Source organism: Pangasianodon hypophthalmus, chromosome 9, assembly GCF_027358585.1.
Source record: "Pangasianodon hypophthalmus isolate fPanHyp1 chromosome 9, fPanHyp1.pri, whole genome shotgun sequence".
Taxonomy (NCBI): Eukaryota; Metazoa; Chordata; class Actinopteri; order Siluriformes; family Pangasiidae; genus Pangasianodon; species Pangasianodon hypophthalmus.
The window spans coordinates 16,232,350-16,472,313 of NC_069718.1; the positions used below are offsets into that span (position 1 = coordinate 16,232,350).

The 239,964-nt window shown below is 38.1% G+C and overlaps 14 protein-coding genes across 33 annotated transcripts in view; 6 read left to right on the forward strand and 8 right to left on the reverse strand.

Annotated features, from left to right (window-relative positions):
• Positions 1 to 18,040, reverse strand: part of rpgrip1l (RPGRIP1 like) — a 26,203-nt gene extending 8,163 nt beyond the window's left edge. Inside the window, exons 1-25 of one of the 2 annotated variants that reach the window (XM_026919258.3) lie at positions 17,919 to 18,040; positions 17,396 to 17,503; positions 16,846 to 16,990; positions 16,399 to 16,712; positions 16,209 to 16,314; positions 15,527 to 15,670; positions 15,320 to 15,425; positions 12,957 to 13,103; positions 12,764 to 12,837; positions 12,540 to 12,679; positions 12,324 to 12,430; positions 12,190 to 12,240; positions 10,381 to 10,560; positions 10,121 to 10,238; positions 9,588 to 10,040; positions 7,965 to 8,107; positions 7,271 to 7,634; positions 6,959 to 7,170; positions 6,708 to 6,797; positions 6,498 to 6,563; positions 6,266 to 6,425; positions 3,951 to 4,048; positions 1,925 to 2,111; positions 1,171 to 1,255; positions 854 to 990 (exon numbers count right to left, since the gene is read on the reverse strand). In XM_026919258.3, the coding sequence (XP_026775059.3) occupies positions 854 to 990; positions 1,171 to 1,255; positions 1,925 to 2,111; positions 3,951 to 4,048; positions 6,266 to 6,425; positions 6,498 to 6,563; positions 6,708 to 6,797; positions 6,959 to 7,170; positions 7,271 to 7,634; positions 7,965 to 8,107; positions 9,588 to 10,040; positions 10,121 to 10,238; positions 10,381 to 10,560; positions 12,190 to 12,240; positions 12,324 to 12,430; positions 12,540 to 12,679; positions 12,764 to 12,837; positions 12,957 to 13,103; positions 15,320 to 15,425; positions 15,527 to 15,670; positions 16,209 to 16,314; positions 16,399 to 16,712; positions 16,846 to 16,990; positions 17,396 to 17,495 (3,727 nt within the window). In that variant the 5' untranslated portion in view covers positions 17,496 to 17,503; positions 17,919 to 18,040. Of the gene's footprint in view, positions 1 to 853; positions 991 to 1,170; positions 1,256 to 1,924; positions 2,112 to 3,950; positions 4,049 to 6,265; positions 6,426 to 6,497; positions 6,564 to 6,707; positions 6,798 to 6,958; positions 7,171 to 7,270; positions 7,635 to 7,964; positions 8,108 to 9,587; positions 10,041 to 10,120; positions 10,239 to 10,380; positions 10,561 to 12,189; positions 12,241 to 12,323; positions 12,431 to 12,539; positions 12,680 to 12,763; positions 12,838 to 12,956; positions 13,104 to 15,319; positions 15,426 to 15,526; positions 15,671 to 16,208; positions 16,318 to 16,398; positions 16,713 to 16,845; positions 16,991 to 17,395; positions 17,504 to 17,918 lie in introns of both variants that reach the window. The other variant, XM_026919255.3, reaches the window with a different exon arrangement.
• A 979-nt stretch (positions 18,041 to 19,019) lies between these two features.
• On the forward strand, positions 19,020 to 34,756 carry rbl2 (retinoblastoma-like 2 (p130)). Of its 3 annotated transcripts, none has more exons than XM_026919592.3 (22): positions 19,020 to 19,377; positions 20,330 to 20,460; positions 21,440 to 21,640; positions 22,287 to 22,351; positions 25,209 to 25,337; positions 25,483 to 25,643; positions 26,281 to 26,345; positions 26,662 to 26,833; positions 27,429 to 27,592; positions 27,959 to 28,071; positions 28,191 to 28,294; positions 28,900 to 29,037; positions 29,137 to 29,301; positions 29,854 to 29,947; positions 30,092 to 30,322; positions 30,734 to 30,990; positions 31,908 to 32,084; positions 32,182 to 32,253; positions 32,350 to 32,449; positions 32,968 to 33,191; positions 33,334 to 33,498; positions 33,635 to 34,756. In XM_026919592.3, exons 1-22 carry the CDS (start codon positions 19,240 to 19,242, stop codon positions 33,806 to 33,808), a joined length of 3,240 nt encoding a protein of 1,079 aa, XP_026775393.3. In that variant the 5' UTR covers positions 19,020 to 19,239; the 3' UTR covers positions 33,809 to 34,756. The 3 variants fall into 3 exon arrangements, with proteins under 3 accessions (XP_026775393.3, XP_026775394.3, XP_034163470.2); XM_026919593.3 differs by having other exon boundaries at positions 32,971 to 33,191; XM_034307579.2 differs by lacking the exons at positions 19,020 to 19,377; positions 20,330 to 20,460; positions 21,440 to 21,640; positions 22,287 to 22,351 and adding an exon at positions 23,717 to 24,429.
• A 5,622-nt stretch (positions 34,757 to 40,378) lies between these two features.
• sall1b (spalt-like transcription factor 1b) lies at positions 40,379 to 47,082 on the forward strand. Its single transcript, XM_026918774.3, has 3 exons — positions 40,379 to 40,654; positions 41,712 to 45,022; positions 45,699 to 47,082. Exons 1-3 carry the CDS (start codon positions 40,585 to 40,587, stop codon positions 46,116 to 46,118), a joined length of 3,801 nt encoding a protein of 1,266 aa, XP_026774575.3. The 5' UTR covers positions 40,379 to 40,584; the 3' UTR covers positions 46,119 to 47,082.
• Positions 47,083 to 56,590: 9,508 nt separating this feature from the next.
• Positions 56,591 to 59,000, forward strand: snx20 (sorting nexin 20). 2 transcript variants are annotated; one of them, XM_026919666.3, is made up of 4 exons: positions 56,591 to 57,421; positions 57,745 to 57,873; positions 57,984 to 58,120; positions 58,272 to 59,000. In XM_026919666.3, exons 2-4 carry the CDS (start codon positions 57,777 to 57,779, stop codon positions 58,938 to 58,940), a joined length of 903 nt encoding a protein of 300 aa, XP_026775467.1. In that variant the 5' UTR covers positions 56,591 to 57,421; positions 57,745 to 57,776; the 3' UTR covers positions 58,941 to 59,000. The 2 variants fall into 2 exon arrangements, with proteins under 2 accessions (XP_026775467.1, XP_026775465.1); XM_026919664.3 differs by lacking the exon at positions 56,591 to 57,421 and having other exon boundaries at positions 57,428 to 57,873.
• A 741-nt stretch (positions 59,001 to 59,741) lies between these two features.
• On the forward strand, positions 59,742 to 61,967 carry mphosph6 (M-phase phosphoprotein 6). The gene is made up of 5 exons (XM_026919608.3): positions 59,742 to 59,952; positions 60,387 to 60,499; positions 61,086 to 61,176; positions 61,277 to 61,383; positions 61,490 to 61,967. The coding sequence occupies exons 1-5, from the start codon at positions 59,902 to 59,904 to the stop codon at positions 61,629 to 61,631; spliced, it is 504 nt and encodes a 167-aa protein (XP_026775409.1). The 5' UTR covers positions 59,742 to 59,901; the 3' UTR covers positions 61,632 to 61,967.
• Positions 61,968 to 62,116: 149 nt separating this feature from the next.
• Positions 62,117 to 67,018, reverse strand: hsd17b2 (hydroxysteroid (17-beta) dehydrogenase 2). 2 transcript variants are annotated; one of them, XM_026918870.3, is made up of 5 exons: positions 65,302 to 67,018; positions 64,688 to 64,900; positions 63,964 to 64,149; positions 63,308 to 63,445; positions 62,117 to 63,175 (listed from the first exon to the last, which is right to left on the reverse strand). In XM_026918870.3, exons 1-5 carry the CDS (start codon positions 65,564 to 65,566, stop codon positions 62,832 to 62,834), a joined length of 1,146 nt encoding a protein of 381 aa, XP_026774671.2. In that variant the 5' UTR covers positions 65,567 to 67,018; the 3' UTR covers positions 62,117 to 62,831. The 2 variants fall into 2 exon arrangements, with proteins under 2 accessions (XP_026774671.2, XP_053092684.1); XM_053236709.1 differs by lacking the exon at positions 63,964 to 64,149.
• Positions 67,019 to 67,136: 118 nt separating this feature from the next.
• On the reverse strand, positions 67,137 to 78,832 carry gpia (glucose-6-phosphate isomerase a). The gene is made up of 17 exons (XM_026919371.3): positions 78,590 to 78,832; positions 76,746 to 76,836; positions 75,366 to 75,434; positions 74,486 to 74,605; positions 74,311 to 74,394; positions 74,014 to 74,160; positions 72,401 to 72,472; positions 72,271 to 72,315; positions 72,080 to 72,133; positions 71,512 to 71,572; positions 71,339 to 71,382; positions 69,946 to 70,098; positions 69,639 to 69,768; positions 68,677 to 68,753; positions 68,221 to 68,425; positions 67,731 to 67,797; positions 67,137 to 67,575 (listed from the first exon to the last, which is right to left on the reverse strand). The coding sequence occupies exons 1-17, from the start codon at positions 78,706 to 78,708 to the stop codon at positions 67,452 to 67,454; spliced, it is 1,662 nt and encodes a 553-aa protein (XP_026775172.2). The 5' UTR covers positions 78,709 to 78,832; the 3' UTR covers positions 67,137 to 67,451.
• Positions 78,833 to 81,091: 2,259 nt separating this feature from the next.
• Positions 81,092 to 91,355, reverse strand: lsm14aa (LSM14A mRNA processing body assembly factor a). The gene is made up of 8 exons (XM_026919346.3): positions 91,046 to 91,355; positions 90,184 to 90,341; positions 89,948 to 90,086; positions 88,518 to 88,781; positions 87,288 to 87,476; positions 86,681 to 86,843; positions 84,847 to 85,087; positions 81,092 to 84,431 (listed from the first exon to the last, which is right to left on the reverse strand). The coding sequence occupies exons 1-8, from the start codon at positions 91,164 to 91,166 to the stop codon at positions 84,408 to 84,410; spliced, it is 1,299 nt and encodes a 432-aa protein (XP_026775147.1). The 5' UTR covers positions 91,167 to 91,355; the 3' UTR covers positions 81,092 to 84,407.
• Positions 91,356 to 94,063: 2,708 nt separating this feature from the next.
• On the reverse strand, positions 94,064 to 133,462 carry cpne8 (copine VIII). The gene is made up of 20 exons (XM_026918700.3): positions 132,939 to 133,462; positions 124,222 to 124,262; positions 116,228 to 116,274; positions 115,512 to 115,615; positions 113,134 to 113,173; positions 110,510 to 110,586; positions 108,181 to 108,244; positions 107,851 to 107,954; positions 106,520 to 106,624; positions 105,589 to 105,630; positions 105,411 to 105,486; positions 104,601 to 104,657; positions 103,540 to 103,601; positions 102,938 to 102,984; positions 102,347 to 102,528; positions 99,968 to 100,095; positions 99,594 to 99,696; positions 98,840 to 98,897; positions 98,552 to 98,625; positions 94,064 to 96,926 (listed from the first exon to the last, which is right to left on the reverse strand). Exons 1-20 carry the CDS (start codon positions 133,040 to 133,042, stop codon positions 96,714 to 96,716), a joined length of 1,728 nt encoding a protein of 575 aa, XP_026774501.1. The 5' UTR covers positions 133,043 to 133,462; the 3' UTR covers positions 94,064 to 96,713.
• Positions 133,463 to 135,317: 1,855 nt separating this feature from the next.
• kif21a (kinesin family member 21A) lies at positions 135,318 to 179,138 on the reverse strand. Of its 8 annotated transcripts, none has more exons than XM_026919176.3 (35): positions 178,792 to 179,138; positions 165,905 to 166,127; positions 162,233 to 162,415; positions 161,012 to 161,161; positions 160,785 to 160,919; positions 160,390 to 160,560; positions 160,172 to 160,287; positions 159,381 to 159,576; positions 158,932 to 159,121; positions 158,735 to 158,798; positions 157,031 to 157,231; positions 156,533 to 156,598; positions 154,785 to 154,869; positions 154,569 to 154,686; positions 152,832 to 153,020; positions 152,519 to 152,718; positions 152,094 to 152,201; positions 151,211 to 151,279; positions 150,740 to 150,882; positions 150,498 to 150,645; positions 150,118 to 150,312; positions 149,921 to 150,022; positions 149,130 to 149,295; positions 148,594 to 148,614; positions 147,934 to 147,991; positions 147,737 to 147,791; positions 146,691 to 146,893; positions 145,477 to 145,605; positions 143,354 to 143,490; positions 142,354 to 142,528; positions 141,361 to 141,525; positions 141,071 to 141,188; positions 140,305 to 140,475; positions 139,879 to 140,078; positions 135,318 to 137,854 (listed from the first exon to the last, which is right to left on the reverse strand). In XM_026919176.3, exons 1-35 carry the CDS (start codon positions 178,833 to 178,835, stop codon positions 137,767 to 137,769), a joined length of 4,782 nt encoding a protein of 1,593 aa, XP_026774977.3. In that variant the 5' UTR covers positions 178,836 to 179,138; the 3' UTR covers positions 135,318 to 137,766. The 8 variants fall into 8 exon arrangements, with proteins under 8 accessions (XP_026774977.3, XP_026774978.3, XP_026774975.3 ...); XM_026919177.3 differs by having other exon boundaries at positions 145,477 to 145,590; positions 154,569 to 154,689; XM_026919174.3 differs by having other exon boundaries at positions 154,569 to 154,689.
• Positions 179,139 to 180,524: 1,386 nt separating this feature from the next.
• slc2a13b (solute carrier family 2 member 13b) lies at positions 180,525 to 189,715 on the reverse strand. Of its 4 annotated transcripts, none has more exons than XM_053236685.1 (13): positions 189,625 to 189,691; positions 189,448 to 189,498; positions 188,217 to 188,673; positions 187,959 to 188,118; positions 186,546 to 186,754; positions 186,293 to 186,401; positions 184,339 to 184,502; positions 183,406 to 183,526; positions 183,148 to 183,273; positions 182,932 to 183,050; positions 182,496 to 182,648; positions 182,000 to 182,163; positions 180,525 to 181,499 (listed from the first exon to the last, which is right to left on the reverse strand). In XM_053236685.1, exons 3-13 carry the CDS (start codon positions 188,650 to 188,652, stop codon positions 181,407 to 181,409), a joined length of 1,854 nt encoding a protein of 617 aa, XP_053092660.1. In that variant the 5' UTR covers positions 188,653 to 188,673; positions 189,448 to 189,498; positions 189,625 to 189,691; the 3' UTR covers positions 180,525 to 181,406. The 4 variants fall into 4 exon arrangements, with proteins under 4 accessions (XP_053092660.1, XP_026774865.3, XP_053092659.1 ...); XM_026919064.3 differs by lacking the exons at positions 189,448 to 189,498; positions 189,625 to 189,691 and adding an exon at positions 188,775 to 189,160 and having other exon boundaries at positions 180,525 to 181,233; positions 181,431 to 181,499; XM_053236684.1 differs by lacking the exon at positions 189,448 to 189,498 and having other exon boundaries at positions 189,625 to 189,715.
• Positions 189,716 to 189,759: 44 nt separating this feature from the next.
• Positions 189,760 to 219,047, forward strand: lrrk2 (leucine-rich repeat kinase 2). 5 transcript variants are annotated; one of them, XM_026919060.3, is made up of 51 exons: positions 189,761 to 190,125; positions 190,273 to 190,355; positions 190,443 to 190,552; positions 190,782 to 190,870; positions 191,975 to 192,109; positions 192,275 to 192,409; positions 192,718 to 192,849; positions 192,964 to 193,083; positions 193,950 to 194,113; positions 194,231 to 194,307; positions 194,858 to 194,964; positions 195,187 to 195,316; positions 195,878 to 196,002; positions 197,350 to 197,477; positions 197,976 to 198,120; positions 198,324 to 198,463; positions 198,554 to 198,682; positions 199,597 to 199,761; positions 200,142 to 200,406; positions 201,475 to 201,657; positions 201,779 to 201,885; positions 201,977 to 202,043; positions 202,132 to 202,340; positions 202,796 to 203,046; positions 203,171 to 203,319; positions 203,408 to 203,501; positions 203,606 to 203,792; positions 203,995 to 204,176; positions 204,402 to 204,625; positions 204,704 to 204,831; positions 205,929 to 206,147; positions 206,297 to 206,498; positions 207,485 to 207,573; positions 207,667 to 207,848; positions 208,379 to 208,533; positions 208,807 to 208,953; positions 209,819 to 210,010; positions 210,117 to 210,263; positions 210,412 to 210,524; positions 212,262 to 212,452; positions 212,573 to 212,733; positions 212,936 to 213,106; positions 213,186 to 213,286; positions 213,380 to 213,604; positions 213,886 to 214,079; positions 214,182 to 214,254; positions 214,416 to 214,588; positions 214,750 to 214,902; positions 215,055 to 215,284; positions 215,435 to 215,515; positions 215,628 to 219,046. In XM_026919060.3, exons 1-51 carry the CDS (start codon positions 189,984 to 189,986, stop codon positions 215,747 to 215,749), a joined length of 7,623 nt encoding a protein of 2,540 aa, XP_026774861.3. In that variant the 5' UTR covers positions 189,761 to 189,983; the 3' UTR covers positions 215,750 to 219,046. The 5 variants fall into 5 exon arrangements, with proteins under 5 accessions (XP_034163208.2, XP_026774861.3, XP_026774863.3 ...); XM_026919062.3 differs by having other exon boundaries at positions 215,076 to 215,284; XM_026919061.3 differs by having other exon boundaries at positions 190,276 to 190,355.
• Positions 219,048 to 220,620: 1,573 nt separating this feature from the next.
• clpxb (caseinolytic mitochondrial matrix peptidase chaperone subunit Xb) lies at positions 220,621 to 229,767 on the forward strand. The gene is made up of 15 exons (XM_026919335.3): positions 220,621 to 220,919; positions 221,267 to 221,350; positions 223,190 to 223,350; positions 223,579 to 223,699; positions 223,931 to 224,085; positions 224,260 to 224,419; positions 224,724 to 224,765; positions 225,659 to 225,835; positions 226,459 to 226,623; positions 227,143 to 227,231; positions 228,059 to 228,223; positions 228,319 to 228,621; positions 228,786 to 228,878; positions 228,966 to 229,072; positions 229,430 to 229,767. Exons 2-15 carry the CDS (start codon positions 221,293 to 221,295, stop codon positions 229,518 to 229,520), a joined length of 1,887 nt encoding a protein of 628 aa, XP_026775136.3. The 5' UTR covers positions 220,621 to 220,919; positions 221,267 to 221,292; the 3' UTR covers positions 229,521 to 229,767.
• A 531-nt stretch (positions 229,768 to 230,298) lies between these two features.
• Positions 230,299 to 237,472, reverse strand: spi1a (Spi-1 proto-oncogene a). Its single transcript, XM_026919336.3, has 5 exons — positions 237,231 to 237,472; positions 236,818 to 236,908; positions 234,925 to 235,097; positions 232,330 to 232,486; positions 230,299 to 231,182 (listed from the first exon to the last, which is right to left on the reverse strand). The coding sequence occupies exons 1-5, from the start codon at positions 237,279 to 237,281 to the stop codon at positions 230,872 to 230,874; spliced, it is 783 nt and encodes a 260-aa protein (XP_026775137.1). The 5' UTR covers positions 237,282 to 237,472; the 3' UTR covers positions 230,299 to 230,871.
• Positions 237,473 to 239,964: the final 2,492 nt, after the last annotated feature.

Genomic DNA, 239,964 nt, shown 5'->3' on the forward strand with positions numbered 1-239,964 from the left:
TGGTTTGAGGAACATGACTAAGAGTTGACTTGGTCTCCAAGTTGCCCAGATAAACAAGTCTGATCCCTGGAGGTCCTACCTCACAATTTACAGGACTTAAAGGATCTGCTGCTAACGTCTTGGTGCCGGATACCACAGCACACCTTCAGAGGTCTTGTGGAGTCCATGCCTCGATGGGTCAGAACTGTTTTGCTGGCACAAGGGGGACCTACACAATATTAGGCAGGTGGTTTTAATGTTATGGCTGATCAGTGTGTATGGAATAAAAACACTTCAGGGTGTGCTGTTACAGGATATACAAATTTTCATTGAGAAGTGAATGGCACACTGTACTTTTCAACAATTTATAGTTACATATAATGTTGTGGAACATCTGCAAGACAAGTTAGTTCCTGTTATCACTGCATTATAGCTACTAGCGCTCTGTCAACAGACTCTCTTTTTTCCCTTTCTTGGTAACACAGAAAAATAAGACATACTTCAGCTTGCAATTTTACTGAGAAACCAGAAAGTGCGAAGTTGAAAAACTTACTGATTGTAAAAAGCACTGACACTAGAGACTCCTTGCATAAATATAAAATAAATGTCTTCTTACAGAAACCTTCAACATATTAATGACTATATATTTTTCTTTGTTAAATAGCATGTTTTTTAATCCATTTATTCCTGGACTTAGATTACATAGACCACCATGCAAGTCCCTGTGAATGAGCTGTTATATATATAATATAGAAATGATAACATATAAGAACCATATATGGTATAAAATGGATACAGTGCATTTATACTTTATATATTCGTAGGATGAACAGACAGACACACCACTGTCAAAGTCAAACACAAAAACACTCACTGTCAAGGCTGATGTCTATCATGTCTCTCTGCTTCTTCAGAATGTCAGATATCCGAAAATAGGCCACGCCCACATCCTCACACTCCTTTTCCTGCTCCTCTTCCTCAGGCGGGTCACTCACTACCGTGAACCTGATGCTGAAACAGCCAGTCAGATTATCTGTCACACAACCATCCACTAAACACTGGGGACTAAAATTTGAAGAATACAATTAGTTAGTTAGTAGAAAATGTTACAAATACAGGTAAATAGTGCAACTTGTAGTAAAATAAGGCCGATTAAGCACAAAAAAAAAGAAAAAGGAAAAAGGTCTGTACTTCTCTAGCTTTCTGTTCCTGCCTTCTAGTACTGCTCTAAGCATGTGACGCCTGGCCTGGTTATTCTCCACATCCACATGGATCACTGTCAACACACACACACACACACACACACACACACACACACACACACACAAATAAAATAAAAAAATAAAAACCACAGGCTAAATCTGTTACAGAGTCTTATAATAAAAACACTCAACAAGGTTAAATCTCATAAATCAAGTCACACATCAAACACTAAATGTAAATTAACAGACAGTTGTTTGTCTAATATACAAGCAGTCAGTCACAGGGAAGAATTATAATTATTCATCATAGTCTAGTAGCAATAATTTAAAGGAAAAATCCAACCTGAATGACTTGCATAGCAATATTTATAATTAACATCATATTTAACATCTTCAACTGTGCAAAAGATTTATTTTATGATCAAATGCTGACTTGACTTTTTGATTTAAACTTCTTTCATCAACATGTTGGTCTTTACATTACCCACAATGCCATTTGACTAACTGCTGATAGTAGGCATTAGCTTTCATGCTAATATTGCCACCTTGTAAATCACTAACTAGCCAAGCTGCATCTCTGCTGTTACTCAGTGTAACTGCATTGTAATCCTATTGCAAGGTGTATCATTTAATTAATGAGTGTATTATATTAACACAGGTCCTCACAAACACTCATCCTAAGATTCTTGTCAGAGTAAACGCTGTGTGTCAGTAGGTGTGTGTGTTCAGCCGTCTGTGCACACCGTGGCTGTAGTTGTAGTAGATGCTGTGACCAGGCAGAGGCTTGGGCAGGGACAGTGGCGTCTCCTCTGAAGGCAGGTCCAGGAAATTATACTCCACAAACAGCCTGACCACACTCGAATCCGCAGAGACCCTTGAGTCTGGCTTCAGATTCAGAGACACAATCTCCACACGGATCCGTTCAGATGGCTAGCAGAACAAAGCACGACAACACAGTCCTTTAGATTTGTTACTAAAACACTCTCATTCTGACAAGTCGATTTGATGTGCTGACCAGCAAATATTATTTTACACAAATGCCTTACAAGTATTTATCTTTTTAATTTTAATTATACAAATCAAAACTATGTACCATTCCTTATAAAGCTTCACCAGAACCAGCCATTAACAATAAGAGTTATGTTGGTAGTTGTGCCTGCATCACATAACAAATTTCCATCTTAACACCAAGAGACACTCTTCATATTTTATATACGGTAGATCATCTTCCAACATTGCTGGACTATTAAGAATGATGGCCACAATATAGACATTATCTTTTTCACAGAGATGACACATTGTCCACAGGCAATGTCTGAGTTGTAATGATGGATGCCCCTGAACCTATTTGTCTCTGTCTCTTGTCAGTCCATCAAGCAACCAGTCCAGTTTTCAGCTTTAAGAGTCTTCACCATGAAGACTGTCAGTTAAAAGAGTTTGGTTTAGAAGCTGTCTGTCTTTCTGTATCTCTCATCTGTCCCATCATATAGATTCCTTCCCCACTCTCTTCATCACCTATCATTCTGTCTCTTGTCCAATATTCCAACTGCAAGATGAAGTCAGTGTTGAGTGACTTTATGGCAGTTGGTTGTGTGATCTAATACCTCTTATGGGATCAGAGTAACGCTGCCAGTATCACTCACATAAAGATGTTCCAACGCTTACATCTCAGTCAGGATGGTAAGTCATAACACATGCCTGTACACCTATCTTTGTGCAGGACTATAAGCTAAAACTAACTGGTTACAACCTGCAAACTAGTCAAGCTTTAAAAAAAAAAATACTACTACTACTAATAATGTCTACTAATGCATAATACATAACTGTCATTCTAACACCCCAAAATCTGATTATTAATCCTAAATATCTTGACTTAAAATAAGTCCACATATATAGCAAAAATTAAATTCAGTATTTTCTGAATTCTAGTCTCCATGTATAAATACTAAAATCTGCTTTTCAGTCTCAGTTCTGAATACTTCAGTTACTTACTCAAACACTAATTAAGGTGTTGGTTCCTGTAAGTCATTGATTTACCCCACAAATATTTGTTATGCAAGTGTTGAATTTTTGGCTGATTTGGCTTATTATTTAAAAAACATAGAACAATACAAGTGTTGGCTACTTAGTTAAAGTTACTGTTAGTGTATTAATGCAGACGTTTATGGTTTGTTCGTGTTAACTAAGGTAATTACATTAAAAAAAAAGGTTTATATTTTACATAAGCATTAAGTCATTATTTTCATCCTAAAATGCTATATAATTTAGTACAGATGACTCTACTGCAGTCATAACTGTTTACTATTTATATATGTACACTTATATACTGTTGAATTTTTTATTTTGCAACGTATTACACAAGTTCCTTACTTAATTCTTACATAAAACTGGCATTATTATATAAAACTTTTCTCAAACTGAGTAAATATTAAATCTAGTGTGACCTCCAATTGGAAAAGTACAAATAATTTCATCACCATTTTTTACAACCATGATCCATATACAGCAATGTGCAAAAAAAAAAAAAATCATTGACAACCTGCAACTTTACTTCCTATAACTGAAGTTAACTTCAACATTAGTGAAAGTTGTTTCTCCCCTCAGCTGGAGCCTCATTATCAGTATGAAGGTCAGCATCTTTCAGGCTTATCTGGTTTGTATGCTGTGTTAAAATCTTTAGGCTTCTGAGAAAAACAGCCTGGATGTAAGTGAAATAACCTTGATGAGTCCTTCCTCATTGCTTTACCAGACTCACACAGTAGTACACACCTGTTTCCTGGTCTGGGTAGACCGAGCAGGCACGATGCAGTCATCGCTGTCTGAAAGGATCGATTCACTGAGATCTGAGCACTCCGCTGGCTGTACGTCTGGAGAAAGAAAGAAAAACAGAAAGCAACTACATTAAAAAGCACAACAGCTATGTCAGTCGAAAAGCATGAAGAGACAAACAAGTGATTTGGTGAAGGATTGAGAGCATGAGTGCAGTCTCCCTCTCACTCACCCCAATAACAACACTACCCCATAGACCAACAGAAGATAAGAGTGACATGTTGGACAACATGACTTTTAAAGAGAGCCTCTTGGCCAAGGTCAACAGCATTAACAGGTATGTTGTAGGCTGCCAAGAGACAACACATCATGGTATTGGCAACAGCTTGTGTAATATTTATGTATTTTTTATTTTTTTTTTAATCTCACATTGTTGTAAGAAGGCCTTCCCTCACCAAGGCCTAGCAAACAACAGGGCAGGGGCTTTTCCACATAGAAGTGAACACAAAGCCAGAACACAATTGATTTCCCAAGAATGCATGTGGGATCTAATATACAGCACTTGAAGAGGGGCTTCTATGAGTGCAGAAACCTACTGCAAGCATTATGAAAAATAAAAACACTGAGAAATACAGGAAAAACAACCAAAAAGCAGAAAAAGTATCCCAATGAGTATCCTAATAATTCATATAATTAATCGACCGAAATAAAGAACAGTAGTGATGTAGCACTTGTCCCCTGCATACATTTGCACCATTTCAACTGAGGTTCAGTTGTAGCACATTTCAAATGTAAATTGCCATTATTTTTGAGATTATGAACCATTAAAAATGTAAAGAGTTGCACCAATCAAAATACAGTTTCACCATAACTTTAAGTTATAACAGCTAATTTGCACCAACACATTACTAGGTGCCACATTGTCCATTTATAAAACCAGTAATAATAATAATAATGTGTTTGCAGTCAAATTGGTCGAATGAGAACCCCAAGCAGCAGAATAAGTACATGTGGATTTGTTCATTTGTCTGCTGTTGAAATTCAGACAAACTTTACTTAAATTTGACATGTAAAGCTAAAAGAGAGGTACTCTATAAACATCCCTGTATCTTAAGATTGTAGATGTAGTGCTTTCAGTTGGATAGCGTCAGGTAGTGTGTGGTTGTAGGTGATGAAAAATGCCTCTCTGTCAAAGAAAATATTAATCTTTGATCACTTTAAGCAAAACTATTTGCTATGCACCTTACGTGTCTGTGCAGGACACACTTTACATGTGCTTTCTCTGAGACATGTGCAGCCAGCCAAAAGCAGCTTACACACAGGGCAGCGTAACACACTTGGAGGAAAGCGCTAACTGCCCTCTTCCACATGCATGAGCTCAGAGATCCTCATGACTGACTAGTGGCACTGTGACTGATAGAGGAGAGAGCGTATGCCATCCCTTCCTCCCAGAGAACATTGCCAATTTTGCTCCAGGATGGCTGGGGCATCATCAGGATTCAAACTCACAATCTCCCGATGATGACCGTTTTTCTGTTCCTCCTCATTTTCTAACACTCTAACCCCACCGGGAGCAGTGCATAGTGACCATCCATTCAATCCATACCATGAGCTCCACACACTTCATGAACACTGGCCAAACGTACAACTATATCAATGAAACATGAGGGATAAGGTCAGCCACAATTGGTGTAGGTGTAATTACAACACAATCAGTAGAGGTATGAGACAGTGGAAGAGTGAATAAATGCTAATTAGTCTTTTTTTTCTGATTATCCATGAATATCACTACAATACAAACACTTTTCTATGAAACTACAGGTTGCATATTCATGTGATCATGCAATAATAATCATATGATTATGCTATTTCAAGTGGATTTCTTTGAAGTTAACTCCACATATGCATCTTAGCACATCATACAGAAGTTAAAATGAAAGTATAACTGCTGTGAGAGAATTACATCTTGTGTGTGTGAAAACATTTTTGAGAAACACAGCCTTAAGACTTTATCATACCAAATCATTTTTGTGCACACTTGCCAACAACATAACTGATGCAAGAAGAGCAGATATGTGCTCCCTCTTCATGCCTAGAATTCTACATAATCTTGTGTTTATCGAGTACAATAGCAACAATTTTTGTTTTCACGGATTCATTCCCCAGCACTATCACTCTTTTGGAGGTCAAATTCTCAAACTAACCTAAATCCTAACACAAGGAGGTTCGAGAGCAGTTAAGCGTGTTTTAAAAGTACATCGTTTTTTTTTTTTGTTTTTTTTAATAAACAAATCAGACCACTAAGAAAGACCCACCATCTTCTGGCTCTTCCAGCTCCTCAGAGATCTCGGAGTCATCAGATACAGACTGAGAGCCGACTGCGATCACCTGGCCCTCTGAAAAATGTGACTCTTCATCATCTTCTTCCTCTGTAACTGCAGAGGTCTGGCCCACCTCAACCACTCTGACTGTCTCCTGACAATACAACAGCACATATATTAGAGGAATATAAACATCTTCTAAACCTTTTTTCCTTCATGCACAAACCTTTGATGTCATAACAGTAGAGGGCTTGTTCTCCTTATCACCACTGGGGGAAGTAGTTCCTCCCATCTGATAAATGACCAAACACACAGACACAAACAAGCATATTCAAATTTAAAAATAAATAAATAAATAAAATAAAATAATTACCACAGTTATTAAAGAGTAGGCAAGGAAGCATGTTATGAACATCCTAGTTTTGATTTTTCCTACCTGGATTTCAGGCTCTGTCACATTCGAGAATGAAACTTTTTTAGCAGCTGGTTTTGTAAGGGTACGCAATCTGGGCTTTGGCAAAGGGGTCTAAAATATCAAGTCAGATATATAGTTGATAAATTATTCACAAAGTTTAAACAAATGTTACTGCCTTTCACATGCAGTTGAAAAATTATATAATTACACACTTAACATTTAAGCAAAAATAGAGATGTTTTATACACTCATGGCATGTGTGTAGTCCTCACCGTAGCAGTTACAATTTCATTCACTTCAACTCCATTCATATTTCCAGATTCCAGATCAGTTGCTAACTTGATTGGAGCCTCTTTGGTGATAAACTTGGCCTGCTCTGCTGTTGTTGCCAAGCCAGAAGGAGGCAAGTATGTAAACTTCCATTTAAGAGTCACATCTATGTAGCCACTGGGCAGACCAGCTAGGTCTGTTAGCTCAAATGTACCTGGTACACCATCATCACACATGCACTTATCAGAATTACAAGCAACATAAAGATACCAAGAAATGATAAACTATATACGAACTATATAGAAAATCCTCACCAGTGATGGCCTTATCATGAGCCAGAGATATAAGCGGTACATTGGCTTTGCCCAGGTAGAGTTGATTCCCAAAATCCAGGTCATCAAACACATATAGGATCAAAGCCTCTGCTTTCAAATATGCATCAAGGTCAGAGTTCATGGTCATGGGAAAAGTCATGTGATCCTCAAACTGTGGCTCATTGGTGGAGGGAATGACTGGTGTGTCATGGTCAGGGAAGTCATAGAATTTGTAAATGACGTATGGACTGGGCTGCGTATGAGGTCCTCTGGATTTTAGCTTACTGCAAGAGCGTATTGTGATGTAGAGTTCGTTCAGGTTTCCATCCTTAAACGAAGAGCTGGAGAGGGGGGCAGTTAAAGCCTGGGAAAACACACAGCAGTGAGCAACAACTAGTGAAATTGTGTAGACAAATCAGTTTTTGATTGCTTTGCTAAAACTTATTTATATATAACTACTTGACATGATATATAGACAGGTGACAAAAAGTGTGCAAGGTATTCAGCCACTATGAGCCACCAGAACAACTTCAATGTACACTGGCACAGATTCTCTGGAACTGTACTGGAGGGATGAACACCATTCCTCCAACAGGTCAGGGTTATGCTGGATCCAGGGCTTATACAGGGAACCCTGGGCATGAAGTGGAAACACACAGTATTTATTTAGTAATACAGTGAGTACTGACAGTACCTGGCTCTGGCCTTTTCCACTGGAGTTGAGATAGCCCAGAGCTTTGACTCTCTCCTTATATAGACGAATGGCTTGCTCCATAGGAACCCTCAGTCTGAGCCAGTAGTCCAGAGTGCCAAAAACTTGGATCTCACCACTAACACCTACAAGACAACAACAGTTATATCAGTGCATGCAAAAACTAAATCTCTGGGCAAATGCATGATTAAGAAAAGTGCACGAGTTTAAAAACCATGCTGGTGTACTGTACATGAAAATACAAATTCATGACAAATTCATATTCAAGTAAATGACAAATTACAATAAATAAAATACAGATCTAACAGTTTATAAAACTAAACATTTACGCTTCCTTTAGGTTTGTTTGCAAAGTCACTGATTATGTACCTTTAACCAGCATGTGACAGTAATTTTCTACTAAACTGGCTATACTATATGTAATATATTATACTATATGAGAAAACTATGCATACATGTGTGCAAACTGCTGCATTGTTTACATACATTCACCCAGATATCTTTTGTTTAATTGAAATTGATTTTACGCTGTAACCACTAGAGGGCGAGTCAGAGTCAGAAAGATCCCTGCCTGGCAGGTTTCCATGTTAACTGTAAAAGTTACTTCATGTTACAGACTTGCAGATTTTGCTCCAGCTATTACGGAATATGTATAGACTCAACAGCCACTTTATTAGTAATAAAGTAAACCTGTATCAATCAGCCAATCATGTGGCAGTGGCACAATGTATAAAATCACGCAGATACAGGTAAAGAGCTTCAGCTAATGCTCACATAAAACATCAGAATAGGAAAATATATGATCAGAATGTGACTTCGAGTGTTGGTGCCAGAAAGGCCAGTTTGAGTATTTCAGAAACTGCTGATCTCCTGGGATTTTCACACACAAGTCTCTAGGAGTTTGCAGAGAATTGTGTGGAAAAACAAAAATCACCCAGTGAGTGGCAGTTCTCAGAAACATCTTGTTGATGAGGGAGGTCATGCCCAGACTGGTTTGAGCTGACACGAAGTTTACAGTACCAAAATATCCATATCCAATATCCTTTATAACCATATTGAGCAGAACATCTCAGAACACACAACACAAACCTCGAGGTGGATGGGATACGACAGCAGGAAACCACTCCTGTCAAGGACAAGAATCTGAGGCTACACTGGGCACAGACTCACCGAAATTAGACAGTTGAAGATTGGAAAAAATGTCACTACGTCTTTTAACAAACATGCCACAGTTATTCTGATGTTTGATGTGAAAATTAACTGATGCTCTTGATCTGTATCTGCATGATTTTATACACTGTTCTGCTGCCACATGATTGGCTGATTGGAGTTATGCAGCAAGCTCTGCTAGCTTCTCTTCACAACTTTCTGCCATTGTGGCGGCTGTGGTGCTGTTGAACTTGTAATGTGCTATACTGCCCCCACTGTTTATATTGGTATTGCAGTTTGTGGTTGTGTAACATCTTTGGCGAGGTACACAACCAACACGCCAAATGACCTTAGAGAATGCAGACCAGTCGTCTTACATACATGTACGCATATTTAAACTCAAGTATAATACCAGCCTCACTGTAACCTCTACAAAATGAGTTTCTCTGATCTTACCTACGAGCTGCAGAGTGCCAAACACTTTCCCCTCCCTCTCCAGCACCTGACTCAGCCGTATCTGTCCTGCAGCTATGGTGCGGAAAGTCAGGCCCTCGGCCAGCTGTACTTCCACACCGATAGAACTGCTGTGGATATAGTGCAGGAAGAGATCATCCACCTTCACAAGGTACTGGGAGGTGAAATCATAAACTGGCTGATGTCCTTGCACCACAGCCGTGGACTGCAGCTCGAAGTCATAAAAGGCATAAGTGCAGAAAGTGGAGGGGTCTTTGTCGCTCAGACTGTCCAGAGCCTCAGGACTGAAACGTGCCGTGCCAAGATGGATCTCCAGAAGGTTCTCTCCTCGAGCCAGGTGTACCGTTTCATCAAACACATCAGCCACATCATCGTCTGTGATGTCAGGGCGGAAGACATGGGCCTTGGTACCATAGGCAATGTCTTTCAGTTGGGCTACATAAACAAAGAAGAAGGTTAGGATCAATTGTAAGCTTCGGCTTAAGCAATATAAAGTATTTTGTGTCTAGTCAAACCTTCAAGTTTCTTTATCTTTGCAGCTCTCATGTCCAGGAGCTGGGCCAGTTTCTCCTGTTTAAGTTCATTGTCCAGCTTCAGATCATTCATCCTTCTTGTAACTGCTTCAACTTCAGCCTGTACAGCATGATTTTTGACAAGAGCTATAAGAGCTGAAAGCAATTAGGCCATAGGGGTAGTGGATGGACAACTCAGGAAAACCTGCCTCTTTTATTTTAAAGCTGAAAAACTACAGCTCTAGCCTTTCCTGTTGCTATACCTGGTAGTCTTTATTGATCTTGTGCTGGATGATCAGCATGTTTCTTGTCTTCTCCAGCTCTTGGACAGTTTCAGCGTAAGTGGCCTGGAGTTCTTTCAGTGAGCGTTCTGCATCTATTTGAACCTCCTCTTCTACTTTTTCCAGGAAACCCAACTCTCCATTCTTCTGTGTTTTACGCACCTGCAAGATAATTTTTATTTAAGCTGAAAATGTTGTAATGTTGCAATATTTTATTAATGCTTTAACATATTTGTTAACAAACTCCTTATATGTACTCTTTAACTCTTTATAGCTCTTCATGAAAACCCATAAAACGTTCATATACAGTATAAAGTAAGTAAAGGTGTTCTGACTCGCTTCACTGCTGTGCTGCCAAGCAACAGGAGACATTTACATTCACTTTACAGTTATTCACTTCATTATTTTGCTAGGTGAGGCTAATTACCTCACTTCTTCCTGAATGCAGCTTCATACAAATTATGATTCTTGTAAACATACTCGATGCATCTCCTACTGTTAGATACAGTACAGATACAGTATACCAAATACACAAAAATATGTTCAGTATTTAAACAGAAATAGCTAATCTAGGAAAGTAAAAGTAGTCACTTTCCTAATGCTAGCTGTTAGTCTGACATTTTTTAAGTGAACATTTGTCAATCCATTTCACAAACGTATATATATTATCAATTTTTCAGTCTTTCATCTTCAGCAACCGCTTTATCCTGGTCAGAGTCATGGTGGATCCAGAGGCTATTCAGGGAACACTGGGTGTGAGGTGGGAATACACCGTGGATGAGACACCAGTTCACCCCATGGCACCATTCACACACACATCCACACACTCATTCATATCTAGGGGTAATTCAGAGTGCCCAATCCACCTATCAGCATGCTTTTGGGAGGTGGGAAAAACTGAAGAACCCAAATGAAACCCGCAGAAACACAAGCGGAACATGCACACCTCTTAAATATTATTAAATAAGCTAATTAGTTCATCTGTAATTGGTTAATGTTAATATTTCACTCATTTACCCCTTCCAGCCTCACAGCTCAAATTAAAATATCTAGTTTGTATGCAGTCATACACTGTTGTTTTGTTATTCAGCCATGGCTAGCTAACAGCAAATATTCTGGTAACTTCCACATCAGCTATCACTGTAAGCTATCAAATTCAAATCATTTACATTTTGTCCCTCATTTGCATACTGTCACCTTTATCAGACCTACTACTTGACTCAAATCCCTCTCCTCCTTATACCATTATTATGGACTGGTTTTAAACATACACTGTAAAGCCAAACGTTTGTGGACATGTGACCATCACACCCATATGTAGTTCTTCCCCAAACTGTTCCCACAAAACTGGAAGCACACAACTGTATAGAATGTCTTTGGATGCTGTAGCATTACAATTTCCTTTCACTGAAACTAAGGGGCCTAAACGTGTTCCAGCATGACAATGCCCCTATGCGCATAGCGGTGTGGTGTGGAAAAACTCAAGTGACCTGCACAGAGCCCTGACCTCAACCCCACTGAACACCTTTGGGATGAACTAGAATGCTGACTGCGCACCAGGCCTCCTCGCCCAACATCCGCTCCCGACCTCACTAATGCTATAGTTGCTGAATGGAAACAAATCCTGACAGCCACGTGCCAACATCTAGTGGAAAGCCTTCCCAGAAGAGTGGAGGTTATTATAAATGGGAACTAAAAATGGAATGGGATGGGATGTTCAAGGAAGCACATATGACTATGATGGTAATGTGTCCACAAACTTTTGATCATTTAGTGTATTACACTACTTACCTTTATGAGCATCAGTGCTTCACTGAGTTCAGCAGCATCTATTTCACTCTCCTTCAAAATCAAAATGCAAAATATAATTAGACAGACCACCACTGCATGCTCAGATACACGCTGTTTCTATATTTCAAACATACCTTTGTAAAGAACTTCATGCGGTCTTTTATTTCATCTAACTGTTGTTTCTGTTCCAGATAGCTGCGTTGAAGTTCTTTATTCTCTTTTATCAGCTTCTCGTTTATATCTTTAAAAAAAGGCATGTATTTTTTTTTGGAAATGTGTTTCATTTTTTTATTATGCCTTCAGAGAGAAACTTACAAAAAAAAGGAAAAAAAAAAAACAGTTTGGTATACCTCTCTCTGCTTTAATCTTGTCCAGGATTTGGTTTTTATCAGTGAGGTCAGATTTCAATGCCATCTCCAACTGAGCAATCTGCAGTTTGAGCTGCTGCTCTCTTGTCTTCCACTTCTGTTCCTGACTAACGTCAAAGGCGCTGAAACAATAAAAACAAACTTTTCCACCAGGTCCTTCATATTTTTGTTCAGTTCTGATATTCTGTTGCAAATTATTTACTCACCTGTTCACTAACTTGTCACAGTTCTCTTTGAGCAAGTCTCTCTCCTTCTCCAAATCCCGAATTAGCTCAAGCAACTGAAAAAAAGAAACTAAGTCAACTAATGACAGACTCAAAATATATGTTATGAAGTTGAACTGTTGGCAGCCTTCCATGACCTCAGTCCACCAACACATGATTGTGCTTTAAGCAGTACCTCAGAAGTCCTCCTCTCCTGCAGTGCTTTAGTTTGTAACTGCTTTTCCAGACCCAGACTTTTCAGCCTCTCTTCTTTCAGCTGCCCCATCAGCTCATCCACTTTAGCCATGGCTGTGTCATGGCTAGCCTTTAGAGTCTTCTGGCTCTGCATACATTCATGAGTTAATAGGCATATAAGTAAATTAATTTCTTTCAAGCAGCATCTTGATAAAATAATTTTTTTGTGAGCTAAAAGAAAGTATGTTAAATTTAAAATAGAACATCTGCTCTTGTGTATACCATGCATTAATATCATCTGGTGAGATAAGGTCACAAAGTACATTCATTCATCATCAGTAAACACTTTATCCTGGTCAAGGTCACAGTGAATCTGGAGTGGAGAATACACCATGGATGGGACTCAAGTCCACACCAGGACACCATGCACACACTCATTTACACCTAGGGGCAACTTAGCATAGAAAATTCACCTATTGCCATGCATTTGAGAGGTGGGAGAAAACCCACATGGACACAAGGCGAACGTACAAAACTCAGACAGTAAACTGAGCGCAGGATCAAACCTGGGACCCTGGTGCTGTAAAACGGCAACACTACTGTGCACCACCGTGCCACCAGCCGACATTTAACTGTCCTTAAATTTGAAATGGTTAACTTAGAAAGCCAGACTTCCACCATGCCAGCATAAAACTTTGTTTCCAAAATAATCTTTAGTGAAATAGTGCCACTCCTTAGACCTTTTTGTTTAAGTTCACTCATGTACCGCTTATTACTAGCAAAGATGGTGGATAGAAAGCCTCTGTGAAAATGGTGTCCGTTCAACTTCGTCCAGTGCCACAAATCAGCCTCTGTACCACATTTGGTATTTGGGTCCCTACGGCCTACAATTAGCCTAGTTAGGATATTTCTCCATAGGTGTTAAATATTTATTTTAATTTGGAGTCATGTCTTAGAAGCAGAGCACAGGTTAAAGGGATAGGTAAGTAAAATAAATTACATAATTTTTCAATGATCAGCCAAAACATGTTTGGTGTCAGATATCTGCCTCAAACAGCATGCACTTTTTAAGTACCATCACATAGACTTGCTGATTCTTTAATGATTCTAATGTACAAAAATGAATATAAACTTTAACATGTACTTAAAGTTGTAAATCAACTAAACTTGCAACTCAAAATTTCCAACCTCCAACTAGGAAAACATAAAGAAAACCTCCCCTCAGCTTGGATTTCCTACTCAGAAAGCTGGGAAGGCATCTTCAACTCCGAATTCAACATGTGAAGTCAAATCAGCATGTTTGCTCACAGCATCAACAGTAAACAAAGAAGTACTTCTTCATTTTTAAATGAGTTATACTGTATATTCTGGTATTTCTATAGATTAATCAACATACAAACATATTAGCTTGCTAAATCTAGAACACTGACTATACAGTTCACTGTTTTAAACAGGTAAATAGACATCACTCATCACAGTTAGCTTGCTAGAGTTTTGCTAACAAAAGACAAACATGGAGGCATCCAAGATTTTTCCCACTTTGTAGCTCGAAAATGACGTAATTCTGAGTTACGACTTCACACTTACGGGTTAGGCCGAACACAGCAACCCCCGGACCTGCCTCTCAAAGATCAAAAGTAGCATTGTACCAGAAATCTGGAGGTCATGTGGATGACAATAATATAATCCCACTTATCTCTGGTTTATTTAAGAAACCAAGATTCTGTTGTTTTGGTTGTTTAAAGTAAATACATGAGATACTACCTGGTTACATTACACGTGTAGCTTCAGTGAACAACTAAACTTGAACACCAAACATGTCTCAGCGGATCGACTGCATTTGGAACATGCAGGAAATTGTGTACATTTGATTTTTCCTTAATGCCCTTAAGGGGCAGTCGTGGCCTAATGGGGCAGTCGAGGCCTAATGGTTAGAGGCTTGGACTTGTAACCCGAAGGTGAACCTGAAGGTTGTGGGTTCGAGTCTCAGGTCCGGCAGGGATTGTAGGTGGGGGGAGTGAATGACCAGCGCTCTATCCCAGCCTCAATACCACGACCGAGGTGAGACCCTTGAGCAAGGCACCGAACCCCCAACTGCTCCCTGGGTGCCGCAGCAAAAAAGGCTGCCCACTGCTCCGGGTGTGTGTTCACAGTGTGTGTGTTCACTACTGTGTGTGTGCACTTGGATGGGTTAAATGCAGAGCATAAATTCCGAGTATGGGTCACCACACTTGGCCACAAGTCACTTCACTTCATTAAAAACTCAATTTCTTCGCGTATTGTAAAATCTTAATTGAATAATAATGACAAGACTAACTCCATTTAATTGTACCCATCACTAAAGTCCTAATGTTCCACTCTTACCTCTTGTAGTTGAAGGAATCTTCCCTCCAGCACACTGAAAGAATTTCCTTTATCAGCCAGTTGTTTCTGCAGCTTTATCATCTCCACATTGTCCTTAATGTTCGACCTGAGAATAGATTCAGTATGCCTTTTTAACAGTTCTCTCTTAGTGTGTACACAAAATCATTTTACTTTGCCAACTATGTGTATTAAAATATATGAAGGTACCTCTGGCCAGTAGTCTGCTGCTCTCTTAGCTGTAGGAGAGACTCCTCATACTCTCTCTCCTTAATCTGCAGCTGCTCTCTCAAAATCTCCGCTGATCTCTCCATCTCTTCCATCTGAGCCCTCTGCATTTCTAGCACATTCTCCCTTTACAAACAAGAGGCTAGTAATAAACTTCCATACTAGTGATTAAAAAAAATAGCACCTGATCCAGCATATTATTTATTTTTTTGTACAAGAAATTTAGGATATTTTACCATGCTTTTAATCTGCTATTTTGAGGCGTCAAATTGGGGGGAAAAAAATGCCTTGATGTGATGACTAGAGAAAACGTGAGCCTGGTTTAGAGGAAAATCAGACCAAGCATTCACCTGCTATGTTTACAGCTCACCTTCACAAGTTCCTTTATAAGTTTATCCATAAATTTTTTGAGATAAACAATGTCTCCTGCTATCTTCTCCAAGGATTCCATTCAACTGTCTGAATGTTCTTAAGCAATTCAGACATACAGACACTTGTGTGAATAGCACACAAGTCTGCAGTTATACCTGAGGTCTGGATATCGATGTGCACAACCTTTTCAGTATTAATTCCTCACTACACGTGCATAACTCAACTCTGAATAACGACCTCTATTTAGAAAAGGAAGTGACCTTCTGATGTTGAGATGATGAGAAGAACTTACAGATTACGGATCTCTGAGCGAGCCTCATCCAGAAGACTGTGTCCATATCGAGGTAAAAGCCCCTGTGGGGGTCTGCTGCTCATTTCCCCTTCCACATGTCTAGTTCCTGCTGATAAAACATTATTCATTTCAATCGCTTCTCTATAAATGTCACATAAAGCAGATCACAGTCAGTGGCAGTGTATAATACCTCCTCTTGGTGTGATTGGCTGCTGAGGTGGTACAGGTGTGTCCTCCCGAAGCCTCCGCAGTCCGGAGTTAATGCGGGATTGAACGTGACTGTAGGGGGTTGGTCTACGACTCTGGGTCTGAATCTGCTGTTTTGCTGTGAGCAGACGCTGCTTGAGTCCATCATTTTGCTTCTCCAGGTCATGAATCTTCTCTTGCAGCTCCTCAATCATCTCCTCCATCTCAACATTCCGACCTGCTATTACATGGCCTGCTGAAGATGCCTGCTCCACACGCTTACGGTCTTTCACCAAGCGGATCAGTTTGGTAGCCATCCTGGACCCACAACACACACCCACATACAACACACATACACAAATGTAGCTGAGTCAAGGGGAGATCAAATAAGTTACGCAAATCAGTAAGTTCCTGATTGATTAAGTAACAGACTCAATAAACAAGTTTGTACCTCTTGATCTTGTCCTCTTGTTTGTGTGAGTGCTGTTTAAGTAGGAGGTTTTCCTCCTGCATGCGCAGATATCGGTCCTCCAGATCTTCTCGGCTGATCTTCGCCACAGCTTGCCTGGCTCGGGCATTTTGGGAAAGCAGCGACTCTACGGACAGAATTTCATACATATGTAGTACTTGCAAATAACCCTAAATAGATTGAGTGGAGTGTCCAGAGTTTCAGATAAAGGGTGGAAAGAGAACACTTTACATTTAAAAAAAAAAAGCACCACTGATTATGTACAGGGAAAAGTTAAACTTACAGAACATCTGATTTGTTCCATGATGCAAAATAAATGCCACACAATTGCTTTACAATTCTTAATACTCAGCACAGTTTAAAAATAAATAAATAAATATAATAACCCACTCATGGGTGTGATTTGAGGGTTTTTTGGGGGTTTTTTTTCTGGCAAGGCTTTCACCTTCTCCCACTCACATGATGAGACCCATCTGGAGTTATACTCTGTGACTCTGATACACAGTGTGCAAACCCTTTATTAGATCTGTACCTTTCTCTAAAACTGGTATGCCTGCTCCACTGAGGTTTAGAGTGATGTCTCGGACAGGAATATCTCCAGCAGTTTCGTCAGCTAGAGTCAGGCCAGACATTTTGAAATCTGAAAGCACAAATGTTTACTGTCAGTTAAAATACCAATATCCTGACTGCCTTTCAGTAACATAGCTACCTTATTTAGCTAGCTAATACAGTACACTGTAAGGAAACCTCAGCACAAACTAACTAGCTGGCTTAAACTGAAATGAACTTACTTTTAAAGAATTCTGAAAGCCCTGTTTACCTGCATAACTATTAAAAATAACTTCAATGCAGAAAGCCAGGCTTCTTGTTCATGCACATTAAGCATGTAACCATGTGAACAACTCACTGTTTATCATTTATATGCTAGTAGCACAAAATTCCGCCCTTCTGACAATAATACAGACATTTTTAATTACATACAGCCTTCAGGCAAAGAAACGATATACGGACACTATTCCACACTGGTTAAACTCAATAAAAAGCTAATACCACACCTGTACAATAATTTTAGTAATTCACAGACATGGCAGCGGGAATCCACAGCGACCGTTGCTAGCAAACAACCATCCTTTCCCCTCCTCCACACCCTCTTCCCGAACAGCCTGATGGGAAAAGAAGTCCGTTAGCACTGTTGCACAATGTACTGAGTTTACTCTAAATTTCAACCCAATTATAAAAATAAATATAAATCAATACAATAAATATGATTTATATATAATATAAATTAATTATATATGAGTATTTATGATCACAATGATGTTAAAAGCCAGTAAAAGTCCTATTACTGGGAAAATCCTCTATATCATTTGTTTTCAGCAACGTTAATGCTACATTCAAGTGCTCCTCCGATTGTTTCCAACTCGCGAACTCGTTATTACCAAGTTTTGCATGCACTCCTAATGTCACCTAGTTAGCTCTGATTTATTTTTAAAATATCTTTAACATTGTAAAAGATTGTATCCTATTGTAACAATGTACATAATGCAAATACAATGGATAAAGATGTAAACCAGTGTCAGTGGCTTAATCCGTGTAATTAATAAGAGGAATGAAAAATTACCCATTTGACTTTTCAAACCTTTCTGTTATGTATCATAGTAACAAGTCTGAAACTTGGGCATCGAAATTATTTCTAAAGCTGGAGCATGAGATGTATGTGTGCGATTCTAATGTCAGGAACATGTATTAATTGTAATTCTGAGAGCTCTTGAAGGAAGCATAAGACCTTGCAAAAATATTGACATTGTGTGACGCTTTGGGGAAAAGTACTATTTTGCAAAAGTAACCTAATAACTAATTTAGATTTTATTTATTGTACATTTGGCCGAATGTACAAAGTAGTGTGAAACTGCCAAACACATTATTTATTTATTTAATTTTATTTTTTTTGTTTTTAGTGAAACTGGAAAACGGCGGACTGTCGAGACAAGAATGACATTCGGGAAGTGAAAAGTGGGCGGGGTTAGCATTTCCGTGGCTTAGAAGAAGAGCTTTCTACGTATTCTGTCTCACGATACGATTTACGTCAACACCGCAGCCTGCCAGATCATATAGTACGCTAGTGGCGTACGTCTCTTACGCAAAGCCGTAGCTGTCAGTCAAAGGGCATTTAAATGGCTACAGTGTGCAGAAGTGTAGCTACAGTCTGCGGCACAGCACTGAAACACTTCGATTCGGCTTTAATTCACGTTTCAGCTCTGTAAATGACCTGGTTTACAGCTACGTGTTATATTTTCCAGCCGATCGCTCGTTTTGGATAATCAAAAACCTTAAGAGCAGTGTATATAACTGTATGGTTTGATCTTATGCGTAAAAATGAACGAGGAGGAAGAGGCTGTGCAGAAAACAAGGCTGTCGTTTGAAGATCTGTGTCGAGCTCTGAATATGGACGAGGAGGCGAGTAATGGGGCATGGAGGAGTTATGAAAATATCAGCAAAAATTACACTTTAGAGGTAAGATAGAGAGCTGTGTGCTGCTTCCTCGGGCCCGCTGCGCACCTCTCGCCGGTATGGGCATGCACCCTGGAGCTCATGTGTCTCTGTGTACATTTCAGTGCATCTACAGGGTTCATAACCAAACAAAGCGCCGTGTTTGTATGGGTGTGTGTGTGTGTGTGTGTGTGTGTTTATTAGTTGATTTGGCGCAAGGGACTGGATTTAGATCTCACAGTTCCCACAGGCCTTATCTCTCACAGCACACTGAGCTCAGAGCTCATCTGCCTTTCACATGAATTACTACTGAAACTGAAAACAGTCAAATTCTACAAATCCACTGAACTTTGGAAGCACAATTCAAATGAATGACCTTACAGTAGTTTATTTTAGGCATCTTATTTTGAGCCAACATTACATTTATTACATTTATTTGATCTATTTGTCCTAAATTATTTTATTAGTTAATTATAGTATTATTTTAAATGTATTTCAGCAACATTTTTATCTACATTTGAGCTAAAATTTTATATAAATTATGCACAAGGTATTAAGATACATGATTAATTACTGTTTAAATGATTAATTAACCCCTAAATTTCCAGGACCCATCTGTGGGTCCTACCTACACACTCTTATTTACCTTTTATTGTTAGTTTCACTGTAGCTATCTAATAATTAATAGTAGTTACTGATTAATAATCTGTATTATTATTATTATTATTATTATTATTATTATTATTATTATTGTTGTTGTTGTTGTTGTTGTTGTAGGCTATTTATATTATTGGTAATGTATTTATTCTTCACTTATTCTCTCACTGCATTTTATAACAGGAGACTAAAGCTCCTTTATAGTCTTATGTTTTTATGTCTCTATCTATTATTATTATTATTATTATTTTAATTTTCCATCTTCTTTCTCTCTCTCTCTCTCTCTCTCTCTCTCTCTCTTTCTGTCGGTCTGTCTCAGGGTAGTGACCTGCACTGGTTGGCATGTGCCCTGTACGTGGCCTGCAGGACGTCTGTGCCAACTGTTGGTAAAGGCACAGCTGAAGGCAACTATGTGTCCCTCACACGAATTCTCCGCTCTTCAGAACAGAGGTGTGTAAGCAATTTATATTTGACAGGGCAGCCTGTGTTTTACTGGTCAAGCGGGCCAGGGATCAGAGAAAATCACTATATCTAGTTTTCTATAGCTATACTTCATGCAGCAGTGCTATGCATTTAAGCATGATATCGGATCAGAGATTCTGAGAAGGGATTTATTTGCAGCATCAAGCTCACACAGAAGTTTTAATGTTTTCAATTGTGGGACACACACACACTTCTCACTTTCATTCACTTTCAGTAATTGCTTTATCTTGGTGAGGGATGTGGTTTGGCAAGTATAACATGTCATTCTTTAATTAATAAAAATTGTAAATGTTGACAAATTGCTGTCTTATAAGAGAAATAATACATTTCAGGACATTCTATTATTGGAAAATAATCAACTTTCCTATAACAGCAGATTCTTTCATGTTTTCTAAATTATAACAAAATATACAGTATAACAATTATACTGATAATGTATTGTTTTTGTAGTCTCTCAGGGTCAGAATAATAACACATTTTGAATGTGATCAAATATAATGTTTATTCAACTGAAATCATCAATATTATAATCCCTAATATTATACAGGTAGTGTATAGGTTACATAAATGTCAACAGCATACCAGACATGCACTCTGTAAACACTTTTTTCCATTTTTAAAATTGATTTTAGAAGAAATTAAAACTATAGCCTTTGTGAAGGCTCAACATCTCAAATTATTTTAGCAGCAAAAAACAGGTTTGTGCACTGTAAAAATTTCTGAATTGCCTATCATTTGTTACTTTCATCATTTGTATGATACTAAATAGTCTGTGTTTGACACTTCAAAAATGCAATTGTATGGTAATGCAACTAGCTTTAATCTTTAGAAGAAAAAACATGATGAAGTAATGGGAAAAGTTTGAAATGATGGTATTTTCAGTATTATTTCAATTTGTATATTAGGGAATGCACGTTTGAATGGATATCCTGTGATCTCCTCCCAGTCTGATAGAGTTTTTCAGTAAAATGAAGAAATGGCAGGATATGGCCAACCTGCCAAAGGAATTCCGGCAAAGCACAGAAAAGCTGGAGAGGAACTTCACTGTGACATCTGTCATTTTTAAGAAATACGTCCCCATATTCAGGGACATATTTAAACCCCCATCTGAAGAACCACCTAGAACACACAGAAGCAGGAAACAAAAGTAAGTCATTAGTGAAAACATTGTTTTTACTGTACTCAGCTATTGTATACATTGTGTATGAGGACCTAATGCGTAACTTTTATTGACATTACCCTGGAAATGTCAAAGGTCGCTTGTGTAGTAGCTAATAATTACTTTTACTGTGTTTTTTTTTTTCATGTGAAGGTGAGATGCAAGGTTTACAGAGGTCTACTTCTGTTATATTATCACGAAAATAAACTCTTTCTGATATAAAATATAAAATTACCTAAGGATCTGACACCATGTGTTGTAAATGAAGTTTACAACATTACAACATTTGGTCCTGTCTTGTCTGTGTGCCAAGCTGTAAACCTTCTACAACCTTACACTTGTTGTCTTATAAGAAGCTTAAGCACTGTAAGACATTTCAACTCGGTTAAACTTAGGTATGAAAGAAGTCACCTGCTGCCTTAATCTTAGAAATCACCAAAAAAGACAGGTCAAGACAGTGACTCAAAGTCAAGACAATGGATTACTTTGTTTAATTTTTGAAAACTTTTTAACTTGACTTCAATATCCAAAACTTCTCTTGACAATTGGAGTTAAAGAGAAGAAATAAGTTCACATAGCTTAATGGGGCTATCATGTTTAACAGTGAGCTAATTGTTGTTTCCTGTGTCCTCAGACGACATCCCTGCACCGTGGCTGAGCTCTTCCAATTCTGCTGGGTCCTGTTTGTGCATGCAAAAGGTAAGAAACATGACTCCGCTCATACAGGCATTTTAGGTCGTTTTCACACTTTCTTTTTTGCATTTGGCCCAAGTAATTCTGGCTGCAGAACCTAAAGTCCAGGGAGAGGATCGGACCTGATCCAGCTCCTGCTATCTGGGCAGAGCATAGACACAACTCTGTGTGTTTTAGGCTGGATAAGTGTGTATAGCTTCCCATGTGTTAGGGTTAGTAGTAAGTGGTTAGTGTTAGGATTATAGGAGGAGTTGGATCAGGGCCAGCTCCATTCCCTGGAATTTTGGTTCTTCAGCTAGGATCTTGTTTGCCCTGAGAGGTTCGGTTTTCTCTTTTGTGGTGCGAGTGTTTACACTAAGAGCATTGTAGAAAATGTCAGCCTGAATGGCTAAAAATCTTCCTATACAAGAACAGCTCCTCATTTGCAGTATTCCTGCATGATTACCTGCCATGCATCCAAAAGTGCTCTTTTTGTTGCTTGAGTGTCAGTACCCAAGGAAATTAATTAAAAAAATTTAAATTAAAGGATGAACCTAGTGTTTACCATTTTGGAAACCTGCATGTACAAAATTGATAATTGCACAGAATTGTGCAATCAGTCCAAGGTTCTGAATGAATTCTTCAATGTGAAAGCAAACCAGTGGTTATGAGCCCCTCCCCAAATGAGCCCAGAGCTGTCCCAATTATTATGATCTAGTATGAAAGCACTTTTTAAAAAAAAAAAAAAACCCTCTAAAATACTTTGGTAATATTGCATTAAAAATACTGCATGTTTCTACTGTACTGTTATGGTGAGAGTCATAAAACTGAAATAGGTTTCATTTCAGAGGAGCCTTCACTTTTAGCATTCTGACTTGGTTAGCGTGTGGAGGTTTGTGTATGTAGGATGGCACATGAAGCCCAAATGAAGCCAGAGAAAATAGGCAGAATGCAAAGCTTGATTAAAAGTACAAGAATGCATTTATCTGAGGCGGGAAGAGAGAAAGTCACAGTTGTGATGAAGGAGAAGAAAGAGGAAAATGGTGTGAGCTGAGGGCACAGGGCAAGAGAGTTTATTGAATATGTTCCTAGGTAAAGTCTCTCAAAGAGCGAAGGGTCATTAGCCATGGAGTAGGTAGCGCATATTCCTATTGGCTAACGTGCAAAAGACTTGGTCATGTGATCACCAATCATTATTAGGGCCTGTGCTGGCTTGTCTGCATCAGCTAGAAGCCACAGGGGACTCGCGCACACACACACATACACACACATGCACGAACACACACAGGCTGACCCACTGCATTAATTTTGTGCGACCTCCTTTGAAACAGACCACTTTACCATGTGTTTGCACAACCACTGGGTAAAATGAGCTCAGGAGAATTGTGTAAGTGCTTGAGAGATATTTTTTGTTGTGTATCTGTAATGATTATTTTGAATCATTACAGTGTGGCTATATAAGGCTTCTATGAACTGATCTGCTAGCATACACTCAGTAGTGAATGCATTGATAGTTTAATCCCTTAAACCTTTAAACTCTTGCCTTATTACTCAGGTCATCTTATCAAGTAACTACTAGGAATGATATAGTATCTACAGTGAAATTAATAGAAAATATATGTAGTTATAAGATGAGGAATGTAAGTGTGGACATACAGTCTGGTCCTCTAGGGTTTAAGAAATTAAAATTGTTCTAAGTTATCTAAATGCATTGCTGTGTTGAGTTATAAAACCATACGATATTTTAAGCATAAAAAATAGCATGGAGCATGACATTAGAGAACAATAGATTTTGACAGCTGCAGAGAGAACAGCAGGGGGAAGAAAGTAAGCGTACTGACTGAGACAATCATTTTCGGGCATGTGCAGCATGCACTGCTTATCATAGCAACCAGTGCGGATGACAAGTCAGGACTTGTCTGCATTTTAAGTAGCCAATGGTCTCTACAGGACCAGTGGGATGGTCTCTATTTCCCCCCTATTTTCCTCTATCCGTCTTTAGTTTAAATCTCCCTCATTCTGCTGTTGTCATTTGTAGAAATCATTCTTGTTGAAGCTTTACAGTGCAGCTTTTTGCTTTATTTGAAGACTGCACTGAGGATCTTGTAAGTACATGTTGCAGAACGTGATGTGTGTTTGAACTTGTATGTTAATGACGCGTTAATAAAAACTTTTGCATTTTCTAGAGGTTTCATCTGACATCAGTAATATTACTAGTAATATTAATGTTACTTTGGTACTGTAATGTCGAGTTTATTTATAACACAAGGCCTGTTTGAATTTAGTAGCTGATAAGGGGAACAGGTTTTCTTAAATAGTTTTATGTTGAAGTGTTTAAAGCATGTTTCTGTATTGATATTATAATTTCTCTACTTCATAACTGGTGATAGAGTCTGTGGAGTGTGTCCAGCTGAGGGAGGGTGGGTTGGTGGTGTCATCGTCTAAATATTCATCATTATTTATTGCCAAGACCATGGGGATTGTTGTCTGGGCTCTTGTGTGTGCCGGTTCCTCTGGAAATCAATTAAACAGGAAGAAATAAATCTACACACCACCGCCGAGCAAAGCAGCCTCTCTCCTGCAGACTTTTCCTGTTATGCAAGGCTCCTGTCTGGATGATATACAGTGTGTCTGTGTGTGATATTGCCGTTTTAAAGTGTGTTTCAGCTCAGGTTGTCAGTGTTTGATTTGTGGATAAGTACAGCAGAGCTGGATAGTGTTTGGTTGCATTGTGCTATTCCTAACCTCACCCAGGTCAAATGTTATGCTTGCAGACTACTCGTATTCTTCTAAACCTTCTATATCATAATCATTTTGTCTTAAGTAATTTCACAGACATAGTTAGTTAGTTAGACTCCTGTTTCTGTCCTGTTGCTCCCTGTAGGAAACTTCCCAATGATCAGTGATGACCTTGTGAACTCCTATCACCTGTTGCTGTGTGCACTTGACCTGGTTTACTCCAACTCTCTGTTGTGCTCCAGCCGCAAAGATCTGCTCAACCCCACCTTCAAAGGTACAGGTGCATGCCTGCACACACCACACACTTTATCAGAGAGAGACACAGCATGAAATTACATCTGCCATATCAGCTTTGTACCTCACAACTGCGTCCCTCTCTATCTGTGTGTGTGTGTGTGTGTGTGTGTGTGTGTGTGCAGGACTTTCAGAAGAATTTAACAGTAAGGACTATAAACCAGGCTCCGGTCCACTCTGCTTCATAGAGCAGCTGTGTGAACTGCATCATGGTGTGGTACTCGATGCTAAAGGGGTGAAGGAACACTTCTGGAAGCCCTTCATCAAGAAGCTATTTGAACGCAAGGTGAGAAATCAAGATCACATCCTGATCTGATATGCATTAAGAATATGATGATAACCTATTATAGTATGCACTGAAAAATTATAGTATAAACTGAAAATCTGAAATTGTTACTGTATGTATTTAACACTATGCTATACTTAATAGATAATACCAGCACAAAACATTATCACCTTGACGTATGCTTCAAAAAAATTTTAAAAACGGGGTATCTACTCTTCAAACTAACTGACTAACAGTATTTTATAACATCTGAAGACTTCTTGTATGCAGGACTTTCAGTCAGTCATCATTTATAGTTAAATCAAGGCTGTTGTTTCTGTCATTTTTAATTCTTATCTTGTTTGTGTTTACTAATAATACGTTCTTAAAGCACTGAGAATTCTTGTTTTAAGTCCCCACTTGTCATCTTAACTTTAGAGAAGTGTATTCATCTACTTTATATAGGAACATAAATCCAGTATTGCATTTTACAAGATGCATGCAGTGCTTATGAATGGGTTATAAAGCCCAGTGTACACTGTGACAGATACTGTACTGAAAACTGTGATACTGGTTTGTACAGTCATACCATGAAGTTTCTGTAACCTTTCACAGCTAATGCTTATTTTTCTTATTTATATTTCTCACATACTTACAGATTTTGAAGGGAAAAGAAGAGACACTGACTGGATTCCTGGATCCTGTTAATTTTGGAGATAGTCTGTAAGTGTTTGAAGTTACAGGATTAAAGCTAATAAAGCTAAATAATAATCAGACATAACTGCTGCAGTATATGCTGTATGCAAGGAATGTAACACAATGCCACTATCTGTATCTGTATCTAAATCTGTTTGGAGCTCCAAATATTTGTGTATGTATCTGTATTCACACTTAAACTTAAGTGTGTTTGGCCTAAACTGTAAGGGTTCTTTCTTTCTTTCTTATCTAATAAAGTATTCATATTTGCTTACGTCCCTACTGTATGAACATGACACAGTCATTTGTATTAACTGGGTGTGTCTGTGTTTGTGTGTCTCAGTGCATCTCTGAACCGGGCATATGAGGAGCATGTTCTGTCATCAGGTGCTCTAGATGAGAGGATATTTCTGGGTGACGGAGCGAGAGAGGACATTGGTACACCAGGACCATATCTGTGTGAGGGGACAGAGAACCAGGACCGGCCTTCCAGCATTCTGCACAAATCTCTCACTGTGAGACAACTGCACTTAAATTACACAAATACTCACACATCCCTATGTACACACACTACTCTTTTTAAAAATAGCATGAAAACCTCTTTCAAGATCATTTAGAGTAACTGTCCTTAACTGTCATTTAACCTTTCACTGTTTTATATAAGAGGAAATTTTAACTGCTGCTTTTGACACTGTAATTGCAGTAGCCTTATAAAGTCCATCAACAAGAGCTGATTTTATTTGAAAAATGTGACAAACAAAAATATGATCAGTTTCTTTATATACATTACATCATTGACCACTGAAATATAATAAATAACACTAACTTTGTTATTATGTACTCAACATGTTAGGGATGCATATTTGAGTCAAAATTTGAGTCATGTTAGTCACTGAGAGATAATAAATAAAAAAATAAATAAAACTGTTTGAAATAATATAGGAAATATTATTTATGGAAATAAAAGGAAATATAAGCATGAACAGGCATGAACTGACGAAATAAATGCTGATCTATTGGCAGATTCATATGTTTGAACCATATTGTATGTGTTCTCTTTAAGATAAATGATACATCTACTTGAGTTCTTTTAAAATGACTCCCTCACAGGCATCAGCTCTGAAAGTGTCCACTCCACTGACGGGGAGGACGTACTTACAGGAGACTGCTTTTGGCACTCCAGTGTCCACAGCAATGGAAGGCATCACACGTCTACACAGTCTCCTGGCAGGACTCAAACACAGGCCGAGCCTGAGACTGAGAGACATGCTGAAGTATTAAACACAACACACACACATTTACCCTCTCTATTGTACATCATTAACTCTTATATTCTGTTTGTGTCCTGTGAGATGAACATGCTCTATTGCTAATTAGTGAACAGGAGTGAACATGGGAGTTAGAGTAGCAAACAGGAACTGCAGTATTGGTCTGCCAAATATTTATTTTTACAAACAAGAGTACAGCCTTGATAGCATTAAAAGAGTCCTGTTATTGTCATACCAAAAAAAAAAAAAAAAAAAACTGGATTAGTTGTTTTAACAGTTTCAAACTTGGAATTTAATGAAAATTCTTGTATGAGGCACATGTCTTGTCAAAGTACTGGAATTTAGAGTACATTTTTTATTTGTAAAACCTAGGGCCTGTGCAAGGAACCCCAGTGAAGCTATAGCGTCGAGACTGAGGGAGATGTCTGAGGTGTTCCTCCAGAGCTATGAAGCCAAGGGAGAGGAAAACAGAGGCCTGGCAAGAGGTTTGAAACTCCACCATGTTACAACCATTCCACACCATTTTATGTTAGGTTTGGTGCATTTATCCATAACATTAACACACCTAAATATTAATTCTATATATATATTCATAAATTTGCAGATATTGCTGTGAAATACTTTTGCCTAGCTGAGGCGCTGTATTATAAGACACTGGAGGGCATCATTGACCAGGAGAAGAGGAGACTTGGTGACAGTGACCTCTCTGTGAGATTTCACTCATTCATATACTGTATATTTATTTTGTTGGTAATGCTTTACATGAACATTCCCGTAAGTAACAATATTTGCTGAATTAGTTAACATAAACACATGATGTGCTTCAGCATTAATAAACTATAAGCAATGTTAACAAAGTAACACAGTCAGTTAACACGTTAATTGACATTTGTTTAAATGCTAACAAAAATTCAACTGAATTGATGAATGTTTATTCAATCCACATGAAAATCCACATTAATTATAACACGGTTCTACATGTTGCTGAACATTGTGTGCAGGTGGAAATATTTAAATCTTGCTGTTGAAATTTTGCCAGTTAACAACCACAAACATGTTCCTTAAAGTACTGATTCATATCAGTCATTGTGGGCTTCATTTTACTCACTGATGAACAATGGTTAATCAGGTGTTCAATTCTTGGTTATTTGGTTTATTATTTAAAAAAATATATATATATATTATTTAAAAAAAGAGTGATAAAGGTTATGGTTTGTTTGTGTTACATATTGTTAGTTACAATTTTGTTAATGTTGTATGGTTTTCCTTGAGTCGCCTATGAAGCACACACTGAGTGGCAGTGTCTTCTCCAGTGTATTCTAGAGCAGGACATGTTCCACCGTTCTCTGATAGCCTGTTGTCTAGAGATTGTCATCTTCTCCTACCACCCACCTGGCGAGTTCCAGCAGGTTCTGCAGACCTTTGACATTCCCCCTTACCACTTTTATAAGGTGAGTCAATACAAACATACAGTAATATCTAATACAAGTTCAGAGTTATATATGTGAATATATTTATCTCACTCTTTCTCATTCTCTTCCGCTCGTCAGGTGATCGAGGTGCTGGTTCGGGCGGAAGAAGGTCTCGTCAGGGAGGTGGTGAAGCATCTGAACCATGTGGAGGAGCAGGTGCTGGAGAGCCTGGCCTGGAAAGAGAGTTCCCCACTCTGGGAGAGCATTAAAGGGGCCAATAACCGTGTGCCTTCCTGTCAGGAGGTGAGATTGAACACCTGTTTCTAACCATGCTTTGTTTAAGGAATTAATGGTAGTGATGCATGGAAATTAAAATTCCTGGCCCAAAACTGAAATTTGGGACAAACTGAGCTGAAAAACCAAAAGCTTTACAGCCAACAACTGTGCTGACAATAATTAAAAACAGTTAACATTAAATAAATGTATTGATCTAATTGTATTGCACTATGTTCTAGTAATCTACCATTGTGAATTACAGAAACAGCATTTGTCCCCATTTTTCACACTGTATGCAACAAAATAAAAAAAGAAGGAAACAAACAGCATTTTAAATCACTTTAAAATTTTCATTGCTAATAAAATTGTTTGTTAATTGTTAGATTTTACACTCCATTGCAGGCCCAGTGAAAGTTTTCTTCCAAAAATGGTCAAAAAGTGCCATTTTTGATCATTTTCAGGCAAAAATGTCCATGGCCAAAATTTCAGTGTACTGCTAATTATTAATATTGTCTTACCTTCATTTCACGTCTGATAACGTGAATTAAAATCATTTCTGTTTGTGGACATGCATGTTAGGTAATGCCTCCTCAATACTTGGAGGATGGAGTTGGCAACCTTCACAGCCCCAAAACTAATGAGCTCAGCACTAATACTTCAGGAACAGGAAAAGGTAAAGGCCTGCAGCACAAATGACTCACTAAAGACACTCAGTGCAATAGTGTAGTCTGTACTAGCCGAGTAAATGTTGAAACTGTGTCAGTCATTGAGTTTGTTACTCCTGTTCAATATGCTTTAATCCTGTTGCTCCCACCAGGAATGTCCTCCTCTTCCACAACTCTCCATGAGCGCTACAGTTCCCCGCCCACAGGTACAGCACGAAGGCGCCTCTTTGTGGACTCAGAGATGACCTCTGACCCTCCTGCATCAGCCCGGGTCAGCCAGCCCTCATTGGTCAGCACCATACCAGCAGGCCAAACTGTGGTCACTATGGCAACAGCGACTGTTACTGCTAACAACGGACAGACTGTCACAATACCTGTGCAAGGTTCAGTGAGCTATTCATTTGCTTTGGGTGGATTTTAGATACATAATTGTTCATAGATATAGTATTTAAGTACTGAACTAATAAGGTACTCTCATATATGCCAGTTTTAAGTACTGAGAGTATTTGTTGTTTCTGCAATATGTTTATTTTAATAGAGTAAAAATAATGGAGTACAAATAACCCTCTGTCTAATCGTCTAACTACTACCTGTAGTTAGTAGCTTAATAGGGCAGAGTATATTAAGTACTAAGTAATAAGTACCGTAGTAAGTAAAAAGAGAATTTTATATATAGTTTTCATTATGATGCATTCATGTAAGGTTTGTTTACCTATTGTTATTAACATAAAGTGTCCAATTACAAGCATAATTATTCTTTAGAGTGATAACACAAAATGTCCTCCTGTCTGCAGGGATAGCCAATGAGAATGGAGGCATCACATTTATCCCAGTGCAGGTGAGTGTGACGGGGCAGAGTGGACCGGGACTACAGCCTCTCACCGCCCAGGCTCTGACTGGCTCACTGAACACCCAACAGCTGACGACCACCATGCCTGCTGGCACTGCTCACACCAGCCCTATAGCCGGCAAGCACGCCAAGATGAGCCCTCAGCAGGGAACACCAAACAGAGCGCAGAGAACAGGCTCCCTCTCTCTGTTCTTCCGCAAGGTGAGCAAGGACGTCAATGTTGTATAAAGAATTTGTTGATAGTATATAACCTAATTACTCACTACACAACACAAACTGAGGTTTAAACTACTGCAAGTTATATACACTTACATCAGCCTTGTTTTCCTTTTTTAAAAATCACATTTCTGATGTCAGCTTGATTGTGTAGTAAACATTAAGTCCTGTTTTAGCTTCGTTTTAATGTAGGGACATACTACTAAAATTTAAATGAATACCAATGATAGAAGTTATTTTAATCCAGTATGAATTACGTTTGTAGTTTTTACAAATCTGAAGAAAAAAAAAAGATTCCAGATTTTATTTTCTTCTACATTCCTGTGACACTCAGTTTCCTCAGTAACAGCCTTGTTCCAATAGTGATCCAGCCTAGACCAGGGATAAATGCAAGTACAAGGTTTAATGAACACAGTGTTAATACTAAATGGTAAACATCCAAATAACAAGCATAACCACAAATAGGCAAAAGAGGCAGAGAAAACAAACCCAGGTTAGGCTAGACTATGTTAAACTACACTAAGCTAATAACGAGGCAAAAGGGAGCGAAAAAAATTGTAGGGTCAGAAGGTCAGATTGGAAAATGTGCCCGACATCAAATAATAATCCAGCACTTTGGACCAGTATCAATACTGAGTGTTTGTTCAGTGTATCCCAGATTCGCATGAGCCTCATGGTAATGTCATAACTGAATGTAGTAATACACACACCAGTGTACTATGTTGTCATTGTTTGAGCACTGTCCCTGTTGTGTAAACTAACACATCCTGGCTATCTGTAGTCATTTGTGTGGATTATGTTAGATTAGTTAAACTAGTCTTGCTTGAATAGTGCTTTACTGTCCCTATTACATGCGTAACTCAAAGTACATAATGACCTGTTCCTCCTGTCCTGTGTATCAGGTATATCACTTGGCCAGCGTGCGTCTCCGAGACCTGTGTGTGAAGCTGGACATCAGCACAGATCTGCGCAGGAAGATCTGGACCTGCTTCGAGTACTCACTGGTGCACTGCACTGAGCTCATGATGGATCGCCACATTGATCAACTGCTCATGTGTGCCATCTATGTCATGGCTAAGGTGCGAGAGAGAAAACAAACTGGAATCAAACAAAATAATGCAAATGTGTTTCCTTGCTACTTTGCTCTACACAGTCTGTTACTTGTGTGTTGAACAGGTGACTAAAGAGGATAAATCCTTCCAGAATATCATGAAGTGTTACAGATCTCAGCCTCAAGCCAGCAGCAGTGTAAGCACATCATCGCTGGACAACATACCATATGCTGTAAAGCCAATGTTGGTAATGATGACAAAGAGAATGATGATGATGATAATGTTGTTTCAGGTTTACAGGAGTGTTTTGATATCAGGAAGAAAGAGACGCCACTCGGGCATCAGTGAAAACAACAGACAGAACTCTCCGTCTGAGGGAGGGCCCGAACAAGGTACACACACAAACACATACACACACATTTTATCCATACAACCATCCATATATACACAACTTCATTCAGTTATTATCAATATACAAATAGTTACGTAATTAGAGACACAAAAGCATATTTGTAGGTCCTCCTTATGGCAAGTGTAACTGCAAATAAATAGATACAAATTGTGTGACGCAATTTAAGATAGTAGAAGCCATTTATAGATGTTTTATCATTTACAATTTAGCAAATAGGACAAAGAATGGTGTGAAAGAGTATTAAAAAATATACTATTTACAAGGATCATCACAAGGTAATTTCATATTGTTACTCTCAAGTTAAAGTAACCTCTATATATAATCTCTTTGATTTAAATTGTTATATTATATTATATTATATTAGAGTACTTTGAGTAAAATACTTAAATGTGTTATTCTGATCAATACATTCTGCTCTCCTAAACAAAGTTGCTCATCCTTGCTCATCCAACCTGAAAGAAAATGTGAGATTAAGAGTGCATTGCTTCTCTTCCGCAGCAGCAGCGAGTGGTAACAGCAGTCCCGTGTCAATGCGCTCCAGTAGCACACTGCCTGTTCCTCAACCCAGCAGTGCTTCCTCTACACCCACTCGCACACCCGGCACATTGCCAGAGCAGGAGGAGGAGGATCGGGGGGACCTCATTTGTTTCTACAACCATGTCTATATCAAACAGATCAAACAGTTTGCCCTGCGCTACTCCTCCAGCTTGCCTAAAGCAGGGGTGGGAGATGCTTTTCTTTTGTTTTGTATGATTCTATGAGACATTTTTCATTACTCTTGAAAATCATTAAGAACAAGACAGTTCTTTTTAACATCCCTTCAAAAAGTAGTCTAATTCTCTATGTGTTTTTTGATGTGTGTAGGCAGAGACACCACCTCTGTGTCCATATCCTTTGCTCCGGATTGGGTCACCACGCAGAGTTCTCCTTTCTCACAACCACTCCATCTACATCTCTCCCCATAAGAATGACAGTCCACTCACCCCCAGAGACAAGATCTTCTACTACATCAGCTCAAGTCCCTCAAATGTAAAGCAGCACACTGACACACAAAAACACACAATAATGCAAACCCCTTTCTCATCCTCTATGTCTGTGTGATTTCTGTAACATTCACATGTACTTTTACCTACTCAAAGTTAATCCTGCTCTGATTTTCTCTCAGCGACTGCGGGAGATTAACAGTATGCTCCGTACTGGAGAGACGCCCACTAAGAAGCGCAGCATGGCTCTGGAGGAAGAGCAGCAGTCTCCTGCTAAGAGGCTGTGCCAGGAGAACCACAGCGCTCTCTTCCGCCGCCTGCAGGATGTCGCCAACGACCGCAACAACTCCCATTAATGCAGACAACTTCAAAAAACACATGTCTACAAATAAATTTCAGGAAATGTCCAATGCAAGAAAGTGCACTGGACGTGAACACATAAAGAACAGCCAGGCCCATACGCCAACACCTGAGGAGAAACATGGAACACACACCCACATAGTGCAAAAAACTCACATTTAACCAATAGCTTCTTCTGCACTGAGAGATTTCTGCTTCAAAATACAGCCAGATCATGTTTTGTCCATATTAATGTACCAATTAACAGCTCTTTTTTTATACCATTTACAAAGTACACAAATGCCATGTAGGTATTTATAATTCAATACCTTTTGAATATAAGTAAATACCAATATTATATGCTTTAGATAAGTTTCATACACGTCAGAAAAAGGATTATATACCTAACAATGGATTTGTGAGCAAATCTTGCCTTGCGTTTGACATTGTACTGGCTTTTAAAAAAAAACTATTTTCATAAAAGAAAAGTTTGTAATGTATAGTGACAATAGTTCCTGGTTTCTTAATTCATTAAGAAATTATTGTGAACGCTTTTATATGCTGAATCATGTTTTTCTGTGTGTATTTGTGATTTATATAGCTAATATATTTATGCTATTTTTCTAACTTTAGTTAGAGAGATATCAGTTAGAGACAACTGACCTGTTAATAGTAAACACATTTTAAAGTAATATTTATTATTCTTCTCTCCTGCATGTACATGATAACTGTGTAAAACAAAATATTCTGTCCTCTTAGCATTTGTTTTCTTACATTTATTTGTTGTTTGCTCGTTCTCAAATGTGGCATCATTACAATCCATGTGTTTCATGTTAAAGAGCAGTCCCATTTCGAGTAAGTGCCTTTTCTATTTTTGACTTTCATGGACTTTGTATGTACAGCTAACATAGAGCTGATGTTAGTTTGCTCACCTGTCATTTAATAAATTAAAGAAATTGCACTGACTCATGAAGGTGCTCCAAATTTGCAAACTGCATTATGGGATGTGTAAGATCCTATCACAAATGTGTGAACTGTAATACAGGATAACCAAGTCCTCGGTTGTGTGCTTCACCACTAGATGGGGTCCTGTTCTTCACTGCTGGGTCACTGCTTCAGCGGATGTACATGCAAATGTAGTAGATCATTTCATTTTGGCACAGTGTTGAAAAGCACTGGTGCATGGGGTTTCAGGAGATTAAGCTGCAGGGAGAAATCCCTGACAGGGTTAGAGTACACAACAAACCTACAGCAGTGGTCAGAGACTAGAGCATGATTTACTCTGTGTATGTAGGCAAATCCATACAGATGCATCAATCATTTCACTCAAGTATAACTAATGATATAGAGGAATGTTTATATTATTAGTAATATTGACAAGTACAGTTAGGAGTATCAACCTGTTTATAATAAATCAATACGGCAATAAATAAATTTCTTTAGCAACATTACTTATATACATTGCTACACAATACACTGCTAATAATAGTTGTGTAGTGCTTATTTAAGGAGGTATAGTATTTTGGTGTAAGTTGCCATATTGATAAAACATACAGTAATGGAATACTGAATATTTAATTATTTTCTGTCACTGCTGAAGCAGAGGTACATATTGTATTTGGAGTGTTTAACTCCTTGCAACCAGGGTTTTTGCACTTTTCTTTTGTGAAAGTGACTTTTCATCATTAAAACTAGCTTAGGTTCTTTCAAAATCAATCCCTCCATCTTACTGGCATATAAGAGAGTGATATTTTAATTAGAGGTAAGAATCTATTTGACCTCTGAACTTTATTCCTCATACCTGTGTTCTCCTCCTGAGTTTCTAATAAACTGCCGCTTCCTCATTTCCTGCATTACTGGTCCACACCATCCTCTTCATACCCTGGCCGTAAAATATTTCTGTGTCCATGTTCTGAACAAAAGATGTGTAAATCATTACCATGAGCATGGAATAATACAGAAAAAGAAGAGTAATAATATATTTCATTTTTACAAACATTTTACAACAATGTGCCACAGAGGGTTAAGAAGTTCAGATTTACTGTGTATGCACTGAGAGGCAGCTTGCGCTGTATAATTAAATTCTTACTATCATATCTTCTATAGTGTTAATGCTAAACCTGAATATATAATAAAGTGTGGGAAGAAAAGCAGTAATGGTTATATGTACAGTAAGTATACACTTGGTTAAAACCTACATTCCTGAAAAGTCAGTCTTCCTTTTTTAGGATCTAATAGAAAGCCGTTAAGGTGATGAGTGAGTCGATGAGTAATACTGGTGCTGATCTTTAGTTTAATATGAGAAGTCATCACAAGTCTGACTATCAGTGAGTCAGTACTGCTGGGAAGTGTAGCCTTTGTGTGTGTGTGTGTGTGTGTGTGTGTGTGTGTGTGTGTGTGTGTGTGTGTGTGGGTGGGTGGGTGGGTGGGGTGTGTGTGTGGCGGGGGGGTCCATATTGCTTGTCCAACGTATCCTCTATGAAAGACCCACATATCTGAGTGTGTTAGTCAGTGTGTGAGGTCACTGTCTGAAATATGACTACATGCTGTGATTTCATACCTCACTCAGCTCATTCATTTGAAGTGCACTGAACTGTTGTTAATCAGTTTTGCTCCTACTCCTGACTAAAAAAATACAATACATTTAGTAGCTTTTTCTGACTTCCAAAAGAATGCTGCTTGTAACTGTATTAATCTCTATACTTGCCTTATATTTGTAATATAAATATAGCCTTGAAACAAATGTGCCTTTTTAACCCTGTTACTAATATACTAGGTTATTTAAACTAACCTCACCAGTTCGTTTCTGTGCAGATGGCTGTGGAGTGGGAGTGCAAAATCACACCTCATGATAAATAATTTAGATCTTTAAGCATGGACAGTAGTTCCTATTCTGAGATTAAACTATAATTATGACAGAGCCTCTTACTCAAAATGACCCATGCCTATCTGGTTAGTTTATCAGAGGAGAACTGCAAGCAAGCAGGCAAGCACGCACATGCAAACACAGCCACGTTCCATATATAGAGCACATACGAAATCTGGCTAAAATGTGACACGTAATAAAGGTGGTTTTTCTGTCATGATGTTATGACCTTAGCCATGCAGGAGGCCTGGCTGGTGGAACAGAGGATAAGCTTTTTCTATAACATCATGTCAGGCAAATGTGTTACAGTCATTTGGTCTAATTTTAAGAGAGATAAGATTTCTCTAAGGATTCTTTAAGTTTTTTTTTGTTTTTGTTTTAAAAATATTTAATGCTTCTTAGCTTCCTTAAAGATGATTCCTTTCTGATGAGAAAACACTCAATTATAGAGTATTACAGAGAATCTTCAAGTGTTTTCTCAGAGATTTAAACAGATTTAAATTTTTCTTCCTAATGCCTTGCTGTATTTGAAGAAAATTAAACATATTTCTGACTTATTGGTGTTCTTTGCAAAAACATGATACATCAGAACATGATTTATGTAGTGTAATAAAAGATGAGAGATTGGAAGAGCTTTGCTACAATGTGAAAGATGCCAAAGAATGACATAGATGGAGTTACTAAAGAAATATTTATTCTGCCATTCCTTTACCTGCCAATCTTCTGAGCTACTCGTCTCACTGGCAGCTTTACTAGGCAGATTTACTGCATCGTAAGCTCTGGTCCTGCCAAACATGCCTAACAAACCATAAATATGAACTGCATTTATGCAAACAGATGCTAGACAATATGACGTCACTTATGCCTCCATGGTTGAGAGACATCTGAATTCACTCTCAAAAAATGCAGACAAAAAGAGGAGAATAAACTTCAACTGAATTCTTTATTCTGAATTTCTTTTCTATTTTTTTTAAACAAACCACAACTTTTGTTCAACTCTATAAAGTGTCTTAGGTAGGTTGTGAAGTTTCTGCAGAGCTATTTTAGTAACCCACTGTTCTACATGCCCACCAAGGCATTTAATTTAAATTATTTCCATTTTGAGGCAAAAAAACAAGACGCATGTGAGAGTAAGTATTAGTTGTGCATGTGCCCACTTGGTTTTCCCTAAACTCTAAGAAGCCTAGTTTTAGAAAAAGGGTGAAGAATGAGAGGAATGGATGGTGTCAAATCTTTTAGAATAAAAGTGCATTTCACTCTTTAGCATTGAAGACTCCAGCTCTCTGATGCTTTTGTGTAGAAATAAAAAGATAGGTCTTTCTGACAGCTACATTGTTTTTTTTTTTTTTTTACACAATTAAAACTGAGCTAAGGAATAGGCTTTAGAGAAGCCATGAATCTCATTGAAATCATTTATTTACCACAAAACAACTTTGTCAGATTTAATTTCACTACAAAATGAGAAATATCAATGAAAATGCTCCAGTATAAATGAATAAATCTCAATATTATATCACTGAAACTTTGCTTCGGCCTGCAAAATATTTTTGTATGAGGTAAGTCGACTGCATGAGTACTAGTACAAGGGTATAGTTATCAGACAGGAATAGAAACAGTTGGAATCCAGGCTTTGTTTATAGGAAATAAAGGTGTCATTTTGCCACATCTAGTCTGTTGTTATGGTCCCCAGGCAAGGCATAGCAGTGCTTCAGCAGAGACCTTCATATCTAATGACTGTAAAAGATGACTCATAGGATGTAGTGAAATACACCTGGCTCTGTCTCTCACACACATACACACAAACATACATCCACAACATCCCCCCACCAAACACACACACACCCCTACTTACACACACATACACATGCACGCACAGACATACACAGTATTTATGTATTTGTATGCTGTAGAACCTACCATAAATCAGAAGAGCCAGCTGACAGTAATAGTCATGTTTATACTCCATCAAAGGCTAAAGGAAAATTCCAGACCTATTAGGTAGTTCGTTTGGGTCAACACACCTCTGTCCATAGAAGTAAAAGATGATGACTGATAGTACAAAAAGAAGGCTTATGTTTGCGTGACAGTATTGTTTCATAAAACATGCTTCTTTCATCATATCACACTCTCATATTATTTTGTACCTGATCTACTTTGAAACTGGTAAAATACTGGTATCGGTTAATGATGGATTGTTACCTCCTCCTTGGTGAGTCAGTTTTAACCAATCGTTGCCTGAACTAAAACAAAAACAAATAATCTAACTGGGGGTACATGGTGGCTTAGTGGTTAGCACTGTTGCCTCGCACCTCCAGGGTGGGGGGTTGGAATCCTGCCTCTGCTGTGTGTGCGCAGAGTTTGCATGTTTCCTCTGGGTACTCCGGTTTCCTCCCCCCAGTCCAAAGATAGGTATTGTAGGCTGAATGGCATTTCCAAATTGTCTGTAGTGTGTGAGTGGGTATGTGCGTATGTGTGCGATTGTGCCCTGCAGTGGGTTGGCACCTCATCCTGGGTATCCTCCGCCTTGTGCTCCATGCTCGCCGTGACCCTGTGTAGGATAAGCAGTACAGAGAATGGATGGATGGGTGGATATAACTGGGAAGTATGACTATTAAAAAATATCACAACTCCAGTTAAGGTATTCTGAATTTTGGTTTGAGAAATCAATTGTGAATACTGAGAAGGAAAGAAACACCACAGGTCAGTTATAGGAAAATAATCAATGCTAGGGTGGTGTGTTGATGCCCAACTCATAGTGGAGTTACTGGAAATTGAATATTTCCCAATAACAGCAAGTCACGGCAATGTTTTATACTTTTTATACCACAAAAATATGTCAAGGGTTACAATTTTGAATGTATTAAAGAACAGCACCTTTAACCATTTATAGTTACATTTAATGTTGTGGAACATCCATAAGACAGTTTAGTTCCTGTTTTCATTACATTATGGCAGCAATAAACAATGGTTAAACAAAGCTATAAACAAGCTTCTCTTTTCTCTCTTCCAAAGTTAAAAAAAAAACAGCTTATCATGTTACCAAGACACTGGAAAGTGCAAACTCCTCTGTCCTGAAGCCTTTCTGGTGGTGGAAAGCTTACTGACAAAGTGCTGACACTGGAGACTCCTTCCATAAATATTAAATAAGCTTCTCCTTACAGAAAAATAAGGAAATAAGCATCTCCTTACAGAAAGACCATATCAATGATTGGATGCCTTTGTTAAATAACACGTTTATCTATCTATCTATCTATCTATCTATCTATCTATCTATGTTTTGGTATTTTATTATTAAGCTTAGAATGTATGTATATAGTCAGCCATACATATGAGAACAAGCACATTAATATCAACCTGTGATCTGAATTACAACAAGCACCAGTGTGAGAGCTGCTGTTAAAGAAAATTCAACACCTTCTGGCCAATCAGATAGAAAAATTCAGCAGTTTTTAAATTGTGCATTTTGTATGCAGGCTGCCTGCCTATATGGGATACACGATAATCACAGCGACTACAAATCAGTCATGTATAAGATTTCACCTAAAAGGACGTAACATTGTTTTGATCATGAGTTATTACCAACCTCCGACTCATGCTGGTTTACTCCACCCAAACCCCGCCTTTCTGCACTACTGTCCAATAGGAAATGAGTGGGCGGGGCTTTCCCCCATCACGCTGTCACAGAGCGCACACATTTTGGATGATGTCTGTTTGTGGGTTTAAACACTCAGCTCTGTGTGTGAGGTGTGAGGAGAGTTTTAGTTCGCATGCAGGTAGATGGAAACAGGTTTACAGTGTAGATGTGTTAAATGAGGCTGCTGAGTGTAGTGAACATACACAGGATTACCAGTAAAAGAATAGTGTGATTGTGAGTTTGAGAGCGGGGAAGTTTGAAGGTGTTACATCGGCTCTTCACTCTGCTGATGAATGAACGGCATGTCGCGGAGAAAGCAGGCGAAGCCGCAGTGTGTCCACATGGATCCTCCTCTACACTCAGGTAAGCGGCAGGACAGGGACCACGTGACTCAGGTAGCTGACACTAGCCAAAGAATTTACATCATACAGCATTCAAACTATTAAAAACACAGGGCTTAGTTTCCCAAAAGACTGGTAAATGGTAGAGTGAGCATCACCATGAACTCTCTCTCTCTATCTCTCTCTGTGTGTGTGTGTGTGTGTGCCAGTTAAAATGCTCTTAACTTTTCCATGTTTTCGAGAAACTCAGCTCAAAACAGTTTGTAACTCTTTACCAGTCATTACTGCAGCTATAGTGAGTGACACAGGCCTGTAAGACAGCTAGACAACCTAAAATGTAGTTTTCCTAGACAAAGCTATTCATACTGAATAACATTATTTACAATCAAGCCATAAATATTGTCTTTAATTTGCTCTTGAATGAAATATGGCATCAGTTATTTGCATAAAGGTGTCCTGAAAAAAGAATTTAGACTTTAGTATATTGCATGATGTAATATTTATTACTATCTAATTACACTTGTATTCATTTTAATTAAGTGACAATCATCTGTTCCTGTTTTGTTAATAATAAGAATACAAATTCATAATATTGCATTGTTTTGAATTACTATTTCCCCGATAAGTAGTAACAGCAAAATTATTAAGAATTGGTCACCGTGCTGAAAAGTTTATAATAAAAGTTTGCATCCATACTAATTTTCAAAATGGGAAATGAAACTTTATTTATACAAATAAAAAAAATTCAAATCCTATAGCTGTTCAGAGGATACAAAAGAGGGCCATACAAGTCATTGGAGAACATTTACATCACATTCAGTAAGGGAAATGCAGTCTTCCTTATCTTAACCTACAATATTTTACTATTTTTATGATAATGAAGGAATATCTGTGGAAGCAAATACACAAAATGTTTTGTTCCTATAAAGTAAATTGCTTTGTCTTCTTTATTCTTTCCAGTGGGTATGCAAACATTTACATTTAACTGCAACACCATTTGGTAGTACTTGAATTTCATGTTTAATTTGTGATTAATGTCTCATCTAACAAAATATATTTTTTTCTTTTCTTCTCCAAAGATAATGCAGACTTCCATATAAACGATAGCAGCTCTCAGGCTTGTGATGTCCATGTGTGTGAGAATTGCTGCGCCGAGTTTTTAAGCATCTCAGATCTCCATGAGCATCAGATGAGTTGCTCTAAATATCCACTAGTTCTAATAGTGAGTGAAAATGGAAGTTCGACTTCTCCGTCTTCATCTTTCACGTTTAATTCACCTACTCACAGTACAGAGGACCTAACAACGAACAGCATCAGTACTGAAGATACTGAAGGATTATATGACAAAATACTTGAAGAAAACAGAAAATCATCACCTGTGTCTGACACCAACAGCGACAATGCCAGTCATTTCCAATCAGATAATGAGAACAATATAGAAAATCAGAGTACATGCATTGCCACTCTAACTTCAGAGTACTCAACAGTTCTGCCTCAACCAGACTCTTTACCTGAACTGAGTAAATTGTCCTCCACCAGCAGCAATGTTGTCATTGAGAATTTAGAAAGTACAAAAGTGGCTGTGGCTCAGTTCTCTCAGGATGTATGTTTGGATGCAGTGGTTAACAACAGTAGCCCTACCAACAGCAACATGACCACAATGAGTCTGATTGAGCAACTTGTTGCTGTGCAGCAACAGCAGATGCAGCAGCTGAAGCTCATTGAGCAAATTCGACAGCATGTATTACTGTTATCAGCCCATAATACAAACGCATCTGCACCCTCCAGCACCTGTCAAGGTGCATCAGAGATTTCTCAGACCGGCCCTCTAATAACACTTAGCTCACATCTCTCCCAGCAGCTAGCGGCAGCTGCAGGGCTAGCACAAAGCCTGGTGAGTCAGTCTGCCGGCATTAGCAAAATCAGACAACTTAAGCGTGCAGTATTATCCAACAACCATGATAGCACAGCACTTTTGAGTGTCAGAGATATCACTCAAATGGCAGATACAGAAAGAAGCAAACTTGGCATGCATCCATCTGAAAAACAATCTGACCATGACAATACATTTTCTAGACAGCAGAGTGGCACAAGTCATTCACCTTCCCCTGTTTCAGCTGATAGCACAGCAAATTTAACAAATAATCTCAGTCTACCTCATAGTCCTACTGGAAATTACATCTTTGAAAACTTATTGCCAAGGTTTGGGGCAATTGTTGAGGACTTGAATGCCTTGACTGCTTTAGCTCAGCAAAGGAAGGGCAAACTGCCCAATATGACTTCATTTGGACACAAAAGGCCTTTTGATGAAGGTTTGTTTAAACACAAATGCAGATTTTGTGCCAAGGTATTTGGAAGTGACAGTGCTTTACGGATACACTTACGATCCCACACAGGAGAGAGACCATACAAATGCAACATATGTGGGAATCGCTTTTCAACGAGGGGAAACCTGAAAGTTCACTTCCAGCGTCATAAAGAAAAATATCCAAACGTACAAATGAATCCTTATCCAGTTCCAGAGCACTTAGACAATGTTCCAACAAGTACCGGCATCCCATATGGTATGTCCATACTGCCAGATAAGCCTGCGTCCAAGTGGTTAGACAGCAAACCATCTGTGACCAGCCTACCTGGTTTGTTGTTAACTTCATCTTTGCCAAGTCTTCCAAGCATAATTAAAAGAGAGGCACAAGTGGTATCAGTTGGCAGACCTTCTAGTCCTGCCGCTAGTGGTTTAAATGGGTTTGAGAAGTTTGAAAGTGGAAACAACAATAAAGAGGAATCCAGCAATGATAATTTTCCAACATTAAATGGAAAATATAAAGAACTAAAATACCTGAGCACTCAAACATATTTAAACTCCTCTGGAAATGGTTCGGAAGACCACACCACTAATGACAATGCTTCTAACCATACAAATTCATCGATCCCACTCCTGCACGAGGATATCGAACCATTTGGGGGTCTACCAGATTGTATGGACACTTCAGAAACCACCAAGCTGCAGCAATTGGTCGAGAACATAGACAAGAAAAGCACAGACCCCAATGAATGCATGATCTGTCATCGTGTACTTAGTTGCCAGAGCGCCCTCAAAATGCACTACCGCACCCATACAGGCGAGAGACCGTTCAAGTGCAAGATATGTGGACGGGCATTCACAACCAAAGGTAACCTCAAAACACACTATAGCATCCATTGTGCCATGCCACCTTTGAAAGTGCAGCATTCATGCCCTATTTGCCAAGAAAAGTACACAAATGCCATGGTTTTACAACAGCACATTCGCATGCACATGGTTAGACAAATCACCAGTGCTACCCTCCCAGAAAGTTACCAAGAATCAGTAGAACCTGATACATGCTCAGTAGAAGAGAAGAACCTGGATGAGAACCTTTCAGATGAGAACATGGAAATAACAGAGAGTTTTCCAGACTCTAAAGATGCAGCATCTTCCCAGGACACTCTATCTTCATTTCCTACATCATCACATGCTATAAAGACATCTGGGGCAGAGAAAATAATACAAGAGAAGGATTTACTAATTGGCAAGGTAGAGAATGTGTCAACAGAGGGAGATTATTCATCTCTCAAGTCATATCTTGGTAATAATGACCATGCTAGCCAACGATCTCGGAGCCCTGCTTGTCCTGAAATTGCATATTCTTGGGACTCTTTTCCTGAAAAGATGAACAATTATAGATCTCTTACATTTGAGACTCACCAGAAAACATCAAAGGCAGAGCTGACTAGCACAGGTCTCTTACAGCCAAATTTGTCATTTAATTCAACACCTGCTGATATCCTAAAAGGAGGAATGACCATTAAGTTTCCTTCAGGTGAACAGGGAACCTCGAGGAACAATGCATGTGATGTCTGCAACAAGACATTTGCCTGTCAGAGTGCCTTGGACATTCACTATCGCAGTCATACCAAAGAGCGACCGTTCATATGCACTGCATGTAACAAGGGGTTTTCCACCAAAGGGAACCTAAAACAGCACATGCTCACCCACCAGCTGCAAGATCTACCTTTACAGTTATCTGAACAAGCCAGTGAGAATCTTGTTTCTCCACCAAATCAACCTCATGTCTCTATGGGCCACTTAGTTTGCTCAAAAGTCAAGACTGAAGTCAAGAGCATCTTAAATAAAGATGGCAAAGATGCAGTATTAGGTATGATGACCTCCTCAGCTCCTTCGCTGACAGTTCTTTCAGCACCACTAGCTCCATCCCGGAAAACCTTCAAACAGCATTTCTGCCGCACTTGTGGAAAGACATTCTCTTCCTCCAGTGCTCTGCAAATTCATGAGAGGACCCACACTGGAGAGAAGCCTTTTGCCTGCACTGTATGTGGACGTGCATTCACCACCAAAGGAAATCTGAAGGTACAACACCTCAAAAGTCACTTGTGCTGTAAATATTTAATTAGTTAGTTAGTCAGTTAGTTAGTTAGTTAGTTATCTATCTATTCAATTTATCTATACAAAATATGAGTCAAATGGAAACCTTAAAATTGTGACATAAATTAGAATAACTACAATTAGAAATGAATCAATTTTTTTCTAAAGGAAATGGAGATTATGTAGAAATATGTTAAATTTTGTGACACATATTTGCAATAAACAATGCAAAATTTTATATATATATATATATATATATATATATATATATATATATATATATATATATAAAATTTTGCATTGTTTTTTGCAAAATATGTATATAAAGGTTTGCATTTGCAAAATATATATATAAAGGTTTGCATTTGACTCACCCATGTATGTACACAAAGTAACATTCCAAAAAACCTTTATGGAGTAGAAAAATAATATTGTGAAAAAGTAGAAAAAGAATGATATTGTGTGAAAAGTTGTTTAAAAGAGAAAAGTTGTGTAAAAGTGTAGTTATCACTTTTAAAAGTTTATTGTTATCACAAAATTGGTAATATCAGAATGACAAGACTCTAATACCCATACTAGCATTATTTATAATGCCCATATATAGCATAATTAATGCCTAGCTTTTGTGGGGTTTTTTCTTTTTTTTTTTACATCCTTCTAGGTTCATATGGGAACCCATATGTGGAACGGTTCTCCAGCCCGCCGAGGTCGCAAGCTCTCAGTAGAAGGTCCTTTTACTGTCCTTAAATCCAATCCTGTGAAAATTCCAGACACTCTCCAGAAAGAAACTGTCAGTAACAGCGAGTCTGTTGGCTTCTGGAATCAGTATGTCACAGCACCTCTCACTACCGGCTTGGCGTTGAAAACCAACGAGATCTCGGTGATTCAGAATGGAAGTATTCCACAAGTGTCCCTTTCTGATGGACGTGGAGGAAACTCACCTATTGGTGGACTCACAGCAAGTCTAGAAAAAACGCATAATATAGAAATCAAAAGAGATAGTCCTTGGATTGAGAGGCTTGGTGAGAATGGGTCATGTTTTCACATTACACCATTTATTGAGGAGAGTAAAACGGATTAATATTTCTTGAATCTCTCTTCTGAGAATAAAACGTTAGTTACCTGATTACAATATGTATTCAATTATGAATACATATTCTGCATTTTCAAAATGTTCAAGCATTTACTCTATGTTATGATTTTTGCTTTTTTCTTCTATTTGTTAAATGTTTTTAAACTTGGACACTGATTTGTAGGTATTTTGTCATTACATACTCAGACACTGTTTCACATCAATCGGCTGTATGTTTTTTTTAATAGATTTTATACATTTAAACAATTTTGTGACTATTTTTATTTTATTTTAATAACATTCTTAAATTTTTGTTATGGATATTATTTATTATTATTGATATGTAGAGTTTGGTATTGTTATTATTTTTTAATTTTTAAATAGGTAGGCCCAATAAGTGTTTAACATATTCACAAAGTAAGAGGGCTTATTATTATTATTATTATTATTATTATTATTTAGTATTAAAAGTATTAATTGTGTTTATATTTTACAAATTTGATCCACATTTGATTATGCAACAGTTTACATTTTGTTTTTTTATATATATATTTACTGTGAACAAAATTTGATAAATTTGGTGCTACAGCAGGTTTTTGCAAATTGTGTGTGTGTGTATGTGTGTGAGAGAGAGAGACAGAGAGAGAGAGAGAGAGAGAGAGAGAGAGAGAGATTTAATATTATTATGATATTACATGTCAGAATGTATGAAGTGGGTAATCAAGTTTCTATTTAATATATATGATTGCTAGGAGGGTTTGGTTTTCTATATGTTAAAGCCAACTTTCTATCTGTTTCTGTACAATTCCGTGTGTGTTATATGCTTTTATGAAGAATAACGCTTAACAGCTTTAACATAATACTGCCAGTGTTTCCACCTGCACAACAAAAGTCATGCCCTTTCACTTGTGATATAAATCTGGGTCACTTTGTCCTCTGAATTTACATTTCAATAAACCCACTAATAATAACACATTGTGCTATACTGAATGATCTTTGCCAATGTAAGGCGATACCTCTCGTGCTACCTTAACAGAATAAAAAGGCCTATTCAGTTGAAAGGTGTACCATTCATAGAGATCCGCTACTCTGTCTGATGACTTTTAAAGAAACACCACGTAGTGAACAGTTGCACTATGCAAGCAGTAATTTTTTGGCTAAATTAAGATTATTCAGAAGTGTTCTTGAACAAATCACTTCAATTTGTGCTTATAATTATACTCATCTTCATTTAAGAATGCATAAGAGCACGGAAATGTAACCTATGATGTTGTATTGAACGCTTTTGTATTGAACAAGTCTTTTTAAAGATATTTTTCCAGAGATATGCCCTCTTTTTTTGAAGCTCATTTCTCCAAAGTGATACATCCTAGAAAGGAGTTTAAGCAACATCAAAAACAACTGACTCATACAGGCCACTAACTTAGTGCACTGAATGCACCACAGCACCACAATCTCGCATTCCAAACCCCGTGTTGAATGAGTTCTGCTTTGTGAACCGTCAGCCCCCATTAAGTGTTTCTCCTGGTGGCAGTGGCCAGCTGACAGGGAGAAACCCAACACCAGCCTGTGTCCATTAGCATTATAAAATGAGTAATCAGCTAGAATGAGGCACAAGGGCTTGAGTACAAAACACATCCACTCTGCTCATCAGATACATATCTTACTCAGACAGATGGGATGCCCTGCAGCAGTCTGAGCTGAAGTGTCTGAATAAAAAACAGGAAGGCTGGTCAGGAAGTGAAATGGGCATGCTTTTGTATCCATTCTTAATTCTTGAGGAAATTAGACAGAATGCATGAACTGAGACATGGGAGACAATTTTATATATTTTAATTGTTTGGTACAATTTGGTAGAATACTGCATGTGTTTCCGTTATGATCTTTCATGATCATGAAATGTTTCTAAAAAGCTTCATCAAAAACATGAAAGAACCTATAATAATAATAATAATAATAATAATAATAATAATAATAATAGGATGTTCACTGAATATTTTGCTATGATTTTATTAGACGTTTTATGGCCCTGGCAGCTTGTTGTAAGTGGCATACAAAACATCATAAATGGCAAACAAAACATCACTTTTCCAATTATCACAAATTTCTCTTCAAAACTGCTGATATCAGCATGCTGTTTACAATGCAAAGAAAGCAATTCCTTTGTAAGCATTTTCCGCATGATCATCACACTTTTGTTAGACCGACAATGGAAATATTCAATAACAGAAGAACGGCCAAATCTCCACCAGGGCTTAAACCTATCCACCCCAAACCCTACTACTGATAACACTGTGATTATGGCTTTGTGCTGGCTGCACGTATGGCTCAGATCATATCAGTCATAGAAGCTTAGTCAGTTGTTTCATGACTGTGGGGTCAGGCTGTGCCTGCTGTAGTAAGTTCCAGAGAGAAGAGCTATGCTGGCTTTGCAACTTTCTATTGCAATAAAGTGTGTTAAAACACTTTCAGCAAGTCTATCAACTGTTGGACCAGCATATGGAGTTTCTTATGTATTATTCCAGTTTAATCAGTATTATTGCCACAGACCATTCACACTTATACAGAATAGCAATGAAATAAGGAAAACTACATTTCTGTGTAACTTATTAACTGGTTGTTGCCTAATGAGACTCTAAATAAATGCTTTAAAGGCAGGCACACTAGAGTTAGAATAAAGACTCATAGACAGATATTCATTAGATATTCAAATATTAGAGTAATTAAAATAAGGTCAGAAACAATAAAAAACTAAAACGTGTAGAGAATATATAGGATTATATAGGAAGTGCATTACAGACCACATAAGAGCAAACAGTGTGATATAATATCTAATGTTATTCGTCTTGCCATGAAAGAATTTTTAAAATATCCAAAGACACATAAAATCTATGTCAGAGCATTAATTGTACTTAACAGAACTTGTGCAAGAAATATTTTTGCTATTTTAAGAACTGCTTGGAAAGCTGGCTACTTTAAACTTGCCTTTTGCCTTTTTCGAATTCATGGCAACTTAATGATTGTTTGAACCCTTTTTGACTGACACGTAAGTATGATAAGGAAAAACAAAGGAGTGTGTATGTGGAGGGAGAGAATTATCCATGTGTGTTAAATGGCCTAGCTGATTAGATTTTGACAGCTGGTGCTCGGTGGGAGAGAAGGAGCTAGACACGAGATAGGACCTCCAACTGCAGATGGCAGAGCAGATAGATATCAACCTTTGATTCTGATCAAGAATTCATTGTTGAACGTATTGCCTGTTGTTGATGTTGTTTCTTCATAATCTTGCACTTCAGGATGATCAGCGAGGTTTGTGTCCACCTTTAGCAAACTAATGGACAAAGCCTTGGACACATTTATATCTCTAATATATACAGACCAAATGGTAATTTGGTCTTATTACTCATCCAGTTGCTCTTAGTTAATCCTCATTAATCAAAATAAAGCCTAGATTAGCTGGCTAACCAATCAATTTCCGTCTCTTGTTTATACCAAGCTTATTCAGTTTGTAGGTACTATGAGCAATATGAGCAATATGAGCAAATATAAAAGTGAAGTCAACATTTCTAATGCACATTTAGAAGGATATAGAGTTAATGTTCACCTTTACCTTAATTTGGGGTTATAGTTTGGGACAATATGTCTTTATATGAAGGCAGTGATGGTTAAGACTTGGGGTTATGAGTTCAATTCCCAGCACCTCCAAGCTGTCAATGTTGGGTCCATGAACACGACCCTTAACCCTCAACTGTTCAGTCATATCCTGTCTCAATTCTAAGTCACTTTGGATAAAAGCATCAGAATAAATGAATAAATGTACTCTATATAAGCTGTTGATTATAATGAAAACAGTATACAGAATTTCAAAAAGAAAACCCAACACATAAAAATGCAAAACAAGTATCTGTGTCATTTAGACCAATAACTATAATTTCTTTTCTACTAATTGGCTTTTCATAAAAGCTCCACTTAAGCAAAAGTCACAGCATAATTTACCTGTAGAGTCCAGCAACACGGCATGCATGAAATATTCTCTTTTATCAAAGTGACAGTGTCATATCTGTGCAGATTTGCTTTCATATGCCCAAGAGGGACAGTCAAGTTTCTTACCATCAACCATGGAATTAGTTCTAAGTTCCCACCTGACAATGATGGCAGTACACATGGGGCTGATCTTTCCTTCAGGGGACGGTGGGGTTTTCTGTCCGTTTGAATAACAGTCCAGACTTGCCATCACGGTCTCATATCATACACTCCACACCTGCTCTCCTCTTCCTTACAAATACAATCTTTGCCTCCATACACCTTTATGATTTGCCTATGGCCAGGATTTTGACCCTGCTGGGTTTCTGTGGGATCCTCCACCACCAGGTCTGTTTATTTGTGTGGAAACCTCTACCACCTCTACCTTTTCACACCTACTTAGACTAAACAGTGGTGACTGCTTTTCATTTTGGATTAAGTATTGTAGGCTTTGAAGAAGCTCTGAAGGTATTTGGAAAGTATTTTCAGTAAGACTTTATAAACATACACATTCACAAACCATTAATATATATTGCAATGATTTTATTCCCATGATTAAAAAAAATAAAATCACAAAACCTCTCATGGAGAGAATGTTTATATTTTTCTGTGAGGCCTCAAAGCCAATCCTTGAGGGTTGCCAACCCTAAGAGATGAACACTCTTCCACACATACTCCATAGAGTAGTAGCTGCATAGCAAACACCCTGAGACATTACCCTTTTTAGAGGAAGTTACTTTCCTGTCCTTTTACTTTGCCACAGCAACCCTGCTGCTCCTCTTCCTCAGTACAGGAGAGGTTTCAGAAAAGGACAGTGTGTCCAGTTATCCCACACAGCACTGGATTTTGTCCCAAACCAGCTTGAACAAGATGATGTAAAGAGCAATCCTTTGAGTGACAGGAAATGTGCAGGGAAAGGGTACTGGAGCAACAAGGCCTGCAAAGCCTTCAGAGAGTCTTTATTTAACATTAGTCTTCAAGGTACAGTAAAGCAGAGTCCCTTAGAAGAATAATTCAGCAAAATAATCAAATTAAAACTATTTTCAACTAACCCAAACTTTAGTCGATTAACCAAGATGTGTTTGATATTCTGCATTTTCTTTAGTTTTGTACTGGAGCTAAGAAGCTAATGTAACTAACAGGTAATAGAAATCTATCTCACTCTGTTTTTTTTTTGTTTTTTTTGTCATTAATAACTGCCCTAAACTTCCAAAACTAGCTTCAGATGACACTGTTACAATACATAATTTATTCTTTTAAATAAACATTTGTAAAATAATAGAAATAGTGTGTATATACTGAGAGAAGGCTGGTCCAAAATGGCTGCCCCATAATGTTACAACACTTAGCTACATGGTCAGGTTGTATTAATATTTATATGTTGCAGTAAGTCATATTGTGTCCTAAACCTTACCAGTAAGTCTGTGTGACATTACTGAAGAGCTGGAAGCTGTTTGAGGTATATAGTTACAGACAGATTTTGGGTAAGATAGACATCCACTTCTAATTAGCTAGATTAGCCTTATAGCTAATTCTCAGTGCAGAATTAAAGCAGAAAACATATCTTGACTGACTGATTACATTTAGAGTAAAAGTATATTTGTGGACATATGACTTATGACAAATGTATTACTGTAATGAGTGTTTACAAAGTCTTATTCTGTTATCTCAGTTGATTTGTGTTACTGCATGATATCTACACACACTCATTCATATCTAGGGGTAATTTACCTTCTGATTCACCTACTGACATGTTTTTGGAAGGTAGGAAGAAAACCAACCAACCCGGAAGAAACTTACACAGGCACTGGGAGAACATGTGAAACTCCCCACAGACAGTAGCCCGAGCTTAGGATCGAACCACGGACAGTGGAGCTGTGAGTCACTGTGCCACTGCATTGTATGGCATTTTAGAAAATTAATATGAATTATAAATGATTTATACAGTTTTCTGTACCTCAATTTGTTCTCTGCTTGACTGTTTAACACTCTTGTTGACCTCATATTCTCAGTGAAGTCATACTGAGAGGCTCACATTCAGCAGACTGCTGTTTTGTGCAGCATGGAATTCTGGGAGATAATACAGATGATCTAGGAATTCTCCTCTGTCATACCCTGGTACACTATTGTTCTCAAATTATAGCTAGGGCAGCTGGATGGTATGATAATCCAGGGACTGATGAGCCTTTGTGTGGGCTCTGCTAGCATGTGTTGTTTGTGTGTATGTATGTGAGAAGGAGAGGGTGGATAGAGCAAAATGTTACACTGATTATTTATATGTGACATTGTGCAGTAGTAAAACTGTGTTTACATACTTTCACTTATATGCAAATCAGTTTGCCTCAGTGTGTATAGTTGTGTAGGGGTTACATATATCTGTAGGATATCTAGTAGCACTAGTAAGTTAAGGCAACTGGATTTGCAGTATCATTCAACTGGTATCAATTCAGCTGAGTGATTGTAAATTTCTTTATGTGATTCACTCTGACTTTATGAAACTCTGAGGCTACTGTTTACTTAATATATCTATATCCTATATCACATCAGATCTATAGAATAAATCTGCACAACAAAGGAGGTGGATGGAAACATAGAAATTTGTTTTGTTTGCATGGAGGATAGGAAACTGAATGATAATATCGGCAAACAATTCAGAGCCAACTGTCATCTGCATGAAAGGCAGGAAGAAGCTGTAGATGGAAATTATGCAAGGGGCTGAGGGTCAATAATGTAACAGTGGTAAGACATCTTATTAGGTATCACCCATCAATACATTCAGGAGAGCACAAAGACATTGCCTTTGTTCTACCCCAGTCAAGCCTCACGTTGGTTAATTACTGTCATATCACTCCATGACACATCATTTGGTTTCTGTTTCATGTAGGGCAGCTACATAGCCATCTTATTTCAGGGTCTTATTTCCCATCAGTATGATGGTTTTGTCAAATGGAAAGATACGCATTCATTTTAAGTCTAGCTAAAGATACAAAGAAAATTTAGTAAGCCAGGAAGTGCCTATATGAAGTCTAAAACCCCAGCTAATAATAAAGTTATTTAGTTAGTTATTCTAAGCATGCTATTTAACCACTATGAATTATTCAGTAAATACAGTAACACTAATAGGGGAGGTCTACTTATGAGAGTAAGAAAAGTGAGTCAGACCTGCTGACGAGTCCTGTGAATTGAAGGGGTTTCATTTCTTAAACTGCTTTATGTGGATCCAAATGAATTGTCTGTATGCTGAATAAAACCTATAAAGTGACTGTACACTGTCCATTTCATTAATTAAGACAATAAGATTAATTCATACAATTGGACATTTCATAATTTGCTTACAATGCAGTATGAAGTTGTCAGTAAAGACTACACACTCTGGAGAAACTAGATTTTATTGATTTTACTCTTTACTTACTTACTTGATGGGCTTTACTTTAGTCTACTAGTAATGTCTGAATCAGTCTTATGTGTAATGTCAGTTAAGACTTAAATGAATACATCAGTTCATTTAAATTGAATTTTATTTGCACTTTTAACAATAAACAGCAGCTTTACAGAATCCATAGGTAGATTTAGATCTACAGGAAAGGAGCTAGAGTTACAGGGACAAGGAAAATACCTTTACATAAGGACATAAGGAAGAAACCTTGAGCGGAATTCAATTGAATTTAATTCAATTTTATTTGCATAGTGCTTTTAACAATGGACATTGTCACAAAGCAGCTTTACAGAAATAAATACATTCAAATTAATTCAATCAAAATAAATTGTAAATGTGTGAATTTATCCCTAATGAGCAAGCCAGAGGTGAAGGTTGGCAAGGAAAACTCCCTGAGATGATATGAGGAAGAAAGAATGAAGAATGAGAGGAACCAGACTCAAAAGGGAACTCATCCTCTGAGTGATAACGGATAGTGTGATTATAAATAAATCCCTTCTATAACTTTGTACTATGTGGACAAATAGTGCAGTTGTACAACCAGTAAATTCATCACAGTCTTCACATGAAGTCTGGTTTGTTGATCCTATCCAATATCCACTGATGGAGACCTGAGTGCAAAACTGCTCGTGGCAACTGCAGCCCCAAAGCCACCACAGCAATCACAGTCCCAAGCCATCACAGTACAACTCCCCATATGAGATCCCCAAGTCATCTCCACAGCCCCCAATCGGCACCTCTATGACTGTAAACTCTAAAGTCAGTTAGGATGTTCAGTATGAACCTCATGGTCTTTATGATTACAGCAGCAGTTCTTAGGTACAAGTCCACAATTATTTGGAATTATCCACCAGAGAAAAGGTGATGCTTGGATATAAACTGTTTTTGGGCAGTGCAAGTCTTTAGAATATCCATGTTGGATCATCTACAATAACAGAAAGTGACATCAATTTCCTAAAAATGGGACAAGAAGATATCCTTGATTTAAGGATAGTGTACCAATATGAAAGCATGTCGGATTTTTATTGCAGTAATTCAGATATAAACACATCTGCTCTGTCCTATTCCTGTGCATATGACAATACTACTGTACATTTGAATGTTAAAATCCTATTAGCTATTCAGCAGATGGGCCAAGTGCCACAATGAAACAGTAACACTTCTCACAGCTGGCACGGACAGAGCAGACTAACCCAGCATCTGTGGAACAAAACAGGAATTATATCCCGAACAATAGAAAATGTATGTATCAAAACTAATAAATAAATGCCAAGCACCAGGCTGCCACGTTAAACAATGGAGTGAATTAAAAATAGTTGCTTGATGCCATTGTTCTCTGCACTGTGTCGGGGTTATGTGCTTATGGCCATATGAATGAGCGGGGCTGAGGAGGATCACACAGATGCTTTTGTCTCATACAGTGGTTCATGCATCCAAAACTCACAAGCATCCCACTATAATTCTCACCCATTCATTTATATGGCTGCAGCAGAAGTTTTATCAAGAAGGTTTATGTAGCTGGATTAAATCAGGCTTAATTTTGACCATAATTAAGCAATATCACACGACCAAGACGTGAGAATTGAGTTATACTGAATATCGGCACAGCTGTGATTCAGCCATAGCTTTTATACATCAGTTCTATAAACAAGAAATTACCATTGAGTAACTGATATTTCAGACACAGAGTAGCCAAATGTTTTGTTTATTTTGGTCTGGTAATGGAAATAGATCCTGAAGAAGCTACATTCACTGATAGCCTGTCAGTTAGCTGGCTAGCTTGCTACTTGTTGGGCCCACAGTGATTTGTACATTCCCATTAAGTTCACTTCTTCCATTTCATATTCATCTAATGAGCTTTCATATTTTATGTCAAAAGTTATATTCATGAAAAATGTATCATTTGCCATGTCCACTGTTGTCACTAACTTCTATAGTAACTGTTTCAGTTAACTGTTGCTAGAATTGTAATTTTACGTGGTGAACACGGACAAGCGGAGTGATACACACAGTGAAATGTCCCAATGCAGTTATACTTAAATACAAGCACTCCTGGAACACCACACGTCCAATCAGATTAGTGAATCAAAACTAAATGTTGTATAATTGAAATTTTACAATTATTTGATTATATAAATGCAAGGGCCAGGCATACATGTTATTAGAGAAGATATACTATATCACATTCAGAAAGTGAAATGGAAAAACTTGAGCTGATATTATTGTGAGTTCTTTACTGTTAATATCTTAACATATACTGTTTGACTTCTTTTGATAATAAAGGAACATCTGCGAAAGACATTAAATGTTCGCTAAAATTAAAACTCTTTGTCTTGTCTATATAAAGTAATATACATAATTCATATTTTTAGTAGAGCAGGTTTATAATAAAATTTTAAATCTTCATCAACACAATACAAAATGAACAGTACAGCTGTACTTTAACCAGATGCAGAAAACAAATGTAAGAGAAAAGCTGAAGAAATTAGAAGGAGAAGCAGCATGAGACAGCACAGTAATGTTACAGCCATGAGTGATATCACTAGCTTTATTTACACAGTCTTTATAGTAGTGTTTAATACTGAGCACACCCTTCTAATGCCCTTCTTGCATAAGAATATTATGAACAACACTAAACATGGAAATGTTTAAGAATGCATCTTTGCAATCATTACAAATTTGGTGTAAAATCTCCCTGCTGAATAATCTAGCAAGCACTGACTAGCAGCTGCCAAAACACTGTAATACTGGCATTACAGTTGTGTTCATTCACCATTCATCTTTAGTAACCACTTTATCCTGGTCAGGGTTACAGTGGATCCGGAGCCTAACCTGGGAACTCTGGACATGAGGTAGGAGAATTCACCTGGCTGGAATGTCAGTCTATTGCAGGGCACCACATACATACATTCACACCTACTGGCAATTTACTGTAACCAATATATCTACCTGCATATTTTTGGGAGAAAACCCAAGAACTCAGAGGAAACCCACACAAGCACAGGGAGAACATGCAAAACTTCACAGAGAATCAGGATCAAGCTCAGGATCGAGCTCAGGATGGAGCTGTCAGGCAGCAACTCTACCTGCTATACCACAGTGCCACCCTGCTGTTGTGTTATTTTCTTAAAAACAACTTGTCTGTGATATAGCCTTAGTAGTTTTATTTGAGAAATCGTTTCCTTTTTAGCAACACTTCCAGCCGGCAAACATGGTGTACCTGTTTAACCAGCTCGGCTTTATCAGCAGGGTTGTTCCAACATCCATTACGTTCTAGAGAGGTTTTAGGTTCAAGCTTTTCTCCATTAAAGCATGGATACATTACAATTTTTGTAAAGTCATATTTGTTTTCATTAAACGTGTTTCCTTCAAGTAAGCTGAATCAGAAGTTGTTCTTCTAATACTAATCTATAATAGTATTTCTGTGGGGAATTTCTTTTGTAAATGAAACATTGACCCCTGGTGGAACATCATGGATTTCAACTGTAGAAACTTCAACAACAACAACAACCACAACAATAGAAGGGCTCCATTGTATCATAGTTGTATTAATGCCTTCCCATGTATTGTTACTGGAAAATTCTTTACCCCAAAAGCTTAATAAGATAGCAGAGTATTTTGGTTGGTTAAAAAAAAAAAAAAACAATGATGACGTGATGGAATTAATGAAAGTTTTGAAGAACAGAGACACTCCCACATTTTGGTTTCAGTTCCTCTTGAGAAAACATTTAGCATGTCAGTTTTACACCATTGACTCTTATAGTTTTATATAGTTTTATATGGTAATATTTCCGTAAATGAAGTTCCAGCTCACAAACTAGCCGTCTAGTTTTAACCCACGTTCTTCACACAGGTAATGAGTTTTCTTCAGATTTGTTTTTGTTGCAGAACTACTACAGACTATGAGGAAGACAGAATGGTAAATTTCCATTCTGTTTTCAGCATGATAAGTACTAATCAGACCACTTCCTCCACCACTGTCAATTATAACCTGAGAACAAAGAAGTGCTACGTGTCACTACATATTCATAGATACATTTTAAATGCGTTTTTCTCAGCTGTGTAGCTAGTTTGAATTGTTCTCAGTGTAGTATATGTATATTTGTACAGTGTATTACCATGTACATTTAATGTTTACGACTCTTATGATGATGGATGAAACTTCTACTTTACAAGAAAAAAAGAGGAAATGTGGACATGTTGTGGCCATGGATTCAGACTCTCAGCTGTTCAATTTGAGGACCGATGATGAAACCACACATCCTCTTAATGCTGAGCAACTAGAGGAGACATCATTTGATACTGGTCAGTATTGTCTGTTACATAGAATGCTGACTGTATATGTGAGTGTGTGCATGATAGACTGCAGATATTTCATTATTAAATAAATGAGTGTTTTTTGCATGCACGTGCAGGCGTCAGTGCCTCCTGTCTCACTACAGCAGAGCTTCAGCAGCATTGGAGGGCAGTGAAACAAGAGATTAGGTCTGTCAAACTGCTGTTTCAGATCCCATCCACCCGTACTATAGACCACATAACATCCAGATACGTGGTGAGTTAAGCCATGGCCCACAAAGATTAATTGTGCATGATTATCAATATCTCTAGCAAAGTTGTGTATATATTGTATGTTTAGTGTCATTTTTTTGCATGAGGGCTTCATACAGGTTTGTCATCAGGTGCTTACTTGGCCTTTGTCACAGGTGTATCAGATAATAGTGATCAGATCAGGCAGTTATGATCTTAAGCATGTGAGCATCGAGCGCCGCTACTCCGATTTCCTCCACCTGCACCATGAGCTCCTTCAGGACTTCAGCGAGGAGCTTGAGGATGTCACCTTGCCCAAGAAGAGGCTGATGGGCAACTTCTCAGAGGAGAACATCACTGAACGGCGTGTGACTCTCTGTGACTACCTGACCCAGCTGTACTCTCGGCGCTACATCCGCCGCTCACCTGCTTTTATAGCATTCTTCACTCACCCTGAGCTGAAGACTGCCTACGATCTGCTGCGTGGAGGCCGATATTCTCACGCCCTGGAGGTCCTGCAGAATGCACTAGTGCTCCAGGAGAAATTGTGTTCTCATGATTCGTCCCTGCTCGTGCCCACACTGTGTGCACTGTTGGTGTGCCAGAGGGACCTGGAGGATTTCCATGCAGCTTTCCAGACTGGAAACAGCGCACTGCCAGCAGTAAGGCGCTATGGACTGTACAAGTATCGTAGTCCGCTGCTGGAGGCCATGGTGGATCTGGGGTATAAATTAGAGCAGCCTGTGGCTCAGTTACAAGAGGAGCTGATCAGAGTTCAAAACTCACCACATGGACCAGAGTCATCAATGTCACTAAAACAGATTGTGGTGCAAGAGTTTACATGAACCCATATTTTATTAAAAGGTTTCCATGATCCCACAAAAATGAATAAAACTTTATTAAAATGTCTTGTGTACGTGTTTGATGATGTATGTAGGCAACATGACGTTTTCAAGAGTGAAAAGGTTTTTTAATAAGGTGATAAACAAACAGATGTGTTTTCCAGTCACTGAAGCACATAAGTTAACAGTCATTCTAACAATATGCTTGGTTTTTTTTGTTGTTGCCTTAATATAGGTCTAATCTTTCTCTAGATATGCAGCTATACTCCAATTAAATACCAAAAAGCTTTGATGTTTACATTTACATTTAATACATTTAGCAGATGGCCTTATCCAAAGTCTTGCTGGTAATTTCATAAGTGCATGCCACAAGTTAGGAAGTAAGACAATTATTATTAAAGAAAAGAGTCCTTATGCATTTGGTCCTTGGATCAAATAAATAAATAAATAAATAAACAATGCTGGAAGAATTCCACAAAAGTTATGTTTCCTTCAGTTACTCAGGTGGAATAAATATTCTACTGTAGCCTAATAGCAGGTGCATGATCATACAGTGCTTTATAATTCAGTTATCATTCACTTAAACTCTAAATTTACAGTTAAGTGAAAACATGCTAACTCACAAACTTGAGCATATTTTAAAGCTACCATGAGAAAAACATCATAATGAGAACAAATTTTTAAAAAATGAATAAAGGTTTTCGCTCACATTCAATGTTCGTTTCCAGCATTACTACATCAGGCGTGAGTAGCCGCTGCACTGTCGACTGTGCGATTAAGTGGGTCTTACACAGGCCTTGTGCGCATGCGCAGTGTGTCTCTCTATTTATGTGCGCGTGGAGCATGTTTACGTGATGCTGTTAGCTAAACACTTCAGTGAGAAAAACAGAAAGCAGACGTAGTTGCGGGTAGTTTTGTTTTGTTTAATTTACAGGTAGGAATTTTTTAACAAGAACACGACAAAATGCCAAACGACGGCTCAACGAAACTGTCGAAAAACCTTTTGCGGATGAAGGTAAGCGTTGGTTTGTCGCTAACTCTCTTCGCAGAGGGCGATAGAGAAAGCTGACGCATGCGCACTCTTCCTGATCACCATAAAGCCTTTACTGAAGGCGAAATGAAGGGAAGACTGCACGCGCTGATAAATAGCCACAATAAACCACAACAAATAGTTGTTGTTTAGGATTTGTAGTTTGCACTGCGCCAAAAAAAAAAAAAACACGTCTGAGAGACTTGTCTGAGCTTTGAAGTCAAGATACAGAGACGATAAATAACTGGTTATAATTCATCTCGTGGGGTTTCATTCTAACTGGTCAATTTGGGCTCAAGTTTTCACAAATGTCAGATCTAGCTAAATAAATATGCAGTGAATGCTTCAGGTTTTGATTTAGGGGGTTGTTTCTTGTTTAACTGCACACTTCAATAACACTTTTTATTATTTCTCTGCAGTTTATGCAAAGAGGCCTTGATGCAGAGGCAAAAAAACAACTTGAGGAAGAAGAGAAGAGGATTATAAGTGATGAGCACTGGTATCTGGACCTGCCTGAACTTAAAGCAAAAGAGTAAGATTTTATAATCTTCCTGTGATTATGATTTCAATAACAATTTCCTATTGACACACTTTCTATTGTATACAGGGGGAAACTGGGATTGGGATGAGGTGGTGAAGCTGTACTTATTTCACAGGTGTCAACACTGAATGAGCAGCATGATCTAATTTGTGTTATTATATGGAAGTGATCTTTATGTAGGCAGTTATGTAGAAATACTACAAAATGACAGAAAGGGTTGAAGACACACTTGATTGAGAAAATCATCAGGAGGAGAGGAACCATAGGCAGTGCCAGAAAAAGTCAGTGTCTTGAATGATCATAGAACTAAAAAGAGAGGATCATGGCCGTCAACATAGAGAACCACTTGACACTTACAAGCTAACGATGTATGCGAGTTATCACCTTGTGTAGTTAAACATGTTTTAGAAAAAGTATAAAGATTTAATTTGTGATGACTTACATTTCTATCACACAATATAAATTCCTGCTAATATGAAAATCTATGAAAATTTATATTTTTCATATTAATAGACAACACTTGCATAGCTGTTTTGTACATTTAGACTCAACTGAATTGTGTATTTCCTTTATATAGAAGCTTCATTGTTGAAGAAAGAAGTTATGTCCCATGTGAAGACTTGGTTTATGGAAGAATGTCATTTAAGGGATTCAATTCTGAGGTTGAGGTAATCTATGTGTATCTGTTTTCCCTGCTTGTAAGTATCTACTCCTATTTTCTGGTAACCTTATAGTGTCTTGTTTACCATCTGATTGAATCCTCTGTAGAAGCTGATGGTTTTAATGAATGCTCCCAGAGAAGAGGAGGATGAAGAGGAGGAGAAGGATATGACTCGAATGGACACAGATATTACAGATGAGGAGATGGCCATGAGGTATGTGTAGAAGAGAGATATGAAACATTGGTTTTGAGCAGTTCCATCAAAAACTATGCAGATTGTCAGATAAAGCTTCTTTTTAAAATTTTTCTTTTTCTTATAGATATGGAAGCTTGGTTGAAAGCATGAAAAGAAGATTTGCCAAAAAAAGGGAACGCACATCTCTGAAGAATGAAGAGGAAGATGTCAACCAGAATATTGTAGAGACACAACCCAAGAAAGTGTTCTTGAAGCCCCAGGATTGAGGCATTTTATAGGCTTTATAAAGTGTGTGTGGGGTTTTTTTTTTTTTTTTTAAAAGATACATGCAAACACTTTGGACTCTTTAATGTTTTAATGCTTTACAATCATTCAGTGAAAAAAGGGTGCTGTAAAATGGATGTTGTACATCCTTATTTTTTTAATGGGCTAAGTTTATGATCATTGTAATGTGTGTTGGGTTTTTATTTATTTTATTACATTTTTGGCCACCCATGAAAAAGTATCATTTAAGGTTCTTGTGCTGAAGAGCTGGAATGCCTGTGGAATTTAAAGGCCTGGTATTTCCAGACCTGAGAAAAGTAAAGTAATTCCAAAAAATGTACTGGAGTATGCATGGATTTTCTGTTGCTAAAGTAAAACTCAATACACAGTGTAATAATCTCTTGTCTTTAGGCACTAACAAAAACTTCTTAATACACTTTTTTTTTTTTTTTTTCCATTTTCATGATGCAGTTATTGACCCATAAATATAACACGATAACTGGACTTAGACACTAAAAAAAAAAAAAAAAAAGAATGTCTTAAAGATATGTATTGAAGCCTTTCACAAGGCAAGAGCTCTGTGGTTCTATCTACATATATAATGTGGAGCCATTACTATAAAAAAAAAAAAAAAAACTGAAAGTATGGAATGAAAGCCTGAGAATATTAAGCAAAAACCTGAGGATGCTGATAGAAATTAGAGTGCTACATTAGCGCTGCATTGCATGCCCTTGCATGTTGGGTTTAAAAGGAGAATTAAAGTAACATTTAACTTCTTTTCAGTGCTCCAGTGGCTCACATTTAAACACATCCAACCACAGCAGGCTTTATAAAGTTATGAACAAGTATTTTTGAGCTGTACCCAAAATACACATCTCTATATAGTGTCTACCAGGCAAGTAAATAATGAGTGTCTTCCTGTGGATTAACCCTTTTTCCCCCAGTGGCTGGTGACTGTGACTGCAGGGGGGGGGGGGGAAGGCAGCTTTCCCTATCATGCATTTTCAGAATGGTTACAGAGTGTGACAGAAGAATGTATTAATTCATTTGTCTTTAAGATTCTAGCCATCGGATTTCCTGCAGAGTCTGCCCTCATTCTGAAAATGCACATTAAGTAGATTATTAACATATTTGGACACTGCAGAAACGCATGCTGGTATAGGCATACTGTTAGACCATAGTGCATATTCCCACAAAGTGTTTCATCTTTTGGAAGCCACACCTGCTGGACAGAACTTGTCATAAGTAAATAGCTGTGCAAAAATGGCATCAAACATCCACGTTGGACAGATCCTTTGTAGCAACGGAATGGCCCAGGCGGTGCGTCCCGGGTGGTAAAAGGGCCTTGGCTTTTCTGAGAGTAATGCATGTTGTATATCATCCAGAACTGGCCTGAAATCAGGACAGGCTTGAGTAGTCATTTTACTTAAACGGTGCTGCATAGAGCAGATGTACTCTTCTCCATATGCATCTATTACTTCTAGGGGCTGGGTGCTGAGGATTTCCTTTTGGAGTTTACTCCATTCCTCTTGATTGCCTAAAATGTCTGATGCACAAATATTGTGTTTCTTTGACTGGATGAAAGTGGTAATGTGAAAATTCATGGACACATTAAATACACTGAGTCATGGTGTAGATCTGAAACAAACTGTGCAACAATATCTGGGTCAGTACTTACTCGTCTTGAAGCCCCCTGGTTGAACAATGGCCACTTTTACACCCCAGCAGGACAGTTCCTGTCTCAGAGCTCCATAGTAAGAAATCACAGCTGCCTTAGATGCTCCGTATGCAGCGAAACCAGGGAACGGCACTTCTCCTACGAAAATCCATTGAAATAAATCTTTACATGACTGCATAAAATGACAGGATGGTTAGATTGAAGTGAATAGTATGCACTTACTGACAATCCATTTACACTCTAAAATCTATGTGCAGTGTTGATTTCTATTTATTAAATGCAATGGCCAAAATGGGGCCCAAGAAAGAACAAGACATTTGTAATAAAATGCTCAGATTTTGAAAATCAAACTAACCCCGAGATAAACCTCCAAACAAGACAATATCCAATATACTGGGCTGTGTTTTAATGTTATTTCACAATGTTCTTTTATAATCTAAAAACCTGTTCTGACATGACAAAGTCCTGAGACTAAAAGTCATGGTGGTAACCAAATCTTATCTAACATGTTATCTTTATATAGGATTTTAAGGTTAAGATGAAGATAAAAGCACACGCAAAGCCTTTATGTACCTTTACTGGACATGATGCCAAAAAAAAAAAATAGGTGACATAACCATAATATAGTGATCTACAGAGTAGAAAACACAACATACCAGACATACTGGATACACACACAATCCTTCCTTGTGCTTGTCTTATCAAAGGGAGGAAAACTTTGGTCACCTCTGCACCAGCAATAAAATTCACATTCAGGATTTTTCTTAATATTCTCATGGGAAGAAGTTCCCCATCACACATATGTCCAAGCACTCCCGCATTGTTCACCAGTCCCCAAAGACCTGACCAGAGATAAGAACTCATAAATCAGTGAATTGTTTCAGATACCCTACAGCACCTTGCATTTCAGATGTAATGTAATGCACAGTCTTTATCAGTTTTCACTTTGGTTATTTCTCATAATTATTTGATTTTAAACATTAAAGCCATAAACTGCCAAATTTGAAAATGCTGGCATTTATTTTATATTCTAATATTTTTATTGGCTAATTTGTTTGTATTTGTTGTGTAGTGTGCGGATCAAGTAACAAAACAGGCTTTACAAGCTATCATATGACTATATATAAAGAGTTCCTGTATCTTCACCTGGAAAACTTTCAACCGTGTGTGATTTTGATTTAGGGTCCAAAAGTTTTAGGCTACTATTACATTTTATGTAATGTGTCTTACATTTTATGACAAAATATATAATTTTGTCAAATAAGAATACATCACTGTTGAAGGACAAGCGAATCTTTGTATCAGGTTTTGATAAGGAATTAACTACAACAAGCTCTCAAGTCTAGTACCTACTGCAGTTTTTTGGTACTTTTTAGTTACCTGTCTCTCCTATTTGACTCTTGATAAGCTTATGAGCTTCAGAGATTTGGCTGATGTTTGTGACATCCATCTGTAGGATGGTAAGCTGTGGAGAGGAAACTTCCCTGAGCTCCTGAGCACCAGGTCCGAACTCCTCCAGCACTCCGGCATACACCTTCATCCCAGCTTTGTCAAGGATTTTAGCAAGATTGTGGCCAAAACCGGAGTCACATCCTGTTTTACACACACACACACACACACACACTATGCTTTAGTGGCTCTCCTGTTCTCTACAACATACTGTCCTAATTTTATTCTCTATACTGATGGAAAATGTTCAATTGCATGTCAACATCTGCATGAAAAGTCATTTCCACACCTTAGTTTACTCAGCTGCAATATGAAAATGCTAAATACACTACATATTAAAGGTTAGATTTAAGAATGATCTTTTTTCTTTTTTTAAATTCAGATTGGAACATGCCCGAAGGATACATATATCAAGTTGTACTCCCTGTACTAGTTTTGAACTCATTTGTGGTTTGCAGTTAACTTCTTTGAATAAATAAGTGCAGGGTATGACACTCTTTCACTATGACTGTTTCGAAAGCACTTTAAAAAGTAAAGCTCATTACCTGTAATGAGCACTGCTTTGCCTTGCACAGGCAGCATGTCCTCTTTTCTTCCTGCAGTAAAGTGGATCATACAGCAGCCACAGCTGACACTCAGCAGTATCACTGCCACACTTCCATTTGATATCCAATAGCACAGCATCAACTCCACCACCACAAGCCCCACTGACCATGACAAGCAACTTCTACTCCATGCCACCATCAGCAGTGCAGCACTGGTGGCTATGATCAGCACACACAGCCCGAGCTCCATTCCACTTGCCTCCATTCTCACCAGCACACCTGGCCAAGGAAGAGAAACTGCTTTGAGACGTAAATAAGGTGCAATGAGTCACAGGCAGCCTTCTCTTTCTTTAACCTTTTACATAGCAGTACTATCTCATACAAGCCACACCCTACACACAGCCAAGGAAGCTCAAATCCGCCTTTTTGATTTGAGTAAATTCAGATAGAGTTTGCTGGCTGAAACCTGTCATCTTATCAACTCCAACAAAAAAAACACAACCACAGCTGAATGAAACAGCAAAATGCTTTCTCATTCTAATGCTTGTTCTCATCTGAACTGCCTGAGGTGGTCATTTGTAATGGAATTTAAATGTGCTTTTAGTACATTTTTCATGTCCTGAAAGTGCAATAATAGTGCAATCCTAGTACTCATGAAATTTTTCCTCTGATATCACTATGTGTGCATCATGGATTTAACATACATCATAATATATTTAAGACATACCAATGTATACTTTTGCTTGTCTTATCAAAGGGAGGAAAACTTTGGTCACCTTCGTACCAACAACAACATTCACATTCAAGATTTTTCTTAATACTCTCATGGGAAGAAATTGTCCATCACGTGTATGTTCAAGCACTTCGTCATTGTTCACCAGTCCCCAAAAACCTAACCAGAAATAAAAACTCATTAGTGTATTGTTTCAGATACCCTACAGCACCTGCATTTCAAATGTTCTGCAATGTCAGTAATGTCAGTAATGCACTTTTCACACTTTTCACTGATTTTAAACATTACAAACACATTAAAAAGACTGCCAAACTTTACCAGCAACTGAAAAGTTGTTGGTAATTATTTTATCTCTGTTGGACCTATTTTTGTAGTCCAGTTCTTTCATAATTGCAGTGTTGCATAGCAGGTAGGTTAAATGTTAAGGGCAAACCCAGCAGTACTGGTGTCATATGACTTTACAAGCAGTCATATAACCTCTTTTGTTGACTGTATTATAAAATTTTCTGAATCTTCATGTGGATAATTTTCAGCTGTGCTGAAAACTACTGTTCTAGGGTTGTCTATGGCTACTGTTGAAGAATTTACTTAAATTTCAGTAAATAATAATTTTGGAAAATAACAGTACATCATTGGTGAATGACAAGCTAATTTTTTATCAGGTTTTGATGAAGGATTAACTACTACAAACTCTCACTTCCAGTACATCCTGTAAATACAGTATGAAAATAACTTGCATGTAAGGTGTTTTTTTTTTTTTTTTTTGGCATTTTTAAAGGTCTCTCCTATTCGACTCTTTATAACCTTATGAGCTTCAGAGATCCGTTTGTAGGACAGCAAGCTGTGAAGATGAAACTCTTCCGAGCTCCTCAAGCACTCCCAGCATCAGTTATAAATGTGGAGAACCATTTGCTATAGAGCTCCAACATTCAAAAAGTATCTCCGGTGTTGAGTGACTCACCTTAAGAAGGGCCTAGTTATGACACTGATATAGCTACTTAGACTCAGGCACAGATAATAAGATGTAATTAAGAACAAATGCTACTACTAAACAGTAGTTATTCAAAATATTTTAGTCACCAAAACCCACAAAGCAACAAAGTGATAAATAAGATATTTATTTTGACCATCTGGTTTTAACCAAGCATATGGCAAAGCGTGTAGGAAGAGAAAGGTGCGGGGGGAGTTACAGCGTTCCAGACCTTGCAGTGCATACAGGAATGGAGATTCCTTTTACAGGTTAGAACAGGCAAATGAGTACAGTCAAATCTCACAACGCACAAACACGATCAAATAGACAATGGTTACATATGTAAAGTGCTATTCCTCTTGAGTTAGGCCTAGACTACATCACGGCTTTATTATGTAATCCACTGATTCCATCGGAGAGGTGAGGCAGAAGGTCTGACTGAGCATTTCATGCACGATTTTTCTTGAAGAAGCCGATAAGCCCGTTGGTGGACGAGTCGTGAGTGTGGACCTCAGAATTGTCCTGCAGCTCAGGCTCAATTTTCTTAGCCAGCTGTTTGCCCAGCTCCACACTGAGGACAGATCACAGCATTCCTTTAGTGCGTTCATCACTACAAGACAGTTCAATAGCGCACCCTAGTGCTCCCTAGTCTCATTTTATTATAGCCTTAGGACTTTGGATTGGGTGCATTAAGCCAGAGTAAATTGAGGAAATGTTAATACTCACCCCCACTGGTCATAACTGTTGATATTCCACATCACACCTTGCACGAAGATTTTGTGCTCATACATGGCTAAAAATACAAAACAAACACACACATTATATTATTTATATTATATTATATTATATTATATTATATATATATATATATATATATATATATATATATATATATATATATATATATATATTATTTATATTATATATATATATCATCCAAGTTACAAGTTATTTATATCAATTTCAAAAGGGGAAAACAAACTTTTAAACTGAATTTTTTTTCCATTTGCCCATTTTGTTATTTTGTGATAATGCAGGAGCAACTGTAAACCATAACAGTAAATTTAAATTTCTTTGTCCTCTTCATTTTATCCTGGGGTACACAAACTTATACACCAAAATCACATATAACTTGTGAAATGCTTCTGCGTAACAAGCTAACAGCATATAATGTAACTACACCTACAGTACAACTACCACCATGTTCAGCACTTACCAATCAAAAGTCCAAGCATGAAAGGAGACAGCTTCTTGAACATGATGGAGTTGCTTGGCTTGTTTCCTTGGAATACTTTATGTGGCAGAAGTTTCTCCAGAGCATCTCCACTCATGCCAGTGGCCTCCAGCTCCTTTCTGGCTTCATCTGGTGTCTTTCCCTTCATCAGAGCCTCAGTCTGAGCCAGGAAGTTGGCCATCAGGATCTGAAACAAACAGAAAATCCAGCTTATAATATACATCACAATGATAAAATGCACAATAACACACAACGTCACAATAGTATTCTCCAGGATGTTATACACCATTTCTGTTGAAGGTTTACACCGTTGTGTATGTTGTCTGTACAGAATATTTTTTGTCACTGGACAAATATTTCAGTCTCATTTGTGCTTCTATATTTTCAACACACATTTAAAAAAAGAGCCACAAGAGTGAGTGCAATCTGAAAGCACACCTTATGATGCAGATTATCTCTGATTGGATGTTGAGACTGAGCAGGTATGAGGAAGTCAGCTGGAATCATACGAGTCCCTACAAAAGAGGGGAAAAAAAATAAATATATGATAACCCATCAGAGTAAAGGCTTCCATGCCCAAAAAAAAAGGCACAAAAAATAAAATTTAAGATCTGAAACAGGTTACATTCTAAAGACAATACATTCTACACTCAGCACTGTTGAATTCCAGATTCTGACTGGTCAAGAGGTGTTGATTAATTTTCTAAAGCAGAAGCACTGACAGTAGTGCCAGTTGTAATTCTAACAACAGGTTTATTTTAAATGTGCTTGTTCTAATATATTATAATTAATAGTAACTCATTCACAGGGGCTTGTATTGTAGACGATCCACATAAACTAAGCCTAATAATAAACAGATTAATAATCGGTTTCTGTTAGGAGATGTTTACTTAACATTTACAGAATTAAATGTAACTATAAACTGCTAAAAAAGTATGGCATTCTTTATTTAATATAATATTTAATATAATATAAAATTGGGGAATGAAGCCTTTAAATCATGTCTCACTTTGTTTACTAGTATTCATACTGAAGAGTTAAAAAAAATTTAAAGTATTGTAATATTAATATCTAGATGACACGGTAGAACTGCCAAAATAAATAAAAGCATAGAACTTGTTAATATATAGCAGAAGGGGCATCAGAGGGTGCTGAGGTTTAAAATGGCTGAGGCACCAACTGAGAATGATGCTTTAATACAGACACAAATTCAGAGCAAAAGTTTATGCGAACATTTCAGATTTTTAAAAAATGCCATTTATTCCTCTGGAGGCTGTTCAAAACATTAATGCTGAATGCCATACATTCTACCCTTAAATATTTGTGGTACTAGTTCAGGTACCTGGTATATAATGTAGGAATGTCCACAGAGAGTGATTTGAGACAGAACTCTTGTGTACCTTGGTGAATGAGCTGGTAGAAAGCATGCTGGCCGTTTGTCCCTGGTTCTCCCCATACGATGGGTCCTGTGTGGTAGTTCACACGAGTTCCATTCTTGCTGATGTACTTTCCATTAGACTCCATGTCACCCTATAAACACCAGGCATTGATCACACATCTTACACACCTGTAAAAATACTTCCACGAAATGGCATCAATAAGAACATCATGCAACAAACCTCACAAAACCAGCATTTCTGCAAAGCATTCTGCATGATGAAATGCAACCGTGTGTGTTTCACATGTTGTGGTTTTTACGTAACTGACCTGCTGGAAGTAAGCTGCAAAGCGGTGCATGTACTGGTCATAGGGCAACATAGCATGAGTCTCAGCCTGGAAGAAGTTGATGTACCAGATACCCAGCAAGGCAAGCAGCACAGGAACATTCTTCTCCAGTGGAGCTGAGCAGAAGTGCTTATCCTGGATGACAGAGAATGCAATAGTAACATGGTTACACATTTAAAGGCTTTCGGTAGACAGGCAGTGCTAATTATTCTTGATAATCTGTTTTCTTTTTCTAAACCTATAAAATGAGAGCCAGGATGAGTATCTGAACGAAACCAGGGCAAAACCAAGACTCTGTTATTTATATATGAATTGCAGAGTTACCGGGATTGGACTGACAATGAGACAAAGCTGTTTTTTTTTTTGTTTTTTTTTATAAACTTTCATTAAGTCAGCAATCTCAGATCTGCTCAGAAGCAGGCTTATTAAACATTCAATGTAAACATTTTGAAGTATTATGTATGTACATTTATTCAAGGCCACAAAATTGCAATGTGTGCAAATGATTTACTTTTTCATGCTCTACAACTTCTGTTGCAAGGTTTCAAATTAATAAAATTGGCTACATTCTGGTTAATTTTTGCTCTCATCTAAAGAAACCGTCAGTATGATTCAATGGAGAAGTAAGTTATAACCCAGTTTAAGAAGTGTAATTTTAAATTTCTTTGCTATGGATAGAGATTTAATTAAAGTGAACTTTGGCATGGGAATATGTTATTGAGACATAGTGGCATAATATACTGTACATTGGACTACACATTGCATGCATTAATATTCTGGATTCTTATCTATGATGTGGGACCAAAACAGAGAGAGATACACCTCCATTAATTTGTGTGCACACTTTCTTTACACATGCACAAATAAACTGAAACACAGGCTCAATTCTATTAGCAAATTGAGAGCATAAATAAACCCAATTTGGTGTCTTTTACTGCATTGGGTGAACAAAAGAATCTTTTAGTGACCTCTCCAGGGCTCCAAAACCTTCTCATCAGGCAAATGTTGACTTGCTGATCATGGTTTCAAAGTGCAATGTTTTTCAATTTTTCCAGTCAATATGAGAGTACTCAGTTATCTCAAATAACTAAATTCAGCTAGTCTAATGAAGTCTGCAGTTGTGTTCGAAGATAACAATAATATTTTGTATGATCATGATTAATATATCTGGAATATGGGATGACTCAATCAGACGATTACCCTCTATCCCAGAGAGGCAATTCCGTCAGCATGTTTACATTTACCACAACTGAACACAAACACATGCACAATAAAATCCAATACGCTGAAAACAGTCCAGACTAAAACGACAGAAGAGACTGTTTCAGATTTGTATATTTCTAAACATGTAAAGAAAGACATGTAAAGTACATACCATCCAGTGGGCACCGGCTAGAAGCTGCTCGAAGTTGTCAAAACCTGCAGAAAGACACACAACATCTAAACACTCAACAATGCAGGCTATTATTAAATCATTCTTTAAATCAGTCACATATAGTTGATCATAACTCTATACAACATGAGAGCATCATTCACGAGCTGACATACCTACGTGCAGAGCGATAGACAAACCAATAGCCGACCACAGTGAATAGCGCCCACCAACCCACTAAAAAGAACAAGCAAACTGTTAAGTAGCTCTATAAAGGTAGGGCTGCACGATATTGAAGAAAAATGCGAGAAAATGTTAAACAATACATAGGTATGATACTGGTGTAATTGTGTAAAATCAATTTTTTTTTAATAATTTAAATTATATAAAAACTGAAAATGACAAACAACATACATGTTTCATGCTCTTTTGAGGAAAAGAAAGCATTCCCTGCTATCTGCGTCAAACTAAAACTTTGACTTTTCGTAACTTTTGAAGTATTAAAACCATTCCGTTATCACAAGTCCTTGCGATATTTTGATAATTTTGATATATTGTGCAGCCCTATTATAAGGCATGGCATTTTGTAAGAAATCATGCAATGAACAAATTCATCACTCAGTAAATCACTAATATTATCATGCTGACAGGTCAGGGACACCACAGGCAATAAAAGTCACTCCTCCAGGTTTGTTTTAATGCTAGGCTCCATTTTGGTTGGATGAATCAGTGTGATATACTCACATCCCAGAACTCAAACATGTTCTCAGTGTCGATGCCAAAGTCTCTCACTTTGGGCTGAAGAAGAAGAAGAAGAAGAAGAGAAACATGACATTTTTAAATATTAGATTTCCACTTAATTTGGCACCCATGGATAATTTACTGGCCATAAAGACACATGAACACTGCAAGTACTTTATGCATGAATGACTCACCGCATTGGTGGAGAGAGCCACAAAATGTTTGGCCACTGCAGAAGCCTGCAAAATAAACCATATTACTGTGTCAGTTCAGAACCTTGCAGCACTTACATGTTGGAGAACGTATTAGAGTCAGGACACTCACATCCTTGGCAGTCTGCAGGAACCATTCCTTAGCAGACTCGGCGTTAGTGATGGTCTCCTGGGTAGTGAAAGTCTAGAAAAGCCAAGCACACTGGGACATTTTAATCTTGACATGACGAAATGAGAAACAGGCAATTTTTAATACTGTATCAAGGCCACTGAATGTAGTGTTTAAACAGTTACACAATGTGTTTGCTTTGTATCATTCTCTACCTTTGCTGCACTGTTTCTGAGCAGGTGCTGATAAGAGCTGAGGTTAAAAAGTGAAGTAATAGTAAACACTTTTTTTACGGCATACTTTTTAATAAACTAAATATTTGGTGTGCTTTGTGGCCAAATGTTTAAAAAAGGGGTTTCTAAACTAGGTGTCACAACATGGGGTCACTTGGCTTACAAACGGGGTCATGAGAGAAACTTGTTTATTTAACAAGAATTTAAATTAATATTGCGATTGTCACTCTATGAAGATGGATTGTGTGTGCTACTATTTTGAAACTTTACAGAGAGTCGCATTCAAACGAGATACATATCAATTAAGGGTGTATGTTCTATTTTAGTCTTTTTCTCCATCCTGACACGCTGCACTAGCACAGGACTACAGCAATAAAATGGACAAATTTCTCCGTCCATCTACCTCCACTAAATCCTCGATAACATCAAGTGACTCAGTGGAACAGAAGTCAAGAAAACCAACACAAAAATATGCCAAAACTCCTGACTTCTTGATAAATCAGTAAAAAGAATATTTCGTTGGTTTTTAGTAACGCGTTACACATATGATACTGACATATGATTTAAAAAAAAGGTTTAAAAAAGGAAGGAAACCAGTCCATATCAGAAAAGGAGGAAGCTTGCTTTGTTACCCACTTTCCTTGCCTAACATCGATACTTGAAATTTTGGCAGACATTTGTTAAAGTTTTGAAACTTGTTTGTTCAGTGTAGAACCTCAAAACCCAACAATTACACAGTCTTCCTTCACTGTTTCCTCCAAAGCCACACCCCCAAAACACATACACCTAGGCTAAAACTCCTGAATGTGAGAGGTGGAGCTTTCTGATTGGCTGTCTGCTGCCTGTCAATATGACAGACAGGTGAATACACACACTGTCAGAATTACAGAAGTTTTCTGACTTTAATCATAAACATCAATAATTTTTTTATTTAATTTTTTAAACATGTCAGTAATAGAATTTATCATGCAGCTCTTTCTATGTCCAAAATGACGTCCCCTGTACAAATAGCTAATTCAATCAAATTACCTGAGGTAATTAATTTGATTACCTTCAATCAAATTAACACAATCTGTGCTATCTAAGTTCTCCACTTAGTCCACATTGTACCATACAACTCAGTATAATAGGCTCTTATTTAAATTATAATGCCAGTTTATTTATGCTAATATTAAGGCCAATTAATAAAATCAGATGGTGTTTGCTTCACGAATGAAGTTTCAACAAATTCCAGGCTTCATGTTTCTGGCAGTCTTTAGTCTGTATGCCTGACAGTTTATGAGGCTGTGCTAGATCATACAACTGAAAGCTATACTACAAATTATCTACAAGCTCCACAAAAGCATGTTGTATGACCCAGAGATTACAGATGTTAAGACTAACCTTGGATGCAATAATAAAAAGTGTGGTTTCTGCATTCAGCTGAGCCAAAGTCTTAGCCATGTGTGTCCCATCGATGTTGGAGACGAACCAGACATTTGGGCCACCTTTAGAATACGGCTTCAGAGCCTCTGTCACCATCAGTGGACCCTGGCACACACAGATGTGATCCACATTATTCATGCACATTCATGCATATTGTTAAAGCAAACTACATTTGATTAACAATAATCATCAGGCTAAAAGTTTCAGGAATAATCTGGTGATAGTTTGATGATTTTCCCAGTCAGCTCCACTCACCAGGTCAGATCCACCAATGCCAATGTTCACAACATCAGTGATGGCTTTACCACTGAAGCCTTTCCACTCTCCACTGCGCACTCTCTGCAAAAATACACAGACACGTTAACACAACTAACATTTGTATATTATGAGTTATGCATTTTGCAAAAGAGTAAAATGAGAAATTCCTCACATGGCAGAAACCCTTCATTTTCTCCAGGACTCTGTTCACCTCAGGCATGACATCTTTTCCATCCACTAGGACAGGGGTGTTAGCGCGGTTCCTCAGGGCTACATGAAGGACAGCTCGGCCCTGCTCACAAACACAACTCAGGATTACCTTCTGAACAATTAGAGTTGGTAGGGACTATATTTGTGATGTCAGTGCTACCAAAGTACCAATCAGAATCAGCCATCTGCTTAAGTTAGCTCCTCCTTTCTTTTATCCCACAGAAACAAAATGACTTCTTACCTGCTCACTCAGCCATTTGGCCAAAGTGTGAGCATAGCCAAAACGTTAATTAGATAAAACTAAGATGATAAACAAATTGTTATAATACTCATTACTTGCAGGTGGGCAAACTGACATGCTAGACCTCAGTGCCTGATGTTTTCCATGTTTGTATAATAAAATCTAACATGTTATAAATGGAAAATAGTACAGAGTTAATCTGATCTTGCTGAGCTTCACCAGGAAAACTCCCAATCTTAAATGGATGATAAGTCACTCACCACTGGGTGATACTAAGCAGTTAAGTGAGAGGACAATAAAGTTTGTTTTATTTTATTAATCAGATGTGATACACAATCGACTTTGACACTTTTAGTTATAATTAAATTGTAGTTATGAATATATATGTATGTATGAATACATAGGTTGCAGCTGAGGTAAACTGAGAACATGAGGTTTTGCTGAACTACATCGTGGATCATTCGATAGAAGGTTAAGCTCATTGTACAGATTTTAAAAACTGAACCTTGGCCATTTGAGTGTTGACAAATTAAGAATTAACCATATGAAGACTTCTAGTCGTATATTTTTGGGGGCAATGCAGCTGCATCTTTGACAATACCTCAGTGAAGTTGATCTTTTCTCCAGCAAACATGCGCTCCCTGGCAGCCTCCACTCCCACTGTCCTTGCCTAACAATGAACAGAGGAAAAAAACAGAACATTTTTGTTTACAAATGAAATATAGTGGAAATGCAAGTGACGTGCATTGACTCTGTGTGATATTGGCACCCTTTATGAAAATGAGAAAAAGCAATAAAAGATACTGCTTACCTTTCTTCAAGTAAAATAATTATTTTAATATTATTTTTATTATTTACTTTATTTCTAGTAAAATAATTAGCATACAAACTGTTTTTAAATATTAGTACATTCTAGTATATTAAAAATACATGTGGCAAAATTATTGACACCCTAAGGAATGTTAGAACATAGGGCATTCCACTTGCTTAAACCCAGAAAAAGGAGAAGTGGTTCATCTGCAACCATGATGCTGTAATTCTCTTCACAAAATGTTGATTGCAGGGTTGTTGAAAGTTTTTAAAACAGTGTTTTGCAGTAAAACAATGCAAAAAAAAAATATGCAGTACAATTTTATTTAATATTAATAAAAATATTAATATTTAAATATAATTAATTTTGCTCATTTTCATGAAGGGTGCGAATAATTTTGGAGCTGGCTCTATTTAATAGCAACTTAAAATCTATGTCCGTGTCTTTGATAGTTCTGGTACATTTGATATTCTTCCTCCAGTTGGGTAGTTGGAAGGAACAGTTCACTCACCGGTTCTCAGTTTTACTCTGCAAGGACTGCAAAATTTTTTGACATTTTGTGTTTTCCCCCAATTTAGCACATGACCCAGCTGACAAACTGCATTAGGCTATCAATGATAGATTAAGGAATTCTATGTAAATGATTCAGATTAAGGATTAGACTCATGTGAGCACAGCAAATACCTATGCAAAGAATCGGTGATGACTTGATGTTACAACAAACAAGACAAATTACATGTTTTATTACAATAAGTGACTGTTATATATGAATCAGGATAACATTTGTCCAGCAATTTAGCAATATATAAACATCGGGGTGAGAATAAAACAGAAACTGTGCTGGGGGAATTAAGTAGGAACTCATTAGCACTGTGACCACTGGATGGGTTTGAGACTGATGAGGTCTGACAGTTGATATTAACAAAACCTCCCCCTTTAGCACACTCCAAAATGCCATCAGACCACTGCAGCAGAATGATGTGTAATAGAGCAAAATCACTTATAATCTCATACATCATTTTGACTCACGTAAACATTTAACATGAACAAAATCACTATATATATATATATATATATATATATATATATATATATATATATATATATATAAATAAAGCTCATCTGCAATGGATAGATACTAGATGACTAACAACAGGAAATGGACTGTACCATGTCCAGCAGCAACTTGAGAATATCTTCATTGATGAGATTCTTTGAATAATCCAAAAGTAAGTCTCCATCATCTGTCTTAAGGGTTAGACTACGGAAAAAGAGCACAGCAGACCAAAAAGCATGACCTTCTTTATACTGTAAATATAAAACAATATATTCTCTCTAAAATATACAACATAATATGAGATAGATAATGCAAGATATTAACATCATAATACACTTTTTTTTTTGAGAATCGTGGTTTTCATTAGGTGCTGATGCTTTATCCTGATCAGGGTTGCAGTGGATCCAGAGTCTATCCTGGGAACACTGCATGCGAGACAGGAATACACCCTGGATTTGATGGTCCATCAGTTCTAAAGTTATTAAAAAGTTATTTTTGTTGTGAGCACCTCACAGCTCCAGGGTCCCTCATTCGATCCCAAGCTCAGGTTACTGTCTGTATGGTTCTCACCACATCTTCACAGGTTCCGTCCGGTTTCCTCCCACCTCCCGAAAACATGCCAATAGGTGAATTGGATATTAAAAATTGCCCCAAATGTGAACACGTGTGTGCATGATGCCCTGAAATAGACTGGCGGTCCATTCGGAGTGGATACCTGCCTCATGCCTACAGTGATCCCGGGATAGGCCCCGGATCTCCCATGAGCCTGACCAGGATAAAATGGTTCCTGAAGGTTACTGATTTTTGTTGCTACTTTGTTAGCAAAGCCTAAGCGACATTATACATTGTGCAAATGTCTTCACGGCTCATGATATATGATACTTGTTACCATATTAACCTCTTATGAGGTAAGAATCATCCTTCATTAAGATGCTTGGTTACATCCTAAACATGTTAGCATGTCAGTGTAGTACAGAAGATGAGGACAGTTTCTAGGGTCCTGAGTAGCCACGAGGCCCACAGAGGCTTGTCTGGAAATAAGAAGTCGCTGGAGCAGAAAGAGGAACCTTACAGCAAGCCAAAATTATTACTAGCCCGTTCTCTGGCCACCGTGTACAAGCTCCCAGTTTTTCTAACTCTAAAGGAACTAAATTCAGACTGTAAATGTTCGGAGTTTGGCTATTAGGTATTTACCATGTGCTTTGATGACTAAAATCCGGCTGCGTGCAGGTTCACACGTAGCTCTGCTACAGACAGACACGCGCGCACGCACACGCGCACACACTCACACGCGCGCACGCACGCACACGCGCCCACACACACGCGCGCACGCACACGCGCCAGTGAGCGGCGCTGTGTTGCTCTTTCTTCCATATAAAACCTCTCAAACACCACAGAAATACAAACCACGCAGACAGAGCAGGGCCGGTGATATTTTAATTACGTTGTGAACAGAACACTGGCATGAAGGTTCAAATGTTATTGGCCTAAATGCTTCATCTGTAGCGATCCACAAGCCTGGGTGTAATGATATCTTACAGTCATGAGTGTGTGCTGAACACTGATCAATGACCTTGTACTCAGCTCAGCTAGACGCTGTCTTTCTAGCTTAGCATCCGCGAGCGCTGGCTAATGCTGGCCTGGACAACTGAATGGAGGCAGGGAGAGAGGCACGGAGAGAGGCAGAGATACACACACACAAAAGTGACACAGTGTTATTTCTACATTAACACAGTTGTTGCAGTGCGAGGGCAGAATGGCTACCTGGATGTGTGCCAGTGTGATTGCACTATCGGCCCTGTGTTGCAATCCTACGCGACATCAATCCAATCAAAGGTGAAGTACAGGAAACACAGAGAGCTCTGAGCTGCCAGCTTACTCCCACACCTACACTCACACCTTTAGCTCCACGCTACAGCAGTGTTTCAGGAGTATTTCCCACTCTGGTTATATTTACCTGAATTTTGAGAACCTGTCCTTGTCCGCATCGAACATCTGCCTCATGTTCAAGGTTGCAGCGTTGGATTTGTACCACTGCTCCAGCTTCTTGTAGTTCGGATCGTCAGTCAGCCCCATGATGATGGTGATGTTGAGATTTCAGCGGTGCTAGACTCCGTGTACAGATTCTCTCTAAAGCCAGGCGAATGTAAACGCTGACAGAGCGCTAAGTAGTGAGTGCAGCTTCAGTAGGAAGTAGCCCGATGAAGTCGCACCAATAGAAAGCCCTCATTAGACCACGCCTACTGGGCCAAACAGCCTCCTATTGGTTATCAAGGACACTACATAGGGCGTGTTATTTCACATCCTATACATGTACGGCACTTCTATGAGTAATAGAGAGCTATTTGAGATTTAGCCCTACTGATGGCGCTGTAATACATTTTATTGGTATTTTTAATAAAAGTTAAAAGATAAACACATCATATATATATACAGACACTAATGTAAACAATTCAACGCCAGGGGAGTCTACAAATACAGAACTACATACAAAATAAAAACATCTAAATAAAATATAAAAATAAATACATAAAATCTGAAGCACATAATCTAATGGAAATGCAAGATTATATTATTTGGAGGATTCCCTGTTTTAACAGCTTTCTTGTTAATGTCTGAATATACTGCAGCATGTCATGTTTTTCATAAAGACTGAAAAACCGGTTGAGCATTTAACATCTTCCATCTATGTATATACTGTAATACTGTGCCAGTAAAATAATTAAATTACAAATAAAATATTCATGTTACCTTTCATAATAATAACACATTTTCTCAAAGTTTTCGCGTGTGCCATAATAAATGCAAGGGGATCTCGGGATGTGATGTACAAAAGGAGAAATTTGTATCAATATCCATTTTAAATCTTGTCACTAGTAAAAATATGATAGATGTGATGGATAAGCTTACATAAAACTTCCATGTTTAAATCAACAGATACCTATTGCCTGAGAGTCCAATCATTCTTCCAGCAAATGTTTTTGACACATTTGCTCCATGATGTGGAGATATAACCACTTTAGAATAAACATGAATCATCCAATTATTTTTACAGACTGAAGACATACACTCACTGAACACTTTATTAGGAACATCTGTACACCTACTCATTCATGCAGTTATCTAATCAGCCAATCATGTGGCAACAGTGCAATGCATAAAATCATGCAGATACGGGCCAGCAGTTTCAGGTAATCTTCACATCAACCATCAGAATGGGGAAAAATGTGATCTCAGTGATTTTGACCATGGCATGATCGTTGGTGCCAGAGGGGCTAGTTAGAGTATTTCTATAACTGCCGATCTCCTGGGATTTTCACACACAACACTCAATAGAGTTTACTCAGAATGGTGCAATAAAGAAAAAAACATCCAGTGAGCGGCAGTCCTGTGGACAGGAACGCCTTGTTGATGAGAGAGGTCAGCGGAAAATGGCCAGACTGGTTCCACCTGACAGAAAGGCTACAGTAACTCAGATAACCACTTGTGACGAGGAGAAAAGCATCTCAGAATGCACAATACATCAAATCTTGAGGCAGATGGGCTACAACAGCAGATCACTACATCGGGTTCCACTTCTGTCAGCCAAGAACAGAAAGCCAAAATACACCAAAACCTGCCAGTTGAAGACAGGAAAAACGTAGCCTGGTCTGATGAATCTCAATTTCTGCTGAGGCACACAGCTGATAGGGTCAGAATTTAGCGCCTACAGCATGAATCCATGGACTCAACCTGCCTGGTGGGGGTGGTTTAATGGTGTGGGGAATGTTTTCTTGGCAGACTTTGGGCCCGTTAATACTAATCAATCATTGCTTGAAAGCCACAACCTATTTGAGTATTGTTGCTGACCATGTGCATCCCTTCATGGCAACAATTTAATGCAGCATGAAAGTGCACCTGAAAAATCTACAGGAATTGGATGATGCAATCAAGTCAACATGCACCAGACTCTCAAAGAAAATGTTTCCAACATCTTATGGAATCCATGCCATGAAAAACCGAGGCTTTTTTGAGAGCAAAGAGGGCCCTACCTAATATTAGTATAACGTTCTGAATAAAGTGCTCTGTGAGTGTATTTTGCCTATTGGCGTTTCAGTTGGGATGAGCAAATCCCTTACACAACGTAACAGCAGATCAAATGGCATCAAAATGACCAAGGAAATTGTAACAGCGAAGGAAATTGTATTGGATTGACAGGAAGATTGTAATGACTAAGGAATTCTTCATAGGTTCTACATAAAAATTATTGTACATAAAAAAAAAAAAAAATTCAGCTGGAGAAAAATTCTGCTTGTAAATAAGTGACCATGAGATGGCGGTGGAACACAACACATTGAAAGTAAATCTGTACATGCCACCTCTGTTTTACAATTTGGAGTTCCTTAAGGTGAGTCAAGATGTTGAGTTATTATTTAATAAAAATAAAAAAAAATAAAAAATAAATTCACCAGGAAGCAGGTAATAATTAACAGTTTATTGGAGTTTCAGAGTAAAAATCCCTTTGCACCAAGTTACACCCCTCATGCTTGAAAGACAAAAATGTAAAGTTAAACCTTACTGAAGGAAGCGGTGATATTCAGTCTCACAATCGTACAACATTTCTATAACAGTAACTGCCTCAAGCATTGCCATACATTTTGCCATGGGTTTTGTGGCAACACGAGCATGCAGTGACTGCCCAACAGTGAACAAAATTCTCATTCTAACAAGAGTGCTGATCATGAATGATTAAATCAGCAGAAAATGGTTTTGACATAAATGAAAGAGCAATGCTTTATGCCTAACTAAAACCTGGTTTTCACATCACCCTGAAAACTAATATAAGTATAGGACAGAACAGAATCTGGAACGAAATGAATAAAAAATATCCAAGATGCACCAAAGTTCTCTTAAATTGTTTCATCATGAATTTCTTCTATGCTCTTAATTGAGTTCTCTATGTAGCATGTAATGTTTCATTAGATGATATCTACAGTTAGTCTGCATCTTCTTAAGACTGTGTGGAAAATCTTAAACAATATTCGGAGTATTCCTTTATAAATGTTCAGAGTGAAACTGCGAATTGGATAGAAGAGATTAAGTGCAAAAGTGCATTTCTAAATTATTTTGCTCAGTGCAAAGCATGTTTTGCTTTATGATGTTTAGCTACTTGTACGTTACCATGCCATGGTGATATACAGCACCCAAAAAAAACCAGTTAGCTCCTAGGTAGTAAAATATGTTTAAATAAACAAAAATTATTGCTAATGCTAATACTTTTGACAAAAATACACCAGACAACCTGATTTTTAGTTAATGAACAGTCTAATGGAAAATAACATGACAAAACATTACCATCTAGCAGTGTCATACTATTAATTCTTGTTAGTGATGTTGACCAAAAAAAGATAAATAAATAAATCTAGCACTATTGCAAATTTTTTGGTATTTTACACAAGTTCACATTCTTCCTGCAAACCATTTAGTGATTAACTGAAAAAGTCCAACAATGAACAGGCAAATGGGCATTTTGTTCCATCATACTCATAACTAATAAGTGATCAAATAATAGCCAGCGGTGGGTAAAAACTAATAATTTCAGTGTGGAGCCACAAATATGATGCTTTACAAAGCCCAACTAAAACCTGAATTAATGAATAAAATATTATACCTTGTTAAACATGTAATTGGGGCTTTGAGGAAAGAACAAGGGGATTAGAGAAATGAAAAGAGCTGTATTTATTGAGTGTTGCTGGTTTGCGGTCTAGAGCCTATTACTAACAACATTACTAACATTACTTTTTCTCATGTATTTTAAATAAACTTTAAGATTCTATAATTAGAGATTCAAGTAGCTTCTCAAGTGTCTACGAGAAAAATTTACAACTTAAATTCTTTAGTCAATTCAACTTTTGCTTGGAGTACAATTTTTTTTTAAACATTGGTGACAATTTATTTATATATAGGTTTGTGTGGTGAATGTAGTGTTGTATAGAGCATTCATAGAGAAGTGTATTGTTCGTCTTATCATAAGCTATGTGAGGTAGAAAAGTTCAGAAGCTTAATTTAAATAGGCTGAATCGTTAAATTTGTTAGATACCTGTGAAATATTAACAAATCAGAAATAGTTATTTTGACTACCTTAAGCATCTGCATTTTACTTACAGTTTGAACAGCCTACCAGTTAGATCAGAGATCTTAAACAAATTTGAAGGACGTTCATATATGTAGTAAGAACACAAAACAGAACTAGAAATAGATCTGTGAATAGGGTTCATTCACACCACAGTGTAGACAGGAGCTTACATTGTGCACATGCACTCTGAGCACAGTCAAGTCAAATATGATATCCAGCCACAATTCATCAAATGAACATGCTTTTGAAACCAGATCAAGGAATATTAATTAGCTCTATATCTAATTGCCAACATTATAAACATCAATCCATACAGTGGTGTAGACAATGCAAGAGGAATGCAATACCTAACTGAAGTAAACAGCCTTCTGCAGTCAAGGATGACACAAATCTTTATGTTCTACGGCCTCGCTGTACATGTTTACCTACTCACTACACTGGTAAATAGTGCAGCAACAACACTAATACTCAGCAGATTAATATAAGAAGTAAGTGCTAAACAACACACCCTTAGTGGCCATTTTATTATATTCACTTGCCTTACACAGTTGAACCCGACAGCCTGCACCATACTGCACTGTTTAAATCCAAGTATGCTGGCATCACTGCTGACTTCAAACTTTAAAAACATGTGGCTATACATGCTAAAGCACAGGAAGCATTTTATCATATACACCTTTCCATTCAATAAAAGATATCAGTGACATACCCCATCAAATTCAAGTGCAGAATATACGGACATATGATCATCCATTTGACAGAGCCAGTGCTATTCTTGCTAATATCGCATCATATGCTTTAGCTTCATGTGTTTGTTCACATGTGTATGAAGCCACAGGCCTTATAACAGCTTATTAAGTACAGATACAAGGCAGGTGCAGCATCTAAAGTTGAAATCAAATGCCTACTGATTGGTGCCATATGAACTGAAACATTTCAGCATAACCTTTTAAAAATTGCAATTCTAAGCAATGTAGCTATGCATGGAAAATAATTCATAAATACTCTTTTGGAGGAAAACAATTCCTAGTCACTCACTCCTCAACATCCACGTTTACTAGTCACACTGATTAGATGTCTCCTTAAACAATGAACCTTACTCTTTTGTGAAGGTAGCAAACACAAACATATAATGTACCAGAGCAGTTTGGACAGTCTAAGGAAATTCAATCACATGCTAGTTAAATCAAACAAGTATAATTACAATTCCTACCAACAGACTTCAAGAATGTGAGTAAGTAGAAAAATACAGTAAAAAGTTGGAGCGGGAAAAAAAAAAAAAAAAGATATTCAAAATAATAATAAAGCTATTTCAGTGATCAAAGGCATATATACACTGCTCGTTTACAGCTAACAGGTTATTAAATACAAGTTTAGTACTGAAGAAAAAACATCAGTTGCTCTAAAATATGTTCATACACAAATTACCCCATCTGGAAATATTCTTGTCAGATTAACATTTTAAAAGGCTGAAACATTTCCACTCTTAGAAGATATGGAAAAGAAATTGCATTTATATCCACTCCTCCAGTGGTCTATACCAGTGCTGGTGACAAGTATACATCTCGTAAATTTTTACTTCATTCTTCTTGTCAAAAGTAGTGATGAATTACATATACCCATGAGTTACACCGTCCTGTGGCTCCAGCTTCCATTTGCACTACGCAGCTACTTTGTTGTCCTTCTGAGTAAAGCATAAAAAACACAAACTCAGACCAAAACCCATTATATTTAACAAAATGATCACCTACCAAATAAACCATTCAAACTTTGTATTATATGATGGATTATTTCACTCCATATTCCTCAATACTCTATATTCAAAAAGCAGGTAACGTTAACTCAATCTGTCCAACAAATAAATATTCACAGGCCTAAAAATTTCACCATTACTTTTGCCCTTTAAGCTTACCACAAATATTTAACAGTGTATCAAAAAAAGCAAATCAATTGCTGGTATTGTACAGGTACAAATATAAATATTTGAGATGCAAATATTAAAAATTCCACAATATCTAAAAAAAAAAACAGAAGCACTATTTTTGTATTTTGTATGACAGAGGGTTAAACTTTGACTCCAAATGAGGAGCATACATTACCCTGTATTCAAAACTGGAGAACTCTCTTCCCCCCTGGCCTCCTCTGTAACTTCCTCTGAATCCGCTGCCCCCTGCATGTGGTGCTCCAAATGCACCCCGGTTGGCTCCACGACCACGTCCTCCACGGAAGCCCATGGCCCCACGACCCCGAAATCCACCTCGGTTTCTGTTGTGGCGGAATGGGATCCCGAACGTCTCAGCATTCATTCGCCTCTCCTCTGCCCACGTTTGTCTCCTTTCTCTATAAAACATTTATCCCCGAAGAACATTTAAAAGAAAATACTTCTAATACTTTAAGCCCCAGTCTTGGCAAGACGTTATATGCAAAAAGAATGCTACTAGATAACTTGGCCAGTATTCATTTATCCCTATTAGAACACCAGAAAGAATTCAGCTCCAGGCAAATAAGACATGAGGAATTGCAATTGTTTCGTTCCTCTCATCACAGCTGGGTTATACTCAGTCAATTCCCAGATAAGTTTTTTGTTTGTTTGTTTAAATAAAAGAAGCATAATTTTCATACCAAATTTTTTTTTTTTGCTAAAGTCTGACTTTGATTTTTTTTTTTTTTTTGGAACATTGAATCTTTTTCTGTTCGGTTCAGTCGGTTTCACATTACAGTTGTGAGTCTTCTTTAATGTGCTTTGGTGGACACTTCTTATTCGTTGTCAAGTTGTTTTTAATAGAGAAAACACAGTACTACAGGCTTAACTACCAGGTAATAGTGTGCCTACATTATTAATAGCTATACTTATTGGTCTTTTTTTTAGTTAGTTTAGCTGTTTATAAAATTCCAAAACCCATAATTTAAGGTACATAATTTCTAACATTTCTAAACTTAAGCTTACCAATTTTAGACAGATCCCTATTGTTCACTGAGATGGTAAAATATTCCTGTTAGCCATTTAAAGTAAACATGTGTTGATCTATGTTTGCTAGAAATAAACACATTAAGCCTCATTTATCAATCTTTTAGTGAAGTTGTATGTAAATGATTGTGTAAGCCAAACCGAACTTAAATTTTCCATCGGATTTACAAAAGTTTCAGAAAGGATGATTTTCTAAGTATCACTAAATCCATTCATACACAGCTTGATAAAGGAGGTGGTCTATGTATTTTCCACATCATTCTTTGTACTTGTACTGTTGCAAATTATACACATCAGCAGGAGGTGTGGATTAGCTAACAGTAACTTTTATATGTTACTGAGCTGAAAAAACATAAATTTAAACTCTTCTGTTGTGATAAAAGGGCTTAAACAGTTTAACATTTTGATACAAAACATCATAAATCTTTGTTCTCCCGAAAAAAAAAAAATGAATCACAGTTCACTTAGATGAGAAACAAAACCACCAATTTTTGGTAGAACAAGAATTCTTGAAAGATTACTTCTTGTTATTTGGTGCTGGATTTGGGTTAATGTTAAATGTGACTTGGCACTCAATACCAAAGCATACTACTTCTGGATCCTGTAAGGTGCATTCATGAAAATAAAGTAAACTTATAAAAAGACACGAACGTGAAAGACCAAACAAAGAGACATTCTTAGGAAGTCTGAAATTATGTATTAAGAAAAATATTTTCTTTTCCTATTTTATTTTTTATTTATTTATTTTAAACTTATGCCCTTTGTAGTTTTCATTACCATGGTATAAGTGGGAATTAAAAATCCCCACTGTTTTCTTTGGTGTCACACATCAAACTTTCTTTTTAAATAAAATAGCAAGATATTACTTTTCTTTAAATACAGAAAAAATAAAATGAGAAAATACAAATATTTTTGTTGCGTGAAATTTGCTGGCCATTTTTGCAAATCAGAAAGTGAGGACCAACCTAGTGTCATCGCAGGAGATGTTGTCAAAGAAAGACTTGGACTTGTCGTAGTAGCAGTTGGGTCCCAGTGGATCTTCCTCATCAGCGTTACCCTCACTGTTTTGAGTATCTACCCCTGAGTCACCTTTATCCTCTCCATTCAAAGCCTTCTCTGGCTTTTCATCTAAACACAGAACACATAAAAAATGTAGAAATCTCATATTACACCACTACATCATGGTATATCACCGCAGATATAGAAGCTATAGAAGTCTGTTTATTTAATTATTCACAATTTTATACACACATATACACACACACACACACACACACGTGCACGTGTGTGTGCGCGCGCCCCTTCTCAGTGAACATGGCCCACTGGATTTATTTGGATTTTGCACATGGACGCCAGTGACGTCATCACTTTAGCTAGCGTATAATCATAGGCATAATCCTATGAACTACATGAAACCAAATACACTCCTATATTTCACAAAATCTATATACTGTAATACAATTTAAACAGAGCAATAACTAAGATATGCACCAAATTTTTGTCTATATACAGACAGACAGTCTTGAAAACAGCTGTTAACAGTATAACTACTACCCTTTGCACTACCTTTACCTTTAAGCTTGAGTTTGCTCTGGAATTCCTTGTCAATCTCCTCCTTGTTAAATTGGGCATTGGCACTCTCAAAATCAAAATCTTTCTCAAATTTCATGGGTCCATCTCTTCTCACAGGGTAACGGCCTCTTCCCCGATGCCCTCCACCACGACCACGACGTGGACCAGGTGGCACAACAGGCCCAGCAGCTACATGACAAAGAAACCTGGATTAACATGCAAAATCCTGCTAGAAGATGGCACTAAAGAATGGGAGATAAATTGAGAAAGGTTTACTGAGACGTCAGATTTAGAATGTAAGCTAATCAACGGAATTGGTAAATTTCATCCATTTTGTGCAGCTTTAGACTGGTTTATAAGAAGCATTCACGAGCAACAAAGTTTTGACATTCATGGCAGATTATTTGAAGATTCCACACAACACACAACCGAAGCAACTTTCACATCAGCCCTGTTTGCATTTCATAGGCTACAGCATCCATAAATAGCTTTGCTGACCTGAGGTTAGCTCACTTGCCTTGTCGCCTACACTACTGTTCTCCACTCACTTGTTTTCCTTCTAAAATTCTTTCAGAATGCAACAATGGCCATTTAATTATGGACCAAAGTCAGTCAACACAATTCAAACTGGCTGAGTGTTTAAAGAGATCCAGTTGATCATTAATTTATATTAGAAACCAACATGTAACTCATGAGGGAGATGTTAAGCAACCTACTCATGACCCACCGTTATTTATTATTATATTAAAATATATATTTTCCACTGATTCATATAGCTTTGTTACTTACTGATACTGTGTCAAATATGAGACAGCAACTTTTAAGGAGATTTAGGTTTGCAAAAGAGCTAAAAATAAAACAGGCATATGTATGCATTAGACCATCAGCTACTGTAGACCATTAACTTCATGTGATATACAATGCAAAACACTAAATAAAAAGGTTTATGCAAATTTAAGATGGATGTAAAACAATGAAAAGATATGGCATGCAGTTTTTGGGTATATACACCAGCTTAGAATTTCCCAAAATTTTTTGTTTCAAAAACCCTCTTCAAACAAGCTCAGTGGATCTCAGAGGTCTTTTCTGTCTGATTTGATTTTTCTGTAAATCAGACACGTCACTATCTAGCTACTGGACAATTATAAAATAGCTAGCTATTTTGCATATCTTGCATTTTAAGATAAGACAACTTATCTAGGAAAATGATCGGATTCACTCTGCCCTCACCTGCTGATTGAAAACCCGAGTGAACAACATTAGCATCTGCTGCGGCATGCCCGAGTCCTGAGCGTAGTCTAGACCGGCCCTCAACCCTCCTCTGTTCAGGGGCATCCAGGACCTTCTGAGTACTGGTTGTGCCGAGTCGCGCTGTGATGGGGCTCCTGCGGCTGACAGGCACAGGAGCAGTACTGCTCACTGACGAGGCCAACGGTGCTGATGGCTCCACGGGCGGACTCTTCTGCAATGGGTCAAGGGCAGGACTGCTGCGACCTACAGATCAGGACATGGGGTTTAGACACACGACTATACATTTGCATCCAGATCAGGTACTCCTAGCATCCTGAAATGAAGAAACTAAAAATATTAAGGAGAAAATTTGTTGTGTGTTAATCAAGCGGACCAAAAACTCCAACAAAGCAAACAGAATCCAGAAACTGGAACTGTCGTGCATGCAGTGAGCTTGTTATGCAACAAAAATTCCCATAACTAAAAACTATGATTGTTGCAAAACAGACCCTTGAACTTAACAAGAAAAGGAGCCTCTTGGCAAGTTCACATAAAAGTGGTTGCTTACAAACTGGCCAATGATTGCCTTCAGAAGCACCTTTTACATGTTTTGTTCGACTACAAATGCATTAATAACGAGTTGCAAAAGTCCAGTAACTTTTTCCAATCTAAAGTTTTTTTTTCATTCTTGATTCTCCATCAGAAATTTATTTGAGTTTGAGTTGAGTTTTATTTTGCTTGTGAGTGCCATGATTTGTTATTGCTTAGTGCAAAATGGGTAAAATCCACATTCGAGAAAAAAAAAAAAAATCAAATCATCGTTTGCCACAGCAATCCGTGACTTGGAGCCAAGACAGCAAAACTGGCCACGTGCTCAGGGTGGGACGGATGGCATAGTCTCTCCGCCTGTGCCAGTCGAAGCAACGCTAGGCAGTCGTGTGTGTCTTTGAGCTCATGTGTGCAGAAGAGGATGAATAGCACTTTCTTCAGAGTGTCTTATGCTGCCCTGTGACAGGAAGCATGTGGTAGCCTTCATCCTCCCTGGGTGGTAGTTGTTATACGAGAGGGGAGAGCTGGCTGGTGGAGGGTAACTGGCCAAGACCAAATTAATGAGAAAATAAGGGAAAAATCTCCCAACCAAAAAAAGTATAATTTTTCATTATTATTATTACAATAATTACATATTTTTCCCAATCTGAATTTTATTGAGAAACTTTCATACACATTTTTTCCAAGCCAAAATATATTTGCAAAAAAAAAAAAACCCCACACATCTATTGACAAAAGCCACCATATTCACCCCCTTCACCTTTGGTTATGCAAATACGTTTATGTAAAACTAAATAAAAGTGTGAAAATCAGGCCTAACATGCCTGAGCTAGACCACCTTGCATGGATGAACATCATTTTATGTAGAAAGAAACACTTGCCTCCAACAGTCCCAAATGGGGGTGAAACCAACGGGCTGGCAGTGAACTGGCTGTATGGAGACACTGGAGCCTGTTTAAACAGCCCATACGAGTTTCCACTCTGGAAAGCTGAGGGTGGAGCAGCAGATCCCATAGAAGACTGAAAAGAAAAATGCAATCAGTGGCAAAATTTCACATTCCATATGAGCTGAATGTTCCAACATAAATAAGCTTAAACCTGAGGATGAATCCAATACCTGAACAATTGCAGGGTCCTGAGGCAAAGATGGCTTGGGAGGTTCACAAACAGTCAGGTCTTTAATGTCACTCCCTCTGAAGATGATGTACTCATAGGTTTCATCCCGGGGCAGGATCGGCCTGTCAGTGGGGCGATCCTCAGTTCCAAACGAGCGCACTACGACAAGTTATACATCACACATTCATGAGTAAAAGAAATGGACAAACCCATATGGTAGCAACACGTATACATGTTACCAACTTTAATATTTACCTTATTTAACTTAATTCCAGGAATAATTACTTTGCTATAATAAGCTTCGAGTTATCAACAGCTATGGGATGCAGATACAATAAAGAAGCTGTTATAAGCCAAATGATGGAGCTTGGACACTGTTAGCTGGATAATTATGTAGCAGATAGATGACGTGTTATTTAGCTGAGCTCGTTTAATCAATCTGTAGCATAAACATTACACTTATATTTAAATTAACCGTGCTTTTCTAACATAAATGCAATTATGCAAACTGACTAACAATTAACAAAGCAACTTTATTGAGTGAAGTGATATGTAGATATCTGTCCAGTAACATAAACAAACCTAATAGTTAGCTAGTTAACTAGCTAATTGTCTACATAGCTACACGTTATGTTATTAAATAGCCACTCCAGGTGTTGTTACTCAACAGCTCAGCTTTATTTTTGAAACGAACATGGCAAAGTAAAACCTAGCTAGCCAGCTAACGTGCTAATTTGTCAATGTCTCAAGGAGTTCATATAAACGTGCGATATATACGTGTAAATTAGGTGTTTAATGAGTTGTGCACGCGACACAGCTGTCTGTACTTGTTAATGGCTTGAGTTAGCATGTTAGCGTGTCACCTTTGGCGAGCGCCACAGTGGAGTTCTCGGTATCGATAGTGTAGAGGATTCCCTCATAGCGAATCTCGGCCTTGGAAATCAGGCTGATTTTACTCCCGATGTACGGCGTCCCTCCGCTCATTCTGTGACTCAGAAGGCTTTAAATTAAAGCAATAAATAGATGCAAATCCTCAGAAGGTGCCTTGTGAACCTTTTTTCAGTTCACTGACCAGACAGAATTTCGCAATAGTCACCGTTAGCCCCGCTCAGCTTTGCTACTGCAACATGGCAGCCTTCGTTTTGAGGCGCTGTAGACGGAAGTGACGTTGAAAGTTGACGGAAACAGACGCATCTTCTTCGTTTACTTTTATGGGTTAATAGCGAATCGCGGGATCAATGTACATGCCGCCACCTACAGGACTATTGTGCACTAGAACCCAGCAGGAAAAGCAAAACAGCGACTTCTACAAAATCCTAAAAGCATACATTCGCTATTAGTACGTGACTGTAGAGTAATATTTCAAATTATATTCTGCTCAGATAAGCCTTCAGGAATTTTACGGACATATTTTGCTGTCTTCAATATCAAACCAGTGTGTGAGTCACCAGAAATACAGAGTCTAAGAGAATGTCTGTGAAAGGCTGGAGCCAGTTTTATTTACTGCCATGGAAAAGTTAATGAAGGAGTATGGTTCCTGTCTGTCTTTCCTTTCACCTGAATCCAAAACCATTACCACTCTATTATTCTATACTAAAGAATATGTGTTGTCTGAGCCTGAGGTAATATGTGAATCACACAAAGACTCCTTAAGAAAGTGCACCAACTGAGGGAATATCTTTTAGTAGAATGTTCATCCCTCCAGTACAGTTCCAGAGAAGTGGAGAAGTGGAGAATAGATACCAAGGCACACTGAAGCTCTGGCTTTTGCTTTGTCTTCCATCTGTACACACACACACACACACAGTATTGTGTAAAGGTTTTAGACGCATGCAAAGAAACACTGTAGAGCAAAGATGCCTTCAAAAATAATGAAATTAAATGTTTCTACATAAAAAAAATACTGTAAAGAGCAGTATACAGTAATAAATGAAACAAAGTCAATATTTGGTGTGACGAAAAATAGTAGTCTCAGGTACAATTAGTGCAGTTTTATAAGGAAATGAGCTGTAAGTGTTACTGAGCATCTTGCAGAACCAGCCACAGCTCTTCTGGAGACTTTGACTGTCACACTTGCTTCTTATTTTTTGCAGCAAAATCCTGTTTGGAAATGTTTGGAAGTCTAAAAATTTTATGTACTCAATCAATAATGTAGAAGTCATAAAATAAAAATCTATAACAAAGTTTGCACTAAAAAAATAGGGTGCCTAAACTTCTGCACAGTACTATATACATGCACATACATATATACATATATACATAAAATAAACATCTATAAACAAAATTTGTACAAAAAAAGTAGGATGTCAAGACATTTGCACAGCACTGTATATGTAATAAAAGATCAGTGTAGTAATTAACACAAATATAGGTGCAGGAAGTTACATTGCCACAGTCCTAAATAACCAGAAGAGGGCAGTAAAGTATTTCTCATAGCCTGAACTGAGTCTTCAACAGCAGCACATGCCTAGTAGGCCATTTCTTTAGCACTTGCTTCATTTCTGGAGAAGAATGAATATGATTGGAACAGTTTTGTACTGATGGTTCAGTATCCCAAAACCAACTAGACAAACCAACATTTGATACAAATACATTTGATACATTTGTCTGTGATAAACTGCTGTAATTTATCTCGCTTTACACCTAGCCAATTCAGTGTAAATAATCATTAAATATAAGGAGGAAATTGATAGAGTTAACCCAGAACCAGGGTCAGTTGTAAGAAGCACTGGGAGAACAGCAGCCAAGGAAGAATAAAGCAGTGTAACAACATTTAAAATTTTATATGAGGAAACCATAAAGGCTAGCAATACAAAGGTCTTGTCAGTGAAGTAGCACTGTTTAAGTTTGTGCTCACAACAGCAATTAATCAGTATTGCTGTTTTAAACAAAGATGGCTTTAATGTATATTTCAGAAGCTGCTTTTCCTTATTTAAATCAATCATTTTGAGTTGAACATTTTAAACAGTGATTGTGTTATAATTTTTTTTTTTTATTACAATCACAGTAGTCACATACGGTACATGTTCTGGATAATTTGCAACATTGAGCCAATAGGTGTGCACACAAGGTATTAGTTCTTTTAATATCTGAGTCATTTTATTGGGCTTGTTTTCTCTTGTAGAAAAAGATTTTGTTTTTTCTTGTAGAAACAGCTGACCCCAAATCTATTATTATGGTTAACTCCATCTTTATCACCTAGAGCACAATCCTCACTTGTGGCCTTCTCCTAATATTCAGCTCTTAACACTTATTACCACAGACAGGCAAAAATGTGGTCTGATTCTTTACCTTTTGTTTAGTATATCACAGGGATATCATATGTTAAAGCTCCTTCCAGATCACAAAAGTATACAACTAATCTTTCTGAATTGAAAACATGGTTTGGTATTTGGGGGATAACACCTAGCCTGTTTCTTATAGACAGCTGCCATAGAGCTATTTCCTACACATGATAAGACTGTTCTTTCTATTTATAGCTTAAGACATTTTTTTCTCTATAAACATCTGATCAGATGCACCCTGTATTTAACACAAAAGCAGATAATTGCATAAAGAGAGTATGTACATCTAGCTCTGCAGTTTACTTAGCAATCTGTCTTTCAGAGGTTACATCAGCAGTGTGGAGAACAGCTTAAAAACGGCTGAAAAAAACAAAAAACAAATTCCAAACCCAACACACCGTTTAGAGCAGGAAAACTGGAATAGTAAAAAAGTAATCAGAATAAATGCTCAAAACATTATCAAATGTTTTAGAAATGTTTATTTTTAAAATAATATTTAATAACTTGGCATTTGTAATATATATATATACATATATATATATATATATATATATATATATATATATATATATATGTGTGTGTGTGTGTGTGTGTGTGTGTGTGTGTGTGTGTGTGTGTGTGTTTCCCGACTGATAGGAAATTAAAACTGTTGAAGACAGTAATTACCTCGATTTTCTAGTCAGTGATATGAAATCTTATAGACCACAGACTAAATATTCTATATACTATTACATATGCTACATTTCCATTTTTAATTACAGATGCAAATAATTATGAAATAAGTAACATCAATTTATTAAATACTATGCGCGTTTTTGTATCGGACAGCCAGTCACTGTTTTAGACACTGGCCAGCTTAATTTTGCTGGGATCATGCAACTATACTATAAGTAAATTGTATCTTAAAGCAAATATTGTTCAAAGAATATATACGCAGTCAACAAACATACAGTGAAGGCATGGCCTAAATCCAACAATTTGGTGATATATTAAGGCAAACGCTAAGATATTGTAAAAATAGTGGGTATAAAAATATGAGATAAATACAAAAGGTTCATCACTTTTCAACGCAATGCACATGCGAATATGATGCATGCAACAGTAATAAGTATGATGGAATGATGAAATACATTATTCAACAAGCAGTAGTGGTATTACATTTTTTTTGAATGATCACAAATTAATGAAGAAAAAAAAAAAATTCCCAGGTAAATGCTACAGTATTATAGTAATTATTTTTGTGCTCTGGAGACAAAATCCTATGACAGAAAACCTGAAATCTCAAATGAGGCATCCATACACAACCAGTGCACATGTCAAACTGAACAAGATTAGCATATTTACTGTTATTGCAATCAGCAAAAGACATTCCAACCTGAGACAATTTAGTACAATGTGTGTTATCACTGTATCAGTCACTTATGCATGTAGTAATCCAAAGCTTTACCAGATGGGCTCTGAACATTTCTACCATCTATTCACATTTTTCTGTTTACTCCCTTCATTCATTCCTTTCCTTCTTTTTTTAATATGTAGACTTACCAGAGTTCTTTATATTTATCTCAAATTCATTTCCTTTCCACTGACATACTGGTATTTCATGCATTATTCAACCAATAGGTATGGTGTGAGGAAATGTTTTTCTGTCTTTCATAGTGGAATTCTGTCTTGGTTTACCAATATTGATTACTCAAAAACAAAGACAGCGCCATAATAGAGCTTGGAATTGCATGAGTTGTATCATACCTCAGAAAGATGTGATCAATGGATGGGGAAAAGCCATTTTTTTAGGACAGGTTTTAAGCTTTGATGCAGTTTGTGCATGTTTTATAAGGATAATACAGTATGTGAGCCAGCATGTGTGGGTGTACATTTTAAAGTGGCATCTTGTCATGTTGAATAGATGAAGTTCTGAGTTCCCTGGCTTTGCGTGGGGAAAAATCATTATATAAAATCATTTACGTATTGGGGAGAAGTTATTTTTTTAATCAAAACTACACCTTTCCCCTTTAATGTGTATTTACTAAATATTCAAATCAATCAATAAACATTGAACCTATTAGTCTTGTTTTGTTTCATGACCCCAGACGGTATCTGAATGGAGAATAAAAATGACGTTTGTTAATGAAGAGTACACTTGAACCTACAAAAATCAAAAGTGAACCTGATTCAGTTAAAATGAAAATTAAATACTAAATTGTGCTCTAATTTTTCACAATCATAAAGTGCTTGCTCAACAGCACCTAAGTTCCATACAGCACATCAACCTCATAACAGTTCAGTATACTCGTATACATTAAAAGTGCATGCAATTACATGCTTCTATAGCTACAGTTAATTCCTGGCTAGCATTATCTAGTTCCTTATTTAATACCTTATTTACTACACACTAACTTAGCAGTAAGTAATCAAGAGCGATCATAGCAGTTTTTCGATAATTACTAATCACTGTAATAAACTACTACGTTGACTGAAGTGTAATGATTTAGTAACTAATATCAACTTACTATGCTGACAAAACCATAATGGTGTCAGCATAGTAATTTAATATTACTTACTAAATCATTACACTTTACATGTTTATACACCATACATACACTTAGTAGTACAGTAGTATTAGTGGTATTAGTAGTATTAGTACTTATTGAAGAATTACTATGGTAAGACTTGATTACTTACTGCTATGTTAGTAAGGACTTTAATTAAGGAACTGTATAGTAAAATGTTACTAATTATTGTGTAACCAAGAATAAGGCCTGTCTTTCCAGCAGCTCTAAGACTTGTTCAGAAACACAGTGTGGCAGTGGCGTGGAAGAAACCAGAATGGTTAGTAATACAGACTGAAGAGACTGAACACTATCTTCGAAACATGTTCACTCTCCTTTAAATAGGAAGTTAGCACAACCAATTTTGTGATACATTACAAAAAGTTTCAGCTACTTCAGTATGCATGAGGTATATAATTATCTGCTTGTATAAATCACAAACACTGTAAACATTTTGCTCATAGCTCAGCTAGTCGTTCGAAATAAAACACAAAAAGGATGAGGCATATAATGATGATCGTTTTAGCTAGAAATAAACCTCTCTCACATTATCAAACTCATATATGAGAGCAATGTTATTAATTGCTGTATTCAGGCTTTGAAGTAGAAGTCTCTGTTGGCTCCCTAACTCAGTTGTTGTATGACCTAATACTCGACCAAGTGCAGCAAACCCAGTACTCAGTGCGCCACCATGGTCCTCTTCAGATCTGCGTCTGTAATGACTCTGCAGAGTGCGACAGTGCTGTCAGTGGTTTGGAAGAGTAAGCAGAAGGCGTCAAGCTCGGTTTGATGCCTCTGGTTCTCATGTAGTATAGGAACTGGTCTGGAATTTCAGCCAGGACATCTTTGGCCAGACGGGCCATGCTGAGGATGTGATTCCCTCTTGGGTCAATGTAGTCTCGGAAAGGAACAAACTGCAAAAAGAAAAATATTCATATGTAGACTGTGATTGAAAAGCTTTTTGAACAATATGTTTGAGTTGCATTTTAGTCCAACAGTTCAACAAGAAATAGACTCAAATGGGCTAAAATCCTCTAAAATAGAAAGTTACTGTAAGGAAATATATATATATATATATATATATATATATATATATATAGGAATATGTGTAACTTTATTTTACTGTAAACAGTGATTTATATTTAATTGGAACATGCATATTTACCGATCACTCTAATTATGCATGGGTGTTCACTCAATTTATGTGTAATTATGTGGAGTGCTACACTTATTTAACAAGTTTATGCTAAATCTGTTTCTGTCAGACTTTAATTAAACTAACTACAATTGAGTGGCCAGACCTTAACGTGACCCTGAAATCAACATTGGTGTTTAATTCATTTTTTTAAACCTCACTTAGTGTTATAGAAACCAATATGACACTATCATCCAAAAAAAAAATCCAAAAATCTGTTTTGGAGATATTAATATCATTTTAATTTTATAGTTAATCACTTTTGGGAAAATGATCAAAATTTTTGGATGATTCAAATCTTGCCTTCATGGTTGTCCAATTAAATGCTCTCTAGGACCATACATGTCCCACTCCCAGAGGCAGGTCTTGCTCTACAGTAGTAGCTTGTTAGCAGCAAACATGGTTTATCAGTGCATCTTTGGCTGTGTGTCTGGCCACACACTATTCATTCAGCCAACCATCGCTTGCTTCAGGTAAGAAAAAAAAATCATTTTGAAGAAGGAGGAATTTGTACGAGGTTACAGTTACGGGACAGGCAATTTCCAGAGGTGTTTTACCACCTTGGGGCTCTTCAGTGTTGGAATATGTCACTTCCTCAGACTGAGCAAGAACGCAATATTTATACACTGTAAGATTAATTAAAAGGCTCGTTATTCACTTTATTGTTCTTTATATATAGCTAGTCAAGCAGTTCAACATGACATCATTCTGAGTTCCTGTTTCAGAAGGAAATACTTCAACATATGGAATCAAATCACAACTAAGAAGCTGTGATTGTTTTGTCAGTTTGACATAATAACGATCAAAGCCAAAATATCAAAATATCATCAGATTTTTCTGGATAAAATACAAGACACAGCAAAGATTATCAGCTAGCACAATAAGCACATGATCAAATACATTACTTACATACAGTACATATACACAGCAGTTAACTAAAGAATTTTAAAATAACAACATTTTTCTAAAATTGCCTGTGAAACTGTATTAAATCATCACTTCTATCATCATTATGCCATGCTATGATTTACATTTCCATCAAATTATAGTACCAGAGCACTACTTGATGTTTACATTGCAGGATATCCGCTCCCCTGGGTCCCCCGTCCATCCCAAATTAACTCCTGATTACATCTGATACTAACTAATTTACCCTCCAAGTGGCCCTGCCTGTAATAAAGCACTCATTACAGTCCCATTAGAATTTGCCAGTTCTTAAGCTCTTAAAATGTAGATCTTTGGTTTTTTTTATTTATGTTTCTTTATTTTACTGATCTATACTATTTTGTTTTGGTTGTGGTACTAATAGAGATCACAGAAAACATTAATGGCACCAGAGCCTACCTGTACAATATCTCTCTCTGCAAACCTTCCTCTTGAGGAGATCCTGACTTCATCTCCATCCAATTCAACCATTTCTGTCAGAAATTGAGGAGAAGCATTTAGTGTTCTACGTGTTTTCGTTGCAGGTTACTGAAGCTTTCGAATGACTGCTTCACAGATTCACCGAGATGTTAATTCTTATAAACACCTTAGTGAAGTGGGAGATTAAAAAAAACCTTTCATACATGCACACCCACACCCACATAATTATCTTTACTGTTGTAGCATTACATCTGATGATTCTCTTACCATCAAATTCAGCTGATCCAACTCCCACTATTATTATTGACATTGGAAGACAGGAAGCCTTCAAGCAGAAAAAGATTAAATCATAAAATTACAGTAGGAGCTTTCCAAGCATAATATGTCATTTGCAGAGAAAAGCATTAGAACAATGTGAAGGCCTCAGATAAAAAAGGCTAATTAGATAACATTGTGTTGCATGCTACGTAGAGATATAGGACATGGCTAGACTGTGTGGTAATGATAAGACCCAAAAGACAAAGTGCGCTCATAAAACTAAAAGGACGAACAGCTCTCAGACGGTACTGGAAGAGATAAAGACATGCTGACACATTATAAATGACTCTTTTTCAGAGCTGGAAGGGTCTAAACTGAAATCATCCTGTGGTTTGAAAATCACATTTCAGTGTCTTAATTGTCATATGTTTAGAGGGAATGATAAATGAATGCAATTTATATCTCATTTGTTTTTGCTTTCTTTGTGATTCCTTTTGTATTTTGTATTTTATCCTTCAGGGCACATATACGCTTCATGAGTAGGAGTGATTTCTAACCCAATTCAGCTATTCACACATCCTCATTTTTCATCTGAACCGTCATCAAATCTACTGTCAAGACAATTTGAAGTTGTTTATTTTTACCGTAAGCACTTTTACTGTACATCTAGCTTGCAAATGAAGTTATGGAGTGAGATTAATATTGCAGTATGTTCCGTTATAGGTTATAATATCTCTGTGGTGCTACATTTTTGAGTACATACATTTACAATGGATTCCTTGGTCTGTGCCATGTCAGAGATGACTCCATCTGAAATGATGAGGAGGATGAAGTACTCTGAGCCATCCTTTATTAATGATGCATATCTGAGAAACAGAGAGAGGGTTTAAACAAATACAGAATTCAGAATCCAACAGAAACACAGTGATACCTAGAATAACATACCAGTTACATCATTATATTGTATATATGCTGAGTTGTATCCAGATCTTTCTATAAATACCAACAGCATGCAAGCTGCTACAGTGTGGTGAGATTCGTCATCTGTTTTTCTGCCAGTATCCAAGTGTGTTGGTGTGTAGTGAGGTGTAGTTTATTTTGTGGCTGGTCTCTGTGATCACTCTTTCTGTTACCCACCTTGCAACATGATTAATAATGGGTGAGAAATATGTGGGACCGTAGAGACGTACACTCTTCAGACTCTGGTAATATGCCTCTATTACTCCTTCAATACCGCTGCAGTATGGGTTTTCTGGGTTCCCATTCTAAACACACACACACAATTATTATTATTATTATTATTATTATTATTAAGTAAGTATGTTTAATATGTTTTATTTATAATGCCTTTCATACATTTAAATCATTTAATATGCAGACCAAAGTGCTTTATGGTGTGAAGTAAAAAACAGAGAAAGAAAGCAACAAACAGCAGTGAAAACTATTTTTTTTAAATAGTAAAAAAAAAAAAATAGCAGTTCAAAAACATAGAAAATAACAATATAAATTATCAAAATATATACTTAAGAATTGTTTAAAAAATAGAGTAAAAGTACAATAATTAAAATAATATAAAGGTATGGCTTATAATAAAAGCTATTTAAATGTAAAGTGGAAAAAACTATATATTTAGCTGTTTTTTTTAAATCAATGATAGATAGAGCCTGACAAATGTTTCTTGGTAATGTGTTCCAGATTTTTTTTTCCAGATCTCAAACCACCACTCTTCCCATTCTTTTTTATGAAGAAGGCTAGCACTAGATGATCTTAAGACACAATTTGGAATACTGTTTATCAAACATTCAGTGACGTATGAAGGTACTATACAATGAACAAATATATAGAATAAAGAACACTTACAGGTAGGTAGATATCTACATAATATTTTATAGACAATTCAAAAGAAAACAAGCAGCCAATGAACTGATGCTAGAACCGGTCTAATATGATCTCATAGTATTCTAATATGACATTACAAGCCATGCACATCAAAAAGAAAAACAGGACAATAAAGCACTCATCAAGGTTGTGTCAGATATGCCAGATAGCTCCAGAAGGGCTTTTTACTGCTCTCCATTTCCTAGGCTGTATGAAACATCCTTACATCAGAGCTGTTTACTCAAGTAAATCTAAATTCTTAATGCTCAGCATATGGAGATAGTGTGCAATGCTATGCCCCGAAGAAAGCTGTGTTAGCAAACAGTAGGCAGCTGTGGGCCATGGGCACAGCATCTGTTAAGGACCCATATAGAATATAGCTGGATACAGATTTCTCTATATGGAATTTAGTACCCATATATAGTACAGACAGTATGCAGGCTGTGTGTGTACAGAGAAGGCAATTCCCTGAAATGAAATCTCAACCTTTAGAAAACAAAAGCACCTTTGTATCCTTCTTTTCCTAGATCACCTGGTCAAGGTTTTTCCTTCTATTACTTGTTTATCTTTAAAGGAGCAGTCTGTAATTTTTAGAGGCCTCTACAGCGCAAGAAAATACCAATATGCTTACATTTTCCCCCAATCAGCAAAGAGAAACATAAAAGATAATGATTAAATAAAGAAAAATTAAATAAAGTTAGTGCGTTTCATCATTAATTTATCTGTGGACCATAGGACCATACATCCTCAAGGTCCAGACTTGGAGTAGGACTACAAGACTTAAGGCACCATTTGGGAAAGTGCTTTATTATGCCATGTGGTGCCTCTTAGGAAAAAGGGCATACCTGAGCAGCTCTATTGGGTAGAGCTAATTTGTAGGCAAAAAATGTAAAAAGCTTGAAAGAAAGAGACTGTCCAGATCTATTGCATGAAAAGTTTTTTTTTTTTTTTTTAAAAAAAAGAAATATTTTGTAAGGTATCTTTAAAATTCTAGGATTCTTATGGACAAATATTTTATAACTTTATAAACTACACCTTTGACTACATCATTCGTTCTATGTTCTTTTTTCGTTTTTTTAAATAGTTGTGGCAGTGAGGGTGCGGTCAAGCGCTGGCTACGAATGGGCAGAGAAATCACAGAGAAGAAGCAAGTAATGAGTAAGTGGTTACACAGGGTTTACAGTGATGCTGTAACTTGGGAGTGAGGAAGATACAAAATTAGAATGAATCTTGTTAGCCTCCACCCATTCATCATCAAGACCAACAACAACAGCACTTCTGAAATCATTTATAAAACTGAAATCAATTAAAAACTCAAAAAAAAAAAAAAAAACCCAAAGACAAAGGTTGTGTTATTGTTGGTCTGGTCAGTCTTGCAGGTCAAACACACACACTCACTCACAAACAGCCTATAAATATATTTTATTCTTAACCATATACACGTGTAACCACTCACTCATTACACGCTTGTTCTCTGCAACTCCTCCTCCAATTCGCAGCTAAGCCTGACCACATGCTTGTTGCCACAATAATATACTGTTTTTCATAGTTATATAATACCAATCTTTAATTTCTTTAAGATGATTAAAGATTCTAATTGCCCTCTGTAGTTGATACCAAACCCAATGATTTGCTCACCAAGGCAAACTCATGCGATACCCTGCCATCAGGCGGCAGCTTTGCTCCAAACCCCAGTGCAGGAAACATCTTATCACTGTCATAGTCCTGAATGATCTCGCCCACAGCTTTCAAAGCCATGGCATAGGCATTGAGCTGGTATGGGTTCATGTAGTGAAGAGAGGTAGGCTGGGATGGGTTTCCTGTGCACAAATAGAAAAGAACACAAAGAAAAAAAAAAAGCTTGATCTTTGGCATTTAAGATAATGAGCATTCACTTATATATATATATATATATCCCTGACTCACTCATGTGAATGATCTAATGCGTGGGTGGTATTATTAGAGTAGATACATGATCTGATGTCATTTCTCTTGTTTTCAATCCAGCCAAGCATTAACATTATGTATTCATTTTTCATTTTATAGTGAGCATTATGCAAATGGTTTAACGTGGATTGAGGAAGAGAAGGTTGAGAAGTTTGTCTCAGTTTGCATGGAGGCACTGAACAAATACAGAGAGAACACAGAATCTATGAAAACTATGAGAACATGGAATCATCACATGAAAGCATTTAATTATAGAATAATCTTCTGGAAAGATAAGCTCACCATTTGATGCGGTAAAATCGATTGCCACCGTGAAATTAATCTGAGTACTGCAAAAGAATACAAAGTGACAGGCTGCATGAGAACCTTTGTTCTTGATAACAGCAAATTAGCATAAATGTGTACTGTGCGCACTTTCTACAGATATTTCAAACTCTAGACCTTTTCGTTAAAAAAAATGCTTTAGTGCTAAATTTAATGAGGTACGTCAGCCACATTAAATACTATATACTATAAGACAGTTATGCAAATCTAATTCTCCTAGTGTTTGTTCTGCTGTTTAAGAAGCAGGTCCTGTGCTAAGAATAGACCAGGCTATTTTTAGCGTGGGCTGTTATGGCATCTCTAATGTAGCAAAGCCTTTTATCAGTGCAAGTCTTCTGACAAGATAGGGAGGAGAATAGCAGAGCGAAATAAAAATAGCTCTCCTTGGCAGTGTGATTGACAGTTATTGGGTCAAAGACATCGATTAGGTAAACACATCATAAGTAGACAAAGAGAAAGGAAAAAATCTATCATGCCACACATGCGTATGCACACACACACCCACACACACCCACACACACACACACAGTGGAACCCCATGTGCATAATCTCATGCTCACCCTCCTTTAATATAGTCCAAAAAGGTGACTTCAACATCTATGAGGCATGACAGCAGAGTCACCTGTTGAGACAAAGGTTTGGTAACATTTCCTATTTACAGCCCATAACACACCATTACACTTTCAGTAAGCAATGCACACTTCATTCATAAACATCATATGAATATTCATAGCTGTTAAGAATGGGCGATATGCTATAATACTTGAAAATGTTTTCATAATACACAATATGTATAAATATCTAGTTTAGCTGAGGTCAAACTTAAGACACACACAACACACAGTATATATATGTTTTTTTTTAATTGAAAATTATTCCAAAAAGAAACAATTTAAAAAGCAAGGAAGCAATGTCATATCAAGCAATATCATATCATCTCATACCACAGCTCTGTGCATCTGCAGGGCAAATCAGGGTTACTGATTACTGCGCTCATTCTAATATTTTATTATTTCTATAGTAGCAACTAATTCACTAGAATTGAACTTTAAGGCAAACACTCCACATAATCAAAAACATATAATAATTCATATTGTGAATCCTTCTGTAAGGTGACATTTATTAAACATTGGATGACGTCTCACATGTCAGCAATTTATAACAGTCAGTGGTAAATTGTAACAACAATAAACATAACTAGAAATGGTTAGAAATGTGTTATTCTTTAATAAACAATAAAATTGTAATCACTGGCACATTGCTGCACTGTAAGAGGAAAAGACACTTCAGGATGTACCATTACAAGAAAATAATCAGCTTTGGGGTGTTAACTCAGCATTACCCTAAACTGCATCATACCACACTGTTGTTGATTATTTTCCTAAAACAGCATGGCCCCAAGTTTTATTCCTCACATATAGCCCAGCACTAACAGCTGATGTGATGATGTCACTCACTGGGCATGCTGTGCATTGCTTATGAAGATATAATGTAGGACCTACAATAAGAAGTCTTACCAATAATGACATTTGTTAGAACATACATGTGGCCTGCCTTTTTTTCTTCAACTTGTACTTTGAAATAATAAAAAAATAACATATCAGTTCAAGAATGCACTCACAGTTCCTGAATTGAGGTATTTCTTCTTCTTCTTTTTCTTTTTCTTCATGTTTAATACCTGAAGAAAAAACACTTCTCATTTTTTTGAGCAGGACATGACTTTGGCATCTGAATCATACTAGTAATAAAGACCACAGTGCATGAACATGAAGACGTGTAAGTAAGAAGCCATCAGCTGACGCTGCAGTAGGTGATGCTGATGTAGATAAGACAAGAGACGATTGCTAAATGTACAGTTACAGATGGATATCTAATGATAGTCCACTGATTTGTCCTTGTAGCATGCTGTGCCCTTGTGTTTGGTTTCGTCAGCGAAACCCACGGGTTAAGTGCTTCAAGGGGAAGCAATCAGCTATGAAAAAGTGAAATTAAAAGAGAAGATATGAAACCAGGAGCTATAATGAATAAAACAGCCAACTAAGACACACCTAGATAAAGAGAAGTGCCTCAGAAAGGAGGCCATGCTTACATTAAAATATGTATTCCTTTCATAGTGAAGTATTTTCCAAACTGAAAACATTAATTTGCATCCTGAACAAAGAAGTCTCACAGTCATATCTGCAACCCCCAAAGATGCAGACTACAATTCCTATGATCCTCAGCCAACCTCATCATCTTCATTCAAGCATATATTCCTGCTCAGTCAGCTGATCACACTACTCCTTTTAAAAACTAATACTAATACTAATATCACAATATGTTCTTCAAGGTACTTAAGAGAGTCTCTGTTTATACTATGTTACTATGTGTACGTGTGTGTGTGTGTGTGTGTGTGAGAGAGAGAGAGAGAGAGAGAAAGAGAGAGACTCACCTCCCAAACACTGAACTGAGCCTGGCCTTTGGACAGTTCCCTATAGCTGGTCTTGAACTCTCCAATGTAGTCATGCCTATGGAAAAACAAATTATCACACAGAATTATACTTTCATCTTTACATATATATGCATTTTAAATTTAGTGTGTGAATTTTGCCAAATCTTAGATGTCTCACCCTCCATCTCTGTCCCAGTCATACACCTCAATCTTTATTGCTCTGTAAAAACAGTCAGTTAAAAAAAAATCATCAGCTTTTGAAATGAAATCAACTTTTAGTCAAGTTTTCAAGGCAAAATCTCATGGAAAAATTGTGATATTGTGGATGATGCATAATCTTTCCCCATTCATCTTGACATATGGGAGATGTCCTCAGGTACAGTGTGAAAGGATAAAAAACAACCTGATAAGTCTTGACATCCCAATGAAGGCAATGCTAGAACACAGTGTACTCTGCTGATATTTAAAATGCTATAATAATTTGGTTGGCATTTTCACACAAGCAAGCAACTATGCAATTTAATAAAAGTAATATACTTACTATACTGTTTCTTCAAAATAATGAAGTGTAATTTACACCAACAAAATATTTTGTATATCAGGTGTCATAGCATATCTTATAGCATATGTCATAGTTTCATATCTTATATGAAATAAAATATCTTATAAAATATCATATCTTATGTTAACATAAGAAAATCAAAATGATATTTTAAAAGTTTGCATTCTCCTTTGTAAATGCGATAGAAAGAAATTGTATGCCCATCCTTGGACTTTATAACTGCCTCTATTATCTTTCATATCCTCAGAAAAACTTTTGGATATTCTCAGTTGTAATATTTGCCTTTTGGCTACCTGCTAATTCTTCCTTGCATCTCTGTTCTGTCTCTGCCAAACTGACAGAATAATGGCAAATTTTGTTCAAACTGTTTTTCTGTTGATTTTGCTGTATATTATTGATTGCTACTTGCCACATAGCCTCATATTTCACATAACAAGACAACAATCCAAAACATCTGTGTGTTATAGCATATGAATTAAACATTTTTCCTTGTTCACAAACAATGTTTAGATGTAGTGAAAGTTTAGACTCAGACCAGTGAACTTACCTGTCATAGTCTCCATTGCAAAGTGCTCTAACTGGGATTTTAAAGGCCTGCCACACAGGGTCCAGTGTGTTCTTTACCACTTCAGTCTTGTGGCATATGGTGTATCTGTTCAACATCATCCATTAGACAGATAGGTATATCCAAATTTATCCAGAAAAAGTATTCATTCATTGTCCACTTTAATAGGAACACCTGTACACCTGCTCATTTATGCAGTTATCCAATCAGTCAATCATGTGGCAGCAGCACAATGCATAAAATCATGCAGGTCAAGAGTTTCAGTTATTGTTCACATCAAACATCAGGAAGGGGAAAAAGTGTGATCTCTGTGACTTTAACTGTGGCATGGTTGTTGGTGCTAGATGGGCTGGTGTGAGTATTTCAGAAACTGCTGATCTCATGGGAATTTCACACACAACAGTCTCTAGAGTTTACGCAAAAAACAAAAAACATTGAGTGAGCGACAGTTCTGTGAGTGAAGATGCCTTGTTGGTAAGACAGGAAAATGGCTAGATTGGTTTGAGCTGCCTGGAAAGACAAAGTAACTCAAGTAATCACTCTTTACAACCGTGATAAGCAGAAAAGCATCTCAGTATGCACAAAACATTGAATCTTGTGGTGGGTGGGCTACAACAGCACAAGATCAAATCATGTTCCATTCCTGTCAGTCAAGAACAAGAATCTGAGGCTGATGCTTTTCTGCTCACCATGGTTATAAAGAGTGATTACTTAAGTTACTATAGACTTCCTGTCAGCTCGAACCAATCTGGCCATTTTCCTCTGATCTCTCTTATCAACAAGGCATTTCCACCCACAGAACTGTTGCTCACTCAATGTTTTTTGTTTTTTGCACCATTCTGTGTAAACTCTAGAGACTGTTGTGTGTGAAAATCCCAGGAGATCAATAGTTTATGAAATACTCATACCAGCCCATCTGGCACCAACAATCATGCTACAGTTAAAGTCAGAGTTCACACTTTTTCTTCATTCCGTTGTTTGATGTGAACATTACCTGAAACGCTTGACCTGTATCTGCATGATTTTATGCATTGTGCTGCTGCCACATAATTGGCTGATTAGACTGCATAAATGTGCAGGTGTACAGGTGTTCCTAATAAAGTGGATGGTGAGTGTATATCCAAACACTGCATATCCGAAAAAAACAAAACAAAAAAATCCAAAATGAAGACATGCTACACAAAAGCTCATTCTTAAGTTCAAGACTCATCTTATGCATCCTGATTTTAACTAAGACAGAGATAGAGAATAGGTTATAATGCTGTTATATATAATACTGATAATCCTGTTTGAGGTGTTGGTAAAACACTCACGTTCCATCTTCATTGCTGCGCGAGAAGACAAGGAATGGGTCTGACTTGCCGAAAAAGTCCTTCTTATCCAGGTTGTTTCCACAAAATTGCAGCAATGCTGATTCCTAACAAACAAAACATAAACAGCTGTGCAGTGGGCCTTGAGCATGTGTGTGTGAGCATTTGAGCATATTGTATATTAATTATTCAACAGAAATGTTTCCATGGAAAGGACAGAAGCACAGAGGCAGTATATTATAGCTGTGAAGATAGCTGTGTCTAACACAAAATGTAGATAAGAAGGAGGATTATGTGTACAAACCCATGCAACAAACGAAAAATTGGACTTACCCGACAATTTCCAAGTTCCTCTGCTTTAACAATGATTGTCCCACAATTTTTACCAGGGATGCCCCTATAAGACACATTTTAGTTTGTGTCATGTAGTATTCTGGTAATGCTATAACATATACTATAAAAACATTCGGTAATACTTTATTTCATAAGGCCACAAAACAGCTACTCAAGCCATTCATGGCAATGGATATAAATGTACATAAACAATTACAGACTTGTTCAAACAGGCATTTGCTGACATAAAACCTGCTTTTGTCAATTTTGAGCAAACTGTTGCAATAGTTTTCAACTGTTGTGCTTGGCAGACTTGTATGATTTCAGCTTGCATTCATACTCTGAAAACACAGCTCCACATTTGCAGTTAATAGGCTAGATAAAAAAAACCTTTCTAAAATATCATCAGAGAGAATACTTTATTTATTTGTCTTCAGATAAGTCATATGTCTAGGAATTCTATGCAACACTGGAGGTTTAATGAGTGTCATCACACATACTTGGACTTGACCAACCCCAACCTTTGGTCCCCCACTACCACTCGAGGACTGGTGGTGAAAAATTAGCAGAAAGAATCAAGAAAGAATCATTAAAAGCAATGCAGCAAGAGACAATCTGATGCTTTTGCTATGCCTTTTTGAGTAGTTGTTTCAATTTTGCTAAGTGGTTTTCTACAATATCGTAGGATGATGGAATAGGGTGTAGCCAGAAATCAATGGATAATTGAAGCAAGTCTTTAATCTGCTTTGAATGTACACTAGCCCCTTTGTTGCACTGAGATGGCCACTCTCCTAAATTACCACAAAACACACACACACACACACTCACACACTCACACTCTGCTTTAACTCTTGAGGAAGAGAGTCTGCAGTCTTCTCAGAGAAGAGAGAAGAGGTAAATGAAAGCAGTGTCGTTTCCTCTTGATTTTAGTGGTTATGGTAGAAAGTTAGTGAAGTGTGATTTAGCCTGTGTGTTTTATTTTTAATAAGAACCCTACAAACTGCAGTGTAGTCTGAAAGAGTTGGTTTATACTGTGCTGTATGATTGAATAAATAAATGAATATGTACAGTATATGTTCAAGCTATGTTAAAGGAATACTGAGCAGTCACCTGAGCAGTCTACTGCATCTCTAGCTTAAATCTGAATAAATGGAACTACTTTTACAAGTGATCAAAATGAGTACTTAAGAGTAACCAACATAGTTGTGTAGGTCTGATTGCACATACATACCACATAGCCTCCTGGAAAGCATAATTACCTGCAATGACTTTTTACTGTTTTGCTCCAGTGTTTGATGGATAAAATTACATATTAACACCTTTGGTAAGACATCCATATCTGTCTCATCTAAGAACTTTATTGTTAGAGTCTAATCACTGTAATTTGTGTTACACAGTTGTGTATTTCAAATATTTAAATGTTACTGAGTTTATTACTTGCCTAAGTTGCCCCAAGGTGTGAATGAGTGTGTGAAAGTGTTTGTGCATGGAGCCCTGCAATGGACTAGCATCCAAAGTTCCTGGTATAGGCTCTGGATCCACCACGACCCTGACCAGGACAAAGCAAATGAATGAATGAATGAATAAACGTCACATATACAAGTACAGTATAGTGTAATTCTTTTCTTTGCATATGCCATTGCGTTAGGAACCTGGTATCAGAGCATGATATCCAAGTGCTCAACAGTGGCAGTTTGGTAATACCAAGCTTCTCTTCAATAGCTCATAGCCTTAACCACTGAGCCAGCACTGCGCCCAATGAGTGGATGAGTGAGTATAGATTGTATGATTAAATTGTTTCTTGAGGAATATGGACACTTAAACACTGGAACACTTGCATCAAATGAAATGGAGATAATGTAGAACAGTGATACAGTTTTGTTACACCTATTTGCAATAAAAAATTACGGTTTTCATTTGACTCACCCACATATGTCTTATTTGACATATGATGGATGAAAAGATGAATTTTGAATAAATGAATCTCTGCTTACATAACTCCTTGAGAGAGGTACATTCATACATCATCATCATGTAGTGATGCCTAGACATGTCCCTGTACACTGGGCCTATCATCCATTTATCTACATACACACACTCAAGCACATGAAATATTCACACATTCACTATGCACCAATGCGTACACGATCTACACACGAACGAAAATAAGTATGCATTATTAAACACACAGTATTTAACGAGATTTGAATGTACTGCTCAGAAAATGCCATGAGAGGCAGGTACACCATCTCAGAGGTGGATATGATCTCAGGTTTGAGAGGACAGAGGAAGGAAAGGGGTGAAGTTAGAGCTCAAAAGCAATACTCACATGAGTGTTCTCTCCATACGACTACCTGGGGAGCCAACCACCTCTCCAAGAGTACAGTACATCTGGCCCAGGAAGTCCTTCAGACACACACAACATACACACACACACACACACACACAAACACACACACACATTTAATAGCATAGAATATAATATCATGTTTTATATGTCAGGATGTGTCCATGAGGTAACACACTTTAAAATGCATAGTAGTGTAAGTATATATAAGGAATATAACGCATCTCTATCTGTTTTGTGCTCCAAATATTTGTATCTGTGTCTGTATTTGGAATTAAACCCAAAGTGGCTGTGGCCTTACCTCAGAATGTTTTTTTTTTTCTATATGTGTCTCTGCCGCATGGCTAATATACTCTCAACCGCTCGGAATGCTAATTTGCTTATTTGTGAACTAACAGTTGAGCTAGGATTAAACCCCAGGAAGAAGGTGCTGATGATGGGTCTGTACTCTTCTAACCCAAAGTAGAGACAAAAGCTCTTCCTGCTGAAATAAATTCCAATGCAACATTTGTCCAAGGCCTTTTTTTAGGCTTTTGGTGCAGTAATAGGTATGACAGCCTGTTTCCCAATGAAAAATTTCCCAATGAAATTCATATTTTGGGCAATGTACATACACAAAAAATCTTCGGAATGCCATTTAAGGACAATACTACTTTCTGAATACTCCCCAAATTGAACCTGGTCCATAATTTTTAGAAACATGCATAGCCAATTATACATGAAGTAAAATAAAAGCCTGTTTTTTGTTGTTTTACACTAAATAAATAATACAGTGCTGAATAACTGTAAGAAATAATTGTAATATCAATTTTGAGCAAAATAACCATGATTATTATTATTATTATTTTACCCTTAACACACAGGTGTGATAATAATAAAAAAGGCTTATAATTTGTTGTGTACATTTATATTTGAATTTTAAATGTCTCTCCCATTTGTCGCACTGCTTGCACGTATAAATAATAAAAAAAAAACACAGCTGAGAAATGAATACATGTAGGTGTAAATTACACAACAGCCTCACCTTACCTTAGTACACACATGAAACATGCCAGCACTTCTTCACAACTTCTCCACTTGCTGTTGCTCATTGCATTTGCAATTAATTGTTACTCACATGGGACACTCAGAGGCTAATGCCTTCCGTTCATCTGGATAATTATTCAAGATCACTGCTTCATTAACTCAATCTTTCGTGCAACTGATGATTCACATTAGCCTTTGATTGCGGATGTGTAACAGCAGAATGTGGAAACCTTGGCAATTATTTCCACTGAGTCAGCTCCTTAATACTGAGCACTAGGCCCGGAGATTCACTTAACTGAGGAGAGGAAAAACACAGCAGGTAAAGCTGCTCTCCCCAAGGACACGCTTTTCATAGCACAAAGCAGCAATAAGGGAGTCAGCTTTAATGATACTGCCAAACTGTTATATAGCTGCGAAAGCACCACTTAAATTATTGAAAACTGTTCTAACACAAGGGTGTTATTTAAAAAAGCCCAAAACAATAAAAAAACAATTTAAGAACTGTATGCCAGACTCCTTTCCACTGATACTCATAATGTCTCCCCGAGCTGAGCAGGAGTAACAGCTCAGAGTACTCACTGCAGATCCTGAAATTTCTGCAGTTCCTGTGTAAAGTGCATAGTGTGTGTGTTTGTGAATATTTGTCTCCAAGTCTTACTGTGTAACATAAGTGTTTAAAAAGGCTTAGAATGATAGGAAACTGTCAGTTAAAGGTGTTTAGACTGGGAAGAGAAGTCGACAATATCAGTAATATGAGCATAATAACAATCTGAGATTATTTTAGCATCTAAAATCTGCAACAGCTAAAAGACGATATAAAGGCGATGCGAAAAAACTGTCAGTTCTGAAACAGGGAAAAGAACAAATTCTTTCTTGAAACACTTTTGCCCAATTCTCCAGATGGATATTAAGTGACCCCTATTCCTGACCTTATAAATTCTAGGGAATGTGTTGCACTTTCATTTACATTCAATGTCTACATACTCATATGCTGTTGTAAAAAACATCAATGAGATATGACCACACACACACACACACACACACACAAGCATGTGTGGCAAGCTGGGAAAACCCTTCACATAGTGAATTTTTTTTTACTATATATAGTCAAATGAAACCTCCAGGCTTTCCTGGACTAAAGCATGTTTCTCTTTTACATGTGCCATAACCACAAGTAGCATTATACTGTACTGTATCAGATTACAAACTAAATAATTTCCATCTTTCTGTTGCACATAGCTATGCAACAATCTCATCAAAGCCTGACATTTATCATGTGAGTTAACAAGGTTTTAGACATTTTTAGGCAGACTGCCTGTTTTGCCACAGCAATTGTTAAACCAGGATTAAAAATCATTTAATTTCATATACATAAAAGATATAAAAACTTTTCCTTGTCCTTTTGGTGAAATATATTTATGGTATATTATGTTTATATGTATGTTATAGGCAAAAAAAACTTGCTTATTTTTTTTTTTACAAATAATTTTGTAACACAATTTTGCCACAGTGACAACCAATGGATTTTCTCAGATTGGCACACAAATAACGCAAATTATATGGCACCCTCACTCACTTACATGTTTGGACAGATTTTCACTCTTTGAGTCGAGGTCGTACCTGCAGGGAGAGACAAGAAACTTTACTGTAGATTATGTTCACTCATTCCACCAGTATAACACACAGTCTCCCCCTTAGCAATCAGAGCACTCTTCCTGACCTCAGCATTATAATACAGGAGGAAAACATGCAGCTTTCACTGGGCTTTGCACACTTCTACTACCAACACATTTCACTGAGTCACCTACAACTACTTTCTGGTCTTTATATCCTCTCTCCTTTGTTTTATGTCCTATTCTGATGCTGTCTTGCCATTTTTACCCAAACAGTGCTTCTGAAGCAAAGAAAAGACACAACCAGATATTTTTAACTGCGGGAAAGAAAAGCCTCTTTTCTAACCAAATCCACAGCTCTAGCACAAATCCACAGATCACCCAAGGCTGGTCAATTGTAAATTACGCTTTTGTACGTGTGTATATGTGTCTGTGCTCATTTTTTTAAACCTTTAATTAGTGTGGTTCATACTGTGTTTGGCTCTGTTCATATCAAACACCCTATATTTTATAAGGTTAAGATAAAAAACATGTGCATATTAATGCATTCCTTCTAATATGTTATTGTTTCTATAGTAACGGCTCATTCACAGGGACTTGTATGGCAGAGGATCTGCATAATCTAAACAATTTGTTTAGATATATATATATATATATATATATATATATATATGATGTATATATATATGATGTAGAGGAAAGATGCCTTCAAAAATAAATTAATAAACACACACACACACATATATTTATATGTACATATACATACATACACACGCATATATATATATATATATATATATATATATATATATATATATATATATATATATATATATATATATATATGATATAGAGCAAAGATGCCTTCAAAAATAATGAAATTAAATGCTTCTACATTCAAAAAATACTATAAAGTAAACAGTAATAAATGAAACAAAGTCGATATTTGGTGTGACAACCCTTGACAATCCTTTGCTTTAAATAAAAATAGTAGTCTCAGGTACTATCAGGTACAGTGTGTGCAGTGTTATAAGGAAATGAGCTGTAAGTGTTACTGAGCATCTTGCAGAAGCAGACACAGTTCTTCTGGAGACTTTGACTGTCACACTTGCTTCTTATTTTTGCAGCAAAACCCAGCAGCCTTCTTTGTGTTTTTTGTCTGAAAAGTGTCTTTTATGTAATATGCTGCTTTCTTTATTGACATACAAACATTTTTCTGTCACATTTAATTTTGTGCTGGAAAACTAATGTTTGGAAATCTAGAATGGTTGTGTACTGACTCTTTAATGAAGAAGTCATAAAATAAAAATCAGCCATAACATTAATTTTTATGATTAATATTTATGATTATGTTAGTTTGTCCAATTACTTTTGAGCCTGTGAAAATGGAGGGACTCTGTGAAAATGAAAATGGAGGGACTCTGCTAAAAGCGGCTGTAATTCCTAAACAGTTAATGCAATATCTTTGTTAAACCCATTGAATTACAGCTGAAAGTCTACACTTCAAGCACATCTTGATTGCTTCATTTCAAATCCATTGTGGTGGCCTACAGAGGCAAAATTACAAAAACTGTGTCACTGTCCAACTTGTGGACCTGACTATATACGCTTTAATAGTCATAGTGTGTGTGTGTGTGTGTGTGTGTGTGTGTGTGTTCGATCTTTGTGTGGGATGATGACTGATGACTGAAGTTAATAATTCAAATGTAATTTCTTGGTCCCTGTAAATTATATGCTTCAGCAACTTCAAGCAAGCTTTTGCCTTACAGGCGAGTGTGGGTTTGTGCGTGAGTATGCGTGTGTCTGTGTGTGTGTGTGTGTGTGTGTGTGTGAATCTTTTAAATGCATAAACCCCAACACCAAAAGAGAGGTTTGAAACATAATAATAAATCACATCACGCTTATTAAAATTCACTCTAGTTTGCGTTGGTTTTATTATTATTATACATTATGATTTAACCATGGTAAATAATCATCAATGCTATCAGTATAGTAGTATATATTAAACTATTTGTTCCCGGCATTAAGAAACAATGGGAAAAAATCTTTTTAATGAATTCCTGGAGTATGGTATTTAATTAAATTTTATATGTCACATAATTAAAAGTACAGCAGCCACCACACATTGGATATACACGTAGCTCTTATCAAGCATTTCTGCAACTCCACTCAATTTTCCTTCAAGTTCAGAAAGTTTAGGCAGTAATAGTAATGCTATTACAGACATATGCTATATATCCACAGCTTCAAAACTATGGGTATCTTTTGCACCACAAGGCCATGGTGAATTACTGTAAGGCTGTTATACACAATTACACTCACATGCACAGGCTATTGATACTCACAGGTCAAAGCGTAGATTCTGCCTCTCTTCAAAAAAGTAATCGAGGATGAATTTTCGAACAAAGTCTGGGTTCAGGGTATTACTGATGGCCTCTGTTCTCCCAAACTGCATGGAACAAACATACACTATCAAATGTGCAAAATGAAACCACTAACAACATGCAAATACTCTCCAATCTTGCTGGCTGCTCCTGTTTAATATTTTATGACCTGATTTGGTACAATATCAGTTATTGGCTTGTGCACAACATCATAGTTGTAGATGTCCTTAAATATTCTGAGCAGTATTCTCAGTAACAGCTCATGACCATAGATTTTGTTCTGGCAGAACGACATTCATAATTAATAATGACACAGCCTCAAAATTAAGTTGAGAGGGTATCACACTTGACTTATGCTATAGGCTACTATCTGGTGAACTTTTAGAGCAAATAAATGGAACATCTGCTTATGTTCATATAGCAACTTTTTTATATATAAATCAATGTAATTTGTATTAAATTCAACAGAATTCAAAACGTATGGGGTTATGAATGAGGACTTTATAACGATGAACATTTGTTGAATGGCTGATGTATTCAATGAGCTGCCACTGTGTATTCTTCTTTTAAGGACACTAATGTATCGTATGTTTAAAGAGTTCAGCACTCAGTAAGCATTTAATCACCAACAGAAGAGTGATGCGGCAATTACTTTTAGATTCCACGCACACACTCACCTCTCTCCACTCCCTGCTCGCCACCGTTTGAGTGTAAAGCACACAAACTGCAGAAACACAGGAGGAAAGAATGAAGTGAGACAGAAAAATGGCAGGTGTGTGATCCTGAGTGCAGAGGGGTGAAGTTTTTAGTGTTTGCTTGTCAGCTCAATGAAGACAAAAAAAACATTATTATGCAAATCGAAAAGCAGTGTCTGTAACAGGGACACATCTGCAGAGCTTAAATCTGAAAGGCAAACAGACAGGGCTTGTGGAAATTCACTGTAGTATGATGAAACATGTAGTTTTTATGTGAATTCAAAGCAATTTATGTTTAACCTGCATCCAATAAGAGGAATAAACATTTCAAATGCCTTCCAAATAAACAGAAATTTCACTAGTATGCATACACGTACACACACCCTAGTGACTGTGTATTTTTTTACTGAAAGTTTATTTAATTTAAATTTATAGAAAATTATTTTTAACTTAATGCCTATGGTAACTCAGTGGTAAGTATGTGGAAATAGGCTAGTAATGAGCTGTGGTAAGAGAGGCTGATCTGTGGCACAGACACGATCTACACCATGCATGCATCACATTTTTATCCTTTCACTCCACTGGCTTTTTTAAAACTGACCTCAAGAATGAGGCTCAGAAAAAGTCTCAGAAAAAAAGAAAAAGAAATGGAACTGTTTCACTAAGAATTAGGTAAGCGCAGCGTCTGCAAATGTGTTTCATGCTGACAATGAGAAAATGTTTCTTTTTTGCTTCAAATATTTTTCAATTATGAGATAGTAGAGCTGACCTAGTTGAAGAAACTGCTGTTACTGAGAGCAGCAAAGAACAAATGTTTGCACAGAATGACTGGATTATAGCCTGTCTCTGTACAGACATGCTACTGGTTACTGAGTGGTGCTGAAAGTGTCTTTCAAATATAAACAGACTTTATTTTTTCAAATCATTTTGAATGTTTGTAGGATTATATGGAATTATCATTGTAACCAGCAGATGAACTGATTACATTTGGGAATTGATTCAAACAGGGACAAGATCACAAGTAGTTCAAATGTCTGAAAGAGGTTTTCTTCAATAGCTTCCTTCCTGTCTGAAGTATATTTAAAGAGTATTTCAGCTATACAGATTAGTAACAAGAAGAACTAGATTTCTTGGAGGCGGAGACATCTCCATCGTCATCATTAACATTGAGTTCTACTTTTTTTTTTTTTTTTTTTTACGACTTCCAGGTAAGAATTAACTGCTTAACCACTAGATGTTCAGTAGTTCTAACTATTTGTTCCCTGCACGTTTTGTAAAGCAGCATTTCGTATATATCTATTGTAGAATTGTACTGTATATTTGGTTACATTCCAGGACATAACTCTATATAACTAATCTAGTATATAACTGAACCGTGAGCCTTAGGCTGCCTAAACAAAAGTGTTTTGCAGTTCATTCACACTGAGGTTGGTGTGATGTTATGTTATCAAGGCACATTCTCAACAGATCAGAAAGTTTTAAACCCATTTCTCAGACATTTATCAACATAAGAGTGTTTAAAAGGGAATTTAAAAGGATTTTTTTTTCAAACATTATAATATTATGGTGAAAACCATTATGGTGTTTTTCTGTCCCTCTTACGTTTCAAATAGATGCCACGCCCCAAAATTTAAAAATGTGTCTAAACATCAACAACAACACATATGTTAATTCATACTCATTCATATTAACATGCGCTACTGCAAGAAAACAAAGCCTTGATATATCCTACATGGCCACTAACAAATTCTCACTGGTAAATTCAGTCTTGCTGTTATAAGCTGATTTTCTCAGTAGGGTGCTTGACAAGGGTCTGAAATAATTTGGAGCTTCTCTCTTGTTCTGTCCATCTGCTGGGCTGTTCTTCCATCAGGGTGCTTCTAAAAATATGCCTAATTAAAAAAAAAGCATTATCATCCCCTGAGTGTGTGAGAATCTCTAACCTGCCAGTGGAACTGGACCCCAGAGAGCTCAGGAGTTTACAATGTGCTGCTTTATTGAGCTCTGCGGTCTTGCCTGGGTAGATGAGATTGTGTGTGTGTGTGTGTGTGTGTGTGTGAAAAATTTAACTTCAGCTGTGTAGTAGCTTGAAACACAATAGCCTGAATCTGCACACATGATGATCCTTCCACTTCATACTCTGTGATACACTCAGTGGACAGACACACACAGACACGCAAACACACACACACGCACACACACACAGACACACACACCAACCACACACAGCGCTGGCTGCCCAGCATGAGAATAGATCTATATTTAGCATGCTGGAACCCCTGAATTTTGTGTCTTTTGGCCGGAGTGTGTAGTCAGGCGCTCTAATTGTGTGCGACTGGCCCAATCACGTCAGCAAGGCTAAGAGATGGAGTCAGCACAAGTGCCTGGGTGCATGAGAGCAAGGCAAGACGCTGAAGCTTCTACAGGCACACTACTGCGGCAGCTGATGGCACTGTAAATCTCACAAAGTGCCCAGAAGAAGGGAAGGAATGTGTGTGTGTGTGTGTGTGTGTGCATGAGAGAAGACAGGCAGACGAGAGAGAGAGAGCGATTGAGAGAAAATGCAATACAGTTTCATCTTTCCCATTCTCTACTTTCCATCCTATTTTTCTCCCTTACTCATGCCAAAAAGGCAAAAGCTATGTCACACACTTTGGCAAACCCTCTTCATCCCACCATTACTAAAAACTTTTACTTTACTCTAAATTCTGAAAAAGGAAGGAAAAGTTTGCAGTTTACAAACAGCTGAAAAGGTCATATTACAACATGCATAATGGGAAGACTCAGCTGTGAGGACAGATAGTTGGTGTATGTGTGTGTGTGTGTGTGTGTGTGTGTAAGAAAGAGGGAGTGAGTGAAATCAGCCATGCTGAGTGAGTGAATAATGAGAAGCCTGTAGTCACACGCATCTGTATGTTCATTAAAGCTGTGAGTGTGAGAGGCTCGTCGTCAGCTGGAGCATAACAGCTGCATCCCACTGTTAAAAGAACACAAATACATATAGGCAAACACACAACAGGAGTGACACACACTTTTCTGAAGTAGATCGCATGGAATGAATATTGCATTTTAATCCTAACACCTTCACCTGCACTCTGAACTAAAAGCACATACTCACGTGTACCTGGTACTTTGAGGACAGTGAGCCTAACTGAAGCTTGCCACCAGACACGCAGTGCATATTGGCGACAAACTATTTAAAAAGAGCCCCCAAAGAAACACACACGCATACACAACACGCGAAATGTAAATGGCTGTAACACAAAATCTAACTATAACTCATACTAATGCAATATCCAGTCATTTAAAGAACTTGAGTTAACCATTTTGAGTTAGTCCATCTTCCTTTTCTTTTCTCCTTTTATTTCTTTTTTTGGCATGAATGAAAGTAGCTAATACCCAGAGACCCCCTACAAATGAGAAAATATCTGTAATTAGCCACAAAAGGCATGGAAAACACAGTGGACCAAACCATTTTACAAACAGAGGAAATATTCTCTTACATATCAGATGAGTTGTAAATGAGGCATAGACCTACACTTTGACCAACATAACCTGATTAAATAGACGTATTACAGACAGTCTATAAGTCATTGGACTACTACAAACTCCTGGGCTGCCACCTGACCTAGGCCTGGGACTTCTTCCCTGGTTGTCCCTCCATGATGTGGTGCTGCTTGCCACTGTTAACACACGTCCATTTAAACATTACATGATGTAACACAGTGATACTAACTACACACCAAAAAATGACTTTCTTACTCAAGGAAGACATTAATATCATCTAAAACACACATCTTACTTCAGATAACACTAGTTAATACCCATTACTACAATATAATTTTTTAGTGATAAGTGTATGGGGTGTACTACATCTTAGCAAAATATGTTGCTGTTTTTCTACAGGTCAGAGATATATTCTTGCCTTTGGCCATAATAGATATATTTTTGTGTTCTCAGTTTGTTCCATCTGAAGCTTAGCCTAGCGTAGACTCAAAATCTTTGCAGTTATCTTTCCCTGTTCCCTGTCTCTGTTCAGTGCTCCTTCCTCGTCTCAGCCCAGTACTCCTCCCCAGGCTGAAGTACCTTTAATATTAGAGTAGGTTGTATAGTGAAAATGGGCTCAGTGTGTACTTTGACATTAGGGAGCAGCAACAACACTAAGAAGATTTTTCATATCAGTACCTACACACTGTATCAGTACCTACAACAAGCACTGTTATTTTTTATTGAGCTAATTTACTGGTGTAGCCTAATATTACCTTGCTGACTCTGTACAAGTCTGTATATGTATAAACTCACTAATCTGAGGCCCTGATTTAATAAGGTTCCAAATAAAGAGTACCAATTTGATAAATTGATGTCTTGCAAATCATTTGTGAAAAGATTGAAGGTTGAGAAGGTGGAATTTTCCCTGGAGAGGTAGAGCCATAGCAAGTTCAGATGTAACAGTAAAATTTTTAGATGGTACACAGAGAGAGAGAGAGAGAGAGAGAGAGAGAGAGAGAGACAGAGACATGCAATATATGACAACATTTGTGAATAATTCAATTCTGTGTGTAAACCAAAAGCCAAATGTACTGTGGATGGCAGGACATAAAGAAAACAACAAAGGAATAATTTGTGTATATTTTTTGTAAAAAAATTAGCAAACTGTAAAAAAAAACAAAAACAAAGTGCCTCTAACAAGTGTTTAATTTAAAATGTTGGGATGGATTAGAAAACTCACTTCACTGTCAATGCCTGTTTCCGCCATTTTCCAAAATTATGATTATACTACTATGATGAAGCTGATTTTATTTAATACTTACCATACATCTGCCTAATTCTTTCACCAGGCAGTAAGATGCATCATAAAATGTTCAGAATATAACATATAAAATCAGCTTTTCCATGGTGTGTTTATTTTTTAAGGTACTGAGTCATAAGTTCAGGCTCTGCAGCCCTCACAGTTGAATATTTCCTCTTCTTCTACTTTATATTCTGCACCAGACTGGCCTATGAAAGTGTATCTGAGAAGTAGCATTCATCAAGTAATCAATATGAATTCATTTGCTGTCAGTTTCTGAATATTCATGAGTATTCGGAGGTCTCAGGGAAAAAAACAAGCTTTGAGTTGGAGAGCTGGTTAAGTTGAAAATGTGTGTGGTTATTTAATTTCTATACAGTATATGGCCAGCAGTGTGGGGACACCTGACCATCACAACCCATATGGGCTTTCTGAACATCCCATTTCATATTTAGTCCCCCTTTGCTCTTATAATAACATACACTCTTCTGAGAAGGCTTTCCACTAGATTTTGGAGCGTGGCTTTGAGGATTTGTGCTCATTCAGCCACAAGAGCATTAGTGAGGTCAGGCAATGAAGCCGGATGAGGAGGCCTGGTGTGCAGTCAGCGTTCCAGTTCATCCCAAAGGTGTTCAGTGGGGTTGAGGTCAGGCTCTGTGCAGGCCACTTGAGTTCTTCATTCCAAACTTGGTAAACTCTGTCTTCACGGACCTGATTTGTGTACAAAAGCATTGTCATGCTGGAACATGTTTGGGCCCCTTAGTTCCAGTGAAGGGAAACTGTAATGCTACAGCAGAGAAAGAAATTCTATACAATTGTGTGCTTCAAACTTTGCAGCAACAATGTCATAGTAAGAACTAGTAAGAACTATTCATAGTAAGAACAGGGGAAGAACTACATATGGGTGTGATGGTCAGGTGTCCACTAACCTTTGGACATACTGTGTACAGTTGTTACATAAGGAAAGGCTATGACATGATTCATTTCCATTTGTACATAAGATGTTGGTATACTGAGTGCTGTATTTTAACAATTTCTCTGTCTGTAGCTTGTCTTCTTTTTCTCTCTGTCTTTCACTTTCTGCAGGTTTCCTGCTGAATTTGTAAAAAACTCCTTACATGATGTTACATATGCCAGATATGTGAGACTACAAAGTATTAGGCTATATTAACCATCATATTCTCTCTTTACATGTCTGAGGACAAGAGAGAGCTATCTGAGCTGGAGGAGACACTGGGCCTCAATTAAATGGGTCACTTCAACTAAAGAACACTTTCTTCAGTACCAAGGCCAGTCGCAAAACATAAAAACACTTGAGCATTCAGGGAGGTGCGAGACTGAATCAAACCAGGAGTTCACAACTGGAGTCTATTTTTACTTGAGCTAACACAATAATATTCACAGTAATACACCTTAATATCTGCCTTACTCAAAGCAAAATATCTTCAGGAGTATTATTTGATTCATTAAGTCATTCACAAGCGTTCTGTCCTCAGGCTTGCTCTAATTGATTGCTGGCAACAACAGAAAAAAAGAGAGAGACAAAGAGACTATATCTGCCCTCAAAGAGAGTGAAACATTAGCAATGCAGCTGCAGTAAAACTAGACAACACTGAATATTAAAGTCAATAAAACATATGAAATGTCACTTTCAGCAAAAATCACCCTGCTCTACTTGATGTAACACGCTCATACACACGCCAATTCCCATTTACATGTCCTATTCTAGAGAGCATCTTAATTCCAGCTAATTTACAGTCAACTTGGAATTATTGGCACCCTTCACAATAATGGGCAAAACATGATCGTATAAAATAAACATTACACACAATAATTAAAATTTTCCACTCAAACAGTTGATGAAACTGATAACTTTTCCTCTAGTAAAACATCACTATCATTATAAGTTTCTTAGGTTTCTCATAAACATGTGTCAGAATTATTGGCACACTAAAGTATTAATGTTTAGAGTAAATGCAAACAAATTGCTTTCAATATACAGAAAATCTTTTGAGTTGGTGCTTTTGATCAACTCTAGTGTTGCCTAAAATCTTTATATTCTCTATCACCATAGAGAAAATAAAAGAATATTCAACACAAAACTGACAGATGATTGTTGAACTACACAAGTTAGTTCATGTATTTTAAAAATTACAAATAAAATATCATTAAGCACAATCAGGGCCATAAAAAGTCAGAAATTATTTGTATGAGCAAAATATATCTTATTATACAGAATGCATACTATGCATACTAAATTTATATATTGCGATGACCCAGTGGTCCCGGTCTCTAGATATGAGCTCAGTCAACACAAACATTAAACAGCTTAAAATGCTCTGCTTAGAGAAGTGTCTTCAATCTTGTTAGAGATTACATGAATATTAACTGTGGGGGTGCCAATAATTTTGAAACCAATATTTTGTAGAAAAATGTGTGCTTAAGTGTAGAGGTGTACCGCAAAGCCACTATCTGATTCTGTATCTGTTTACTGTTCAAAACATTGGCATCTTTATGTGTATCCTGATTTGAACCCAAAATGGGCCGGGCCTACACTGCAAGTGAGATGTGTATGGGTTTGGTTTTTTTTGTCATTGTAATTTCTATTATTTTTGTGACAATAATTACGGAGTTGACAATAGACAAACATGCCTATTCATGCAAAAGACAGCATAACATAAAATGCTTAAATTCACTTTGAATGAAAAATCGTACTCACACACTTGTTGATTTGGCACACAGCAAATCATCAGTAATATTATCTGCAATGCTGCTGATGCATTAACGTTGCTTGCCACATTCATGTTCAGGCTAGTGTGCTCTGTAAATGTAATATAACTTGGGCCAGACTGATTACTGATTCAGATTATTTTGCCTCCCAGTGGGTAAAGTAAACACAGATTTGTTTTTGTCTCTTTTGTCAGTTAGGTTTCAGAATAAAATATCATTCAGTGCTGTGAATAATGATGACTACAGTGTAGCTGGGGTCCACTCAAACGAACAACAATACCAAGCTATTTTTGGCATGTGAGGACTGAAATAAGCATGACGTCACAACTGTAGCATTTGGATTATTTTTTTATATACCGCTCCAGGGAAAATGGTGCAGTCACATTAAAGATCACTCAAGCACAGCATAAAGCGATGTTATGTGAGACATATGGAAGGTATAGAAGAAAAAGCTTACTTGGATCAGATTTGGAGAAAGTGTCTCTGTCTAGTAGATTTCTGTAAAAACATAGAAGAATGTTTCAATACACCACACCAGATATTCTGTAATATAACTGTGTGCAGCCATGCATGTTTCTCCCGTTTGTTTTCGCCACTTGATTTAATCTGTCATTTGGTTCTTGATTAAGCAGTAGTACATGAGCTTCCAAGCAGAAGCCATAATATCAAACTGTTCACACACTGCAGCTCAGCATAACGTATCAGCATGTTATCATGTGAGTACTGAGAAAAAGAAATCAAGGGTGAAATTACTTACAGAGTTACACAAATGTAAGGTCTTAAACACATACACATGAGCATGAATAGTCATTTGATGAAGCATATAATTTTAGAGGAACAATCCAAAACTGCAGGGTACGAGAACAGGCTCTCAAAATTTTGCAGTCTGGACCACTTTGACTGCAAACAAAATTCCACATCGTTCAGTGCATGGAGCTTTTTATTCCTATATTTTGCCCTTAAAGAACACACTGCATTACATTCTGTAGACTCAAGTTGACAATAATGTTTTGTTTTTGATTTATTTAGTTTTTGATTTAGATGTGGATCAAACCCATCGAATTCATGTGGCAGGTCAAACAGTCTAATAACTCTAAGAACCCATAATAAATATCACAACTTTAATAACACTATGTTTCTAGTGATTTCCACTGTAACCAAATGTAAAATTTATGGACCCTGAACAAAGTCTCCATATGGCACAGATGCGAGGTTGAAAGAGAATGTCCCAGAATGTGTCATCTCTCCTCTACTCCAACAGTCTTACATTAACGCATAAACCTTTCATGACCGTTTCTCTGACTGAAATACATTTTCAGAGCCAGGAAAAGACAATATTACTTATTCAAAGCCCCATAAAAAACTGAAAAATTTCTGTAATGATGTGAAAGCCATGAGAAAATTAAGACCATCTAGGACAACTTTCCCGATTTCTAGGGAAACATAGAAACTTAATGCCTCTGAAAAGAACTGAACTTCATGTGGTTATGGGAGCGACTGATGAGGAGTGATGCATCAGGAACAGTAAGCCTAAGGAAGGCTTTTGGCCAGCGGAATTCTGTCAGTGCATATGCACGACTTCTCTCCTCTGTTGCACCATGGAAACTGATAACAAGTGATAGCTGGCTCCTCCATGCTAGATAGAGTGTGTGTGTTTCACCATTATAAGCCAAATGATTTCATCACTGAAAAAGGGAAGAACAGGTGCTGCAGGACACACTACAGCTTAACCGTCATCATCTATTTGTAAGCATATTAAAATCACAATAAGGTAAAATAATAAAGTATTTGAAAAATGCTCTATAGGCTACTTCAACAAACTCAAGATTCAAGCATTTCAAATAGCATATCGTGTACTGTGCAGAACACTATTGAGAACTGAGAGCTTTGAACACTCAACATTTATGGCTCTTTCAACACATTATATATCAGAGTCTATCAGAGCCTACGCAGAAGGAGAAGTGTGTTGAGAATCCTTCTCATGAAAGATTTACACTTAAGCCCTACCACAAAACAGCACATTTCCATTTACAGTGCATTCAGAAAGTACTCAGACCCTTTTTTCACATTTTGTTATGTTGCATCCTTATGCTAAAATGCTTTATATATTTTTTTCACATCAATCTACACTCCATACCCCATAATGACAAAGCAAAAACCAGATTTGTGATAACTTCGCAAGTTTATTAAAAAGAAAAAACACAGACCCTTTACTATGACACTTGAAATTTAGCTCAGGTGCATCCCATTTCTCTGGATCATCTTTGAGATGTTTCTACACTTTGATTGGAGTCCACCTGTGGCAAAATCAATTGATTGGACATGATTTGGAAAGGCACACAACTATCTTTATAAGGTCTAACAGCTGAAAATGAATATCAGAGCAAAAACCAAGCCATGAGGTCAAAGGAAATACCCGCGGAGTTCAGAGACAGGATTGTGTGGAGGGATAGATCTGGGAAAGGCTACAAAAAATTCCTGCTGCATTGAAGGTTCCCACGAGCACAGTGCCATCCATAATTCTTAAATGGAAGAAGTTTGGAACAGCCAGGACTCATCCTAGAGCTGGCCACCTGGCCAAACCCTATAGAACCCAATGGAACATCTCTGGAGAAACCTGAAAATGGCTGTTCACCGACGGTTCCCATCCAACCTGACAGAGCTTGAGAGGATCTGCAGAAAAGAATGGCAGAAAATCCCCAAATCCAGGTGTGCAAAGCTTGTAGCATCATACCCAATAAGACTTGAAGCTGTAATCACTGCCAAAGGTGCTTCAACTAAGTATTGAGTTAGGGGGTGGAATAGTTATGTCAACGTGATATTTCAGGGTTTTTTTTCCCCTTTTAAAAAAAATTTACAAAATTATCACAAATGTATTTTTTCTTTGTCATTATGGGCTATGGAGTGTAGATTGATGTGGGGAAAAAAACATTTTCACATAAGGCTGCAACATAAAATGTGGAAAAAATGAAGAAGTCTGACTACTTTGTGAATGCACTGTAAAATCCCAGAACAGCTTGCCATGTCATTCAAAAAACTATATTCACCAAGTATAGCAGGAACCTCTACAAAAATGAGGCTTTATTAACTTAGTCATTTTTCTTGATCTCATGAGAAATTGCTATGTGATCATGTATGATGTTTGGATGTGTTTAGATTTTCTACAATGTTACACAAATTAAGTTGGAAGAAAAGGTATGACGCTAACCCCACTCTTAATCTATGCAACTCATAATAAAAATATAGCTGTGGAAATTGCTACTAATTTGCAAACATAAGAGCATGCTGTATGCTTCTGACAAATTTCTTAAAACAGTTTTAATGGCAGTAATACAAATTCACCAAATGTAAAGTTCCCAGCTCAGCCCCCTTATTTTGCTGAGATTATAGAATAGATTTACTTCACCTCAAGGACACTTGCTGTTATTACTCTTGATAAGTCCATTATGCTGTACTGATGAGAAAAAATGGTCATCACTTTTGCACATTTAAATCCTGAGAGCAACAGAAAACAGTTCTATGAAGAAACTAATGCAGCAGTAAATGTGCTTCTGAAAGGGACTTCTGCCAGGAGACATCTGCATATCTTTTTTTATTATTATCTTCAAGCCTTTGGGGGAAAAGGAAGAATAGCCTTTGAAGTCTGCTGTCATAAGAATAGGGATTACCATTTCAAAACATATGAGATAAAACCCCAAAGTAATGAAGATATATATATACATACTACGGAATTAATGATATAGCCTGCTGAATTAATTTAATTTACATATAGAGGCCAATCTATGGGTTCTGTCACATTTCACTGTGCAAATGTTTTGCATCCTTTGTGTCAGTACTATATTTGTTTTCAATATTCAAATGCTTCGTCTAGATTATGTAAATAGCTGTGGCATAGATAGTGTATAATGTTAGTATGCTGTACTGTGAGTTAGAGAAGTGGAAAATTCATGATTTTTTTTAAATAAATGACCTATTATGTACACAAGAGACATGATTAGAATTCAAAGGCGAGCGCAGATATAAGGGAGATGGAACCTATTCTTCCTAGCAGTGATTGTTTACAGTCAGATAGATAAGGTCAGCCAGCTGGGTTACAGGCTGGCTGTCACCTGCAATTGCAGTCTGATGAACACAGGAATGCTATTTCTGCACTCTTGTCTTTATGTTGTCTTTTATTGTCACCTGCTCACTTTGCTATACTTTCAAGAGTTGCTATCCCTACTTATTCTAATTTAAAGGAGCTCCTAGTAAAAATTCATGACGTGTACAATTATCTTCCACATAATTTTCAGTGCTGAACTCATCCATAAAGGTTTGAAGTGACAGTGGCTGATTGTAAACAAGCTAATGTCCCTGGCTCATTAAGCCTGTAAGTATATACAGATTCCAATTTGGTCAGGATTTCATTAAATCACAGGCTTTTGCCACAATCCGCATCTATAGGAGGCAAAAGAATGTTAGGAATATATCACTAGACCATTCTGAGGCTAAAGCTTCATTTCATTACTGATCAGTTATCATTAAAACATAATTAATGGTAACATTGAGTTTGCGTTGTATGAAATATTGTCTAACTTTCTGACTTGAGCCATGACTCTTTAAAAGCCACATGCGAATTTGTACATGCTCCATTTTCATTGTCTCCATATTCCTGTTTGCTTGATAGAAGAAGAAGAAGAAGAAGAACTTTTTATTTATCACACATACATTACAGTACAGTGAAATTCTTTTCTTCGCATATCCCAGCATTAGGAAGCTGGGGTCAGAGTGCAGGATTAGCCATGACACACTGCCCCTGGAGCAGAGAGGGTTAAGGGCCTTGCTCAAGGGCCCAACAGTGGCAGCTTGGCGGTGCTGATCAGTAACCCAGACCCTTTAACCATTGAGCCTCAGTCTGCTGATGCTGCTCAGTCTGTAAGGCTATATACTACCTCTATATGGAAAAGCCAATCATAAGGCTATGCCCTGGCTCACAGCCACTGGGCCATCTAAAAATCATCAGACAGTTGTCTGTTTACATCTCTTTTAAACACTGCGCATGAAAACCAAAATAAAATGAGATCTAAGATAATATTCTTCTGTCATTCAAAATAGAAGCAACTTGATGCTTGTACAATTCATAAAATTATATAAAATGTTGATGTGTTTGTTAGATAAAGCTGTTAAATAGGTCTCGGTCCAGCTTCTAAAAATGATAAAAAGCAAATTAAAGAAATACCTCCATTCTGTCAGACTGATCAGGTAACAGGAAGCTTACTCATCTGACTAACAGTCTTAAAGATGACATCAGTGACAGGATGGTGGTGTGCAAATCTTTTTTTAAGTATGCATATTAAAGAGGCACCATCCATTACTGTAATCTGCCTGTTAGGAGGTATCGTAGGATGTATTGTAATTTAACCTTATAACTGGTCTTAGAGGCCAGATTTCTGTAAGAATTGCAGTGTAGATGGATGGTGGTACTTTTCTAATACACTTTGTTTCAAGCACAGACATGTACAGTATTAACAGTTAGTTCATATGTAAATGTTTTATCTAGCAAATGAAGGTATTACTTTTTTTTGCAATATACAGATATTACATTGATTAGGTTTTAAATAACAGAATATATTACCATAGAACCCGCCTTCCTGCTGCCGACTATGCTCTTGGGGGAGGCACGCAGTCTTAAGATTTGCTGTGCTTTTTGGTGCAGCTTTAAAATGTGATTCATGGCACCTTTATCCTTCTCTGTTTGCATGTATTGACCGGACTCCTACAACTCTGCACTCTTCAATACACAAAGACCACACATGTCAATAAAGACACTCTTTGCCTCTTGACTATTAAAAGGTTAACTAAAAGGTTAGGATCAGTGTGAGACAGAAGTATAGCTTCTGTTTTCACCTAATAAAACTGTCCATTATTTCAAGAATTTAACATAACATTCGCTTGTGCATTTCACTAATATGTTCATTTATCATGTTATTTTTGGTGCACTCACAGCCTCTGTCAGGCTGGCAGTGACGCTAGTTCTGCAGTTTCTGCAATTTTGGACTTAAAGGAGGGATCAGTGATTTTAGGTCAGAACACTTTTTCAAATCTGGTCCAGTTCCCCTAACATTCTAGCACCCTCACTAAAATATCTGCTCAGAGTAAAAACCTTAGTGTCAGTGGCACCCCAGGTTCTGTAAAAAGGAGAAAAACAAAAAACAAAATGATGTGGACCCTAATATCCAACCAATCAGGACAAGGATGTGTCAATCATACCTGTCAATCATGTTGCCTGTCAATGAAAAAAGCTCTGCCTCTTATACTAACATTCATGCATTCTAGCCTAGGCAACACAGTCATGTGTTTTGGGGGGTGTGGATTGGATTTTGAGCCAGATATAACTAACTTCTGACTACACCTTTAAAGCATTCACACATTTTTTGACAAACCATTCCAGACAGCAAAACCATGTAAGCAATTCTTTGCAACTTTAGCTACTGAATTAAAATACTTTTTTCTTAGCAGTGTGTTAATGTTAAACAGTCAAGTTACAATTCAATTACGTTACATTTAATTGAGTACCACAATTGAATATTAACAATAATAACCATACAATCCATTGGTGCTAGAGTTTCAGCTTCTAACTGCGCTCACCCAGTGGACTGGATAGAATGAGCCTGTATGGGTTATGTAAGTAACATAACCACTGCTATATATTTTAATCTGCAAAATCAAAACACAATTTTATTTCAAAGATTCAGTATTTTAATTTAACTAGTTTCTCAAAGAAATTCCTTTTATTCAACTCAAGTGGTCTCACCTTGGTTACAGAGGTAACATACTATGTAAGGAAAATGAGCATTGTTTTTAACTTATTTAAAGCTATATTGAAGGACAGAATCAGTATAGGAGTAAATGTATTAATTAACAAATTTAACCATTGTACCATATTTTTAAATACATACCCTAATGTATATCAGCTGAAAAAGCTGTTCTCAAAAACTTCATCAGAAATTGCATGACTGGCAAACCAAAATCAAATTTAAAAAAAAAAAAATTAAAAAAAATACAAGCACGCAATTCAAAAACCGCCAAAGCCAAATTACAGGAGTGATTTAAGGCTGCTGGAGCACGGTGGCCATTCTGCCAAAATGTGCTATGTATCAGTTAATCTGATATCTAACCTTAGCAACTTGATTTTTTTCTTTCAAAGTTCACCCTTATCACAGACCACTGAACTGCGAAATGCAATCATTTTTCTGGTTCACAAAAGACATTATAGATCTTTATTATAGGTATATTTTTACACTAAGAGATGTACACTTTGTGGAACCTTCACATTAAAGACATTTTATTCCTTGGTGAATGAAAGCGTAAACCGCTTACACAAGCAAGTATTCAAAATCCAGATATTTAGGTTATGAATAAACAAATACTGGGAGCAGGTCTATATTGTATAATCAACTTGTTTACAGCTTTGGTTAAGTAATAAAATTTCAATACTTGCAGAAATAAGATGTGAGTGTTTCTCAGGAGTCCCCAGATTTCTTGCCTCGCCCCAGACTATAATCTATAGTCACTCTCTTTGTCATTTCAGTCAGGATGCTCACTCAAACCAGTGATCATAGTATCATGTCAGGGGAAATTACAACACTTCGTGACGACAGTTTCAGATCTTAACCAGTCAGTATTGAACTCAGAGTTGCTGATGGAAATGAATTCAGATGCCGTGATGAAAATAATTACAACTGGAAGCACTGAAGCAAACAGACAAAAATGTTTCTGCTATTAGGATTATATTGCATAATTATTATACCACTAAATGTTAGCTGATTTGTTCTTCATTTGTGATGATGACTAACTTGACCTTAATAAGCCGAAATGAATGCTCAATCTGCTCAATTGACAAACAGTGCACAGACATTGCATAGACAAATGGTGCACAGGCAAACAGTGCATAGACAAACAGTGCATAGACAAACAGTGCATAGACAAACAGTGCACAGACAAACAGTAGCAAACAGTGCATAGACAAACAGTGCACAGACAAACAGTAGCAAACAGTGCACAGACATTGCATACACAAACAGTGCACAGACAAACAGTGCACAGACAAACAGTGCATAGACAAACAGTGCACAGACAAACAGTAGCAAACAGTGCACAGACAAACAGTGCATACACAAACAGTGCATACACAAACAGTGCATACACAAACAGTGTGCAGACAAACAGTGCATAGACAAACAGTGCATAGAAAAACAGTACATAGACAAACAGTGCACAGACAAACAGTAACAAACAGTGCACAGACAAACAGTGCATAGACAAACAGTGCACAGACAAACAGTAACAAACAGTGCACAGACAAACAGTGCATAGACAAACAGTGCACAGAAAAACAGTGCATAGACAAACAGTGCACAGACAAACAGTGCACAGACAAACAGTACATAGACAAACAGTAACAAACAGTGCACAGACAATCAGTGCACAGACAAACAGTGACAAACAGTGCACAGACAAACTGCACAGACAAACAGTACATAGACAAACAGTGCACAGACAAACAGTGCACAGACAAACAGTACATAGACAAACAGTGCACAGACAAACAGTAACAAACAGTGCGCAGACAAACAGTGCACAGACAAACAGTGACAAACAGTGCACAGACAAACTGTGCACAGACAAACTGCACAGACAAACAGTGCACAGACAAACAGTACATAGAAAAACAGTGCACAAACAATGCATAGAGCTGGACGATGACTGCAGCCTTAACATAAGCCTTAACAGCCTAACTTCTTAACATACAGTTACTGGGGGCACAGAGTGCTAAAGAGAAAAGAAATCAACAATTCAGAATTCAGTAAACATGTTGTAATGTTTAAAAAGCGTGATTAGGCTGCATCTGTGTTCTCGGGTGTGTAAAGGGGACTCCGTTCACAGCCAATATCACACGTAGGAAGCTCTGCAAGACGCATCTACGCGTTTCTATAAACGTGGCGGGGAAACAGAAAATACATGCTGATATAGACCAGATATCACACTGCTAATAATCAGAGAACATCTCCCACTGCAGCGTTTTAAACCTTTTCCTCTGCTTTCAGCGAAAATTGCCTGCCAGATGCGTCCGCGTGCGCCCGTGACACAGCCAGCCAGGGCGCGCGGGCGGGCGGGCGCGCGCGCTTCACTCACCTGCACGACACCGTCAGCTCAACTTTGGTGGCGGGAATGGCAGCGATGAGAGGCTCCCAGTCGCCGATACTCGCCAAATTCGGGAAACTGTTAGTCGAAGACATGGCTTCGTGTGGCACTACGAGAGCTTTTGGTGAAGAGAGCTCCTTTCCATCCTCCGCGCCGCTGTGGCTCGGCGGACGCGCGCGCTACGTCACACGCGCGCTGCTAATTCAGGCGGGAGAGAAAGAGCGAGCGCCTAGCAGCAGGATCACTAGTTTCCTCATCTCCCATGAAGGAAAACATTATACTGTGTACATCCAGCACCTCGTTCTCCCTTAGGCGGTTAGTCTATTTAGTGAATTAGTGTAACTAATGACTATTAACTGTGAAGACTCTAGAGTAGTACACTCAGTACATCTACATTCTATCTACACTCACTGGTCCTTTTTTTGTTTTTTTGGAAAAGGACCACCAGATGATATTTGGGTGACATCTTGGCATCTGTGTTGTTTGGGTATGAGTGTATCAGGGGTTTATCTGCATTTTTAACACTACCCTCTCAGAACTCAAGCTACTTTTCCTTGTCACTAGTGTGGTATCATCAAGGGTAAAAGGGTTTTGTACCTTTAGTATGTATCTAAGTATCTGCACTATATGGCCAAAAGTTTGTGGACACCTGACCATGACGTTCATATTTGCTTTTTGAACATCCCATTTCAGATTTAGTCTCCCTTTGCTATTGTAATAACCTCCACTCTTCTGGGAAGGCTTTCCACTAGATTTTGGAGCGTGGCTGTGGGGATTTGTGTTCATTCAGCCACTAGAGCATTAGTGAGGTCAGGCACTGATGTCAGGTGAGAAGGCCTGGGGCACGTTCAGCATTCCAACTCATCCCAAAGGTGTTCAGTGGGGTTGAGGTAAAGGCTCTGTACAGGCCACTGGAGTTCCTCCACACCAACCTTGGCAAGCAATGTCTTCATGGAGCTCGGTTTGTGCACAGGGGCATTCTCATGCTGGAACAGGTTTGGGCCTCTTAGTTCCAGTGAAGGTAAAATTGTAATGCAACAGCGTACAGAGACATTCTATATAATTGTGTGCTTCCAACTTTGTGGCAATAGTTTGGGGAAGACCCACATATGGGTGTGATGGTCAGCTGTCCACAAACTTTTGGCCATATAGTGTATGTACCTGGGAAGGTGCATGTACTGCACCTTTATGTATTTTAAGAGTAAAACTTTTCAGCATCAGTGGTCCTTAAGGTCCAATTAGCCTGTTAACGCACATCTTACAGGGTTACAGTTATAGATCTAGTGTGTTTCACCCTCCCTTTATCAGCTATTGTCAGCTATTGGACCACAGCACTTTTGCTGGTTAGATATGTTTGGTTGCCTTTGACAGTTTCTCAACCCAGCAGTGACATTAAAACAACAAGAACAACAACAGAAAATAACACTAAGACACCACTGTCAGTGTGAGTGCTGTGGTGAGTCCACCAGCCCAACTGGTCAGTGGTGGTCATATGGAGGTTCCTGTTCACTGAAGGTCAGAGTAGAGAGGGGCTGACAAGGTGTACAACAAATAGACTACACTCACAAATTGGATACCCACAAAGCAATCATATGATGTGTTTATATGTACCCAGGTTAGCCTGCAGTAAAGTAGCATTCCTAGACATTTCTGATTTTTAATTTAATTTTTAAACCAAATTGTTCTGCTCATGATGTCTAAGGCCTAGATAAATTAAAATATACAGGGATATATGAGAGAGATGAGAAGATGCATGAGTCATCTGCCAGGAAGACAGAGAGAGAGAGAGAGATTTGGCCTCTGACCCTGCTATGCATAAGTGCTTTTTTCCCCTCATGCAAGTCTGATGACATACTGAGGCCACATTCTATATTTAACTTAACACGTTTTAAAATGTTAACACACATGCCCCTGGTAGTCACCATTGAGGAAAAGCATTTCTTGAACCCTCACATGGACATCAGGTGATGTCATCTGCACTGCACAAAGCCACTGATGGCTTCTTGGTATCCATGGGTTATGAGCAGAGTTAAGCTTTGTGATTTCTGCTCAGTTGCAATCAGATCCTGGATTAGCATGGCAAACGCAATCTAAATGTTAATGAAGGATTCACTGGCAGTTTATTGAAATGTTACGCAAAAACTCCAACTGAGAGTAATCAGACAAAAAAGAATTTGATCATTTGCCTAAAAAATCATTCACTAACGAATTGACGGTTCCTAATAGCTCACATGCATGCTTATGAGTCTTAATGAATGACAACAGGGAGATGCCTGTGGTCACCCAGAGGCAAGAACAGCTTGCCAAGTTTTACAGTAGAAAGATTCTTTGCATACCAATGCTGTGGATTTAATGGAACAGACCGATGCATTATTAGTTTTGTCATCTTTTATTCAGAACTGCAAAGCAAACTTAAGAGTAGCACGAGCCAAAATGACAAGAATGCACAGAAGATAAAAAAAATGCAGAGAAGATGAGACAACTTTGACAGCATGGAGCAACTTCTACCAGAGAAAATGCCATTTATACTTTCGTCATAAATAATTCACTTACACAGATGAGTTAAACCATGTTGATGGGTCAGATGCATTTTGACATTGCCATTCAGACAGGAATGAAAAATATCTTCAAAGAGAATAAAGTTCTCACAAGTGCATTGAGGTGATAAATTTCACCTTCGCCATGATGTTCATGCTTTTGTTATGAGGACTGTGCCATAGAACGAGCAGTCGGCGCAGAACGACAGTCTAGCTTTTTATTCAGCCACTACACTGTCTTGAACCCAGGTGCAGCCACGTTATGATACTACTGAGAGCCAAGCGAGACAGGAGACAAGCACCTGCACACTGATGAATAACACAGATTCTTACAAAAGAATAAAAGTGTCCACAGGGCTGATTCTTCAAGTATAAGCCAGACTCACACACGAATAAAGGCTATATTAGATTAGATTTGAAAAGACCATCTAGAGTGTTAGAGGAACAGCAGTACAAGACCTCCCTCCAGTGGACAAAATGGTTTACCGCCGCAGAGCTCACACGAGGATTAGGCACGACTCCACTGCAAAGCCCTGGTTTGGGCCACACAAATGCCCACAACAGCTTGGTAGAAGCTATTTGCAGTGTCCAGTGGGTCAAATTTCAGTCCCTCAGATTTGCCCTTACAAAAACTAACACATGCACACTGGCGTGGGATTTTGCCAGATGGCATTTAATTTATGTGGCATCTGACATTTAGCTAACATGTCAGTCAGCTACAAACCCAGCGAAAAACCAGGACATCATAAACACATCCAGTGAGCAGAATAACTCAAACCACCACCACACAGTTCTGTCCTTCAGTAAGAGAAGGTTTAAACTGATATACTGCAGAGTCATTCCTAATCAGCATTCTCAAATCCCTGTCTACTGTTTCTGATTATAAGCCAAGGGCTTCCCTGTTTGTTAGTTAGCTACAAACTAAGACATGATTGCACAATGTACTGGAGTTATCTACTGTAACTACATACATCAACATTACTCAGGCTATATATGTATTTATGCCACAGATGAACCTGAACGAATGTGACAGAAACAGAAGCAGGTGGATATGTACACCAGCACACAGAGACCACTGCACTCCTCTTATATCAGCATACATACACACAGTACAGGAACTAGTAAGTGTATCTAGGTGTCAAAGCTAGTACGACCTCAGCCAGGTGTTAACAAGAAGGCAGCAAGGACATTTAACACAAGAGCAGAGAGAAAGATTAAGAAAATAGGCATAGTGGGCTGGACTTGTTTTATTTAAGTAGGTAATGTAATTTTAAGGGATTTGTTTGGTCAGGATAAAGCAACTGTGTAATTTTCCTAATTACCATAGAGAGTCAGGATTGACATGTCATATCCCAGATATCCATGTCAGAATTATGCCACAGGCACAGCACCCAATAACAATAACATAGCCCACTTCTATCTGGTTTAGTTATTATATTACCTAAAGGACTAGTGTTACTGAGGGAGAGCTATGTTTGACGAAACACAGAAGGTAATGTGCTTGATCATCAGGTTCATCTTGGCAGAGCGATCTCTCTACCAGTTAAGATCATTTTAACTTGACAGTACGTTTAGGACAGTCTGAAAATAAATTAGAGTACCTTCACAAGTAAAACTAATCCAGCTTGAGTACGGCTTAAGACAAAGAGAGTAGGAGAGAGAAACATTCTATATCTACAGAATGCATTATTATTGGATTTGTTAATAAGTTAATGATTGTAGTACAGCTGAGCTCCATACTTCGGTCACCAATGATTTTCAGGCTCGAATATATAGACAGAAATTTAAAGGCATGGTGATTCCAGTTAGTCCACTTAATGCAAAGCTACAGCTATTCAGTATGCATCGTGTGTAAAGCGCCCAGTGCTTGTGCAAAGGTCTAGAAGCACGAGTTCAGATATGAGCTCAGAGAACCGGCCTACTGAAGCCAGCTACAGACAGTCCGGTTCCTTCTCTCCTCACATACAACTAAACCCCAGTGCAGCAGGGTTCTCCCAGTGGTTAATCAGGATCAATATGTAGAAGCTGCAGAGTCTAAAGGTGCTTTACTTTGTACTGAGATTTGCTTTAGCTATCTTCCATAGCATTGATGCGCAATTAAGACACATTTAGAGACCACACAAGAGAAAGTGGCTGTGGTGAAGTAGCAGATTCCAGTCTGTTTACATCCACTTTTTTATTCAGGCATTCTTCTTCTGTGTTGGTATCCATCAGGGGTCCTGTTTTAGTGGGTGAGGGCAGAGTACAAGGAGAAGTTAGCCACATGAGACGTGAGAGGACAGTCAGTTGCTGCCAGGTTCATCGGTAACATCAGTCATGTCAGTGGTGTCCAGACCTCCTCTCGCACGCCAGATCTTCACTGTCCGATCACTGCACAGGCAGGGCAAAACAAAAAATAGGCTTGTTAAAATATTGTGTTGTAGAGCTGTCCTATATAAATTCTACTGCAATACTTCAAATGTTCAATACAGGAATATTAATTGGATACTGCCACAGACAGAGCGAGCATTTGTATGCATTCGTTTCGCATAAACTGTGGAAATGCGTCACTTTTAAAAGCAAAGAAAATGAAGGCAATGTAACTATAATTTTATTATGAGCTTTCATGTTTCAAAATTGTTTTTATTTATTCACTTTCAGCATATTTTTTACACTTCTTAGATGACTCAGCATCAAAGTAAAAAAAACATTAAATTCTGCCATCTTCAATTTGCAGAATATATACTGTATATAGCAACTTTCACATACAACTATGACTAAACTCAAATAACTTCCTGTTTACAATTTATTCACAATATACTGTTTGTTCTTCCTGTTGTGGTTTAATATGCCCAATAAAAATCCATTTAGAATTCAACCACAGTAAATTACTGTCTCCAGTGAATGCCTGTTTTAAATTTGTTAGCTACTTACATTTTAATATCCCTTTTTGCTTACATGCACTATACTGCCAAAAGTTTTGGGACGTCTGCCTTTACATGCACATGAACTTTAATGACATCTCATTCCTAATCCGTAGGGTTTGATATGGAGTTGGCCCACCCTTTGCAGCTATAACAGCTTCAACTCTTCTGGGAAGGCTTTCCACAAGGTTTAGGAGTGGGTTTATGGGAATTTTTTATCCTTCTTCTAGAAGCGCATTTGTGAGGTCAGGCACTGATGTTGGACGAGAAGGCCTGGCTCACAGTCTCCGCTCTAATTCATCCCAAAGGTGTTCTATCGGGTTCAGGTCAGGACTCTGTGCAGACCAGTCAAGTTCCTCCACACCAGACTCGCTCATCCATGTCTTTATGGACCTTGCTTTGTGCACTGGTGCGCAGTCATATTGGAACAGGAAGGGAGTTGGGAGCATGAAATTGTCCAAAACGTCTTGGTATGCTGAAGCATTAAGATTTCCTTTCACTGGAACTAAGGGGCCAAGCCCAACCCCTGAAAAACAACCCCACACCATAATCCCCCCTCCACCAAACTTTACACTTGGCACAGTGCAGTCAGGCAAGTACCGTTCTCCTGGCAACCACGAAACCCAGACTCGTCCATCGGATTGCCAGACAGAGAAGCATGATTCGTCACTCCAGAGAACATGTCTCTACTGCTCTAGAGTCCAGTGGTGGCGTGCTTTACACCACCGCATCCGACGCTTTGCATTGCACTTGGTGATGTAAAGCTTGGATGCAGCTGCTCGGCCATGGAAACCCATTCCATGAAGATCTCTACACACTGTTCTTGAGCTAATCTGAAGGCCACATGAAGTTTGCAGGTCTGTAGCTATTGACTCTGCAGAAAGTCGGTGACTTGTGCGCACTGTGCGCCTCAGCATTCACTGACCTCGCTCTGTGATTTTACGTGGCCTACCACTTTGTGACTGAGTTGCTGTTGTTCCCAATTGCTTCCACTTTGTTATAATACCACTAACAGTTGACCGTGGAATATTTAGTAGTGAGGAAATTTCACGAATGGACTTATTGCACAGGTGGCAACCTGTCACGGAACCATGCTTGAATTCACTGAGCTCCTGAGAGCGACCCATTCTTTCACAAATGTTTGTAGAAGCAGTCTGCATGCCTAGGTGCTTGATTTTATACACCTGTGGCCATGGAAGTGATTGGAACACCTGAATTCAATGATTTGGAGGGGTGTCCCAATACTTTTGGCAATATAGTGTACTTTGTTTTTTTTTTATTATTTTATAAAAAAATTAACATGTAATAAAAAAGTATAAGTTAATGAAAACAAGAAAATTGGATATAAATCATTCAGTGGTGATTATTTGCTATTGAATACATAAATATTATTAAAATGTAAATAGTATTTGAACACTGAAATTCATTCTGACAGCTATAGTGTGCGTGTGCGTGTGCGTGTGCGCGTGTGTGTACATGCTGGTTACTCACTCAGACGCAGTAAACAATAAGCTGCTGTTAGTGGAAATGCTGTTGATAGGGCTCTCGTGTCCCCGGAGTTCCCCCAGCGCGCTCAGTGTGTCTGTGTGCCAGAGCTTCAACACTCCTCCTCTACAGCCGCTCAGCAGGGCAGGAGAACCTGGCACGACGCCCAGCGCACACACCCAGTCCCGATGAGCGTTAGGGACTTGCTGCTCAAACACAGCACACACACATACATACACACATACTTCACTTTTCCAATCCAATACATGCACTAATACGAAGGAAGCACTCTCAAAACACACTCCCTTTCACTCTCAGCTGATTTAGCTTTATAATTTACTGGCAGCACTGCAGCCTTGACAGAATTCACTTATTGTATGACTGAACAATAATCTTCTCTCTAGGCTTCAGCAGTCGGCTTTTTGAGCTTACCTGCAGTAGGTCTTTGCGAGCCAGATCCCATTTTTTGATTCCATTGTCTCTGGAGCCACTGAACAGACAGTCTCCCTGCACCACCACCGACTCGATCCCATCATAGTGTGGAGGCTCGAAGTTATGCGTAGGGCTGATGCTGCCTAGAGCTCCTTCTGTTACATCAAACATCTACAAATACACAACAGGGATGGGGAAAAATGTGTCATTTTTTACAATTCACTCTTGAAAAACCTGTCCATTGATTTAGGCAAGTTAAAAAAAATGACTAGATCACTCTGATGAACAATCAAGGTTATCAAATAACTTTAAACTCTGCAACAGGATGTTGAAGGCTTTTATATCAGAAAAAATGTAATATTAAGTAGCCTGTAATTTTTCACAGCCACAGACAGAGCAAGCTTCAGCAGCAGTGCTATACAATACATTCATATCATACAAGGTGAACTGTGCGATTTTATGAGGAAGCATTTTATGATATATCTTGATAAAATCATAAACTAAACAATTTTTAGTTAATTTTTAGTTGCCTCTCTAATACACACTTCAGCCAAATTTTAAATGACTTCCTATTCACTATATACTGTATTCTCTCTGTATTGGGCATAACATAATCGCAGTACAGAACTCTTATACAATGGCCTTTATTCATCAAAGTTGTATATAGTCAATTCGGATGAACAGACAGTTTCCTAATAGATCAGTAGGTGTATTAAAAAGTTTACCAGGTAGTTTAAAACAACACCTAGCCTGGCAAGACACACACCTTGATGTAATGATCCTTGGAGCCGGTGATGACCAGATCTTGGCCGTTGCCAGAGTGATCCACAGTCAAACACATGACTGGGCCTAGATGACCTGTAAGTTTTCCTGTTGAGACAAATCTTAAGATAGCAAGAGAGAAAGAAATTTTATTACATTCCTGTCACCAGCTTGAGACAATATTAAGACATTCAGTATAAGGGCATATTATGTCAAGGTTTTTTTTTTAATGCAAACATATAATAACATAAGCAGCTGTAGTATGTCTAGGCTTCATAATCTGTGAGCATGTACCTTCTGAGGTCCCACATGCGGACGGAGTTGCCAGCTGCCACGTACAGCACTGTGCCTGTAGGGTTGAGGGCAATCTGGTTGATCTGGTTTTCTCCAGCAGCTGTAGTCACTGTGCGGCTGGTGTTAGCTGCACACGCATCGCCTGTGCTCACCTGACCAGAGGATCTGAGAAAGAAAAGAAGACGCATTATCATTTCCATAAAGATGGCCTGCTTTATTCGGAGCAGGTCGTCCCAATAGCACTCAGCACTTAGGCTGAGAACATGAATTCTTGTCTAAGACCTGTAAATCATCAGATTTAAGAGTTACCCTTGTTGAAGACCATAACATACATTGGATTACCAAAGTATTCATACCCCCTGGAATTTATCAGATGTGTATAAATAACAAATCATAAATACACATATTCTTTCTGGCACAGTTTGTCAGTTTGTGTTACATTATTATTATCACCTCTACATAATGACATATGATATAATTTACATTGCCATTAAATTATAGTACTAGTATAGTACCAATATAACTCAGTGAGATTTTCTTTAGCTTTTCATTGTTTCTTTAAAAAAAAAGCAGTAGGGACAATTTTTGGAATGAATTTTTGTAGTGCCTGTGCATTCAAAAATAATTTGCAGAAGAGAATTTAAAAACAGTTTGATAAAGTTTAGAGTGGATTTAATAGAATGTTTGACAGTTTAAGCATTCAGATTTACTTGCCAAATAGTGCCACCCATCCACCAGAGGTTGCAGTCTCCTGAGTACTAAGCAGTGCTGGTAATGTTCCTGTGTGCCTTGTTTACTGCATTTAAACTGTACCACAATTTCACTGCAAATTCTTGATGATTCAGTCAGTAAGCCTTGATCTGTGTTTCTCCTTGAGCCTTGTTGGATTTGGATTTCTGTATTGGACTTTGTTTATTTTGGATTCACACTCTATTTACTCTCTGTCGTGGCTGTTGCATTACAGTATGTGCCGCAGGGCTTAAGAGAACTCACGTGAGGGTGCGGATGCACTTTGCCGAGTCACGGATGTCCCACACTTTGATGTAGGAAGTGGAGACGGTGAAGACTAAGCTGGAGCTGTAGCGTACTGACACCACGTTGTTGGGATGGCCACCCAGAGACATGATTTCCTGCCCAGTCACCAGATTCCACACCTTACACGTACGGTCTGAGGGGGAGAACAGACTGCACTGATTAGAGAAATATGACAAAAACATGACAACAGCCCAAAGGTGGGTTTCAGTGAACATGTGTAACTTGCCTTTTAAAACACTGCTTAAAGGCCATTAAACAATATCATTTAAAGTGTAAAAACAGCTCAACATTTCTCTTTTTTCTAGTTAATTGACTGTTTAGTTATTTTAATTATTTTCTTTATTTTTGCTCATTTACTTAACTTTATTTGTGCCCCATTTATGTTTTTATTTTTGCCCCACACTTGTATATAATACCAAAAAGTACAACAAAACAAAAAGAATCAATAAAACAATTAATTAAACAATCAGCTAAAACATTTTTGAATAAAAAAGTGGTTGTAAACGAATTACATTTATAATGACTTTTTATTCAAAAATGTTTTAGCTGATTGTTTAATTAATTGTTTTACTGATTCTTTAGTTTTGTTGTACTTTTTTGTATTATATTTTGTATTTTTATTTTAGCAAGTCTGCTTACTATTATGCAAATACCTTGGTTTTATCTGATTTTTGTTATACTCGGCCACACTACAAATTAAGGATCTCCTTCAATGTACTCCAAGAATAAAGATGTGAAAAGTAAAATATAAAATTACTACTATTTAAAATAATCATTGCGGAAGAGCGCAAAGTTTGTAATTTGGTCATATTAAACTTAGAAGCTACATAGAGCAATAAACTCTGAGTCTGAGACAGGAGAATATTCTGAAAGTTTTTCAATAATACGGAGTTGACTAGAAGGATAATCAGAGGTGGTCTGAAAGTCAGCCATCAGGACCGAAGCCAGACAGTCAAACCTTTAGATCCAGTAAAGAGGAGGTCATCAGTGGAGTCGACACACAGCACGGCTTTGCTGTGGCCCTCAGCCACATGCACACACTGCAGAGTACCCCCGCGATTGCTCTTCAGCGCAGGTACTGGGTTTATCACTCCTCTGAGAAACACACACATACAAACTGTCAGACCGAGTGCAGATGAAGCAAAGCTGATTTCATACACAGCAAGCGAATAATTTTGCATGCGTTTCTCCACGCAAACAGCAGCCATCAATTAAATATAGTGATCTGTAAGGATAACACTATAACAGAGCATGCATGGATATACATGCACCACTGTTCAGCATTTCAGCCGCATGCTGCAACATAAAGAAAACAAATCAAAAATGCAAAAGAAAATAAATCAAAAATGGACAAATTCACAGTAAGATATGACTAAAACCAGACCTTCATCTCATGAAATAGAGCCAACTTCTGTGTCTCAGGTCCAGAAAGACCCTTTGCTAATTTTAAAAAGGCAGAACAAACACTTGAAGAACCACTTTATTGCTCTGTGGGTCCTATATGGATTCCTCCCAAGAAGGACATAACATGAACAAGTGTGTGAGATAGATACTGGATAATCTTAAGCATATTTTCAATTTTGAAATATAAAAGAATATTTCCATTGTAATGCTGTGTGTCCCTAAAATATGAGATTATTGTTAATATATGCATAAAAGCACATTAATGTATATACAGTGAAATGTGTTGCATGTTTAACCTTGTGACTTGTATATACAGATATTTGTGCTCTTGTGTTATTTCCATATATTGTATATTTGCCCAATGTTATTTTTTGGTAATGTCAATGACAATAAACAAATTAGCGTACCTCACATTTACACTCCATGATTCAGATTTTTTTTCCCCCGTTTTCTCGAAATTCCTTCCCAACAGCTTTCCCCTATCATACAACAGCTACCAACTAAGGGTAATACATGCTTCCCCCCAGCCACCACAACTTTTCAAACTATTGCTCATCACAGGGCAGCTGAACACATTCAGAGCTAACCTCCCTCTTCCTCTTCCATACATGACCTCACAGATGACCACAATTGGTTGGTATGTTGCTATGACTGACAGGGGAGAGAGAGTACACCACCCCTCCCACTCAGAGCAGGGTCAGTTTAGCTCTCTTGGGCTCCTGACCACGGACAGCTGTGGCATCATTGGGATTTGAACTCACGATCTCCCAAAACAAGGCGAAAGCTTTTCTGTTGTGCCACTCAGGAGCACTTTGACTCTTATTTTTATTTATATACTAAGCAGCTAAAGTACTGCTCTGGAACCTCTGCATATTTTCTTTGCTTTTCTGATCATATGAACCAGGGTGTCAGACGAATGAAAATATCCTGCTTGCCCTGAACACTGCTCTCCATGCTAAACGAGCAAGCAGGAACACAGACATACTCACAATCAAATACACTATGTGCTACGTCTAATTCTTGATGCTATGAAGTAGAATACTCATACTCTCAGAGATTCTCTCTGACTTCTGACTCCTATTGCTAAAGAAATAAAACCTGGGCAATAAAAAGGCACACACTTCCAGCCAGGTTTCTTTAGCTCAAGCTGGATCTCTGTTCTGGACGACTCCAGAGAAGCAGGTATAGTGCAGTTTACAGCGTGTTATTGCAGGATTAGGTATCAGAGTTTGGTAAATATTTGTTTTGGACTTGAGGGGCAAATTGAACACTGAATGTTCAGAGCTACTCAATTTAAATTCCATGATCATGTGTATAAAGGGCATAGCTTTGGCCACTAATCATGCACCAATTGGGCCTAAATACATACTGCGCTATTCATGGCACAATGTGCTGCTGTCTGGAAAATAAGCCCTTTACTGATTTCAGACTAGCCTGTCAGACATTCAGTGTAGGACTGCTCACACCAGGCAACGTCGGCTCAGCAAAACAGCATGCTTTCTTCAAAAGCAGGGAAAATGGTTAGGGAGAAAAACTGTTCAGTTCCAAATTGAGATTCTGCTGTGTGGACTGCTCTCCGGCCCACCACATGTGGCAGGTAATTTACACAAAATATAGTTCACACAGCCAGAGGGAGCAGGATAGTCCTCCAGTCACTAGGAGGGTGCTAGATCTTACTGTTTGATCTCTTGGGCTTTAGCCCTGTCGGCTGCTGCTTGTCCCTTGTCATAGGTCTTCCTGCGGGTCAGAGGTGAGGCTTCCGGCACTCGCTTTTCCAGCCCTGACGGAGGTCTGGAGCCAGAGTTTCTAGTTTTAGTTCCATTAATGACGTAAAGACAGAAACATAAAATAAAACACAAGCACCCACTGCACATAAAAAAACATAAAAGGGACATGGAAGCCAGCATGCAAAACAGAACTAGTATACAAACCTGTTACCTGATTAAAAAGATACAGTAATTGTTGTATTATGGCTATAAATGAATCAGGTGGTGCATGGTGTAGTGCTGATCCAGGAATTCATATGTGTACCTTATAAAGCAAATAGGCTCTTAAGCAAAAAATTCTTTTGTGATCTGTATGTAGTATGTAGCCTACTTTTAAGTGAACTATATTTAATTGTTTAAAACTTATATGTAAAATGTTTCAAACTTAACTGCAATAAAATTCATTTTCAAGGCCACTGACATATCTAACACATACAGGGGAACAATTTATTCACTAAATTATGTTATTTTATGCAATCCACAGTGCGATTTATGTAGAGCTGTGCATTGGGACTCTGTGGGACTCAACAAAAAAAGTCACGTTTTGTTCACTTCCTTGAGATCAGAAGCTTGCAAAACAAAGAAAGACCATGTTCATTAACATGGAAGAGTAAATGGTGCTGGTGCTTGTGCAGCACTGTGTGACGCATTTACTGCTTATATTCATTCTTCAGTAACTGCTATATCTTGGTCAGGGTAGTTTAAAATACTAATGTGTTTACTAATGCCAGAAAATATTGCAGGCAGATGCAAACAAAAATAATACACACAACTATAGAATGTCTGATTTTAATTTGTTTTGTGGGTTTTTTACTATAGTATCATTTTAGGATACTATACTTGGCAAATGATGGCGATTCAACTTATGAAGCAGGTTGTCAGTTTCAGTCCTGTAGGACTAATGATTTGATTCATACCTGATTCTACTCTTCAGCTAATTAGCAAGGCCTTGCTAAAGTTTAGCTGTTGAACTCCAGGAATAAATCATGCCATGGAGATAATAAGCATGAGAAAAGTGCTGGAAAAGCATGGATGCTAGGCAAATGCTGCAGGCAAACATAAAGCTAAGCAACAGCAGTCCTGGTGCATGCAGATGCTGAATTGTTAGATTGCTACCCAACTTACATGCCACCCATTCTAGAGGATAAGGCAGCAGCAGGGAGCATGTAGTCCCTGAGCGTACTGCTCAAAGACTCATCTGTGCCACCTTCGGGTGTTTCAGCCATCGGGGGGAGAGGGCTGGTGAATTCTCCACTGGGTGCGTCAAGGCCAGGCTCACAGCTGTTTGCATAGAGCAACTCCATTTGTGTAGTGGTTCTTCTGCGAGCCTGTATAAACAAAGCCGAATTTTTATTTAAAATATGTGTTATCTATTACAAAACTACAGAAAAGATTGTAAGCCTATGTGCGTAGACTCAAATGAGATCATTAACTGAGAGATGAGAAGTATAATTGTATTTAATTTTTAAAAAAGGAATACTCCAGTGATTTTCAACCTAATCTCCATCTACCACAACTGTAGCATAAAGTATATGCAATTACAGCAAATGCATGAATGAACACAACCCATTTACTCGAAACTCACTTATGATTATGATTTCATAAAAAAACTTCAGTCTAAAGTATTTGTAAATTAAGCACTAAATTTGTAGGAGTCATCTTTTTAGAGATGGAAGGGAAAAATTTGTGGTTGTATCAACACACGTAGACACAGAAGTGCCTCTGTTTCTGCTTGATAGTGCACATACTTGACAAAACCTCAGGGAAAGTGTAAGTAACTAGACAGTTTTCACTATTTGGTGCGGTGTGGAAAATTAGGATAAAACTACATAAGAGCAGGTTTTTTCATCTCTGTGTCATCCTAAGACCTTCATGATTAGAGTGTAATAGCTGTAAATCTGAACTGCTGTTATACATTTGTGTATGTATATTGATGGAGTTCAACTCCCCTAACACTTCCAATTTAGGGGATTTTTACATAAATGGTTTTTCTGTTCTTTGAAGGTAGGGAAACGTTGAAATTATTGTCCATGGTAATTGCACATAAACTATAGATGTTTAAAAAAAAGATGGAAAAAAAGGGCAGGGGTCCATTCCCCTTGCTTTACCTTTATGAGACTACTGAATGACCTTGGTGACTGAAAGCATTTACAGACACCCAGAAAGCTTACCTTACTCCTGGACTTGGTCTCACCACAGAGCTTCATGAGGTCAGTGGCCATGGTGCTGCAACAAGACAGAGTGAATGAGATTGTTTCACTCATTAAACTCATAAGACTTACACAAAAACACCACAAAAACAGGCTGAGACATTTTTAATGCAGTTGTATATTAAAACAAAATGACTAAATCCTGATTGTTGACTTACTTTCCATCTGCTGCAGGACTCTGTGTTGATTCATCACTGCTACTGTCATCTTCATTCTCTGAACAGGAAAAAAACAAAATGGTGGTCAAAATGTACACACATCTGTGTACTCCAGAGGCCACTCCAGATGTTTTACTGTATTTCAGTGGATGCAACAGTCACCCTCATCTCGAGTTAAGAAAATTGTTAAATAAATCTTAGTTGAGCTGTCTATTGATATCACAGAGAAAGCAAATGAGGATAATATGAGCTCAGTGTCGCCATGCTTGTTGTTCAGCTTTGAAACATGGATCCATACTGTCCAGCTGGAACGAGTTACAGAGCAAGGAATTTCAGGACTAATTGTCACGAGGAGCATAAAAAGCATTAGGTGTTCACCAGTGTGAATCAGCTAATATGGAAGGTTCCTCTTGAACCTGTCATGGGCCTGGGCTTTTAGCTTATACTAATGGTTAATGTGTGAATAATTGTGTGGTTGAAGCACATGTAAGAGCCACTGGCATGGAGAAGGGAGGAAAGGAGGGGTGGAGGGATGAAGTTAAGCCTCACAGCAGTACGCCTCATGCACCTGCAGATGAAACTGCTAGTCTGTGGTTAGTTTTACATAGGAGACCCATGCTCTCAGAACGTGGTACAGGGAGGATGGTATCCGGTACTTACCCACAGGCATGTTACCTAGCTCTGTTTCAATTCAGGCAATAGGGGGAACAGAAAAAAGGCAAACCACAAATCAAAAACACATTCCCCCAGTTGTAACAAACAAACATAACCAAATCCAATCCAACACACACACACACAAAAAAAAAAAAGCACAGCGACTAATGCTGCTGAAGAGATGCCATCAAACACTAACAAATGTCACATTTTAAAAATCATAGATAATTTTTTGAGCATTTTTAATTCAGCATCTATTCAGGAGTATAATCAGAACATTTGTGGTCAGGTCATGCAGTGTGCGGATCTGGCCAGCCCTGCTGAAAGTAATATTTCATAATGTATTGGCAAACATCTAATTCAAAGCTTTAAAATGTGAGTGCAACACAGCCATCAAGTCATAAAGGAATACACACCAGAATTTCATTTATATATTTAAATGAGTTTAGACATATATATCAAGAAGGTGTTGTATGAGTAGTCACAGGGCTGGGCAGAGCAGCTGAGGGATCTCTCTGAGATTTATCAGCAGAGAGACTCACCTTGCAGAGCGTTCCCAAGCAGTGCATCCAGCTCTGGATTAAACTCAGCCTTCTCCTTCAGCATGTGGAATAGCAGCTGATTCTGAGTGGCGCTGTTGATCTCAGTCTGCTTGAGCCGGCCCTCCATCACCTTGATCTGAGACTCCTTCTGGGCTGCCTGTAGCCCCTGAGACAGTGGATACAGACATAGACTTCATTTGAATGTGTAATCTGTCACTTTGTCTTAAACACTGGAAGGAAAGAAGTAGAAGAATATACAACCATGTGAAGGTGGGAGGTTTACTTATAACAATGCAAATAACCTGAAGGGTCACAGGGTCAACTGTAAGGCTGTGGTCACAGGGACATTTTGCTACCTGTCAGAAACTTGCCAGTGATTTCAGTGAGAGCAATGCACAGATAGATACCAGGCACCAAAACAACCTTATGTGTAAATATTCCACTCAAACTTCACCAAAGTTTACCCTTTGATAGAACACACACTGATGTAATCATGTGTTAGCCTGGGAAGGATTTCCCATTTCTTCCAATCTGATCATCGTCATTTCTCACTGTCTCGCCATTGCACAACCGCTACCAACCTGAGAAGGCTCATACACTGTCATAGTTAGGCACTAACTGACCTCTTCTATATACATGGGCTTACAGATATCCATGATATTCCACCCAAACAGCAAGGTCAGTTTTGCTTTCCAAGCCAAACATGGTTTTATCATCTCCCAAAAACAGGGTGAATGTTGATGCATTTCCTGCTGCTTACCAAAATGTCTTTCAGTAACACTGATTGGTACCTTATTGATAGCCATGGACATGAAATGATCCAAGAGGAAACGGGCCTCTGAAAGGGTGCAGGAGCTGATCACAGCTGAAACATCCATCGTCTCACCCTCCTCCTACACACACAAACACACAAATGCTCTTTCCTAGTGGAATCATTTGTCTAATTGATCTCAAATGTACAAGACTTCTTTGTAATGATGTAACACACCTTCGCCTCCTCCATCTGCATGATGTTGGCCTGGCAGTCAGCAATGCTGTCGTTGATGTAGTCGATGTTGGCCAACAGGGACTCCAATTCCTCGTTCAGAGACTGTACAGCTTTTTCAGCTTCAGGGCCCTCAGCAGCAATCTTCTCCTTCTTCCTGCTAAGCTTATCTCTCCGCCGTGTCAGATCCTCCCGTTGCTATGGGTACAATGAGAGTGGATGCTTCACTGCCACATCTGCTCTGTGCTTTTATTGCTTTAGCACATTTTATTTTCATGGTTAGTTCATAACAAAAACGGCTACACTTGAATTTGTGAACGGAACATGAATTACTGAAAGGCTGCAAAATAAGGAGGTGAGTCTTTTAAAACATTTTTTTTCACCTTAAGAAGGCGATTCATATCTGCCTCCATGTTGGAGATAGTCATGCGCTGCATGATGATGTCAGAGATGCGTCGTTCCAGACTCTGCCATTTAACCCGTGCTACGCGGGTAGAGTAAATCCCCACAGGTCTGCGATGGTACAGTCTGCTGAACACATACAGCTACTATAAGAGGCGTGACCTCAAAACACATAATCACATATGCATATTTGCACACATCTACGCAGATTTGTAACTTGTACCTGGTTCCATTTGGAGCTCCTGATCCTGTGTGTGTGCGTGTGCTGGGCATTCTGTGGGCAGAGTCCTGTACAGTGTCAGGTAGGAGGACCTTCCTGTTCATCTTTCCTGAAATGGGACGAACCTGCCGCCTCAGAGCAGTCACCTACAGGACACATCAACATCCACCTATTACATGTGCGTTTGTGTGCGTGGGGGAGGGAGTGGGGGGCAGTTGGGGGTCAAATTTGGCTGGTCCCTATGAGGAAAATGGATTTTTTTTTTAACAAAGCTTTCTAAAAACTTAAGAGCCAAAAGATTTCCTGCTTACTAAGATTAAAAATAGGGTTAAATTTAGGTGTCAATAACATCAATCAGTTGCATTAATTATATCAGTGGAAGGTCCTCACAAGGATAGTAAGACAAATGTAGCTGTGTGTGTGTGTGTTTACACAGAGAGAGAGAGAGAGAGAGAGAGAGAGAGAGTGCTTTACCTCTTCAGTCTTCCTGCGCAGGATGAGCTCTTGCTGCCTCTTTTGGGCCTCAAGCAGTTTCAGCTGGTGCTGCAGTAAAGGGAGCACAAAGCTGAAAGCTCATTCACACTGAGGATTTTTTAAAGCAGCTCTGAACATGCAATTTTACTATTAAAAACCATTTATACTGTATAATCAAATTATTTTAATCCCCAAGAACCTACTCAAATGCAATCAGACCAATTCTATACCTTTACTTTCATAAAGAATGAAGGATCTATGAATATGCATGAATATGCAGATTAGGACCACCCTCATGTCCTATGCCATCCAATTCCCCCCCCCCACTACCCTGTTAGGTCATGCTGTTACAAAAGAAAAGACACAACATTGGAGAAATGCAGACTTCATGTCTGACCCTTAGACTAACTAAGGTTTAAATGAGAAGCTGTTCACCAACATATTGATGATGTATTAACAGTAATTTCTGGTAAATTCTGATACATGAACAACTACCACTGGTGTTTGCTGGTTCTTCTCTTATGCACTTGCATTTACTGTTACTGTACTACATTTAACTCCATGGACATTCAACATATAGCTAGCAGGCTATTAACTGTCATCAAAATTGCATTTGTCACACACAAAAGTGGGCTTTCGGCATCCGAATATGGATTTGCATAGTCATATTCTGGTTAGCATAGCACACTGTGGTACCAGCATATGAAATCTAAACATCTGAATCTATTTCATGAGAAGATAAATAGAACTCATATACAATGCTGTATGGTATTCTTGTGAAAATGAGGTTCCTGACCTCAATGGTCAGCCTCATAAATATATATCAAATGTTGAACAGAGACGTCCTGAATGTATGAATAATTGAGGGCCATGCATGCAGCACCTCCTGTTTTCGCTGGTCCTTCTTCAGTGTGGCAATCTCACGGTTCCTGCGTGACTCTGCCAGCCTGTTCTTCTCCTGCTGCTCCTTCATTTGCTTCATCAGACGCACCTAGCAACAGTCAACACACAAACAGTCAGAGCAGACTGTGTACACACACTCACGAGCTTGAATGAGGTTAAACTGAAGAAAAGGTAATTGTTCCAAAGATGTATTGATTATCACACAAAGACAGGTTTTGGAGCTTTCTTTACAAATCTATAAAGGTATCTGACCATTAGGTGGTGCTGTTTTTATTCTCCAAGACTTATTAAAGCCTTACTCTCAGCTAGACCACTATGCAGATAATCTAAAGTCTATTAATAAATTGTTTTTTTTAACACTATGTCATATAAGAATATTGTTCTTAGAATGGAACGATGCTATACTTTGGTTTTCTTCATCTCCACGACTTCCTGTTGGAGTTTCTTGAGCTGCTTCTCGTACTGCGACTGGTTCTTGAGCAGGCGAGCGTGTTCTTTCTGGGCGGCTTGTAGTTTCTGCAGTTCTTTATTCATGAGACCCAATTTCTTCTCATACTCTGCCTTTATTTTCTTAGCCTTGTCCTCGGTACAGGACTCCATGGTGCCTGGTAGACACAAGCACACACAGCAGCCATAACTATAAACCTATTCCACAGATCGTTATGTATACTTCATAGCATTAAGGGAGGTGTGATGCTTTTCCCGTGGCATCCCCTACCCATGTTCTGCAGCACACGATCTCTCTCCAGCTGTGTGTCCCGAATCTTGCTCTGCAGCATCATGAGTTTTTGCTCATATTGCTGTTTGAGGGTGTGAAGACGTCTTTGGCTGTTCTCCAGCTCATCAATTAGCTTCTGCTTGATGGCAATCTCACATGTGATGTTGGCCAGGTCTGCTTGGAAGTTCTCTATTCCATACACACAAACACAACAAGGTTAGGGTTCTTTTTTTTTCCCCAAAGGACACCTTGACCAGAATTGAAAAAAATACCCATTAATCCGTTGAAACAATGCCTACTTGCTCCCTATTGATGACACATATTAAAGGTTGAAGTTATTTTTTAAAAGACTACAATAGCTTAAGGGGCATACTGTATATTTGTGTACAGGCTATCAGAATTATGCAGTTTTTGCTGAACTAGCCTTATGCATTTTCTGCCATAACTGCGGTTCTTAGGAATCTGTACTGTTTTCAGCCCTCACGGTCTCCCTGTGATAATATCATTGAACAATGACCAAAGATGCCACAAAACAGAACAAACCAGCTGTGGGGAAGTATTTTATAACCTGAATGATATTAGTTGTGGTCTTTAGGCTCTCCAGTCACAAAAAATATGTAATGTTATACATTGTGTTTGGTATGGAAACAGAACCAAACAGGAGCACAAAGCCCTGAAAAGTGTAGTATGTTCGGCTGAACGAACTGAACCACTGGTGGTGTAGGGATAAAGTGCGAAAAATCATCAGAGATCTCACTCCTGCAAAGCACAAACTGTTCTCCCTTCTTCAGTCAGGAAAGACTGGAGTAAGCACAGAGAAACTCAGGAGAAGCTAACTCTCGCAAGCAATCCGCATTCTCAAACAAGCATAACTGCTGTCTATTTACTGGACATTAAACACTCACTGCACCTTACAGGGAGATGACTCATCTCACCATCATCCCTCCTCTCTCTGCACTCCACACAGACAGGCACAACATGCACATACCCACTGCGCAATATCAGACTCATGTTCATGTGCAGTAATGTTCAATTACGTGTATTGCACCAGTATGTCTTGTCTTTTTGTGCATATAGTGTACCACATGAGCACCTGTGTATATCCTGTGTTGTGTATCCTATTGCATGGCCTTTACTGTTAATTTTGCATACTACCATTGCCTTATGAGTCTCCCTATATGTCTATCACACGATGCTTCACAGATAAGAAACCTGTTACCAAGAATTTCACTATGAAGAGAGTGTACTGTGTATAATTCTTTGTACATGACAAATAACCCTGAACTTGAACCATGCTTAAAGGATAGTGGTATTGTTCAAATCCATTGTTCCAGAACGATCTCAGTTTAACAAGTCAAACTAAATTCATGTCTGAGTGGTGATGCTCATATTACATAAAAAAACATGTAAATTTCAGCATGTGTTTTTCACGTTTTTCAAGATGTCATGTGACATCTTGATATTTTTGCCAAGGTCATCATACAATGAAAATGAAACTGTTATACCGTTAATACTAGTTTTATAACCAAATGCCTCTCTAACGCTCATGCATAATGCACCAACAAGCTCTGGAGCAATTCCAAAAACTATACATATATATCTGAGGTTTACTTTTGCTTTGAGGTGTTCAGACACAAACAGTTGATAAAGACTACTATATTTGCAGAAGCAAAGAAGAGAACAGAGAAGACAGAAGTGGACATGCTGTACATGCTAATAAAAACCACAGTAGTGTACCTTTCTCATCCAACTCTGAGTCTGAATCATCTGAACTCTCATCAGCATCCAATTCCTCATCTTCCTCCTCCTCCTCTTCTTCCTCAGCCTCCTCATGATCACTGCCTTCCTGGGCCTCCTGCTGGAGTACAATAAATTTAAAACAATCAGATATTTGATATATGGAGATATTTCATATTAGCAGAATAAATCTCAGAAAAGCTGTGCCAGGTGTACCTCTGCCTCCTCACTCGCTGGCTCGAGCTGCTCTCTCTCGTTCCCCTTCTCTTGCTCATTATCAGGGAATTCTTCCTTTACAGCACTGGACACAATCACATATGCAGCTTTATTACAAGAAACATCCCTTTCCAGGTTCTCTGAATTTCACATGGAATTTAATGATACTCTGGGATTTTTGATGCCATCTGTTTCAGGTTCATAGATGATGTAAATGTATTTTTATTCAACTTTTTTTTGGAGTCACAGAGTAATATCATGAATAGCTACGTTTACAGGCAGCCGAATAATCTGTTAATAGTTAGACTGATAGCTCAGTCTTGATAGCTCAATAAATATGTTCATGTATACACAATAATTGATACAGAGTAAACAGATTGAGGGCAATCTGAATTAAATTTCTATGCGATTGAAAGAGGTGGGCGATCCTTTTAACAATCCACTGAACAGGAGAATAATAAACGTGAAGCTGTCTGATCATATTTACTGTAAATTATATCACTATAGCTTAATCTATTTTAAATAATTGTGACATTTTAAGGCAGATATGGGACATGACTTGACCTCAAAATGTTGGCTTAACATTGGAAATTTGTCAGACATTCCACCGAGGATACAGAACATACAGATGGTAAAAAAAAATTTAAAAAAAGAAGGGAAGAAGCTGAGTAAAGGCATTATACCAATGAATGATGTGTGCATTTTGTGTTATTTTCAACAACCAGAGCATTCTTTTTCCAGAATATCAGCCAAATATGAAATAATGAGCAACCTATCTGTGGTCACAAACTCTTCTTTTTGCTGTCTGTTAAATAATCACACTTGGATGACCTTTTGTTGTGAGAGAAAATAATTTAAAACTTGAACACGGCTATTAAAAATCTTTACATACTGACAGAACTCACACGCTCGTAGCTGTTATGGTAACACTGACAATAAACCCCATGCATAACTTTGGATCTGATTACATGAAACATGCATATAAACAGAGATTTTATATAGACAGCCCTGTTTAGGATGTATATATAATCAGTTCAGTGCAATCAGAATGAATTAATTCAGATTGGCAAAATGTCTTTGCATATAAACACAGGCATTGTAAAAGAGAGAAATTTTGTATCTTTGTTGTTTAGAAAAAAAAAATAGTTATTGTCCAGTCAACAATAATTTCATTATAAAATCCCTGAGTATCATTTATAATGTTTGATATAAATATAAAGTTAGTATTTGTTGAATAAGTATGTCATAAATCCAGTGCGGAAGCTGGGAACAAATGAAACAAAACTTTGCTGCATTGAGATGAAATGCAGCATTGTTGCTAAACAAAAATAAAAGTACATTAAAGGCCAAAGCATTCTTGAGAACCTAAATGAAAAGGTACAAACTGAGCAGGGAATCATTAAAAAAAAAATGAAACTGTTGTTTTTATTCATTGTGTTCTGAAAACATAACCAAAAGCAATGGTGAACTAATGATCAGGTAGTTCCCAAACCACAGTTAAAAGAATGAGAGTCTTGTCTTGTATAGAAACACATGAACATGTTATGAGTAAGCAGTAAATAGAGTAATAAAGCTGTAATAATTGTTCACATGATAATGCATGCTTAAAATACACTCTTTTGGTGGCTCTCTTCCAAGTGTGGCAACTACCTGCTTAAAAAAAAAAAAGAGATAAAATAGCCAGGGTCAGGGGTAAGAGGACTTCAGAGGGAAGACACTCTATGGGCAGGTGTGAGACAATGACAAACCTGACTGCCTCCACCTCCATCTCCTCTTCCTCCTCCACTCTCCTCTCCTCCAGCAGCTGCTGGAGCCTTCACAGGTCAGAGGGCAAAGGTCAGGGAGAGGAGAAGAGGAAGGAAGAGGACATCAGTGAGTGAGCGGGAAAAGCCACAGATCTAAGATCTATGTGTATTATACTGCTTACCCTCTTTTCAGCTTTTGTAATTCTACCACATAGTTCCCTTGTTGTTTCTTTAAACGTAAAACTCATCAGTGTCCCGAAACGGCAGACAAGCAAAAGTTACTACAGTACGTTGTAATAATAATAGTCATTAAGATGACACTGCCTGGTGTAATTGTACAGCTGACATTAGTCACACACACCCACCGTTCAGAGAACACTGTATCAGCTTCACAGGATGAGACATCAAGAGGACAGTGTTACCAAGACAACTTCCCCTCCCCATACCACCTCACACAGAGAGAACAAGCCTCGCATTATCCTTCACTGCCTTTCATTTTACCTTCTCTTTTTCTTCTTCTCTCTCCTCTTCAGTTTCTCCAGATCCTTCTTAGCCAGTTCAATGATGTCAGCGGTCTCTTGGGACGGGTCAGGACCGAGAGAGAAAGCTGCAGACCCTCCGTAGAAAGATGACCTATTGGATGCTCGGGACAGATTCTTCCTCAGATTCTCATTCACTGCCTCACTTTCCAACAATTTTGCCCTAAAACACAAAAAAGATAAACAAAATGCTACAGACTTGCAATGTCATCACCGTCTTATTTGATTCAAAGGATTCGATTTAAAACACCATAATTATTTTACTGATAGATAGATGTGCCATGTAAGTTTAGAAAAATATGGCAGGTTGAGTTGTTGCTCCAGATGCTATGACTCAGGAATATGTTTACAAATGTATCTAAGGCAGACATTTTCTTTATTACATTGATTTGTCAGTCATATTTATGTATATACTTCACAGAAGTTAATCCCATGATTGAATTTATCTAGCCAATTTAACACGACCTTACAGACAGCATGTACAAACTGCTTAGTTTTTATTTCAACTTAGACGCTATTAACCCAATTTGAGTAAACAAACTGTCTAAGTAAGCAATGTCTGCTAAAGAATAATGAAGAGAAAATGATGGACATATTAAGATCAAAATAAAATCATAATAAAAACAAGACTAGCAAGCCCACACACATTAACTCATACATTCACACCTAGGGGCAATTTGGTTTAGCTAGTTCCCCTACTCTACTGTAATGTTTTCAGCAGATGGGAGGAAACCAGACAACCCAGAATTGGACACAGGAAGAACACGCAAAACTCAGAAAAAACAGACAGTAACCTGAGCTCAGGATCAGGAGCTGTGTGTTACCCTGTCACTTTATTTCTCTTTAAATTTTCCACAGTCTGGCTTCTCAGTTGGCCAAATATTGGAATATTAGTAGGAACTACTAGACAATTCTCCTGCAGGAGGTGGCATTTTTCATGACAGAAGTTAGGATTCCACCCACAGTTGCAAAGCTGATATTCCTTCTTTAAGGGGTGTCAGGATTCTGGACTTGTTATTTTGTGTTTTGGCCACTAAAGGTCCTCACTGTTCTCCCATGTTGTGTTCCCTCTGTCTGTTATTAGTGTTATTGCTGCCACCTGTGTCTCATTCCCTTGTGTGTCTTTAAGTTGCCCTGTTTCTTAATTTCTTGCTCGGTGTTTAGATGTGCTAAGGCCAGCCTTTCGTGGCTCTTGTAAGTAACAGTGTTGTTACTGCCTGCTGGATTATTGATACCTTTTTGTGATTGTTTTTTACCTTTTGCCCTGAGGTTCTATTTCTGTTGGTTTACTTCTTTGAGGAGATATTTTTGCATTGTGGATTTACATATTGGATGAATTCTTTGAATTTACTGACTGAACTTTGTGGATAACCTTTGCATCTTGTTTTTTTTTTTTTTTGCCCTTTTTTGGATTTGGATTTTTATTAAACTCTTTGGAACTTTTATGTCGTTTGAGTTCATCTTTGCAATTAGGTTCGTCATCTCTCCTGTGGCTCACTCTTGACACCAAGTTTATATCTGGTCCATGTTTTAGGTGTATACCTCCAACTACTGTACATACTATATCCCAAGCAATGTCTAAGTCAGTATCAGTCAGTCAGTCAGCGAGCAGAATTGATTCTTCTAGGTCATTAACACAAATGATAATGTAAAAAAAAGAGCTTACCTCAAATCTTCAATCTCTTTGATGTAGTTCTGTATCATATTCCCAATTTCCTCACTGCCTTCCCCTGCACACAATACATGCTGTATTTTGCATATGGCAAAGGAATTGCATAATGACACAATTACAAAGCAATGTAATTATTATAATATGACTAATATGGGTACTGGAACACACACATACACACACAAGTAGCATACCGGCTTTAGCAAGAGCCTGATTAGCCTGATCACTGAGGAGCTGAGTGAGGCGAGCTCGCTGGGCGTCGATGGTCTCCTGCATGGCTTTGACACGCACACGTAGGTTCTGGTTCTCCATCTGCAGCATGGAGTTCTCATGATACATGTCATTGATGCTCTCCAGTCCGTCTTCACCAACCATACGCTTGCCCTGCATGCACAGCCAAACCTAACATCACTCACGAACTAAAGCACATCTGTCGTGAATTTCAGCACAGAAGAGTAGCATTACACTGGAAAGTTTACACTGGAATTACCAATGAGTTTGTAAACCTCTAATCATTAAAGACCAAAAAGGGGTTGTCTAGCAGCATTTCATTTGTTATCATGTTATGTTGTGTAGTAACACTGGTGATCCGGGACTTGAAACTGTTCCAGACATGCCTGGTACAATGACACGGCTCTCTCACCGTACGGTACTCCATGAGCTCCATTTGCAGCCGTGCGATCTCTGTCCTCAGGGCGCTGATCTGCTGACTGGCTTTGTCCTGATTCACCACCAACTTGTTCTTAATGTTACGCGCTCGGTTAGCATACTTCAGGGTGTTCAGTGTCTCCATGAAGTCCCGGTCTGATGGACTTATGCAGGCTATCATCACTGTTTGGCTATGGTACAGACAAAAAAGGAAAAAACTGTAAACCCAAAGACATCCTATCTTTAAAGAAGGATTCAAAATTCTAATCATCATATAATCAAGCTACACTTTAATAAATTGCTCATCACAATTATTTTACACAATATGATAATCATGGATATCATATAATTCAGCCAACTTGTTATCATTTTGTTATTTTGATTAAACAGAAAACAAGCTTTTCTTTCATAAGTTAATATTCTCTTACATGTAGAAATGTCGTGTCAAAATAAGACTGTTACTGAGCCAAAAAAAATACACCAGTGTGATATTTTACGATGTTATCTAGCTTTAATCAACTTTGACCAAACTCATAATACCACAGTTAACTGCATTTAATAATACTTATTATATTTATTTATCATAATTACATTATAACTTATATACTATTACTACTATTACTACTACTGCTACTACTACTAAAAAGAAGAAGAAAATTGTCATGCAACTAACTGCAAGAGTTTTATGCATCCCATTTAAAATGAACTTATGAACTCCAAAGGTCAAATAAAGGTCAAATACTGATCTGTAACATCTCTTTTAAGGCTGACTCATTACAAACAAACCTGTTGCCGCCTAAAGAATCCTGGAGAAGGCGAGTAAGTTTGGAGTCCCGGTAAGGCACATGTGTTGATCGTTTGCTTCTGTCTCCTAAGGCACTGATGACATTCCCCAATGCCAACTGCATCATAGATATGAGGTAATGAGTTAAATAGTGTCAAATACTGCATATAAACTCACACATCAATTGACAAATACACAAATCTAGAGCACCAGCTCTCACCAGTCCACAGTTGATGGAGATGCCCTCTTTGGCTCTTTCCCCAGTGGCGCCGGTTCTCTTCAGCCGCTCCGAACCTGCCAGATCCACAAAGTGGAACTTTGCTGTTAGTGTCTCAAACTCATCCATGTCAGACGAGCCATCGGCCAGCCGGTTATCAGTCTCATTGGCATTCTGAACGAGGAAAAGTGAGAAAGTAATACTTCAATCAGACTGTTTAATTAAGAGAGCAACTTACTGATAAGCAACTCTGATAAGTGACTCTGACAACTGCCTGATGGGTGAATATTTATATATTTACAAAAAATAACGGAGGAAAGTGTCATCATGTACATATTGCATTCTATGTCATATTATTGAAAGCAATGGAACTGAAACTGAAAAGCTGAGACTCTTACATTGTCTGAAGGTGTGCACATGCGCACTTGGCACAGGTGGATGGTGAAGATGGCATGTGAGCGAGAGCTCTGTACGTTCATTTGAGTGCTTGCTGTGGTGCGTGAGAGAGCGCCCAGCTTCAAACACTGCATCATCTATAACACAGCATAAATTATATAATATGCAATAGTTAATTGCTCTAAAATACCAATAACAAGACCAAGTATGCTGAAGGACATATACTCACTTCAGCCTCTGAAGAAACAGTGCGTGTGGTCACTCCTACAGTATAAATGCCGCCGCTGGCGTCTTCATGGATCTTAATGTGAGATTTCTGCTTTCGGGACTCCATATCACGCGTGGAGTCAAAGAGATCCAGAACCTCCTCATTATACAACTACAGTCACATCACACACATACACACAGACACACACACAAACAACCATACATAAGCGAAAAAGAAAAGATGTTAGAACATACACATTATTATTAATTAAGCTTCAATTTACAAAAAAGAAAAACTGAAACTTAGAATTTCATCCTAATTTGCATTAAACCAAACAGACAAAAAATTTCATTGCTCATGATTAGTATAATGATAAGATATACAGCAATATTGTATGTATATTATGTTTTAATTTGGTTCTTCTTTGGTTAAATTTGCACCGATAACACACAAGTAAACAAGCAGTAACCGTTTTAAAACAAACTAACGTCATAATATTGTGAACCATGCTAACAGATTAGGCTACTATTATATGTTGTGTTATAATAAAACCTTAACATTGAAACATGCATAGAGGAAGGTCACATAATAATATTGTATATAATATGTAAAATTATACACATATACACACACACATATACATATATACATATATATATATATATATATATATATATATATATATATATATATATATATATATATATATATATATATATATATAAAATGCATTAGGCGTATATGTGTGTGTTTGTGTGTGTGGACTCTGGCACTTGGCCTCTCTTGCCCCCTATTTCAAACAGCTGAATGTGGCATTTGGGTGAGGATTTAATTTGGGAGCATGTACAGAAGAGGAAGAGGGAGAGTGAGACAGATGCAGTAAATAACCCTCATCTTCATTAAGTAGCTCCTGAAATAGCTAAGCCTCTGGACACCAAGCAGAGTGTCTCCATGGGAACAGCAAAGCCAGTGCAGGGGACACAGTCGAGCACAAACAAAGCTGGCTGTGTGTCATGACATCAGGGTCTGCGTTCCTGACTGCACAGTCAACCTCCGTGCTTGCTATTCCAAATAACGATTGTATAACGTTTGGCCCCGGTAGTTCAGGGGTTAAAGATCTAATCACACGGGCGTGGGTTTGAACCCCTGAACTGGAAAGCAGAGGGCCACCAGATGATGTTAGTTTAGACTGGTGAAGCCCAAAAAGCATGACAAGGAAAACATTCTCAGTGAAGGAAATACCTCCAGGAACTGAGCATTAATCTTGAACTCGGGCACTGGGCGTCCTTGTTCTTTTGCTGCCTGCTGTCTCTCCTCGATGCCTTTGAAAAGGTGACTGACTGCTCGCGGGATGATGCCCAGCTCGTCTTCTGGTATGCTCACGTCAAAGCCAGTGCCCATCGTGTATGTCTTCCCCGAACCAGTCTGCAAAAACAGACCTCTCCTTAATGTGATGATGAGTCATAAATAAATAGCACCTACCAAAATGTGATTTAGTGACACAGTGATGTTTAATTGGATTAACTTTTTTTATTTATAGAAAAGAATACAATGTTCTGAGAAATGAGATATAAGAGTGAGTGAGTCACTGAATGAGTGACCGAGAGAATCAGTGAGTGAGTGAGTAAGTAAATGAGGGAGGGAGGGAGTGGTGAATAAATGAGGGAGTGAGTGAGTGGTGAATAAATGAGGGAGGGAGTGAGTGATTAGTGAATGAGTGAGTGGTGAGTAAATGAAGGAGGGAGTGAGTGAGTGGTGAGAAATTTGGGAGGAATTGAGTGGTTAGTAAGTGAGTGAGCGAGTGAGTGAGTGAGTGAGTGAGTGAGTGGTGAGTTGGTGCATGGTGAGTGAATGAGTGAGTGAATGAGAGTGAGTGAATGAGTGAGTGGTTAGTAAATGAGAGAGGAATTGAGTGGTTAGTAAGTGAGTGAGTGAGTAAGTGAGTGAGTGAGTGAGTGAGTGAGTGAGTGGTGAATCGGTGCATGGTGAGTGAATGAGTGAGTGAATGAGAGTGAGTGAATGAGTGAGTGGTTAGTAAATGAGAGAGGAATTGAGTGGTTAGTGAGGGAGTGACTGGTGAGTGAGTCAATGCATGGTGAGTTTGTGAGTAAGTGAGTGCATGAGTGGTGTGAGTGAGTGGTGAGTGTGTGATTGAGCCATTGCGTGAGTGAGAGTGGTGAGTGAGTGAGTGATTGAGTGATTGAATGAATGTGTGAGAGAGTGATTAGTGAATGAGTGATTGCATGAGTGAAGTGAGTGAGTGAACGAATGAATCATTGAATGAGTGAGTTAGTGAGTGAGTGAATGAATCAGTGGAATCAGTGAATGAGTGGGTGATGAGTGTGTGAGTGAGTGAGTGAGTGAGTGAATGAGTGGAAAATGGGAGCATTTCCTGCGATCAGGTTGATTGATTCATTACAGGCACTGTGGATAAAACCAGGATTAATATCAGGATGTGAAAGACCGGAACAGCTAAAATGCACACACAGTAGCTTTGTGTAATAACATAACATGACATATTCATGTAAATTATATAGGTTGTGTTCAAAAATATAAATGTCTTCCCTTCTTTTTAAAAAGAGAGAACCACAGCTGATCTGATAAAAGCCTCTCTAAAAGAGCCATTTAATGGAGCTCAGCTGTCATGGCAATGAAAAGAGCCAGGGGAAGTGAGAATGCAAGAGACAGAGAGAGAGAGAGAGAGAGAGAGAGAGAGAGAGAGAGAGAGAGAGAGAGAGAGAGAGAGAGAGAGAGAAAGATTAGAAAAGTTAGAAACAAACTGGGTGACAGACAAAGCATTCTGGGATTAAATATATCTGTATGGAAGACTGCAAGGACTTTATGTTTGTTATGGAAATACTAAAGATCAAAAATCAAAGGGCTTGACAAAGTTTTAAAATGTACCATTTTCCCCAAGTCTACAAACTAAATACAGAGACTAAGAAACAAGAACATTTTTCATTTGTCTTGGTTGTGAAGTCATTACCACGAACGCAGTGACATAGGTAAATCAGTAGCACAGTTAAATAAGACAAAAGGAAAAATGCTACACATTGTGCCGTTCCTGGCTGTCAGGAAGCAAAGGAAGTAAATCTTTGCATACTTTTTGTTTGTTTGTTTGTTCGTTTTTTTATAGAAAACCGAAACAGTATGATCTTTTCCCCAATACCTCTGAAGATTTCAGTCTGCAGTATGTTCAGCACATTTTAGAGCAAACTGCTACTTGCTATTTGCCAAAAAACTACAGGTATATTGGACCTGACAGCAAGTTAGTAACCTGTATGTAGTTTATTTCATTGTAATGACTTATCTGTTCATTACTATTTCATACAAACATTGATTAGGAGACAGCTTTATCTGGGATATGAGTGTATTGGTAATTGCTAGCTAGTAACTGCATATGTATTATTTATTCCATACTTATCTCATCAGTAATGTTAGTATTTACTTTTGAGTATTTACTTTAATGACAATTTATTTATTCTTAACAGTTCTGAACGACTAGCTTTGTCAGTATTAGCCTAGTGTCAGGGTTGCTAATTTACAGGATTGTAGGGACTGTAATTGTAAACATTGAGTGTTGGAGGCTTATCTCAGGGACAGCGTGTATCGCAACTGTGCACTGTATGCTACACAGATGCCATTATTTATCTGTTGTTGTCGTGAAATTCTCCCTCTCAGTGCACACTGTGGCTCACTGGCTATTATTTTGACATTGTTTATTTTCTCTTTTGTGCCTTGACTCCATTTTTTCATTGGTTTGTCTTCCCATTGTTTCCATCTGTTTTCAGTCTTTTACATTTCTCACAGCACCAAATACAGCATGTTAGTTGTCCTCTTTCCACATCCCTTTAGGTTACAGTTGCTGACATGTTGTCAATTTGAGCACGTCAATATTTTCAGTGACAAGGCCAAATGATTTCCTATGTAAAATTCTAAGTAATTTTTGAAGCACTGTACGTATATATATTAATACTTTATTTAAAAATGGATAATTTTTTTTAAAAAGGGATAAATTTAAAGGATAGCATATATGAATGCCCCACTGGTTCTTGCTGAATATTTGCTGCGCTAGCTAATAAACTGTGATTAGGCTTTGATGAGGCTATGGTTCACTATTTTGCTATGATAATAACTGTAAAATGTGTAACCGGTTTTCCAACTTTAACACTTAATTAATTTCATTCTTTGTTTAGCTAAATATGATATTACCTTAAATGGGTGAACATTAAACTAAGAAAGCCTATTTTAGCCACACTTACTATGTACTGTACGTATAACAAATGTTGTAAGTGAACATAAAATACAAGATCCAGCATAACCCATACCAGGATTGCTGAAGACGAATGAATAATAAATGAATGAGTAATAAAGTGTCCCAGACAGCAAATAAATGATGCCCCACACTTACAATTTTCATCTGGCCCACATACCTCCATTGAATGATGAGGCTGATCTTACTGCTAGAACATAGCTAAAACTCAGCCTTAATGAGACCAAGGCATCATACAGACCAGAACTTACATTAACACCACCTTTGGCCCAAAACAGAAAACACATCCATTAAAAATGCATGGTTGCATTTAAGACATTTTTGCCCAGATTTGAAGTACCATAAAAAAAAACTTAAATGTGGCTGCTTAGAACTGGGTGACTTTTGGCCCACAATACAGTTGCCAGTGCCAAAACTGACACTTCTGGGCCCAAATGCAGCTAAACTTGGTCCAGAAATGTCTGCTACGTAGGGCACAACATGGGCCACTAAAGATTTTCATACGTAAGTTAGCAGAGGTTTTGAAGTAGGTTTGCCTGTTAGCATCTAAAGGTTCTATCCTTCACAATATGTGATTTTTCTTTAGTGTAAGATGAAGCAAATACACAGTATGGAGTTAAAAAAAAAAAAAAAACACACACCTGTCCATAGGCAAAGATAGTGGCATTATAGCCCTCAAAGCAGCCTTCTATCAACTTCTCTGTGCAGTTAGCGTAGATGTTGTCCTGGTTGGTGTCCATGTCAAACACGTAGTCAAACGTGAAGGCCTTGTCCTTTCCCAGAATTACCTGGGGCTCAGCAGGGGTCACAAATGTACAGATGTGACATCCCTCTATCTTCTCCCGTGCCAGCTGGGGACGAATCCTGAGGGAAAAGCAGAGAAAGACAAAGAAGGAAGGGGGAAATATAAATCAACATTACTGTAATTCTTTTGCATATGCATATAGAAGTATGTGCTTTCCTGTTGAAGATGCTGAAACACCATAAAGATGGTGATAATTGGTTCGATTTTAAGATGGCTAAAATTAACCATCTAATTAGCAGATCTCTTTGTGATAATGAAGTGTCTGGCACATAGCCAAGCTCTCTCACACACCACTGGCTGAACTTTATTTTTAATAAATTCACTTAAAACACTGAAGAAGGCATAAGTAGTCAACTGATTGAACTGCTATTGTCCAAAATATGGCTAGTTTTTTTTTTTTTTTTTTTAAAAAAAAAAAGCTATGAGGGCAAATTTCATTTTTCAGTCCAAACAACAGCTTGTACTATACCCTGGCCAAGTCATTAGTTTGGGCTGCCAGCACTGTGTGTGTGTGTGTGTGTGTGTCCACATGTCACAGTGACACACAATCACACATGAAATTAAAATGACATCATCATGCATGTCATCTTTTTGAAAAATTATATATTATCCTTTCTCTCTCTTCACAGTCCATTTATCACCTACACATAGACATTTTTTATTCTGAGGTCCAGCACAACAGGAGGACAAGAATGTTAGCTCTAATTTAAGGGCATATACACATCTCTAATGGAGATTTCTTTTCATACATAGTCTTCTTCCCATTTGAAGGAACCAAATTAGCCAGACAATTAACATAATATTTTAAAAAGAATGTGATGTTCAGTTTGCAAACTATTTACAGTTAATGGGTGCCTGAAGGCCCACAGACATCCCAGATGATGAGTTTCTTCTTTAGTGTTGCTCTGCAAGGCTTTTTACGCAGTCATTTTGACTCTTTGATTTCAGTTATTATTTTATTTCAGATCTAATTTACAGAATACAGAGTCACTCCAATAGACTGCATGGTGTATATATTGTTGTGCATAAATCTCTCTCTCTCTCTCTCTCTCTATATATATTATATATATATATATATATATATATATATATATATATATATATATATATATATTGTTGTGCACATCTATTTCCAGTGAATAATGGAGCATTTTTCACTTGAAGATTGAAGACAATGAAGATTTCTCACTGGGCCTATACTGAAAGGAATGAGAGAAGGCTCTGCAGGTTGTGTGAATGTGTGTGTGTGTGTGTGTGTGTGTGTGTGTGTGCGTGTGGAGGGGGCACCTGACAGAGCATTTTGGTGCTGTCTGTGTGTATAAGAGCTCTTTTGTGCAGGCTAGGCTGCAGAGGACAAAACACTGAGGGCTGCACAGAGCTGGCATTGTGTCTATATGTGATACTGGATCTGGACACTGGGACAACCATGCACTGGACACTGGAAAGAAAAGATGGAGAGAGTCAAGGGTGGAAGGAGAGATGTAGGTGTGTGGTGGGTGGATAAGTTCTCGGAAGGGAAAAACACAACAAGGCAGTATATAAAATCTGGCAGTCTGTTACAGTTTCAAATCAACTGACAAGTTACTTCTGTTCACCTCCTATAAACTTTTTAGTTATACATTTTGTTTTTAATTATACTGTATCTGTTCAGTGGGCAAATTAGTGTATGTATATTTACACATAATTATATATTTGTTTTATATTTACATTATAACAAGACTGAGTCTCTTTCTATAATGTCTAACAGGGTTTTTCAGCAGGGATCTTTTTTCTTAGAATTGTTTGAGTGGAAAATTTCAATTATTGTGCATACAGTTTATTTTATCCAATAATTATTGCTTAGCAGTATTGTAAAAATTTAGTAGGTGTCAATAATTCTTTGTTTGCATACATACCTGGTATGCAACATTCAGCAACATTCCAAATCCAGCTAAGACAGTTACCCCTAAGTGCTTATGTGGCATACGTGTGTGTGTGTGTGTGATGGGCCTCTGCCAAGATCTGGAGCCTCATGGCCAGCAGTGCTGTGCACAGTTGCTAGTACTTTAGGAACACTGATAAAGAGCCAAAACTTTAAAAATAACTGGAAAAGGGCTAAACTGTGAACTACGTCTGTGAGCAGGTCTGTCCTGTGTGACCTGTATCATTACTGCAAAACCAATAATCAAAGGACAGTCATGTACAGACTAATAAGCTATTGCTGAGCTACAGCAGAATAGCACACACTCTGTTGATCATCAACACAATATGAACATGTGATGAGAAAGGGGAATAAATAATCAAAGATTAAGCCAAATGGCAGGAACAGTGTGCAGGGCTCCCTTTCCTACTATGTGTCTGCAGCAGACAGGCCCCTACCTGTCATTCTTTTCCCTCTGCAGCTCCTAACCAGCTTGGCATAAATCATTATAAACAGCCAGGCAAGTGGAGGATCCTATCCTCTTATTCTTGCTGATCTACAGTCAGGCCCAAAAGTATCTGGACAGTGAAATAATTTTTGTAATTTTGCCTCTGTACACTGCCACAATGGATGTGAAATGGTTGTGCAAACAAGATAGGAGTGTAGACTTTCAGCTTTAATTCAAGGGGTTTAACAAAACTATTGCATTAACCGTTTAGGAATTACAGCCATTTTTTACCTAGTACCTCAGGATGTAACTTCTTTGCAGTCAATGACTGGAAGCCATGGACATCACCAAATGCTGAGTTTCCTCCCTTGAGATGCTTTGCCAGGCCTTTACTGCAGACGCCTTCGGTTGCTGCTTGTTTGTGGGTCTTTCTGCCTTCAGTTTTGTCTTCAGTGAATGAAAAGCATGCCCAATTGGGTTGACTGACTTGAGCATTTAAGAATATTCCATTTCCAAGCTCTTGGGTTGCTTTCGCGGTACATTCTGGGGCATTATCCATTTGTATTGTGAAGCGGTGTTTTGCAACTTTTGACTGAATTTGAGCACAAAGTATATCTCTATACACTTCAGAATTCATCTCACTACTTCTGTCAGCAGTCACATCATCAATAAACCCCAGTGACCCAGTTCCATCGGCAGCTATGCATGCCCATGCCATAACACTGCCTCCACATGTTTGACGGATGATGTGGTATTCTTTGGATCATGAGCTCTTCCTTTCCTTCTCCATACTTTTCTCTTCCCATCATTCTGGTACAAGTTAATCTTGCATCAGAACTGGTCAGACTTTTTTTAAGAGGTATGTTTTTAAGCAAAGTCTAATCTGGCCTTTCTGTTCTTGAGTGTTTCATTCGTGATGTTGTCTCTAGATTGTAGGCTTTGACCACGATACGCCTATCTCCTCCAGAGTGTTCTTGACTTGGCTAGATGCTGTGCAGGGTTTTTTCTTCAAAAAGGAAACAATGCTGCAACCATCCACTTTAGTCTTCTGTGGTCTTCCAGGCCTTTTGGTGTTGCTGAGCTCACCAGTGCATTCCTTCTTTTTAAGAATGTACTAAATTGTTGATTTGGCCATGCCTAAAGCTTCTGCTATCTCTTTGATAGGTCTGTTTTGGTTTTTCAGCCTAATGATGGCCTTCGTCACTCGACACCTCTTTGGACCGCATAGTGAGAGTTTCAATTAACAGCTACCAAATGCAAATTCAACACTTGGTATCAACTCCAGACCTTTTATCTCCTTAATTTGTCATGAAATAAGGAGGAAACAGGCCACATCTAACCATGAAACTGCTTATCAATCAACTGTCCAATTACTTTTGAGCCTGTGAAAATGGAGGTACTATATAAAAAAATGGCAGTAATTCGTAAATGGTTAATGCAAAATTTTGTTAAACCCCTTGAATTAAAACTGAAAGTCTACACTTCAATCACATCTTGATTGCTTCATTTCAAATCCATTGCGGTGGTGTACAGAGGCAAAATTACAAAAATTGTGTCACTGTCCAAATACTTGACCTGACTGTAAAATCAGTCTACACTATAAATGCAGAATTCTACTGAAAAAAATCTGATCTGTCAATATTTTTGACACAAAGAGTATAATTGAAAATAAACTGCATGTCCACTCTTGGGCTGTGTATTATGTACGATATACTTGGAGAATGACTGTACATCCATTTAGCCTCAGTAGCCTCATTATTGAGACTTTAGACCTACCGATAATAAGGAAAAATACTAAAACCTATGCCAGTACTGCATCTGTGTATAAATCTTTACCTCTGATTTCTCACAATTGTCCAATTATGTGCATGTGTGTTTGAGTGGGAGTTGCTATATTTTGTACTAAATGCAACGAGTTACGTTAACATTAACAAAGACTTTGTTGCCTAGACTTGCTAGCTAGTTATGGAAAATATAAAAACATAAATACTTAAAACGATGGTGGCATCAGACCTGCTAACATTGCCACATTTTGTGTAGGGGCACCACATTTTAACGTTGCAGTATGCTGGAAGTGGTGCCAATAAATAAAAAGCCAAATGAAGGATGAATCTGGAATGATTGACAGTTGTGCAGATGTAACTGAACAACTGGAAGCCCTGCCCCTTTCCCCCACCTTGCATAAAAATCTCTTGTCTCAACTTGATTTTCTCGCTTGAAAGATGCAACGCCTTCGCTTCCTTATGGTAAATGAATGTTTAGAGTTGAATCATTTGAAATAAAATCTATCAGCGTGTTTGTCACATATATACTGTAGTTAACATCAGTTTATTTATTAGGAATGCCACAGAAAATTAAATCTCTATAGCAAAAAGTCACCATAAAACCCTTACAGTTGTATAGTGTGGACATGTGACTGATGGTCAAGGTCTTCTTTGATAGCCTCCCAAAATGGTTAATTTTTGCTAAATGATTTTTTCCTTTGTTACATTAGCTAGATTTTATGAGCCAGTCTATATGATATTACTTAAGAACTGAAGACTGTCTGAGGCAAGCCTGTGATATTTTAGCATGCACCAGCCTAAGGTTAAACAGACTTTTTCCCCCAAGCCATTTCCTTTTAATACCAATGATGTTCAACTGGTCAGGGTAAAAGGAGGAGCAAAGTTTATTTCTGTTCCTGGAAACCTTTCATCCTGGAAAACTCTGTGTATGTATGGCTACTGACTACTAACTGGGTGACAGTGGTCCATAGAATACAGCCACATGGCTGGTTCTTCACACCTATTCAATATTTAGCATCTAAATTTTCTAATTTGGTGATATCCAACTGGTCTACTTTCACAATATATTGTATTCCAAATAGGTATGTTAAAAAGGTGAGATAAATATTGTACCACTTTACTCTACAGTATATAGGCCAATACTGAGAGGACGAGAGGAGCTGCAGGGATTACAGCTATACATACGAATTCTAAGAGGAAAGACTGGAGCTTTGTTGATGCAGTATAATGGCACACACACAGACTAAGGAAGCAAAGTCCAGACTTAATTCACTGAAGACCACTGGACTCCCAGTGCAGGTCACTGAAGTCCATGGAACGCAGTCTGCCTAAATGCAGTATGGGATATATCGGGTGTAAACAGATACTGGGTCAACTCAAATGCACTGTGGAATACACGAGAATAAACAGAGAGTAGGTCAGACCGAAAATGGCCTGGGAAGCACTGGAGCAGCCTCAAATAGACTACTTGTTCACTATTCCCTTAGCAGGCAATTAAAGCTTTCTTCTGTCCACGGCAGCTGTACTGGGAATGCATGAGAGGGCAATCTGGCATCTGGAAATCAAGAGTTTTCAGGATTGAATCCGAAGGACAAAGCCAGGTAATGTGAAGATAAGCCCAAGTTTTAGCAAAAAAAAAAAAAAAAAAAAAATGGCCTGTTTGTTAAAAAACCTTGACGGCAGTCTTAGGATTAGTACAAAAGTGAGCACACGTGTCTGAACAGAAGACAATTCAAAAGCAAGCATGAGGCTGAATGGCTCATTAGACTAAAAGGGCAAGCTGTAGCCTCCAGGAAAGAGCTTTGCATTCTTTGAGAAGGTCGTCTGAATATTTAAGCTGATGAAAACAGCCATGTTTTGCCAACACAAGGGACAATGCTCTGGTGTTTCCTGCATGATTGTTTGACAGGTAAAAACAGGTCCTCCCTGTGGAGTGAGCAAGGGCGGCCATGTCTGCAGTCAAAAATCATTTCCCTCCAAAAAAAAAAAATAAAGTGTGAGCAGAAAACCTATTATTGCACAACAGAAGGTACAAATTATGAACCAAAAGTACTGTTATTACACAGCTCATTCAAAGAAAACTGCAGTTTGGAGGTGAGAGGTTAACAAATAGCACCACTTTCCCACTCAAACACGCAGACACACACCTCTCAAACAATAAATCACCATATGTAGATGATAAATGTATGTTAATGACAGACCGTCAAGAAAGCTCTAAAAGGGTTGGGTGGCTGGTCATGGTACTTTATCTTTATGTGTATATTTAAGTGTAAAAATAACCAAATAGTGTGTTTTCACCCTCCAGGCAGCACACCAGGCCTATTCTTCATGCCTCCTTGCTTCCTAGGGGTAAAGTTCAAGAGTTTCATCTAAGTTCACCATGCCTTTTGGTAGTATGAGGAGTAGGAAATCAGTAGCCAGGCACAGATTGACCAGGCGATGTGGACGTAGAGCAAATGTGAGCCTACCTTTACATTACATGGCTATAAAAACTATAAGAAAAGTGGGTTTTCAACATTTCACTTTTTAAACAATTATTAAATCTTACAAAATGAGATCTAAGTCCTTTTTGAATATATGAGTAAATTGTATAAATTAATTAACCTTAATTCATAATGTTAATAAAACTATAATAATAATAATACAATAATCCATTATGAAGTATGATATCTGAAAATGGCAAAAAAAAAAAAAAAAAAAAAAAAAAAAAAAAGATGTAGTTTAGTCCTAAAGTTATCCTTCACTATGAAAACACATATTTTCAAAAACACTCCAGGTTCATTGTACTGTTGTTCAAAAACAACAATAAAACCAAAATTTTCAAGGCTGTATTTATTTCGTCCTTAATTCAAATAAAATGAAACTTCACTTTGAACGAAATAAAGTGCTAAAAACAGTATTAGTAGCTCAGTTTCTTTACTAAGTGATTAACTTCCTAGACAGTCTGGAGTAAAACCCTGACCTGGTGACAGAAGGGCTCTAACGTCTGTGTAAACATGACTTCCACAGGCCTGACAAAACACAATGGCTTCTGCATATGACATCTGCAATGAACTAGCAGTGGCAGTAACTGAGTGCCATGCTGAGTTTGTGTTTGTCTATGAACAGGTGACAATTAATCATTAAAAAAAGTCATTATTTTTGCCTTTTTCTAAATATATTAATTCAGATTTCCCCACTATAAAACATTATAAGTTATAGCGGAATATGAGCTAGGAAACAGTAATACATTGCTGTCAACAAAATGTATTACTGTTTCCTAGCTCATATTCCGCTATAACTTATAATGTTTACATTTCAGTGTAATGCATATCTACATTTAAGCTCAATATATGTACATGGCTTTTAGCATACTGCATTTCATTGGCTCTGTACTTGTACTCTGCACAATGACTATAAAGTTGAATCTAATCTAATCTAAATAAATGAAAGCAATTAAATAAAAGGCAGAAACCTTTTTTGTTGTAAGGAATTATATTATTAAGTCTTGATCAATGGTAGCTAGCTAGCTAATATTACGCTATCATGTAATTTACATTGTTCCTCAAAAGTGTAGGCTTTTTGACATTTTTTTGTGTCTGGTCTTTGCTCTTTAATCCACATTATAAACCAACTAGAAAACAAATGTTATTTTATTAAGAATTAAACAGTCAGTAACAGTCTAATAGTCTAATGCTAGTAATAATATATAGCTTTTAATAGCTGTGCTAGAAACACAAGTTAAAAGAGGCTAACTACTAGCAGCTAACTCCATGGAGAGAACTTACTAGCACTGTTAAAGCTATTTATTCAAAAAGGGCATACTCTAAGCCTTTAAATAAAAGAATTTAAAGACTTTTAGAATTTAACCAAGTCCTTCAAGTTTTCCAAAACAACAAATTTACTAGCTCATTTGAGACACTAAGAAATAACAGCATGTTAATACTGGAACTAAATGTGTATCATCATCTAAAGCTAATGTCTGCATACATTTTAACTTTGATCAAATGCTTTCCCTGATCCAAGCAACATAACAGTTCTTATTCTGTAACAGCCAACTGCATGAATATGTACTGATAGCTCAGCTTTGTTTGTGAAAAATGGGCTCATAATTCAACGGGTTATGTGCAGTATTACTTGTGGGATGATAGCATGAACTGAGCATGTGTGAACAGTGTGCTTTAGGTGTGTGAAGTGATCGGTGCAATGATTAAATATGGGTGGGGAGTGAATGGTGACAAGCAGGTATGCTTGGTGTGTGGCTGTGTAGGTGCAGTGTTAATATTAATAGTTTCCATTAGGTGTGCCTAACCCACTGTACACACAAAAACACTTACTGTGCTGAGAAAAGACACAAGTTGATCAAACAACATACATGAGAAGAGAATTCAGTATGGGAAAGGGCATGAAATAAGCAAAAGCAACCAAACAGAGGCATGTTTGGGTGTGGTAAACACATGGCAGCAACTATATAATTATTCCCAATCTATTCTGCATATAAATGCTGCCTTTTAGGCATGTTACAGTGGAGAGTCACCCTCCAATCTGTGTCAAAACAAGGAAAGAAACTGCACATGTGGTCAGAAGAGTCCACACTGACATAGTTTTTACACTCTTAAGGATGCAAATGAAAAAAGAAAAAGAAAAAAAAAAAAACAAGATCGGACCAGATGGTTTGAAGTCTACTGTAGCCTTTCAGTGGTTGGAGTTTATTTTGGGGTTTCTTCCGTTTAAATGCAGGCTTTGCACTAACTAGAGAGGAATGCTCAAGAATGCAGTCCAATCTGTATATGGACATTTGATATATATTTTTTTTTTGGAAGTTATCATTCAGGCATATGAACAATATTGTACTTAGTGAACAATGACTGATATGATAAGAAAATCTTAAGGAGTTGCACCTTTACCTTTGGATTATATTTAGATATACTGTATAATAACATCACAGAAAATGTTCCTTTATATATGCTACAAGATTTAAACAGACAGGAGAAAATCAGGGCATAGTTAATTTCTATATCAATCACTCAAGGCTTAGTTCAATGCTATTAATATTTGCTTTTTTTTGGGGGGGGGGTTCCTTTATTCAGTCCACTGGATTCGTTTGAGATTTATATCGAATGTGTCTCTACTGAATTTAATAATACAACTTCTTATTGTTTATGTGCAGTTTTTCCTGGTTTCAGGGGGTCCAAGATTCATTTCTACCTCAATTTCTTTATAAAAACCAAAATGCCTCCATATAACATTTGTATGAAGCACTACATACATGCAGGTCAAAATAAGTAAAGAGTGGATTAAAAATGACTGTTACATTCTTTGTAAGATCACTCTAAACACTGCATGCACTCCATCCTAACATGCAGCAATAAACAGATGACTGTATATACATCTTCCATATGGACTTTACATCCTCATGACCTGATCTGTTTTGCTCTGTGGTAGATCAGAGGATGAGAGGAGACATGGCCTTTCTGCGGGCAGAGTCTGATCATGTGATCTATTAGCAACTGATGCTGCAGAGCCAAGGACATTTGTGCTGCCTCTGAGATGCTGACTCACTCACTAACCATCTCAGCCATGTCACTATGGAGATGAGTGCGCCGTCACACACACCTGTCCTCTGACAAGAAACACAAACCAAACTGACCTGCTTCGCAACACTGATTTCTCATGTACCTTACAGGAACTTTCCTCTAGTGTGATTTTTTTACAATGCTGTCACCTAGAGCTGGTTCAGCAAGTACATCACTCCCTCAACATCACCCATGTTCAAAGCACTTAATGAGAAACTCCATAACACTAATTAACACATTAAGCAGAGGACTGGTGCATTACAAGACTTACTACAATGTTTTTTTTTGTTTTTTTTTTCCAGTGTGGGGAGAAACAGAGACTGCAAGAGAGACAAAGGAAACCTATGATGTGCTACATGATATGCTGTCGCTGTTGTGATAAATTATGTTATGACAGCTTTTTCAAGCGTATCATGGGTACTGTCTGTAAAGCATGGACCAGAACACTGGAAAAAAGAAACTGTAAAAGCAAACATGCATACTGACACTGTCAATGTAAAACAGCACAGCAGTAAGTAACTGATTGAATGTGTGAGCCCATTATTCCAGTATTTTTTTTTTCCTATTCCTTGTTTCATAAATGTTGAACACAAAATGTTTAACTCATAGATTTTCTTCGTAGACTTTAAAATATCACATCATTCATTTCACATTCCATTTATCCATTCATCATTCATCATTATGATTCTGCTTTGTGAAAATGTCTTCAAGGATTTACATTATACGTATGAGTTGATGCTGAGCCTGATTTAACAGGACCATGGAGACAGTTTACACAGTCAGCTCCTGATAAACCTTTTCCCACACTATATGACCAACACACACACACACACACACACACACACACACACACACACACACGCACGCACGCACGGGGCTGGCGTATCCAGAACAATGGAGCACTGGCAACAACTTTTACTTATTATTAAGATTCATTCAATCTGAAAAGAAAAAATCATCAGGAAAAGCTTTCTTTAAAAAATGCTGTATTGTCTATAAAATTATTCCATCTGTAGGACATTAATTTGAGACCTTGGAAGTATAATGTATAGGTCACAAAGCCTTGATCATCGATTAGGTCAATAAACATTTCAACTTTATTATTCTCATACTTTTAAGCAATATGTTGGTCTAAAATGTATATTATATATTCAATGACATGTAAATAACAGTTATAAAATTAGCTCATTTTTGCCTAAAGATTCAGACAGAACCTTATTAATAAAAGTTCTCAAATTAGCATCTGTTAATTCTGTTAATGTAGTTACCTGAACGTTAACATAGCATTTAGTCCCAAAACCAGAGAAAGGTCTTAGAGGAGAACATGTGCCTTAATGCACAACAAATAAATCTGTTTACTTGGGGGAATAATCTGTTTTAAGGCCACTCTGGCTGTGTTGGCTAAACTCCATGTTCACTCTATGCCACTTTTTAATAAATCTCAAATTCTGCAAGTCTGGAGCTCAAGAATAGCTCATCCATGTTGTTCTATGTGCTGTGTGAAGCAATGACTGAGCAGTATCAGCAAACAGGAAAGTGGCCACATGAGTGGCCAAGGGTGGCAGCATGCCAACTTTGAAATAAACCTTACCATCCCAATTTCCACCTCATCTCTGAGGGTCTATTAGTCTTATGTTATTCACACAAACTTGAATCGTATCTAGCATGTGTTAGGTACTACAGAAAATCTGTGAAGCCACTATCCTTATACATGATTCAATTGTGCCACCCCTTAGTGTGCTCTTGCCCCAGCTTCTGCAACCTATGTCCTGTGTCCTGGACCTATCAACCAATCAAATTTGTTCTGACGATATCTTTTTAGTGGCAAAACAAAAGGCACACAAAAAGAATCACATTAGATTTAACACATTAGAACATAAAGAAAACAAAGGCTTTCTGTTTTAATTTTCATGAAATGACTTGAGAGCTGTGATTGGATTCTGTATCTTGACATATTTCCTTTTGAAACAAAGAAATCAGTGACGGCTTGTTAAAGTGTCTGACCGATTTACACATCAGCTAGTATCATTCAAAATGTGCCACACTCCCTACCAACTAGCTAGCTCTAAACTAGCTTTGTGAACCAACTAAATATGGAGGACAGTGAAGAGTTTAACAAGCCTTTTTTTTCAACAGGTTCAAGGAATCGTGTTTGCTGCCAATGAGCAGCTACTGTAGAGCAAGACCCGCCCTTGGGGGTGGGATATATATAGCTATTGTCTAGAGGGAGCATTTAATTGGACAAACATAAGACTAAAATTGAGTTGCTTTCACAGAAGTGACAAACTATAAAATTAAAACAAGATCTCCAAAACTATGCTTTATTTACATATTTATTTATTTATTTATCTATCTATCTATCCCTAGATATAGGCTACTATTATACTGGTGTCCATAACACTAAGGGACAGGTACAAAAAGCTCTGGAACACCAATTTTGATTTCAGGACACTTGAAGGATCAACAGCAGCTGGTCCCTCTGACTTGTGTGGGTTGTAAAAGAGCAGTCCTTCTATAAAGCTGCTCTTTCATCGACTAACCATCACTCAACCGACTGCTGTGGTTTCAAGCCTTGCTTTACAAGACAGTGCAAGCACTTAGTCACATCTCCAGTGTGACTCCCTGACCATGCACCTGCCTGCCTGTACCTTCAGATAAACACACACGCTTCCTATGAGCCATATCTGCGTGCTGGTGTGTGTCACAGGTCTCTGGCACGCGCCACAAACATAAAGCCTAACGTCACCTGCAAACACTGCAAGACGTGCCAGGCGTGCAGCCTGCACACATGTCAGTCTCATTACAGAGGCGAGAAGGCAGGGAAACGCTCTGCACAATGCTGATGGCTGATGTGCGTGCTCACTAGGCGTTGCAGCAGCCCTTTAAGCAGTAGCAGGCCCGGTTACCGGGCGGCTCCGCACGCGCTCACGCGCTTACAGCCTGGAGATGCGTGCAGGTTATTATCCATGTACACACAAACACACAGCGCAATGATCATACACCAAACAATAGCCAAGATCATATCCAATGTCATACCTCAGCGCGACGCGAACTGAACTCTCGTCCTGTCCGGTTGTCATGATCCCGCGTTTCCCAAAATCTTATCGATCCCAAACGATCCACAAGAAGAAGCGGATCAATCGGATTCACGCCGCAGGCGATTAGTAGAGCGAGCGCTATCCGGAGCTCACCTCCGTCTCGCCTCTGCCATCTTTACAAGCTATGCTTTAAACGCAGCAGTGGAGGAAATTTTTCTCTTGTCATGAAGCATGTTGAGGTAATGATTTAAGCGACTGGTGAACTCAAGCGGTGTCGTCAATGCCGCGGCGTCCCCACACTCACGCGCCGACCGTGGCTCAACTCCGAGCCGCAATGCGTCACCAAACCCCGCCCACTGAGCCGGGCTCCTCCACAGTGACGTTATAACTAAAATCTGTGCCACATTTCATACATACACACCACAAGGAAAAATTGGCTGTTATGCTGTAGGGGGATATATAATGTCAAGTTAAGGTGATCAGTCAGAATGATTTATTTGTACTGATTTTGCAGTGACATTTCCCTCTAAAAGGACAAATAGACAAACTTTACACCTTTACCTTTGTCACCTGTCTGTAAATACTGTATATACTGTATATACTGAAGAACAGTGGCTCTCCAATACTTCCTCACAGATCCCTTTAATGCACAAGCATCACAGTGTTTGAATGTGCGCCTCTGATCACAATGTCCAACCCAATTTACTGATGCCTTTCCCATAGAGCTAAATGCACAGATCACTCCATCTTTGTATGTATTAAAGACATTGGTTGCTGTGCTTATTTAAAACAAACCCATTTGTGCAATTTGACAAAATGGAAAAAACAACAACAACAACAAAAAAACAAAACAGACAAAAAGATCACTTCTGGCTAAAAAGTGCACTGTTGGGGAAAGATGGTGACAGTGTGAACAGCCTCTGGTGTGGTGGGATTGAGGCTTAGCTACATCCATTCACATAAGTAGTGTAATACAATTCTTCTTCCCACACCCTCAGATTTTATGGTGTAAAAAATTGTTTGCTGGGGTGGTACCATCAAAGGAACCTCCCTTGTCAGAAGAACAAGCTCTTACAGAGGAACACTTAATGACACCTTTGAGGGCACATTATTTAAAAGTTTAACTAATCATCTGTAACAAAAATGTATTAGAGAGCAACATGCACTTAATATAAGAAACACACACACACACTCACACTTAGCTTTATGATAGTGGGATGAAAGGTTCTGACCCTCCCCCACCACCGCCATCCACAATAACCACATTTGCCTGGCTCACATCAGAGCTTTGCCCACTATATTAAAATTAACCAGAGTCTGAAGTGCTTTACATTGACAGACCCCACAGTGAAGGGAATGGAGCTGAGCACGACAGGTTTCTTGACCTCTTTCCAAATGAAGGTGTCTAGTTACCAACTGTCAGGTTCCATTTACAGACAGAGCTACACTGTACTGAGGGGAATATCACTGTGTGACTGTGGACAGTTGACTAGTGAAAGTGAGATGCTGGGTATTAATTACACTATATGTGGAGGGGAGATCTCAGTCTTGCAAAACTGTTAAGCGTTTATTACTGTAACGAAGACGCTGGATCGTCTGTCTGGTGTCAGTGTTGGAAAGGTTACAGAGGTTACACAGTCCCAAAGCTCAAAAGATTTCAGCAAGCCAGAGGCTTAGACACATTCTGTTATCAGCAGCTAAAGAGATAATGAAATTAGTTCCACTGAAGAGTTAATTCTGACAAATTTTATTCAATAGAAAAAGAGGAACACAGTTTTGTCTAAACAAAATAGTTACATTAATGGAATAATGTAAAAGACAGCCTATACAGTAGACTGGAGCTATGTCCAACACCTGGGTTTCCAACATGGGGTTCATGGACCCTAGCGGTCAGCAAAGATACTGCAGGAGATCTGTGGTCAGATCATTGTGTATACTTTCAAAAATATACAGTATGTACTATGTATATAAAATATGCACTTACGTCATATGTACATTTAATTTCCAAAATGTGGAGAATTTCGGGGTTTGTCCATTAAATTTAAAGGGGGCTCACATTGTTCTTTGTCTATTTTGGAAACTGTTAATCTAACATAATGAATCTTAATAATCAACATAATAAAATATATACCATTCCTTAAAGGATCAAGTTGTTTTCTCTCCAACTCAATATAATCATTAATATATGATTGTCAGACTTGTAAACACTTGTAGAGCATGATTTTTTTCCCCAAAACCATAGATTTGTTCATGTTAAATGCAGTGACAGAGCTTCTAGTTTCAACTAGATTACACCAAGACCCATTCTGACTCTTTGTTAGTACGTGTATATAAGTATCTTTAAAAAAAAAAAAAGTGTCAGTTCATTGATCATGATCTCATATGTGCTGTTCATTGCTCCTGAAAGGCAAATCCAGGTATAACTTCACCATTATTGCAGCTGTATTAGAAGACAGACATACAGAAAAAAAACTATGTTTTAAACATATATTTCTGGTACATTTTTTATACATTATTCTAGATTTTTTTTTACAAAAATACATAAAATTGTAAGCTTGGCATCAATGCCAAACATAAAAAAACAAACAAACAAACAAAACAAATAAACAAAAACTAATAATTATTTATAGTACTTACTGATATGTAAGCAATTCCTTCCTCTGGTTCCAGTGTCCCATAATGCAACTTTCCCAAATCCAAATGAGGCTACAACATTTAAAACTGCCACATTTAGTCAGTTGACAAAAATACAATACTGAGTATTTGACACAGATAAAATATAATGTAGTATTGGTACCAGTCTTTAACCCTAACCCCACATCCTCACCAGTCACCTCATACCACAGAAACTCAGATGCTCATAGGTGTCTTATCTTCTATGGGAATGTAGATATAAATCAGGAAGTATTGTTCTGTACCATAACCAGAAAATATTGTTCAAGACTCCCAACAGTTCACTGAAAGGTAAATGAGAATGGACCTACAATCTAGAGGAAAGTTTATCACCAGTTCTTAGGCAGCAACAATGCTGATTCTCTGGAATGCCATGGAGACCCACACTCCACAGAAAACTGAGAAACTGTGAAAACTGAGATCAACACCTGGAATTTAACACCTGCAGAACCAGAAAAAGATGGGAAGAAAGTGCCCAAAATCTACTCCCCATCAGAGATGTCCTCATCTGAGAGAAGGTTGCCCCCTTTTACCCTGATGTAACGTGTGTGTTCGCCACCCAGTGCGCCACAGGTGCAGAGCCTTCTGCTAAACAGAGTCTCTATGTCCTCCAACATGAGACCCTTGGTCTCTGGCAGACAGCCCAGCAAGAAGAGGAATCCAAGCACAGCCAGGCCAGTGTAGAGGAAAAACGCACCTAAAAAAGGGGAGCAAATAATAAAAAAAAGAGAAAAAAGTATGGTATGCTAAATACATTACAACCACATTACAAGCAATCAGAAATTAATAGTCAAAAACTAAAAGGAACACGAGTAGAGTTCTGCAGGAACATTATATCTACAATTACTTGATTTACTAAAAGATGGTTTATGAGATTCAGTGCAATAATAGATATTTGAATGGATAGCACTCAATTATTTCCACAGTCATAGGTTTGTTGATGTTATACGTTTGTTTTATGTTATAAATTTTGCATAGAAATATTAAGTCAAGTCAACAGCAGGTATGGCCATTAGTGAAGATTCCTACCATAGTATGTGAGGTACTCAGCCACATGGAGGAATGTCAGAGACACAAGGACATTGAAGATCCAGTTCACGCCAGCAGAGCAAGCATTGCCTGTGCTCCGAGCCCACAGCGGATAAATCTCAGAATTCACTGTCCATGGCATGGGCCCCATCCCTTCAGGCACATGCGCGCACACACACACACACACACACACACACACACACACACACACACACACGAAAAGTGTGAGGAGAAGAGTATTTGCATCCATTAGCATTCAGTAATAGTAAGTAATTCTTTAGATTTATTTAATAAATACATTGCCATTTTTGGGGCGTTTGGTGTTTCCAAATCATTACATTCTTAATCTAATCTACTGTATGTGTAGTTCCACTAATTGAATCTAGTAAGTAAATATCATAATGGGTCATTACAAGTGGAGTAGGGATGTTCTAACCTGGAGCAAAGAAGGCCAGATAAAGGATGAGACCCAGCAATACTACCCAGGAATAGGAGGTTGGGCAGTAGTTATAGGCCCACAATGCACTTGGGTCTTCTTGGGTACCATTGGAGCACCTGGATGAAGCATAAATATATCAGATGTACCAGACAAATTAAATTAAAAGGGAAAGCAGACTGTTAATATGAGACTTTGGGGAACACAAAAACAAACCTGCCACTCGCTGCTTGCTCTGTGTTGGCTGGATCAACTGGCTCACAGGAAGAGCCTGATATGGTTGAGCCATTCTCATAGTAACAAAAGCCACAGTTTGGATCCAGCATACACTGTTCACAAAATCTGGAAAAGTGTGTGAGAGAGTGCCACTGTTCATATTACTGTGGTCAACTTCATTAGAAAGAAACAACAGACACTGTCAACATGTATGTTCAGACTGTACTAGTACACATTAAATATGGACCACTTACTCACCCATAGTGTGTGCAGGTTGAGTTAGGAGAAGTGGGCTCACTAGGGTGAAAGGTCACTGGAGGAGAGGTCTGAGCAGAAAGTAGGAATCCCACAGCCAAGACAGAGAGACTGACACCAGTACCTGAGAAATGCAATGTCGTACACATTACTAAGTCTGCAATGACTAGTCTGAATAATCAATAAGGTTGATTAAGAAATATTATGGATGTGGATTTTTAAAATTTGACTAGTTATTCACTTAACCAGTAACAGAAATGTAAGAGCGCACATGTCTCTATTCTTGAGCAGAATGTAATACCATAGTGAAGCCACTGTGGGGTACTACTGTACCACACAGCACTGTGCGCAAAACTGTTTTTAGGCCCAACGTTTTTGAGGCAAAATTAAGGAACACAAACAGATTGAAGGTGAGAGCCGTCTCTCTTTTGCCGAAGATAATAATGGCCGATGACCAATAATGGTGGTGGCAATGAGAGAGGAATAAAAAAAAACAAAAACAGCTTAACTCCAGAAAGTAAAAGTACAGTACTACGCAATCTGCAAAAAATGCAGACACCTATCATAGCAGTATGAGGATTAAAAACGAAAGCAGCCAAAAGATTGTGCTTGGCAAGTGAAATAAACTAAACAGTTGACTTGATAGCCTCATATTACATTTCATTCAAGCGGCTTCATACACTATATCGCCAAAGGTTTAGATGATTAGATTAGCTCTAAACAAGAAAGTCATTGAAGTAACAACACATTAAGTGTTTTGTTCCTCGCAGATTTGTCTTGCATTAAATTATTGAAAAAATAATAAACAAAAAGCCAAATGTTATTTGTTGAAGCCATTCAATTGAGAAAGTTGATTAATTGATTATTTGAGGATTAATTCACATGAATAATTGACTATTAAAATGACTGAATTTTTCAATGTGGCTATGTCCTCACCAACAATGCTGCCCAGAGTCAGCTTTCTGCGGCCCACCCGCTCCACCAGCCAAACACCCACCAGCGTAAACAGGAAATTGGTGAATGCTGTAGCAGCAGAAAGCCAGATGGCTGTCTTATCATCCCGCACTCCTGCCATCTGCAAAATTGTGGCACTGTAGTACCTAAGAAAACAGGAAGAGACTCTCTAATTTTTCATGATTAGGCCATGCAAACTCTCTTAATTTTCCACAATAACTATGTCACAACTAGGGCCAGTGCAAGAACTTTTTAATTACAACTGCCACCACTACCCCACCCCAAAACAGTCTCAAAGCTGCTCCTTCAAATAGTATTCTGTGATTTACAATGAGAGATGTGTGTGGGTAATAAAGGAATGGGAAATGCCAGCCACTATGATTCTGGGCAAACAGGAAAGAAGTCCAAAAAGCTTTGTAATTAAGTTACAAAAAGTGGAGCATTTTGCCTAATACAGATAAAATACACTGCCTTCATAATTCACATATCACAGTGTTACAGCATTGATTCAAATAATGGCCATAATATAGAATTTAGGGAGAAGTCAATATACTATGTTTAATATGCCTAGTTATTTATAATTAGAAAACTTGAAACTTGCGATTGCATAAGTATTCACCTCCAGTGCTGTGAAACCCTTAAATTAGTTGTGATACAACCAGCTGCCATCAGAAGTCACATAATTATTTGAATGGAGTCAACCCATGTGCAGTTAAAGTGTTTCAGGAAGGCCCCAGAATATGTTATTTTAATTAACATAAATGTGAAGTCTAAAAATTACTGAGATTATTTAAGCTTTCCAAATGATTTCAAATCATTTAGTGTCTATTAATAATAATAAGTCTTCCTGACAAAATGAAAATTTTCAAATGAGAAGTGGTCTGACCAGCTGTGACCATTTATGCAACTGAGCAATCATGCTAATCAATCTTTGCTTCACTTTCTTTTAGTTTTGGAAGTTTTGATTAACAAAAACGGAGCTGTCCATAGAATTTATCTAGGACACTATGAAATATGTAAATATGGGTTTTCATGTGGAACCACAGACAAGTTCACTAAAAAACAATGTAGCATAATATGCCAAGACCAATGAACTTTGATCTCTGCTACCTTGTGACTGCAGTTATAACACTTATGTATGTGCTTTCCTGATTCAAGGAATGCTTCACTCTACATAATTAAGATTACTTTTTTACTCACTGTCAGACCTGAAAAGTAAATTTACCACTTACAATACATTTTGATGTCAGATGTGATGTTTTCTGAACAGGTGATACCATTTTGTCACCCTTTGGAGTAATTTTCAGACCTTTTGTAACAATTTGCTCAGGCTCAAGCTACTTTCAGGGGTTTTAGGTCTATGTTTATCTGGGCAGTGGTGCCTGAGTAGTTAAGGTTCTAGCTTGCTGACTAGGAGGTCATGAGTTCAAATCCCAAGCTGCCACTGTTGGGTCCTTAAGTAAGGCCCACCTCTCCAAGGGTCAAGGCTGACCCTGCGCTCCTAACAAGACCCCAACTTCCTAACAAGCTGGCATATGTGAATATTTTTCCTCATTATACTGTACTTGTATGTCACATTAAAAGTCTTGTATGCTGTCTTCTTTAGCTACAACAAATGAGGACATCGTAGAAAACCGAACTAGAGAAATGAAGAATGTGGCTGTCAGTTAAAATAAGACTAACTCTATACAAAACAAAGCATTTCTTTAAGGATGCATTGTGTTTGTACTCTACACTGCTGCTGCGCAAAAGGTTACAACACAACTCCATTCTTAAAGGACCAGAAAGGTCAGGCCTAGACAAAGCGTCTAGACTCTGTCGTTTGAAGTAGTCTACATTAGCAGCTAACATTGTTAAAACAACATTCAGCAGCAGTCTGGTTTTCCAGTTAAGACTGGCCACACTATCAGCAGTGTTCAGTCAGTGAATGTCTTACATTACAGTGTTAATTCCAGAGAGCTGCTGGAACATCTGAAGGCCACATCCCACAATCAGGGCTCTCCGGGCAGGAGCACAGGCCAGGATACGGCACAGCACTGGTCCCCCTGACAAAGGTTCAAGAAAATGCAGAGGTGTTCTAACTATTGCTCATTATTATTGCACAACCTTGCCCACATTATCACATATCTGAGAATTTCTCTCTACTCTGCAGGTTCTGGTTGAAACCTGAATTGTGAGGCACTGCTTACCTCCTGCTTCCTTTTCCTCCTCTTCAATAATACTCTTGATACCGTCATACTCTTCGTTCACGTTCTCTGTGGCCCGGATCTGTGTGAGCACCTCACGGGCCTGCTGAGTATCGCCTTTCTGCAGGAGCCAGCGAGGACTCTCAGGCAAGAAGAAGAAGAATCCCAAAAACTGTAGCACAGCAGGGACTACTGACAGACCCAGCATATACCTACAGAACATTTACACACACACACACACACACACACACACACACACACACACACAGAGTTGCTGTATTTAATATGTGGGTCACACTTCTCTACAAATACCTCATTTGTGACCCATTACTGATGGTAAAAATGAGAGCACGACTTGACCCCTTGTTCTCAAAGCCGATGTCTTGTACTAATCTGAAGCACATACTTACAGTGTTATCACAAATTAGATTGAATTCAGTGTAGCAACTTTGCTGCTTTTGGATACAATAACTCCAATTAGATGTGTCTTATTCATGTGTATAGCTGACAAAGCACTATTGTCATTTATTAATAGCCTCTATGAATCAACGCACATCTAACTGGGGCTCTATGGACAAACAATACATCTACTATCCAATAGTGGGATGTAATGCATTGTGCTTTTGACCAAGCTGTCAGATCACACTGCATATTTAAACGTTCCCATTAGTCTGTAAGACATCAGGTCCCATATGAAAGTCAGGTTTCAAAACTTCAAGTAAGCTCAGCCAATTATTTAATCAATTCAGTATTAGCATCTCTATAGGATACTCATTTCTTAACCTATTTTTCTCAAGTTGCTCTTCTTCTCTCAGCCCATCTGGATTTTTTGTTTATCTTAGCCAACCTATTTCTACTTTACCTTCTTCCTCTCAAAATCTCTTACTTGCATTATATGTCCAGGAGTACCATGTCCTATCCAGATGGTTTTTCCTGCTCTGGTACACCTGATCTAACTGATTAAATCATTAACAGTCCCTTTCTGAGTCCACATGAAGGACAGAAAACATTAAAATATTCAAGGCAGGGGGCCCAGAACCTGGAATGGGAACCACTGCTGTAAATTACAGTGGTGCTTGAAAGTTTGTGAACCCTTTAGAATTTTCTATATTTCTGCATAATTATGACCTAAAACATCAGATTTTCACAAAAGTCCTATAAGTAGATAAAGAGAACCCAATTAAACAAATGAAACAAAAATATTAAAAAATTATCCAGTATTACAAATCTGTGAATGGCAAAAGTACGTGAACCTTTGCAAGTACAATATTTTTGTCTCATGTGTTTAGGACTTGTGTGAAAATCTGATGATGTTTTAGATCATATTTATGCATATAGAAAATTTTAAAGGGTTCACAAACTTTCGAGCACCACTGTATTCCTTTATCCACTTCTGTTTTCTCTGGCACTTCATACCTCCAGCCATTGTGCCCCATGTAGCTGAAGGCTCCATCCACCACGCTGGCTATGAACTGCCCGCCTGTGATAAACAGTGTGTTTATGGTGACCAGCTGACCTCGCAGCTGAGGAGGAGACACTTCAGCTATGTAGACCGGCACTGTCATAGAAGCTACACCTATGGGGGTAAACCAACAAACATTCAGGTGTTCTGTCTCATTTTACTTCATAATTTTTTTCCCAGATGTCAAATACAATGTCAACTTTGTAACTTACCAATTCCAAGACCAACAATAAGCCTGCCGAAAAGAAGAACCGTTTTATTAGGTGCCACGCTCAGAACGATCCCCCCCACTGTAAAAATGAAGCTGGCCAGCATGATGCACTTCCGGCGGCCGTACAGCCCGTTCAGGCAGCCTCCCGCTAGAGCTGAGAGCGCCGCCGCGCCTACGGTGCTGGAGACCAACAACTCCTGCCAAAACGCGCTCAGGTTCATCTCTTTCTTGAGCAGAAGCATAGCCCCGGACACCACGCCGGTGTCATAGCCGAAGAGGAAGCCTCCCAGAGCGGAGAAGAAGGAGAGGACGTAGACAAACCTCGAGGAGCCATCCTGGCTGTGGGAGCTTCCCACAGACTGAGCGGCAGTAGCGCGCGCTCGGATCAGCCTGCGCTCATCCTCCACTCTCCTCGCGCTGCCCGTCACCTGGTCCATGATGTGCAGCTCATAACCATCCTAAATCACACACGAGCACGAGACACATGTCATTACAATCACACGCATTTCTCCCCATCGCTGATTTACCTCACATGGCCCAGATTGCTTTCAACACGTACCTTTACAACGGCACTCATATAACAGCAGGAAGAACATCTGAGATGTGATAAATTATAAAAACAACGCACAAATGACATCTGCACTCAAACATGCAAGTATGCGGCAGACTATACGCCATGTTTCACGCCTTTTATCCACTGATGTCCGAATCCTGCACTAGTAGAGGTTTTATCATTGCATAACCATGCCTGTAGGGATAACACAGAATATCCAGCGCTCTTATCTAATCTCACTATGTACCGCAGTAAGTTAGACGCTTTATAAACCAAACATTATAATAACCTACGAGAAACAGCATTATTTGCAGTTTGTAGGGAGTAGGCAGGAGGGCGCCATGTTTAAATTGTCTCAATGAGAAGAGGGCGGAGTCACGTGTCACTGATGCCGTCGAGGAGGCGTGTCTTTGACGTGGAAACAAACACAGACCCTCCCACATGCGGTGTGATAAATCCCCCCCCCCCAAAAAAAGATTTAGCTTTAAAAATTGTTAAAATGTGAAACAAAAGCAACAACAACAACAACAACAAAAAAACTATTATACAGCAATAATATTAATTCCTGGTTCAGACACTGCTTAACCTGAATGGAAAAAACATGCATCATTTCAAAATATTAAACTAATTATAAAATACTGTATTGCTGTAGAGCACTTATGAAACATGAAATACCTACAGATGTTTCAGCTGTTTTGTGGAGTTGTGATTGTGTAGTGACCCCTAACGACTGACAGAAACAATCAATCAACCACGCATAAATACGCGATATTTCCAGTAAAAATTTCTCATTTCAGTATTACAGTGTTATACTGTCAACACGACAATTACTGTCATATTATGAAGACAAGCTTACCTGTAAATGAAACCGTCGCTGTCTTACTTTTAGTCTGCTCAGTGAGCCCCGGCTCGGCGCGTGAAACTTCCTGTTTTAAAGTTACAGCAGCGGTCATGTGACTCCCACTGCCGCAAGTCACGCCTGTCTGTGGTCTCTCTCAGAGCCTCCCAAAATAATCGCCAGGCTCTCGGAAATAGGGATCTGTGAGCGTTTAGATCGGTCTACAAACTCCTGCTGGCTTTAGGATCTTCTGTGCTTCTACATAAGGCTATGCTTCAGTACACCATCACCTCAACGCACTCTTTACAGTGTCAGAGAACAAATGGAATAATGCACGTGTTTAATGTCAGCGGTGCGGCAGCACGTTAGAGAGCACCATGGTGAACAAGGAGGATTTGGAAAAAAGCCTGAAAAAGCTGCTTGTGCGGCTGAAGAACAATTTAGAGGAGGGAAAGCAGTTAGGCACCATGGTCCAGATCATCCAGGATCTCCTGTTTCTGGCACACACAGACGAGTGCGGTAAGCGCACACCAGTGCAAACAAACCTGCTGGGATTTATAGGCTTGTGTGTCATATGGGTGATGTATTAACCTCTGATCTATATTTGCCTGAGCTTCTTTTGTTTGAGAGATATTCTAGGGGCTAAAAACCCCTCTGCTGTTTCAGCAGAAGAGCTGTTTAAAGACAAAGATGTCCATGAGCCACTGATGCTGCTGCTCTCATCTTGCAGCAACAGCAAACTTCAGCAGGTAAATGCCTCTGATTTCTTTAAAAAATGAGTTTTTGTTTAGTTTCCAGCCCTATCTATTGGACGAACCACTGTCACTTTGACTTAGGTGGGATGGTCCTTGCTGTGCCGGTTGATGGAGATCTGTCCCACCACCCTGGACAAGCTGGTCCAACCTCTGCGAGCTGGAAAGGACTGGGAGGTTCTAGGGGTGCACCAGTAAGTGTCCAGAGATTTCTGTCCTGGGAACAATATAGAGTGGAGCATAACATTAAACTGCAAGAGAAATAAAGAAAGTGAAAGCAGTCTTATCTTACCTCTTCTGTCCTTTTGTTGTCGTGTTTGTCCATGAGTGTCCATAAAAGACGAGAGTGAAAGATCGATTTAACTGAATTTACTGTGTATTTGAAGTCTTATTTATCTGTGCTTGCTTGTGTGTGTCTTACAGGCAGATTCTAAACATGCTGACTTTGTATCAAAAAGACCTGAAGGTGGTAATGGTAGGGCTGCGAGCTCTAGCCTTGTTGCTGAGGTCAGGTATGCTGACTCTCTCAAGCCCATATTATTACATGTTCATGTCATTCAACCATAGGATAATCTTCATGCTAAGGATCAGAGTAATCATGAATAATCTTGTCAAACTTGACTGACTAGAGTCTGATCCCCTGCGTCTTTCGTAAGCCTATCTAAATTGTGTTTATACTGCGAGTGTGACAGTTTAATAGATTTCAAATAGCTCCTAAACAAGCACTATTGATCATGGAGAGTGATATGGTAATGATGTCTATTCTGCAGTAGATAGGCACTGCTGAAACTACTTTATACTACCTCTAGCCTATTTTAAAGTCCAGCTGCTTGCCATGTAAAGCAAAGTTACAGGCTACAGCAACATTAATGTCCATCAGTATTTCTTTTTGAAACATGTTTAACGTGTTGCACTCATTTACAGTCTTTTTATTAATACAACAGATTATGTAATTAGATTTACAGTGAGGAGCCAAAATGTCATAACATTTTCTTAATGTCAGTGACGTGTTATGTGGTGTTATGTTGCTAATGAATGATATATGATCTTTTTGTTTACATTGCATACTTCATTGACATTATAGCTTTCTTGTTATTCATCTTAAAGCTTGTTATTCAGTAACTACTGTGAATTTTTCAGTAACTACACTTATAGTAGTGGGGCAGGTGTGTAGTTATGAAAGTGAGGAATGTAAGTCTGGGTAGTGTTTACATTTTTTGCTTTTTGGAAATTCTTGTTGTGTCTGGGTACTCTTTTTGTGATCCACTTTGTTTTTCGTTTCCAGTGAATGTTTCTGTAATGCACTGTATGGCATCTGATCTTCAGATAAATCGGTTTCAGATGTAAAAACATCCAGAGAGAAGAATCCCTTTTTGCTAGTGTAGTACTGTTGCTATATTTAGTTTTTTTTTATTATTATTATTTTTTACAACTTTATCAATCACACTATTTGACTGAAACACTTGTCATTTATCCAGTAATGTTATTTATACATGCACACTCTATTGAGTCCTATAAGATTATGTAGTCACTCTGCAATATAATCTATATGAACAAGCAGCACTGTAGAACCTACAACTGTGTATGTGTTTTGTGTGTGTGTATGTGTGTGGCAGATGAGCTGACGTTGCTGGTACTAGAGGAGGAGATGGATGTGTTTGAGCTGGTGGTGGAGGCCATGAAAGCTTTTCCTCACAGTGAGGAGCTGCAGCTCCAGGGCTGCTCTGCTCTCTGCCAGCTGCTGGAGAGAGGTGACATTCACACTTAGTGCTGGTTAATTATTATCACTACTGAGTCCTGAGTGGAACAGCATGACTTGTAAACTGTTCCATGACAACCGTGGTTATTGCTGATTTTAATTGCTATACTGCATTGCAATTTATTGCTTTGTGTGTGTGTTTGTGTTTACTCCCCAGTTCCAGAGGAACATCAGGTGGAGTTTATTGAGAAGAAGGATCATGCTGTGGTTCTGAATGTGCTCAGGAGGTTCAAGGACAGTGAGAATGTGGTGTTGTCTGCACTGCAGGTTCTCATGCCATTGGCTGAGCCTGGTGAGACAGGGTGTATCCTCTTTTTCTGTTTATCCATTTTCTATATTCCATTTCCTGTGCAGCTATGAGCATAAAGTAATGGAGGGATTTACACAAAATACATTGCTATGATGCAGTAATTGCATTAGTGGATTTAGGCTTGGGATCTCCCCCAAAGTAATAAAATCTATTACTAACATCTATAACATCCATTCAGGATAACTGGAACCAATTTAAACATCTTTATCTAATTACATAAAGCACTTTGCTTCGTACATAACAACATTGCATAATGAGGCAAAATGTTTGTCTGTTTATCTGGATTCTAGCAAGCAATGTAGAGATTCTGATGTCCAAGACTGAAAAATGCTACAGCTTAGTGTGTCAGGCAGTGGAGGCGTTCTCACAGTCGGAGGCTGTTCAGGAGGTGGGGTGCTGCCTGCTGCGGAAATTTACTTCAGGTGGGCAAAAGTCGAGCACAGGAATTCTACTGTGAATCTTTTTTTTTTTTTTTAAATCTCGGGCGAATTCATTTCTCTTGTGAATAATTTACTTTGTACGTTTCTACATTTCAGAAAGTTACTTCAATATCTTGGTGCTGAATGGTGTGCACAGAGTGGCAGTGAAAGCATGTCTCTCCTACCCTGACAATGGCAAGATCCAGGCGGCTGCGCTGTCCTGTCTGGCTGCACTCAGTGAGTCTTCCACTGCCGAGAAGGGTCTAATGACTATTTATGACTACAATAATATTATTAAGGAATAGTTATTTATTAGTAGTAGCATTTGTTAACATTTCACTGATTGTGTAACACATTCTGTATGCATTTTCAGTGTAATGATTAATGGTTTTTAGTTGCTAATATAAGGTTCATAAATTATTATATTTCTATAAACTGTTAAGTAAGGAATAAGAAATGATTTACCATGCTGTTATATGAAAATAATCCATGCTGTGGTGCTGTGATATGGCTCAGTGCAAAGTGTATTATTTTTGTATGACAGCACAACCCAAAGTGTGTAATTCTGCTTATACCACTTTGCCAGCAATTACAATTTTCAGTTTATTAATGAACACCACATCACACTTATTATAGAATGTCTGTTAGAAAGGTTAGTTCCTGTTATAGCAGCTGTATACAGTCATTTCCTTACCGGGCACTTTTTTCTCTCTCTCTTGAAGTTAATGAGACAAAAAAAACACACAGCTTGTCATATTACAGAGAAACCAAAGAACTCACACTTCTCTGTCCTGACAACTCTTCTGTCCTGGGAAACTTACTGACTACAACCATAAACGTTCCATATACGTCTCCTTACAGAAACATTTTTCTTTGCTTAACAACACCATCCTATTACCGTAAGAACAATAATGTGTTAGAATTAGTGCATTAATACAAACCTGTGATTTATGTCACAGCTGTCACTGCTGCTAGAGCTGCAGTTATAAAAAAAAATTAATACACATCTTCAAGAATTAAACCATGCTGTGTTATAAGCAATAAACTGTTGTCCAGTTCTTAATTAAGCTGCACTAAAGAACACCTGACTTCTGATCTGATAGCAAAGACAATCCTGGAGAATGAAGACCTCAAGAAGACATGCAGTGAGGTTGAGGACGAAAGAGGTAAAGGAGATGGTGAGGACAATAACGATGAGGAAAGCCTGGTTTGGAGAGAGGCTTGCTGCACAGCTTTGGAGAGACATAGTGACAATGCTGAAGTGCAGGTCAGCAATGTGGCCTTTCTCTATCACTGTTGACATGTTGTGCAAACTCTTTTTGGTGTTTATTGTATGCGATGCATGTTAATATCTTGGTCTTTCTCTTATTTTCTGTATCATCAGGAGGCTGCTTGCTGGGCATTAAACAGCTTGCTGCTCTATGGCAGTGCACGCAATATATATGAGGAACCCAAAGAAAGGTTAGTGAGGAAATGACAACAAATTACTCAAATGCTGCATTTCTTATCCATTTTATCTTATATAAACATGTAGTATTTTTAAGTAAACACACAGTAAAAACATCAGATTAGTTCTAAACCTCATGTTGTAAGGACTATAGCAAACTAGTGTTTTTGTCAAAGTAGACCAAAAGGCTAAACAGCATCAGGAAGAAGCCAGTAAAATTTCTGAACTTCTGAGCTTTGGTTACTCTAAGTGTGAAGTTTAACATATTCTCCTCATTTCTGTGTGCGCTTCCTCCAAGTTCTCTCAAAAACATGCCAGTAGGTTGACTACATCACTAGGTGATGTGAGTGTGTGAGTATGTGAGTGTCTGTGAGGCCCTGTAGTTATTCTCAGAATAACTGCAGTTATATGCAGTTATACACAGAAAATATAATAGAATACGTAGTATTCTCAGAACAGGCTCACAATCCACTGCAATACTAACCAGGATAATGTGGTCAATGAAAATGAACGACTAAACAAATCTTTGTCTAACTGTCTCTCTTTCTCTTTCTCTGTTGGCAGGCCTCCTGTGTATATACAGGTCATGACTGTGATGCTTGTGCACTCCTCAAGTTTTGGTGTGTTTCAGGCTGCTGCATCTACGTTGGGCACACTTGTACGTCGACACAGTAAGTTAGCACTGTCAGTGCATTTAAACCTTACGTTTGGTCATATTTGCTCATAAAATTCAACTAATGTTACATTTTTATGTTTTCACAATCATTCGTGTTGTGTGTGAGTTGTTAGGTGTTGTGGGTTAACAATAATAGAGGATATGAAAGCATTTTCAATCACTAAAATGCATCACTGCAATGAATTTAGTGTGTGTGTGTGTGTGTGCGTGCTCTCAGGTAAGATGAGGTCTAGGCTCCTGGCCAGTGGCATTCATTACAACATTGTGGATCTGATGAAGAGACATGCCAACTCAAGTGAAGTGTGTGACAGTGCCTGCAGGCTTCTATACACACTTTTCCAGGGAGGGTAGGAGCAGACTCATTACTTTGTTATGTGCAGTTCTCTCCAGAATTTTTGGTGCTCTTTCATGAAAATGAAAACTCAAATAAATATATAAAACGAATAACCCACACATTAAGTGATATTTTGTGCTCTAATTTTCAGGGCCATTGTATGCTTTATTTAAACTTATACTTGTGAAGAGTGTTATGTATGCTGTATGTATGCTAGTTAAACAAATACCAGCACCCACTCAATTAATATAGTGTAATACCTGCCCTGGAGAGAAAACCAGCACTGAGTCACTTCCTGTAATGTCTAATGGAGGAGAGGTCTATTCCTCCATGCAGAACATTCTAATGTCCTTGATATTCTTTGGTTTGTCCATGTGTAGGTCTCTCTTTATGTCAGACCACAGGGTTTAACTAGGGCACAAATCTGGAGTCTGAGATGGTCATTTGTGTTTCTTGAACCATTTCTGTATTGATTATCATTATCTTGTTGAAAGCTCTATCACCTGGCAGAGGCATTTCTCTTAGCGAATGTACTATGTTCTCATTCCTCACCACTGTCTCCGTCTGCCAGCAGGAGTGTGAGTCTGGACGAAGGGACCATGGCTCTAGATCAGATTTTGATTGCCATGAAGGATCATAATTTCCAGCCTGAGGTACAGTTGGAAGGTCTGAGAGCCAGTTTGGTGCTCCTCAACCCTGGTAAGAGCCCTGATAGTTGCCGTAGCCTCAGCACAGAGCTTCTAGCTTACTGCATGGTGTACATAAGCAATTTTTGCCCTTGCATCGTGTTTAGGTCAATTCTGCCATATTCTATCTGGTGTACTAGTTATTTTTCCATCATTAAACTTTATCTAGTGGCTCAGTTTCTTTTATATGTGTATAATACAGAGATTATCTTGGAGTAACAGGGTGAAATTAAAGCTTTAAAGGATTAAGCATTAAAAGGGCATTAGTCAAGATTAATCAAAATTAGCCAAGAGTGGGTATCAGTGGTTAAGTTCTTGGCTTGTAGTGTTCGACTAGAATTAGTATTAGCAAGCATTAGCAGCCATTCAACTGCTTGAAAGTTATAACAGTATAAACATGCAAAATTCAGCTCACACTGATGAGAATTTGCTGCCCTGTTTTCCTGTGTAATAAGGTTTTGTGCTTTTAAGCTCCAGTGTTATCATTGTCAGCATTGCTAGCTAAATGATCAAGTTATAACCCTATAAAACATAAAATTCGATGCATACTGATTAATGCGCTTAGTCAAAAGTGCCTTCACTGTCCTGTTTTTATTTATAGTAAGCTCTTATGAGCTTTTAGTTATAGTATCAGCATTGTGAGCCTTGCTAGTCAAATGCTAGGTTCAAGTTCAAGTTCAAGTTCAAGTGGGTTTTATTGTCATTCCTCTATATAGCTTGTGTACGTTAGAAATGTCGTTTCTAACGTGCAACACACAATAATACAGGGGTTTGAATAGTCCAGGTGAGAATTGGGAGGCAGCAGGGTGTTGAGTATTTGCACTGCCTCAGGGAAGAAACGTTTGAGGAGGCTGGTGGTAGTGGCACGGATGATCCGGTACCTTCTTTCAGACAACAGGAGGCTGATTTGTCTGGTGGCTTTGCGGATGCAGCAGTTGTTGTAAGAGGCGTCAGTAGTGTTTAGAGAGACCCCAATGTTCTTTTCAGCTATTCTCACAATTCGGGGAATAGGCCAATTACAGCTGCTTGATAGCCAACACTATAACTCTATAAATAACTCTATAAACACTATAAAATTCAGCTCACGGTGATTTATGTTAATGGTTCAGAAAATGGTTTTATTATGTTCTACATATATTCCAGGTTATCTTTACAAGTAAGAAATAAAAAATAAACTATTACACCTTTACAGCTGTCATTGTAAATATTCCCCTTCAACTTTTATCAGCACAATATATTGGGTATAAAAAATAAACAGTAATCCATTTTAGTATGTGAACAAGTATTGAACAGAACATAACAGAGTTAGAGAGTGTTTTTCTGTGTGTACATGTATGTCTATGTGTGTGTATGTGAACAGACCGCAGTTTGAGGGAGCATGGTGTATCCGTAGCGGATCCAGACACGTCAGATGTGGCTCTGAGAGTGCTAAAAAATCAGTGTGTGGTAGAGGAAGCTCATACTGTCTACCTTCAAGCCTTAAACAGGGTAAGGGTCAGCCAAATACTTACAATCCCCTTTTCTATTGTGGAAAAGAATATAGATAGCTTCTACACCATAGACTCTACATATGGTGGACACCAGTGGTTGAAAAGTCTCTGATTACCATTAGCGGCTGGTTTCAGTGCAGCTGCTGGCCATGCCTACATCCATATTAGTAAAAGGAGTAGCAATTGTGTTCTAGCAGATCAAGTTTTTTTCACATTAATATATCTCCTTTTTGATAAATGTGTTTTGTAGAATTTATTGGTTGATATTTGTAAGATATTTGCAAAAGGTGGACTTATCTTGTTCCTTCCCCCATGCCTACTGCACACACTCTGGCTCTAGTTTTTAGTTACTAAGCAAACATGACCAACTTTTTACTTTGCAGTGGGAATCAGTGAAACAAATTTGTCCAACATATATACACACATTGAACAACACAATAGCTGATTGTATAAAGTGTGTGTGTGTGTGTGTGTGTGTATGTGCGTGTGTGTGCAGTTCATCAGCAGTGAGGACATTCAGGAGTGTGGACTTGCTGTTCTAACTGTGCTGGCTGATTGTTCTGGAGCTGCTGATGTAATGTGCCAGCAGGGGGCGATAGACACTGTGCTGCACACACTACAGATGTTTCCTCAGAAAAGCAGTGAGTGTGTGTGATTTCCAGTGTAACTTCCTCATCAGTTCAGTTCGATTAGGTTTGGCTATGTTAGCTTGAATATTGAGACCTATAATACCAATAAACAGTTATGACCATGTCTCTGTATTTACATTGCAAAGTTGCATGTACCTTGTCATTTCCATTAATCTGTTAGATGAAGTGCAAACCTTCTCTTTATTTGTGTGTAGAGATTCACTACTGGGGTCTGAGCCTCCTTTTTCTGCTCATCTCAAAAAAGAAGCTGTCACACATGATGGTGCCCGTGTTGGTGTCTGTTCTCGTCGCCTCTGTGAGGCAGCACAAGGGCAGTGCAGAGATGCAGCTAAAAGTGAGACACCGGAACTGAAATGAGAATTTCCACATTTACTGCTGACTTCATCAAAGGCCTGATTTTTATTTTTTTTTGTTTGGTCTGCAGGGTTTTCAGGTGATATGGAAACTTTTGGACACCTGCTCAGGAGCAGCGGCTGAGCTGGAGAAAGAAGGCTTTGAGAAAGAGATCTTCCAACAGCTGAGGGAAAGCTCTCCTGATCATAAATATGATCTAGTGAGTCAGTGTTTGTCAAGCTAATGTACATCTAATGCATCAGTAATGTATGTCCAATTATCAAGACAAGAATTTTAATATTTCCCTTTACTGAGGAAAGAACAGAAAACCTTGACAGTGTTGGGAGAAAAGGTAATGAGAGAAAGTCAGTAAAGCTATTTCTATGTAGTTTCGTCTCTGTAAACTGTCCAACACTGGAGCCAAATAGTAAAAACTGATTCTGGTTACATTCACATTTCCTGAGGTTCTGTGGTATCCATGTACAATCACACACCCAGAACAATGTTACTACATGTTACATAACCACAAATTCTACCTTGTAGAAAAGTAGTCCCATCCTTGAAAGCATGAACTATAATGATTTAGGATTTATTTCACACATACCTTGACTAATGAATTCATAAAAGCATTCCTTAAAAGGCTTCAGAGTGGCACAACAGAAAAGCTTGGGCTTGGGCTTGGGCTTCTCTTTGCTCATGTTTGCGGAAGAGGGCAGATAGTGCTTTCCTCCAAGTATGTTGCGCTGCACTGCGACGCAGGATACGGGTTGGTAGCTGTTGTATGATAAGGGAGATAAGGCTAGCTGGTGGGTGGGAATGGGCAAGTGACCAAAATGGAGGAAAAAAAAAGCATTCTTGGATTTTTACATATGCCCTTACACATGACTGCCCTTAGGCATCCATTATAAGTGAGTTTTTAGTAAACACACTTTCTGCCCTTTTATTACTACATGTCAAAATTAATTCTTGTTTGTGGTAATTACAAAAACACAATTACAAATGCAGTAGATAGAAATCACATTGAAAACACCGGAATTTCACACGTTAAATGTGAAAGTATATATGCTATTTCATATATTATACCTTGCTGTATCAGTTTCTTTCTTTCTCTCCTGGCATGTGTGTCATCTACAGAAGCTAAGCTGCCTGTGTCTGTCGAAAATGGTGGTGGATAGTGAGATCCACTACCGCATGCTGGAGAGGGCATGTGAGGAGGGCGATGTCATCATGGCTGAGTGTCTTATACAGCTGGGAACTGATGTAAATAAGAAAACCAAGACAGAGTCTCTGATATATCAGGTGACCTTACACTGCGTCATGTATTTTCGGGGTGATGACTAATGGATATTCACTGAGAGTTATCCATTATGTTCTGTTTGGGTCAAAACTGATCCTTTTACAAATATTTACTATACATGTATCAGTACTAAAAAAATTATAAAGTAATTTGATGTAAAATATTTATAAATATGCAAATATAAAATTAAACTGTGATTATACTTGCTCAATAATGTTAATTATTATTTCTATTTCTAATACCAAGTAATAATCAGAACAGGAGTAAAAGTGTAAAAGGTACTATGAGTGTATCTGGTGTGTTACTAATTCTCAATGTTGCACCTTTTTACATGAGAATGTAAAGTGTATATGTATATATGTGACTGTTTATGTGTGTACAGGTGTGTGAGCGTGGTGGGCCGCTGGCTCTGGTCGAGGTGCTGGTCAGCAGTGGTGTGCATGAGCAGCAGTTGCGTGGGGCTCTAAGTGTGTGTGTGAGGAGGAGAGACGGCCCTCTGGTTGTCCTCCTGCTGGCTCGTCTCGGTCTGGACCCCACCAACAGCGCCCTCTGCTTGGGAGGCTTCAGGCTCGGCCATCTCGAGGCCACATGGCTCAATGCACTGCTCTCCGAACGCAAAGTTCACTCTAATGCTCAGAAGAGGAATAGTGAGTAAAGCTTACATTATGAGGTCCCAATACATCTTGTATAGTGTGGTGTCATATTTATTTATTTTATTATTTATTTAGTAATTATGTGTGTACTTATGTGTAATTATGTGTATATTTACCGATTAAAATATACACGCAATTAATGTGACTAAGGATTGGTTTTATTTTGATTTTAAGATACATACTATGTATGTAAAGGAATACAGGCTTATAATGTACAACGTAAAAGACATTTTTTGTTTATATAAAATGATAAAACTATTTCCTCCTAAATTGGCTTGATAATAGTTATAAAAAAAAGTGATTATAATTTTGAGCAAAGTCATGGGGAGAGGGGGTACTAGTATATTTTCGTTTTTTTTTAATTACGTATATTTCGATGAGGTATGATCACATGTGATATATTTTTATGTTGTATAAGACCAGTAGATATGACAGATATTAGAAATAACACAAACTAAGACTGTTTCATACAGTTATAGTCTTTGTTACACTCTTAGCTTTCTCTCTCTTTCCTCCCTAGACCTCTCACTACTTACTAGCTCACTCCTGCATCAGATAATACCACTTAAAATGATTTCCTCTTCAGTTTCATTGTTGGCAATGTTGTTGTTGTTATAATTATAATTTAACATAAAATTAATATTGACATTATAATTATTGGAGCTATTATTCCTCCATTTAATTCTTTATTAAAACATTTAAACATACAACGGTCTTTATGATTCCTGGACATATGACTGATCCAGAATCAAAACTCTACCTCAAATACATAAAAATCCCTCTGATAATATTTTTAGAAAGAATTTAAATCCTATTTACATCATAATTTAAATAGCCTGTTAATCGCCGATGCAGACCCTTTGCAAGCTGAATTTATACATGTCTACCAACTACAATACACAGTGGTCTAGGTGAAATGCTCTAAACACCTGTTATCATGTAATGGCTCTCTTGCAAAAGTAGAAAATGCTTGATATGTGTGTGTGTGTGTGTGTGTGTGTGTGTGTGAGTGAGAGAGAGAGATAGAGTTTAGTTGTTTCTCACTTGTTCCTGTGTGTTTAGGTAAAGGGCAGTGGCTGGCAAGACAGATAGAGTTCCTGCAGAAGAAGAGGAGTCTTGGTGTTTTGGAGTCACAGAGTGTTGTGAACACTTCAGAATATTTCTCTGATGATGAGAGTGATGACTCTTTTCACACATCTCTGGATGGCAGTGTGTTTTGTACATTTGAAGACATGGAGAGTGATGGTAAATGTCGCAGTTTTCACTTCAGCTGCATTTTGTTTATTGGTATTTTCAGTTGTGACCTAGTTTATGAATTTATAGCTGACTGTCCATGTCATTAGCCTTTACTGTTTCCCCTTGCTAGGAAGTGATAGCCCTGCTTCAGGGAGGACCTACTGTGATTCACCAGATGAATTGAGGGGGCGCTCTAAAGTGAGGCAGCAGGAGCGATCCAGACGTGCCATTTCAGAAGTGAGTTTGAAGCCTTGTGTCATTCGAAAACTGTGAAATATGTAATACTTTATTTTAATACTTGTGCTTTTCTTTTAACTAATTGTGGTAGGGTGACCCCGAGCTCAATGATTCCTTTAAAAAGAGACTGGCAAGCAGGAAGGGCAAGACCCAAAGAGGTACAATGCTAGCTAATCCCATTAAAGTGCTTGTCATGGATATTGATAATGTAATATCAGTGGGTGTTCCTTTCTTTTACATCTGTAGGACTGGTGTTTTCTGAGAGTTCCTCCCCTGGTGGATCACTGTCAAGTGTGGACAGAGATCATATTAGACTGCTCGATCTATCAGGCAATGAGCTAGACTCTCTCTCATGCTTGATGGATGATGGTACTGTCCAACAACAGCTTGAGCATCTCCTACGTCTGGATTTGAGCAGCAACAGTCTAGCAGAGTTTCCCAGCGCTCTCTGTCAGGTACCCATGGGGTACAACAAGGGGTGGCCGATGTGGCAAAAATATTATATCTTCATAAGTGGAGAATTTTTATTGGCATTGTATGAGTTCATCCAGAGTTCAGTAACAATGTTAACATTCTCATTATGCATATTTAAGAGTGAACAGTCCTTATCACATTAATTTACCCAATATATTAACTTTGTTTTTATTTTTAACTGGGGATTTTATTCCGTTTTTATTTAGATTTTTTTAATTTTATTTAATGAAACATGCAGTTCGTCAATGTTGTACTGATACACTTACAAAGTACCTAGTGACTGAATTTATTCTGACGAGTATTTCATTATATTGTCTCTAAACCCAATCTGGAGAGGTTTCTAGCTTTATGAATTGTAGCAGGTTTCAATGTTCTCTAATTGTGTCTGAGTGACAAGAATTTTCAATACTTTGCAATTGTTTCTTACATATTTTAGAGCTTGCGAAGCCTCACTCGACTGGATCTCCAAGGCAACCAGTTGCAATCATTTCCTGCTGAATTGTTGAGCCTACCCTCTTTAAGCATGCTGAATGTGTCACGAAACTGTATCGGTCCTGAGCTCTGTTTGGACCCACATGTGTGCTGTCCAACGCTCCACCAGCTGAATCTTTCTTACAACCACATCACTGTTTTTCCATACAATCTCAGCCAAGTCATGAAAAATCTAGAAGAACTCTCACTTGAGGGGTATGAAGGAAAATGTTTTTCTTTTGCCTAACCTCAGAATTTTTATTGATCTGACTGTTTGATTGTTCTTATTCCAGCCATCCCCATTGTTCTTCTCTTCTCTTGTTTTTCTTGTTGTCCTCAGGAATCAAATCTCGGAACTCTCCCTTCCTGTCTGTCTTGCTGAAATGAAGGTGTTTGATGTTTCAAAGAATAAATTAACAATGATCTCTGACGGCTTATTGTCTGCATGCACCAAGCTGGAAACATTCAATGCCTCAGTTAACCATCTTAGTAAGCATATTTCATTCCAAAGCACTTTGAACTTTCAGTGAAAATTAAGTCTGCTTTCTGGTGTTGATTAATAAACATCTTTCTGTAGGTTGTTTGTTACAACTTCCTTCTAAATTAACAACACTGAAATTATCCCAGAACAACTTTGAAAGTGTTCCTGAATCAGTTATCAATCTACCAAAGTAAGTGTTTTTAAATATGCCATACATACATATATACTGTACCTATATTAATTCTAAGTATTATCAAAGACTGGACATGCTTGTCTGATGCCTCCTGTGTTCAGTTTGCGGTCGTTGGACATGAGGAGTAACAGTATCAGGGTTCTGCCAGGTCCAGCTGCCTGGACCAGTGCTAACTTAAGAGAGCTGATATTCAGCGAGAACCAGATCTCTGTGCTGGACCTCAGAGAACCTGTGTATAAGTGGATCCGTCTGGAGAAACTGCATCTGAGTGATAACAAGCTCACTGAGGTAGCAACCATTTGTTTTCTTCTTACTTTAATGAGAATACAGAATAGTTTAACAGATGAGCGGTGATCATGTAAAAATTGTATTTTTTTACAGCATTTTGAATGCTTAATTTCAGAGCCTTGTATGGATTTGCAGTTATATCATGTGTTCTAAGTCTCCTAACATCAGTTAGGCTCTCACTGTCCTGCGCCCTTGTTGTTAGCTTCCTCGTCAGATCGGGCTGTTGGAGGAGTTGACCTCTCTGGATGTCAATGGTAACGCTGGTCTGCGCTCTTTCCCTGATGAGATGGGTAAGCTGGTTCGGCTGTGGGATTTGCCCTTGGACAGACTGCAGCTACAACTGGACCTCAAACACATCGGTAACAAGACCAAAGACATTGTCAGGTCAGTCCCGTTGTTCATTTTCTTTTCCTTAGCAGAGGTGTGTGCTGATCTCCTTGTCCTAAAGAAAGAATTGCCATATTAGTACTTGAAGTGTATTAGGGGTACTTGCATGACTTACATTTTATGTACCATGTTTTTGTTCTGAATTTCACAATTAGATATTTAGAGCCTTAAATCTAGGATCTTGTGTTCTGGGCTTGTCTCCTTGCCTCTCCTCTTGATTAGACACTTTCAGCACCGTCTGAAGAAGGCTGTTCCGTATTTCCGGATGAAGCTAATAGTGGTGGGGAATGCAGGCAGTGGGAAGACCACTCTGATCCAGCAACTGATGAAGCTCAAGCATTCTCAGTGGTACTGTGACACAAACTCTTTGAGCATCACTATCAGAGACTGGAGCATCAGAGACCGTGATAGGAAAAACATGGTCCTGAATGTGTGGGACTTCTCAGGTTGGATTCTCAGGTGTAGTAGGTCTTACTAACATTATAAAACCAGAAAAAGTCCTAAATTATCTTGTGGTTGTGCAGGTGGAGAGGAGTACAGTGGCTCCTATTCTCAGTTCATGAGTTCCAGAGCCCTCTACTTGGTGCTATATGACCTGAGTAAAGGAGCCAGTGAGCTGGACACCATCAGACCCTGGCTCTTCAATATCAAAGTGAGTTCAAATTTGTGCAATTTAAGAAATTTACATGTCAAGTCCTATAAGTAATAGTATGACCTAGATCTCTGTCTCAATATGTTAATGCACAAACAGTTTCAGAAATATGAAAGAGTTTCCACTTGCATAAAATCTGAATTAAATCATGTCTTATTAAAACACACTACAAATTTCCTTATTAAGCAGAAACATCATTCTGCTTTGAAATATTAGTTTGATACTCCTATTGTTGAAACGTTCATCTTCTCCCCAGATTCAGTTTGTTGGCCGATGAGATTAAATTCTCCTCTAATATGTCCTGTTACATTGCTCCATTCATGTTTCCTTCAATGAGGTATAATGACCCTGTGCCATTTGCAGAAAACAGCCCCATATCATGATGCCCCTATCTTCATACTTCACTGTGCGTATGGTGTTGTTAGGATCATACATAACGAGCTGAATTATTGCCAAAGAGTTATCAGAGTATATTGTTCCAAATGAGTTCTGATTTGTCTAAGTGGTTTTAGACGCATATCTCTGTGCTTCTTTTTTAGCAGAGGAGTTGTGAGCGGGGAGATGATTGGGTTGCTTATTGTTTTCTCTTGTTCCTTGTTTCTGCTGCTTTCAGGTCATGCTGCCACTCTTTTCAAGTTACTGCTGGCTTTTCCCATATCTTCCTTATCATTAGTCTGAGAGCACATTGTGAAATCTTGCATGGCGAATGTGTCTGGCGACGATAAGTCGCGGTTCCGTTAAGTTTTCCGTTAAGTTACCTGAATATTAAATGTACGACAGGGATGTTTAAGGTCTTTTCTATGACTCTGTAGCTTTTTTTTCCACTGGAGTGATGTTTAATAATGTTGTCCTTGAAAACTTTAAGAAGCATAAACATATCTTTGTTAATGTTTATGAATACATGCTTTTTTTGTTCATGTTTATAAGTACAAAAGACATTATATGTGTACATTTGAAGTGGATATATGCATGGGAAGTATATTAAATTATAAAAATAAAAAGTATCTGAATAGTTCTTTTCTCTCACTGTAGTGTGTCTGCTTCACTGGCTTGCTTTCTGTGATACTGTCATTGTGCTCCGTCTTTGGCTTCCATAGGCACTCGCCCCTGTCTCATCTGTGATTCTGGTTGGCACTCATTTGGACGTATGTGAAGATGGCTTGGTACAGGAGTGTGCACTTAAGATTCAGGAGGAGGTGTTGTCCCAGCCGCTTTTCCCAACCATTAGGGAGCGCCACATGCTGTGTGCCCGTGAGGAGTCAGACTCTATCAGCAGACTGCGCAAGGCCATCGCCAGAGAGGCCAGCAGTTTTAAGGTGACTTTTCTGTTAAATGAAGTTGGCAAAGAGACTGAAAATGGTTGAAAAGACAAATTATGTATTTTTCCTGAACACAATAAATTGGCCCAATAAATATTTTTTGATATGTTATTTTCACATGTAAGAGACTTGCCTCCTCTGTGCAGATCCAGGGGCAGCCGGTGATGGGGCAGCTGGTTCCAGATTGTTATGTTGAGCTGGAGCGGAGGATTCTGAAGGAGCGGCGCCGTGTGTCTGATGAGTTTCCTGTGCTCAGACACCAACGCCTCCTGCAGCTCGTTGAGGAGAGCCAGCTGCTTCTGGAGGAAGGAGAACTTGCTCACGCAGTTCGATTCCTCAGTGAGACTGGTGAGAGAACTTTCTGATTCTGCCTGCACTCTAGACATACTGTACTTGGACGGGATTAGTTTTACACAGAGGGCTGGAGTAATTTAATTTCTTATGTGTACCACTCAGCAGTTTTGTATAGAGACTAAAGTTAGTGCTAGTCTCCCTCCATTGCTGAGAAAATTTCATCTACAAACTTTTTTTTTTTTAAACTACAGACTGCATAGAATTTATATGCACATTTCCAGAGAATGTTGAAAAATGGCATTAAAATAATGTTTCCATCATTTCATTTGCATGCTGTCTTTACTCAGAACCCATTACAAGGAAAAAAAAAGTCAATCAAAGGAAGCAAATTCCTACCAAATGATTAAATTGACTGTTGTATTTCATATTATATTATATTATATTAAGATCATGATTATCATGATTATCTTGATTATCTTGATCATGATTAACATTAAGATTCATATTATATTAATATATTATATTCATGATGGCTGTTTTCTATTAATAAATTCATTATTAAATATGATTATATCACTAGGTGTCTGACACAGAAATCAGAGTTTATATGACAATTAACCTAAAAACCTACTTTTCCCACATTGATTCATGTCTGTCCATGTGATGTTCAAGTTTTCACAAAAGGAGACATACCAAGTATGTATGTTATTATAGAGATCACCATGAGAAGCTAATACCGTCTTAATAGAGCTTTTGTGTGGTCCTATATGTAATGCCTTTGAGTTGCACTGTTTTTACTTGAACACTGTGTAGTTCCATATATAGAACTAGAGCCTATGATAATGATATTTTTGTTTCTATATATACTCAGATATGGATTAGATGGCAAAAGTCTAGGTCACTAGGTCATCTGTGTTTCTTCTGGTGACACAATTTTTAGGTTCATATTACTTTGCATGCATAGGTGCTGCTTGCACTGTTAGTGTTTATCTCACTCAGTGTCAGTGCATGTGTGTGTGTGTGTGTTTGTGAAATCCCAGGTGTGCTCCTGCACTTTGATGACCCTGCACTGCAACTCAGAGACTTGTATTTCATTGATCCCCAGTGGCTCTGCAACACCATCTCACAGGTCTCACACAAATACATCCTCAAATCACACAATAAATGAAGTACATCTAAATAGTTAAAGGTGTGATCTTCATGTTGTGTTATTTGGTTCTAGATTCTGACTCAGAAGAGCCTGTGTGAGAACTCTAGGGGGGTGATGCAGCGCTCAGTTGTGGAGAAATTTCTCAGTGAGAGCCGCTGCTTCCCAAAAGGTCACTTCATGCACTACTTCAAACTGCTGGAAAAGTTCCAAATCGCCTTGCCCTTGGGAGACGAGCAGCTACTGGTGCACTGCAGGTGTGTATTATATACTGGACATTCCTGCCATTCAAAACACATCCAGATTCTTTGTATGCATTTAATTATCTAAAATTGCATGTCTTTTGAATTTAGACTTTTTCTGCATATCATATTAAAATGTAGGTGGATTGTCAATGTGTAGGAATGCCATAATTAAAAAAAGATAAAACATTATAACTGAAAAAAAATCTTCTACTATGGTTATAAACAATTCTTAACATTCAGGTCTAAAACTATTAACGCTGATGACCAAAATTATAGAAAATACCATTTACCAACAAATTTAGATCAAATATTGTTGATGTATGAAATTTGTGCCGTTTAGGACTGGTGCATGATTCATTTGAGACTGGCACAAAAATATTTTTTTACTTAATTTGGGATTTTATGGAAAAAGTTTGTAGAGAAATACCAGAGAAATGCTGTGTTTAGAATGGATTGCAGCATATATTGCTCCAAAGCTTATGTTATGGACATATGTTTTAAATGAGTCCTATGTCTCACTTTGTATAATTTTTTCTGTGTAGCTTGTCTGATCACAAGCCAGTGATTGAGATTCCTCACTGTGAGAATTCAGAGATCATTGTGAGGGTCTATGAGATGCCTTATTTCCCTATGGGCTTCTGGTCCAGACTGATCAGCCGGCTTCTGGAGGTCTCCTCACTCATGCTCCAGGGTAGAGGTAAGAATGTCAGGCTGAAATACTCTCATCGAAAGCTTTCTAACCAGAACTTCTGATCGGAAGGTTGAGAGTTCAAATCCCAGCACCACCAAGCTGCCACTGCTGGGCCCTTGAGCAAGGCCCTTAACCCTCAACTGCTCAGTTGTATAAATGAGATAATTGTAAGTCGCTCTGGATAAGGGTGTCTGCTAAATGCCATAAATGTAAATGTAAATGTCGTGTATGTGTCTTATTAATTTTATCAATTCTATCAATTTCTATGATTTCTTCCAGAGAAAGCTTTGAGGCCAAACCGAATTTACTGGAGGACAGGGGTATACCTGAACTGGTCTGCTGAGGCGTACTATCTAGTGGAAGCCTTCGCAGATGTGAACAGCCCTGCCAGCTTTGTTAAGATCACTGTGCCTTGCTCCCGTAAAGGTGTGTTAGTAGGAAGCTTTATAGAGAGCTCTAACTGGCTCCCGTGCTATAAAATCACTTTTTTAATTAATCTTTTAATCATTTGTGTTTGATACAGTAGGTGATTTATTTCTGCTGCTGATAAAGATGATTGTGGTGGTTTAAGGTTTTTTTGTTGTTGTTCAAAGGCTTGGTTTTGGAGTAAGAGCTGGTACAATAGACTTCCACGGGGCATAATTATAAGACACATCAATGCAGGAAAGTAATATTGGGCAACTTTTGGGTAATTAATTTTATTTTATAGAGATCTGATAAAGAGCAGACCTTTTATAGAGGGCTTATAACTTACCTGAGATTATTTTACTGCTTGAATGATTGAATGTTGAGGTTAGTGATGCATTCTGCTGCAGTTAAACACATGAACTAGAGCGTGGGTTTCTGGCACGGAAGCCACTTTTGTAAAAACATCTCTTATACCCTTAATTTAAAATGATGAAGCTCTTTTTAGTTAACCCTCAATTGATGACATTGTTTCAAAAAGCAGTAGAATGAGGCCCCACCTTTGGCACCAAATGCATTCAATGTACAGAGACATTGTCTGGAACTCAACATCTACATCATAATTTCTTTGTCATCGTTTCAGGTTACTCCACAATTAAAAACTGCTGAACAGTTTTTGTCCTTATGATTGTACATGTGACCATTTCTTCAAACCGAAACTGTTCCTGTGGTAATCTGTGAGAAGTCATTTTTCTAAAACCAAGTATTTGACGAGCAAAAAACTCTTTTAAACAAATCTGAATAAACCACTGAATAAAATAGCTTTTTAATGTGCAGTGCTGGAGGTTTTTCTAAGATGGAGCTGAGCTGTCTGCCGTTTCTGTAGGTCATGTGTTGTTAGGCCAGGTGGTTGATCATATTGACTCTGTGCTGGAGGAGTGGTTTCCTGGCCTCCTCAACACTGATATACAAGGTGATGGGGAGACACTGCTGAAGAGGTGGGCATTGTACAGTTTCGATGACACTCAGGACTGGAACAAGATGCTGCTGCAGGATCTACTCAAACACACTAATAAAGGTATCACAACATACCTATCTAAATATGTCCTTTGCATATACTACTTCAATTCATTCCTCTTTCATTATGTGTTACTTTTTAAATTGTACTCTTCGGATGTTTCTAGATGGTCTGTTGGTGAACCCAGAGGACCCTCACTGTACAATCCCCACCTCCCAGATCTGCCCTGACCTCATTCTGAGTGACCAGCCAGCTAGTATCATGTTGGACCCTGAGGAGCTAGAAATGGATCTTTCCGAAGAGTACCTGCTTGGTCAGTAGACTCCAGTTTCTAGAAGCACGTCATTAGCTGTATGTAATCATGTATGTACATTGTATTAGAACAGATGCGATTAGTGAGATTTGTTTGACCACAGCTAGAGGAGGTTATTCACTCTAATGGTCTGCTGTTTTGACAACAGGAAATGGAGGCTTTGGCTCAGTGTACAGAGCAATATACAAAAATGAAGAGGTTGCTGTGAAGATTTTCAACAAACATGCAGCAGAGCTCTATGTTCATAGATTAGTAAGACAGGTAATTTTATCAGTTTATCTATGGTACATTCCAAAACGAAAACTAAGGTTCTATTTTATTTTCCACTAACTTGAGAAATGACTGGAATGACAGCAGTAAAGCCACTTTGTCCCCACTTAGTTCCGTGGTTCTCAAAGTGGGGCCCAGGGACCCCCAGGGGTCCATGGAGCAGGAGTCCATGATTTTTTAATAAATATTTATTTATTTATTTATTTATGTTACAGAGTATGAAATGACAACACATTATTAAGATATCAAAGATATTTATTATTTATTTCTTATATTAATGGAACTATTTGGCTGATCACTTGGCTTATGCAGTGGATAAAAAAGTCTACACACCCCTGTTAAAATGGCAGGTTTTTGTGATGAAAAAAAATGAAACCAAGATAAATCAGGTCTGAACTTTTTCCATGCTAAATGTGAAATTACAGCATATAAAAATTAAGTGTAAAACAACCAGAGATTTTTTAGGGAGAAAAAAAAAAAAAAAAACTACAATAACCTAGTTGCACACCCCTAAACTAATACTTTGTTGAAGCACCTTTTGATTTTATTACACAGTCTTTTTGGGTAAGAGTCTATCAGTGTGGCATATCTTGACTTGGCAATATTTTCCTACTCTTTCTTGAAAAAACATTCTGGATCTGTCAGATTGGAAGGACATCTCCTTTGCATAGTCCACTTCAGGTCACCCCACAGATTTTTAGTTGGATTCAGGTCTGGGCTCAGGCTAGATCATTCAAAAATATTTTCTTCTTTTGGTTAAGCCATTTCTTTGTTGATTTTAATGTATGCTTTGGGTCATTGTTGTGCTGAAAGTTGAAATTCATTTTCATCTTCAGCTTACAGCAGATAGCTGAAGGTTTTGGACTAAAATTGACTGGTATTTGTAGCTATTCATGTTTCCCTCCACCTTGATAAAAGCTCCAGTTCTGGCTGAAGAAAAGCAGCCCTAAAGCCTGATGCTGCCACCACCATGCTTCACCATGGGTGCAGTGTTCTTTTGGTGATATGTTGCAACAAACATACCTCTTGGAATTATAGAATTACTTTTCCCTTTTGGAATTGGTCTCATCAGACCATAACACATTTTGCCACATGGTTTGGGGTGATTTAGTTGAGCTTGGATGTTTTTTGTGAGAAAGAGCTTCCGTCTAGCCACTCTACCCAATAACCCAGACATGGCAAGGATACGAGGGATTGTTGTCACATGCAGAGAGTAATCAGTACTTGTCAGATATTCCTGCAGCTCCTTTAATGTTGCTGTTGGTCTCTTGGCAGCCTCCCTGGTAAGTTTTTGTCTTGTCCTTTTGTAAATTTTGGAGGGATGTCCTGTTCATGGCAATGTCACTGTGTTGCCCCATTTTCTCCACTTGTTGATGATGGACTTCATGGTGTTCCATGGTACATCTAATGTTTTGGAAATTCTTTATACCCCTCTACTGATTGATATCTTTTTTCAAGTGAGATACATGAGATACGGTACATGCTTTGCAAGCTCTTTGTGGACCATGGCTTCAGCAGTCAGATGAAACCGTGAAGAGGTCAGGTAAATCACTTTTCACTTTTTTCATCACAAAAACCTGCCATTTTAACAGGGGTGTGTAGAGTTTTTATATCCATTGTAAATGATGTCAACAATTTTAATAAATATGTGTTCTGTTGGTGGAAAAACGACATTTTATATCATACGATCCTCACACGTACAGCAGTTAGAAAGTGATGATTTTGCAGGAGTTGGCTGTATTAGGCAGACTGCGCCATCCCAGTGTTGTGGATCTACTGGCTGCAGGAAGCTCCCCCCATGTGCTGGTGATGGAACTGGCTCCATGTGGTTCTCTCGACTCACTGTTTGAACATGAAAATGGCAGCCTGAATCGCAAACTGCAGCATAGGATCGCACTACAGGTGGCTGATGGTCTCAGGTAGGCATACAGGACACGCCCACATGTCTATAGGAATGGATGCACCTATTACTAATTTATCTGAATACTGTTACAGTTAACATTCTGTGTTTGGCATGTCTCTCTCTGTTTCTGATCCAGATATTTGCACTCTTCAATGATAATCTACCGGGACTTGAAACCTCACAATGTGCTGCTGTTCAATCTTAAGACTGACTCAGAGATGATAGCTAAGCTCACTGACTATGGCATTGCTCAGTACTGCTGCAGCATGGGAGTCAAGAGCTCTGAAGGCACTCCAGGTACCACTTCACATGAATAAAAGAAGAGGACAAAAAACCTGAACAACCTGGCTAGCTGTATTTTACCAGTTTACCAGACATTTTACCAATTGGCTATATTTATAGTACATTTTGTGTGTATTGAGAGCAATAATCAAGATGTTGTTTCTGTTGTCCTGTTCTATGGTTATTGTTGAATTGTTTACTCTGTGGTTCCTTGCAGGGTTCAGAGCACCAGAGGTTGCTCGTGGTAACGTGATCTATAACGTACAGGCAGATGTTTATTCATTTGGCCTGCTACTATATGATCTTTTGACCTGCGGAGAGAGAATATCAGATGGTCTGAAGTTCCCCAGCGAGTTTGATGAAATAGCCGTGCAAGGAAAGCTACTGGGTAATGTCAGAAACTAGACTGCAAGAAATGACTAAATCGTGTCTGTTTGGTTTTCTTTTCTAATTTACTGTTGTTTTAGACCCAGTGAAACACTACAAATGTTCACCCTGGCCGGGGTTTCAGAACCTAATGAAGGAGTGTCTGAGAGAGAACCCAGAGAGCAGACCCACATCTGCACAGGTAATCCACTGAGAATCATACATTACTCAGAACCTGGTGATGGTTTCTGAGGGTGTATGTCACTTCTGCTTGTCTGTCTCTGTTCCTTTGTAGGTGTTTGACTGTCTGAACTCAGGAAACATGCTGTGTCTGCTTAGTGAGCTGACTCTGCCTGGGCTGTCCTGCGAGTGTTTCACTGTCTCCTGTCCCAGTGGTGGTTTGGGTGGAAGTGTCAATGGTGGTGCTGGGGCTCAAGTGTGGATGGGAGGTGGCAGTAGCAGCCAGAAGCTAGGCTTTGTCACATGTGTGGATGTAGAGACAGAGAAATGGTCCACACGGGTAATGAGGATCAGTAATTTAGTTAAACTATAGCTATTATCCTGCTTAGAACCACTTCAGTAGTCTATTATGTTACATTCTATTCAGCATTTTAGCTAATTACTAAGGGTAGACATGGTTCTATCTAGTAGCTAGTAAGCATATTTTTTCCTGTAGATATTAGCTAACCAGTAAAGTTATAACAGACTACAAGGATTTCCCGTAGACTACATTAGCATTTCAGTGTAATCAGGCTTACTGAGTCTTATTTAATAATGGCTGTATGTGTATTTGTCTGTCAGGAGATTGACCAAAGCCCCGTCCTCTGCCTGGTGACTGTCAGAGTGCCTGGAGAGGTCCATGACTGGTTAGTTGCAGGAACGCAGAGTGGCTCACTGGTGGTTATGAACACAAGGAACATTACAGTTTTGCACTGTTTACAGAGTACAAAGGATGCAGTGACCTCAATGTTCTTCCACACGCCTTCTCAACGCAGGTGCAGGATTACATCTGCTGTCATGATCTGGGGTTGGGATAAGATGAAATTCTTATTTCAGGTGTTATTGCAGTTTTATATGTGATATTTTTTTCTTATCAGCCGCTTAAAGAACTACCTTTTAGTGGGAACAGCAGATGGAATGCTTGTCATTTATGAAGATTCAGTTATAAAGGTATTCTGTATTTTACCTAAAGCTCACTTACTTCCATTTTCCTGTTGAGAAAATACTTCTACTACACTAACAATATGTGTGTGTAATAATGTCAAGATAGCTACAGCTGTTTATTTTTTTAGCCTTTAACACCACTATCATTCTGGTCTTTTTCAACCCAGTGTGCTGATGGTGCTCCAGTTAAGCTTGTGCAGGTTGGGAATGTGAACACACCCCTGATGTGTCTGGCTCCATCTGGCCACTATCAGGACCGTACCACTCTGTGGGCTGGCTGTGGCACGAGGGTGATCTCTCTCACTGTGGACTATGACATCTCTAAGAGTATAGACACCAGGTCCACATTTTATCATTTAGTATCCATACAGCTTTCATGATTGCAGGAAATAAATGTATATTTCTTACATTACTTGTGGAGGATTTTTTTTGATTTAGTGGTTCTCAAGGATCTGAAAGGCAGCTACTTCATGTTGTTCTTGCTTTGCGTTACTTGAGCAGTCTGCAGTGTCTGACCAACAGTGAAGCATGTATCTCTCGGCTAGTCGTTGAGAAGTATGTGTATCTGAGCAAAAATGGAGGACACCGTGTAGAGGTGTGGGATAAGAAGAGTGGAAAGATGATTGATTTCATCGACTGTGTGCAGTTACTCAGGTGAGACTGCATACATATGCAATAACACAAATGCATGTATGTAATATGTGGATAATTGTAAACTAATGTCAGTCTGTAGTAAAGTATCTTCAGCATAGTAATCATAATCACCATTCTGAGGATTGGGAGACTGAATAATTATTGTTGTATAGATTGTCTTGTGTGCCAAACAGGAAGGTCAGAGCTGGGAGTGCTGACAGTTTAAAAGAAATGGAGTCATTGTGGGCTCGTGTGAAGTCTCTGCTGGTCCAGCATAACGGCACGCTGTGGATAGGCACTGGATCTGGACACATCCTGCTGGTGGATCTGTCTACACGTCAGCTACTGCAGGTTATCAGCCCTGGCTGCCATTCAGTGCGCACTATGGCATCTCTGCTGATCGGTACTTGTCCTTTGATGTCTCTTTCTTCATATATTTAATGGTTAAATATAGTATACCTATATACTATGCTGTCACTTAACTTCCTACCATTGCGAAACTCACTAACATTCCATGATACAAGATAAGCTTTTACTTTATTAACTATTACAGGAACACAAGGCCAAAAAAGTGTGATTCTGATGTTGGGCACACGTGTTCGAATGTCTCAAGAGAAGATCAAGTCTCAATCAGGTAAGAACATCATTGTGGGATTCAATTACCATTATTTCAGCGAGTGTGTAAGTTTCAACGGGCTTTTTCATCCATTGTGCTTTGTTTCTGTCTCTGTGTCTGTGTGTGACAGATAAGGATACTGTGTTGATGATGTGGAGTAGTACCCTGTCTCAGGAAATAAAGGATCTGAACAGACACTGTGAGCTGAGACAGCAGATTGCATACAAAATGCAAGAACAGGCCAATCACTGAACCTTATTCTCACATCTGCCAAACTTGACACTAGTGTAAATTATCACCACTTCATTGTTCACTAATTATGAATTTGTGTCATTTCATTTGGAAATGAAAAAGGGATCCATGTGTGTATTCACTCTGTTGGTAGACATGTTGCACAATTAAGGAAAAGCTCTTTTTATACTCATTTTTATATATCTTTTGTCTGGTCAGCATTGTCTTGTATACCACCCTTCTTCACAGTATAAAAGCTAACTTGTCTCATAATATTCATTTTCAACATTTAAAATGGCATCTACAGATGTATGATTTTACCTACATTAAATTAAATTAATTTTAAATTCTCGTAGTTCAGGCTGCTGGAGAATTGTATAGAATGGTCACACTGTGATGAAATCTTTCATAGCTTGTGCAATCACATCAGCGATCCTCAAGCTTGATAGCAGTTTAGTGATTCCGTTTTAGACTATGGTGGAACTAAAGCCTGGATGACTGTAGGAATGGTGGCCTAGAGGCTTGCAGCATTATATGACTGAACAATCCATGTTACTGTAAACTGTAAGGTGCAGCAGAATGTTTGTTTTCTCTCCCCTTACATGCCAGTCTTAAAAAAAACAGCAAAAGATTTGTTGATTCCAGGGTATATGCTGTATAATTATAAAATAACACTATAATAATAATTATAAAATAATACTATATTTACAATTATGTAATACTTCATCAGAATATCTGATTGTTTTGCTCTAATGTGCCGACAAATTTATCGCTCCCTCCCCCCAAGTTCTCTAAGGGTTTCTTAAAGGTTCTTTGCTTCCAAAAGTGTGCCACCTTAGGACTCTCTGTAATAAGGAAACTGTCTGTTGTACAGGATCACGTAGAACCTTTAAGAGCTCGACCAGAGGGACAAGCCCAAGAACCCTCTTTGTTTGTTTATGTGTGTGTGTTTGTACAGATTTGCTTACAATTTCATAGATTATTTTGCAAAGGGATTGTAACTTTGTTACTTCGCTGGGACTACTTGTGAAAGAACTGGACAATAAGCCAAAGATAGAGCATTTACAGCAATGTATTGCTTATTTTTACTCAAAATATGAATGTGCATGCCAATGTAATATTGTATTGTTATTGTTCTGTTAAGAAAAAATAATTATTTGACTTTTATTTTTGTTTTGTTATTATAAATGATGTTTCTCTTTTATATTTAGTCATGTATCTATTAACAAGGACTTCAAGATACATTTACAGGCGTCATAGAAGTGGATAGTTGCTGATAGGTAAAGACCTAACAAAAACTTACATGTATACAGTATATAATAAGTAGTAGAGCCATAATTAAGTAGAATATTAATACATCTTTAGAAAAGAAGAGCTTCTAGTTTTTTATGAGGGATGAAGCAATTTGCAGGTTTGTGAAGGCCATAGAAAGTATTAGAGGTTGGAATTTGTGGAATTTGTTTAGCATTGTAGAATAAATGCAGTGCAGTGCTATAGTCATTTACCAGACGAATACCTAAGCAATTGGTACAATGTTTGGTACAATGTTTGGTGATCATGACAGAGCTTTTTAAACTGCACATGAATATAATTTCAGATTGTTCATATAACATAGGAATTTGGATAAACATGAACTGGACATTTATTGAATTTAATGTGTTTAATCACATGATAGTACTAACGCATTGCACTAGCTGCACTAACATGAAAATGTTTTGTTGCTGATTTTCACTTACACTTTAAAGAGTTCAGTGCTTCTTGTTTAAGGGTCCAACAATAATCTTCCAATATTGATGAATTCCAGTTTCACTCGTGCTGGTTTTTCATTGTCGCAATCACTTGGGGAAACTTTTCACCATATTCATCACTGACTACACCAAGATTTGCAGGAAAGTCTTAAGTGCGAATGTAAAAAATGAATCTGTAGTGACATATTGCATGCTATGGTTTTGTATGCTTGACACATTTTTTTCAACCAGCTGGATGTATGATGTAGAACAACATTCTTCCATAAAATTCTCTCCAGCCGCACTAGAAGCTCTTCAAACAGCATGTAATGGAAGTACTGTTTGATTTGTGGACCTTTATCTTGGCATCAGTTATTTTAGGGGAAATACCTGTATCAAGTATTAAAATCCTTGTATATACAAATTCTTTCATCAGCCCAAGGAGGCAGAAATATATTTATTGAGTTGACAAATGCTTTATGTGCCATGTTTTTGTGTCCTGGAACCAAATGCTTATGGCCTGGCCAGTCCTTAATGTAATAAGACACTTTCTTAATGTAATAAGACACACCTATTCACAAATGAAACAACAGTAGTTGTTGTATGCAAGCTGCATTCCTAGCTTCAGCACCACTGCTTTCAGATCACCACAGATGTTCCAGATGTAGTTGCTTCACTGTATGTGTTTCAGTAAGACTTCCATATTCATATACATTTCCTTCATGTGTACTGCATAGCCAGTTGGTACTGAAGGATGGGCATTGCCGTTGTGACTGTTGTGGGTCATGTTCAACCCATCAGTGTGAGTGCAGAAACACACACTGATCAAAAGAAAATTGTCAAATATTCTTGGTAGCTGTAAAGGATTTAAATTTTTGTTCCCTTTTGGGGGAGTTCTTTAGGTTTTTTTTTATACCAACCTAAACAAGTCCTTAAACTCAAACTGTGTTACAAACTGTGTTACTGTGTATGCAATTGGACCAAATTATGGATCAGTGTCTCTTTCCAGTTTAGCCATGTGCATCCTGGCATCTTCATCTGCGCATTTTATGCTCCATGTCCCTGGTGGCCTCGGTACTGGCAGCCCTATTTATCATGTAGCGCTGACCTGATTTCTGACGGTAAATTGAGACATTCAGTAGATTTTTTGTTCTTAGCAGAAAAACCAGAGACACTGGTCAGAATAAACAGTCTGTTACCTGATCCCCCTGCTCTCAGTACCTCTGAGCTAAGCTCTAAGATGGACAGTACATGTTGCACAACATATGTGAGAAGCTCAGGCTTTGTCTTGATCAGGCTTTCTTAATAAGTGCAGTCATGCTCTGTCTGAGATTTAAGTGTATACTCACCACAAATGTAACAGAATGCATTGTAGCTGTTCTGACATTAGTGTGACATTTCTGACATTCTGACATTTCTATAGAAATTCCACCTGATAAACAGCTTTATTGCAAGTGCACACTAAAATACACCTACTGAGCATGCACATCAGCATGGATACAAACCAATAACAGCACAATCAATCTGCAGTGGTGTATGTGAATGCATTTATGCCTTGTCTAACACCTGTGCTGTCAGCATCTACAGTGCCCATGTATGCCCAGGCATGCCCGTGTATGCCCAAGCCTAAGCGTTTCCACTGTGTATTGTGTAAGCTACGTGCCCAGGCATGTCTGGACACAGTAAAGAAAACTTTTCATCATTTGCATTGTGGGGAATATCGAACATTTGGATTGAAAACATAAAAATAGAAAAATGGTGAACTGAAATCTATTTTATATTTTAAATTCATTGAGGAATTTCTGATGACTAGCTTATGTTCTCAACCAGCTTCATTTGGGAGCTTTCTTTCAAGATCCTAAATAGGCTGAGCACTTGTTGGCTGCTTCTCCCAATTTCCAAAAGAAACCTATTTGTTTAGGGAAACAATTTAAATTTACAATTTCAATGAAGGAAAAAGTACTTGTTAAAATATCTTTTTTTTTTTCCTTTTTTTTAATTCAGAAGTAAATGTGTATATGGATATTGACTTTACTATTTACCCTTGTCAGATTTTAACCATAAGCCTTTATCAAAATGTCAAAGACAATGAAAATTATACATTCAATTTAATGAGAATATATTTATGAGACAAACTATGGAACACAAGTTTTATAACCAAGATACACTCACAGGTCATGTTAATATTAACATCTGTACACCTCCTCATTCAAGCAGTTAATGGCTAATCATGTGGCAGCTGTGCAATGCATAAAATCATGCAGATAGAGGTCAAAAGCTTCAGTTAATGTCCACATCAATCATCAGAATGAAGAAAAAAAGTGATCTTAGTGAGTTTGACTGTAGCATGGTTGTTGGTGACAGATGGGCTGGTTAGAGCATTTCAGAAACTGCTGATCTCCTGGGATTTTCACACACAACAGTTTCTAGAGTTTACAAAAAATGGTGCAAAAAAAAAAAAAAATCACCCAGTCAGTGGAAGTTCTGTAGTTGGAAACACTTGATTAGAGAGGTCAGAGGAGAATGTCAAGACTGGTTCAAGCTGATAGGAAGTCTACAGTAACTCAGATAACCACTCTTTACAACCATGGTGTGTAGAGAAATCAGCTCAGACTGCACAACATGTCAAACTTTGTAGCAGATGGGTTCCAATCCTATTAGCGACAAACAAGCATCTGAAGCTACAGTGGACACAGTGCTCATCAAACTGTACAGGCAAGTCAAAGACCAGGGGCACACAGTGCTGCCACCACATGATTGGTTACAGTGGCTTAGTGGTTAGCACTGTTACCCTGCACCTCTGGGGCTGGGGTTTGAATCCCAGAGTTTGCATGTTCTCCCCATTCTTCAGGGGTTTCCTCTGGGTACTCTGGTTTTCTCCTCTAGTCCAAAAGACATGCATTGTAGGTTGATTGGCATTTCCAAACTGTCAGTAGTGTGTGAATGAGTGTGTGTGATGTGATTGACCTGTACCCGGTCCAGGGTGTTCCCTGCCTTGTGCCCAGTGGCTCCAGGTTACACAGGGTCACGGGGTCATGGATGCATGAGCAGGGGTGCAAGTATTCCTATTAAAGTGACCTGCGAGTGTATAAACATAATATTAAATCATACGCTAGAGGGCGCCATGATGCTGAGTCATTGTGTATTTACAAAACAGACGAAGAAGAAACGTCAGACTGTTTATTCTGTTTAGTGATAGCGGAGAAAAACAAGCTTGGTCTAGTTACACCGAGCTGCTTCAGCGATTACATAACCCTGACCTCGTGCTGATGGAAACATCCGTTTAGGGAATACACTTTAAGCTTTTAAACACAGTCAAACCGGCATGAAATATTTTATAAACTGCACAGTTCATCCTTTATGATAGCGTTATTTTAGTTTAGTTTAGCTTAGCGAGCCGCTGGACGGAAGCTGGCAGTGTCAGTAACCGGTTTGATGTGAACTCGGACACTCTGTTCCTTCCTGTAAGTAACTAACTGCAATAACTTATTCAGTTATACTTTGTTTGTAGGATTACAACATGTTTGTTTCTAAACTAGCTACTTTATGTTAAGGCTTCGCATGTGCAGTATAAGTAGCAGTACTGTGTTGTTTGTGTCAGTTTGTTTGTTTGTTTTGCTAACGGTATTAGCTACTGCCCCTTTGTTTTGACAGCAGAGAGTGTGCTTCACCTTCAGGCTCCTCGGTCTCCGACTCTGCTTTTGAGCTGTTATTGCTAAAAATGAGTTGCATAAATAAGCTACAAGACAGTGACAGTTAAGAGATGGTGTTCAGCTGTGAATTTCTGCTCTCATATCTAACTGTTTCTTAGCTTTTCTCCACATCTCGACTCAGAAGATGTCTTCCTGTGTATGTAGAGCTGCTGCGAGGCGACTCTTCAGTTCAGCACACACAGGTGAGTGTGTGCACCATCAGCCTTCTCAAAGTCATTCATTACTGCAAGTGTGTGCACCATCACACTTCTCAAAATCATTCATTACTGCAAGTGTGTGCACCATCAGACTTCTCAAAGTCATTTAATACTGCAAGTGTGTGCACCATCAGCCTTCTCAAAGTCATTTATTACTGCAAGTGTGTGCACCATCAGACTTCTCAAAATCATTCATTACTGCAAGTGTGTGCACCATCAGCCTTCTCAAAGTCATTTATTACTGCAAGTGTGTGCACCATCACACTTCTCAAAGTCATTTATTACTGCAAGTGTGTGCACCATCAGACTTCACAAAATCATTTATTACTGCAAGTGTGTGCACCATCAGACTTCTCAAAGTCATTTATTACTGCAAGTGTGTGCACCATCAGACTTCTCAGTTATTTATTACTGCAAGTGTGTGCACCATCAGACTTCACAAAATCATTTATTACTGCAAGTGTGTGCACCATCAGACTTCTCAAAGTCATTTATTACTGCAAGTGTGTGCACCATCAGACTTCTCAGTCATTTATTACTGCAAGTGTGTGCACCATCAGACTTCTCAGTCATTTATTACTGCAAGTGTGTGCACCATCAGACTTCTCAAAATCATTTATTACTGCAAGTGTGTGCACCATCAGACTTCTCAGTCATTTATTACTGCAAGTGTGTGCACCATCAGACTTCTCAAAATCATTTATTACTGCAAGTGTGTGCACCATCAGACTTCTCAAAGTCATTTATTACTGCAAGTGCCAGCACTTAATGTCAAACACTGAAAAAAAAAACTTCCCCTTAGTGTCCTTAATAATATCTTAAATGGGCTATTAAATATGCATTAGTGTTAAAGAGAGAGAACAAATTTTATAGGTTTAATTATTGTGCACCAATAATTAGTGAATGAGTAATAACACTTAATGAATTTGAAAATGACTGTGCATTCATTTTCATTAAACAGATCACTATTTAGACAGGATAAGATTTCTAGACATATTTTTGTTAAGTAATGTTGCCAGAGGATAACTGTAGTAATTCCGATCAAGGATAAGCAATCTCATTATAAAGAACAGAGATGAAAGTGTCTACCCGATGTACACATGGTCATCACAATGCAAGTTTTATGCATGCTATGTACACCTCAAATAAATGCAAACTATTTATTATTTATATATTTTTGGCCTTTAAAAACTCTGCTTGTTGTAGGACTTTCAGCTGTGTGAGTTACAATTAATCATTATTAGATTGCTTGGATGTATTTATGTAGGCTTTTCCTGTGCTAGGAACTCAAGTACTTACCTTAAACCTTAATCACTTCTCTGGCAAGGTTTTCAAAAATGTGTCTATATTTTATATTGTCTCCACACTGAAAAAATAGTGTGAAATGTGAGCCCTCTTTTCAAACAGGATAGAATAGAATTTGGTCCAGTATGAAAAATAATTTGAATGGGCTCCAGCTTCTAGACATTTCTTCTGTTCTTCTTCTTCATTGAAGAAGAACTAGGAACTAGGCATTCCTCCTATTGTCAATTCACTGTGCTAATGTTTTGAATCAGCTTTCTAAAAAAAAGTGTCAGCTTATCCTTCCCAGTGATGTCTTGGCTTGTGTTAATACCAAATTGTATTGTATTTTTTGATATTTTCTAATACTGCATCAGTCATCAACTTACGTTCACACTTACCGATTAATTGCCATTAAATTTCAAAAGCTCATTCATGTAATTATCCTTTGGGTTTGTCTGAGTTACTAGACATGGCCTGTGATTTCTCTTAGCATTTGGATTGCCATAAATTTATTAATGATTCAGTTGTCTGTGCTTGCAGGGTTTTCACGCTCACACATTAAGTTCTATGCTGTCAGTAGCAGAGTGATTCGTGAAGCCTGTCTACCTCCTGCAGTGCGAGTCAGATCGTTTTCAGAGAGTGCCGTGTTTTTAGCCTCAAAGGAGAACACACCAAAAGATGGCTCCAGTGATGGGGGAAAGGTACTTTTTTTGTTGTTGTTCCAACACTGCACTGAGCATTAACAGCATAGATTACCATGCATATAGATTCACATGTAAATGTCCAAGTGTTTTCCAGTTTCATTCGTTCTTCATGACTGTATGGTCCAGTAATTTTCCAGTTGTATTGTTATAATGCACAAACATTAAATGTTTCAGGAAGTTTGTGTGTTCAGCTTAGATAGTTATGAATCTGTTTTATCTGAGCAGGAGAGTGCAGCAGACAGAATTGGGAAGAGATCTACGGGTTCGGGCGGGTCAGGGAAAGGAGGACGTCAGCTACGTTGCCCCAGATGTGGAGACACATGCACACATGTGGAGACGTTTGTGTGTAAGTGTAATTACTTTTCAGAGGCCTTTTTTTTTTTTTTTTTAGCTATGCATTAAAATTATTTAAACTTACCACACTTATTTCTTATTTATTATACACTTCTATATTAAAAAAAGCACCAGATAATTTCTTGTGAACTTTCAATGTGTAGCATGAGGCTGTATGCATTCTTGCAATATCTGTAATTCCCTCTCCAGCATTCACACGGTTTTGTTGTATTTCCCTCTCTAGCATTCACACGTTTTGTGAAATGTGAAAAATGTCATCACTTCTTTGTGGTGCTTTCTGAAAGCGATTCTAAGATGGGTCTGAATAAGGAGGCAGAATCTGGTGCCGAAGCTGTTAAACTGGCATTTGCTCAGAAACCTCCCCCACCCCCTAAAAAGGTATGACCCAAATTATGAAGGATATTAAATCTGCTACTTTCCTGATGTAACTGGGATCTATGTAAATGGCAACGTGTTTAATAAACCCATAAACAAGTTTAATGTGACACTAATCTGAACTGGAGACCAGTAAAGATAAAAGCTAAGCTATGTGTTTGTGTCGTTTCACTGCAGATCTATGCCTACCTCGATAACTATGTTGTTGGCCAGTCATATGCAAAGAAGGTGCTGTCGGTTGCAGTGTATAACCATTACAAACGGATCTACAACAACCTTCCTGCATCAGGCGGACAGCAAGCGGGGACAGAGAAGCAGATCTCTCTCACTCCCCAGGGTTAGTGCATCAGCTTCATGATAATGAACCACCTTGTTTCTATCAATTATAACGTTATTAATTTTCTGAGTACACATTAAGTGAATACTAAATAGACAGTAGAATGATGCTACAGTTGCTAAAGCTTATTCTTCTTACTTTTGACCATTGTGTTGATGTCAGCAGCAACTTGTACAAATTTCAATTTCTAACCCAGGCTTTTACTTCTTACTCAGTTTACCTACTCCAAGTGTGATAGGCTTTTCTTTTCAATAGATGTCACAGTATCCTTAATCCTTAATCCCAAATTTTTTTTTTTCTGTAGAGCTAGAGATCAGAAGACGGGAAGATGAATACAGATTTACAAGTAAGTGCATTTTCGGGTGCGTGAAGAAATATACAAAATAAAATCATGATTTTTTTTTTCGTGATTTGTACAATTAAATCGATAAGTGTGACACGCTCATGCATTTTAGGTGGGCAGTAGTAGGAGCAGTGATGGCACGAGTCAACCAATCTTGCCATATTAATAACGTTGCCATAAAATAGCTCTATGCTATAGAACTTTATGCCGTATCTCTTTACTTATAGTGCAGCTATCTGACGAGTAGCTTTCAAACAGAAACAGGAAAAATGCATGCTCCCAATTGGTTAATCCTGTTTCTCTCCATAACAGCTGGTATCCAAAAAAAAGTGCTTAAATAATGATATGCATTTAAAAAAAATAAATTAATTAATCAGTATAATAAATGTCCTCACCTAATAGTGCATACACGTAAATAGTTTCTGTTAGCCTGCCTTTTTTTTTTTTTTTTTTTTTTTTTTTTTTTTTTTTTGAAACATCCACTTCTAATTTCAGAGCCTAGGTTATTGGTGTTAATTGATATATGTTAAATAAGTTTTTAAAAATTAAAAGTTTTAGATTACAGCCCTTCAGGGTCTCTCAAAAATGCCAATGTGGCCTGGGCAGATTTTGAGTTTAATCTGTGGTGTTGTTCTATTGGGCTCACCTTCTCACCTTTGCTTTTATATAGTGCAAACTCTGACAATACATTTTACATGGTTTTTTTTTTATTCTTCTACCAGAACTTGTGTGAATATACTTTTCATGCTCAACTGTTTTGAGTTATTTTGTTTGTGAGGAAAGACTACTATGGTTGTTGGCTCAGACACAGTGACACTTCTACAGTTTTTGTTATTCACTGTTTGTTCAGCTGCTTTCTAAAACTGAACAATACACTGGCTCATTTTCATTATCAGGGCTGCTTCAGATTACTGGGATCAGCCCACATGGCAATGCTCTTGGTGCATCTGTTCAACAACGGGCCACTCAACAAGCTACCCCGGAGAAAAGGGGTGCCGAGGTGCTGGACTCTACTCACACTAACATCAAACTGGAGAAGAGTAACATTGTGCTGCTAGGCCCTACTGGATCAGGTGTGGAGCAAACAATTTCTTACAGGAGCCCTATCCCTCTTTAGTTTAGAGCACCTAGTATTCTAGGAGTTCTTTTTAAATTAGAGCTGCTATAATCAGTGCTGGCAAATGTCCATCCAGACTGAAGGAGTCTAAGCTCCTTTCTTAAGTTATATGTTCTGAATCCAAAGCTCCTCCCTCCACTCTGCTGTAATCCTTGGCTTAGATCCTACTCCATCAAGTTAGTGCCGGACTTCTGATCATTTCTGGTATACTGTTGTATGAGCTGACCATGCACCTGCAATAAGTAATTGCAAATACTTCACAGCCACGGAGGACTGCAAATTTGCAAAGACATTTAAGAGTCAGGTTGTGTTGAAATTTTTGGTTGCTGATTACACATATAATGATTATCAGGATGTGAGAATAGTTTAGCAAAAACCTTTTAAAAAAAAATCAGTTATAGCAGCTTTAAGTTTGATGTAATCACAATGTCCACGAATTTGAATATAATCATCACTTACTTAAATCTAAACCTTACCGTGTGATTCAGTATGAACAACTTGCTGTCCTTCAGTAATAAAAGCAAGGCTAACTGAGAAAAAGTTTTTTACTTGAAGTATTACTGATATTTTGCTCTCCAGGTAAAACACTTTTAGCTCAGACTCTGGCTCGGTGTTTGGATGTTCCTTTTGCCATCTGTGACTGTACCACGCTGACCCAGGCAGGCTATGTAGGTGAGGATATCGAGTCGGTCATTGCGAAGCTGCTGCAAGATGCCAACTACTCAGTGGAGAAAGCCCAGCAAGGTGGGTGTTTTTGAACAGAACATTTTAATCCAACCAAATCAAACATTAAGCACATGTGGTATAGTATCGGTTTGCAAAACCATAAATAGAGATGAGATATGACAGAGGTTTAATCTTGTTTGTTTTGTTAGATATCAAGGGGAAATTAAAGTAAAACTGTCAGATGAAAATGCAAATTAATATGATGCATGGTTAACAGCTTAGTTGTTGATTGGATAATGAGCACTGTAGCTAAGTCATGCAATCTCTAAAGAGAAACAGGAAATAGAGACATGGGTGTTTACTTTTTTTGTTTAAAATTTTTTGCTTTATTCCGCATTACCTTTTCATATACTTTTATTCTATGCATCATAAACAGTGTTGTTGTCTTTACATAGATCTGGCAGAGCACGTTGTACTGTGTCCTACTCTGATGGTTATAATAACTCATGCTCATATAAAAAAATGTTTAGGGATTATTCTGAACACCACCCCTCTCACTTTCACACTCTCTCACACAATCTTGTTCTGGCCCCACAGGAATAGTGTTTCTGGATGAGGTGGATAAGATTGGAAGTGTTCCAGGAATTCACCAGCTCAGAGATGTAGGAGGAGAAGGCGTCCAGCAGGTGTGTCATATGAAACATTTGGTCCATTTTATGTACCGCAATAGTTACTCTTTTAAGTTTTTATTTACGTGGTTGCCCATGTAAATAAGTAAATAAATAAATAAATAGATAGATAGATAGATAGATAGATAATTAAATAAATAAATAAATGTTGTATTCATGTAATCAATATACAGTAAAAGATGACCTATAGTGCACAGAAGTGGAGGGACAGAAAATCTGTTTTGTATGCTGTGGTGAAGCATTAGCATACAAAGAGCAGTTGTATGTTTTGGGAATTCATCACAAGTTCCAGTAACTGAAACACTCAGAACCATGATGAATATTACGGTACTAATCCAACCATAAAGTGCTGTACACTTACTCTCTTCCAGTGTTATTATGTGTAAGCCAGGCTTTTAAGTCCTTAGGTCTAGCTCAAGCTAATGGCTGTAAATAGATTATTATCCTTCTAAAGCAATCTTTTTCTGCTGTTCAGGAGGCTATTGTTCCTCAACTGTAATAACATAGCAAAGCAAATTCTATTTAGGCTGAATAACCCATAGTCTGCCTTGAAGTGTATGGTCATTAGCTGTCTAGTGGCAAAACAATGTCAGTCTGGTAAGATGGTACTCTGTCAGTATTGACTAGCTAGATTTTAAGCGGTGGCACTGTGTATCTATTTTTGTCTGTGCGACCAATAATTCAGACACAGATTACATGCAGTAGTATACACTTTTATTTAATCAATGGCAGATGGATCTGTAACAAGACTGTATCTTTGTTAATCCTTGTTAATGTATCAGTGTTAATCCTGCCCTTAACCTTATGCTGTTACTTTTGGTCAGGGTTTGTTGAAACTCCTGGAAGGCACCATTGTGAATGTTCCAGAAAAGAACAGCAGGAAGTTGCGAGGTGAAACTGTGCAGGTGGACACAACCAACATCCTGTTTGTGGCATCAGGAGCCTTCAACGGGCTGGACCGAATCATTAGCCGCAGGAAGAATGAGAAGGTGAGATAGGCAGACATTAGGTCAGCACTGGGTAGCAGTAAGCTACCACAATAGAGGCCTTTCAGTGACCCTGGTTTGTGACTTTGTGTGTGCAGTACCTTGGATTTGGCTCGCCCTCTAACCTGGGGAAGGGACGCCGTGCAGCAGCAGCAGCTGATCTGGACAATAGCACAGGCAGTGAGCTGGATGTGGCTGCTGAGATGGAGGAGAAGGATCAGCTGCTGAGACATGTAGAGGCACGTGACCTCATTGAGTTTGGCATGATTCCTGAGTTTGTAGGTCGTCTGCCCATCGTAGTGCCTTTGCACAGCCTGGATGAGCAAACACTAGTGCGCATTCTCACAGAGCCCCGGAACGCTGTGGTGCCTCAGTACCAGGCTCTCTTCAGCATGGATAAGGTGATCTCTCTTTCTGTGTTTCTCTCCTACGTGCACTTCTATATGACTATAGCATATATAGAGACAGAAGGAGTTAGATCTATATCTAACCATCAACTCAAAGTCTCTTTGCTGTTTCTGTGGTCTGTTATGTAAGCTGTGATGTCTGATATCCTGTGTTTCAGTGTGAGCTGAATATAACCCCAGATGCACTCAGGGCAATTGCCAGACTGGCTCTTGAGAGGAAGACTGGAGCCAGAGGTCTCCGGTCCATCATGGTACACTCTACACACATACTCTGTTTCCTCTTTTTTCCAGCTGGTGTCATTCAGAGTGTCATAACTGTACCATGTTATGTTCTTTAGGAGAAGCTACTGTTGGAGCCAATGTTTGAGGTGCCACAGTCAGATATTGTGTCTGTGGAGCTGAATAAGGATGTGATTTTGGGCAAGACTGAGCCACGCTATATCAGGTAAACTTGATTTAAGCATGCTTAATATCCATATTTTCCTGGCATGAAGTCAGAGTGCCAATATCAATATCACTTTGTTGTAGAAGGTGCATTAATCTACCAGATATTGTTTGTTTGTATTAGATCTAATGTGGCACTCCAGAGACAGTGTAGTCTAGTTTAGCATTTGTTTTCATAAATGTTGCCTGTAAAAAAAAAAAAAAAAAAAAAGTCTTATTGTTCAGAAAGGGTGGTGCATTTTTTGCTGATAGTCTCAGTATATTGAATGTTTCTAAAATGATTTTACAAAGAGCAACATAGCTGAAAGAGAGAATTATTTTTTATTGTGTGTGTTTGTGTGTATTTGCGTGTATGCAGAGCTTCAACTAAAGAGACCACAGAGGAGGAGTATGACTGTGGCATTGAAGAAGAGAACTGGCTGAGACAGGCAGAGGTAGCCAACAACTAATAATGCAGCTGTGAAACATCTAATAATACAGCTGTGAAAATCTCTCTGGATTCTGCGTCACTGAACTTGTGAAAACAAGAAGCAACATTCTAAAGAGGACCCCAGCTTAAACCTAAAACAGAGACACTTAACAAATATCAGCTGAACAAGGAATGTACAGAAAGTGACTACACACAGGCTTTAATTACAGTCTTTGTGGATAACTTAAAATTTGCTAACAATTTTATGTATCTAAAAAGAATTAGATTTTCTTGAGTGAGTTTTTGTGAATGTGGAAAGATTGCCTTAACTGGGATGATAAAATGCAGTTTAAGGCATAAAGCTAGTTATGTTAAATTTTTAGTATTTTTGGTGCATACACCAACTTGTCCTTTATTTAGTAAGAGTATTTCAGCTGTGCATAATGGTGGTGCTGGTTTCTCTACCTCTTTTTTTTTTAACAGTAATGAATGTGATGCTGCTCTGTACTTATAGGTTTATCTTTTTTAGACTACCTATAATTGAATCAGAGAAACTGCTCTAGAGGACTGTGATTTTTTAAAACAATGCACAAGCCATTGCAAGAACAGCACAAGTGACCTTTTTCAAATATGCTAAATGCCCTCTTATTAACCTGCTCTTCTTGGCAGATGTACTGTATGTTTGGTTTGTACAACACTGATAATTCATCAAATCTCAGTACTACTGATGGTTTCGAAATGCAGTCTGTCTACACACACTTGTGTGTTGAATTGAGTTCACAACAGTAATGAAACATTTTGTACTCATAACAGTGACATTAACTTTTCATATATACTTTTATTGAAATTTTTCCATTTCAGATGTCAGCAAACCACCACAAAGGCCATTAAATTTGGAATTTATATGTTGTTATTTAAAAAATATAAATATAATGTGTATATGCGTAATGTTCATCTGTGTTATTACTTATTATTTAAGCAGTAAATATTTATCAAAGAGGGTAAGAAATAGTCAGGATTTTGTAAAAATTACTATGGATTTTGTCTGTGCAGTGTAAATGTTAAGCCTATAGGGGACAGTACACACCAAGTTCCCTAATCCACACAGAGACATTCAGCTGTTAAAACAGTAGTTTTCCCCATTTCACTAACAATCCACATAGAAACCTGTCTTTAGGCCTCTCAAAAATATGGAACTTATCATACTGTCTATCATTTTCAAAGAGATTTTAATTTCCATTGTTGAGTGTAGTAGGAAGCAAAATCCTAACACACACCCCATGCCTAAAAATGTCCTAGATATAGTGTGTGTGGAGTCCCTGAGAAAAAGCTGAGAAAAAAAGCCCTGCCTCTGTGGTCATCATGCAGCCAACAGCAGTGGGAATCCTCTCTCAGTGGTATTTTTTCTCTGCTGACATCCTTCTCAGCACCTCACTACTGAACTGGTATGTAAGTTTCTTCTTGACTTTTTTGACTTCTCCTGTCTTGCCGTAGTTGCGCAGGGCCCTAGCCATCTTCTGATAGGTCATTCTCTTGCGGTTGCCCTTCTGCAGGCCCCAGCGGCTGGCCAGCATCTCCTTGTGTTTGGAAGAGAACTGAAAGGTGCCTCTCTCTCTGTCCACCCACCAAATGCAGTCTTTCATATCCCCATCTCTGAGCAGCTCCAGAAGGAACTGATAGAGACGCATTTTTCTTTTGTTGCCTGGAGGACCAGAATAAAAAAAAAGACTTGTACAACTCTGTGTCTGGGAGACATGGCAGGTTTCAACATTGCCACCACAGTTTTATATTTATTTATTTCTGCTTTAAAGCTGGGTGATATGACAGTATAACACTCATATTCTGATAATTTTTTCTGACATATGACTATTGAGATTGATCAAGTATAAAGATAGTCAGATATAATGGTCATGGCATAGGGCTCAAAATATCATGACCAAAACATGAAAGGGTGTAAATCCCATTTAAACACCAAAAGCCAACTGAAGACAATAGCAGAAATTCATTAAAATCCCATGTGATCAAGGGAAGCAGTAAACGATTACGTGTCTTGGGAAGAGTGCTGTCAAGACCAAAGCACTGTAAAGTTTTAGTAACCTTTAGCATTTATATGAGGAATTGCATCATTTGTTGGTTGTTGGGAATTTCTGCCTAACCTTTCAGCATTCTTCCATTACTCTCCCATGATGTTTTATGGCTTGTTGCAAAAACCACATGAAACACCTACACTGTTCTCTCACTGCCATTAACTTGTTACTGCTGTGTGTGAGTCAAGTTCTTCCTGAGTTCCACTGGGCTGCCAGTTATGTGATTAAATGGAGTTATGTAAGGATTGAGGAACAATATGAGAGAACAGTTTGCTCTCCTGTTTTCATCTTTAGCAAGAAGGGTCAGATCATTTTGTGCAAAACTGCCAGAAGAAATACATTACTATGGCTGGAGTTTGTGTGATTAAGGATATAATGACTGTGCACAACTTTTAGAAATAACATGAATGTTTCCTTTCATATCCGCAGAAATTTGCCAGGAATCAGCATCTATGATAATAGAATCTATGATAATAGAATGAATTTCAAACTGCTATACTATTAGCTGGTAAGATCAGCTATTTTTTGCCATAGCATTAAGATTTTTTTTAGGAGAACGTAGCCTTCACTGTCACTTATAGAAGTACAGTATGGTGAAATTCTTTTCTTTGCATATGCCAGCCTGTTAGGAAGATGGGAACAGAGCACAACCTTCTTATAAGCAGTCCAGAGGCTTAACCATTGAGCCACGACTGCTCCTAGCCTGGTAAGGTTGACAGCGAGCCTACTACCTGGCTTTTAAGCCCTCCATTTCTCCCTCACCTGTTATGCTAGTGGATGTGCTAGCAAGGTGTGCCTCATGGTCCTCTTCTCCCTCAGACACCTCAAATGGTGGACTGCGTGCCCCTGCATCCTCATCGTCTGTGCTGCAGTGGGCAGGAGGAGAGCGCTGGTACAGTGGGTGAGAGACATACGCAAACTGTCGACCAGAACAACATTCATTAATTGCTTTGTGTTAATCAATAAGACTTATTTTGCTGAGCCAAATCAGAAATCAAATAAAGAACAAAGCAAAATATGTTTATCATAGACTACCAATCAATGTACAAACAGTGTTTCAATTTTGGTCAATCTGGAAACCGAGCACTGGGTCCAAATATGGACTAATCCAGCATGGTGTGATTTAAACCAGCGGGGTTGGATTAGGATGTCGACCCAGTCTACTGGGTTGATTTTTTTTTTTTAACCCAACTTGTGGGTAAAAATAGTTATTCTTTACATCGCTGGGCTCTACACACCCAAGTGTGCATAGGGTGCAGCATCTTTTTTTTTTCCATATCAGCACAAAAGCTTCAGGAAGCGCTTTTTTCTACAAAAAAACACTATGTGTAAAAGTAGCCTTATCCATGTATGTTTTGAAATCATGAGTGGCATATATTAAATGCAGGATTAGAATTAACTTGACTCCAGTGCTAGCCAATAATCTGTGACAGAGAGTGTGAGGTTATTTTTAACTAGCTAGAAGTAATGTTAATGTTAAATTACCCAAAATGAGGTGAGTTAATGTTACTGTATATATAAGTATGTAAGAATGGAATCTAATCTTTACAATTTTCTTACAAAAACTATTACTTTGTCTTATTTATTACCAGTAGCTGACTTCAGCCATATTTTCTTACAGATAATGTCACTGTGTGTCAGCAGGCTATCACAGGCTATCCAAGCACACTACATGCTAAAAAAGTTATTGACTGCATAATGTCTGCAAAATATAACTGTGAACGTTTAACTAAACTATAAAATAAGTTAATTGTGAACGAAAACTTTTTTCTTGAAGTTGCAGCTGATTTCTTTTACTTTCAGAATTTTTCTGGTTGCCACTCTGTCTCTACGTGTGCAGTGGAAAATTCCCTTTCAGGTCCACATCAGCAACTCAGCATGCTGCGTTGCTCGTTAGTAAACCCAATTTAGACGACTTTGGCCCAAGCACCTGGCCAAACACGCTAAACCCAGCAACTGAGTTGTAAAAATACTATTTTTATCTTAACATTTTTTGTTAACTACTAAACTCACATGGCATCACTCAGACAAAACAAAATTAATTTATTGGATCAATTTATACAATTTTATTAGGCAAGCTATATTGTTTTGACAGTGTTTATTGTGCTATGGACAAGAAACATGCTAAGTTGACACAATCTCAAAACAGCAGTCCCATACTCGGAAACCACAGAATTACCTTATAATGAAAGAGGAACTGCTAAAGCTATTGTGTCAGAAAAAAAAAGGCATGAGACATGTTACATTAACTTTAATATCATTTTCATTTTTTCTTATAATTTCATTTTGTGCCCTTTTATAGCTTTTATGTTCTCTTTTTCAGTTTGATTTTCTTTGCCAGTAATTGAAAAGAAATATATTCAAAAACAACTGAGTTCAAGTTGTCGGTCAGATGTATAATGTGTAATGTCTGTTTAAAGATATGTCTTTTAAAATCAAGTCTCTTTGTGCAGAATTATTGTACAGGTTCGCTGTTAACAATAGGATCTCTGTTGTTAAGAGAATGTGAGGTTTAACCAATACATGTTATGTGTGTGTGTAGCATGTCCCTGATTGAGAGATGGCAGTGGCCACAGTCCTCTGTCAGGAAAAGACAATGTTGAGCAATCAGTCTGTGTGACTGCAGTGTTTCAGTGGTTCTCAGTGCAGATGGTCTCTGTAACATCCTGCCTCGTGCTCATCACTTTAAGCCCCATTATGTTTATTCACCGACCTCTTAATGACTCATAGTTAAACTTTATCTTAACTCTAATACCTAATGTTCAGTGCTCCTCACATTGTCTACAGTGTGTTCAGTGTGTACCTAAGATTAGGATTGACTTGCAAAGAGAAAACAATAGATGCATTTGCAGTAAACAACTGACATATGGCAGTAAATTTGCATCCAAGTGTAAACAAGACAATTCTCACTTTAGGTTTATGCTTACACACTGAAGCTCTTTCTCTCTTTTACTACAGGCCAAGTATGAAAGCAAGTGTAAGGTTTGTGAAAACATATTTAATTTGCTAACAACCAGAACAATGTTTTTTGTTAATCTCAAACAATCTTAAACAGATTTTCTCAAAATATTTCATTGTTTTGCAGTAAGCTACAGTTCCCTTACGTAGACTAGTCTACAATAATTTACATACTCCTAGAAAAGGGGTTCCTAAATCCCTAGAAGTGTAAAGTCTAACAGTTTGATGAGTTCCATACTCTAAATCATGCGTGTTTGAGCAGGGAAATAACCAGACTGCTGAACACTTGCCCTCGAGGGCTGGGACTTTTTAGACAGTTCATCTGACCTGTGATGTGTGCATACATGCATACATAATATTAGGAACCGTTGTTTCATTAGTAACTATTCGAGGACTAACCTGAGGTGTAACTACAGGCACAAAAGCCCCCAGGCCTGAATCCAGAGGCGGGTGGTAAGACTCCACATCGCCATAGTAGTAGGTGGCAGGGTGTAGTTCAGTGAAGTGACTACTCGAAGGGACCTCCAGCTCACTCTGGTGAGTGTGATCAGTGTGGTAGTCCCATCCACTCTCTGGAAGAAGGAATGAGAGCAAGAGGAAATGTATTTTTAAATGTTTTTTTAAGCGTATTTTTAGAGAAGATAATAGATGTTTTATCAGCCCTGGCTTCAAAACAAAAGACAACTCCACAAAATATAGATATTTAACACATCTAAGTCAAAGTAAGAGGACTTGGGTTATAAACTTGAACACCCATTCAAAGGGCATGAACATTTCTGTCTTTAAGATTATAGATAAATTCCAGTTGCTGTGCTTTATTTTTCCTAGAAAGATACATACAGGGTTGTATACTACAGCTAGGTGTTTAGAATATGTACAGAATCCTAAATGATTGTTTGGTTCTGGTGGTCCTTGCCTTTCGTGTCACTTTCTAGAGTGTAGAGGGGAGAAGAATCTGAAGCAGGTGTGTCCTGAATCTTATCACTGAGTAAAGATCATATCCTATAGGCTCATATTGTCCATGGTGCAAATCTGTCATGTAATGGTTACTTGCTGTAAATGACTCTATGTTCGTAATGAGAAAAAGAGAAGTATGATCTAAGATTGGGAGAGCAACCATAGGCTGTTTCGATGGAGAGGAGATTGCTGCCAACTTTCACCTCTGCCATTTGGAAAGCCAACATATATTTGCAGATGGAATAGCATAATTTGGCAAAGATAGCATTAACAACTACTGAGGCAGTAAGCAAAATCAAGTGGGTCTAGAATTCATACACAATTCATGATCACAACTTATTGCTTTGGTTGAAAAAAATCTTTGTGTCAGAATTGGTAGGGACAAGTATGCCCAAAACCCAGATGTAACAAAGACAGAGTTTCTACATCTTTGTCAAAATGTAAGTACATCCTTTTAAAATAATTGCGAGGAAGTTTTTTCTCAACTTGTTTTTCCAGTATTGGCTAAAATCGTTCCAACTGGCTTGCTACCTACTAGGTAGTACTTGAGTCAGATTGCAGCAGCAGTGGAAATGGAGCACAGCCCGCAACATCTGAACAAGCGCAAAGCCGTGAAATGTTTCCCAAGCACTTAATAATTTACATGTTCTGTTCTTTATCAGTTTTTTTTAAACCATAAAATAAAATTAATAATCCACCTTTAGACCCACATTTATCACAGTATTTACAATATATTAAAGTTTCTAAAAGCCCATTTGCTATCTTATTTTGTGCTTTGTTATAACCTATGATGATTAAGTTCTTTTCACAAAAAAATCCTTCAATGTAGATTGAAAAACCTGTAAAATTCTAAAAATTAGAAATATGTTTCTCATTTTCTCTTATTTTCCTTTAAAGTAATATATTAATTATGGTCTGTTTACTTTAGTTAGAACAGGAACATGCTTAGTGCATTTTTCTGTAACTTTTTGAAACTTTACTGCTCTGTTTACTTTAGTTAGAATAGGAACATGTTTAACGTGCTTTTCTATGACTGCTTTGAAAGAGACAACTTCTGGATTTCTTAAAATAATTAAGATCTTTTTCAGACTGTAATATGATCCATCTTCACAGCTGATGATTTCCCTTTTAAAATAACATCATGGTTATTTCATTCTCTTAAATGATTCTGATACCTGTGTTTTTTATATGTTACTTTTCATCAGAATCATATTTCACCAGCAGCTCTTTAAAAAGCATTTGTGTGATTCAGTTGTCCAAAATAATTGGCAAAAAAAGACCACAAACAGAACACAAAGCTGAAAATAATTCATTTTTTTCTTCCTTAGAACTTACCCATATGTCCGTCTGGATCACTGGTTATGTATTGGTAAAAATCATACTGCGGTCGGAAAACTTGATCATATGCAACAATTTCGTCTGATGACTGAAGGTTTGAGAACATAGAAACATGAATGTTTTGTCAGAATATTTTACAAAAACATGCATTAATTGTAATTAGATCTAATAATAATAATAATAATAATAATAAATAATAATAAAAAAATAATAGAAGCCTTGGACCTTATGCACTGTATTAGAAATAAGCTAATAATCATATCATAATAATCACACCTTACACACACATTTCTTTGCATTGTAAATGACCAATAAATACAGCACCATATGCATTATATTAGTATTCAGTACAAGTATTGAGTGTCACAGATTTTTACCATACACTCATGACAAGAAAAGCATCTACTTACTGATGAAATGACACAACCCTCCATTCTGTAATGTAAAATCTTCTCAGGCATACAGCTCTAACTGTACTTCTCTCTGTTACATAAGGAGCAAACGTTGGAAAGCAAACTTATCCTTTGTTATTTTTTTTCTTCTGTTACACTACAAATACAGAAAGGAAAGTGAAATGGTGACAAATGCCTCTAGAGGTCTGCACTTTATTACCCCTCACTGACAGTTCTCTCTGTGCTGGTAGTTCCTGATTTTCATCAGGTCAGAAGTATGGAGCCTATGAATAATCGTAGTTCTGTCACTTCAGAGCAGCCAATCATGTTGTGTGTCAAATATTTGCTGTTGGTTTGATTCTATTTTCATGATTTTTTTTACATTGATGATGTTTTATTTTCTGAAAGCCATATTGCCATTTATTTTAGATTTTACGGACTTCTGATGTTCTTCTAAACCTTTTAAAGATGGAGTGTTTCACTCTTTAAGAGTTTGCCTGGAGTATAAAATGCACTTAAAGCACCTACAAAAAAGGTTTAATAGTTTTTGCCTTATTGAAGGTTGGTGTCATGAAAAGATAAACATTGTGGCTTTTCTCTCACGACCACGTAACAATCCAAAGTTTTAACAAACATACAAAATAAATAACTGAACAAAATTTGCACTGAAATGTAATTTCCGACATGTTTTTATGCATGCAAATTACAGTGTTACAGGTAATGGTTCTTGGGAAAAGGGGAAATATTTTATCCTACTCTCTTTTGATTACAACCCAAGCAATGCAAGGGAAAATTTCTGATAGAGATAATACATTGTATGAACATAAGAATGTCACAAACATTAGGGTTAACCAAAGTGAAGTTCCAAAAGATTCTTGTTCCTTTTTTTTAATCAAAGCGTCCCACTGTTGTCAGTAGGTTTGAGGAAGTAGCTCCTGTTGCAGCACACAAGACCATTCCGTAATGGGGATTTCATAGACCCCTGTTTAGGCCTGTTTAGTGCTTCTACTGCTGTTTTGAGAGAGTTTATTTTCACCTACAGTCTTGTTTAAATATGAGAAGTATCTAGAATGATAAATAAAAATTGTATGTTATTCAAATCAATATAAAATCTAATTACGTTAATGTACATCACATACACTGATCATTAAAGAGGTGGATCAATTAAGTCTACACAGACACACACACACACACAAATTATTAATCTTCAGCTTTATTCTAATCACTAACAAGTGGTTCTGGGTCTGAAATCATGTTAGCTGAAGTGTATGACATCCAAGGCACTTAGAGTATACAGCTCATCAACACCAGTCTTACAAAAAAACTATTCTATTTAAAGTAGAACTACATTTGCACAATATGGAAAAACAATAGCATTTGTAGCAGCATTTTATTAGTTCTTAGATGAAACAAATAAGTGTAGTAAAGTCAATCCACATGATGTGCTAGGTGTAGTTTTCTAACTCAATCTCTCTCTCTCTCTCTCTCTCTCTCTCTCACACACACACACACACACATATATACGGTAAAAAGGAGAAGTTAGAAGCTTTCAGATTCATTTCCCCCTGGTCAGCATGTATGTGAATATCTGTGGTGGATATGCTCCAGCTTTGAAATCTTTCGGCTGTAATCACTAAAATAAATGTGCTCCCAAAAACCAATCAGCAAACTGTTTTCTTGTGTTTGCATTCCATATTAATTCATGTATAAATATCTAGATTAATGGTCATATGGGATCAAAATGGCAATCTGATGTTGTCTGACTACCTGACTGATAATTTGAATGTTGTATTGGTGTGTGCGTGTATGTGCTCTCGTGTTTTCCCAACAGTGTGTTGCAGGGTATTTTTCAGGCACCACAGGAAGTCCGTTACATCTGTTCACACTGACTGTCTCTGTTGCACAACAGACCAGAAGAGCTCCATCCTCACTGTAACTGTTTTCTTAGTTTAGCTCGTCTAGCAACAGAGAAAACAATTCACTCAGCCCCTCATCTACCTGCCTGTACAGCATACACACTTAGACTAACTGCTTTCAACACACACACACTCTGATACACATACACTGGGACAGTATTTCTCTTCAGGCAGAAGGTGACCACACCAAAAGTGAAGTACTGCAGGCCGGGGACTTGATTGACAGTTGGACGTCTTTATCTTTATCTCAGTAGACAAACTTCCTGCCAGCCCAGAGCTCGTGACCAACTGTAACCACACAGTACTATGACATACTACACACAGCTTCAGGTATGAGAAGTTCATTACAGCCCCCACACCTCCCAACATCCATCTCTTCCGTCCATGCACTCAGAAACACTTACAATCCAGACTCCAGAATTATTGGCACCCTTCAACACTTCCGATGAGTGATATTTAGAGCTCAAACAGAGATGGTCTGTAGTATAATTGTTACACACACACACACACACACACACACACACACACATATATATATATATAGCTTTCTGTAGTGTCAGACAAAGTTGGAGGACACATCTAAGACCAGTCCTCCATACACAACACTGTAAACTCCAGACTCCTTCATATTCATGCAAACTGCTCCCTGCAACGATTCTGATGTATGTATGGGTCTTTATCTTGTGGAAAGATCCAATTATGGCCAACTCATTACTTCCAGATAAGCATTCAAATTTCTCATGAGCCCATGAACCACCAGCAAAACAGTCCCAAAGTATCACTGATAAACCTCCATGTTTTACAGTGGTGTATTAGGTGTTTTTTGTGTTAGGTAT

What these genes read in the sequence shown, in the direction of transcription:
- rbl2 (XM_026919592.3), top strand. Translation starts at nt 19,240, where the DNA reads ATGAACGAGGAGGAAGAGGCTGTGCAGAAAACAAGGCTGTCGTTTGAA. An exon ending in TACTTCAGGAACAGGAAAAG is followed by an intron (nt 29,948 to 30,091) that starts GTAAAGGCCTGC and finishes TGCTCCCACCAG; the next exon opens with GAATGTCCTCCTCTTCCACA. An exon ending in TGAGGGAGGGCCCGAACAAG is followed by an intron (nt 32,450 to 32,967) that starts GTACACACACAA and finishes TCTCTTCCGCAG; the next exon opens with CAGCAGCGAGTGGTAACAGC.
- sall1b (XM_026918774.3), top strand. Translation starts at nt 40,585, where the DNA reads ATGAACGGCATGTCGCGGAGAAAGCAGGCGAAGCCGCAGTGTGTCCAC. An exon ending in GGATCCTCCTCTACACTCAG is followed by an intron (nt 40,655 to 41,711) that starts GTAAGCGGCAGG and finishes TCTTCTCCAAAG; the next exon opens with ATAATGCAGACTTCCATATA. An exon ending in CCACCAAAGGAAATCTGAAG is followed by an intron (nt 45,023 to 45,698) that starts GTACAACACCTC and finishes ACATCCTTCTAG; the next exon opens with GTTCATATGGGAACCCATAT.
- snx20 (XM_026919664.3), top strand. Translation starts at nt 57,663, where the DNA reads ATGTATATTTGTACAGTGTATTACCATGTACATTTAATGTTTACGACT. An exon ending in GGAGACATCATTTGATACTG is followed by an intron (nt 57,874 to 57,983) that starts GTCAGTATTGTC and finishes ATGCACGTGCAG; the next exon opens with GCGTCAGTGCCTCCTGTCTC. An exon ending in ACATAACATCCAGATACGTG is followed by an intron (nt 58,121 to 58,271) that starts GTGAGTTAAGCC and finishes CCTTTGTCACAG; the next exon opens with GTGTATCAGATAATAGTGAT.
- mphosph6 (XM_026919608.3), top strand. Translation starts at nt 59,902, where the DNA reads ATGCCAAACGACGGCTCAACGAAACTGTCGAAAAACCTTTTGCGGATG. An exon ending in GATTCAATTCTGAGGTTGAG is followed by an intron (nt 61,177 to 61,276) that starts GTAATCTATGTG and finishes AATCCTCTGTAG; the next exon opens with AAGCTGATGGTTTTAATGAA. An exon ending in GATGAGGAGATGGCCATGAG is followed by an intron (nt 61,384 to 61,489) that starts GTATGTGTAGAA and finishes TTTTTCTTATAG; the next exon opens with ATATGGAAGCTTGGTTGAAA.
- hsd17b2 (XM_026918870.3), bottom strand. Translation starts at nt 65,566, where the DNA reads ATGGAGGCAAGTGGAATGGAGCTCGGGCTGTGTGTGCTGATCATAGCC. An exon ending in GAGTCAAATAGGAGAGACAG is followed by an intron (nt 64,150 to 64,687) that starts GTAACTAAAAAG and finishes ATCTCTGGTCAG; the next exon opens with GTCTTTGGGGACTGGTGAAC. An exon ending in GTGTGTATCCAGTATGTCTG is followed by an intron (nt 63,446 to 63,963) that starts GTATGTTGTGTT and finishes GGATTTTCGTAG; the next exon opens with GAGAAGTGCCGTTCCCTGGT.
- gpia (XM_026919371.3), bottom strand. Translation starts at nt 78,708, where the DNA reads ATGGGGCTGACTGACGATCCGAACTACAAGAAGCTGGAGCAGTGGTAC. An exon ending in AAATGAAGGGTTTCTGCCAT is followed by an intron (nt 74,395 to 74,485) that starts GTGAGGAATTTC and finishes GTATTTTTGCAG; the next exon opens with AGAGTGCGCAGTGGAGAGTG. An exon ending in TTTTTATTATTGCATCCAAG is followed by an intron (nt 72,473 to 74,013) that starts GTTAGTCTTAAC and finishes TGGCTTTTCTAG; the next exon opens with ACTTTCACTACCCAGGAGAC.
- lsm14aa (XM_026919346.3), bottom strand. Translation starts at nt 91,166, where the DNA reads ATGAGCGGAGGGACGCCGTACATCGGGAGTAAAATCAGCCTGATTTCC. An exon ending in GAGCAAACTCAAGCTTAAAG is followed by an intron (nt 86,844 to 87,287) that starts GTAAAGGTAGTG and finishes TTCTGTGTTTAG; the next exon opens with ATGAAAAGCCAGAGAAGGCT. An exon ending in TCTCCAGTTTTGAATACAGG is followed by an intron (nt 84,432 to 84,846) that starts GTAATGTATGCT and finishes TGCTTTACTCAG; the next exon opens with AAGGACAACAAAGTAGCTGC.
- cpne8 (XM_026918700.3), bottom strand. Translation starts at nt 133,042, where the DNA reads ATGTCTTCGACTAACAGTTTCCCGAATTTGGCGAGTATCGGCGACTGG. An exon ending in CGTATGGAGAGAACACTCAT is followed by an intron (nt 108,245 to 110,509) that starts GTGAGTATTGCT and finishes TGTGTCTTATAG; the next exon opens with GGGCATCCCTGGTAAAAATT. An exon ending in CCAAGGAATCCATTGTAAAT is followed by an intron (nt 98,898 to 99,593) that starts GTATGTACTCAA and finishes TTCTGCTTGAAG; the next exon opens with GCTTCCTGTCTTCCAATGTC.
- kif21a (XM_026919174.3), bottom strand. Translation starts at nt 178,835, where the DNA reads ATGACAACCGGACAGGACGAGAGTTCAGTTCGCGTCGCGCTGAG. An exon ending in GGAGCTCCAAATGGAACCAG is followed by an intron (nt 150,646 to 150,739) that starts GTACAAGTTACA and finishes GTATGTGTTCAG; the next exon opens with CAGACTGTACCATCGCAGAC. An exon ending in TGCAGATGGAGGAGGCGAAG is followed by an intron (nt 150,023 to 150,117) that starts GTGTGTTACATC and finishes TTGTGTGTGTAG; the next exon opens with GAGGAGGGTGAGACGATGGA.
- slc2a13b (XM_053236683.1), bottom strand. Translation starts at nt 188,852, where the DNA reads ATGTCATTTGTGCGTTGTTTTTATAATTTATCACATCTCAGATGTTCT. An exon ending in TATTGTTGGTCTTGGAATTG is followed by an intron (nt 188,119 to 188,216) that starts GTAAGTTACAAA and finishes TTACCCCCATAG; the next exon opens with GTGTAGCTTCTATGACAGTG. An exon ending in GAGCAAGCAGCGAGTGGCAG is followed by an intron (nt 183,051 to 183,147) that starts GTTTGTTTTTGT and finishes TGCTTCATCCAG; the next exon opens with GTGCTCCAATGGTACCCAAG.
- lrrk2 (XM_026919060.3), top strand. Translation starts at nt 189,984, where the DNA reads ATGGTGAACAAGGAGGATTTGGAAAAAAGCCTGAAAAAGCTGCTTGTG. An exon ending in TGAAGACATGGAGAGTGATG is followed by an intron (nt 201,658 to 201,778) that starts GTAAATGTCGCA and finishes TCCCCTTGCTAG; the next exon opens with GAAGTGATAGCCCTGCTTCA. An exon ending in AAGACCAAAGACATTGTCAG is followed by an intron (nt 204,177 to 204,401) that starts GTCAGTCCCGTT and finishes CCTCTTGATTAG; the next exon opens with ACACTTTCAGCACCGTCTGA.
- clpxb (XM_026919335.3), top strand. Translation starts at nt 221,293, where the DNA reads ATGTCTTCCTGTGTATGTAGAGCTGCTGCGAGGCGACTCTTCAGTTCA. An exon ending in CTCCCCCACCCCCTAAAAAG is followed by an intron (nt 224,086 to 224,259) that starts GTATGACCCAAA and finishes GTTTCACTGCAG; the next exon opens with ATCTATGCCTACCTCGATAA. An exon ending in GAGGAGAAGGCGTCCAGCAG is followed by an intron (nt 227,232 to 228,058) that starts GTGTGTCATATG and finishes ACTTTTGGTCAG; the next exon opens with GGTTTGTTGAAACTCCTGGA.
- spi1a (XM_026919336.3), bottom strand. Translation starts at nt 237,281, where the DNA reads ATGCCTGAGAAGATTTTACATTACAGAATGGAGGGTTGTGTCATTTCA. An exon ending in AGGGTTGTGTCATTTCATCA is followed by an intron (nt 236,909 to 237,230) that starts GTAAGTAGATGC and finishes TCAAACCTTCAG; the next exon opens with TCATCAGACGAAATTGTTGC. An exon ending in CACATCCACTAGCATAACAG is followed by an intron (nt 231,183 to 232,329) that starts GTGAGGGAGAAA and finishes CTGGTCCTCCAG; the next exon opens with GCAACAAAAGAAAAATGCGT.